General features: G+C 39.4%; 1 protein-coding gene across 1 annotated transcript; it reads right to left on the bottom strand.

Annotated features, from left to right (window-relative positions):
- Positions 1-80,474: 80,474 nt before the first annotated feature.
- Positions 80,475-194,863, bottom strand: COL5A2 (collagen type V alpha 2 chain). Its single transcript, XM_080622052.1, has 54 exons — positions 194,612-194,863; positions 135,279-135,503; positions 133,778-133,791; positions 132,369-132,401; positions 131,696-131,728; positions 131,017-131,070; positions 127,160-127,270; positions 125,396-125,473; positions 123,301-123,345; positions 122,709-122,762; positions 122,057-122,110; positions 120,576-120,629; positions 118,186-118,239; positions 117,459-117,512; positions 116,419-116,463; positions 115,572-115,625; positions 114,810-114,854; positions 111,589-111,642; positions 109,974-110,072; positions 109,443-109,487; positions 109,238-109,336; positions 108,121-108,174; positions 106,960-107,067; positions 105,868-105,921; positions 105,038-105,136; positions 104,169-104,222; positions 103,570-103,668; positions 103,407-103,460; positions 103,257-103,310; positions 102,712-102,765; positions 102,098-102,151; positions 101,718-101,762; positions 100,787-100,885; positions 99,824-99,931; positions 99,655-99,708; positions 97,905-97,958; positions 97,730-97,783; positions 96,667-96,720; positions 95,729-95,836; positions 95,566-95,619; positions 95,164-95,217; positions 93,946-94,107; positions 93,730-93,837; positions 92,323-92,430; positions 92,078-92,131; positions 91,658-91,765; positions 91,481-91,534; positions 90,036-90,143; positions 89,101-89,154; positions 88,305-88,412; positions 85,536-85,827; positions 84,775-84,962; positions 82,663-82,887; positions 80,475-81,854 (listed from the first exon to the last, which is right to left on the bottom strand). The coding sequence occupies exons 1-54, from the start codon at positions 194,712-194,714 to the stop codon at positions 81,708-81,710; spliced, it is 4,491 nt and encodes a 1,496-aa protein (XP_080478178.1). The 5' UTR covers positions 194,715-194,863; the 3' UTR covers positions 80,475-81,707.
- Between the last annotated feature and the right edge of the window lie 93,495 nt (positions 194,864-288,358).

Genomic DNA, 288,358 nt, shown 5'->3' with positions numbered 1-288,358 from the left:
ACTTCTCTTGAAAGACAGCACAGAAAAGTTTTGGATATGTTTAAGCCAGAGACATTTTTCATATTTCTCATTAACATTAAATCCCAGTAGCCCATATAGAACAGAGACTGGGTTTTTGTTTGGTTGGTGTTTTTTGAACGATTTTAGCATTACGAGCTTCAAAAATCTCCCTGCCCCTATTTAGCCACCTTTCAACTAAGGCTTAAGCCTGTAAGGTTAAACTCCTTTACAGCCACAGAGTAAGACTCTGAAAAAAAAAGGAGGAGTTAAGGCTGCCTCTGTATCCCATAGCGATGGGTTCATAATTTTCATATAATAGATTGTAGTATTGATTTTTTTATTTTTTTTTTCCTCTGCAAATAAACTCCCAGTGTTTAAGACACATGAAACTGGATGGTTGATGTTATGATGCCTTTCCTGTGTAGCACTTCTATATATTTTCTTTCCTATGCCATTTTTATAGTTTTTTAATCTTTTTTTTCCAGTTTCAGAAAGCAAGGCTTAAGTCTTCAGTAGTCTTTTAAACTCCCATAGCATCTTCTCCTAATCCCAGCCATAAATAATTTCCTATCTTTATATTTCAGCTTTGAGAACAATAAGCATAGTTTTCTGTTGTATTTAGTGTAGCAATCTCCATAAAAGATACAGGAGCACTGGTTTGCTTAAACAAATTTGAACTTTTGACAGCCTTGGAAGAACAAGCAATTCTAAAGCTACACATCTCCTAGTGTTTAAGTTATAATGAAAAAAGCCATGTATGAACAGATAATTGATCCTGATTAATCATTCAGCATTTTGAAATCCTTGTTCTTCCTTTATATTATAATTTCTAATTTGCCAAATGTAGAAAAATACAGGTCATCCAAGGTGGAGCTGACTGACTTGTTTGTGATAAGCCATGCTTTTTCAGCCTGTGGTGATGCTCTGTTTCCTTAAAACTGGCCATTTTTTTTCATTAAGTATCATATTGGTGTTTAAACCTCTCAGAAAACAGTTATCCAGGATATGCAGCAGAGCCTGAAATGGAAAACTGAGTTGAAACAGATAAGGCTTGGATCTGAAATATCCCTTTATAAGCATGGCATTTTAAAGGATGAGGCATAGCTGAGGCAGTGCATCAATGGAAGCCCTGATATGCAGTGGTTCATCATTACAAAAGCAGTGTTAAGTGAATTTAAATACGTTTCTGACCACGTAGAACATTCACTGAAGGAAGGAACATGGCATTTAGAGTAACAAACCAGCAGTCAGACTAACTCACTACTAAATTGCAACTGTTTGATAAATCTGTAGAAATGTCCGTTAACGTAACACGAGCTGGACATACCACATCACATATTTACAAAGATGTCTTGCCTTGGAGAGTGACGGTTTCCTTGTCTGTGACCTAGATTCCCAGTTATGTTTGTTTTTCATAAATAAGGCCACACTGAGAATGCTAGTCTTCGTAGTCTTAAATAGCCAGAAATATTTATGAACCAGGTGATTTGTAAATCTCCAGGTATAAGAATTATAACCTTATTGGGCAACTACAGTACTACATGAAAATATAAATAAATCATCAATAGTTATTAAACAGAAGCCATTCAGTATTTTGGATGCTTGTCTGGAGCACAGTGAAGCAGTCCCTCTCACTACTGAGCTCTTAAATTTAAAATCACGGTCTTATGACAGCAGATTATTCCAGGGAATCCTGGAAAAGAAATGAAAAGAGAATAAAGGAAAATATTTATATACTATAGAGGATATATAGGTATATAATGTAATAACCATATATATGTGATTGCAGAAATAAAGCATGCAGTATGTTCATAGGTTTTGTAGGGTTCTGTGTATATCAATGTTAATGGTGACAAGAGCAAGACCAGGACATTTAAAAGGCTGCTGTATCAGTGTGCTTATATTGGAATAACACATATTATTGCTTTTCAAAATTACCAGAATTTGCAGAAATCAAAATATTTAAAAACAAAATGAAATTGAAGCTCTTTCTCTTAAAGAGCAGACTTATTTTTAACAATGACTTTGTGCCACCAGCTTAAGACATGAAGAAGCAGTTTGCCTGCATAGAAACCAAAAGCAGAAGAAATTTGCTATCGAGACAGAGAGAGCAAGAGGCAGACCACATAAATATGCACAGTATGTTATTTTAATTCATTCCAAAGGCTGTAATTCAGAAAAGATTTTCAGCCTGTTCTTATAATTTACTGAATAGACTCATTTCATACTCTTCTTCATTCTGTACAAGGCTAAGGGGCTAATGATGATTTGCTTTGTTTTCTTTGATTCTAACAAAGTCTTTGGTTAAATGCTGTGCAGTTGAGGATATGGAAGCATAAAGCCCCTGCAACTTTCACAGTAGAGTAATCCTGGTCCAAAAAGAAGTTAATCTAATAGTCAATCACTTCCAGATCTCATACCTTTTCTAAGTTAGAGTCCTATTTTGTTTCCTTACCAATTAGCTGATGGGTACATTTTGCCTTAAAACTTTTATCTAATCTGTCTGAGGAGAAGATACTGAATTGGCTATTTTTGATGTTTATGACATGTTTATGTTTTAAAACTAGTTCAATTTCTTTAGATAGAGTGACATAAACCTTATGACTAGTTAATACTGAGTTATGACAACATCTGCTTTTTAAGGAAATAGGTTTTGCACAGTCTGGTGTTCTCTGCTGGTTACATAGTCTCTTCTCCTGTTGTCAAGTTGTTATTTCACTACCACCTCTAGCTTAGAGTTGCTTAAATCTGCTCCTAACCTAGTCACATATACTGTAATGCTGCATGGAGTCAAGCATCAGAGGAGACACAAGGTATCTCCTTTCAGTTTCTGTTATACTGATACTCAATTTAATGCTTTGTAATATCATCCACTGGATTACTTCATGTCTTTTTGTCCTATTATGGAGACTTGGATACATAATTACATGTGTAATAATGTGCAACAGTGTTTATTTACTTTAAATTCCTGATTCATGGACTGTTAAGTGTGGATATGAAGATACACAATGAATACTTGTGTGTTTTATAAACAACTCTTACATCACGAGTGATCATAGATAAATACTCAGGTGGTTTCTGGTGTAAAACGTACATTTACTAAAATCTTACTCCTTGACTGTCCTTATGGAGAATTGTTCTCTAACAAAGAAAGCAACACCAATTCAAGGAGCAGTACTACCTAACAAAGCTAAGAATTGTATGTGTTTTACTGGCTTTTAGGACAAAGCTTTACAAAAATTTCAATATAAAATATAATGCTACCCACGCCATCAGGAAATGTTTTCCCTTAGGCAGCATCTTACCCCTAAGAAAACATGTGGTCTAAGATTGACAATCCTTTAAGACCACATCATGTTGCCTTAAATTCATAAAAACCAGCCTTAATTTAACTGTTTATATGTATAGGATACATGAATGCGTAATGTAAACCTATTACTTTGAAACACTGAATCTTGAGCTCTAAATCAACACCTTTTAGAAATCTTTTAAGTTGGTAAACACGCTTCTTACCAAACCAAGCAGCAGCAGCTGCTTCCTTTGTGGTATTAAATGCTGAAAACCCACCTCTGAGTCTGTATAGGGGACACTTCCACATTCTGCATTATCATTATCTGCAGCTGCGCACAGCTGCATAATGGCCCCATCTGAGAAGTCTGGCTTTACATCTTCCAGTCCAGAATCTATTCCACAGGGCCCAATGATGTCACAAGAATCAAAACAAAACAAAAGCAAAACCAAAAAACTCCAAAAATCCCCAAACAAAAGAATAATACCCCACAACAACAACAAAAAGAAAGAAAATAGGTAGGTTTTTGTCAGGATCTGAGGTTGGGGAGGGAAGAACCCAGTCATTGTCTCTGGTGAAGATTATTGTTCTTGCAAGCATCATATGGTGTTGTAATTGAATGTCATAAAGTTTGTATGTGAAAAATGCTACCAGACTTTTGTTTACAGTATTGTGAAAAAATAGCAGCAAATAGGTACTGGAAATTGTAATGCCTAATAATTTATTCACTACTTTTGAGCCAAATTGTGTGCAGAATGAACTCTAGCATATCCTAGTATTAGTAGTTATTTTCTTGCCCAGTCTTTAAGGAAAGACTTCTGACTGTTGTACTTTGGAGTATCATTACATTCAGTTCATATTTCAAGTATTACAGAGGCAGTACGGAGGGGAAGTATTATCAGTGGAACATACTGGACACAGTATTTAAGGATCCCATTTTAGTAAAACTATGGACATTTGGAACAAACACTGTTGCAACATTTCCTCAATTACCATGTAGTCCAGGTGGGAAGCAGATAGGAAGTCTTCAGAGAAACAAAACATGCATGGCACAAAGTCTGACTGAATTAGAGAATGTTACTCAAAAAATTCTTAGTGTTCTTAGAGTATGGTAGAACTGTTCATATCTTTCTGTGGCCTGCTCATGTCCATCAAACTTTCACTCTTTTCACTCAAGTGCTCTGATTTCACTTCACATAGAGATATGTGCCAGGCAGAGCCTTCCTTAAATGTTACCTGCTCATATCAGCATATGGTAGTGTTTTGCACGTACTCAGAAATTGGGGAACACAAAGACTAAAAGAATTTTATCTTAGAAAATGTCAAAATCCCTTAAAGATTTCTATGTCACTTATTTATAATGAAAATCATCCAAACTAAACATTAGCCAATTTCCCAGGAAGGCATATTTCTTTTGAGAAGCAAATGAGAGGCCATGAGAATGCAACCCGCAGCCATCCTGAGTAGAGATGTCAGTCAGAATAGTACAGTTGCTCAAGAGCCCCAATAAAACAGTTAAGCTGAATGTAGCCAGATAGTTTAATTTGGTTTTACACTCCAAATCTAAATAGTCCACCAATCCCTGTAAGGTCCCTTTTTCATTTTCATCTTATTAGTATGCTATAAAGAAAAGGTGCAGAAAGAAACATTTTGATAGAATTTGTCAAGAAGGTAGCAAAGGATTATTTAAAATGGTCTCCACCTGAAATAGTATGCTAAAAGTCCAAATTTCTAATAAAAGTAGAAAAGTAGGGCATTGCATTTATATCAAATAGTATGTGTTACAAAATGTTACCCAGATTACTAAAACCTGAAAACGTTGATGTGTCATGCTGTTTTCCATCCCTGGCATATAGAGGGGAAATATTTATAAGGTTTGCTAAATGCTAAATGCCTGGTTTGGCCTATCTGTAGAAATTGCCTACTACTCTGGATGCCGTCAAATTCTGTTGTCAACAGCTCATAAGCCTGCATGGAGAATTATTCTTCACTTTTACAGAAACCGATAATTTTCTGTACAAGTTCATCTTCAGTTGGCATTGTGATAAAAAACTACTCTCTTGAGTACACTTACATAACCTTGTGGAATTAAGGAAGTGGAAAGAGCTTATTAGGTCATCTAGTTTACCTGTCTGCCAGTGTGTGATTGTGCACTACAGGGTAGTTTATAATTCTTTGGCTCTTGGCATTTTGTGCTATATAAAAAGTGAAGCAGGATTTACCAGTTTAGAAAAAATTCTGTGGTAAAAGGCCTTTCACTTAAAGGTTCCGCATGTCTTGTTCATCTTAGCTAATGGCAAGACTAGGAGATTTTACATGTTCTCCTTTCAGACTGACACCACAACCAATATTTTTTGTTTAAAATTACATGAAATTGATATAAAAAAAGCAAAAACCAAAAAAGCTTGTTCTGCAATTGTTCATCAAATTCATTTGCACTAGAAAGCAGGAGACTTAGTTCAAACCATGCCACTGGATCAAGGAAGTAATTTTAAACTTTGATCTTCTAATATGTTAGTTATAATAATAAAATGTCTTCTATTTGAGATAGGACATACATCTAGGACATCAAATTGCAAATTCTCGTCCATTTTTTTCAGGCTTTGGGGAAAGGGGTGGGAAATCTTAGGATATGAGTGCCTTGAAAAGAATACCATACAGATGAAAAATACCCCAAACCACAAAACCCCTGAAGTGCTTCATTCTAAACCTATTTATTTTGTTCAGCAGCTGAAACTTGTCTCACCTTATTTATAACATTACATTTGTAATGACAGTAGTCATTACAGTATCAAAAGTTACTGACAGTTTAAGTGTTTTCTAGAAAAAAGAAGTCAACTGTTCATTTTTTCCCAGGCTTTCACAGATCTTATTGCTATCTAATCTCATGTCCACAAATCCATTGTAAACACAGACTGATGTAAAGCAAACACTGAAGCCTCAGTATCAGATAAACAGAACACAAGATTCAAATTTTTTTCTACGCAAATCTTCCCAACATAATTTACAGCAAACTTTCCATATGTATCAATTTTCATGGGATTTTATGATCTTCACATTGTTTTCTTTGATGAAGTCTACAGTTTTGCTTACTATACAGGGGCTTTGATGATGCTTTTAGTAGATGTGAATTCATAAAACAAAGGGGTGCTGTGTGCAACAACAAAATGTGTATTTTTTAATACAGAGGTCATGCAGAAATGCAGAAAGTTTTGTGTCTATACAGTGCTCTTTTGCTTAATTTCACAGAAGCTGGGGGAAAAAAAAGACTGAAAAATGCTTTTACTGAACTAGGTAAGGGTACTAAAAGGGCATTTGATAATTGACACTGTAAAGGAAGACAGTGAAATGTTTTATAAGAAAAAAGACTCTTGGCCAGTTGAAGGTTATGATATCAGGGAAGACCAAAGTGACAAAATATGAAATAAAAAACCAAGGAGTTACAACTAACTTCATGTCAGGATACAGAAAGTGGGTGGTTTTAGGAAAAAAGCATAGAAAACAAAATAATAATTTTATATATACCAACTTGGGCAGAAGCTAATTTTACAGCTGCAACATAGAGATCTAGTTCCCTGGATTTTTTAACTCAGAAAACTCAGTTAGCTGTAGTCTGAAATTCTCTAATTAGAAAATACTAGAGATATTGCAGGAAATACTACTACTAAAAAATTAGTAGTATTTGCCTGAAAACTATCAGTTACGTTTATGCTTGGTTTATCTGAATGGAAAATATAAAATAGGAACACTGAAGACAGAAAGAAAACAGTGCAGGACAATGAACAGGGCAGAGGTGTAAAACTCAGTCCAGAATAGAAAAGGCAGATGTTACCAGGATAAAGGAGCTGCAATCCAGGCATTCCAGAGAAATGCACAACAGCTTTTGCAAACACTCCCCTACATGATTAGAGCTCAGTTTTGTGTCTTCCAATTATCAGAGGGATTTTGAAAGTTGAGAATTCAATGGCATTCAACCCTGATATAAATTCCTAACCTGCTTTCACCTTGATTTTAGTTAGGCACTCGATAACTGATCAGTCAATGTCTTAATTTAAGATTTTTAGATAAACTATTATCCACCCATTGCGTAACATTAAACTTTCTCCACATTACAGTGTATGCATGAGTCTGCAGTACTAAAAGTACACATTTATCAAGGTGAGTTAGAATAATCCCTGAATTTGCACGCATTATTTCTGCTTTTGCTAAATTTATGAACATTGCAAAAAATACATGCCTTGTGAAAGAAATCTCCAGGCAATTTTTCTGTCAGGACATTTGACATAAATTTTCCAAAAACATCAAATCAGCTTTCAAATAAATGTGTGTCCTTCTGGAAGATGATAGGTAGGAAAACAGATTCACTGTAAGGTCGTTTTATTCCTAAAGATGGCAGAAATTTGCTTGTATGAGTGGATTGGTGAAAGGTTAGCGGACAGATCAATACCTTTCTGCTTCTTCGGCAGCAGTGTCTGAAGTAACTGGCTGGTCATTTTGTGTGTGGTTCTTTTGCTTTTCAAAATGTCAGCCAAATAGCTACAACTCTGTTAAGGCCCTGTGCTTCCCAAAGTACACAGAGACTGGGGAGTGGATAACTATCAACTGTGAAAATAACTTGGACATCCAAATATGCTTTCTGAGGAAGTCATCTCATGAGACAGACTAAATCTTTGAAAAGCAAGGCCAGTCTATAGTAAAATATATTATGTAAAACCACACTGGTTTAAAATATATTATGTATAGACATATTTTTTAAAAGCAGGAAGGATAGGTACACCTTTGTCGTGGTTTAAGCCCCGGCTGTAAATTAGAACCACGCAGTCTACTTCCCCCATCCCCACTCCCCAGAGGGATGGGGAGGAGAATCGAAAGAATGTAACTCCCACGAGTTGAGATAAGAACAGTCCAGTAACTCAGGTATAACACAAATCACTACTGCTGCCACCAATAATAATAATGATAAGAGAAATAACAAGGGAAGAGAATATGATACCGCTCGCCGGAAAAGAGCCCGACCGAAAAGAGGACATGCCGTTCCGGGTAGCTCCCAGTTACATCCCCGGGCATGACGTGCTGTGGTATGGAATACCTCTTTGGCTAGTTTGGGTCAGGCATCCTGTCCTGCTTCCTCCCGGCCCCTCCTCCTCCCTGGCAGAGCATGAGACTCACAAAGTCCTTGGTCAGTCTAAACATCAGTGTTATCAGCTCTTCCCAGGCCAAAAGTCAAAAACACAGTGCTGCAACAGCTACTAAGAAGGAGAAAAACTGACTGCTGCTGCTGAACCCAGGACAACCTTAAAGAAGCTATGCTTTCTGAAGATGGTTTGTATCACTAAGATAAACAGAGTGGGAGAGAAAAGGCTCCTAGGGGCTGGCAGGGCTGAGGTGTCAGGCCTTCTGCATCTCTGCTCTGTCCTAGTGTGATCTCAGGTCATAGTATTCTTTGATTCGGAGACTCTGTGGCTCAAAAATCAACTTCTGCCTGTGTAACTGCCTGGTCTGGTTCTTACCAAAACCTAGCAGTCTCTTAGAGTCCGTATCCCTTTTCCTGGTTACTCCTGCAATACCCATGCCATGCACTTTCATAGGTCACTGCTTGAATTGCTGACTCTCACTGTACAGTTTTACAGTTATCTGTTTTGACAGGTAATTGTTTTGATGATTATCATTAGTCCTGTTTGAAGGGAGAACAAAAAAGCTGTTGAGTTAACCTGCCAGTTTTACCTGGCAGGTTAACTCAACAGTGGTTAGATGGTAACTCATTGCAGACAAACATGTTTTCATAGAAATAGAGCTGTTTAAAAATAAAGGTCATTCGAGAAAATACTGAAAATATTTGGATTAATTTGTGAGTATGGTGCATGCGAAAGGAGCATTTTAAAATACCCATTTTACAATACCCATTTTACAATCTCACGTATGTGAAGACTGTTTTACAGTACTTATGGCTTAAAAATTACAAGGTGTCCTTGAAACATCCTATATCTGAAATTAATGCTAAACCCATGAAATTTGTAGTTAATTTGAACTTGACCTAATAGTCAAAGCAAAAAGCAAAGAAGAAATACTCTAAGCACTTTGGGTCAAACTTTTATGTTCATGCTACAAATAGACTGAAATAGCAGCACACAAGGAAGCACCAACTTAATGTCCTTAGATTTTTGTTAAGTGGTTAAAAACAACAACAAAAAAAATCATTAGTGTGATGACTGTGAAACTGAAATGTCCAAAGAAAGAGCAGCTTCAAGCTCTTGATTCCCTGAAGATAGCTGAGAGACTTCAGGGTCAGCCAAGTAGTGACTTGTTGATTCAAAGTGTCTAGATTATGCCTTGCTGGCTGACTGTGGGGTTGCTTAATAGTGCTCTGGGGACAAGGGGTAAAGGGTTTGAAGAGCAGGCACTTCAGCTATCACAGGTCTGAATAGCTCATCTTAAACCTTATTTCCTTATTTTGTGGTTTTTTCCTTTTGTCCAACTTGATCCCAGATGTTAGTGGTGGTCTTTGCTAATCAAATGATGTGTAATTACAGTGAGAACCAGATTAGAAGCTCCAAAACAAGAAAATGCAGGACATGTAAATGGCAGGTATCTACATCATCCAGATACTGGTTTTGAGCTTTGTCTTTCAGAGGTGGCCACAGACTCCTACTGTTGGAAATCAGGCAATATGTATAGGGATCCTCGTTTACCTCCTAGTGTTCTCTTGAGAGAAATCAATAATAATTTAAAAAATATATAATTTGTGCCTGTTTGAATGGGTTTGCATCTGGATTCCCAAGGATATCAAGCCAGCCTAGATACGACAAGCGTCACTTCTGGGAAGTCAAAAGTACTTCAGTGGTAAGGATTGTAGTAAATCTCTTTGTGTTGACATGATAGGACTGTGATGTTTATACTGTTTGATGTATTCAGGGGTCTGGCTTATGTGTTATTCAGCTCATTGAAAAGAATACACTGCATTTAAAAACTGTAGAACAGAGTCTCTTCTCATTTTCTTCTACATCTGACATAATTTCCCACAGCCATTCCTGAAGGGTAGGAATAACTCTATAGTGAGAGATTATGTCTTTCATGTGTCATTTTTTGCCTGACTTTTCCACAGAAACAGAAAATACAGCAAGGTTCTTAATGCTTCCTTTCCATATTAAGTTTGTTAAAAAGACCTGGATGTGTCTATGAATGTAATTCATATCTACTTTAACACTTACATAATGAGCATCTGTGTATTTTGGACTTCTGATTTAGTCTAAAAATAATATTCAAAATTTCCTTTCAGCTTGAAATCTATCAGAATATCAGACCTCAATGTCAGTTCCAGAAAGAACCAGTTGCAGTGTTTCTGGGAAGGACTAATAGCTGTTTTTCCTTTTTGAGGTGTTATTAGCTCTGCATTATTAGATTAAAACTAGCTTCCTCATTGTATCCCAAAATAGCCAATGCACTATTCCAAAGAAAAACTAGTGCACATTGCTAGACTGATAACATTACAAGTTTTTCAAGGTCAAATTCTTTGAATTCTTATGGTTTGAGTTGCATTTTACTCTTTGCCCAGCAGAAATTGCAATCCACACTACTTATGTACTTTTACAAGTACAACATTAGAAATATCTCATGAATATTGAAGTAATTCTGCTGAGAGCTTTGCAATTTTCCAAAGATACTAATGAGGTGAATTTTACTAACTGTTGTTTATTTGAAAACAGTATTTCCATCAGTTTTGGTGTGTTTTGTTTTGGTTGTTTTTTTTTTTTAAAGCGCTCTATAAAGACACCTCATTCTAACTTTGAAAAGGTTTTAAAAAAAGTTAATAGAAAAGACTTCATTTCCCTTCTTCCCACACTTGCATATAGGAGATGTTTGATTTAAATACATGTGTTTTCCACGTTTGTGACACTTTATTTACAGGTTAACAACAACAACAACAAATTATCAAAATGCATTAACAAAATTTTTAATGCTGTCTATTCGTTAGAAAGCTCCTTTAAGCTAAAATTCAAAAATGCTCCTCTGATCACTAAAACAGTAGTGTCATAAGCTTGCACTTAACATATACACACTTTGTTAGGTCAAAGCTAAGTAAGCTTGATCATACTTTATCATTAGCCTATGGCAAGTATGTTTTTAATAAAGCCTGTATGCTTCAACTCTATTTGCAACATCATGCTCAGATTGTACATCACTTTATGTAGCTTGCCATTTTACCAGACGGCAAGTTCTCTGGGTTCTGGGTAGCTACCTGAAAACAAACAAAAATAATGCCCTAACTAGTGTTATGTGTATCACAATATCATCTGCACTGAGGGTGGGTATGCTCAGGCTTTACTATGACATAGTTTGTGAGATTTTATTTTAAATGAGAGCCACTGACATTCAAAACATTTTATGATAATATCCTCAGACTTATCATGCAACTTCCCTTTCCTTGACGTTTCTTGAGGAGGAGGTGCCTTTGCAGTTGGTTCTGTCAAAGCCATGTGGCACTTGGAGTCTGGTGTGGCGGAAGAGGATATCTGATTTGGAGGCAGCTGCTGACAACAGGAAGCAGGGGCAGCTCTAACTCTGAGGATAGTCAAGATCTATCCCAGTAGAAGTTCATAAATCTTCCAGTGAGCTTTCTTTGTCACCAAGTTTTAACAGTGACATGCACTAGTGGCATAACAAACACATACTTACCACCGTTTTACAAGAGAAGGTGGCTATAAAATAATACAAAGGTCTTGCAACAATGCTCTATCATGTGATGACCTGTTGCGACATGTGGCAGTGCTGCTGCTACTTTTTCTGCTGACATTTCGAGATGCAGTTGTGCATTCCTGCATGGGTGCAGCAGCCCTTGGTAGGTCTTTCACTTTCCAGCCCCCACGTCCCAGAGCCAGGCACCTTGCCACTTGGCTGTGCCTCTGAAGGGTGTGTAAGAGCAAGCTGCAAGGCTGTTTAAAAGGGAATGATCTTTTATACTGTTTTGCGATGTGGAACAAATAAGTATGCTTCTCAGTATTTTTTCATAATTAATAGCCTACAGGATGCTTGCTTTGTATCATACTGTTCTCCAAAGAGAGTTGCATCCACGCAAATGTGCATGCACATGCCAACAGAAGGCTACAATAAATCTTCATCTTGAGGTTGCTTCAAGCTAAAAAGCTAAAGAGATTGAAAGCACTAGGCAGGATCCTAATTTTTTTGTTGTTTCTCTAAGGCAGTGACCTTGAATCATGAAAATGGAAGGAATTCCGCTTACTGAGAACAGGCGTGGGGCAAAAAATCAGTTTCCAGTTGTACAGACACGTTTTGTATCAGCCAGTGGAATCTGTTAGTAGGTTGATAGCTTTTGCATTGCAACACCTGATTTAGCTTGGAGTGTAAACATCAACAGCAGTGGTCTGTAGATTGTGCTCATGCAGATTTGTAGAGATGTTAACCATTATAAGAATGTTAATTAAATACATCCTCAGAAATGTGTTCTACACTGTGCCTGTATTTAAGAAATGTCTTTTTTTTTTTTTTAATTTTATTTTATTTTTAGTTAAGTTCAGACAAAAATATAGAAAGTTTGCATGTGTTGATCTGCACTGTCTGGACATTGGTAGAAGACTAACAGAACAGCAGCATAAAGCTACAAAAGGATTTACTGTTTCACTTGCATTTGCACAACTCTGATTCCAAACGTACCAAGAGTTTGACAGGAATGCTAGTTACGCTTCTGAGCAATAATGGTGAGTGTCATTTGGCTAGTGAGGACCAAATTTGAGGTACATGACAACCTGCATAAACTGCAATTCATTAAATATGGTGCAGAATCATGAGCAAGGATTCTTCTCATATCTTTATTTTTTTATTCTTTATTTTTATAAAATATTCTCTTTTATGTTGTAGTTCCCTATTTGCTTAACACAAAATGACACTTGAAGTTCTCGGTGATCTAGAGATGGTATATGTAAAGCAATCAGTAATTTTGAAATTTCATTGTTCTTCCAAAGGAAAATCTTTCACTTTTTGAGAAGTTAAAATGGTCATGTGTGGTATCTTGGGAGCTGGAAAAATAACAGTATGCAGTGGTTTTGTTCACAATGGCAAAACATAAAGTAGGACAATAAGGCAGCTTATGGGAAAGACAGTAAAACAACACTGACCTCCTGACCATTATAAATTAGGAAGTGCAATTCTAAATCAAAAACAGCACCAGAAGCTCTGGGAATGGAAACAGGCTTAATGCTCTATTGTGCAGAGTACCCAAGATTTCCGTAGCAGCAGATCAGATTTTCAGCCCTGTGTACGTGTCTGCTTGTTTCATAAATTCCTGACAGTGTGTGTTCTGCAGTCCTTGGGAACAAGCAGAAGCCAGTGGGGGGAGACGCAGAGTGGGCGGCTGGAGATTGGTATTCTCTCCATGCCAATGAGATGCAGAGCTTCCCAGGAGCGGGGAGATTTGAATAGTCCTTGGTTCCCACAGGGGAATCTCTGATTTGAGAGCCTCCTTCTCTCCTATGTCTACTGGACAGGCTGAACACTGCCACTGCATTAAAAAGCATGCTGCTACCATCAGGAAAGAATGACCCAGACCAGATCTCTAATCTTAAAATAAATACTAATCAGATATAGTTGCATTCACTGAGAGATTCTTTCCACGTCTGTTTTTTTAATTTTCTGCATGCAAGGTTTCTTCGATACCATGGGTCCTGGAGCATGACTGATCTCTAGCAGGAGTATAGTAGAATATCCCTTTGAGCACTGGTAATTTAGCTGGGGCAGGGAAGGTGAGATTACATGTATTTTCATTTAAAAACACACTCTTACTTCTTTGCTCTCAAAATCAAGACTATGGCACTCCGTTTTTCAGTATATTCTTACCTGGCTATTCACTGTTCTGCTGTTTGAAAAAAGGGTTTCCAATACCTTCAAATACTGATTTAATTAATTGAAGTAGACACTTACCTAAATTTCCCATGCATGTAGAATCTGCTGAACAGGACACATTATTATATTGAGAAGTGAAACGATTTTAATCCTCAAAACTGTGTATTAAAAAACCCCATCATTGTTATATTCTTCCAATAAAATATTTTTTTTTCTATTATATTCATTTCCACTACTCCATGAGACACAGTTGTTAGGAAAGCATCTTTTGTCTTTAGGAAACAAAGAGTAAATGGATCTCTAGTGAGGCATGATATTTTGATTCATAGAATAGTTTAAATCCAATTCATTAACATAAGTGTTTCAAGTAAAAATATAGAAATAATTATATTATTGCCACTCTTCATGACATAGAGTTTTCAGGGAAGAAAAAGATAGAAAAAAGAAAAAAAAAAAAGTGTGGTATTTTCACTCTGTTTTCCAGACGATTCTTTCTAAATATTTAACTTGGTCACCAGAGACCACCACAACTTTGTTGTTATTACTTTGAAGTGGTTTTGTGGTATCTTCTTTAACTCAGAATGCCTAACAAAACTTTCCCAAAGTTGCCTGTCATAGCCCAAACAGTTCTTGCCAAGATGCAGCTGATGTTTGAACTAGGGTTTTCTGTATTGTAATATTAAAAAAAAAACCAAATTGCAAGCCCGCATAAAACTTAGCCATTAAATGAGTTCAGATCAGCAGTATAACTACATACCTATTTATGATTTTCTTTTTTAATGTCTTTGTCAGCCATTATACCTAATGTTATTAGTACAGACTTTAAAGGGCTCAAATACAGGTAGCAATTACAGGTAGCAATTTAATGTTCTTAGGACAGAAAGGAAAGGAAAGCTACCTTTGAAAAGCAGAACAGATTAATCCATGTATCTAAGCTGGGGTCCCACGTTGTTCTTCTATGCATGACACTGGACAGATTAAGTGCCACCACTTTTCAACAGCAGATGTATGATGGGCTCTGTGGCAATATACTAGAGTCAACAGCAAAGAAAAAAATGTGACAAGGGGTCATGGATCAGAAGAAATCCCATTAAATAGAGGTAGAGAGAATCCTTGCAGTCCGCCTCTCAGGCCACCCACCCACCAGCGTGAACAGCAACAGGGCTGAACCCAGTATCATACACTTCTTGCAGAAAAGCAGCTGGATGCTGTTGCTCCATTCTAGGAAAACAGTGTACTCTTTGGGACACACAGAGCCCTTACACTCCAGAAGAGAACGTCATACCTGCCTCATACTGTTGGCCAGTGCAAAAATTGTATTGCCATGTTCTTTGACCTACTTACACATCTCCAGTGCCTTCATTTAGAATTGGTTTTCCTTTGCTTCCAATCATGTTAATACTGAACAGCTCAAGAGTTAAAACATTTAATCTCTGTTCTTCTGTTTTCTGTTTTTTCTGAAGAATGAGTCATATGAGTACGGATGGCCTTTTGTTATTCTTTAGTAAATTCAAACAAGAATATTTATGCTCTCATTAGAAAAACAATAAATCAGCAAACAGAAATATGTGAAACAATAATTTTAAAAAAATCTTGGCTGCATCTTACAGTTATTGTTCCTTTTTTTTATTTTAGAAAGTCAAACAAAAAAGAGTGCTCATTAAATGTGCTGTATGGCTGGTGCTGAAGCCTAAAACCTGGAACCTTTCGATGCTGAGGACCAGTAGCTGAAGTACAGTCCACTTGAGCCCTTCTGGGAACTACATGTACTGTTTGGAGCAACAGTGATTTGAGCAGAGACAACAGAGATAGCAACTAGTCCCTGAGCAGGGCCAACAGAGTGACTGCTTGATTTGTGTGATGCACCCTCAACTTCTCCACAAACCTCACGGTATGAAGGATAACCTACTTTTTAAGATCACTCATTCTCAGATTGCTCTTCTGATGGATTCAACAGGGGTTTTGTTACGTTAAGATACACCAAAACATGATTTTCTTCTGATTGTGTAAAACTAAACATAGACCCAAATTCATGACAAAATTTGTTCGTACATTTATAAATCTTTTGTGCCATTTTATGTTATTTTGATGTCCGACAAGCAGAAGTTGTAGAGTACAAAAGCCTTTACAAGATATTCTCCTGCCACAAAATCTTGTAACTATTTCATGAAGTACTTCCTTAGGTGGATAGGACTGTATTTCTTTAAAAAAGTGAAGGTCTGAGAGTATTTCAGTTGTACAGTGGAAATAATTTTGACACCTTGCTGAAAAGGATGAGCATCTTCATAAAGGCATGGGGCCAGCGTTCCAACTTAACAGATTCCTTTGCTGGCAACAAGAGTAAGTACGTGTTCAGTGCAGAAAAACCACGCCCTGGCCATAGATTTTTAATTCCCTAGCATTCAGTACACCCAAAGGTCATTAAATTAGCTTGGCTTGTGTCCCTCCTGCTGTGAAGAAAAATTGCTTGTGGGTGCCATCTGCTCTACCCGTATGCAGTCATAATGTTGGCTCTGCCTTAAGAACCTTCACAGCTGTGCTGTAACCCAGTTAGTTCCCAGCGTGACTCAGATGAAAGATTTAATTTAATCTGCACAGGACTTTTGAAAAAGTTTTTATTTGTGAAAAAGTTTTTATTTGTGAAAACGTTGAAGCTGTGCAAAGCTGAAAACAGCACGTGTGAACAAGAGGCTGTGTCTCAAAATCTGATTTCCCATTATCTTAGGAAATAATTTCAGTGAAAATGGAAAGATGAGAAAGATGAAACAATTTCATTGACTTGGCCACCTTAATTCCTGTAGTTGTCCATCAGTCATAATTTTTATTACTTTAGCTCATAAATAGGAATCATTAAAGGAGCACATGGGTATTATTTTTATTTAGTGGCTCTAGATTCAGCTTTTGTTGTAGGTCAAATGTTTTTAAAAGGACGGCTTTGAGAGGAAAATAATGCATTTTGGCATTTGTATTGATTCACTAAGTACAATTTGAGCAAAAACAAAAGCTTTTTTACACTTACCTACTTTCTTTTTGTTCTTTTTTTTTTTCCTTTCTCACCCTCTGCTTTGGGTTGCTATTTACCATGTTTTATTTCTGTGAAACTATACAATGCTTTTTAAATTCTAATCATTAAAATCCACACGGAACAAAAAATATCTATCTTGTTCCTGACATTGGGGTAATTACAATGGCAAAAACTGAAGATTCTCAGTTCAGATTGAGCTCTTTTGGAAAAAAGGGATAGCTGCCAGCATGTTCTGCAGGTCAGAACTTCATGAACTTTCAAAGTAACACTTAGATCAGTTGCTTAAGGATGGTCTTTTGGGGAGGTGGACCTGAGGTCACCTGATAAATATGTAAAATCATGTCTCTCGTTTTTCTTTTGGAGGCAGCATGTTATTATCCACAAGACCCAAACATGCACAAGGAATCCCAAATTGCAGAAGTAGCATGAATGCTCCAGTCATCTGACGTAGAGGTTGGTCAGTAGTTTTGGTCTACACATTTTTCATGGAATCTGCAGTAGAGCACAAATAAGTTTAATAATGTAAGTATTTCAGATTCCCTCATGCAAAAATGCTCCAAGTCTGATATGAGTACCTTTTCCTGTTTAGTCCAGATGTCAAGACATTACATCCCTGGGAAGGTGAGTGTTAATAAAGGATTGCTTACTAAATATTCCAAAACTGTCTGCAGGTCTCAAGGGAAAAGGTGGGTGGATTTATAGAGGGCCTGTTTCTGTGCAGAATATGTGAAAAAGAAGCCTTTGATTATAAAATGTCCATGGTGTTCAAGGAAAGCTGCTATGCCACAATCTGTTCAGGCCAGGTAATTAAAACAAAACAAAATGGTGAATGCTCAGTTAAAAGGAATTGACTTATGACTGCAAATGGCAATTGCCTCGTGGTTTTACACTAGAATTATAAAATCAATTCTACAACCACTGTTATATAAAGGTAGCACTAGTGAGAAATTCCAGGGTAGCTGAGCATTGCCATTCATTACTTGCTGAACCACAGCAAATATACTGCAGAACCAAAGAAGATAAGGTCCTTAGATTATTTTGGGTTTTTATGGGATGTAATCATTGGGTGATATTTATTATGCTTCTATATAGAACCCTCAATATTCGTTTCTGTACCAATTCAAGCCCACAAATCGAACACCCAATGCCTATGGGAAATAGTAGGCATCATGGATAAATCTGGATTCCTAATCAAGTTAGAGAATAGTTCAACTTCCAAGGTGAACAATACAGAACTCTTCTTAGAATTTTAATGTTACTGCAACAATTAAGTGTTTTTCTGTAAAAATTGAAGCTTTGGTGAAATGGTGCAAGTAAGGGTGTCATTAAGGGTGTTCGGTTTTTTTGAAAGGACAAACTTAAGAAATGTAGAGAAATCTTTACCGTGGTCAAATACACTGAAAAAAAATGTAAAATTGAGTATGAAATTGGCTCTAAGTCAAACACTGTGATCAAATTTCTTTTTTTTTTCCCTTGGCCATTTATATATGAACACTTACAATATAACATTCATTAAGTTTCATGTAAATTAAACAATCACTGTGATGAACATGTGGCCATTAATACAGAAAACAGAATGGCAATAAACTGGTCTGCATGCAGTTTTGATAAAGAGTTTAATTCTAATTCTATATTTGAGAATGCTTTGGATCCAGTGTTTAGTCTGTACACTCATATTGAAAAGAGCTAAATGAACCAATCCAGGTATTATTAAATATTGTGGTTCTAATTTATATCCTGAGCATAACTTCAAAAGAGAAGAAAACCTTGCAGGCCTGTGCATAAAAATTTGAAGCATTTTGTCTTAAATTCCAAGATAGCTCAACAGGACATGGTTAGCTTTGTTGATTGTTATAAACCTGAAGTTTATAAACCAAATAACCCAACCTGTTAAGAATATGATACTGGATGTGAAATTGCACAAAATGATTCCACCATCCCAAAAGAGTCAGTGAGGAAAATTGGGAGGCATTTAATTCATGCCCAAAAGGTATGTTTAAAGTAGCATCAAATTGTTTAAGATCTCTTCATACTTGCTTCAACCTCTTCCACCTCAGGTGACCCCAGCAGGAAAGGATTACCCAGTTTAAGTGCAAATGTATTTCAGATAAATAGGTTTTGAAATGAGAACTAATACCTTTCAAGTTAAAAGGTAATGTTAAGCTGCTCTTGTTTTGTAGTGCATGCAGAGATATGGGTCACTTTTTTGGGGATGACAGTTCATGGCATTAATGAATTATTGATAGGGGGGATGGTTCCCTGGGTCATTGTAATCTCAACAACACTTAAGAACAAATGAATGAGCACTCAAATGAGTGAGCTGCAGTGAAAGACCTGTATCAGATTAATCCACTGAGAGTAGCAATTAGTTTGGTGATTGTTTTAGCAGAGATGCACACTGTGACAGCTTTCTGCATTCACTTTGGAGTCTCCCAAACTTCATAACAAAATTACATTCATAACAAAACCTGCTTAAGCCATTTTATTTAAAAATATAAGGTTTTGTGTTCTTATCCTATTCTTAGTAAAGTTTTGCATGGAATGAAGAAAGAACTAGGCTTAAAAGGGATTAGTAGTCATAAAATGTCTTTTTTCTTCTTTTTTTTTTGGGGGGGTCCACTGTATCTTCTTGTTTAAGGAGCAAACAGTAAAGAAAATCGTGGTACGCGTTCTACATTCCTGTCAAGTGTCGTAATGACAGAATCAAACTGAATTATTTGAAAAGTTTTAGTTCACACGATTGCTGCTTCTATTTGGGATCTTATTTTCTTCATGTTCTTTTTTTTTATGTTTGCTTTCTCCTCAGATCATCCCAAATCATGGTGTGAGGCAGAGATAGTGAAAAAAGCACTGGAACAGAAGTGTTGCCATTTTCAGGCCTCCCCTTCATTAACACTGACTGCTCATCAGCAGAAATACCCACTTCTGGGAATCTTTCAGTTTGTGCATCCACATCAGGTACTTACCTTTTATCTTTGTCAGGGAGCACTAAGAATTAAAAATCCTCTTTGGGCTGTACCCATTGACTTTAATTAACATGAGAAAATGCTTCACCACAGAGGCTTTACCACCGGACGTCTTTTTTTTCACGTGCATATATATCACATGCAGTGCACACTAACTGTTCATATACAGTCTCAGTGTGCATTCTGTACACACACAAAAGTTCCAGATGTGCTGTGTATCTTGTTAGTTGACTTTGTTCTTCTGTAAAGCCAAGGGAAATATTAATCATTCATTTACTGTTAGGGGACGGGTCTTCTTCTCATGTTTCAGTAAAGGGGGTGGAAAAGCAAAGTAAGCCAATTTTTTTCCTATTTAAGGCCAAAGCTGGGGAATGCTTGTGGCTGAGTTCTGTACATGGCCCGGTGCTGGAAGGGCAGGGAACAACCGATGTTGCTATTTTGAATAGATTTTTCTTCCCCCCCCCATTTTTATTTTTGCACAGAGAGTCTCATGTCTAATATTTAGACATGATGAGCTTTGTGCAAAAAGTAACTTTGCTCATTCTTGCCGTGTTTCAACCCTCAGTTATTTTGGCACAACAAGACGGTGAGTAATTCAAACTTCTTATGATTTAATGTTTTTATTTTATTTTTATTTTCACCAACGATTTTAATAGCTTATAAGAAATGTGTATTCACAAATCTCACCAGAACACTCTTCCTTCACTAATTCAGCAGTCAGATATTTAATGCTAAAGCTGAAAGCTGCAGGAGTTTGCATTACCATCCCCAAAGGTTTTTCTTCACTTTGTTTTCTTCTGTGATTACAAGGACTGTATAGTGCTGTCTGCCTTAGCTGCATTTGTTCGTGTTCTTACTTGTTTCCCTATTACAGACAGCAGAGAGTTTTTAAGCTATTTCTTTTAACTCTTGGAATACCATTTTAACTGTTTAACTCTGTGCTGCTGTGAAGTTATTTGTCACAAGCAAAAGTCTGTGCTTCCAGCTTTTTTATTTGAAGTTCTCCTCTGTACTTGTATGTTTTCCACTGGCAGCGTGGGGGTTTCTTTAAACAATTTGCATGCAAAAAAAAGCCTTAAAATTCTAACCAGTTTTACTGAAACAGTTTTTAAGAGAGTACACGAGAATATGTCAGCTTATGGGACTTTTACTTAGTCATAAAGCAGGAGGGTAAATTAATTCCCTCAGCTGCAATAGTTTGAATTGTGCATCTGCAAGCTGTTTCAGTCCCTCAGGAGACTGATTAGCAGCTGATCATATCTGAGAGTCCATGGGAGTATGTGTGTGCTTGTTTACAGAGAACGGGAACACCAAAACCCAAATGTACATGGAATTTAGAGGGGGAAAAAAATACTTTGTATACAGTAATTCAACTTAGAGTGAAGATAAGTTTGGTATGAGTATTTAAGTTAAACAGATGACATTCCACAAGTACAGCTGACCTTTTTTGGATGTGCTCTGTTCCTACTTGCCAGACATTGTAAACCAGAGCTTCCTTAAGATAACACATTTTCCTTTCTTGTAAATATAAAAGATCTGCAATGTATTTACTCCTGCATCGAGGCAATGAATAACTTTACAGACACCTTAGTAAGCAGCAGCCAAATAAACTGTAGTGCAGTGAAGGAAAGCCAAATGCCTTTAAAGCAGCACCCTACCCAACTCTATGATACGAATCATGAAAACGATTACTTTAGCCTTTTCTTGGCAAATCTATCTGCACAGCATACCTGGAAAGGCACCTTTGCCAAGGAGGGTGACTGTGAGTCCACCAGCAGGCTGTTAGCAGTGGAGCAGTTTGAGCTCAGGGCGCTCTGTGCATGAGCAAATGAAGTAACATCATCTGCAACAGCAGCATGCCCAAATACCAGCCTCCCTCATCAAGCAGCACAGACACAGGCTAAGCCGTGCAAGGGCTTAAAAAAAAAAAGAACATAAAGATGCTCTGTAGAAGAGAAACATAATATACTGTGAACTGATGCTTTTCTGTTTCTGCTTTCCCAGTACACAAGCTGTTCCTTCAGTAATCCTTGGTGAAGAAAATGCTATAAAATTTGAGCGAATGTATGCTAAAAGTTTTCTCTGCTTATAGCACAAATAACATAGTGCATACAATTAATATGCATTATGTATATTTTATATTTATATATAAATATATATATCTATGTTAAGAGCGACAAGGACTAAGGGACCAACCAATATAAAAAGAACACCAGTTTTATTTCTCCCAATAAACAAATCCCCTCTGAATGTCAGGTCTCTGACTCTCACTGTGGTAGTACCCTTGGACACTTCTGAGGTGCAACAGATATTTGACTCAAGGAATGGTAAATTTTGGATAGAAGAACAATATAAAAATGAAATGTGAAGGAGCATTCTCGTTTCTTTGCCACATTCCTGTTTCATGGTGTAGTAACATTTCCTTATTGGGCTAACTTCCATACTACTTACAGGGATGTGGTTTCACAGAGACACTGATAAAACACTAATTATCCCTTAAAATGTCTGACTCTGTCCTCTTTTTGGAATGTTCCTTTCCGCGTATTTGGATATGCTTTTCTCCCAGAAAATAATAATTGAAGGAATAGATTATTAGTATCACTAATTCACATGCAGGACAGCAGTGGACTGGGAAACCAAATTTTCCACAATTCATAAGAGAATTTCCAGACATGCTAAAATGCTCTCTCTTGTCAAGAAAAATGTTTATATGGTTAGTATCAAATGTAAGTCAATATAAAATTTTCCTTGGAAAAGCCTGGCAGGAGACAAGACTTGGCAAGATATTAAGGAAACTGCTCAGTATACACTAAGTTTAGGACAGTCAGATGTACCTCTGGGCTATGTGTTTCTTTGTCTTGCTGTAGTAGGTAGGAAATACTAGGATTTGAGTATGCCCTCAGGCTGAACCTGTTTGAAAACTCAGGAGGTGGATATTGTGGAACAATGAATTTTCTGTGACTTCTATCCTGGTAACCTACTAGGATGCTTTTAGCCTGCATATGAAATCACTTTGACACAATTCAGGTTTCCTGATGGTGTGTCAAATTAGCATAAGGCATTTGCAAGCCATGACTGTTCAAGATAAAATACCTCCTAGTGGCTGACGTGAAATAAAGCTGGTGCTCCAGACATGACAGATAATTCATATTCCAGCAACGTATATTCAGTTCCAGCATTTGAAGGCACTTTTACATACTGCATATTAAACCAACAAAAAGTGTAAGAATTTGGAATGGTTCTTTAGGAAAGAAATCCATCCTCTACCAGCCACCACAATTTGTGCAAGTATATGCTAACCTTACAGCCTACATTAATCCTATTTATCTTGAGTTTCTACAGTCGATTAAGACAGCTAATTCCAGAAGACAGCATAAATTTTAGCATGTTAGCTAGATTAGAGGTATTTGGCAGATTCCACCAGCTACAAAGGAAGCACGTGCACAACCCTGCGCTCATTGGTGCCAAAAGGGAGGTCAGATGGATTTGGGCCTGTCTCAGCTGCATCTAAGATGGTTAATGGACATCTCAGTCACCTGAAGTGTGACACTTCCCATACATCCTTAAGTTCTTAAGGAACTTAACTGAGGTGATCAAGAAAACTTTACTGTTCTAAAAGCAGTGTGAGAGTAGAGCCAGAAACCCTTCATTACTATTCCAAATATTGTTTTGCTCTAATGTAATTAGAGCATTTTCCTTGTAATGTAAATATTATCTTGGATGTTTGGTCAGGAAGCTGATTTCTGAGGTAATGACTGAATCCTGAAATATCTCTGAGAAGACATTGACCTTTCAAATTACTTTCAGTCACAAATTGCAGTTTTAAAATTAAATATAACCACTCCATATAGTTTTCAGGAGGCAGAGGACTTTTTATGCCAAGCACCCAGTTCTGATCCCCTAGAAAAGAAAGTTGATGTTTTAGGAAAACTTGTAAACACCTTGGTTTAGCCATTTTGCTTTCTTCTTTCATTATTTATAAAGATTTGATAGGTAATGAAGTAGACAGTTATTGCACAGACGCAGTGCATTTGTGAGACTGCCAGACTGACATTATTAACACTTACCTATATGCGACAATGCACATAGGCATTCTTTGTTGATAAATTAACTAGTTTAAGGGTAATGACAATCTTTAATTAGTGAAAACTTTTTTTCCTCAAAGATTTTGGTAATACAGAAAAATCCTCCTCCAGAGTTTGGAAGGTAAAACCAGATGAAGCATGTCTGTATGCCAACAGATAATTACACCATCATAAATAACCCAGGCTATGTGGAAGTATGAAAGATCGGGGGTTTACTGCTGTTCTTCCATTTTTCTTAACAGTTTTTTACCAAGCACATGGCAGGCAAGGTTACACTCAGGAAAACTGCAACATTCTTTTCTGGTCTGGAAAAGTCATGCTAAATGAAAGCCTGGGGAATCCACCCCCTCTAAACATTATATATATGTTCTTGGAAATATGACAAGTTTCATAAAGACATTTTGAATCACACATCCCTGGAAGACATTAGCTTTAGGAAAATGAGACCATTATATATCCTTTCCATTATTTTCCAGATTTGTTTTTTATTTGAGGCCAAATCTACGTAGATTGATTTTTTAAAAGAGGAGGTGGAGTTGGAAACATCCACTTCTTTATCACATGGGGAAGAAGGAGAGGTAGAAGGGTGTTGTCTCTGGCATGAATATTACTGTCGATGCCTCAGAGTCATTATATTTGCTCCAGTCTTAGTGCTGCAGATTACAAGCAGATCCTATTTCCTCTTCCAGCTTCTGCCAAAGTTTTGAGGTTTGAAATAGGCAGCCAGGTGTCACATGCAAAATCTTAGCTGATGCCAGCCTTATACAACAGATGTGTTCGCTGGATGCTAGGTTTAATAGATCCTATTCAAGAGAAGGAAAGGAGTGAACTACTATCACTTTTTGTTTCACAGACCAGCTGATAAACCAGACTGACATGGATTCATTAGTCATTGTTCCAGTTATGTGCCAATATTGTTCAAACCTTGTTTTAATCAGAATTGTGCAGAAAATAGGAAATACCTGACTTCATAATTAGGAAAGTATGCCGTAGGTCACTAATGGAAATGATGCAGTCTGTCATTTAGCATTTTGGATTCAAAGCAATCTCCTCAGAGTTAAAAGGTGAAGCCTAACTGTAGGGGGAAAAGAAGTGTGCTTTCCCAGGCCAGTGGGCACCGTGAAAATTATATTGCTTTTGATGTTTTTGTGGTAGATTAGTAGTCTCAAGAAGAGCACAAGCCACAGCTTCTGTAAGAATTGCAAATTTTAATTTGTTGGTTTGAAGTAATAATTCATCAAAACCCACAGAAGTGGAAATTAGTGCAATGGTCATGTCCATTAATACTTCAGATTATGCTGGCCTTTAGTCATGCTTGTTTAAGAAATTAGGCAAAGTTCTTGGCTAAGGAAACAAAACCTGTTGGCCATGGAAAAGATAAGATGTTAACAAAATGGGGGGGAGGAGTGCGTTGTGTTGAAGTAACTGGGTTAGATTCCCACATCATTGCAGAAATTCTAGGTGATGGAGCAAAATTCAATTTATTTTTGGCAACACTGTAAAAAATAAAACTCATGCTTGAAAAGTGTATACATAATCTTCCGATTCAACAGGACAACCATAAGAGTATTCTCCTTGTGGTAGGTTGGTGAACTGCACAACTTTAACATGGTTTAGGGTTCAGTACTTACCACCTGTACGTCTACAGTTTTGAAATGTTGTGATTTTGGATTGAAAAATAACTTTCAACCCCAAAAGGAACAGAAATTTTAGTGTCATCATTTTACCTGCTGCAATTCTTTACCAGCCTACCCCTCCTGTGACATATTTATGATAATGTACCTTGTGCAAAAAGAGAACTGGGCATATATGCAATTCCTTCTCCAGGAGTGGTGCAGAAAGTGGAAGTGTATTTTGCTTCTATACCTTCAGGTCATGATGTTGATAGGTGCATGGATGGATGCAGAAAAATGCTACAGCCCCTGGCCCTTGTCTCGCTGCCCATCTGCAATCTATGGGATCTAATGGATTCCTTTTGGAGAGGAGGCTGTTTGGGGCTGTGTGGCTCATGGTGATATTATTTTTGTTACAGAGATGCTGCATTTGGCTTCCCATGGCCATGCTACTACTCGATACCAGAGCCAGTACCCTGGCTTAGTTACTGCTGCAGGACAGCAACTTCTCTATAGATTTTCTTTTTTCCTTTGAGTTTTTGATTTGTACAGGTTTTGTGAAGCTTTACTGTCAGTCCTCTCTCCAGCTTCCCTGTCAAGAGGTGTTCTGTCTCTGGAAAAATCTGTCAGGAATTCCGAGAGAATTTCCTGATCTTTCTCCATTCAGCACAGTCAGGCAGTTTGAGTTTCATGGAAATTCTCGTATTTATGTATAGGGACCATGCCATTAATATTTCTCACATTGCTTTGAAACTCTATAAGAGTTTCAAAGATTAACCCTCTCCGAGTTCCTGGCTGTGTCTAATGAACTGATCTCTGAATCTTTACAGACAGTAAAAAATTACATATTACAGGAGTCAGAAAGTCTCTTCAGTAAGTATAACAGAGATAGAGATGTGTGCTTATCCTGTCTTAAATGCTGGAAATGTACAAGGAGGAATGAGTTCCAACATTGACTGTAGAGCAATTCATCTTTCATACAAAGGCACAGTAAATGATATTTTTCATTTACACTTTCAGGCAGTCTATATTTTTTCTCATCTTGTACTTTGTAAAGGAAGTTTCTCTCCATTTTGCTTTTAGAAAACCTATCCTACTTCCAACCGCTGCTTTTATTTATTTATTTTCACTTCAGAGACAATCTTCTTGTCTCTAAGTTTGTGGAAGACTCTGCCTGTTTCATGTCAAAATGACAATGGAAAACATGATATAACCCCCTCCAACAACAAGCATTTGTTGGCTTTAGTTTGGATAAACTTCATCTCTGGGACTTCTGGCTTTGTTTAGTTTAGCAGAAGAGATTCCTTTCAGATTAGCTAAGAGACTACTTGCATTTTCCCTGATTTACATCAAACCCTTCATTTAACATGAACTATCAGAATGAGAATGGAAACGGTACCTCCTATAGCAGTGTCTGCACATTTTTTCTTTGCTTGAATTCCCACAAGTACTCCATGAAGAGGTGTTTGCCAGAGATGAGAAAGCGTGCACAAAATATTAAACAGCAAGAATGTAATGATCATGATGGAAAGATATATATTTTAAAGCTGAGCATGTTTTGTTATTTTGAAAGCCTCGGCCTTCTCTTACAGCTAAAGAAGACCCCATATGACTCTCAAGAAATGGGGGATGTGACTTGTAGTTTTAAGACTCTGAGATTGTACCAGGATGGCCTTCACTACAACACAAAGCTATCCATAGCCACAGGAAACCCATCCCTTTCTGCAGCTGGTGTCTCTTCCAGTCACTGTGAATTCCATCTTGGAGGGTGGCACAGACACTTCTCCTATCCTGCCAGGCAGCAAAACATTTCCTTCCATGTGCAAAACCTCTGCGGGCTGCAATGGTGCCTTCAGGCTCTGCTTTAGCTCCAGCCCCAGCACTGTGAAGGGCAGCAGAATCACAGGAACATCCTGTGCACGTTTGCAGCAGTAGATATGAAAGGATGATCTGTCTGGAACTGACTTCCCACAGCGGTTCAACACTGCCAGTTCTTGGAAAACTTCTGGACATAATTAGTTCCCACTGCAATTCCCTGCAGTTCACGCCCATTGAGCAGTGGATGTCTGCTGCAAATATCTATTTTCCTTTATTCTTTCTGTTTGTGCCTCTTCTCTTTGCCTTCCTTCCACTTTCTTTTAGGAAAAGAGGCAAGAGCAAAATTGCAGTTCCTTTTTCAAACAGACATGAGAGAAACAGTTGCTCACTTAAACAAAGTTAATGGAAAATATGGGAAGCATCGCTCGTTGTTCCTTTGATGTTCAGTGTAATATCCACTCTGAGCATCAAAGGAGAATGAACTACATCCCCCATGCTTTCCTTCAGCTATAAGCAGTGAAAATAGAATTCATATTATCTTGAAAAACACTTCTATGTTCATGAGAGGCTGTCTTTAAAAAATTACATTTTTTCTCTCTGTTTGGCTTCAAATCTACTGTATGATGTTTGCTTGTTTTCCTACAGAGCAGTAGTCATTCTGTGCCAGCTGTTTAAGAGAAGAATGTCCTAGAGAAAACAAACAATGGGCTATGTAGTGGGAATTGCAAATCTTTGAAAAGAGCAATTGAAATCTGCTCAGACATTTCGAAGATTCTTTGCACAATATTCAGAAGCTGTTGGTGGCTTAGTCATTGGCAGGGTGGTCCTCTTTGTTGATCCCTCTTTTTCTGTATGAACAGAATAGCATAAATATGGAGGTAGGGGGAGGGAAAAAGAAAGAAGAGAGTCATTCAAGTCCAACTGATTCTTCTCCTGTCAGTGCAGCTGAAGAGATTGTAAACTTCTTTCAGTGAGGAATCAAAAAAAGTACAGAGCTTCTTCAGTTATAAGGTGTCCTGTGTCTCAGGCTCTTCCACTCATACCTTTTAAGGGGTCTGGCACATAAACTCTGGTTCTAGCCCTCTTCTGCTACACAGTGCTGTTTATTCTCACCCTGTGCCAGCAGGCATTGTTGCTGCACAGAGCAGGGAGAGCTAAATGTGTGCCAGGCTTCAGGCTGCCACTTCAGTAGCAATGACTCTGACCTCTGATATTTATAAAAAGTCAGCTCTGTGTTTGAAGGCTCTTCAGCTGACCAAAAGTGTGGATTTTCACCTGATGAGGGAATTGGTTAAGAAGATCCTTAGCTCTTCACACTTGAAAAATAGGCATAAAACTTGATGCTTAAAAGTGGCCCCAAAATTAAGAAAATTGTCATTTGTACTCTGAGAAAACCCTCACAATACTGACCTTGGTAGCCTTACGAAAGTGACAATAAGAACGTTGTATCCAGTGTACAAATAGCCATTTAATATCCTCTATGAGGCAGATAAAGAAGAATTTCAAATACTGCCATCTGTATCCAACAAACTGTCCAAAATGGATGTGGGGTGAATTAGTATAAACTGGAGTAAATAATGAATGAGTACAAACAGATACAAGCAGATGCAACTAGGTTAATGATATTTTATGCGCTCAATCTCCCCTGCCCTGAGCCTTCTGCATTACAAGTATCTTTCATTTATTGGCAGCCAAAGATGTGATTCTTTTCTTTAGACAAGACACCAGAGTTCATTCATCCATCACTGGAATATGAAATACAAGGACCAAACTCCTCATTTACTTCCAACTTCTGAAATTACACAAAAATCAATAAGATAGTGTGGGGAGTTATATTATTGTAGAATTTGAGACCCTGCTGTTGTTTTCATCTCTGATGTAAATTCACTATGGCCATGGAGATATGCTGGGGCTGACATCGTCCAATGCATCTGAAAATATAAATGATATTACCATATGTACTATACTGCATTGTTAGATTTCCCATCTGTTTCAGTCTCAGGAGAGAAGCATTGAATCAAGCTGATTTCTTCCAAGGCAAACCACACAAACAGTATTGCATAAAGTTGTTAGCCCTCTCACTGAGCAAATGGGAAAGAGAAGATCATGTGCCACTTGAAACTTTAATCACCTGATAAAAATTGGTTTAATTACAAAGTTAGGCAATGAAAAACAAATATCATACTTCCTCCCCCCAACCCACCAGAGCCTTTGGGTTTTATGTTGAGAGATGCTTAAAGTATCGTGAATGAAGTAGTTACAGTAAGTGTTTTCCAAGAGGTGCTATGTAAAGCAAGCTGTAACAGTTATCAGTTTCCAGTGGTTCCCTTTCACTTAGCAGCTCAGAAGCTGAATCTCACTTTCATGGTGTTTTTATCTGTCAGAGAGGTTGTACAGTCTGGGAAACCTGCTTGTGCACAATGACTTTTCCAGTTTTTCTTTATTCATGCCAGGACAGACCTACTGCAAGAAATGTTGCAAAGAACCCTCCAGTATTATAAACTATTCCTTGTCCTAGGGAAGATCAGAAATGCAGAAATATGTTTTTGAGATATACTGTGGGGGTGATTTTTTTTTTTTTTAAAGTTCTGGAAAAATGTTGTGCTGGATTTTGGTAATTTTTTCCACTTCATTGATACTAGTAATGTTGAGCTTGAAGCTATCACTTTTCTTTAGAAATACATTAGGCCAGCTTCTTATGGAATAAAATTAGAAGTATACATGTGTTCAAGTGTTCAAAATTAATATTACCTTGATACTTGGACTTGACTGCCCAAGGAGTGGGTGGGATGTATGTTTAAAGAAACTAATAAATCAATAAAATCATAAGTAATCACATAACACGTGGAATTTATGTCAGTTACTGCTTGGTTTAAGACACCAGTCTTGCTGACATTTGGCATCATTCACTCTAAAGACAAGAAGCACATTAAAATCAGATTACTGCAGACTAGTGAGAATTTGTGCCAGCATTACAACTAAATAGCCACAAAAAAAGGCAATTGCAGATTGCTGCTTATTTTTAGAGTGACATCAAATGGCACAAAAGTCGATGTGCCAAAAAATATTGTAATAACTGAGAGGATGGAAAAATCTCATAGGCATTTTACGAACAGTTGGAAGAGTAACTGAAAAAAATGTGCAAAGTCCAGTAAAATCAAGGGAGATTCTGATCAGGCAGTGTTCACCCTTAATCAGGAAGGAATGATGCACATTCTGCAGAGTATAGCAAAAGAGGTCCATTGCTGCTAAAAAAACAGGAGTATAAATATAACTGAGTTACAGAGTCAACTTGTTGAGAGAGAACTTCGGAGAGGAAATCCCAGAATAACATCTCAATATAGATGATCATTCAGGAATTTCTTCCTCCCTTACAAAGAAAACCCAAACAATTTAGGCCATGATGTTGTCAAGGAATAGCTAACAACAAAAGGAGTATAACTATCTCCTGCATCTATAAGATGTTTTTCTCAGTGTTTAGAAACAGGTATAACAATTTTCTGGGCAGCCCCAAAGAAAGCAGCAAGGTGATGCATATATAGCAATCTGCTCTACACTGCCCCCTGTACGACTCAGTTTGAAGTCACTGTTCTGCCAAAGACAACCCCCACCAACTAAACAAACAAAAAAACCTCCTTGCACTTTGTTTTCCTATTAGCTGTTTTGAAACAAGAAAACTTTTATTCCATTGTTTTTCATGCTCGACACCAGCTGAAGCTAGTGGGGCTGTTGTGTAACAATACTGCTGATGGGATATCACTGGTCCCCATTTCAAAGCAACGCTTATGGGGCAGGGTGACCTTTAAAAGTTGCATGAAGAACATAATTCAAGGATGTCAACATGCATGCCTGAATAGAACAATTTGTGAAACATAAATGTTGAGGCAGAACAATGTGACAGCTTCAGCCACTTTCGACCACATTACCTTTGAGAAGAGCAATAGCCCTTTGAAGATTAAAGAGAAAAATTAGAGTTCTTTCATAAGTCACTCTTTGAAAGACTAGGAAAAACCCAGTAATCTTCAAGGAAAATAGAGGCATTTTGTGTTCTACTTGGTAGCAAATATGCCATAAGTGTATTTTTATATCCTGATATTTCTAAGATTTATAAAAGCTGCAGAATGGTTGCAGCATTTGGAGCCTGTAAAGACAAATGAATGGAACAAGCAGTGACTTGTTTAAAATGCAAACACTTGTTTCTACCAGTGCAGGCCTGATTTCTTGTAATCTGAAAGACAGATTGGATAGGTTCAAGTGCAAGGACAGTTTGGCTATATGACATAATGATCATTTGCCTGAGAATCCAGCCTCTTCTATACATTGCTAGTGAAACAGTGCATGTCTCCCTTCTGCAATACCTCTGACAGACAAGTGCAGTATTATGATTAACCAGCATTCTTTTTTGCTGCTTTCTCTTTCTTGCACTGCGTTTAAATAAAGAGGAAAACATCTGGGACTGGCACAGTGGCAGAACTGTTCAAACACCAGCTTTCTTGGCAGACAAGCATCCCTAGAAGTAAGAAAGCTCTGGTTTCAGAGTGAAAGCACAGGATGCAGCCATCCTTTTTTGGTTATAAAACTCGGGAAATCTGTGAGCCTTTCATTCATACTTCTTTTCCATTCCACCTGATAGCAGTTCTTCCTCCTAAAGGACGTGGACCAGGAAAGGATTTTTAAGATGGACCTGCTCTGATTTTTCATAGCCTGAGTTTAAGTGTTTCATCAAAGTTTCATTCCTGCTACCTCCAGTCAAATGGAGGAAGAGCCTTACGAAGTGTTGCATCAGTACCATTAAATCTGCAAATATCTAACAGATAGGTACACCCTAACTGGCCCTCATGTACCATGTGAATGTATTCAATTAGTTAGCTGGTTAAGACAATCCTGGCTGAGAGAATGTCTGTAGGCCCTACAGTTGAAAAAAATATAATCTTATTAAACCATTTATTTTCTTATATTTCTGCCTCTTTTCCTGACTCCTCTCTGAAACTGCCACTCTCAGTATTCGGCACTTACCTGACAGGAGAACATACTGACAAACCAGGCCATTCTGGCTCAGCAAGCCACTTAGTTCATTATGAGTCTCTTTGTTTCCATTACTGACCACGGGATGGAACAAGTATGTTTGGCTTTCTTATAAACATCATCATAACACCAGACAGGGAGCCCAAACCCTTTGCTTTGAGGTAGACGCTGTGGCATTCTTTTCTGCTCAGTAAATGGAAAGCTGCTATGCTGCAGACGCTGAGATGGATTCCTCTCTCTACTCCAGTGTAGGAGAGGATTAGAGCATTTCCATTGAAAAAGAACAATATATCTCCTAAACAGTACTGGAATACATAATAAATGGATGTGTTTATTATAGAAGAAATTTAAAAACACATTTTGAAGTAGTCGTCCCATAAAGCAAATCACCAAAACCTGGTCAGAGTTAAGGAAGCACAGACTTTGTACAATTAAAAGTCCACAAAAAGCAACAGAAAGACCCTTCTTAGCTTCAACAGAATTTATATTTAGTCAAAGTTAGAGGAAAGGGCATCCTTCATCTCAGTGCTTTAGCCTTTGCCAGATTCACTTTAAATAACAGGAAAATCTGTTTGCTTGACTCATTGTGTTTGTGATCAGATTCTCACAGATCAAAGCTCCTCAGTTTTGTTTCCCAAGCCACCATCCAGTGGCTGCTGGAAGGTAGTGAATCACCTCATGTGGACTATTGCCCTTTCTGAGATAGAGCCAGACAAGTTCAAGATGTTCTTTAATTTTTAACCACTTAGTCATATCTCTGCAAATGGGATACATGAGTCTGCTACTAAGGCAATAGCTGGACATTTGCTTTGTCTGAAGTGGAAAAGCTGTGGTTTTTGCGGATACTATTAGGAGATTTTTCCCTTTTGCCATATAAATGTAGTTGTCATGATCATGGCACTTGCACAAATGCAAAGCCAAAAGCAACTATAAAACAGATCATCTTCTCGGGTCGTAGCACTGGAATCAGGATTATGATCCATATGACGTCTCTCACCCTTCAGGCCTACCACAATCATATTTGTTTTCCCCTGTGCACATTTGGGCTCTTTTTATGTACCATACATGTCCATTGAGACTAAATGGGGATTTTCCTGTCAGCTTTTGCTATTCGTCTGCTTACATACGGCTGCTACTTAGAAAAACATTACATTATTGGTCTTACATACAGCTACTTAGGAAATAGGAAATAATTAAAAATCAGCATATGACAAAGCTTATGTTGCTTTTTCTTCTTTTTCTCACTTTTTATGCTGGCCCAGGGAAATGCTACTCACAGCAAAATCTTTAAAAATGTGAATGCTCAGTAAACAGTATAAATGCAAAGTTAGTCAGGCTTTCAAATATTAAACTTAGTTTTATACAAAATCTCCAACAAACCTTTGCAGTAACTGCAGAGAAGTGAAGTGCTGTATAGCTAAAATATTTAGGGCTTTGGGAAGAAGAATAAGATTTTGCATTGCCATAGATGAATACTGTTGAGTTCTAATATGTTTTTAAATCTTAAGCTAATATATATGTTTAGGGAACAATAAGAAAACCTGGCAAGTATGTGACTGTTTTCCTGCAAGTCTAGAAGTAGTTAAGTCAGCTTTTTTTTAACCTTGTTATTTCTATATGTTACTTGCCAGTGCTTTAGCACAAATCAGCTTTCCTCTTCCAAAGGATTTTGGAGCTAGCAGTTAATCTTTACAAGAAATGCAAAATGCATTATGTCATAACATGCTGACACACAGATCTACATCTGAGCACAGAGGGGTGTCTTGAACAGACTAAGTCTTCCCAGATGTAAGTTTCCTTTGGAAACCTATTTAATACTTTCGTTCTGCCAAAGGCCACAGTGATTTTCATTGCAGCTCTCCTAGCTTATTTCTTAATTCATTTAACAATGTCCAGAAAGTTAGAAACAAATATAAATGTCATTATATCCATATGTCTTCAATTTTTTGTCTCTTTTCCTTCTGTTAAATAATGCCATCTACTGTAGAATAATTGAATGACAACCTTTTACAAATGCAGAGAAATCAACTTTATTTTCTTATTACTGTAAAATTATGTCAGTCACTTTGTGACACATTCCAAATTTCCATGATTTTCATCAATATTGTTGACTAAAATGTGGAAAGGTGAGTATTTCCAGTGTGAAAAACTGGTAACTGAAAAAAGCCTGTGCTTCAGAAAAGGGCAGCTGTCTTGAAAACAATCTTTTCTAACCAGCAGGTCAAAAATATGGGAAAGATGGCCCTTTTTTGCTCCCTGTTCAAGGAGCTGTCCTCTTAAGTCAGCAGGAACACATCTCTGGAAATAACAAACAAACAAACAAACCCAAAAACCCCAACAACCAAAACAAGTCAATGAAAATTAAGTAAGGATGAAGAAAAAATTGACATGAAAATGCTAATGCTTGGATATAAATTTACTAGTGAATAAGAAAATTGCTGTCTTAAACACATAGTTAAAAAAATTGTGGTTTTGAAAGCATACAAAAGTGCTGAGAGATGAAAATGTGAAATTTAAAATAATAAAACACATCTTATGGGTTCAGAAGTGTGTACACTATGCATTTTTTTATATGTATATGCAGTTCATATAACTGTACATTACATGTGCACAGAGTATATGTTCTTTTAGACCTATATCATGGTAATTTTATTTAATAATTATGTATAAACTATGTTCTGCCCTAAACTAAAGAAAAATCATCTCTTACCTTCCTCATTACATTTATAAATGAGAAGGATGCTTTAATCTGTGGAGTTGGGAGGTACTGAAGTGGAATGACAGCTGAGTACATAGCTCTTGGGTGAAGTGGATCTATGCCCACCTGTGCTCCTCAGGGTGTATCCAACCAGCTCCTTTTAAAAGGATAACAAGCTTTAACCTCCCCTGTATCTTTGCTGGTATTCTGCCTCCCACAGTATACTGCTGCTGAGGTCTTCCTCTGTACCGTGAACCACTTAAACACTGTGCTACTCAGCTTTTGATAATTCAGGTTTTTCCATGTGTCATTAGAGACATTACAAACAAGGTTTCATTTTTAATGCTGCGCTTGCATTTATTTTTGAGGCTTTTTGCATCTTGTTGTTCTAATCAAGCTGGTGGTAAAAACCAAATCTTAACCATAAGACAGTCAATGTTTTGCTGTTTGCTTCTTTTAAAACTGAAGTGCAGAAATAACCTAAGTTGGTGTATGGAGAAAGCCTGTAGTAGAGTTGATACTGGGAAAAGAAACCTCCTGTACCAGGCAGCGCTCTGCTCTAAGACTCCCACTCTGGTTCTCCGCAGAGTGAGCCAGGAGGTCTTGGCTGTATTCTCCATTGCCCTTCCAGAGCTTATAAGAGGAGGTGATGTATTTCATGGGTGACAGATGAAAAAGGTTAACATTGATGACAAAAAGCAGCTCAGTGAGACACTGGGAAGGAAGTAGTCTGAAAATCTAAGCTCAGTTTAGTACATGGCAATAAAGAAGGTGAACTGCTCAGGTACAAAAGGCAAGAGGATTAGGGAAGATGAAAAGGAAAGTTACATATTATGGGAAAGATGAAACCAAATAGAGAATAAAGGGACTGAAGCAGAAGCAGAATGAGAGGAAACACATCCAAGTGTGTACCATGCCAAATAGCATGGGTGCGGGTGTGGAAAAAGATACCCTCAGATACAGAGAGAAAGTTAAACAAAGAATGTGAAGAGAAAAAGGAGACCAATGTGCTAATGCAGTAGTGCAAAAGAGAAAAAACATGATGAAAGATGCCTCATGGGAAAAAAGAAAAAGGGACTGCATAACCCATAGGAATGGACTGCATTATAAATTTGGACTCAGCTTTGTAATACATAATTATGACCATTACAACTCTTTGATGGTATTCAGAATTTTCTGTCTGGAGCCAGTGGCAATTTTAATGTCAGGGCTTTAAATTACATTTTTTGGTATTTTTTCTCTTTTTGAAGGGTGATGTGTAGTTGGTAACTTATTTGATATTAAATTTTTAAGGACAATGTAGGTACACAGATAGCCCTTTCACCAGAATTTTTTGTTTGTAAACTTAATTATTTTGAATTATTAATACAAATAAAATCTTATTCCATTACTTAATATATTCACTAATACTTATATTTGCAATCTGAGACTTCCAATAATTTCTACAAATTTACAAGGAGGTTGTCTAAATTTGTAGTGCTATTTTCTGGATGTTGTTTTTCTGAGAAATACAAACCCACAATTTAATGCTTGAAGCTGGTTTTCACCAGTATCTTCAAATTCATTATCTACAATAAATTTGATCAGTAGAATATCTGTAGGAAGAAATTCACAAATCCATGAGTATTAGAGATAAACCATGTTTTTTCTGAATATGCAGACTGCATATTCATACATTTGGATGGGGCAGACGACACAATAATTGCAAACCATTTGGGCATTTAATGTGAACATTCTTTTACATCTATCACATAGTTGGCTTACAAAAACACTTTGAAAACACTTGGTGCTAGCTCTTGATGCAAGATGCTAGCAACAAGAGTGCATGCCGGACAGATGGCTTATTCCACATCCATGTGTAAAGTGATCATGTTGGCACATGGGGCCAATGATACACTTATTTGAGAGATCTGGCATGTTTTCATTTTAGCTGCAGCAGAGAATTCAATTGCTAATTACACAGTAATTCAGTTTGACATTAAAATTACTCAAGACAGAAAATTATCACAGATTTAATTGGGCTTTGGATCAGCTCCAGGAGGTTTCCATTGATGTCTATTTATAGACTCAGAGCAGACTGCAATTAATGTAACAGATCCTCCCAGTGCCTGAGGAGAAGCATTTTGCCTTTTACTTCACATGCGTAAACCGTATTACAGTAGAAAATAAAACAGAATATCCAATAGCTTTCATGTTATACATCTTTGATTTGGAAAACACATTTGAAACCTAATTGAAAACTATTTTGTCTGTATTTCTAGTTGCAGGATGTACCCATCTTGGGCAGGTTTATGCTGACAGGGATGTCTGGAAACCAGAGCCATGCCGAATCTGTGTATGCGACTCAGGATCTGTTCTCTGTGATGACATCATCTGTGACGATCAAGAGCTGGACTGTCCCAACCCAGAAATTCCCTTTGGAGAGTGCTGTCCAGTTTGCCCACAAACAACACCTCAACCTACAAAAGTAAGTTTGTTCTCAATGCTGTCACATTGGTTTTGCCACCTTCTTGATCCATGTCAATCTCATTTTTGTTTAGATGCTCTTAAACATTTTTAAATGTTAAGCTTGCTACTTTCTGACTGTAGGCAAATACTTAGAATGGGCAAATTTTGCCAAAACAAATCTAAAAAAGCAGCTTGAACTTTCACAGAGTTTTATCATTTTTGTTAAATTCAAGAATAATTCTGTATTCTGTCGGGTACCGGATCTGATAAAATACTTTTCAGTAATTTGGGCTATGCAGCTCTAGGCATGGAGTCCTTCAACCCAGTTTTATGGAAACAACAGGCACAGATGAATAGTAGAAAGGGATAGAGGGCATCAATTAGCCATTACATTTTTAATTTTATGGAGAAGCATAGGAATAATGCAAACAGCTTATTTGTGGACTGCACGCTCAATCTATGTCCATTAAACTAATGCCAACATAGAGTTCTATTCAGACAATTTTCACAGGATACTGCAAATCTGCGTTTCTTATCAACTCAATTCAACATTATTCGAGAATAAATTTCCTTTTGCAGAGTTATTGCTGACTTAATGCCCACTAAAGAAAAGGTGATTCAAGCTCTATATCCCTAATTTATCACGTGTTGTTTATAGACACCAACGTTATGTAACTCAGTTGCATCAACTTAAGTCCAGGAAAATCAAAAATGCTAAGCGTGTGCAAGTCCTCTGCCTTAAACCCTTTCAGTAAGTGAACCAGCTATAATGAGCTCTAAGGTTACCTGAATATTTCATCCTTGTTTAAGATCCATGAGATTCTGTTAAAGTACATAGATTTCCACAGGCAGATTGAAGATTCTTATCCAGAAGATAAAAGAGTGAGAGATGTGTGTACGGAGCAGAAAGGGAGATTTGTTTCTGAGCTCTATAGTATATCTACTTAAACATGAAGTGTCATATACGAATACATCACCTAGTGTTAGTTGCCCCATGTTAGTGCAACTGTACTGCATCCACAATTACCTGAGCTATTTCACTGAACAGTTTTAAAGGTGTAAACAAATGATACATACAAGCATGTTGGAGACATGCTCAGTGCATGAGCACAGCTCCCTCTCTTGTTGAGTCTAGAGACTTAGTTCTGTGGTTCCTGACACTAAAGGACATGTGGACTACTTCCTACAGCCTCTGTGTTTGATATGTAAGAGTTTGGTCAGCCCACTGGAAGCTGTCCTGCTGACTTTGGATGGTATATTGGGAAATGCCACCTTGAAAGCTGCTACGACTAGCAGCTGAATACATAAAAACTGTTTTGAACTATTGAGAATCCAGATAGTGATGTGTAATTGAATTATTAATTGAAAACTATTAAATTGAAGGAGTAAATCTGACAAATTAAAATTAGCTGCATTATCATGCTTTGGCATGCTGGACTGAGAAGGATACAAGAAAACTGTCACTTACAGCTTTCCGCAGTGGACTTCTGTCACCATTAGACACAATGGGAAAGCCCTACTGACTTCATAAATGCCACATTTTTGCCTAGAGGAGAAGTGTTGGGTTTAGTTTTGTTTTCTTTCTTATTTTAATTCCATTTCCTTTCTTTCCAGATTCCTGGAGTAATCAGCCGAGGCCCCAAAGGAGACCCTGTAAGTGTAGCCTTTTCTTTTCCAAGGAAATTAACAAAATCAAGAGCAAATTCCTGTAGTTCTATATATCCCATTCAAGCTGCTGAGATATCCAGCTTTCACTGATGTCTGCACTATCTGCAGGACTGTGCCATAAAGTTATTTTGAAGTAGCCCTTTAGTTCCAATAAAACTCTTAAAAAATTGAACTGTAAAAAGAGAGTTAGACCAAACTACTTTGGTCTAACTTTAGAGAGAGCTTAGTCCATACTCTATTAGATTTTTGTTGTTGTTGTTATATTTCTTCCCAGTAGGGAAAAAAATAAATTAAAGTCTATGGACTCCACTATCAGCATTGATTTTACATTTAGGAATTGATCTGTTTAATATTTCTAGTGTGTTTGATCAGCTGCAATAATGCTTCAGCAACTACAAAGTGTTTCCATGTGTGAATTTTGTCTACTGTTTGTCTTTCCTAGATGTTCAGTTGTGGCCTTAGTTATATTTAATAGAGAAAGTTTCCTACCACAATTTCACAGACTTAGTTACAAATGGAAGAATTTGTCCTGTGATACCCTTGCAGTTGGAGTCAAGTGCCAATGTTTGTACCTGCTCTGTGTCTTTGCAGGGTTCTCCTGGAGCTCCAGGCAGAAATGGTGCCCCTGGCCCACCAGGAGCACCAGGGAGTCCTGGTGCTCCTGGCCCCCCTGGGATCTGCCAGTCGTGTCCCAGTATAAGTGGAGGCGTAAGTCATTGCATTCAGCTTCTACCTTATTGCCCATAAGCTTACAAAGCAATACTGTAGGTACCTATTCCTTCCACCTTCATGCATATTTTGCTTTTGGTGGCATCTGTGTCTTATTTGTGCCTTTGAAAAACAGAGATGAGTGGTAGGTAGTGTTTTCTTGGGTTTGGGTTTTGTCCACAAAATTTGTCTTGAATGCAATTAAATCTCTGCCTTATCTTATTTTTTAAAATCTGTTGGAGCCAGATCTGAGGAAGGCCTTATCTAATTCTGAAATAACCCGACAAGAAAGAAAGTGTGTAGGAGGAAGGATGTCCCCTCAAGCTTAACAGTTAGGGAACTCTCTTGCTTTCCTATGGTTTATCCAATGCATGTTTAATAAAGAAACGTTTCTGGGAGACTAGACTGAAATGCAGGTCGTCTCCTTGCAGGGAAGTGCCTTGTAAGTGCTGCTTGTCATACTCCCTCTTTATTTCTGACCCACTTGAATTCTCTTCTGAAGAGTTTGACAGAGTAAGCAAGAGAGCTGAATTTAACTAAAAGTTCTGTACAGTTGGATTTGTAAAGGGAGCTGAATCACAACCAACACTTGTCTCCTATCCAATGGAGCAAGCCTGGCTTTACAAGATGAGATTGCTTTAGCACAAATCTGCTAAAAATCGTATGTTAAAACAACTGCTACTTTTGAATATGGGCCAATGTTTATAGCTTCCATGTATGCTTCCCACTCCCAGGCAAGCCAAAAACTGAGGAGAGATGCCTTGCTTTAATTAATTCTAAAAGGGTTTGCATCTAAAGGACTAAGCTTCTGGAAGAGGTACCCATGGAATCAGATAACCAGTTTCAATAGATGTCACAATAATATACCAAGAGAGCTACTGGTTCTGAGTTGGCAGATGCAGACAAAGGAGAGGGTGATAGGCTGAATTATTGCCCCATTCTAATGCTGCATCAAAGATGTGTGGCTGAATCCTGACGAAAGGGTGCTCCAGTAGCACAGGAGTCTTTATATATCTGGTCAGCAATGGGACTGGGGCCACAGTGGTTTGGGTTATCAGGCAGAGCACTACATGTATTCAGCTTTTCTTGCTCAACCAATTATATGCCATGAACACATAAACTGTGTTAATGCCGTATTATTCAACTGAGTTTGCTAGTATCTGCATAATAAAATCAACGTATTAGGAGGCTTACATGGGAATTCCTTGAAAAACTAACTGTAGAATTTAGAGTTTTCCTTTTCTAAGCAGTATTTTATGTAAACGGATGTGTCAAAGGTGCTATCTGCTCTCAGGCCCACAGAACACATTTTTGCTCCATGCCTTAGACTGGAGCTTCCACTTGTTTCAAGAAAACTTGTCCAAAGCATTGAGGCTTGGCTGATTAGGCTCAAAATTGATGATTGTATTTGAATTATTTGGAATGACATAGTGAAAGGGAAGAGAGAAAGGGAAAGCTGGGAAATGGCATTAGGATAAAAAGCGTAAAACTCAGTTTTCTGGGATGTGTAAGTTTCCACACATGAGGTAAGCTAAATTATTTGTAATTCAGTGAAGGACAGACTTATACATAGGTAAGAGAGTTTTTTGCTACAAATACTCTGAAATGAGACATTCATTAGTCACAAGTAAAAGAAAATAGGAAAACAATAACAAAGTGTTATAGTCTTCAGTGCAACAGAAAATACTTCTTCAGAAAAGAGACTAATAAAGAAAATGGGGGAAAAGCTTAATTAAAAGGAGTCAAACAAGAATAAGAGGAGAGGGGATGGTAATTTTTTTTTTCAGCTGAGGCCCAGCTGCCAAGATGAAAACGGAATGCATACAACATAGGGAGATAACATCACCACGACCTCAAATTGGCTGGATTTCTCTTGTGGATTATTTACATACATGGCAGCTGTATGTAAAACAAGTACTGCTCCACAGATAATTATTTCCATGTGTTTGCCATACCAGTGTAAGAAAAGACTTATTTGATTCACAGCAGTCAACTTTTTTCCCTTTTTCTTTTCTTTTTTTTTTTTTCTTTCTGTTTTTCTCTATTTCTTTTACAGAGTTTTTCTCCACAGTATGACTCCTATGATGTGAAGGCTGGTTCAGCTGGTATTGGCTACCCACAGCCCATTGTAAGATGATATAGACTTTTTTCTGTCTTTTTTTTTTTTAAAGAACAAATTTTCCGCTTGTAGATTATACCTTGGATGTATGTATCCTGTTTTTAATTTAACAAGATAAGTTTTAATATAATTGTTGCCTGCAAGTGGAATGCAATGCAAAGTAGCAGTATGCTTGACAATATCATTGTATTAAGTAACTGTAGTTCATCTGGGGTTTTTGCCTTTTCTATTTCTTTCTTCCTTTCTTTACTATCTTTTTCTTCTTCTCTGTCTCTGTTTCTCATGCTATCTAAATATTTATCCCTTTCTCCCTTGCATATACTCCTTGTTTATCTGCTTTGGTATTCTACAAATTTCTTCCCTCCCACCACTTTATAACCTCTTCCATTGTCCCCTTTACCCATTCAGCAGCATTCTGTCTTTACTCGGTATGATACTCCGTACTTGTTTACTTTCTCACAGCTGAAGTTTGCCTGATAACAAGTGAGTAAACCCCTCTTACAATCTTTTTCTTCATGCCAGAAGCAGTCAAAAGCTTTTAACTTTTTCTTTTTACAATTACCATTTTTTTTACTTACAGCTATTCAGACTGTGCACTAAGGAAGATGCATCTGCCTGCTAGGCCTAGCCCAAGTTTTTCACAGTTGTTTTTTTTTAGTGAGATAAAGCATGGATTGACTAAAAGATTTATGCATGAGCTATGCTTCCTGTATAAAATACATTTGAGTGTTGTACTGTATGATTTTCTTTTTAGGCACTGGGATTTAGAGATATTCATCACCAATTACATGAATTGTTCCTGATTTAGGTGATCTGCTATATAGAGGATGTGGTGAATTGCTACTATTTGAAATTGGCTGCTGCTTCATTAAGCATAATCATTTTCAGTCCAGTGCTGCATAACTAGGTTTGGGTATTGTGTTGTAACAGACCAAAGCAGTTCCAAGAAAAAGTGTTATTTCTCAGGGCTCCATCAGATCATCTTGTGAAATAAATTTTCCTAGTAATGACAGCTGTTTATCCTGAAATAGAGTTCTTTGTTTTCTCACCTTTATTTTAATCTCCTTATTTCTACTTTGTTCATTTGCTAGTATGATCATTCATGTGCTGGTCTTCTTCAGCCATCCATTTTTGTCTTTGTTTATTCCTTTATTAATATTCAGCTCCTCACAGTTTTTGCCCACGGCTTGTATGTCATCTACATTTTACTACTTGATGTCTTAACATGGGATGTGCTGAACCAGGCAGAAAACCAAGATACCTTTCAGTTAACAATTATGGCTACTTCTCTCCATTTTGGCATTTTTTTCCTGGAGGTTCTTAGTGATTTTTTTTTTTGTGCTCTGTCACCTGGACTTGGGTTTAATAAAGAGCCCTAGAATGCCTTCAGCCAGGATTGTCCGTATACTCTCAGCTCATACGGTCTTTCATATTGCAGCATGCAATACATGACTGCAAAGTAAGTAACAGAGCAGTTACAGGCAGATGTGACAAAATTTGCTAGAACAAAATAATGTTTGTCATTAACAGTAAATAGACTGATTTCTTTATTAATTTATAAATTTAATTTATCAATTTTCAACTTAAACAGTTTGAATAAATACCCAAACTAAAATAATTTGGAAGAGGAATAAAATAAAATAAAAAATGTCAGCTATAGCACCAACATTTCTCCATGGGTGGTTACCATGCCTGGTATTTCCTTGGTCACATATCTCTCCATTACTGTCTTCCTGGTGCCTTCCCACTGCTTATAGACTGATTTGTATTTTACATCACAGTTTCTCTTTACTTGCTTGTACAACCTCCATGTATGTCTTTCTTCTTCTACCAGTGAACATAGTCTAGCTGAAATACACACATTTGTTCACAGTCTGGAGATGCTGCAGCAAGCAAATGTCATATGTATCAGTTTATCTCCTCAGTGTGCACCCTGAAAAAAATAATGCCTTGTTTGTGTATAGCTGTATGTCTAATCAATTGATTGCAATTGGTGAGTTGATGGCTCCAATTCATGTTCAATCAAACTTTTAACAATTAACAGCAACGGACTGGTCGTTGTATTCACATATTGAACACAACCTGATTTACCCAGAAACTAACTGCTGTGCCACTTGGTGTACTTTGTGTCCTAGAAAACAGCAAACATTACAACAATTCTCTTTTTTTTAGACAAAAGACAATCTGTGAACTAGTATTAACATAATATATTTGTAGTCTAGTAGTATTCTGTACTGGGTATACCAGTATAACATAGCAATGCTATTAATCTTATATTATGAAAATTAGGTTCACATAACATATATAATACATGACCTATTCTGATAGAATCTAAAAATATCCCATGAGACACATTATGTGCAATATTAAGCTATGGAATATACTACCAGTACTGCAGCACACATTGATTCTCATGTAATTTGTATACTTCAATTGTTTTGGCTGTGTCAAATCCATGACCAGTGTAACGAAACTTTTTTTAAAGAGCCACATATACTTGCAGTAAACCACTGTGTTAATTTTCAAGTGTTTTCTGTTTTGCAGTATCAAATGCTTTAATGGTTGTTGCTACAGGAATTATAAACATTAGCACTCTTCCCAAATTGAGAATTTCCTCAATATTTTACTCCCTTTCTGCCTGTTAAAATGAGGAAAAGTATTACTTATTTGAATTAAACTATATAAATTATCGAGGTTTCATCCTCCAAGTCCTTTAGTTAGTCCAGACATCATTTCTTTCTTATAGCTTAGTACTTTTAAAGCTCAGAAGAGATTCCATTGGTGAAAATGCCTTACTGACAATAACAAACCATAATTCAATATACCTGTAAGTCCTAAGAAGTCTATGGTTGTAAACAGAGTTTATCATACAAAATTCTTCTAATGGTTTATGTATATGTAATATAGCTCCTGGATGCAGGGGAGAAATTTCAAAAATAGTTTTAGAAAGCAAAATCTGGTGTCAATAGACTTGGAAGCAAGGATATTAGTACACTTTGGCTCCACCACTAAAGATGTAAGGTTAGGCTAATAAAACTCAGTTACATGATGGAGAAGCTGAAGCTCATCTACTGTCTAACAAATTGAGAGTGCAGTTATCTGTTCTTCCACTATAGGTAGCTAAAAAGCTGAGCTGTGGGCATCCTTCTGGATGTCTAAAGAAGGGGAACAGTGACTTAAATGAAAAAAAAAACCAGCCTGGAAAATATCTTGTGGAATATGTTAGCTAGGGCTGCAAAGAGATACCCAGTGATCCCTTTTCTGAAGAGACTGTAGGTACTAGACAATGTATTTAGCAATGTGTGTATATACTGCTGCTTCTTTTTTACTACACCAACTGAATGTCACTGTGGATTTTTCTCTGTACTAATATGTAAAAATTTATTTCACAGTTATTGGCAACTATTACAACTAGATTAATCTTTATAGTTGTATTATATTAATATAATGACTATCTTTTAATCTACACTACAGAGTGGCTTTCCAGGACCCCCTGGTCCCAGTGGTCCTCCTGGCCCACCTGGTCATGCAGGTCCCCCTGTAAGTAAAATCAACCTTTCCATAATCATCTTACACTCTTTTTAATTCATCTTCTCCTTTTCTCTGTCATACATATTAGGTAATTTTCAACTGATAAATTTAGATACTACACTGAAAAATTTTTTCTGTGGGGTGTCAGCTAAGATTGTCTTAAGACATGCCACTGCCATTTGTTGGTATTCCCAAATGTTTATTTATCCAAATCTTTAATAGATAAAGGGAAGTAGGAATCCTAATATATATTCAGGGAGCACACAAAGAGTCTGTGGTTTTCAATGTACAGCTTTTTTTAGAGTTGAAGTTTTAATTCTTTTTTCATGGAAGCATATTCTGTTTGGTTCTGCTCATTTGTTCACATTTCTGGCTACTATTTTCCTTACATTTAAGAGATTATTACAAAATATAGAAGCACCATGGAATGATGCATGTAATTGTTCATATCTTAACCATTTTCTGCTGTATTAAAGGGGTCTGCTGGATACCAAGGCTCCCCTGGAGAACCAGGACAACCCGGCCCTCCTGTACGTATACATTATCTATGACTGTATATGTTAAAGGCATGATCCTACAAGGAACATCATCATTGGAGTGGGTTGAAATTTTAGAGATAATTCTGTCTGTTTAATACTATGTATGTCAAATGTACAAGTGTTCTATAACACCTAATCTTTAATTTGAAGGAGACAATGTTTTTTGTTATTATAGTTAATATTAATTATTTTTCTACAGGGACCTCCAGGCCCTGTTGGCATGATAGGCCCAGTTGGTCCACCAGGAAAAGATGTAAGTTCACAATTATTCATCCAGTGACTAATAAATGGGAAGAAAGAAAAGTCATTAAATAGTAAAACAGCATAGCGCATTGATACCATTGCATTTAAGAATTTCTATCATCTCGCTATTTCTTAATTTGACAACATGACTGTAAAAATGTAGATTTGGCTTACATTAGGTATAAATGTCCATTTCAAAAAAGTTTCAATTTCAATGGGCTACTTGATTGACACAATAAAAAAAAATAAAAGAAAAGAAAAAGAAAACTTAAGCATTAAATATGTTATTTTGATCTAGTGCAAAATAAATTAGCAGTTACAAAGATAATCAGACAGTAGTCTGATTCCTTCAAATCTTTCTTTGAGAGTTAAAGCTGTTAAAGCCATCTTTTATGCCACAGGTAGTAGTCCTGAAGGATAGGTATAGTACAAGGTGGGACAAGCAGCTGAAGTTTTTGTACATTTTGAGTGTATCAACATGAAAACGAAATTTTCTGTAAATATCTCTTCCTAAAAGTTGGCCTGAACTAAACTACATTTTAACCAAAATCTTGTTAAAAATTGAGTTTATAAATACTGGCAACTGTTTTTCAGAAGGCAGTTAATTAGTGAACCTGCTATAATTTTCCCCATTATCTTCAGTGAGAGTTTCATCTGCTTATTCCACCTCACCTTGATCTACTAGGATTAGATCTTTGCCAGTAACTGAAACAGTAGCAAAACAGCCAAAAAACCCCTAAAACTTTCTTTCAATAGGGAGAACCAGGAAGGCCAGGCAGAAATGGAGACCGTGGAATTCCTGGACTACCGGTATGGAAAAGCCCCCAGTAACAGTGGTCTTCTAATCAAGGTTTTGTTCTCCCAATTTAAGTTAGTTGTGTGAACACAACACATAATGAACATTTGCTTGTGCCCTTAATACAGTAAGTATGTGATTTATTATTCTATATTTGTGTGTTTAGGGTCACAAAGGACACCCTGGAATGCCTGGAATGCCTGGAATGAAAGGTCAACGAGTAAGTACTGAGTATATTGAGTACAGCTGAGTTTGTTACTCTACTATGGTGTTGCACTGTTGTGCTCTTTCAGTCATCAATTCCCAGCTAAAGAGACTGAATCATAGAATTAAAGGCCAATTTCTGGACAATGCAATCTGACATTCCATAACAAAGGCCTTAAATTTTATCTAGTTACCTCAGTTGTAAAGCTTCATCCCAAATGCTGGGCTGAAGCATGCTTTCCAGAAAAACATCCACTCTTAACTAATAACCATGGAGAGATGGAGGATTCAGAATTGTCTTTTCAAAAAGTGTTCCAATAGCAGGTAGCACTTACCATTAAAAATATGCCCCTTTATATGAGTTTGTCTTAAAGCTTAATATTTTGCTGAGAGGAATTAAGTTTTCCAGAACATAAGATGAATACTACTCACAGATATATATATATCACAGTTTATATATATATATATATATATATAGTCACAGTTTACCTTTCCCACAGGGTTTTGATGGAAAAGATGGTGCCAGAGGTGACAGTGGTGCTCCTGGTCCAAAGGTAAAAAACTATACTGTCATCTTTGTAATAGGTAGAGTAATACCCTCTACTGTTTGTTTTATAGATACGCTTTGCATATTACACAATTCTAAAAATCCATCAAATGTTAAAGAAACTCATATAATATCTCCATGAAAAGAACTGAGAATCATTCCAAAGAGTAAGACATTCTGAACTTCTTCATGTCCTGATTTTGTAGCTGTATTAAAGATGAGATTCCAAAATGAAAGGACATGCCTGGACCATCTGACTTTATTGCATAATATTGAAGGACCAGGACTTCCTGCCTTTATTTTTTTTTTTTCCTATTTAAATATTTTGTCCTGGCACTTGTTTAGACTTCTCAGACCTCACAGACCTCAGTTCACGCTGATGACACTCAGCATCATAAAGAGAGGAGCTGTCTCATTTTTATGTCTCTTCCCCTTGAATAAACAAAAAAATGTCCTCACCAAAGTTCAGTCTGCCATTAGTGTTTTCTTTCCCTTACAGGGTGAAACTGGTCTTCCTGGAGCAAACGGAGCGCCGGGCCAACCGGTAAATATGTGTGTCCTACAGTATTTAAATGGCAGTGCTACTGGCACTTCCTGGTTAACAGTTACTCATCTTTCTTTCAACTATAATTACACCACTGCATTCATTGAACAACACTGAGATATGCAAATAAGAGCAATGTCTCTTTGCTCCACATTATTTTGGAAGCCATCTAACTGACTCACTTTCTGTTTTCTAGGGACCAAGAGGTCCAGCTGGTGAAAGAGGAAGACCTGGGAATCCTGGTGGCCCTGTAAGTAATTGCAGCTGTTTATCTTATCCAGAAGCAGCACATATTTTGTTTCAATATGTTGAGAATTCCTGACATCATAGTTTTACTTTAAAACAGTTGTAATGCAAAGGATTAGAAAACTATATACTGTCTGTAAAATCATACATGAAAATCATACATTCTGTGTCCTGGGTAGTTCTCGGCACCCAACACCTCTCTTCTTTCTGTAGGGTGCCCATGGCAAAGACGGATCTCCAGGAGCAGCAGGCCCACCTGTAAGATGACTTGCAAATATTTGATTTTAAGTGTTTGTGTTACTCAAGTCTTGTTGGTTCTAGCTGATGTTCTGCAATGCTAGCAAACCCGAGACTGGGTTGCAGTGGTTTAAGCACGAGCACTTTAATTAATTATATTTCATAACTGTATTGAATGGGATATTTGAAACATGCAGTGCAATAGGAGAGCTTTGACACTGTAAATTAGAAAATGCATAAATCCAAAACCAGATTATTGTCAGAGAACATATAGATTAATAGAATTGCTGTTCTCTATGCTCATCAAATTGTCTTATCAAATACATTATTTAGCTGTCTAAGTTGGGCAAAAATTTTTCTTTCCCATCTGCCTAGAAACCTGATCATGTTCACTTGTGTATGTTATAGCTATATTGGCTTTTTTTCCCTCCTATACCTTTCTATAATTAGAACAAATTTTGAACATTTTTTATAACTTAATCTCTTTAATGATAGTTTTCATAGGGTTTTTTTTTAATTTGCACACAGAAATATAGCTGAACATGTAAAAGTCAGGGTAAGTAAGACATAGATGTGATATTTTAGGACTAGCCAAACTTCACCTTCTACAGCATGAATTATATTTGCTATTTTGCCAGGTGTTTCCTTACTCAGAGAAAAATCCCATAATCAGACTTTTTTTTTTTTAATTTAAGGTTAATTCCATATGGCTTTTACCTTTCACATGAATAATATTTCTTTCACTTTTAAGGGTCCCCCAGGTCCCCCTGGAACTGCAGGATTTCCAGGCTCTCCAGGTTTTAAGGTATTCCACCAGCAATGCATACCAACATAGCATTTGGTGCTTTCTGTAGTTAGCCAGCTTATGCCATTATACTACTTTATTTTCTAAGTCCTCCATTTCCTGGCTGTTATTACACTGGTTGCAAGCCTAGAATTGATGTGGTTTCATATGCATCACAGGAGACAAACCCTATCCTCATCATCTTCATTAATACCCACCCTAAAATACCGTTAGGTGGTAGGCCCAATTCTTTATGTTGCATAATGGGAGGGGCTCAATTGAACTTCCCACAACCAAAGGAGCTGTGCAATATGTGCTGGCTGGAGTGCAATGGGTACTTTGTGCCTCAGCACAGAGCTGATTTAGCTCTTGCACTGAGGTGATAATAATAATTTTTCCCAAGTTATGAAGATACCACAGTAGAGGAAGAAATCATGAAGCTGATTGCCCTGAAGACAAGGCTAAAATGCATTCATTTTCTTCTTTTACTATTTTTCCACAGGGTGAAGCTGGTCCTCCTGGTCCTGCTGGTTCTAGTGGTAGTCCTGGAGAGAGAGGAGAACCTGGTCCTCAGGGTCATGCTGGGCCACCAGGGCCTCAGGTACATGGGAACTGAGAAGTGATGGGCCAACCTGTACTTCAGAAAGACCTACATGTCCTTTGGTTTAGTTCTAGGTTACCAGCACTGGTTATTTATGCATTTGTTTTTCTCAGGGCCCTCCTGGAAGAGCTGGGAGCCCTGGCAACAAGGGTGAAATGGTGGGTACTCTTCATATCATTGCCTTTGGACTGAGCAGAGTCCAGAAATGTCATGCTCTCTTCATCCCCACCTGCTGTTCATTCTCTGCAGGGACCTTCTGGTATTCCCGGTGCTCCTGGTCTACCAGGGGGTCGTGGTCTTCCTGGTCCTCCAGGTACAAGTGGAAACCCTGGAGCAAAAGGCACTCCGGTGAGTTACTAATATTTATCACACTGGGTTTACAAACAAATATGGTGGAAATAGTTCTGATACCATTAAAAGAAAACCCAAACATTGAATTTGTCCCATTCACTTGAGATGGTCTAATAATTATTTTATAATAACAATAGGCAATTATTTTTATAAATATATAGAATATTTATCTTTCAGGCATGTGTATATTACTATATATATAAATTATACATAAATGGTAATATTTACTTGCTTTCCTAAATTATCTATCAATTCAGAAACATACAACAAAAAAAAAGCTTGTCTAAAACAGCTACATTAGGCAAAATCTGTTGTTTTAAAATCCCAGTTAAACCTGTTTAAATTTACATTGACTGAGTCCACAGTCCACTATACCTAGAAAATTGTACCTACTCTTATACTGTCACTTGCCCCAGCAGGTTCTTTTCTGATAGCCTTACAATGCATGTAGTTCATTGTCAGAGAAAATACTCAGGGACTTCAAGCATCCCATTGATATCCAAAATAGCTCAGAAACAGTCATATCGTTTTACTCAGTGGTTTTTAAGATCATATCAGTTCTTTCCTTTATTGGATTTTCAAGGAGATCTTTTCAAGGAGAGCAGAGCAGTGGATGTGGTCTACCTTGACTTCAGTAAAGAGTTTGACACAGTCTCCCACAGCATCCTCACAGCTAAACTGAGGAAGTGTGGACTGGATGGTCGGGTGGTGAGGTGGACTGCGAACTGGCTGAAGGACAGAAGCCAGAGAGTTGTGGTCAATGGGGCGGAATCTAGTTGGAGGCCGATATCTAGTGGAGTGCCTCAAGGGTCAGTGCTGCGGCCAGTATTATTCAATATCTTCATCAGTGACCTGGATGAGGGAATTGAGTGTACTATCAGCAAGTTTGCTGATGACACTAAGCTGGGAGGAGTGGCTGACACGCCAGAAGGCTGTGCTGCCACCCAGCGAGACCTGGACTGGCTGGAGAGCTGGGCTGTGAAAAATGTGATGAAATACATCAAGGGGAAGTGTAGAGTGTTACATTTGGGTAGGAACAACCCCAGGTTCCAGTACAGGGTGGGGAATAACCTATTAGAGAGCAGTGTAGGGGAGAGGGACCTGGGTGTCCTGGTGGACAGCAGGATGACCATGAGCCAGCATTGTGCCCTTGTGGCCAGGAAGGCCAATGGCATCCTGGGGTGTATTAGAAGGGGGGTGGTCAGTAGGTCAAGAGAGGTTCTCCTTCCCTTCTACTCTGCCCTGGTGAGACCACATCTGGAATATTGTGTCCAGTTCTGGGCCCCTCAGTTCAAGAAGGACAGGGAACTGCTGGAGAAAGTCCAACGCAGGACAACAAAGATGATTAAGGGAGTGGAGCATCTCCCTTATGAGGAAAGGCTGAGGGAGCTGGGTCTCTGTAGTTTGGAAAAGAGGAGACTGAGGGGTGACCTTATTAGTGTATATAAATATATAAAGGGGGAGTGTCACGAGGATGGAGCCAGGCTCTTCTCTGTGACAACCAATGGTAAGACAAGGGGTAGTGGACTCAAACTGGAACACAAGAGGTTCCACTTAAACTTGAGAAGAAACTTCTTCTCAGTGAGGGTGACGGAACACTGGAACAGGCTGCCCAGGGGGGTTGTGGAGTTTCCTTCTCTGGAGACAATCAAAACCCGCCTGGACGCCTTCCTGTGTAACCTTATCTAGGTGTTCCTGCTCTGGCAGGGGGATTGGACTAGATGATCTTTTGAGGTCCCTTCCAATTCCTGATATTCAGCGATTCTGTGATCTGTGCATCCCACAGTCAGGTTCAACCACTGCATACTAATTCCTTTGCAAAATGTGAAATAATAAAAATTAGTCTATAATTTGAAAGATACTATATCTAGTCCTTAGTATTTTACTACATCTAGTAGCTCTAGGATAATAGCCTGCTGCAACCCACAATTTGAATAGGATTTTTTCCTGTCTAGGGAGAACCTGGTAAGGATGGTGCAAAAGGAGATCCAGGCCCAAAAGGCGAGCGTGTAAGTGATATTAAAATGCATGCAGAGATTTATTCCAAGGAAGTCTGAACCCTGAATCATTCCTCATACAAAACCCAAGTGCAGGTTGTGTGTTGAGACTGCTCACTTCACTGGTAGGCTGGTTTCTTTATTGTTGCTAGGGTGAAAATGGCACCCCAGGTGCTCCTGGACCTCCTGGTGAAGAAGGCAAAAGAGGTGCAAATGGTGAACCTGGCCAGAATGGCGTGCCTGGTACACCTGGAGAAAGGGTAAGCTTCTGTGGATGGACCTGTACATTTCGAGTTCATACAGAGACATCAAACTCTGGTGTTCAAAATTGTTTGAGGAGAAATTTGGCTCCGTATCTATTCTCAGAAAAATCCAGATGTGAAACTGGGTTACAAAACTGGAAGGAATTCATATCTAGTTCTCCGTATGAATCACAACACTTGTCTATATCCCACTCTGAAATACATTAAATTATTTGGAGTTTTAATATTAAAGCAGCAGGGATCTTATGTAACTGGAAGTTGTATCGAAAGATTTGTGCTGAAAAGCAACAATAAACTGTGAGAACTACATGGGGAAAAAAATAAGTACAAATTTCAAAATTACTTCTTAGTTAACAAAAATGAACAATCACAAAATTTCAGCTCTGGAAAGTGAAATTAATGCAAATTTTTTTCTACATTCAGGATATGTCCTTATGTCAACATTGTCAATAGGTCTGAAATGTCAATAATGCCAATAACAAAGTTATTGTCAGGTTGTCTGTGTTTAAGTATCTTTACTGCCAACAGGTTTTTTTGGCTAGCAGATTCAATAACTTTCAAAAAATGCATTCTCACAAAGGAATTTGTGAATTGGTTTATTCAGCAAAATATATAGTGACATCCTTACAAATTCTAGATTTCTGTTCCTAAGGAAATTATGCTGATCTACTTATAACTCCTAATTTAATAATTGATTCTATTATTTGCTGAAGCTATGGTGAAACCAAAGATGCACAGTGAACAAATTGATCATACATTTTATCATTTTTTATAATTCACATTTCTTGTAAGCAGTAAAGATAGTAGTAAATATAAATATTAAAACAATACAATAGAGCTCTTTTCAGTATTGAAATAGAAAAAAATAACTGTTCAAGACTGGATGTGTTATTTTTGGTATGAATTTAGGTAACTCATAAAATAACTAACACAGAGCAGGCTAAAAATAATGGAGGACAGGCTATGATTTAAACACGAGGGTTATATCCAAAGAGACAATAATTTTGTAGAGTTTCTTGCTAGAGTGAAAGGTCATTTCTATCTATTTATTTAATAAATTTTTATAATAATATGTCTACTGTTAAATACTTTACAAAAAGTAACAGTTGCCATTACTAAGTCACACTGCCTATAATACATATTTTGTTCTTTTGTTCGGCAGGGCTCCCCCGGTTTCCGTGGCTTACCTGGTAGCAACGGACTTCCAGGTGAAAAGGTATAAGTCTGTCTCTAAAAAACCCCAAAACTTCTGGAAAATCCATTGAGTTTGAATAGACAATTTAATGTTCAATATGATACTGATATCCTTGCTGCAAATTTCAACATCTTTTTCAGGGGCCTGCAGGCGAACGTGGTAGCCCAGGTCCTCCTGGCCCTAGTGGACCTGCAGGAGAACGTGGACAAGATGGAGGCCCAGGTCTTCCCGGAATAAGAGTAAGACAAGACAAGATGTCTACAAGAAAATGAGATAAACTCTATTAGAGATGCCTTATCTGAGCTGATGCAATAGAGGAGGCCCATTAGAACTTTTTTTTCTGTTAATTCTTTTAGGTAGAGTACATATATTCATAGTGCAATAGATAACCATGCAGAGACATGGAGAATTCAGGTAACATCTGTCACAAGTGAGTGTGGAAGCTTAGATGAAGCTGAACATGATACCCTATTCTCAGAGTATGCACCATCATGAGATTACTTTAATGTGAATTAGCATTGGATAAGTTTCTGTATTATCTGTTTACATTTTAGCAAATTTTATCGTTTAGTATAAAATACGCTATGATTATTATATTTAATACTTATTTGTCCTATTGTGTTTATATATATATTTCTATTTAAATTATTATTTAATAGGCTTAAATTTAACATTTAAATTATACATTAATAGCTATATTTCAATGCACTGAAGTATTATATTCGTTGTTTATTTGCAATTAAAATAAATAAGCTTTTGGTCAGGTTTTCATAGTATATATCAAGATTTTCAGAGATAACGTAGCATAGTAGGTACAGGATGTAACAACATCCTATAAACTATATATATATATATATATAGATATATATATACACTATATATATATCTATATATATATATCTATATATATATATCCTATACTATAAACTAGAAACTGCTGACCATAAATTTAAATTCAAAAGTCAGCTTGACTGCAGGCTTCTGGGAGCTAACAAGATTTTATTGGAAATGTAAATTAATTGCTTAAATTATAACACAAAGAATATTTAAAAACATAAAACAAGTTAACTAAACTATGTTATAAATTATGTTGCTTTTAAGTAAAGGTACATAGTCAAAATTGTTTCATTCCTTGATTTTACCATCTGAAATTAGTTTTCTTCCCAAATAATGTAAGAACACAGTGGTTTTGTATATTGATTAATATCTGATGCTTTGATTATATACAATGATTTTCAGAGAAAGCAGTGGAATTCTAACAAAAGAATTTGTTTGTTTTCTCTCATTTTTCCCTTCAATGGGATGAGGGTAGAATGAGAAGAGTTTTAATGTTTATTAAAGAGGTTAAAATTAAGCAAGTAGTTTAAAAATGTATTTTTATATATTTATATATTGTAACCTAATAATACATTTTTTAAACTGAAGAATAACAATTTTTTTTTCAATGTAGGGTTTGCCTGGAATTCCTGGAAGCCCCGGAAGTGATGGGAAGCCTGGCCCTCCAGTATGTACATTGTACAAATATTTTGTACTAGTCCTGCTAGTGACCTTACTCACACCCAACAGTATCTACATGGCAGGTTGTTATCACAGTCAGATTAATTGTCTCCTTTTTTGTTTATTTTAATCACCAGAGCACTTTACGTGCTGTCTCATTGTAATAACCTTCTGCAAATCTTGCCATTTCATACTGTTTAAGATACAGAGTAAACAGAAGCTTAGTTGAAACACAAAACACATAAGTTTTGAATGACAATGTCTCTAGCCTGATCTCGCCCTCAGTCACTATTTAGTATCCTGGGTATTCATTTATTTCAGATTCTTTTACATCAGATGGATATTCATTTATATCAGATGTCATGTCTTAATTACTTTTTTGTTTATCCCAGGGCAGTCAGGGTGAATCTGGCCGCTCTGGTCCACCTGGCCCTCCAGGCCCACGTGGTCAACCAGGTGTAATGGGTTTCCCTGGTCCTAAGGGCAATGAGGTGAGTGGGATTTCTCTACTTCTCCTGTGCTTATGCTTGATAAGTCACACGTTAAAATAAATTGCTCCATATAGGGGCTATCTCATACTGCAGCTTTATGTTATTGTATGCAGTATTTCAAGTGTTATCTTCCTGTTTCGTAAGGGTGCACCAGGTAAGAATGGAGAAAGAGGCCCCGGTGGACCACCTGGAACACCTGTAAGTTTCATTAACATTTTGTTTAATTATATAATAATTTAATAATGACATAATAATAATTTGATGAGTCTTATAAAAATTATGTTAGCCCACAACCATAGCCTAATTCTGTCTTTGTATAGGGTCCTGCTGGGAAGAATGGTGATGTTGGCCTCCCAGGTCCTCCTGGACCTACTGTAAGTGTTGTAGTCCCATTAGAGGCAATTACCAGTTATTGTCAAGGTGATCTGGTATCTACAAATAGGGACTGTAAATTTAAGGGAAGGAAAATATTTTCAATGATATAAAAAATTTCCTTTTATGAAGACAAAAAGAAGAGCTCTTCTTTGCCTTTAATAAATTAATACTCAAAACTTATCAAGGAGAAACCTGATTCAGGCATACATGGTGTAAGCTGAAATGCAAAGTCAATTGAAGTCTTGGGAATCTACCACCTATTCAAATTGAAATGCATTATTGTTCCATTTAGCATGTACAGCATTTCAGACTAGTATCAAGTATAAATGTTTCTGCTGAATTACATCTAACAATTGGAGTGAAAAGAGCAAACACTAGAACACAAAGATATATTAGTCTTTGGGATTGTGCAATGTCATCATCAGACCACAATAAAAAGGCATAGATTAGAGGTGGCGTTAAGGTGTTTATATGTTGAAATGTTCTAATACGTTTTTGTCTTTTGTTTGATTCCAGGGTGCTTCAGGGGAGAGAGGAGAACCAGGACCATCAGGTCCACCTGGCCTCCAGGTGCTGTTTGTTTATTGTTTATTAATTTCTGATGTTAGTCTTTTTAATAGACTAAAAAAGAAAGAAGCAGAAACAAAAGAGAGAGAGAGGAATAAAGGGACAGCTAAACAATTTCATTAGGGTGCATGTCATCATATTTTGAAGTAAGACAGATCAACCAAAGTTACAGTTTAAACATTTCATAATTGCAAACCAGCTGGCTAGTTTAGTAGATTATGTCACATAGAACTTCCAGCTATCAAATCAGCACCTCCTCCTTTGTAACAGATTATAATGAGTTGGGCACACATCTTTCTGTCAAAAAAAAGTCTGCTAGACAGGGAAATTAATGATTTATCTATGTAACGTGGGTGATAATACGTTTCCTTCCAATAGGGATTGCCTGGTGGACCAGGACCAGCTGGAGAGAATGGAAAGCCTGGAGAACCAGTAAGTAGTGATTCTTTTTTTTTTTTTTTTCTCCTTTTTTTTTAATTTAAAGTAAAAAGTAATGCATGAGAAGTCTTCCTATATTATATTTCCAAATTCATACAGCTTTCAGCACTCTGCAGAACAGAGAAGTCTGATTTTAGGAATAATAGAAGAGAGAAACAGGGTGCCAACCACAATGCAGATTTATTGAATAAAGTGCACAGATAACTTGCATTTATTTTCTCATAAACAGGGGCCAAAAGGTGATATCGGAGGACCTGGATTCCCAGGCCCTAAGGTAAATCATGCACCAAAGTTTCTTTAATGACTAGAATAAGTTAACAAACTATGAACCTGGAAACAGAGAATGATGCATTTCTTTGTCACAGGGTGAAAATGGTGTCCCAGGTGAGCGTGGTGCACAGGGTCCTCCAGGACCTCCTGGAACAAGAGGTGGGCCAGGTCCTGCTGGTTCAGAAGGTGCCAAGGTACCCACAGAGTTACTTGTTTTCCTGCTGTTATGTTTAGCATTCAGGTGAATATTATTTTTTGTTTTCCTAATAATTTTTTGTTACTCTTTAGGGTCCTCCTGGACCTCCTGGTGCCCCTGGAGGCACAGGGCTGCCTGGCTTACAGGGAATGCCAGGGGAAAGAGGAGCTTCTGGAAGTCCTGGACCAAAAGGGGATAAGGTAACACACCCACCCTCTGCTAATTTTATGCTAATTTGGTGTTAGCTTCCCACATGATGCTGGGTTTGTTCACGTATTCACTTTTGTCCCTGTTTCAGAGGTGCTGACTATGTAGCAGTACTGCTGATTTAGCGGTGTGATATGGGACCTATATGTTGAAAATATGTAGGATTTTTCAACTATTTTAATATATGCTAGATATTTTGCTGTTCTAGGTCTCTTGGGGAGATGTATATCAAAACAGTTCTAATGAAGCTAATTAAGGATGAAAATAGTTCATACCGGGGTAAACAGTTTGGCATAGACTCCATTTTGAATCAATTTGGGTCTTTTTTCCATCAAATTATTCAGTATCTGATGCTGAATACTGGTCAATGTCATCCCAAATTTTAGATTTGTATGATGACAATAAGGAAATCTTGTCATTGAGATACCATCAGTATCAGATCCTCTTCTCTGTAGTGCTTTTATTCTTCTCTCCCCATCCAGTGCTTGTCTTATGTTTGCTTTCTTGCTTATGCTTTTTGTCTTATGCTTGCTAGGGAGAACCTGGTGGCAAAGGTGCTGATGGCATTCCTGGTGCAAGAGGAGAGAGGGTGAGTAGTCTTTAAACATCTAACACTTACTCTGTTAGCTTCACATAATCTATGTTTAGAAAATGATTAAATTTAACAGTGAATACTGTCTAGGAGACGTAAAGTAGTAATCCCATTGTATTTCATTCATGTGGTACAAATGTAGTTTCATAAACTAAACTTAATACTAGTATTTTGTGATTACACCTTCTTGAGTAGATAGATTTTTTTTACAACCAAAAAAATACAATTAATCGGGACAATGCTTTGGAGGGAAAGCAACAATGCAAAAGTAGAGAAAATGTTACTAGCTTCCTAAATCTGGCTGATTGATGGGGAAAATGCTGGTTATAATGAAGCACAAATGAAATTATGATAGTAAGTATTCTCATAGAGAATACTTCTACAGGTTACTATATGTGATATTTTTATACATCTATATAGCATATAAACATAAGATGGACACTTGAAACATCTACATGTATCTAATGAGTATGTGCAAGCAATATATGCGTACAAATAATGAGGGATGACAAATATAGAAATGCGCTTGCATGAGTTGGAGGAAATATAAAAAAATATTTTTGAACCATAATGTACACATTAAATTCTCAAAGAAGAAAAAAGTCAGGGAGCCTGCCAAGAGATGTTGAGCGTACACTGAAGAAATGTGGACCAATTATGTATATGAAAAGTTAGGGCAATGGATAACTTGCGTAGCATTGAAAAGACCTATTAACTTCAGGTAGGTTTGGATTAGGTTTATGCGGTGGGGGGGGGGCGGGGGAAGGAGAGAATCAATTAATTGGAGTTCTCTTGTGCTGTAAAATGGTGTGATCTTGGAGTGTCATTCCAAAATACGTGTGCAACAACACCCTGGCATTGTAGACTTACTTCCATTTAAATATTTTAAGCTGTTTTTTTAAACTGAAACATAAATGGAACAGAACAGAGGAATTAACATAGTCATATTTTGATACAAAATATATTATTTTCTAATTGTTTAGGGTAATGTAGGTCCCATTGGTCCTCCTGGTCCTGCCGGCCCACCTGGAGATAAGGTAAAGCATCTTCCATAATGGTGTTTGATACTGTAAAGAGTCACACCAGTGACTGTCTCCTGGAAAGAAGAAAAACACCTAGTAATCATTCTTGTTCCTTACAGGGAGAGACTGGTCCCGCAGGTGCCCCAGGTCCAATGGGTTCCCGTGGTGGTCCTGTAAGTGATAGTACTTTTCTCCCACTGTGACTTTATCATGGTATAGATATTGGTGTTGTACCTATCCTGTGAGGAACACATGTGGCTCAACTTCAAAATAAACTAAGAACATTTGGCTCTTGTTGACTCAGGATTTACAGGCACTAAGGATTTCAGAAAATCAGTGCTTTTAACATTGTAAAGGGGTTTGAGGGCTGCACTGATAGGTCAAGGCAAGTATACAGAAATAGTTGTTTCCATCTTGTCTTCCAGTTAAGCAAACTTTAAAAATACTTATATCTAGTTTTTAAATTGGTAAGACAGCACTTTTGGATCTCAGTTGCATCTGGGCAACACCTTGGATTGTGCTCAGGGTTTTGCAGGTGTGACTGAAATCAGTTTGTCACACTTTAGATAAATTATTGGATAAATCCTGAACAGCTCTTTTTAGAGCTCAGGAGCTCAGGTTAGGTTGTTTTTTTTTTTTTCTTCTAGAAGCTGATAAGATAAAGAAACTAAAGTGCTGTTAATGGGAGTGTTCTCTAACTTATAAACTGAAGCCTATCTTTCTAACATCTTCCATTGCTGATGTTGTTTTCTACAGGGTGAACGTGGAGAACAAGGTCTTCCTGGACCTGCTGGCTTCCCTGGAGCTCCAGTAAGTATAAATCAAAAGTAATTGAATGTGATTGTCAGTGTTTAGCTTCTCTGAGTTCATCTGCATCGCAGAAAGGCTTGCTGTAACTCCTTTAATATACATACTTGTTACACACATTTGATTCATTTGATACTCTTTCTGTACTCAGTCACACATACAGCAACATTTCTTTATGCTTCCCTTCCTGTACTAGTAGACCAATAGAATTCAACTGCATTCACATTTGATTTTATATTTAAATTCCCTTCAGAAAAGTGGGGTTTCTTATGACAATGATATCATCCTTATTTTTGAGTCGTAATGTAATGGGACAAATTTTCTACAGGGACAAAATGGGGAACCTGGTGGTAAAGGAGAAAGAGGCCCACCTGGTGCAAGAGGAGAGGCTGGACCCCCAGGAGCTGCAGGTCCACAAGGTGGTCCTGGTGCACCAGTAAGTTATTCTTGCTCCTCATTGCTAAAGGAGAGGTTTCTTCAGTTCTCCCTCAGCCTCAAGGTGGTTGGGCCCAAGTGTAAGAATTTGAACTGCCTGAAACTTAATGACACTTCCTATAATTTTAATTGACTTAACAAATCATTTGCTTTATCTGTTTTCTTCCATGTAGGGTCCACCTGGTCCCCAAGGAACAAAAGGAGAACGTGGATCTCCTGGAGGCCCTGTGAGTATCTCTTTGACTTAATCACTGATAAATGACTTTATCTATTATAAAAACCGTCAGGTCAATTAAAATTAAAACCTTCAGTTGCTTTAAAATCTGCATAAATAAAGAATAATTAAAGTGTTCCAGAAAGAGTAATTAAAGTTGAGGTGTTTAGTGATTTCAATTACATTGATTTTAATATAAGTAAGGTGCCAAAATAGCTTTTGCTCAATGACACAAATCTCTAAAATGGTTTATCTCAACTGTAATTAGATTTATATGCTGCCTTTGCCAAGTTTCTCAGAGCCCATTAGTTTACCTTTGAGGAACATATTTCCCTTGAAGGGAAAATAAAAATTAAAATATTTTTAACTTCTTTTTCAGTTCCAGGACATTTAAGTCATGTTTTAAGCAAAATATCTAAATATAATTCCAAGTCAGCTGTTATATAAAAATCAGTTTGTTCACATTTTTCCAATCTTAAGAAAAATGACAACTGAAAGTATTGCTCTCTTATAGGGTGCTGCTGGTTTCCCTGGTGCTCGTGGTCTACCTGGTCCCCCTGGTAGCAATGTAAGTTGTCTTATCACCCTTTTCTTTTATTCTTATCTTGTGGATATATTTAGACATATATTAATACATTAAACTGTATTAAGCTGTAGGTACCTTGACATGAATGTAACATAATCAAAAGCACCCTGAATATGATGTTTGGACTTGGAGGAAAAAAGTTCTGCAAAAGAGAGTTTCTCTCCTTATTTCATATGGAATAGCAGTTCATTCACTTACTGTCTTGATACTCCTCCTTCTATTATGGTTTGCTTTCCAAAGCCCATCAGAGTTAGTGGAGTCCTTCTCCTGGATTAGGTTCTTGAGTACTGCTGGTGGTGGCATATGTCTTTTGCTCTTTTATGATGCAAGAAATATTCAGTTCAGGATCTTGAATTGGTGTGCATTTTCAAAACCACATTTTGTAGATCACTGTTGAGATTTTTGTTTTATTTTTAGTTGCCTGTAGCACTGAATGGCATTAAGATTTCATTGTGCTGGGACAGAGGAGTTGAAAAGATTCTTGTAGCAAAAGTTCTTGTCTTATGATATGGCCTGCATCTGAAGTTTAATCTACCAGTGTGCAGTCCTATTATAAAAATGTATACTGATTCACCAGCTAATTCCAATATTTTGTATAATATCTTTGAAGAAAAGCTGTTTTATAATATCCTTGTTTATTCAACATGCACCTACTTTTAGATTCTGATTTTTGAGTCTTTAAAAATTAAGACAATGCAAAGAATACAGTGGATTTTACTATTTTAAAGTTAAAATTATAAGTTATCCTTTGTATGCTGAGATATAAAGTAAAAAAATCTTTTATATTTGAATAAACAGATTTTTATTTTCTATCTTTTAGTTACAGATAGATGCAAATTAGAATATTGCTGAATAAAAAGAAAAAGTAGGATCTAATTTAAGGTACATTAAAGTCATCATAATTCTTTCCATTCATTGGCTATGCTGAGTTTTAATGGAAGATACTTCACTCTGCACATGTATGAGACACCACCTTAAAGGTATCTGGCACAAGTGACTCCATAAATCAGCAAGGTCTGCTACTATTCCAAATTTCTGTGGCAGAGCCATGGGTAAGGAATGTGTATCCTGTGCTGGATGCATTACAGCCACTGGGCATCCAAAACGTGCAGGTGTTGCATTATGCAAACTGTAAATCCAGACAGCAGGGACTAAAAAATGTTTTGAAAGTGGTAGGTGGAAAGATTCTCTCTATAAAACCAGATCAGATTTGGGTGAATAGAGGTTGGGCCCTAAATCTGCCTTCAGGCAATGACTCAAGTCTGGCTGGCTTTCATAAGGAAAGACCAGTGCCAGTAAGCATGTGCTACTGGTTCAGATAACACAGCTCACTCTTTTCTTTTTAAAACTCTTTTTAGGGCAGCCCAGGTCCCCCTGGTAATGCAGGGCCTGCAGGCAAGGATGGGCCTCCTGGACCCCCTGGTAATGCTGGTTCTCCTGGCAGTCCAGGACCTGCTGGAACAAGAGGTGAGCCAGGTGCACCAGGTGAAAAAGGGCCACCAGGCGCACGAGGAGAAAGGGTAAGTACATGTCCAGCCATGGGCTGTTACACCAATAGACAAGGATTATGTCTGTCAAGAATAAGAAGCTCCCTACTGAATGTTAAAGATGCTCAGTACTGACTGCTCTGATATTTTCTTAAACAGGGGGCACCAGGTGAACCAGGTCCTCAAGGCATTGTTGGTGGCCGAGGTAACACGGGTTTGCCAGGTCTGCGTGGCCCAAGTGGTCCACCTGGGATGGCAGGTGCCAAGGTGAGAGCACATTCACTGCAGCAAAAACATCGAAGTTAACACCACAGTTGTAATTCAGCTGCTAAAAATAGCTTAGGATATAACAAGTAATGAACATGTTGGTTTGCAGTGGGGAGTTAAATGCTTTTCAGTCCAGAGACAACAGAATTTACTGTTATTTGTGTTTACATCCATAAGATCAGGCTTTAAAATGTCCAATAACCAGCAGCTGTGGGATGTGAGATTGTCTTTCATCTCTGTTACCAAAAATCTTGGATCAGATTGTCTAGAAGCAAATAACCAGCTTCACAGACTTAAGGCAGTCATGGATGAAAAACCACCTTTGAGATGAGATTTGAGTCGTAGTCTCACTTGCAAGTTATTTATCTTTGTTTGATTCTCAGTATGTTTCTTGCTTAAATATGACCCAAACAGAAAAATACTTTCAACTACCTCCAGAAAATGCTGTGTGAGGCTTGGTTTGTATTTTATCACTAATATAGTGATAGACTTGCTTTTTTTTTTTTCATCCCTTTGGCTATTGTTTTGAGGCACATAAGAAGAAACATACTCATTTATTATTTCTTATTTGACAAAACAAGGAACATTCCTTGGGTTCAATGACCTTGTGTGAATATTACAAACAATGAAAAGAAACCAGTTTGGCCAGGTTTTTATCTTTCTTACTTGAATATTCACAACTACCAGTCACATTGGCCCTTCATAATAATTTCATATTTAATTAGAGATCTATAATACAATGGTATTTCACAGGTACATTATTTTGCAATAAAATCCTTTCCTTTTTTGTTCAGGGTGAAGATGGTAGACCTGGCACCAATGGTGTCCCAGGAGAACGCGGTGCTCCTGGTCCACAAGGTCCTGTTGGACAAAGAGGGCTACCTGGAGAGCCTGGCAGAGATGTGAGCGGATGTGTTAGACCTTCGTGCTAGCTTGTGCATTACAAATGGGAAGCTCTGGGAGTAAATATGCTTAAAGGTTCCCTCAAGTGCCTGACACGCAGGGATCTGAGCAGATAGCGTTCTCATGTAACTTAGTGTAGCCTGCTGTCTCTGCTATACCTTTTACTACCTGTGGGCCACATCTAAGTCTCACTGGGATATGAACATGAGACTACACTGCTCACATGCCTACAAAATAATGCAGGTCTTACAGAACCTTTATGGGCCACTCTACCTGCAGGAATTCTTCCTTCTTGAGAAATCTTTCTTTCTTTCTTTGAGAAATATTCTTTAAGCTTACTGGAAAACAAGGTGTGTATTCATCATCTGGTTTATGAACAAACTGTACCATTCTTTTTTCCAGGGTAACCCTGGCTCAGATGGCTTACCTGGACGTGATGGATCCCCAGGAGGCAAAGTAAGGAATCACCAAAATCTTTAGATAAATGTTACGTGAAGATGACAATATAGGCATTCTGTACTATGTGAATCTCTTATGCTCCACTCAGTATAGTCTTCACACTGTAGTTCTGTAAAACATTAAATTTATTATCCTGTCAACTGTCACTATCTTCAGGGTGACCGTGGTGAAAGTGGCTCTCCTGGCCCTCCGGGACCTCCTGGTCACCCTGGACCTGCAGGTACCAGCGGTGCACCTGGGAAAGCTGGTGAAAGAGGATTTCAGGTAAGACCAATGTAAATAGCTTACTGCTTATTTACATATCTTTTCTATTCAAAGTCTATTTCATGCAGTAAAGTTTGGAAGAGTCATACCTTTGTCAGTCAGAGTTTCTTGACCTCTTTCATGAGCATATCATGGGAAAAGACATCACTTTATGTTCTTGATGACTGTATAGAAATTAAGCTCTAAATCCACATACTCCTCAGGATGCCAAAAAGCAGGGCCCACCAAGCCCTATCTTAATTTCCATCCCATCTGGTGCTCATGCAGCATGAATGATGTTATTTATTTAAAGTAAGGGAGTAACTTTGGAAATCTTCAAGTTATTTGAGAAGTGCTGACACCAGCACAGCTTAAGCACCGAGCATCTCACAAAATAAGGAAGGGGTCTAGTGCATAAGGTATGTATAAGTGCCTACAAGCAACTGAGTAAAACTAACATTGGTAGAAAAATGAACTGACCAAAATTCTTGTTGATCTCTGTGTGTGTAGCTTCCCCATGTTTCCAAACAGCTGCTAGCTTTGAACATATTGCTTATCTATAAATAAAAAGGCAGATGAGTTAACTCCAAGTGACCCATACCATCATCTCCTTATTGTGTCACAGGGTCCACCTGGTCCTCCTGGCTCTGCTGGTCCTGCTGGTGCTCGTGGTCCTGCTGTAAGTCATATTGAAAGTATTTGTGGTATCATATATTCACTATTTCCTATTATTTGAGCATTTCTGTTATTTCTTTTATGAATTCCTTTTATTGCATACCTACTCTTAAAGGGTCCTCAAGGTCCTCGTGGTGACAAAGGTGAAACTGGTGAACGAGGCAGCAATGGCATAAAGGGTCATAGAGGGTTTCCTGGTACCCCCGGTCTCCCTGGTCCTCCTGTGAGTATTTTGCATTGGATTTTGCTGTTCTTAGCTTCTGTGGCTTAGGTCCCAGGTAGTTAGTTAGATTGAATTAATTTACTGAAGTCAGACAAAATTAAAAAGAACCTGTGTAATTTGACAGTCAAATGTGTTCAAAAGTCCAGATTCCCTGAATCAACTTGAAATAAGTATCAGTAAAGCACTAGAAGAAGCTGCTAGCAGCTAAAAATGGGTTTGGTATAACCCCTTTCAGGTATGTGTCTGACTTTGTCTGGAACAAACACTTCTTGCATTCATTTCTATGGGCTATTCCTGATTAAATTATAAAAGATAAAAGCAAGGGTTTAAATTTCTATGTCTATTAGAAATATATGGTAGACAAGCAACTCAATTCATGAAAAAGCTACTTGGAGTCTGAATACCTCTCTTCTGTCATACATCTTTTGCAATAATTAATATTAGGGCAAAATAAGCATGAAATAGTAAACTTCTGAATTGCAAACATACCTTACCATGTTGAATAGTTCTTAACAGCTAAAAGAATTGAAGGGTGGTAGACAGGCATGTACTATGCAATTATGACAAGTAAAAATCTAAAAAGGTATTTATACTGAAAAGGATATTATTAATAGCATTCATGATGTGAGAATCAAGAAACCAAACCTCACTCTATTAATTTACCAATGATGGAAGTGTTAAGTGTAAATGCCACTGATGACTTGTTGTCTAACATATGAGTAAAATATCCACACACTCAATAAATTCTCATTTACACTATGACAGTGAACAATCAGTTTTAAACATGCATTTGATAACAAGTGTTTGTCAAATTATGTCAATAACTTTACTGGTAATATGATTAAAACTGCAGCATTTTGAGCCTACAGCTGTGTATTATTATGAATACAGGATTTCATCCAGAGCTCACTGATGGCTGTTGGCTTTCTTGCATTTTGGATATCACATCATTAATATTTTTCATATAGAGAATATCCAGGGTTTTTTTCTGGTTAAAGAATGACAACAATTCTCTGTCATATCTGACATAGTCTTCTTATAAGGTTGTTCCATATAACTGTAAGGATGTTTTCGATGTCTCTATATAAGGCACATCCAGCTAGTTCAAAATATTACTGAAAGGTACCTGACTTTTCTTCATAGGGTCCGCTGGGTCCACAAGGTGCAATTGGAAGTCCAGGAGCTTCAGGCGCAAGAGTAAGAAAAACTCCCTACTTAATGCAACTGGAAGGAAGATTCAGAGTTTTTGTTTTGAAACAAATAGAATTTATTTATTAAAGTTTGTCATAGTAACACACAACAGTTAAAGAAAGAGAAAATGCCTGATAAATCATGCAGAAATGTTCGAAATATCTCTCAAAGCCTTTCTGAATTTGAGATTATTTGGTAAACTGTTTTGACCATGTTATTTGTGTTCAACATTGTCCTAGGGTCCCCCAGGACCAGCTGGGCCACCTGGAAAAGATGGTACAAGTGGCTATCCAGGTCCAATTGGTCCTCCTGGCCCCCGCGGTACCAGAGGTGAAAGTGGCCCCGCAGTAAGTAAATTGTGCACACTCAAACAAACAAATCTTTAGGGATTATTCATGAAACATAAGGCTCTCCCCTATTTGATTATCTCCCTCAGAAAAATCTGTATTTCATGGACAGATTTTGTTATAGGGTGTATCTAGCTATCAAGGCTAAATCCAAAAAAACCTACAGATCATTTGTACTTGAGTGTAACTATTGATGCGCTGGGCATTATGTTAGTCTCAGATAATCACTGAATTTTCTGCGTACAAAGGGAAGACAGGATCTCCACTTCAGATCACGGACTCCCTTTGTGTCTTGGAAGCTATGAAATGAGTTTCCTAGAGTACTCCAAAGAGGTCAGTGCTGCAGTGGTCACTAGCATAGTCACTTCTCCTAAAGCCAAGAAATGGTTATTCCCTGGATTTTGGTGCAGAGGATTCCATCTCCTTCTCAAAGCCCAGACAGAAGGAGGACAGACACAGCGTGACAGACTTAGGAAAAGAAAATTCCAATTTTAAGAAAATAAAGGCCTGGAAAGTCTAACAGATGTTTATGCATAGCAACTGCCATTATTTAATGAGTAAGTAAATTGAATGTGAGAATTCTATTTTTTTTTTAAGATTGAGGCACACGCAAGCACAAGTTTTAACTTGTGATCTCTGCTGAACACTATATTCATTATTTTTTAGGGTCCACCAGGCCAGCCTGGTCTTCCTGGTCCTTCTGGTCCTCCTGGTCCATGTTGTGGTGGTGGTGTGGCTGCCCTGGGTGCTGGTGAAAAGGGCCCAGTGAGCTATGGCTATGAATATCGAGATGAGCCGAAAGAAAATGATATCAATCTGGGTGACATCATATCATCAATGAAATCAATTAACAGCCAGATTGAAAACATCATTAGTCCTGATGGGTCACGGAAGAATCCAGCTCGTAACTGCAGAGATCTGAAATTCTGCCATCCTGAGCTCAAGAGTGGTATGTTAGGTTTTAATTTCCACCAGAAATCTTGATCTAGCAAATTTAGCAGATCTTGAGGTGCTTTTTTTTTTTCTTTATGTGAATACTGTTGTCTTTGAGTATTTAAATGCAGAGATCTGCGATTAAAAATTTGTTTTTTTTTTTTAATGTCATGATAAAGATGATAAATGAAATAATAATTTCAAACTTTAATTTACTATGCATTTGCACAGTATATACACTGACTTCAACTTCATTCCTTACATGCTTGTAAGTGAACATTTATTTAAAAAATTGTATGAAAAAAACCCTTGACAAGTATAAATTGTATACATGTTTCAAATGTCAGTCATATTACAGTATGCAGATGCAGTCAGGATATTTTTGTATCATCTTATATTCTGTGGCATCTCTTCTTGTCAAAATTAATATGCTACCTAATTTGGCTCAGGAATCTGGCATAGAAATAAGCTTCACCATCATCCAGTCAGATTCTCCTCCAAATATACTAAGTCTCTTAACATTTCACTTATTTTTACCTCTAGGAGAGTATTGGATTGATCCTAACCAAGGCTGCAAGATGGATGCTATTAAAGTGTACTGTAACATGGAAACTGGTGAGACATGTGTCAGTGCTAACCCCAGCACTGTGCCAAGGAAAAACTGGTGGACCAGTGAAAGCAGTGGAAGGAAACACGTTTGGTTTGGAGAATCTATGAATGGAGGCTTCCAGGTAAGAAATTACACCAGTTATCAGCCCAAAAGGTAATGTACATATTGTACTCATGCACATCACAATGTACTAAAAATAGTACTGAAATTAAACTAAGCTAAACATTTAGTGGGTGAAATAATAGTTATAGGGACTGTCCTTAGACAAGATTAAACAAAAACTCTTGCTTATGTGTTGTACTGTGCAGTTCAGCTATGGAGATCCCGAACTTCCAGAGGATGTCTCGGAAGTCCAGCTGGCCTTCCTCCGCATCCTCTCCAGCCGTGCCTCCCAGAACATCACCTACCACTGCAAGAACAGCATTGCCTTCATGGACCAAGCCAGTGGAAATGTTAAAAAAGCTCTGAAACTGATGAGCTCTGTGGAAAGTGAGATCAAGGCTGAAGGAAACAGCAAATTCACATATGCTGTTCTGGAAGATGGTTGTACTGTAAGTAAACAAGACTTTAGTATTATATTTTAATAAATAATTCCATCTAGAAGACTAGACCCATGATCAAGGATGAGAGAGCTTTGCATGACTTGGTAAGGAAAGGACACAGCTTTACCTAATTGTGGAAATTTAGATTTTGTGCACCAGCAATGTCACTCCTGTAGCAGCTGTAGAAAGTTTAAATCTGCTTCACAGGTATCTCCTTGCTTTAGAATCAAAGTCAGTGAAGTCACAGTGACCAAGTTTTGATCCATCCCATATCAACTCTAAGAGTAGTAGGAATCAGCTTAGTCACACAAAAAAAATCAATGCTAGCTGATTCAAGCCATGAGCTATGATTATGGGAAGGCTCAAACACAGTCATCTATCTCACAGAAGCAACATTGCTGACTGTGCCTTGCTCACTGCGGCAGGAAGTACTGGAAAGCAGCAATAATTGATGAGAATGCTGCTCTAAGTGCCTTCTAAGGAACAAATACAAAACACTGTAAAACCATCCACAGTTTCTCCCTCCTGCTGTTTAAGGTCCCAGAAGCACCACAGCAAACTCAGACGTATGGCAAACCTGCTATTTAAAGATGCATGAACAGATCTACTTTGCAACATGAAGAGCAGCCTCATTTCTGCTGTCACTTTTTCCTGAACCAAAACTACTTTTCAGAGCAGCTATTTGCGCCATCTCACAGAATGCAGAGCACATTTCAGACCTAAGTCAGGACACTGGCACCACTGCAGAGTATTCTACATTCCCATAAGGGATCCTATCCCTTATGACCTGCAAGGTCTACAACCCTATAAGACCTTGCATAAAAGGTCTTGAAATGAAGAATGTCCATCTATCTACAAGTTTGCATTTCTACAGAGACTGTAACCAGTTTTCATGGTGTTGAGAGGGACACATTGATATGGAAAGTATGAGCTCCAGTAAACTGTATAATAACTTTGGCCTAGCCCAACACCAATTTCTCTAACATGTTTGGTTTTGTCTTTTTAACTTCACAGAAACACACTGGTGAATGGGGTAAAACAGTCTTTGAATACAGAACGCGCAAGACAATGAGGTTGCCCGTGGTTGATATTGCACCCATGGATATCGGTGGTCCTGATCAGGAATTTGGCGTGGACATTGGCCCAGTCTGCTTCTTATAAACCAAAAATCCTGCTCTTTCTGAAACCCCAGCAAACAGATTCACACTCCAACTGTGCTCCCTTGTTTTAGCCTTGTCAGCTAGTACAGGTGACCATCTGTATCCCAGTTATTTATTAACAAAATTTCTGGGGGAAAAATCAATTTGATATCAAGGGTTATCTTTTTTGCTATTACACAAAGTACAGTAAAAATGCTTTTTTGCTCTATTTTTTTTTACCAAATTCCATTTTCAAAACATGTCTCCGTGGTGCTATAATACAACTTCAACACTTAATAAAACAACACTGTGTTCTATTAGTTGAATGTTAGCCAATTTACAAAGCACTGATTGCTCCCAGTACCAAAGTTTACCCTTCTTTCAAAGATACAGTCCATAAAGCTAGAAAGACCTCCTTGTTTCAACTACCTCAACATGGACAGAAACTGGGATGTGTCTAATGAGTCACACCAAAAATCAATCAAACCAATCAAACCACACTGAACCCATGGTCAATTCTGTGGAATTATTAGGTACAAAATTGTCTGTTTCTGTACTGATTAGCTGTGAAGAAGTACAGTGTATTTTAAGAGTTTAATACCTTAATGTCAGTAGTCACCATAATTTTATTGTTGGATTGTATTCTGTTATCAAAGGTGCTTCTCTACTTTCCTGTCATTGCTGGTCAAGACCACTAAAATTAGGGAAGTGTAAAAAACTAATATGATGGTGCTAATGTATTTTTCACTCCTAACTCTGCAAGTCAGGGTTATTGACTTGCTTAAAAAAATAAAAAGGGATTTAAAGCAATGGTAAATGTTTCCTGTCAAAGATTGTCATTGGCATGTCATTGTTGAGAACTTTCTCCCTTCACTCTGTAAAAGTCAATAAAGATGCAAAATTGTGAACTTCTTCTGTCACATTAACACATTTATAGTGTTGAAGGTTATCCATCTTTGTAAGCTTTTATATGGTTGTTGGTCTATTCCTTACAGAGACACATAATAACATATCTTAATAAAACTCCTTGTTTCATAAAACTCACTTTTTAAAATTTATTTTACTATGTGAATCTCTTTCTTTAAACAAGTTAATAAGGCAGGCCTCAACTCTGGTACTACTTTAACTGATTTTTTCTAAGATAATTTGTTTGAAGGAAAACTCAGTAGCCCTGAGTGATGCAAGTTATAGCATCATACTACGACATTTCCTTGCTTACTTTTTTCACTCTCATCCATCCAGTGGCTCATTTTTGAAGCATGGTAAACTTCTTTGACTATCAGCATGGATTCAGCTCTGACATCAAGATCCAAAATAGGGCTCATGCACCAAGGCAGGTAAGTTTGGAGGAAATATAAGAGCTTAATCTTCCCTTCCTCTACAAAAACCTACCTAAGTCTAAATAAATAGGCAGTCATAGGCTACCGCTGTCCTTTCAGATTGCAGCTTAAATGAACTGTCTAAGGGTCTCCAGCAGTGCAGGCTGGAGGCAATGGCAGTTTGATGAAGCTGGCAATCTAAGCATCTTGGTATTTTTTATGGCCATTGGAGCTGCACAGCTGAGTCATCCCTTGATCGTAGCAAAAATTCAAGGATATGCAGTTACCACGGTAGTTGAGCCGTACCTGAGTTTCAGGCCAGAGGAAAATTTAGCTGTACACCAGTATCTGGGCCGTGAAACCACTCCTAGAGGTAGATGCTGATAGATGCTACTCAGTCTTTCCTGTGAAGAAAGATACAGAGCCTGCCCCACATCATTACTGCACTGCCACACTTTGCTCTACAGCCCAGCATCATACACAAGGTCAGACAACAAGAAGTAGGAATGAAAAATCCCCAGATTCTTAAAGGCTCTCACTGATGATTATGGGTTGTGCATCCTCTGAGAATACTTGCAGGATTGCACCAAGCAGGGAAAATGGACAGAGTGATGCTGGTTTTTAAGAAACCTCACCAAATTTGTTATTTAGCCACCATGATTCTGATACATGTGTACTTTTATAGAAAACTCTGACATAATAGACATATGAAACAGATCAGCTTCATAAATAAAAATTAGATTAGAAAATAACGAAGATTTAGATTCTAATCCTTTGGAATTCTGTAGATTCTAATATTATGGGGTTTTTTTACTCCGGTTTACTGTGTCAGCCTGCAAAAGGCTTTTATTTTACATGGGAATATGATTAAAACGAAATAAATCTCAGTGGACACTTTCAGGTTAGCAACAGTCACTGTTGCTAACAATAACTCACAGAGTTACAACAGTAACACACTGTTACAGAGCAGCACATCAAGTTCATAGACTACAGAACTACTAACTCATTTTCATGCAGGTAACTAATAGAGGTCTTTCAAAGTTGTCTGGAACCACCTGCTTTCAAGCTATAAGTTAAGTTGGGTTTTAGGCATACATTTAAGTAAGTGCACCTTTCTTTGGCATGTAAATTTAAAGTTGTATTGAATAAATTAAAAACCAAATAACACCATAGGAAAATACCACTTGAAAAACAGAGGCATGAAGGTGAGAGGCTTGAAATAATAAGGAAAGAAGCTGCTCACACAGTAGTAAGACTGATATAAGAACTTTTTCATTCTGATCCACAGTTTCTTATTCAGTCGTATGATGTTACGCCAGCTAATATGCAAACACATCGTAACACCATTTACTATTGTTCTTTGGAGAAAACAAGATAAAAAAAGAAACAAAAAAAAAAAAAAAAAAAGGCAAACATGCACACAAAATAAAAATAAAACAACAACAAAACCATCACCAAAACCAAACCAAACCTGCCCCAGTTTCCCAGACGATACCAACAGTTTTAACATACCACTAATTTAGGTTTTAATATTTGGTTCAAATGTCACCTTTCCAGCTAATTGCATGTTATCACCTAAAAGGGTAACTCTTTTGTAGGACACCAGAGTTTTTCTTCTGGTGAAACTGGACTCCCTGACTATTGTCTGTGGCAGTGGTCTACTGCAATGCCTTTCTACATTCTTTATGGAAAACATGTTTGAGAAAAAACCCAAAACAACCCAAAAACATGACAAGAAGCCAGCAACCCCTTCTCTAACCAGAAAACTTGACTAGGCTGTAATTTGAAACAATTTAGAAACACCTGTGAATCTCCTGCAGAAGCTTACCTCTCTTTGGGTGATAGGGGCCTCCTACCTAGCAGCTGTGCGGCTTGAGGCACTGCTTTAAAAACCCTACAAGCGCCTTTTACAACCCTTGCTGGGTAGAGCATGAGAGATCACTGCAGAGGCAGCTTGGCTTTAATGCTCCTCCCTGGTGGAGGTAACCACCTAGGGACTGCTACTGGCAAGAGAGGAGCCCGTCAGTAAGCTTGCGTCTGCAGCTCTTCACCTCAGCGGTAAGTTTACAGTTAGAACCAGGCGAAGGCAAATAGTCACTTATAATGGGGTTGTGATGGTTTCTGAATTTGAGCTACTAATTTTTTTTGGAAGCTAATTACCAACAACTTTCCTTGTTAAAAAAAGGAAGTCAGACACTTAAATGAGCAGCAATGTAATTTGTAATCTGTGTTGTGACACTAGTTAAGAGTCTAAAGCCTCTGTTTGCAGGCAGTAACTTGGAAGAAAAACTGTCTATAAGAATTTTGAATTTGGAAGGGGAAAGATCTTCCCAACACATATCTTGCCATTCTATGACTGTCTTGATAGCATTAGCAGAGAAATCTCATTTCTAGTGTTCCTTGTCAGCTGCATGTTGATTATATAAGCTAGAAAATGAGCTCTGCTGGAGGACTGGTTATTATTTATGACTAACACATCTTCATTGTAGCCACCAAATTAGAATATATTTATCACAGATAACATACTAATTTCAACCAAGACTGAAACTCTAATGGTTCTTTGAAAAAAACATACCAATTTCTTATCACCAGGATGAAAGTCAGGTCTGGCAAGCTCTTATCTTTAAACCAAGTGCCTCTCTCCTGGACATGTGAGTAATGAGGCACTAGTTGCAGAGATCTTAACCTATAGTAATATATGAAACATAATCATAATCAGAAGTCCTTGATTATATCTTTTCATGTTTTAAAAGAAAATGTGTAGAAATCTGAAGTAATAGAACAGAAAGGTGTTTGGGAGATGAAGAGATGCTTTCTGTGTTTCTGCTTACCTGCTTCCTGAGAGAAGGTGAGATGTAGTTCACCCTACGTGGAGGGATTGCTGTTCAGGATGAATTAACTTTACCAAGGCCATTGGTCATCATATCCTCTTTTTTATTTTTGCCATAAGTTATACCTGGCAAACCTATGCTTATCCAGAAATTTTCTCTCCCAGAGGAGGTTCATGAGATAGATACATTACTCCCTTTCAGTACACCTTTAGTCATGGACATCTCTGGATTGAAAGTCAAAACTTCAGTTTTGTTGCTGAATCCATATTCTCTGAGAGCACACAAAAAATGTGCCAGCAATTAATCTGGCGGATGGAAAAAAAATTGACTCTATTAGCATCCTGCTCAAACTACTGCTGCCTGCTACCTTAGTACTTTTCCAGATCTCCCAGCAGATTATAAAACTTACAATGCTGATAGCACATTAGACACATTAGCAGTCAAGCTCCCTGAGTTTTCTCCTATGTTCTGTAAATCTCTAAAGCATTCCAGTCTAAATTTTTGCATCACTCTGCTCGGGTCCTTCTGAACACTGTCCAGTCTATTGACTCTACTACAGTGTGTCGTGTTTCTCATCTCTGACATTATGTCCTTTCTTCTTTGACTTGCGGAAAAAGAGGATTTCTTTTACCATTCTTGTAGAGATACTGTTCAATAATCACCTCACAGGGATGAGCAGCAGCTTCACAAGAAAGCTGGTCTTTTGTACCTAGTTTTCCCTTTGTGACTGAACATATGGTCTCTTGGAGTGGACAGGGTTTAATGCAGGTGGTTTGCAATTGTAGTTCATCGTATTCTTCACAATGGTTGCCACAATCTCTGATACATTAATAAGCATTACCTCTGATCTTAACATGAGCTAAATTGCTGAATAGCATCACAGCAGGTAAAATAGGCTGGCTAAAAACACTCTACCACTGAACAAATTGAATTTAACTCTCTGGTACCCATCTAGCAACTTCGCTCAGGAAGGCTCCTTTATGGATATTTGAACTCCGCAGAATATGCTTGAAATTGCACACTTCTACAAAATCTTTAAACTTCAAGCAAACTGCAATGCACTGGACACAAATAATCCAAAATCAAAACTTTTTCCAGCATTAACACCATTTGGCCAACTGGGTTTATAGCTCCACAGTTTCTTTGGCATTTCTACTTCAGTTGTTGAACTGATGACTTTGATTTACATTTTGTCTTTTTTTTTTCTTTTTATGTTAATACCATCATTGCCTAATACTGTAAGTTTTACCTTGGTTTCTCTATGGTATTTGACTGCTTGAGGGAAATGTTTTTTCTTCCATTGCATTTCTACATTTCCATTTAGCTACACTTTTCCTTTGCTAATTGTTTTACACTGTTACTTCCTGGTATCCTGTTATTTTTATAAATAGCCTCTCAGCGAGACCAACTACCTAGCAAGTATTACATCTTCAGGACAGCCTTTATTTCCTGAAAATAGATTGTAATAGTGTTTCGCAGCCCAATAACTACACTGCTCAATCTCAAGCAGCTACATGAGCTAAAAGAAACCTAGGGGCTCTTACCCGACAGTAAAAAGAAAAATAATGCTTTTTGCTCTTAACCCATCTTTGGACTTTTTCCTTGACTTGAGGAAAAGAAATCTCCCTCATTCTCCTGTATTTGCTTGCTATGTTTTGTAGACGTTGATTGTGCTGGTTTTATTTATATATTGTGCCATCTTCTTTCCTATATTTGTGTTGCTTGATGCATTCTTCTACTGCACGTAGTACTCTACAGAATCTTCTCAGTTTAAAAAAACTTAGAGCTAAGTATTTATAATAGATACAAGGAAGTTATAACAGGCAAGGAATAAATTTGGGAGGGAGAGGCTACAACATTTGAACTTATGCTCTCATGCACCCAGAAACAACAGAATAATCACTGAGCTAGAGGGGAGCACCAAAATAGAAGAGAAAGGAAGGTGTCTGGATGGAAGGAGAGTGGAGATGAGATGCATCTTCAGCTGCTCCACCAGCCTAAAAGAGCAAACATTCAGATAAAATACAAATTCTTCTTCACAGTTACTCTAAAACAGGTTCAAAAATCCAAAGCTGTGATTTGAAGAAAAAAACCAACAAACCCAGTTGTTCAGGGAGGACTTAAACTATCAGTTCCTTGTTGGTCTTTCATTTTAAGCATCCAGAACTACTAAAGAGCTCTCTGCAAGAAGGCCCTGATGCAGTAGGGAGGAAATGATATTTGATGTACACAGTCAGAGCTAGGTTCCTCTAGGAAATACAAAAGGAGCAAAAATTTTACACATTTTATTACTTTTATAACATCAATATCACTTAAATTATACAGTATATAAATCAATATTAATACTTCTCGTTTAAGCCACTGGACATGTCAGCTGAGGTATCCAATAAACTGTATCACTGTGATCGGTTCTGTTCTCTGTATCTATTTCTGCTCAAAATAAATCAAGGAAATGTTGAGCAAGAGTAAGAAAAAAAGCTTCGGAGACTGCATTATTGAACTCCTTTCAAAATATATATTTAAACATTAAAGATCCCTAAAACTAGTCAACAGCAAAAGAAGAGTATGCTCACTAACACCTGAATCTAAATTCTTTGTTCATTGTGCTTGCAGATAAACTTTGTCTGGAAACATTTATCATAACCTCTAAGGTCCACTGAGCATATCTGAAAGATTTTTTTTTTTTTTACATTTTTTCCCCCTCTCTAATCAAGAATTTATTCTCTCAAAGTTTTCACTTGAAATAAATCCAGAAGTAAATTACACTGTAAAAAGTGGTCAGTGTTAGGAAACACTGCTTGCAAAAAGAAATCCAACATGGATTCTGCTGTGTAGCTGCATAAAATTAAGCTGCGAAGGTGAAAAAATTGTGTTAAAAAACCTCAATAGCCCTATAGACCAAACCTGTTGGTTTTCATCCTTGACTGCTTTGTTCTCTGTGAAATATTAGAAAGGATAGGCTTCCATTACACTGACAGGGCCCCTCGCACCAAGTAAGCTCTGCTTAATCTCAAGTCTGTAATTGGCTGTGTGATTACATACAAAGTCTGGTATTTTATATCTAGAGTTCAGTGGCACAGGGATAAAAACATGACAGTGATACTACAAACACCTTCGGAACAAACAACTCCAAATTCAGATGATTTGGTTAAATCAAATTATAAAAGAACCCATAAGTTTTTCTTGAAATGTTGATGATAAACTGCCACACTGACTCCACCACTGATGTAAACATAGAGTAAGTGCCAAATTATGAGCAGCAAACAACAGGATTTTACCTTCTAGATGAGATTTTAGTGAATTGTTGCCACACAACTATTGCACTGCTGGTTTTGAGAAACCAAGAGAGACCATGTAAGGTATTAGAAGTCTTGGGGCTCACTGCTCACTGAGGACACGTCAGTTATGGAAAACAACAGCAATGACCATATAATATATGATAATTTAATTTAAAGGTAGGCTCTAAAATTATATTATCATAACCATTCTAAACTACCTTTTCTACCCTTTCTGAGGCCATCTGCAACAAAGAACTGCACTATATGTTATAGCTGATATTTATTTAATGCTACTTTATAAATTAATCAACTTTTTGCAAATTGTCAGCTCACTCATTCTAGGTTCATGAAATTAAAGCTGTATTTACAAGCAGCTGTGCCACACTGCCTGCATAACAGATAAAAGAGTTTAGAGCAGTGAAATTTCCCCCACCATGCTTTTTAATTTTTTTGTCTGCTTCAAAGGATTCTGCAATACTTGAAAGAATGCTGAAACAGGAAAAGAGATGTAATATGCATGTATGCTATAAACATAGTCAAGAGAAGAAAAAAAAAAAGGCATGTCCAACAACTTGCCTTGCAAAAGTTCCTTAGTCAACTACTTGGATTTCCCAAGAGCTCACACTTCAAGTGAGACTTTGGCCCTCTGATTCTCCAATGGTGGTTTTACAGAATATTATCTTAAGACTGCTTTCTAGTTAAAGCTCTTTTTCAGTGCCCAACTCACCTGGCTTAGGAAATACTGCATGCATCATATGGAGAGATGCAAAGAGAGACTTGAAAAGAAAATAAAATGTCCCTCAAAATTAAATACTCTTTGCCTTCAACAGCCTCACAAAACATTTATAATTACTCATGGATTATATTAGTCTGCTGATGAAAATCAGAGATTAAAAACAACTTTCAAACTAGCACCTATACTCTGAATGTTATTTATTTTGTGCATCTGGATAAACATCCTGTAGAGGCATGATCACAGCCACTGGATACCTACCTTTGCATCAACATGTTGAAGCAAGCCATTATACCTCAGATTATCCAGTGAAATTAATGTTATCTAAAACTTCTCAAGGATCCAGTATCATAAACTCACACCTGAGTCACATTTAGAGAAATTATTTCATGCCAATAAAAAGAAATTACTGAGTTTCAGCTTGGGTAATAAAACCAAACAGATAATATCAGTGTGAACTTGTCAACTTCCCTGTTCCCAGTCCCTACTTATGTGTATGGATAACCTTGAAAATTTCAAAGCTCCTACTCTTTCAGAAGGAAAGGAATATAAATTTTTGCCTACAATGCAAATTTATGGCTTGTTCAGAACCTTTTCTATCAGCGATAACTTACATTGACAATGGAAATTGGCTAAGTCACGTTGTATTCACTCTTGAATAAAAATTCTTTTTCTCTGGAGTCTCAAACAATACTAGTTAGAGGCAGCTTTAACAGGACTGCTGGTGATTACTTCATACAAACTGATGTCCATCTTTTAAGAACTAGCCCAGACGGCATTATTTAAAATGCCCTCTTATTCCTATGTGTAAATTACTTCAGAAGAATGTATTGCAAATCAGTCATTCAAACAGCAACAAAAGTTAAATACTTCTATCTTTAATTTCCTGGAAATAATCTCATATGAGATACACTGGAAGGAATTCTACAAAAGGAAACCACTTGCATAACGAGAAGCATGCATTTAATTAGATGTTTGCAAAGATACATGAATAAAGCTATGTGCATGACTTTCTTTAGGGATGGCCTGTTTATTTATTTTTTTTTTTTAAGGAACAAAAAAAAAGTGGAGAGCACAGATGCAATAAAGAAACAAAAAACCTAAATAAGTTTGTACCCACATACTTTATAAAATAAAGCATGCTAGTGGTACAAAACATTCTATATACTGTATGACCAACAAATAAATGCACTGTAACATTGTTCTCTCAAACACCATAAGCCTAAGAGCTAAGCTCTGAAAATGACATTGACAGTAGGCATCTTTCATTTAATCAGCCTTCTAGAGAGTCATTTAGCACCATCACTTTTTTGTTGATTTTGCCCTGCTCCTTTCTTGAAACAACAACAGAAGCGTAGCACCTTTTAATATCTAAAATAGAAACAGGAATATTAAATGCATCCCAACTTCCAGAGATGAGGTAGCTCATGCTAAGAAATGATGGAACTTTCTTGCCTTGACAACTCAAGGACAGTAAGTCAAATTACTGGGGATGCGTGTTTGGATGCCAGCTAAAACCAATGAATTTCTGAACTTACTTTCTTTTTATTAGCAATTGGACTTGTACACATGTGAATGACTTGCAACATACATAAATTGGCACCGTATGTAAGATATCTGTATCATTTGATATGTAATGGCTTCTTAGATGGGCAAGTATTGGAAAATCAACAAGTACTGGGTTTAAGAAGTGTTTTGAAGATTAAGGGTACTTTAATGGAATTACACAGATACACTGTGAGGAGTGAAGTCTGGCCTTAAAATTTCAGGTATGGGACACCCCTACTGAAAACTCATATTTACCCCAGTAGTGTTTTTATTTCATAAATTAATCATGGCTATGGAATACTCTTCTGAGCAGACTATTACATAGAAAGTGCAGGAAAGACAATGCCAAATTAAGATGATCTTGTATGAAGACTTTTTTCTACAAAAGTCAGATTTCTGTGAATGGCTATTATACTGGCAACCACAGGAAGACAAACTGGGGTAGAAGGAGTAGGTATGATTGAAATGTAGCCAACAGGTCACAAAAGTGCTCTACTTTTCTGTTATTCAGAATGCATCCTAGCAAAAGAAATAATCCTTAGAGCTTTACATAGTCCCACATTAGAACTATCTATTTGGAATACCTGTAAATTTCAAAATAATTTGAAAAAAAGTGAGGAAAAAGATTCATATTACTTTTAAAACATGGTCATCAATCCTCTTAAAATTGTACTGCTGTACTAAACAGTTTCAATTCTTTAAAACAGAAGGTTTGAAAGTAAAATAAATATCCAAAAGGAGGCTGGGCATTTAAAAAGAACCGTATATACAATGCTGATCCAATATCAGCCATTACTTCAAGAGTCTCAGGATTAACTTCAATCAGTCTAAGTTCATGTGTTTAATTGCTGCTGTTGCTGGATAGTGTGTTAATTTCCCCCCTTCCTCCTACACAAAGCAAACTGGCCCAATTTCAATTCCAAATTCCTGGTCAGTACTGCCAATGTCCACCGGTGCCAAATCTATGATAGGTAAGCGTGCCACGTTCTGCGTTCTGTACTCAAAAACAGTCTTGCCCACGTTCCCATTACGTTTCTGGAGGAGAAAAAAAAGAAAAACATAGCCAGAGCTCACGTCAGAAACAGCCCAAATTCCAGCTGGTGAGTCAGTTGTCTGATAGGTCAGAAGAAACAACAACAAAGGTTGTTTCTTTCGCGAAGCAACAACCCCTGCCCTGTACTGCACCTTGGTTATTTTAAAATGATGTATCTTGCTCTTACAGCAATGAACAGACAAGTCATATTGACACACCAGGATTTCTCCCTCAAGCTGGACTGATTTTTCTCTATGTTATGAAATTCTTCTCTATGTTTTAATACACACCTGCCCACACAACCTTGGGCCATATTACTTTAAAGCACAGAGAGTACTCTAATTTTTCAAGTGCCAAACTAATTTTAGGAATATTTTGCCAGTATCTTGGACTTGGCTGGCAGTGCTACTGTACATGAAAAAAAATTACTACTTGATGGTTTTTATGTCCACTTAAGTATATGGGGGACATTTTCCTTTCCAACTCAGTCACTCACAGTACCAGCGAGTTTCCTCCAGTGTATTGCTGTAATAATCTTACCCATCTGGCAGACAAATGCTTGTGGTTATCTGACCAATTTGTGTGATTACACACAATTAAACAAATACTAGGAAATGCAAAATGCTCATTGACAAGTAGTAATTTGTAAAAATCCTCTAAATACTGCAGACTTCTATTATGTGAAGAATTCTAGTAAAATACTGATTTGATCAGTTACTTCTACAATTCATAACAAAATTCTGCAGCATTTTAATTACTTCATTCTATGGATATTTTTCTAAATACAAATAACAAAAAGGCCAAACTTACAGAACAGCTGTCATGAAGAACAGTGTATCTGAATCGGCTGTTGCCCTCTGCCTTTATCTCCAGGTCATTGGCCCCTTTCAGAATCACAGCTTTTTTAAGGTTCTTTGTCTGGTCATCCATGTACCCAACACTGTTCTGACAGATGTAAGTGATATTCTGGGAAGCTTCCTTTGATAGGAGGCGCAGGAATGTCATCTGAGTAACAGCTGTATCCCCATACACGAACTGTGAAGATAAATAAATAGATCAACATGTATTTCATAAAAATGAATTAAGAGTTCATGAATTTTAGAAACATCTATCATTACCATAACCCTTTCCAGACATGACTAGCAGAAGTCCCATTACATGGTTTCTTTTGTAATATGCTACCAGTTAAGGACAAAGAAACATAGACATCCTGTAACAGGGGTCATTTTGGAGAATTTCGACCATAAAACTGTGCTGCTGAACAACTCAAAGGCAGCTCGGCCCCCACAAACACACCAAGTTTTGGAATGAATTCTGCCTTGTTTCAAAAAGGAATTCAGTAGAAGTTAAACCTTACATATGAAATAGTGCATGAGAGCAACCTCAAAGTAGGTAAGAAACATAAAGCGCAGAAAACCCTTTTATAGTCTATCTGCTATATTGCAACTTCAGCAACTTATTTTCTATAGGCTTTGTAATGTATTTAGAAGCATCACAAACAGCCAAAGTTTAACAATATAAAAAATAACTATACATTTGCATATGGGCTTTATTAACTTAATTGACTTGCGCAGAAGTTTCACAAATGCTTTACAAAGAGCCAATGTTTCTGTAAAAGAACAGAAGCTATTTTTCTACTAATAATAAAAATTCTGAAATTCATGAGGGTCTTTTTTTTTCCCTGTGCTGGTTTTATTTTATTTATGCTTTATGAATCATTGCAACATAAAAATCAATAGTCAAGACTTACTAAAAATGTATACGTTTCACTGAAACTGGCGAAGAAAAGAGAAAACCTCATATATTGACACTGCCGTTTTTATACAAGATGTTTATCCTGCTTAAAAGTCTCAGACATACTTACTATTTAGAATCCATAAGGAGAGCATCTGAATATTACACAAATACTACTATTAGTTATAAAGCCTGACAGCATTTTCAAAACTGAAATACTCCTTTTTAGTATTCCTGAAGATATTTTCTTCCTCCAAACAGCATCTGAATTACAAAACCCCTAAGGTAGCTCTGCAGGCAGCTGAACATCAGCTCTGACATCTTCAGTCATGGTAAGTTCTGCTGAATTTAGTAATCTCAAGAAAGCAATCCATACCAGATCTGTTCTCAATATCACATGTTCTCATTTGCTCAAGTTCTGAACTGTTTTCAGGAATTCAGCTGATGGCAAGATTGTTTTTTACTCTCCAAATACTAATTTTAAAGATATTTAATTACTCCCGAATGAAATAACAACTGAAAATATTTTCTGTGGTTTTGATTGGATAAACTAGGAATAAAAATAGCAAAAGCTAGTTATTTAATTATGTATTTTGCATATCATAAACTTCTGTTATTTGTCAGGATCATAAAGGTGCCTTTGGGAAGTTAACACAGCGGGAAAAAGCAACAGAAAACTGAGTGAAATTTTTGTCTGCCTGGAGACTGATGCGTTCACCATGGAGTATCCTGACACATGTGGTAATACTCACGCTTTCTTTAAAAATTGATTTCTAAAGTTAAGTTTTGTATTTTTTCAGGAGTAAAGAATTTTCCAAAAGAAAGAGTAGAATTCAACTAAAATGGCAGTGGCTTAAATCTTGTATTAAGGTAAAAGTACTTTTTTTTTAAGGACAAGGATAGCCAGTTACTACAATAGATTGCTAGAAATGCTGATATTTTTTGGATCAAGAGAAATAAATCTCTTCCAGCAGTGGTCTACTTGTAGCCAACCCTGCCTTAGATGCACTTGCATTGTTTTTCCAAGCTCTTCCTCTACTTACTGTATCATAATAATAACCAATTGACTATAAGCCGGTAAATCAATAGTTATAACATTCTGACGGTAGTAGAATCTGCTCAGAATAGTAGATGAAGCTCAAAACCAGAAAGAAACAAGTTTCATAGAAATTTTATATATTTAATTACCTGTGATCCTCTGTTCATATCAAGGCCATACCAAATGGGCTTTAAGTCAGATGACCTGCTGGCCCACCATGTTTTACGTGGTATAGTAGACGGGCTTGCAGAAATACAGGTTTCTCCAGTTTCCATGTTGCAGTATACTTTTATTGCATCTTCAACACATCCTTGGTTAGGATCAATCCAATATTCACCTACAAAGAACATAAAAAGTTTCAGAAAATGGGGCAAAAAAGCTGGTAAGGCCTGCCACAAATTATCTCTAACTTTGTTCTGATTTATCTGCATATAATCCATATAAATTAGGAAAGCTCCTAAATGGCATGTTAGCGCATTAGCACCTATAAACTGCTAGTATGGAGCAGAAGCAGCAGAAGAGAATTCTGAACAGAAAGCATTCACAGGTTGTCAGCCCACAGGTAACATTTTGAGCTAATAGCAATTAAGCAAATATTCACAACTGGTGTACCAATCTATCTCTGTCACAATATAAGTAGCATTCCACGGTGATAACCCTTTCCGTAGTAATATTTCATGGAAGTCTAAAATATTTCAGATTTTAAAATGCATCTCAATAAAAAAACTGAATAAATAAATATGGGATACATCAGCATATATAATTTATTGGCAAGAAGGAATACATTTTTGTGAGACATTTTCAAGCTCCTAGTGTGAATGTCAATTTAGAACATCAAAAAGCTGTATTATATATTCTTTTCCAATGTACGAGTATATACTGCAAACAAGACAGCATTATTTATACACACCGCTCTTCTTGGATGGGTGGCACAGTTTCAGGTCATCACAAGTCCGTGCTGGGTGTTTCTTTGAACCATCTGGGCTGCGCATAGTCTCAATCTGGCTGCTCAGTGACTTCAGTGTGGCATGGACTCCTGGGTCTGTTTTGTTATGGTCATCTGGGGCTGCTTCATCTTCAGTAAACTCTGGTAGTGGATCTGCCATAGCATCATCATAGTGTCCCATAATGTCACCAATGGCAGCAGTGAGGTGGCCTGGAGGTCCTGGAGGACCAGGGGGGCCAGGATCACCTGGAGGACCCTAAGGTAAAAAAAAAGGGAGCAATAGAGGCAACAGCAGAATAAATACTACACAAAATGATAGTCACTAAAAAAGCAAAACTTCAGGACCAGTCACCCTAATATTCACAGGAATATTCAGATACAGATAAACAATTCCCATTTCCAGGAACAGAGTTAAGAGATTAGAACCGCATGTGAGGCACTTTCTCTGCTTCATGTCTTTTCTGCCTTTCTTAATACCTTGCTCAACTTCATATCACTCATCATTTCAGACTTAACAGCTAGAAGAGGTCACCAAGGAATGGCCTCATTCCATTTTTTGTTACACCATCTGTCCCTCCTTGTTCAAATCCCTACCCAATAACTTTACTTCTTAAAGCAGAAGTGATTTTTAGAGCAACTGAAAATTCTTGCTTCCCCTGAGTCACCTCAGGCACATTTTCAATTAGTAAAGCTTGGATAGAAAATTTGGCACTAGAAACATCTTTACATTCATCCTGCACAGTGCTGAGATTTCTGGCCACAGATGTGTGAGATAGAATCTACATCATCCTAACTTTGCAGTGCAGGTGTTTTCCTGACTTAGTAGATTTTCCCAAATGATGGGTTGTGAGGTACTTCTGTCAACCTGATTGTGACACCTGGGGAGCTAATTGAGTCTTGACCTGAAAGATATCTGTTAATAAAGCATTATCTCCACCTGCAGATTCTGCCAGCTCTTCCAGCTCTTTGGCAGCAGAAAGACTGTAACATACCTCCATTTGAAACTTAATGCTCTGGTGCATCAGACAATGTATCAGAATGTGGCATTTCCTTTGAGAGTAATTAATTCACAACTAGTGGTCCAAATGCTTACCACAGAGCACACACCCAAGCTTACATACTCTGTGTGTGACAAATTGTCCTGGTTTAGCAGTAGCAGTCATTTTTTCTCCTTAGTAGCTGGTGCAGCGCTGTGTTTTTGACTTTTGGCCTGTGAACAGAGCTGATAACACTGATGTTTAGCCTGACCAAGGACTTTGTGAGTCTCATGCTCTGCCAGGGAAGAGGGGAAGCCGGGAGGAAGCAGGGACAGGACACCTCACCCAAACTAGCCAAAGAGGTATTCCATACCACAGCACGTCATGCCCAGGATGTAACTGAGAGTTACCTGGAAGGGCTAGTTCGCTGCTGGGTGGGGGGCGAGGTATCAGTCGGTGAGGTGTTGTATTCTCTTCCCTTGTTATTTCCTTTATCATTATTATTGGTGGTAACAGTAGTGTTATACCTTAGTTATTAAACTGTTCTTATCTCAACCGGTGGGAGTTGTATTCTTTCGATTCTTCCCCATCCCTCCAGGAGCAGGGGGGAAGAAAGGGTTGGGGGGGAAGTAGACTGCGTGGTTCTGATTTATGGCCTGGGCTTAAACCATGACACAAATGAAATCTCAAACTTTTATTTCTTGCTTTTTGGTTCCAATTTATAGTTGCACACAATCTACCATGGAAAGCAAAACTAAAAATACTGGTACGTGCTATTTCTTGTCCTGTCTCATTATGCAGATGAAGTAACTGGACACACATAATCTTGTGCTCTACCACAGACTTTTCATTCAAGTCTTGGTGCCTTGGCAAAAGTAGAGATACTGATAATTGGCAGAAACTGAAATGAAAAAGGGTGACTATAAGCACATGATAAACACAGGAAACCTTATGTCTTATGAGACAGAATAGCAGCAGAAACTGTCTTCTCTTTCTCACTATTTTATTCTACCTTTTCCACCTTTTCCCCAAGAGAATCATTCATGTGATCATCCTGATCACACTTTTCTCAAATCCCTCTAATTTTCTAATTTATCTTCTTTGGTATAGCCTACCTTATGTTTTATGGCTTAGGGTTTTGTAAACTGGTAAATGTGGAATATGGTTGGGGTATTTAGCAAAGGTTTAGGACTTTTTCCAAAACAGCCAATATATTTTTAACTGTCACGGTTGGTATCTGTAAACCCCAGATGAGCCTGAGTGTTAAGAGTTCAGGCTGCTTGTTTGGACTGAAGGATTTCTTTAATGCATGAGAAGTATGCTGCTGGCAACCAGTCACATGGCTGTTCTAATTCAGTGCCACCTTTGTGGGACTACTGGCTTTGAACTACTCCACATTCCAGATACACCAAATGACCTATGCTTAGGCCTGAGGTTTTAGAACCCAACCTGCCAAACAGCCATGCTGAACTGCAGATCCGTCAGGATTCAGTGAGCTAACTGCAGTAGTAGCCCCAGTCTTGCCTAAGGAAAGCATAAGTAGATCAGACTGGGACTGTCACAGATCTGGAAGATGAAAATGAGTAAGAAACAAGCCCTTGCAATACACAGTTACTCTGGCTATTTCTTGGAGAAATTGTATCAAATCTTACCATTTGTCTTGAGCTCATGGATGTTTAAGAAAGTGATGCAATGGACTGTAAAAAAATCTCATTATTTAAAGGTAACCTTTTCCCTCATATTCCCATCAGCTTACCTCAGGTCCGGCTTCTCCTACACTCCCTCTAACACCAGGAGGCCCAATTGGTCCAAGTGGACCAGGACTTCCATCTTTGCCAGAAGGACCAACTGGACCTGGAGGACCCTAGGAAGTATAAGAGAAAGAAGGAATGTATTTTAGCATTTAATAACAAAAAAGCAGTTTACAAGCAATATCTTTTCAGGAAGCAATACAATTATTTGTGTCTATTACAAAACTTTTAAAAATCACCCTTTTACTTCTTCTCTAAAAGTAAGAAGGCAGTTTCAATGCTGGTGTTCTGAAGTGAATCACCTCCGTGAACAGACCTTGGATCAAACGTATACTTTTTTCCTGTAACAGTTATGTGGGTTCAATTCCAGGTGCTACATATACTAGAGTAGCTGCTGTACACCCATATATATATGGACTAGGAGACAGACTGTCACTTGGGAAAACCAAGGGAAGTCATAGTTCTCCTTTAATTTTGGGTGAATGACATACATGGGGGTATGACAGGCAAGAGTAGCAATTAGCAGAGCTGCCACATATATGGCTTTGCATTTGCTACAGCAAAATTGTCTGTAAAAAGAGACTGTAGCCCTGTAGTTATTCTGAAATAACTTTTTTCTAGCTATAAACTACACCAATGTCAAAACTTTACTACATTAAACAAAGTAATGACTCTCAGCAAAAGAGAGTAATCACTACATGATACTGAAGTCAATAAAGGTCAGTGAAATAAAAGTGAAGCAGAAATAGAAATCTGACTTGGACAAAAACAAGCAAGAAAAACCTTAAACATAATACTCACCCGAGGGCCAAATGGGCCTGGAATGCCAGGACTGCCCTGTTCACCAATAGGACCCTAAAAAGAAAAAATTATCATATCATTGTAACATTTAATGCATATTCCTTTAGTTTTAAAGAATTAGTGTGTGATGTATACAATTCTGTAGGATTAGGATTATAATATACATAAGCTATCAGTAGCATCTTTCCCTCTTACAATTAATTTTCATTCTACTGTTCTCTCTTGTCACAAAGTAGCAACTAATCACAATTTAGATTAATAGAATTTACTGGTGCTTGGCTAAATCTGAAGTTGTTTCTGCAGAAAGGCCTTGCTTTCATAACATTTAGAATCAGACTGGCTTACAAAAGAGTAGCTGACAGCACTACTATGAAGTGGAAAGATGCTGTGGATGTGGGGTTTTCTTGCTGACTCTTTTATTGCATGTTTAAACTTCCAGCTCTTGCACAGAATCAGTGAACAAATGTAAAAAAAATAAAGTTTTCCACAGCATTTCCATTCAATTGCCACGGAAATCATGAAGTTTTTGAAAATACTAGCGAGATACTGTCACAGTACTCCCAGGATTTTGCATTTGATTCCTTGACTGTAGAGTTCAAACACTGGCAAAAAGCATTTCACACTCTAATGTACTTATCTGAAACTATCAACTTCTGTTATTAGCTTGTGCTGACAGGTTATAGTCTCAGTGACTGGCATAAATGGAACAAGAGCAGGAGAACACATATCTTGCAAAGCACAGGTTTACTTCATCATGCAACAGTATTGCAAAATTACATTAAAAATATTAACAAGTACAGACAGGCCACTCACAAACACCTTGTGGGGGGAAAAATAACTCATGTTTGCCTTTTTTTCATTTTAAATAACTATGTTCCTGATACATTATTTAACTATCAAGGAAATAAAATTATAGTGAAAGTAGAACAACTTACAGGAGGACCTGGAAGACCTTGAAGCCCAGTGAAACCCCTGTGTCCTTTCTGGCCCCTGTCACCTCGATCTCCATTGTCACCTTTGTCACCACGAGGTCCTTGAGGACCCTGTAAAGATCAGTGTTGAAATGTAAAATTCTGAACTGAAAAAAATCCTCAGCCTAAAAAACCTCTCACTCGCTTTTAGACACCGCATTCAGACCCCCTTTATTTCTAAAGCTAGAAAGAAGGTCATGCTGGGGCAGCTCCAAGAACTAATTTTTTTACCAAAAAATAAGTAAATAATCACAGAAAACGGTTCTGTACTTAATTATAGTTTAGCTGTGGTAAATTTAGTCTATTTAGCTTCATAATACAGTCACAAAAAACTCGCAGTAAAGATACTAAATCATTTACCTAAAATTTGTAAGATTGAGAATTTTTTTGTCTTCCTGGATATGGCAAATGATTTTTGCTGATGAGATTGAAATATTGTGGATCTCTCACTAACTCATAATAATAAAACATACTTTCAGTATGAAATCCTCCACCTTGCATCTTCACCTCTGACAGCTCCTTTCACCTTCACTATGATTAAAATACAGCTGAAGTTACATTTCCTAACTACAGACAACAATGTTCAGGCTCCCCCGTACAAACAGCTTGGTTCTATTACCATCATAATTTCACTCTATTTTTGATAGTTTTATACTTTTTATACTAATTCAAGAATCACTGGAAAACACGGCTTCTGCTTTCAATTCTGTATTTCTCAGCCCAAACTGCAAGCTAAATTTCTCAATGCCAGATTCCAAATAGCATATCAATGGCATCATTATTACTAACTACTCAATAAACCTTTCCTGTATCTCATATGACATCTGCTTAGGGACAGGACAAAATTCTTTTGAATTTCTCAAGATTCCAGTTAATTTTTTGTTCCAAGCTTGGATTGTAAAAGAGTTATGTAATGCAAAAAGATGGGGTTTGTTTGTTTTTCCATTTGGACTGAAGTCAATCTCTTGAGTTTCATTAAGGCAGTTTCATGGGAACAGGTGATTTTGTTATATTTTTGCCATTTTTGTCAAAAAACGTGCCTTTTTCTTCAGCATTCATTTCCTTACCCCTTATTTGAATTGTCAAACACAGACTCCAGCAATTCGCTAACTGAATTCCTACCATCATCTGGACAGCAACAAACTCCAAATAAATAGGCTTCCAAAGCATTCATTGTATCTTTGCAGTGTTGCTAAAGATAGTCTAGAAATACTAGTGTATCCAAATAGATTTGTACAGCTTTGCAGCTCATAAAACTACCTGTATCCACTTGCAATCCGAACACTAGAAGTTGAAGCCCTCACTAAAAATTGAAGCCTTGTTTAGCATTCTCATTTAGGTTAAACTTCTCATGCACTTTCCTTTAAAAAGTAACTCAGATCAAACCACAGTGACCATGGAGTACTTACAGGCAAACCTCTTTTTCCTGCACGACCTGGGGGACCCATCGGACCTCGAGAACCCTACCAAGATTGCACACAGAAGATACGTGAAGCAATGCACAGAAGCAAACACAAGTTTGTTGTTCTGTTGTTTGGGGTTTTTTTTTAATTTAAAAAGTATTTAAAAAAAAAGATTTCACTTACAGTTTCGCCTCTTTGACCCGCATCTCCTGGAGGGCCAACAGGACCTGGAGTTCCTGGGCCCCCTGGGGAACCTGGTAAGCCTGCAGGGCCAGGCTCACCACGATCACCCTGCAAAATATAATTTCAACATTATTGATCTAAAGAAGACTAGACTAGACCAACGCAAAAGGACTCTAGCATTGCTAATCTATTTTGTATCAATTAGAATCCACAAAGATATTAATTCTGTAAGAACTCAAGTCTGAGTTTGGGGAGACGGGTGTTCTTAGCCAGGTTTCCTCAACTTTGAAAGGCACTACTTATTCAAAGCTGTGATACAATTTCAGAACAAGTTCTCCTGAATGGAGAAAAAAATCTACAGTAAGTCAATAATGAAATGGAGATTTCCAGAAGTGATTTAAGAAAACAATATATTCTTACACGTTCTCCAACTGCTCCATCTCGTCCAGGAGTACCGTCATTGCCAGCAGGTCCCTAGAGTTACGGAATAAAAATAGAGAGTATTGATCAACTCTGTAATCTTGAATTGCCATAAGAACTAGAAAGTTCTCCACCTCTAACTTCAAGTCAAGGAGAATAACCACTGGGCTGTTTTTCTTTGTTTGTTTGGGGTTTGTTTGTTGTGTTTGGGGTTTTTTTTCATATTATGAGGTTCTAATACTTACCTCTGGACCAGCTTCACCTACAGGCCCAGTGGCACCTGACTGGCCAATAGGTCCTGGGGGACCTTTGTCACCAGGTGGCCCTGTGGGACCTTGTTTTCCTGGTGTCCCCTGGAAAAGGTGAGAAATATATCAAAATTCTAATCACAAAACAAAGAAAGCACAAAAAAAACCCTTGCTGCCTCCAAAACTCTACTCATTAATCCAGTCTGAAGTACCATTTGTAACTTCAAACCTGACAATTAAGGAAAATGTTCTTCTAGATTTTGAACATATATTTAATTCACTGTGTATTTTTAAGCAGTTTAATTGTGTTATCTCCTTTTGAATAGGCTTTTATTGACTAGGCACTGCACTTGAAATTGGTTTATCCAGCAGCAACTCTCTTACACACAAACTCTCCTGATATATCAATATGACTGATGGCATTACCTGCAATAGGTAATGTCTTTCATCCGGAATAATATAATGTAGTTTGAAATAAGTAACATGACTTTTTTGTTGCTGTTATTGGAGGTTTTTGGGTTTTGGTTTGGTTTTTTTTTTCGCCTCCATCTCAACACCAGCAAACCTTGTTAACCTGAAATAATTTCTGGCCAACTTTATCTATGAATTGATTTTATTGATTCAGTGGTAATGGCAGATCCTCCATACCATTCCTTTTAATAATAGTCCATTTAATGATTTGATCTCATGGATCATAAGACTATCCAATAAATATCTATAAATCCTACCTTAAAGCAAAGAAAGCACAAATGGCAATTTTGAAGACCATAATTCACAATTTATGAAATAGCAGTTACAGAGTATGTAATTATATCCAGTGACCTTTGGGAACCTAAATGAAAAGTCTGGGATTATTTTATTTTTTTTTTTCAAGTTTTTAGTTTTAGTCATAGAATCATAGAATCATAGAATAGTTAGGGTTGGAAAGGACCTTAAGATCATCTAGTTCCAACCCCCCTGCCATGGGCAGGGACACCCCACGCTAAACCATGCCACCCAAGGCCTCATCCAACCTGGCCTTGAACACCGCCAAGGATGGAGCATTCACAACCTCCCTGGGCAACCCATTCCAGTGCCTCACCACCCTCTCAGTAAAGAATTTCTTCCTTAGATCCAATTCTAAACTTCCCCTGGTTAAGTCAAATAGGAACATTCTGGCTAGAAGTCTTAATGCCATTAACCACTTACTCTTGATCCAAACTGAGACCTTCCCTTATGGCAGAAACAAAATCTTCCACCTCATGCACCTGCCTGGGATTTAACTATTTACTATTCTGTCTATGTTCTCTCCTACAATTGGATTTTTCCAACTTTCTCCTCATGCTATGGGGCACTATGTTCTGAATCCCACAAAGATTATGAGAATGCCCCAGCTGGTGGCATATTGACTTCATTGTTACTTACTGCAGGACCCGGCAGCCCTGGCATGCCTCTTTCCCCTCGTTGTCCTGGCATACCAACAATACCTCTTTGACCAGTAGTTCCTGCTGGACCAGGGGGTCCATCCGGGCCCTGAAATCCACAAAGGATAAAACATTACAGTAGCAATAAGGGTAAGTATCAATGAGACCAAGCCTAGAGCTGGCCGAGGAAGAGTTAGTAACATCAACCAGGACTTACCGGCTGCCCATCTTCCCCTGCATCACCCTTGTCCCCAGGACCACCAGGAGGCCCAGCTGGCCCTCGATCTCCCACACGGCCATGAGAACCGGGATCACCACGAAGACCTGGGGGACCTTCTTTTCCTGGTTCACCGATAGGCCCAGCAGGCCCTGGAGCTCCCTAGGAAAATTAAAACACCTCAATACATTGGACCTTTTTCTGATCAGGACAACCAAATTCTAAGGATTGTGTTTTGATTAACTAGAAATGTGCATATGCTAAAGGAAGGCCCAAAGTGTGACTGAGTTAAAAGCTTATTAAAAGCTTATTAGTTCATAAACAAGATGAAACAAACATCAAATTATGTCCAAGATCCCCTCCAATTTGCAATTCCAAGCTCCTTTCTTACATTTTCTTTTTTAACTTGGGGTGTACAACTACTGCTAAAAAACTCGCCTTTGCCCGTTCTTCCCAATATCATCAAGCTAAAGTCTACATTCAAACTTTTAGTTTATATGGCACAAATTAGCATTTTAAATGGACCTTTGTTAACTTTTCAAATACCTTTAAAAGACTTCACATGTATATTATGCTTTCCATAAATGTCACATTTTGATAAACTCACAGTGAATGCAATCAAAACATTAAAAGGCATAGTAAGAGAGTGACAGTTTTCTGTGTGGAGTTGGATCCTCACTTGTTGACTGACAAATAACTTTTTCGTGTGTGTGTTTCTGAAAATGTTTAGATATAAGGAATTCTGTGGGGTTTTTTTGTTTGTTTTTATTATTATTATTATTATTATTTATTTTAATGGATTTTACGATCCACCAATGAAATAGCCTGGTAGGGGGCCCTTCTTTTCCCAAAAACTCTCCTAACTTCAGTCACCACTGAAGGGACCAGAAAGTATAAAGTGCAAGACAATATAGGTTCTTGTTTTGTTCCTGTAAGCAATTAAGTCATTAGAGCAGCTCAAACAACTCGAAGCCTACTTACAGTGTAAAATCTTGCACTAATTTGGACACACTGACACCAGATCAAGCCCAAGACTGATGAGTTTTATTTAATACAGTCGGATGTAAGCATGCAGTCACAGAAGTCAGTGCTGACAAGTTTCTATCTATAGCATTAGGCCATAAAACACTTCTTCACCTTTCCTGCTTTATTCAGTCTTAAAGTTTTTAACAAGGAATTTATAAAACACACCTATCAGGAATATGAAACTTGACTTACAGTAGGTCCTGGAGGCCCAACTCTTCCAGCAGATCCTGGGAATCCAGTAGCACCCTAAGAAAAAGAATACATCTTAATGCCAACTTTGTTGCAAGAAATATAGCACTGGGTACCTCAAATGTTCTCAGTTGAATTAGTAAGCAAATAATAATTATATATTATAATTAACTAAGTTAATATGTAATATAGAATATGGTATACGTTATTATATCTAATGTTATTAAATATATTAAATACTGTCTAATATATCATACATAATAAATATATAATATTGCATATTGCATGTTATGTAAGTAATTGCAGACTGAAAACCAAGCTGAGATGAGGAATGATACACACATTACATAAAATTTCAGGATTAGATTATCTGCAGCCAGGTCACAAAAAGTAAAATTTACTTACAGGTGGACCCTGAGTTCCTCTACCACCTTTCAGACCAGGAACACCTGGAGGACCCTAAGAAGAAAGGAGAATGAGAGGGGTGATAGTGAACACCTGGAACATTTTTTAAATAAGCAAGATCAGCCTATGCCACTGGTTCTCCGATTACGTTACTTATACTTACTGGTGGACCAGGAGACCCAGCAAGACCCTGTGGTCCTGGAGATCCAGCATCTCCTTTCTGTCCAGGTTCTCCAGGTTCGCCTTTCACACCTGGCTGACCATCAGGGCCCTATAAGAATATTTAGGAGAGACATAATATATAGGAGAGACATCAGGTCAGAGAACAGCAAATATTTCCAGCCTAAAAAAGTAATTTTGTAGGGAATTTCTAGAAGGCAAAAGATAATAGGAGAATAAGTCAGCCCACAAAACACATTAAGCATTTGCTTAACAGTTCGGTTGAAGAGAATTGTAACAGTTCACAACAGTCTTTAGAAGATCACAGATGAGATTTTCTGAACAGTCTGTGAAGTCATCATTTCCATTTAAAATGTTCTTTTATCTAGCTCACGTTTTTCTTTTCTTTAGATTTTCTATTTTCCACAGCAGCTATTACATACTTAAAAGTAAAAGGGACTAAAAAGGCATTGTCTTTTCTAGTCTTGTTTTTTCCCTCCAAAGGAAGCAGGTGCCTGACTTTTTTTGAAAGGTCTGAAACAGAGTATTTAGGCTGTGGGAATGTTTAGGGTATTCAGTGGAAAACTCATAAACCTTCCATTTGGTCCATCAACTCATTCCAGCCTTCACTACTCATGGCACAAATCTTTGCTGCCTTCAGTAGATGACACTTCATAACTTGCCTCATTCTAATCTCAAAGGAGCAACATAGCATATTCATGAAAATATGAAATCTGGTGAGCAATTATATAATTTCATCAACAAAATCACTTTTCAACTGTCTAGGGTATATATTGGCCCTTTACCTGAAAAAGAAACAGCTCTTTCTGCAACAAAAATGTTACTCACTTTCCAGAACACTGCAGTATTACTCATAATGAAGGAAACTAAGCATGTCAAAGCATGACTAAAGGAAACTCATTAGTGTCACAAAACACATACCGGGGGACCAGCAAAACCAACAGCGCCAGTTGGGCCATTTTCTCCTCGGGAACCCTGGCCAAAAAAATTAGAGTAGTTGTATTTAACAATTGTCTTTTTATATACAGAATAATTCATAGAAGGATGTTAACTATTTACTATCATAAACGTGCTTACACTTTTGTTCTATTAACCAGAATTGATGAACTTTTAATCATGAAATAAACAATGCTAGCTGTGATGTTAACATCTGCCTTGTGTTCAAGACTATATTTAAACTTTCAGAATTTAGAGATGGAAGGCATAAGCAAGCACTAAAAGCACAGTAGGTGAAATTCTGCTCACAGCTACTTCCAGAGATGGCACAGTTAGCTGAAGAGCATGTATTTTATCCATATCCCAATGAGATAGACTGGGAAAAAAACCACAGTAGTTCACAGATGTATCCTTCTACAAGATCAGAATAGCTATGAGCTGCTTCAACTGAGCTTTCCACACAGCATTTGTTTGGAAAAGGAGGAGCTGAAGGCTGCCAAGATCCAGCACTCCCTAGAGGGGTGGAAGCTGTTTCAGTTTATACTGGAAATAGGATTGCTCTGATTTATGACAGAGACATAATCAATTCCAAGCAGTATGAAGGATCTAGAAGGGCTGAGCCTCTAATTCCCTAATCAAAGTCAACCCTTAAAATCACAAATTAACAGAATATGACTAGAGTTAACACAACTAGAGGAACTCAGGTATACCTCTGCTCTTTGTCCATCTAGACAGCTGTATGTTTACAGTAGTATCTGGTATAGGCATGCTTTGAACAATTAAAAGTGGTGGTGCACTTTCAGGAGTGAGTTAAATGAGGGTAAGTCTCTGTAAATTTTGCCCTAACGCAAGTATAGGGCCAAGGGAAAAAATCTGCTAATTGTTTTTGCAAGTGCACAGCATCAAGAAAGAACTACAGATTTTATCTACAAAGGAAGGAGAGGAAAAAGAGGAAAATATATCAGCAAATGAGACAAATGGCTGGAGTCTGGATAAGCGTTATATATTGTCAACTTATGTCAGTCAAAAACCGAACATGTTTACTCACAGGGTTTCCACGGGAGCCAGGAGGACCAACTAGACCTCTAGGACCAGGTTCACCCTTAAAATTAAATTAAAGGTTATTATTTCCCAAGTAACTTATTTGACAAGTAGCAAAAGTGCCAGTAAAGTGTGATAATATCGAGAAACTTCAGTAGAAAATTGAGTAAAAATCTGTTTACCTTTTCACCAGTGGGACCTGCTGGACCCATTGGGCCTATTGGACCAGGAAGACCCTTTTGAAAAATTAAGATGAAAAGAAGTTAGAGAAGTTGTGCTTCAAAACAGTTAGTTTAAATCTTTTCATATGTTAGTATTTCCATATGCTTTTTCATTCCTTTAAAGTCTTCTCCTTTATCTCAGAAAACTTCTTGGGCCTTCTTTATCTAAAACTGACTTGAATTTCCTCTCCCAGTGACCAAAATCCCACATCTCAAAGGACCTGCTTTCCTTCATTCTCTTTTTTCACTTACTTCATCTTCTTTATGTAGTGTTTGTGCATAAGGCCAGTGATAAAAAAAAAAACCACACCGGCATTATTTTGCTGTCTCAGGAGAAAATTCAGTCCTTCTTTCCCACTTGCACTGAAGCTCCTTTTGTTATGCTAGTATTTAACTGTTTCAATTATCTTTAAAGATCCATCACTACTTCCGAAGATTCATTGATATCTTAAAACTCCTCAAGTGTCCTTTGTCCCTTCGGGGGCAGTTAAGGTGCAAATTTTCCATTCAGACCCATCAACTCCACATAATGATCCCACAACATTAACTATATTACCTTCCTGAATATTTAGATATCCCAATTACAGTTCTCTTTAATTAGAAGCAAAATACCAAAACTTGCACCAAGTTTGTCTTGAACAAAATTCCCCCTCCCACCAAAGAACTGCTCTGGAACTTAGTTTAACTGTAGAGAAATATAGAAAAAGAAGGCATTAACAAGGGATACCGTAATGCCATTAATGCTTTAGTGGTCATTAGCAGAAATATCTGCAGATACCCGACTATAGAACAGGGATGTACATTTAGCTCACCATTGCTTTATCTGCTCACCAGTTACTGTAAACTAAGAAAACACCTTACAATGACTAAGAACTGTTTTGTATCTTTGGATAATATCTGACTTGTATAACTCATTCCAGCTCAGAGCTAATGTTTTTAAGTTAGTGCTTCTGTATACTAAGGTTTCACCAAAGACCTTTTGCTCTTTTAACAATAAATTTAGGCCAGGCAGAATCATTATCTTTTGAATGTACCTCGCTTTGCAAACACCTAGCAGTTAGTACTCCAACTGGTTTGCAAAACCCAAGATCCTCAGATACATGAGATTCATGTAAAAAGTAACTCAACTTCAGGGAAGAAAATATGGTCAGTGTATACACAGCAAACCCAGTGCTTTTGGGGTTATTTCACAGCTGGTCTATGCAGAAGAGCATATGTAACATGACTTGAAGAGATTCACCATGTTATTTATGCATAGGAGATTGTTTTTTTTACAGTAGAGTCAGTGACTTACTGCCCGTATGGGGCTTAGTACATTTACTGGAATTTTCACCTGTGAAACTCAGGACAGATCACAGGGAACTCAGTCCAAACAAGAAGGTGGCATCTGCCTTAGTACAAGAGTAAGAGGTGGAAGGGCTGCTTTTTTGTTATATATATATTCTGCCTGTCCCTTTTTCAATATTTTTACTATAGTCAGCCTAGCTGAATCCCAAATCAACACACTACTTCTGGGAATCCTTTCCTTTGATATCTTAACTCCCACTATTGATGATACCAAATAGGGGTTTGGGACACAGATATCTCAAACCACTCTGCACATAGTATCACCAGGCTGAGTAGCATTTAACTTCATGAGTTGAGCACCCTAGCAGAATAAACAATATGGTGAGTGAAGAACAGGTCTAAACAGGGTGATGGATTTACTTACTCTTGCCCCGTCGTTGCCAGCTGTACCTTCAGCACCCTTCTCACCTACACCACCCTATGGAAAATACCCAGAAAGTCTCAGTTATGACACTAGATGCTGAATACCCTGGAATAATTGCAGTATTAAGAGACTGGTGACTTGCCTCAAGACAACAGAAATAAACACTTACTCTATCACCCTTGGGGCCAGGTGTTCCAGCGATCCCTCTTTCTCCAGGCATACCTTGAAGTCCTGGTGGGCCTGCATCACCAGGTGTCCCACTAGGGCCTGGACTTCCCTGAAGCAAATAAAGAACAAGTTGCTGTCTATTCATCTGTGAAGTATCTTTGTCTCCAGGCTACAGAACACACTGTGCCTGTGTTAAAGTCTCTAGGGCACTGTTTTAAGTAATAATTTTCTCTTAACTTTGGACTTTATTCATGTCCAAATACTTTTCCCATTGTGTTACTCAGGAAGTTCAGTTGTAATACCGAACTGTAATACTGTAGTCTTTCCAAAAACATTAGTATTTACTTAGTGCATGAGAACAGGCAAAAAAAGAAACTCAAGCATCTCTCTACCTTGATGCCACATGGTTCTATTACACTAAGTAGCTACAGGTAGAAGTTGCCAGGGGCAGAGTTGCTGTTTTTATGCTTTGCTTCTCACAGCTTATGTCTCACATTACTAGAGACAATCCCTACTTGGGGTGACCTTCCTAAGCCTAAGTAAAAAGATTGCAGGTGAAAGAAATGCATGGTGTTTTCAGCATTTCCTTTTAAACATTCATCCCTGCCAAATGTCTTTGTGTAAACTAAAATGGCTTTTAAAACCTTGCTAGAAGGTTTTCTGCAGTTCAGAAATGGATTTGCCCAATTTTACTGAGGAGCACAAAAGCCATTTTAAACTTCAGACCTATATAAATTAATACAAAATGTGATTTCTCGACATTTTAGTATCTTGCAATTTATTAATATTTTTATACTGGTATAAAAATGGTTTTTATGTCCCCCTAAAGCCCTTTTCATGAAAGAGATCTTGTTTATATGAGCTATCCCTTTTATAATTAAAAAAAAACCTCCTCTATGTTTGCATGCATGAGCAGTATCATACATTACATCACTGCAGCAACACAAATCTCCATTCAGCTTACCTTTGGACCATCAGGACCATGGCCTCCAGCCATACCCTTTTCACCCTGGAGTCCTGATGCACCTGGTTCTCCCCTCTCTCCTGGATTGCCACGTTCTCCCTACCAAATTGAAAATTATTACTTATTTGGAAATCATGGTACAGTTCTGGTAGACAAAATCCTAAATACACTGTAAGTACAGCACTGCTATTTGAACAAAGAGCCTGTGAACAAATTCTAGGAGAACTGATCAAATACAAAAACAGCTTTAGGCTTTTATTGTTAAAGGTAGGGGAAGTAGCATGTTCAGTCTGGAGAAGAGAAGGCTGCATGGAGACCTCATAGCAGCCTTCCAGTATCTGAAGGGGGCCTATAAGGATGCTGGGGAGGGACTCTTCATTAGGGACTGTAGTGATAAGACAAGGGATAACAGGTTAAAACTTAAACAGGTGAAGTTTAGATTAGATATAAGGAAGAACTTTACTGTGAGGGTGGTGAGGCACTGGAAGGGGTTGGCCAAGGAACCTGTGCTGTCCCTGGTGGTGTTCAAGGCCTGGCTGGACAGAGCCTTGGGTGGTATTAATTAAAAACATGGTTTATTGCAAGGTGTGCCTGACCATGGCAGGGGGGTTGGAACTAGATGATCTTAAGGTCCTTTCCAACCTTACCTAGTCTATGATTCTATGTTGCTTAGCAAACTAAAAACTGTCATTTCATAGGTGTAAATCAAATCGTTTAGCAGCTAGTACTCAACACCACTTCATGAGCTACAAAACCATTAAAGGTTGTAGGTTTTACAGAAGCCATCTTAAAATGTATCCATGTTTACAACCATTTTGTTGGTGGGGAAAGAGTAAAATACTCACTTTAGCTGTTCAAGTCCACATTCCATATCAACTGGCAACATCAGCGAACTGTTACAAATGTTTAAACACTGATAGAAAACACTTACCCTAGGGCCCAATGGACCAACTGCTCCAGGATCTCCAGGCACACCCTAAGCAGAACAGAACTCACCATTAGAACGAGAGCATTATTTATGAATAATGCCTTACAGTTATGCAAGTTAGAGATAAAAAATTAATTTCCAAAATACTATGAATGTAGACGGCTAGTTCTGACTATTATTTGCCCGAGACAAGAGCAGAGTCTAAATCAGTCCAAGATATTGGTCAGATTCTAGAAATTATTTTATCCAAAAAGCAGTCCTCAGACAGCTTTCAGACTACATCAGTACATATTTTGAAATAGAGTGGGAAATTAAATTACAAAGAGAAAAAATGGTAAAAGTACTTCATGAAATGAATTCTTGTAACATTACACAGAAATTACCTGATCACCCGGCTTTCCTCCCTCACCTGGAGGACCTGGTGGACCAGGCAAACCCTGTAAAAAAAGTTAAAAAAATGGTGACTAAGATGGTAGAAAATTATGTAAATTCAGGTTTAAGTAAGACACCAAGAATATCAATGTAGTATTATACCCCATACTAGAGTATGCCATCAGAGACCCCTAAGAAAAAGTTACATGAATACTGCACCAAAGTGTTTTCCCTGTTCTAAATGGCAGCCTTTCTTTAATGTTAATTTGTAGGACAAAGGCATATCAGCCCTAAAAATAAAGTTCTCTATTAATAGAGGTTGACTTAATTAATATTTTATTATCAAAACAATTCTTTGGCTCTGTATTTGACACATCTTTGGAAAATCTTCAAATTAAAACTGAAAAACAACAAAGGTTCTCTCGGGATACAGAGCTGGTATTTAAGCCTTTGCCAGTTCAGTTTAGCGCACAGCTGATGTGAAAGCTAAGTATCACTCATTATTCTTAACATCGCTGCCTTAGTTCTGAAATTGCATTTTGTTATACATCACTTGTTCGAACTTCTCCAATTTAAGTTGACATCATTTTTTAATCTTTCTTTAAAAAAACATGAATGCACGTACCTGAAACCCTGTAGGACCTGGAGGGCCTTGTTCTCCTCTTTCTCCTGCTAGACCCTACACGAAAGAAAGTAGTAAGTATACAGCAGAGGAATATAGGCAGGCCTCACAATTTTTCTTCTCTCTGAATATGTATATTTTCAATTATGGGTTTGTTTATTATACATTTTTTACTTAACCCTAGGACAAGGCATACCCTATCTAAAAAATGTAATAAAATGTATATAATTTCTCTAAGATCCTCCCCCAGAAGTTCTGTGCTGGCAGGGAAACAGTTCTATTGAAACTAAGGAAGCTAGGAGTATGAACTATGAGAAAATTTTGCTCCTTGCTCTATTTTTGTAACGGTCAGTAAAAGGAATTAAACTACTAATATATTATTCAATACAAAGCTTCCCATTTTCTAGGAAAAAAATTTCTTTAAATGTTCTTGTGATTTTTTTGTTTGGAATCAACAACTGGCATGAAGATAGATAAAAAGAGAAGCAGAAGAGCAATGAATGGATGGAGTGACTGGCAGGTAGGTAGAGTGGTAAAAGCTGACTTACGGGAGGGCCAACAGGACCAGAAGGACCAACTTCGCCATCTTTACCAGGGGCTCCCTGAATTAAAAATGGCATAGGAAGTATTGTATAGTGAACATATATAACAGAAAAGCATCATATTTTGTTATCATTGCAAACAGCAGTCGCACTCACTCTCTGTCCTGGGACACCTGCATTGCCTGCTTCTCCGGGTTTTCCAGGATCACCCTGATATGCAGAGTTAAAAATTACTGGGTTTAGATACTGTTTTCATCTATTAAGATATATGCAAATGTTTAAAGTTAAACAGATCTTGGGTACCAGGTGCCATACTCACACTACTACCCTTTGGGCCAGGAAGGCCCATGCTGCCTGGCTGACCTCTGATTCCAATTGAACCTGCCGGACCTGGACGTCCATCTTCTCCAGGAGCACCCTGCAGAGATAAAGCATTTTCTACATTCAATTATAAATGTATTTATTCTTATGAACTTATTTACCCCTGTAAAATGTTTGTGTATATATATATATAAAAAAATATCAATCTAGTTTGGCACTATAGTTATCAATCAACGTGTTTTTAAGGCAGACACAGCTGTAGCCATACTGCTGAATTTGACTAAATATTATGCAATTTTTATAATAGAGCCACTATGTACAGATACTTTAGTGTTTTCTTGAAGAGACAGAAAAGATACTGAGTTCAAGATGGCTTAAAAATATTGCAGCAGCTGCTAAACAACAGATACTGCTACAGAGGCAAAACTAAACGTACAGTATCTGTACTAATTTTGGAGCCAGGAATCTGAGGTGAACAGTTAGAAGATGAACCTTCAGAAATCAAGAAAACTGAAATTAATAAAGTAATTTCAGTGAGTTGGGACCCTTGAATTAATCTGGCATTAATTGAAAGTACTAAGTTTTTGTGTCACTTACCAGTGGGCCAAGTTTTCCTTCAGGGCCTTGAACACCTGGATTTCCTGTCAAACCCTGAAAGTGGGAGTAACATTGGTGTTAAGGTTCTGCATATAATTCTAGAACAATAGAGAAATGCAAATAAATGCAAAAGACATGCTCAGTTACTACCATAGTACAAACTTTTCTGTATCAAAGGTGGTCATCTTTGTCTTCACTTTACAGCTTCATCCCCCACTGTCTTTGATCTTCCTTTTTCCTATTCTTTTTTTCCCTATTCTTGCTTTTACACCTCTCAAGCTTCTCACAGGCTCATCTTTATTTCTGCCAACATTATTTTGGATGAGGCCTTGGGTGGCATGGTTTAGTGTGAGGTGTCCCTGCCCATGGCAGGGGGGTTGGAACTAGATGATCTTAAGGTCCTTTCCAACCCTAACTATTCTATGATTATCTGAACTGTAACATCCCTTTCTCTCCTTTTGTGATATTCCAAATTCTCCTCAAATACTTTTCCTGAAAAATTCTCCAGATGACATGCACCACTCAACTATGTAAGATATCAATCACCAGCTTAATGAAGGTTGGACTTCAATTAACTTGGCCCTTAGTTCATGTTATCTGTGGCAACTATGTGCTTTACAAGCACACCCCCTTCAGTTCCACTGGCTGGTCCCAATCAAGGTTATTTCTCCTTCTTCAGAGGCAAGTGGAACGTGTGCTTACCAACATCAGCAGGAAGACAGACAGATGTTTTGGCCTTTACCCTTTAAATAGCTCCACTGAAACAAGTCTGTCCTTCTATAATAGCTTCTTAATTCTGCAAAGTTCATTGTTGCTTTCTGAAAATGAAAAATGCCGTGGTTTATAGTGTACTGCTATTAGTTCCTTACCCTTGCACCCGGGAGGCCAGGTTCACCAGGACGCCCAGGATCTCCCTGACCTCCTTTAGGACCAGAAGAACCTGCAGGACCACGCTCTCCTTGGGCACCCTAGAAAGATACCATTAGGCTACAAGTTAAGAGGTGGAACAGCAACAGTAAGGGAAGGTTAAATAAGACAGGTATCTTCTATTAAGGATCTATTTTTTTGCAAACAGAGTTCCAAATAATTAAGGCTTATTATTATTATTATTACTACTGCTACTATTTTCCTAAATTATTATTTAAAAGTTGTCTCTTCAATAAAAAAAATAATTTCAGAATTTTAGAATCCCTGTATTTTTACCAAGTCAGGAATTTACAGAAACACTAGACCAATAAATATGTGAGTCAGTTTCCTGGAAGTGTTAAAGCAGTTAGGAAAGCCAACGACAGATGAGCACGTCTGTTCAACGGACAAGTCTATAAAAACAGTCCACACACAAAGAAAAGGCTTTCATATAGTTACCTACTACAGAGCAATACACAAAGAAAAAAATAGTAGAACAGGTCAAATCTATCCATATTTAAGCATGAGGGAGCATTAAGTCAGGGACAAGCAAGCAAAGCTGAACATCACAGGAACTGAAAGTGATTTTTCCCAAAAAACTTTTAGCCTCAAAACATTCAAATCCCTTTTCGGCACCTGTCAACTCCTTTTGATCCTGCTTCCAGTGATTTTGAGGATCTGCCTATATGCCTAGAAGCAGGCATTTTTAATGGAACTCTTTCTTTCTATATATCTCCATGTATGAAAATGTAACAAATGATCTAATAAAAGATGGACACTTTCATTTCATTACCTTTGGTCCAGGCAAGCCATCAGAACCTGGAAAACCACGGTTACCAGGAGCACCCTAAAAAAAGCCACAGATATGGGATGATTATCTTATTTTTTACACACCTTATTGAAAATAAAGTACTAGATTTAGGGCTTGGGGTTTCAGTTTATTTCCTTACAAATTCCTTACTTCAATACTTTAAACTTGCCTTTTTTACCACCTGGAGTGATAAAAATGTCAGTGCTTCATTTTTGCATGCTGAACAGCTTCTTCTATGTGAACAGCCTCATTGAAAGCAAGGTGACAATTTGTACAGGGTTAAGAAGAAATCTGAGATTTGCCTGTCATATCTCCATCATTTCTCCTACCATACTATCTGGGGCACTGAATCCAGAAATGAAAGTATTCAGTATTAAGAAGAAAAAAAAAGATAACGGTGTCCTGGGTTCAGCAGTAGCAGTCATTTTTCTCCTGTAGCTGGTGCAATGCTGTGGTTTTGACTTTGAGCCTGAGAACAACACTGATAACACTTAGTTGTTGCTAAGTGATGTTTACTCTGACCAAGGACTTTCTGAGTCTCGTGTTCTGCCAGGGAGGAAGCAGAGACAGGACACCTGACTCAAACTAACCAAAGGGGTATTCCATATCACAGCATGTCATGCCCAGTATATAAACTGGGGGCAGTTACCCGGAAGGGCTAGATCGCTGCTCGGGTCAGGCTGGGTATTGGTTGGCGGATGGTGAGCAGTTATATTCTCTTCCTTTGTTATTTCCCTTATCATTATCATCGTTGGTGGTAGCAGTAGTGGTTTTGTGTTATATCTTAGTTACTGGACTGTTCTTATTTCAACGCATGGGAGTTACATTCTTCCGATTCTCCTCCCCATCCCTCCAGGAGTGGGAGGAGGAAGAAGGTGGGGAGTGAGCAAGCGGCTGCGTGGTTCTCAGTTGCTGGCTGGGCTTAAACCACAACAAACGGTATGAAACTACTGTTAGGAAAATAGTTTGACTACACCCAGAACTAACCTGTGAGAAAACTCGTGGTTAGCTCAACAGGTTTTTTTGGCTTAGCATTGCATTTCTCAAGACATATTATTCCTTTGGATTGCTTACCCTCTCTCCAACAGGACCCGGTGGACCTACTGACCCTGGATCACCTCGAGGACCTCTTTTCCCTTCTTCACCTATAGGGCCAATGGGGCCCTGAGGACCTTGTGGGCCCTAGTGAAAGTAAAATATTTAAAAAAGACAAAATTACTGTTAGCTTACAGCTTCTCAGGTACATTGGAAAGGACTGTCTTCTAAACATGATTAACATTTTTCCAAATAAAAGAGGAAAAAAATTAGGGTTTGAATTACTTTAAAAGTGCAGCTTTTCAGCATTAGTTTTTCTCTGTTACAATGTTTATAATTTTTCAGTAAGTGTACTTCGAATAAACTAAATCTGCAGTTCAGCTGTATAGCACTTCTAATAGTCACCTATTTGGTCAGACACAACAATTTATATTTACTATTCTCAACTGGGCAAGCTGCAAAGGATCCAAAATTCAGTGAGACTCTAGTAGAAATCCTGACAGTCAGTGGAAAGGAAATCATTACTTTGTCTGTATGTTTCTGTCAGTTATTACATGGTCATTCAACTAGTGAGAGAAAAACTAAAGATTGATTAACAAGTCAAACTGATTCTAACTCTGCAGAATCACTTTTCTTCCAAAATTCACATGATTACAGCATAGAATTAGCCATGTTCTCAAATAATCTTTCACAAATATTAGCTATGTGCTACACAGCTCTTCATACCATAAATATATAAATATTTGTATTATTTTAATGTATGAAGAAAATATAATTAACATATACGTAACTGCATAAGTATAAATGTATTAAATACCAGTGTAAAATAAAAAGGACACTTTTATTATGATTAGCTTGCAGACCTGTGCTCTTAAATGTCCAAGATCACATGAATCCATTTCATAGGAGATTGGGAAATTGGAATACAGTCATTCTGAGTGCCACAGAAACCTCAGCAGATGCACTAATAGTTTTTTCCATCCTCGAGTATTGTAAGGCCTATATTGAGTAGGCGACTAACCAAAGGACCTGCTTCGCCAGTCATTGTTAGTACAGTCTAGTCAGGTTCATTTTGGTTTGTTCCACTATAATTACTCTCATGATTATGAGCATCAGAAGTGTCTTGAAAAATTTAAGAATCTATAAAATATTCATACAAGCCTTTGTGATTTCTTTTCATCTTACACAATGCAGACTTACAGGTTCACCTTTGGGTCCTGCTTCTCCCTTGAAACCTGGGACACCTGGGTCTCCCTGAAAATACACGAATAACATCCATAAGGTTAAAACTCTGCATAAATTTTTTGACCATTTTGTATTATGCTATGAAACAGAAAAACAGTTTCTAGTTTAGTGACTAGCTGTAGGCAATATAATAGATGCTTATAATGTTTTGTCTTTCCCCTTAGTGTGCTTGTTTATTTATATATTATATGTATATATTTGTTATAAAACAAACTTAAATTTGACAATTCCAGGAAATAACAGTTACTGCTTGTCCAAGGTTATACAGACAGTCTTTTTTTCTTAGACCTTTAAGAAAACAATCCCAGTATTTTGGACAGACAGCAGATTCACAAGACCCAAGTTTTGGCATACTCACTAACATGCTCTTAACTTATTTAAAGCAACCCCACTGTTAATCATAGAATCACAGTATGGTTTGGGATTGGGTTGGAATGGAAGTTAAAGATCACCTAGTTCCAACCCACTGTCATGGGCAGGGACACCTTCCACTAGACCAGATTGCTCAAAGCCCTGTCCATCCTGGCCTTGAATGCTTCCAGGGATGGTGCAGCCACAGCTTCTCTGGGCAACCTGTTCTAGTGTCTCACCACCCTCACAGTAAAGAATCTCTTCCTTATATCTAATCCAAATCTATCCTCTCTTTCAGTTTAAAGCCATCCCCCCTTGTCTTATCCCTACACACCCTTGTAAAAAGTCCCTCTCCGGATTTCTTGTTGGTCCCTTTAAGGTCTGCTATAGGTCTCCCCAAAGCCTTCTCTTCTCCAGGCTGAACAAGCCCAACTCAGTCTGTCTTCATAGGAGAGGTGCTCCAGCCCTCTGATCATCTTCGTGGCCCTCCTCTGGACTCACTCCAACAGGTCCATGTCCCTCTTGTGCTGGGAACCCCAGAGCTGGACACAGTACTCAGGGTTGTGTCTCATGAGAGCCAAGCAGACAGGGAGAATCACCTCCTTCCACCTGCTGGCCACTCTGCTCCTATGCAGCTCAGGATACGGGTCACTGTCTTAGTTTCATAGACTGACACATTTGCAAGACATGACAATTTCGACAGAGCCAAAGACATCATTACCGGCTGGCCTCGAATACCCGGCGGGCCAGTACTGCCTTGTGGTCCTGGGGAACCAGGTGGACCTGATAAACCAAGGGGGCCTCCAGTCCCTGGAGATCCCTACAGATAGAAAGAAAAGCAAGTACAGTAAGGAAACATAATAAAAATAAGAAAATAAAGTGAATTCACTTACATGATTTCTTCAACAGGTGATAGGATTACTTACAGTAGGGCCCTTAGCACCTGGGGAACCATCCGTCCCTTCAGTACCCTACAGATAACATACCAATCATTAAAATTAATTCTAATGAAAAGGATATTGATAACAAAAGCAGATGATGATAATTATTTTATCCACTTTAGAAGACCAATAAAGTCTGGTCTTATAAGACAATAAATTAAATAAATACAGTAACACGTATGATCTACTTGTGTAAATGCCAATTGGAGTAACAACGCAAGCAAGCTAATGTGATTCTTAATCTTTAAGATCTTAAGTTTAAGCTTTAAAGTACTTCTAGGATTGAGACTATATAAAGCTGTGTACCTTTCAGTTTTCCAAGTTGTTTTAATTAATTAATGAAAAGTTATTTTCAACAAAATAAGCACAAAACAAAAGAATGAGACCTTTCCGTTCCTGAGAAAAAAGTAATTTGAGTACAAATCAATGTCTATCAAGTTGGGTTGGGTATTAGAACTCCCTACAGACAAGCAACACACAAACTAAGCACTGAGGAACTCAATTTAATATACTTACAGGAAGACCTTGCGATCCAGCTGGGCCCTGTGGACCTGTTTCACCTCTTTGTCCTTGAGGACCTTCAGGACCTCGAGGTCCTGTTGGACCTGCTTCACCCTAAGATTTCACATGAGAAAACAACTGGAGATTATTTTGCTCTAAAAAGTAGTGCTATGAAGTAACTAAGGAGGAATACTGATTTTATAAAAAAAAAAATTCAGAATTTTCAATAGTTCGTTATCCTTAAAATACATTTTTGCTTACCTAGTTCTGCTTCTACTAATTTACTCTTATGTGAATGTAAACTTTAAAAGGACAAACAGAATTTTTCCTCAATGTATACAAGGACAAGGAATCTTTCTACAGAGAAGTAGCACTATAACACCCGTGACCCAGATCAGATAAAATAGTTTAGATAGACATCGCTCTCTAAAATCTCAGTATGTATCCATAACTCGGCAACTTTTTTTTAGCTTCAGTAACAACTAAAGCTTAAGATTTGGAAATCATAACACATCTGGGGGTTTTTTGCACAGTACAGATTAACTGACTGTTGCAGCACTGTATTAAATCCAAAATCCTTGTGAGATTGGACCAGATGCTCATATAAAAAAATTCTTCCTTTGAAACCTCTTTATATAGCAAATTTGCCTTTTGGAACTGGTGGCTGTTAGTATCACGTCTTCATAGCTGAAATACACACATTCATTGTATAGTCTGCTTAGCTTTTTCGAGTTCAACACAGCTCTTCCAATTTTATATCATCTGATGATCAAACTTGAAGACAGCTCCTGCTTTCCAAAGTTTCCATTGATTCATCATATGACAGCTTCTCCAAACATTTATTTAGGTATTAACTAGTGCTTAGCCATACTAAAACATTGATGACATGCACTAAAAGGCCTATCATTTAATTGCATACATTATGTTAATTCTCTTATTAAGACTTGTTCCCAAAACACCCTTTTGTGAATGCATCTAGCTTCAGAACACAAAACATCTGCTGAACTTGGCTACCTGACTGATTGGGAGTTTCTTCTTACATAATTTTTTCCTATCATGTTTCAGGATTGTAAAGGAACAAAGAGGAGCAACTGAGTGGAGGACAAGTACAAAAAGTGTAAGGAAGTTGTATGAACCATAAAAAGGTGGTAATTGTCATGTGCTCTATGATTATGAACTGCAGTACATCTCTGATAGGGTTCAGGCATTTGTCTTACCAGTCCAGGTCATCTCAAAAAGTGTCCTCAGCTGAAACTAGAAGTTTCAGCACTATAAGGTACTGCTTAAACACTGTCTTAGACTAGTTCCTACAACTTAACTTGTAATAATGCATCTTGTTATTCTTTGAATGCACTGGACAAGATTCCTGAGGCACTGCATGACAACCATCTTATAATCACCCCTTAGCTCAAGCAAAAATGAAAGCAATGACAGCATCCTAACTGTGGTAAATAGCAACTGCTTCATTTGGCCTCTGATTTCTATCTTCTGTCTCAAGGTCTTGACTAAGATTGATTTCACAGCAACTCTTAATGATCTGTATACATGTCAGTCTCAACCCTGTGTAGCCTAGCACACATTTTTTATTCTATGGACTAAAGACATATTAACAAGGTATTTTTTTTTTTACCTTTACACCTGGAGCACCTGGAAAACCTGGAGAACCAGTTATGCCAAGTGGGCCCTATAAAAGACAGACACAAAGCTGTAATTCTACAGTTTAGATTACAGATTAGTATCTAATCGCTGGGCAAACATGGTTCTGGGATTAAGTGTATTTTTTAGTTATAAAACATTTGTTTATAACAAAACAAAAATAACAATCATTTTTCTAAGTGATACAGATCCATTTTATAGAATTGTGGTGCAGTATTTTAATGATGTACTTACTGACTTCAGCAAAGTTACAGCTCTTGATTCAGTTATTAATGCACAAATTGCAATGTGTACAGTTGACAATTACAGCAATTGTTTTTCAATTTTAGTTTTTAACAAACTATTAATATCCTCTTTTTAGATCTATGGTTTTGTGGTATGGAAATAAAAAGATCAGATATTTGTTAAAGGATCACAATTCGTCCTACAGAATGTAGCAGAGTTTCAATTCTTTCAGACTTAAAACGGTAATCTAGAAAAAAAGAGAAATACAAGCCACATCTACTCTAAAATAATTGGATTGCTAGACAAGATTTTTGTAGTAAGCAACAAGTGAAAATGACAAGTGGAAATATAATTAGAGGCTATGCAACTTTATGCCCTGCTTCCTACTCTTCTGCCCCACTGAGTTTCCAAAATTCACAGCAAAATTCATTCACAAGCTTTAAAACACAGATTTTGTATCAAATTTTCAAGGCTGTATAGACACATACTGCAGAGACTTTACTGCTTGGATCTTTGTTCAGAGATAGGCAGGTATTTCTGGAAAAGGAAATGGAGGAGAGGACGCCACACCATGAAACACAGTGCTGTGCAGAGGTACACCTTCAGCTCCTGGAGGCAGTGTAGCTCTTCCCAAATAGCATTATATCTTGAGACAGTCGATGCTGTGTCTAAGAAGGGAGAGGCTGAGCAGAGCATAGTATTGAAGTGACTACACAATTGCTGTATCTAGAGCAGAATTCTTGGGGGTGCTGCAGAGTGTAGGTGTACCTCATGTGGCTGCAAGGACATGAAGTATGGGGCTGGGATGAAAACAGCTGGGGCTGCATTATATGGCAGACTGTCCAAACTCACTAGAAAGCAAACTTTAAGTGTATACACTTGAATATACCTGTACGCTATGATACAAACCTTGTTCTGCTAAACAGAAAACTTCCAAATAAGGGCTTTTCACTAAATCTGTAAATTAAATTTCATAATGCTTTTTGTGCTGAACAAGGCATTCAACAGATTTTTCTACTGTATTATAAACTCTCTGGATGGCGGCACACAGTGGTTATTAATATTCACTACAATACTGCTCCCAGATGGTTCTTCTTTATCTTTTCCTAACTTTCTTTTTTGTGCAATATGATGCATACTGTAAAAAAAATGTTCTATGTAATAAAGCTCCACTGACAAGCTTAATAAGAACAATCTGTCCCCCAGAGCACTCATTACAGACAACATTTCTGCCACGACCTTGCATGGATTTCTACAAAACTGATGTAAGAGCTCACTAAGGATATTTTTGAAAACTTATGTCTCAGTTTATTGGATCACAAATGTATGTCTGCCAAATCTCTCTCTCATTGCAGGAAGAATTCCAGAATTATGCTGTACTACCTCACTGACCCAAATAACAATGCATTTCATTAACACTTCCTCCAATGAGAAACATATGCATTAAGTACCACTGTCTTCCTTATGACACTACATGGAATTTTACCAAAAATGTTAGCCAACAAGATAACAAGTCCAGCGAAGCTGAGCTCATATATTATGCCAAAGAAAAAAATTCAAGTTTCAGGTAGAATTTCATAGCTCAGGACCCAGGTTGTTTTGTTGTGTTTAAAAAAAAAACAAACCCAAACAAATAAAAAACTAAACAGTTTCAGATACTGAAAAATCTTTTAATTGAAAGTTTCTTCTAATGAATTACCCTTCACTCATGATACACTAAATAAAGTAGTTTTGCAGCTTCTAGACATTTATATTTTTTGTTTCCATTACAGTTAATTATTTCGCAATGAGGATTTTAATAAAAGACTCTTTTGATTAAGATGACACAGGGAAATGAATTTTTCTCAGGACTTATATCACTTCTAAATAAAGAGTATGCAGGGAATGAAATCTTAATTGCAGACAGTATGCAGGGGTTTGAGGGTTTAGGGGTGGCGTGGTGGTTTTGGGAGGGGGGGGTTGTTCTTTTTTTTGTTCTGGTTTGTTTTCTGGGGTGGGATGTTTTGAGGGTTTTGGTTGGTTTGTTTATACACAGAGTGCGAAAGGTTCAGGCTGTCTGCATAAACGGACAGAGACTGTCAACCACATCCCAAAAGTAATGCTTTGAAAAAAAAGGAAATAAAAAAGAATGCCACATTTTTTAAAGTGGAAGCGGACTTTGCACAAATAGTACAAAATCATCATAAGCCTTCATTTGCAAAAGCAACACATAATTAACTGTTTGTATGTGAACAACCACACTGGCTTCCTAATACTCATGTGAACTCACTCAAACACATTTTGCAAATGTGCTGTGAGACCCAATTGTAGGATTGAAACCACCACCCTTTGATACACTGACATCCACAGCTTAAACAGCTCTGTTGCAGTTGTGTCAGATATTCTGCAGTCATGCAAGCTTTCTCAGTTTGGCAGATATTCAGACATAGGCTTCTGTTTCTTCAGTTCAGTGTGTGTCTCTCCATATTTAAAAGGCTATGGTTTACACATTTCTTACAATCAATTGCAGGAAATGCAGTGAAATGCATTTTTTCTTGCTGAGAATGGGTACAATCTCATTTGCCAACTTTGTATGTGAAGGAAGATAATATGTAATTATAAACTGTTTTATATTGCAGTGTGTATCTTTAACACACTTTTCTCCCTACAGTATGGGCCTCACTTCATGAAAGCAGCAAAGCATCACCTCTCCAATGAAGATGCTAAAGCCTACTCCTCTGCAAATTAAAACCTTCAGATGAAGCAAACTACAGAGTATTATTTCTCAGAGGATATCACTAGAGCTAAAATAAGTAGAACTAGGAACCATTCACAGATAATTCCAGGTGCCCTTGACTGTTACCAGAAACTGCCAACAATTTTCTCATGCTTCTTCAGGTAGTATGAGAAGGAAAGTGATTATAATATAAGGTAACCACCATTATAAGGTGGGGAAAAAAAAAAGAAAAAACTATTAAGAAAGAAACTTACCATTGGCCCTGGCTTCCCAGGCATACCATGCTGGCCACGTCCACCCTAGATATGAAAATAGACAAGATTTAATATACATGCTCCCCTTCAAGTTAATAGATTTCTCTTTTCAGACAGGCCAGTAGTTAGACAGTCTCATTGTATGAGCACATAACGTAAGTGAAGCACATAAGTGTCACAGGGAGAAATTCCATAAAAAACAATACCTGACACTGGATGTAAAGCAACTGAAAGAAATTTCTGCTCAATTATGATGTCATGTCAAAGCTAATCCCACTTTTTGTTGAAAATCAAAATATTTTTAAGACGGTTTTATTACCAGCAATTAAGTTATAAGACTTAATTTAAATTGAAAGTCTAAACTTTCATTTTAAACTTTCTCCAGAAAAATTAATATGTATTATTTCTATTTCAGTAATTTTTGGTGAAAATAGCCTTTCACAAGAAAGTTCATAGAAATGACAATTTTGTGTCACAAAAATATCAAGTGTGGTGAGCTACTTGGCCCTGTGAGCAGCTCTGGTATAAGAAAGCACCATATAGCATTCTTCGTTCAAAACTGTCAGCTTTTAAAATTCAGAGTAAAAGCCTCACCCCACAAAACTCTGTTCAGCCCTAACTTGCTTAAGCTAGAGCAGAACTTCCCATGGAATTGACTAGCAGTTACAGGAATAAACACTTCCTTGTTTTACTTAAATTGAAATCCCTGAGCCTGGGAGCAATTTAAGTAAAACAAGGAAAGAGAAGGAAGATCTTACTTACAGGGGCACCCTGTGGTCCAATTCGACCTCTTTCTCCTGGCATTCCTCTAGGTCCCTTGAAGAGAAAACAAAAAGCACATTATTTAGGAACTTATCATGGCAGAACATAAAATAGGGAAAACAGTTCAGTTGATTTCCCCCTGCCACACACCCCCACCCCCATAGTGGAGAGAACACATGCCACCCTCTCTTGTTTTTCTCTTCTTTGCTTTTTTAACATACTTCCTTTTCCTTTGCATCGTTTTACACTGCATCACTCTCCAGTGATTTTCTGCTCAATCTTCTTCATTTGCTTTTATCAACATGAATAGTTTTACTGAGACTACAAGCACATCACAGATGATGTGAACAACAGTTACAGAATCAAGCTGTATTTTTTCTCTCCGGCAAGTAGCTTATCTTGTCCTACAGCAGGAAATAAGTAGCAGCTTACATAAACCATTGCAGCCTCACAGGCTTGCCCAGTGGAAATATAATAGTCAGTGATTTCTCTTTTCCTATTTCAACAGTATGTCTAATTTTAAACACATTAGAATTCTGTACATACTCACCAAGGACACTAATGCAATCTCATTATTTACTACGTCTCATTCATAAAGTACGTTCCACTTCAGGGATATTACATTCTGCATGACACCAGATAGTGCTTCACAGAGAGATGTCATCATCAGAAATGTGCTTTACTTCCAGAAGCACCAAGAGTCTATTTTTGCCATGTTATGCTGCTTACAAGTATTAAGTTGTCCAAAACAACATCTGAATGAAAACTACTCATTAAAATTCATATTGGCAATAGCATTTACAATCCTAAAGCCATTTATGTAATATCCAGTGCATATGCCACTCACTAGGGGACCTGTTGCACCCATGGCACCTGTTGGTCCAGATTCTCCCTAGAAATGGAGATGAAATTACACAATTAGAGGAAACAAGTTAGAGGAAAATGGAGTTACATGTTTCATCCCTGTGCTCCATGTTTATGTTAGACCTAAGAGGCAGATTTGCATGTCTTTAATCTTAAGGAATAGTTCTGTCCCACCCGTAATTGTCATCTAAGGTTTCAGCTTTGAGCCTATCTTGAAAGGATTGACTCCAGCTGGCTATCCTGTGTTACCAGTGCTTTGAGCTGATGCTGTAAAGGTGCTGCAGTACCAGTGAGAGTCAAAAATTCTAAGAGAACAAAATTGCTAGGTGAAAAATAGTCAGTTGGAGAAAATATATTCTCTCATTTCCCCAGTGCCTTTTAAGACATAGTTTCTTTTAAGCCAATCTCTAGTATTACAGTCTGAAAGAGGGGAGTCAGGTTTTAGTTATGCCTCGCGATATGATAGGATTTGATGTGATGTTATGTTTTGCATATTATATTGTCATATTATATTGTCATATTATATTATATTGTCATATTATATTACATTACATTATATTAAAAAAATGTTTAAAAACTGTTTTATTATCTCGCAACTTGGTCACATAAAGACAACAAGAACCACAAACTGGTCAAGTTTGTACAAAATCACAAGATTTGCATGTGCTCTTAGCTAACAGGCTTTGTTGTCCGTAGTATTACGTATGTGCCACCGATGACAACTGTCATTTGTGTATCAATTCTCCCAGTGATATTTTACAGGCCTAAAACTGAGCTCCAGCTGAAACTGACTGGCACTGTTGAACAATCTTCTTTATAAAGCCCAGATATGTCATTGTATAGCATTTTATATGAATCAAATGCACAGTAGGAATGGGCAATTCCACTTAGCCTCTCCACTTCATATAAGTAGCACTGACAGGAAAGGCTTCAAAGCCTTGTCCAAATCATCTACTATCTTTCATTATTTTGGCATTACAGAAAACATGCTTAAGCATCTAGTTCTTTGGGCCATGAAAATACCTTCGCTCCAGCTGCTCCAATTTCACCTTTTGGACCGTCAAGTCCTTTCAATCCCTGTAAGTTATAAAAATATAGGAAAATTACATTTACATATGTACAGATTGAGAGCATTCCTACTATTGTTGTTAAAATAACTCAATATTGGTGTCAAGAATGGATCTGAGGTGGCAAGAATAAGAAAGGAAAAAAATAAAGGAGAAAAAAAAAGATGGAATAAAGCTTTTAAACATTTCCTAAATGCAAACCATTTGTACAAGGTACATTTCCTTGGATTTGGTTTCCTTTCTAAAACAAGAACATTAAAAAGAAATATCCTAAAACAACAAGGAGGTGGCTCTGAGCCATAGGAAACCTATTTATTCCTCTCCAAAGTAAAATTCTGGCCAGAAAACTTGGTAATTTGTAATCACTCCATGTTGCAAACATATCCACCCCTCAAGTTCCCCACCCTAATGCAAGACTTGCTGGCAAAGCGAGAGAACTGTCAGGTTTGTGCCTTCTGAAGCTTGGCAAGTCTCAAGCAAGCTCCTTCCAGATTCCCAGAACATTTGAAAACAGAGTGAAGAAAGGGATGGAGGATATAATACAGAGGTCAGCTTAAAGGGGAATAGCATGGCTTTTCTGCAAGGCCCTCTCTTAACTGCCAGGAATTCAGCTACAACTGGCAAGTCTAGTATCTTTATACCAAAACATCATTTATAAGGAGAGGGAAAACCTTGTCTCTTACCCTGTGTCCCTTGAGACCTGGGAGACCAGGAGCACCAGGAAAGCCTCGAGGCCCCTAAGTAGATAAAAGGAAAAACAAATAAAATCCTGATTTCTGCAGACAAACCTAACAATAATGTTGCTAACAGGAAAGAGGATAGCAGCATTAATACTCATACTCCCAACATTCCTTCACCTTGGTGACATTACATAGCAAGGCATAGCATTTGGGCGGTTCACAGACGATGCAGCCTAACATACTATGAAGGTAGACAGTCTCAGCATTATGCACATTCTCACTGATATTAAAAGCTTTATCACTTACATCAGTGTATGACCCAACCTCAAATTTCAATAGAAGTAATGAAATAAAACCAGTGGTAGATCAAGTTTTGAGGCCCAATATGGAGAAACCCTAATTAAACAGGGACCAAAACTATCATTCGAAATAATTAGAAACTGAGACCAAACTGCAAACTGTACATATTCTTTCAGAATATGTCAGTCGAGTAGCATGATAAACAACTGCTATTTAAACACATTTAATAATAAAACCAAAGTTGCCTTACACTTAGTTTTCTATCAAGTTTTCAGATCTCACAGGAATGACTAAGTAACAAAGGGGAGCTAGGTGCCTCATGTTCGACTATTGGTCACATGAATTTATAATAGAAATCCCATTAACATCTTCATACTCTCAGATAACAAGTCAATGAACTGTTTAAACACATAATTTCTCCTTTTGTGGTGCCTCTGAAGCAAAGGGTATAGTTTGTACCTTTCGGCTTAGCAAAAAAATCACAAAGCTATACTACAGAAAAGGAAGACCCATGAACCAACACTGAAATTCAGAGAAGCAAAAAATAACATCTGACATCTCAGCATTAGACAACTTCACATACAGACAAGCTGTTTCCTTATTAGCATATATGTAAGAAAGGTCTTTGCCTTCCCACAGTCAATTATATGGACAATGTTTGATCATAAAATTCAGTGAGAAATTACTTCAGATTCCTAAAGAAAAAAATAACTCATGAGGGTATGAAATTTCTGAAATTAATAGATGAGATTGTTTGAAATTGTGCCTAATGAGTTTCTCAGTGAAGAATGATCTCTTTTGTCATACAAGACCTTGCATGTAAATTTGAAATTGTACTACTTACGCTTGTTTAGACTGAATGTAGCCCACAAAAAGGATTTATTTGGCTTGTGCTCAGTGGTATATGTGTATCAGTTTATAAAACCAGGGCAATTAATGATGAAGCACACACATGGGATGAGTCACACAGCAAGAAGGCAAATTATGTACGAGGGGAACCAGCCATCGGGTGTCTCTGTAACAGTCTATGAGCTTGTCCTTGATCAAGACACGGCAGTACTCTGATAAAACATCAGGGTACCCAGTGGTATTCTCTATAGTGCTATACAACTGCAGCAAATCTTAATGCCATTTTGTGCGTCTGGGTGCAGTTGTAGTACTTCTTTCCTTCATTAAAAAGTCTTCTAAAAGATGATTTTATCGAGCAAAACAGCTTGATCAGAACAGATTACTACTCCACAGACTACATTTGCCTCATGCAGTTTAAAAAACATTGTCTTTGACCCATAAAACTTAGGAGGAAAGTTTAGGAAGCAGCATTGCCTTGTTAAAAAAAAAGGTTTCTCTCTCCAAGAGATCGTATCTCCAGCTGCTAAACAAAAACCAAAAAGTGCCATGCAATCACTGGATGCTTACAAAGAAAACGAGGCAGCTTACGAGATGATACACATCAGATGGCCTCAGCTCTGGAATTTCTCCATTCCCTTTCCAGCCACACTACAGCTCCCTTCCAGGTACAGAAACTTGACTGATGAGGGCAGAACACTCAATACGAGTCAAAATTATATATCTGTTTTATTTCTAGACTGAACCATGACAAGTACCCTCTGCAGCACGAGCACATATTATTTGGAAATCCTTTATTCATATTTGCGTACTGAAAATAGATATAAAAATAAAATATATATAGCTATGATATAATCCTCTCTTCCCCTGCCCTCAAAGTGACCCTTATGAAGTGCCACCCCAGCCTGACATCATTCTAGAGTCTCTGAGCACTTCCTGCATATGATTGTGAATGACCATGCAAAACACTGGGAAATGGGAGTGCAGCTTGTATGTACTATCATCTGTTCTATGCATATTTTATCAATGAAGCAGTTGAAATGTGCACCTGTGAAAGGACTCTCAGGATTAACTCAAGGATCTCTGCATGACCTGTTTGGTTCCAAGCTATCATTCTGATCTGGATTATTAGAGTAAGCTAACACAAGTATTTCAGAAATTGAATGGCAGAGCTTTGTAATTGTTATTAAGAGAGATAGTGATGATGTAAGTATGATCATTTTGCTAAAATGTAAATAAGCTCTTACTGGAGATCCTGGAAATCCAGGCTCACCGGACTGTCCTGGTCTGCCAGGTTCACCCTAAGGAAAGTAAAAAAAGGAACATATGAAAATAGCAAATGTGAAATTATCTTATCATTCTTCCATTCAAACAAATGAGGACATTCACATCAGTATTATATATCTCCTCTTTACTGTAACAATTTCAATGATAAAAATCAACTACACACATCACTAACAATGTGCATTGGACACAGCTTTTAATGGTTTTTAACAAAGAATTGCAGGAACTGAAGACTGGGTCCAAAATGCATCTCAGCATCACAAGATGGTGCTGCAAGGTAGTTTTCCTGTGAATTAGTGAAGCAACCTTTTGTCATCCTTACACAGAGTCAAATTACTTTAATTTTTCATAGAAACAGCAATCTAAAACTGCCTGCATTGCAGCATGTTACTTCTTCTGTTCAAATGTTTTAAAATGTGTATAATTTCATTCCAGACAGGTGACTATTTTCTCTGTGATGTAATAGAAAACAAAATATGGTAGAACCAAATGAGAATATTTTGAAGATTATTTAAAGTCCTCCAGAGTCAAAACCAACCATTCCTTTGCTTGCATCAACCAGCACTCTGGGCTGCAGGAATATGTAAGGCTTCAGAAAAATAGTTTCTGGACAGAAGGAAGGCAAAGTGCTTCACAAATGCAATTAAAGAAACCCATACATACACTGGAAATGGAGAATGTACTTAGAGAAGTATCAAGAATTGGCTTCACTCTTCCCAAAGTTCCCATTAAACTTCTTAAACACTTTAATGGGAAAGTAGCTGTTACACAAGCAATGGTAACTTTTATACTAAAATATCTGCAGTTTTCAACTGATTTCTAAGTTATAAATTACAATTCAAATGGATTTATTGTACTTCGCAAACAAATAATATACATCCACCAGTAAATTCTTAAACAATTGTTGTGCAGTACATACATACTTACATAACATGTATATTACATATATTTTACATATATGTGTACAATCATGGATAGAGTAATAAAATCAGTAATGACTGTAATAAATTATTAAGAAGTTTTAAGAATTTAAATACTAAAATTTTATTTTCCAGTTGCAGGTGTGTGTTATCATTACAGTTCTTCTAACTCATCATGCAGTTCCAAAGAGACACCTCCAATTGCCCCATTGTATCCCTGGTATATTATTATGCCTGATTTTAAGAAAGACATCTCAGTTGAAGAACTGACTGAGGCAAGAAATAATAGAGACAGTGCTTAAGCCTTAGGTATGATGGTGACATGTAAGGAAAACAAAGGACTGTTTTGAAAAGGGGTGCTAAGATTTATAAATAGGACACTGTACTTAATGAGTACGATTACAAAGAAAAGTAAATGGTAAAAGTAGTTACAACAGGCATATTTGCAGGTTAGACATGGTCTCAGAGATGCCAATATTCATTTTATTAAAAATAAAACAAGATCCAAAGAATAACAAACTTACATCTTCACCAGGTTTGCCTGGAGGTCCCTCTGGTCCACGAGAACCAACTGGACCCTAAGAAATAAATAAATTTGTTGACAAGTCAATTTAGCCATCACTAAAATATTTACTTCCTCCATTTCAAAGTCTGGTTTTATAAAAACAGATGTAGAAAAAGGATGATTTCATGCTTAATCACATTTGCTTAATTTTGTGGTGCTCTTTCTAATCACCCTTCCCCTAAGAAACCTGCATTACATTATATAAAAATATAGGATGGATTCTTTAGGAGAAAAACAATATATTAAAAAAATCACAGTTACTGTTATTTTAAAGCCCTGGCTCTTGATTTTGCTTTTGCTTTTGAATAATTTTGTTGCCTCCAAAACATAAATATTTTCAACATCTGTGTGCGTTACATTACCAAGTATAATTTTACCAGTGCTTAACCATCCTCAGGTCTGTGCTGGGAAAGTAACAGTGTTTATAATCATTATTATGCACATTCAAAACAATTCAAATTCATTGATTGAAGACAACATGCTTCAAACACCACAGCTCTTGACTGAAGTTACTTAATGGCTTCAGTTGCGACAACACAGAAAAAAAAACCCTGTTCTGAAGTAAGGATATATAATATATTGTTTGCAATTCTATTGTAGAAGTGTCTTACCATAGGTCCTGGATCCCCAGGTTCACCAGGTGGGCCTGTGGGGCCAGCACCACCCTAAAATTAAGCAAAGATGAATACAATTACAAATTCTAAAAGGTAAAAATATAAGGACACAAATTAAAATCCATGATCAGGCCAATCACAGCCCATGGGACAATCTGGATTCTAATTCAGAACCAGCTCACATTTCCAAATGAGTGGAAGTTGGATACTAAAATCCCTCAGGCTTTAGATAAATCCTGTGCCATATACAAATCCAAGTGGTAACTTAACACCATGCTAATACTGAAAGCAGAACAGTCACCATTTTGATTGCTGTTCCTTCATTAAAAACTGTGTGCTGGGTTAAAACCTTGTTACAGGTCTAACACATTTTTCTTTTTGCATTCATTTTTGTACATCCAGAGCAGAGCTCTTGCGAGTAGCATGTTTAAATTCACTTCTAAATAAAGATGCTTTCATCCATCTGTCACTGAAGATGGACGTTGCCTCAGAGATGAACACTGAACACTGAACATACGCACACACACGCACACACACATCAATTCCTGTGTGCTTTGCCTTCATCTCTAGCCTGAGGTGAAGTACTTACTTGTTTTCCTTGGAGACCCTGAGGACCTCTTGGACCCACGGGACCCTAACGAAAACAAAACCTGTTACACACTAGAAAACTACTTACTTCCCCAAGTAACATTCATCCTAAAAAGACAGCAAAATTGTCTGCAAGTGGCCTCCAAGATAACATTTCTGTGATCAAATCCTCAGAAAGGCTTTTACTTGGGAGACTGATGCTATGAAATACAAAATGATATAGAATGGAAATCTTCAAACTCAAAAAGCCACAGGACTGTAAATTAATTAGCATCTGAAAATATGGGCTTGCTTGCTTTCTGGAACCTCAGAGTCTCTGGAATCATAGATCCTAGAATCAATCAGAATAACCAGGTTGCCTGTATAGCTCCACTTAAAAAACTTGTAATAACAGGACAGAGTTGGTTAGGGGGAACTGCCTATCCTTGAAGGGAATTCCCATTACTCAGATTAACCTCATAATGGAATCAATGACAAATGAATGCTGCTGGTGTTCTCAGCCATTGAGCTGATAAGCAGCAATAGAGGGATGTATTTTCATGAAGCATACAAACCACCAAAACAGCTTCCAAATGGTTGTGGGTTGTTACAGAAAATCCAGATTTCCCTGTAAAAAATTTCTTGCTTAATTGTGACTTGTAACGCGAGATAAACATAATCTTGTCCAAATGTAATCTTCTTTTTTCTAGCAATACAAAATCATCTATAGAAGACAATAACTTGCATCCTGACAGGGGCTCAAGATTTATTTTTTCCACACACAATTCATTAATTTTCAATGACTTTTACAAAGCAAATGTAGAAGAGTTAGGAATAGGCCTTTTAAAAATTCTAATTAACATTAAAACCAAAACAAAATACAACAGTTCCACTGTCAGTTACTCAGTTTACAAGGAAAGGAAAACAGGATATCAAAGAACATGATGAATCAATATGAAGATAGTAAGTGAGTGCCATCTGACTAAGTAGACTTTGTGTAAGGCCTCAGAGAGTCCTAGATAGGTTAATATTGAAATGAGTCACATTTAAGAATTACAAAAGAAGAAGCCATACCAGAAACACAATGTCTTGAGACAGATTGAGTGAAAGGATTAAGCAAAACAGTGGAGGGCAGCAAAGTAAGTAGGACAGCCTTGTGGAAAAAACCATCGTATGTGCACACAGCCAATCCACTGAAGAGATACATTCATAAAAAAGGAGAGTTACTTGAAGAAATCACCACAAAAGTTAAGCAAAACATCAGATTACCTTTAGAACCTTTCAAATTGTATTGAAAGTGAGTTTGAAGGCTACTAATAGGGACTTGGAGGAATAAGATCCAGGTACACAAACTCCTGGACAGTGCAATCACCAAAGGATGGTTTCATTATGAATGAATGTCAAAACTAACAGTAAAAAGTGAAACAGTGCTTTCAAGATATCACAAAGTGACAGATACACGTAGGGAAAAGAGATAATGTTCAAAAACAACACAGAGTTCTAGCAGAGACAGCTTATGGTGGTTAAACAGCTTTCACAGATGGTAAAAAAAATTCAGTGTTAACCATTAAATCCCCAGTCTACTAAAAGTGAAGAGGATATCTGAGTAGTGAGAGATGCTAATTGTAAAACTGGACCCAGTAGAGAAATAGAATGTCTGTCTTAAAATAATACAGCAAACTTTCAGTTAAGCACTGTTTTCAGAAATATTTTTTTAAATTACTATCAAAAATCTTTATGTCACTATGTGGAAAGAAGCCTTCCCAGTCACATTGTTTATTCTGCTTTGTGTTGTAGATGACACTTTTTAGTTACTCTGCAATTAATCAAGACATGAGAAAATCAGGAGCTGTTTCTTTTTCCTGTACCTTAATGTTAGTCGCTGCTATACTGCAGAAAGAAGGAAGGAAGACAACAAGTAGGCTAGAGGTGGAAAAACAAGTGCTTTCATTTAACAGAATATGTTTTTCACTTTAGTCCAGGTACTGTGCAAAGCTGCACTACAATATACTGTTCTAGAGGCATAGGAAGTTGAAGAGGATTGATTCCTCTTTGGGTTTTTGCATATGCACTCCACTTGTACCCTGTCCTACGGTACAGGGCTAATCTGGTCTTACCACTGCACCAGGCATCAGTCCCATCTGACTGCCAAATCCAGATTTCTCATCCAGTCCTGCCATCTGAGCTGAAAATGGCTGGGGAGATAAAAAAAAAGAATGATTTTAGCTGTCAATCATTGTGATGGTTCATAAGGCAAAAATCTGTGTAACCATATCTTCATTATTTACACTGGTTTGCAGTGTTACCAACTTAATTCTGGTTTTAATCACTAAAAGTTGTATTTCCTATAAATCTGAGGTGGTTTAAGGCTTCAAAGACCCGTTGAATGCCTGCTTACTATTCTGACTCTATCTCCACTTTAATATTAAACAAATGGGACAATTGCCTAAAAAGAGAAAAGCGTCCCATGTAATCAATTAGCTTTCTTTCACCATCTTAAATTTAAATTACATCTTAATTTTACCTGCAATATTCATTCATGCCTTCTAAGTCTTTCTTTTGTTTTCAATTGCCGTGTTTCAAGTTCAGAAATACTTTAAGGTAAACTGAAATGTAGCCGATTTTATGATTGCAGATCGTAATTTTTAAGCATGCTGCCCTTATCCAGCAAACTGAAGACACTGCTGTTCACGCCAATTCACAGAGCCAAATGTGCTAAAGCAGAGAGAACCTCCAGTGTCCTCCTCCTTCTGTAAGCACGTAGTTGAAATCAATTTCATTTTGCTTCGTTCAGAGCCAGATCCTCGCTCATGGCAGGCTGAGAAGGAGGAACAGCAAATGTGCATTCAAGCCTTTTATGAGTCAAGGTTTGTTTCACATCAGATTGGTCCCCAAACACATTTTCTGCAAGGCCGCCTAACTTCAGAGACTGCAATACAAACCAAAAATATCTTAGATCTCTGGCCACACCTATTCTTCCATATTTTCTGTGGAAATCTATAATGGATGGTGATCTAACACCCATTCCTGGTGCTTCTGTGATTCTAAGGGATTCCTCTGTGCTGAAGGTATTCACTTGGGCTGAACCTGATGGATTCATTTTGGAAATGTGGTTCAGTCATGAAATGCTGCCTAAATTTGCAAGCCATTGGACTAACATGAATATTTCAGGTGGTTGCCAATAAAACTCTACTGTTTCCAGTAACAGTGTAGGAACAATGGAGTGGTAAATCATAACAGCTATATTCCAAACAACAATAAACATGTAAAAGAATATATACTTGATGAATTCAAACATGTACTTCATTATCAATCATGATTAGTGTTCCATAGTATTGAGGAAGTGGGGGAAAGGAGTCCTGCAGAGCACTGTGTCTGTATCTAGAGCTGGTTAACCCTTCTTTTCACAATTACTTACCTTACTTAATCTTCTCAGTGTTGGTCCGAACAATTCCAGCAAGAAATATACTTAGCCACATTTTAATTTCTCTCATTAATTATTCTGTCATTTATATTAATCTTTTTTTTTCTTTTCTGTATTCCTAATTTGGTACACCAGTTTCCGTGTGCTATTGTCCACAACCATTGGGTTTAAGTCAGGTAGAACTAACAGAACCCTACTAAGGATTTTACATTTGGGCACATTTGGCTTTTGTAGATGCTAAAACACACTGCAAAAGGTGTAACCCTTCCAAGACTTCCCACATTCACTTGTCCCAGTTTTTGGCAGAACTTGCACTGTCGCTAGATGCTGTCCCTCTTGACCGGGAGACAGGAACTGTGTTCCACGTTCACTGAAGCAAAGAGAAGTTACTTTTTCTACCATGTGGGTCTGGCCTAACACTCACTTCACTTTCTGCTATAGCAAGTGCAACACTTACCCTGCTTATTCCATCTGGTCCTGCGTGGGTAGGGTGCCCTGGAGGGCCAGGGTCACCAGGCTGGCCAGGGATACCAGGTTCACCATCAATCCCTTGAGGACCCCGAGGACCCTAGAATAAAATAATCAGAAATCACAACAGTGTGCAAGGGTGTTCATTAAAATCATTGTAACTGGCAAATCACTGCCATGTTTGTGATAAATCTGCGTTTCTACAGAAAGATCTTCAAAAAACCAACATCCCTCAAGACCTGCTCCACCTTCAGATCAGAAGCATTGGCTAAAATTAGTTGCAAATCACACAAACACAAGTCAACTGCAGTAATTTCTATCACAGGCTCTTTAGGCATCTCAAGTTTCCTACCATTCCATACTAGAGTATATATTATTGCTGAAAAACTATTTTGCTTTGCACACAGAATAGAGTGTCATGAATTTACTTCCAAAAGACATATAGCTCAGATCAGTGTACATACATACACATGTTAAGGCAACTCCAGTGTAAGGCTGGATCTTTAAAACCTCCTGACATCTTTAAAACCTCCTGACATCATGAGTGGTTTAGACAGCTCATACTTTTGCTGAGTCTCAACACAGTTACACTGCCAAAAATGAAGAGTTAAGTCCCTCAGTGTTGATGTTATCTCTGGCTAGTATTTGCAGAATGGGCTAGGAAGCCATGCAATTGCTCTCCACTTTTGATCCCTAATCTTGTATCAAAGCTAAGATTAAATATGGAAGCAGCTAATAAACAATAGCAACAGGGCCAATAAAGATATTCTTCAATCATAAATACAGAGTTTAAACTGCTTGTCACTACTGCTTTCTTCATTAGAATAAAATACTTGACTACAGCAAGGAAAATTTTATACTGTAGAACAAGCTCTTCTATTTTAAGGATCCTTAAAGGATCCTTAAACATAAAACTTTGAAAGCCTGTTTCAGTGAGTCATCTTTACAAACACAGAATCAGACAAATTGCTCATATTTCCATGTGATGAGACTTGTGTTTCCTTGCAGTCTGTGGCACATTTCATGGAATTTATGTCTGAACTAATACTGTTTGAATTAGTATGGTTCACATGTTAAAGAAAAAGCTTTCTCTTGGGAAAGGAGTACACTGAGATAGCAGTGGCAATATGAGTCCTGAAAACTCCCAGCAAATCAGCTAATTCTCTTAATTATCTGTCTTGATGATCTGGAATTCCTGTAAGCCTAGCAATGAGGGAAAAAATCTGTTTCTTATCAGACATACATGTACACACACACCCCTTTACTCGCAGAACGAGTTGCAAATAGATGGTATTCTGAAACAAGTTAGAAGATTCATGCATGTTGGATGGAAAAAGAAGGTTCTAGCAGAAAACTTTATTATTTAATATTTCTATTATAAACAGAAGTACACACTGCCAAACCTAAAAGTGCACACTGTCCAAAGGAGGAAAAGAATGAGCCACCTTCCTTTGTTAGCTGTCAAAATAAAACAAAATGAAACGTTACAGAAAAACACAATTGCCTAAAAAGAATTAAGCAAGCTCCCATACTGTTTTTCAATATCCGTACCAAGGCACCTTAACAAAATCTGATCTAGAAAAAGATCTTTCTTTTGTTTCTTTTTAGAAAAGGACCTTCTTTTTAGTCAGGAAAATCAGCTGCTTCAAGAGCAACACTGCAATCCCCCCACATCAGAAACCAAAAATTCACCAAAAAGCATGTTTATATTTGTAGGTGGCAACTAAGCAGTGGTATAAAACCAACGTTTTTTACCAAAATCATGATTATACGTTTATTTATTTTACATTATTTATCTATGTGTATGTATATTAATAAAGCTCTTCCATGTTCTTTCACCAGCTCAAAGTCAGTGAGCTAAAAAAAAACCAATAAAAAAATGCTCGCAACGGGCCACGAGGTGGCAGGGTTTAGACACGCAATTGACTCATTCTGGCCCATTGCTGCTGCTGTTCAGGAAACTATTACAGGTTTTGCCTGTAACGAAATAAAAGGAAATGCAGATCATGGTAGAATACTCTCAAGCTACTGTCTATTTTAACCGCTACACCAATTACAACCGACTGTAAACCCATATTGAAACAGAATATATCAATGGTTCTGAGGATGCTCAAGCTTATTTTCTGTCTTCAAAAGATCATTTGTAAACACCTAAAATACTATCATGCTCCAAATGCATTTTGCAAATGCCAACTTGCAATTCTCTAGCTATTTCTCTCTCATTGTTACACTAGAAAAGAATTTGAAGTAAAAAACATGCTAACACTCCTGATTTCATTTTACATCCACGGGTCCTGATATTGTAAAAGGTAGAGACCCATAGCAAAGTAGAGTTCCTGCTCACTCGTCAGTAGAAGCTCATTTAAGGAACAAACAAAAATATCCAAAGAAACAAACAGCTTGGAAATGTACTTAGTGGTTTTGTAATAGCACCTGCCAGTAATGAATTTAGCCAGATTAATTTTATAAAGGGTGTCTGCACAAGGTTACCTGCTCCATGAGGTATTTTAAACAAGTTTCAAACAATATGCAGAGAGGTTTTATATAACATAACTGCAGGTGTGAGATAACATTTTTTTCCCACCAAAATACAAAATCCTGCACTAACAGTCACTCCGTATCCAAAAGCAGTGTTCTCTGGTCTCAGACTTACACTCTGACATACGTACAGCTCACCAGAACCTTTGACATAACATTTTTAGAGGAGCCGATGGGTTCCTAAACCCTTTCTATTCCTTGAAAACAGCATAATAACCTATGTCAAAGGAACTCAAAAGTGTTTGCAGACTTTTGATATTTTAGGTGCTTCTAGTCACCACTCTGTAGAGACATACAAGGGATGTGTGGCATAGAATCAGAAATTACTTAGCATCTCATTGATAATACTGCACATTATGAGAGCACTTCAGACGTCTGTACAAACACAGTCAAGATTCCTCTGCATTCTTTTAAGATCTTGATGGTTATTCATCAGAGAAACGTCTAATGGTGATCTAGAGAGCTGCAGCTTGGCATCCATCTCGAAAAGGCTACTCGCTTACTCCACTGCTTTAGAACTGTCATTACCATCTATGGACAACAGACACACACTGGAGAACAGCACAAAGGGGTCACTTTTAGGCCTATGCCTAAACTCAGTATTGTCTTGTTCTCTTCTGAGGGATAGAAAAATATCCACACAGAAATTACAATTATACAGCTCTTTAAAAACTGCTTTTTGCATTACTGAAGCTCTTTGACCTAGCTTTTTCAACAGGACTGTGTCATCTTTGGTATTTTCAGCACTCCCTTTTGGCTTTTCTGTGGTTCTCCACATGCAGACAGTGAAGTTCTCTTCTGAAGTCTTTATTTCCGCCAAGCAATCTTGATCATGTTATTCACCAGCATACCAACATACATAGTCACAGATTAACTCCTGCTAATTTCCTGAGCTTTGCCTTTACTCTGAGCCACACAGCTCACTCTGCTTCTGATGCACAGTAGTAACCAGCAAAAAGTCAGCAAGTTCTTAAAAAGGAGAACGTGATGTTCCAGTTTGTTCTTTAATTTCCTTTTTTTTTAAATCCTGAAGAAAGCCATACTCTCAGACACTACTTTGGGAAAGTTTGTTGAAAAAGTATGGCTTTTAGTGGAAATACTGCTAAAACTCTGTCAATTGTCTTAGAGCAGTCAGGTTTCAATCCACTCAAGGAATGGGGAAATATGAACGTCTTTCTGTTTGTTACCTAACTCTTGGAAAATACGAGGAAAGTTCTGGTAACTCTGGAAGACATGGAGACTGTTTAAGGCCATCTAACCTTTAGAGGTTAGTCCAGTATTTGATTTCTGAGACACTTAATAACTTACAGGTCTTCCCTTTGGTCCTCGTTCTCCTCGTGGTCCTTGTGAGCCTGGAGGTCCCTAAAAGAAAGATTAGAAATAGTAAGTACCATTTAAACTAGCTAACGATTAATAAAGCTCTGAAAACACGAAATGCAATGCTTATTTGAAAATTAATTTGTGGGTTTGGGCTTTTTCACATCATCATGAAGAAAACAGCTGCAATCACCAAATATTCAATATTTATTCTTAATTGTACATTGCCTGAAAGGAGTAGAACCAGGATGCAGAGATTTACAAAATACTTTCATCTCTCATATGCTCTGCGGGTTAATTTATCAAAAGTTTTCTGCATGCTGGAGGCTTTTAACATGGAGATGTACAAGTCTAAGACACCTCTCCTGCTAGTCCAAAACTGCTTTCTGAGAATGCTTCATCTCCTATTCCTGCTAGATCCCTGCCAGAGAAGCGTTCCCCAGCATCAACTTCACACAAAGGTCCTCAGACATGCATGTATGACAAGTACATATTCTTTCACTTAAGGCATGGGCTGACCTGAGACTAGTAAAACATCTCACAATCTTCTTGCCTCCTCAAATCCAGCATGGAGAAGTCCTCCTCCACATCATCCCCACAATACAAAACAGAAATGGCAGAAAGTGAAAAACGTCATCATCGGAGAAACAGAAGATCGGAAAATACTCACGGCTGGTCCTGGACGGCCTCGTATTCCTGAAACCTAAAGAAGGCCATATAAATATATTTGTCATGACTACCCTACAGACAATTAATTATTGAAAAGTAAATACCGAGACAGAAAATTAAAGAACCACTGAAGTTGTAAGGCTTTTTTGGGGGGACAAAATAAATAAAGTTCCACTGGTTATCTTTTTCCATCATTTATTTTTATCGTATTTCCATCATATCCACGATAAGCAATATAAGCAAAATCTTGGAAGTATCATTGTTATTCTAAAAAAGATTGAATAAATGTGTATTACAATTATTTAGTCTCAAATTATTGATTCTTTTGTCTGTCTTCTGCTAGAAAGGTATAATAAAGATAGAAAGTGATAATTTATTTCACCATCTTCCTCAAGTGTCTCTACACTTCCAAAGTACTAATTTACCATTATACCTCCACAAAATTCTAACTATATACGTAAAGATTATGACAGATTTAACTAATAAATTTTTTTCCCCACAATGCAATTGACAGGGATTGCTAATGTTCCATATGTGAAACAGCAAAAATAATTTCTTTCATTTCTAGGCTGTAAATTTTTGTTGTATTTCCTTAATTACTGCAATTCCACTTTAAAGCAGTAAAATACACTCTTCTAGGTTGTGCTGACACATGAAGAAAAAAGTGGACTTACAGGTGGCACTATTCCAGGTTCCCCTTTTTGCCCCTGTCAGAAAGAGATGCAAAAATGTCAGATGGCAGAAAACAAGTACAATTAACACTACCAGTTTCACCAATACCATCCCTGTGACTGTGACAAATGCTAAGAATTCTCTAAGGAGACTCAATTAAAGTACCTGCGATAGCTAATCCACATGATTTTTTAATGACTACGGACATTGATTAAATGAAAGCTATAAATTAACAGTCTTTTTCTAATTGTGTAACATACTGGACGAACGAAGAGTCAAAGTAAAGGAAAATACCATGATATGCAAGTACTGAAAACATGGTGTAGTTCTGGTTATTGGATGATTTGATTTATATGAAATGCAGAGCCCAGAGGAGCATTCAAATTCCATTTCTTCAAGATATTCAGCTAAAATTCATATCACTAAATCTATGGACAGAAAAAACCTGTATATCCATCTATAGCATAGAGACAGAATACAAAATGATAGCATATAGCTTTGGAGTGAAGGACATGGCATTTGCCAACTGACTTTTCTTTGAGCTGATTACATGTTACCTAAAATAACTAGGTTTATACTTATTGATGGTAACTGTTTTATTAAGGGGAAAAAGAGGACTTTGTAACAATAAAAAATTTCCTACCTTGTTTATCAATTAATAATAAGCTGGTTACAGTCCATTTATTTCCATTACCTACCTCTGCATAGACAGCTACTCAGTTTTAGTGAGTGTATATACTTGATCACCTAAAACTTATTTAAATTATTTTTTTGTAGCTGCTTACTCTCTTAGAATCTCATTTATCAGAAAGTATCTTAATTTCTTGTGTAGGAATAGATCTGCTCTTTAATTGCATGCTATGAGAAATGCTGCCCACAGAACCATGGCTTTGTGCAAGAACGCATTGCCCCAGTGCTACCTACTCCACACTGGGAAGCCAAGTCTCAGCAAAATAACCCAGTTTGGCTTCTAACAACCTACTTCTAATGACGTACTGCTAGAGATGAAACAACCAAACTACCCAAACTGGAATTCCTTTGATGCAAACAGCAGGGATTTTCAGCCAGAGGATTCTCTATATTTAGACCAAGATTTTTGCCTGCATCCCAGTATTTTTTCCATGTTGACTGCAATCACAGAATCACAGAATACCAGGTTGGAAGTGACCTCAAGGGTCATCTGGTCAGCCATTCTTTGAAAAAACACAGTCTAGACAAGATGGCCCAGCACCCTGCCCAGCTGAATCCTAAAAGTATCCAATGCTGGGGAATCCAATCTCCTTAGTCATCAAAGATGATCGAGAGGAAAGAATTAGGTGTTTTTAGCAGAGCCTGTATTTAAATTATGTGCTCCAAGGACATTCTTTTAACAGCTGTAATACAGTTAAAAAAACAAAAAAGGAAATCTTACCTTTCTTCCTCTACCTATTAAAAAGGACAAGAAAAGAAAAGAGAAGGAGATTAACGTTTTTACTCTGACAGAACATGTGAAGAGTCGAGTGAAGGTGTTGCAGCTAGGGCCATCCCTGATCTTTGATGCACAGAACATGGTGAATTGCCTGGAGGGAGCTGGGGAAGTTCCCAGAGACATGCGTACTCCCTTGGTCAGCTGTGAGGAATCAGAACAGTTTGCAGTGGTGTCTCAGTCTTTTTCATGATTGTACAGAAAAAGCACTTTAGGAAAGCAGAATATCTTACAGGGAACTGTCAGAAGCTGACCTAATGATTGACTGTGAAGTCAAAGGAAGCTTGATTACTGACTTCAGTACAAGTGATGTTGATGGACCCACAACATGTTACATGCTATTTTTCAAAAGAGAGAGCTAACTGAGGGACTTCTGACTCTTTTTGTTTGAAAAGCATTTGCAATATCATGTGCCTGCAGTCAGACCCATATATCCACACTTATATCCACAAAAATCCTTCATGGGAATATTTTAATAGTACCTTGAATGACAATAAGGAATTCTGGAATTTATTCATTCTGCTTTTATATTTTCTGCGTGCACCTTGTTGGCATTGGCCTAATGCCTCCCAAAACACAGAAGGATGCACCATCTATTTATTGCTTGCCACATCTTGCTCCATTGCTCAATTACATAGGTCCCTGATATGTGCTTTTTATCACTACTTCGTTCTATATTAAGTTTATAATAGCAATTATATCTCCTGAAGAAACTGATTTAATTATTACATATAGAATGTGGTTCAATACACAATATTAATGAGCATTAATTGCAAGTTGAGAGACTTTCTTTTAGGAAAATTGAGGGGAGATTGCTTTAGCCAGGTCTCTCCAGGAAGAAGAAAGGGACTGGAAAAGACATATCTTTATGCAAAACCCGGGATTTATCAATACTTCATGCTAATTTTGATTCACATATCTTACGAAAGGATCACGTGTCCACATTTCCATTTTGAGGAAACACTTTATACTGTTTACATGTTACTGTTTACATATAATGTAGACATTTATACATCAACTGGAGGGGCCTCGAGTTGAGCATTCTAGTAAAGCATACACTTATTTTACCATGTATATTTATATAATAAATGTATCTTTATCTTAATATGTTTATTATACATGTTTCTCTTAATATATTTACCTTTCAGTTCGAGATGAACCACAAGAAGAAGATAGAATTGAACCTGCTTCAAATATCAAGATGGAATTCGGATCAACCTTTTAGTCATAAAGGCATTTGGGCTTACATCAGATTCATAGTCCGAAGAAAACTGTTTCCAGAGCCAGCTCAAGTGCAACCCAAAATGGAAGATAACTGCCAAGTATCTACTATTTTCAGATTCAAACTTCCACCATGGAAATACTATTAGAAATTTCAGTATCACGAGGTTCCTACTTCTTTGGACTGTCTCTCCTTTCAAAAAAGCAAACTGGAAAACAAACTTACCAATGGTCGTGTCAAAATCACGTGTTGTATGGGGACACACAGGACAGCACTCTCCTGGCGGCACCTGCGGGTTCTCACACTCCAGCACATCTTGACACTGGATTTCATCGCAAAGAATAGCTCCGTTGTCACAGACGCAAATCTGGCACGGTGAGGGCTTCCAAATATCCCTGTTCAGGTACATCTGGCCATTCTGAGTGCAAGCTATTTCTTCAACATCTTCTCCTGGGATAGGAGAGAGAGAATATACAATACATTTTCCAAATGTGAAATCAAAGGAGTTCTGGACTAGTAAAGAGCACATCTGAACATAAGAAGCAGCATCACATACATGAACAAAACCGTCCACCAGCACGGATGAAGTTGATACTGAGAAATTTTAAGTATCAGTCATCTTAAATGCCTTTCTTATTTTACCACCTTATTTCTTGATCAGAAAGCAGTAAAATAGCATCATCATGGAATGCACAAACCCACCACAGTGTCAGATGAACACTGCCTCACAAGTCATTCTGGTACGGATGTCATTCTAGAACTAACTCTGCATTGAGGAACTCCTGCCATTTTCCTGCTCTTTGTAACTGCTGTGCACAGGGCATTGGAGACATCCGACTGGGGAGACTTGTACGGCATACACTACCTGCTCCCTGCTGCATGCAGCTTACACCGCCAGATTTACAACCTCATTGAACAGACATGGCAGAGTTTGTTGAAGAGAAAAAAACTCATTTATTAGGGTCTTGCTGTAAGGTAATACCAACACAGAGAATCAAACAGGACAGTCACTGTCCATTGGCAACAGCAGTCTCCATTGCAAGGGTACTTGCAGCAGCATGTCCAATTGAATGAAGAGAGGCTCAAATCACTTATTTTGTTTAGGTTTTTATAATCCAGTTGGGCATGGTCCTACATGATTACTCCAGCAGACACATAAATTATTGCTATGAATATATACGAATCACATACAAAATACTACTTAAATATTTTAATTATACATGAAAGACTATCCTGTGTGGCCACTGCATTGACTGACTACATGCATATGTCCTATGTACATATCCACACATTTGTATGAAGGTCATTCTATTTTACTGACCTTGCACATATCATTTTTAACCTAATCCACTTCATTTAAAAAAAATTATTTCCTTTCTTAACACTATTTCTTTTCTTTGAATTCCAATTAAGAATTAATTTCTTACTAATTTTCAGAAATCCATTCAACATAGCTTTTGCTCTCTCCTCTCCAACCAATTTGCTGTCACCAAGGCAGAACAACTTCTCTGGATTGAATTAATAACTTAGAAATCTTGACAATTTCCCCATTTGACTGACAGCAGCATTTAAGGGGACATAAGCATCTGTTTCAGTACTGTTCTATCCATCTCAAATCACACACCTGCAAACCAAGAACCCCAGGGCCAAGACACAAGTCACACAGAGCAAACCTGTTATGCACTGTCCAAAATTATTCTCCTGTCCCCTGGGATGCTGCAGAGAAGATTAATCTTACCCATCTGGGAGCTCCATCTGACCACAGAAACATTCCTATCAGAAATGTCTTTGAAACCAGACAATCCGGTTAAAGACATTATCTGAACATTCCCAAACAACCCTAATTTCTGATACAAGAATATGAACAGAGACAATTATATTTATCATATGTGATACATTCCGCTAGTCAAAAATCACAACCATTATTTTCTAGGAAAACTTGTTATTAGTGTAAAAATTAACAGCTCTAAGTACATAGACAGTTACACTGTTCTATGCATTTCTGTCCTAATTTAAACCAGATGTAATCAGAAAATCACAAAGTAAAAAATACGAACAGATTTGGAATTTCAGCTTCATCCCTCAACTCAAGTCTAGTTACTCCATCAATGTCGGAGCTCGGAGAAATGGAGCAGATGTCTCATTAACTGTTGCCTGCCATAACTTCTGAAGCTTTCTGAACCAAAATCTAAGTTTATACCAGGGCAGCTCCTCTCTTCAATTAGTTCAACCAACTGACAAAATGACTCGAAAGGGTGCTGCAGAAGCTCAGGAGGAAATGTTTTCAGTGTGAAGTAAAGACATCAACTAAGTGTGCTCTACAGGCCATTTATGACACTGTGAGAATCATTTTCCAAACTGCAGATCGCATTTTGGAAAGCACTCTTCTTGCCTCTCCCTTGTGTGTATGACATAACACACTGTCTGACATATCTAGCCTTTTCCCCCCAGATGTCTGGCATATGGTCTATGTCTTCCTTAATGTATTATCCACAGAACTCGTTGGGCTGTTCAGAAGAGCAGCAGTTTGCATAAATGAAATTTCTAAGTTACCGAGCCCAAAGTCAGCGTTCTGTCATAACTTCAAATAAACCACATAGCAACTGCTTTGGCAAATCAGAGCTGAGCCAGACGGTGACTAGCTTCTGCCTGGGTCACCCGCTCAGCAGCTGAGAAAGAGGCAGACAAAGGCAGGAGGAAAAAAGCACATACCAACTTCTGGAAGTGCCCTAAAAGTCTGTTTTACTCTCAGATTGCAGAGATGTTGATAATAAGGGAAAATAAAAACACCACCACCACCAAAAAAAAAAAAACAAATAAAACCCGAAAAGCAAAACCACCAAAAAAAACCCCTAACCCCAGAATACTGCCAGAAAACATGTTTTTTATATCTTTTAATTATGGTTGGTGCTTTTAGTTTTCCTTTCTGCTGTAACTGCATGACATAGAGAGCAATCTGAAAAGTGCAGCTATTTCAAAGCCAACTCATCGCACAAGCACAGTTTGATATTTTACTCTCAGGCCTGAATTACAGGCATGTTCTCCATCACACCCAGGCCAGGAGAGGCAGCAAATTGTTCTACTACTTCCACCCTGGTTCGGAAATCTGAGGTTGTTTTTTTTATTAGAGAGACAAATTCACAAACTCTTTATGTTACATGTTCTATCTGCTTCTGCAGTTGTGACACAAGGCACTGAATGGCTTGAGAAACAGCTTTGGAAATTCTTAATGTGGCAAAAGGATCTGCTAACCCATTAAAAAGTACAACTCTAATTGGTATTGGGCCTGACTAGACAATCTACAGGGCTGCAAATCCATTGAAGTCAGTGAAAATAAGTTTCAAAGTAGTCTGCAAATATAAAAGGCAAGGTAGAAGAAAAACGCTATGATATATTTCAGGACTCATTCACTCATGAGCTCAGACCTTTGTGAAAGAGGATTTCAATGAAAAGCATAGTAAGTATAATGCAAATATTTTTCTGCTAAATATTGATCTGTTGGAGTATCAGTTTTGCGTTAAAGAAGTATTTGATCAGAAGACAAACAGTCGGTTACAGCTAATACACTAAATCGTCATACTTGAGACTACGCACATCAACAGTTTGAAAGTAAAGATCACATCATGCACTGACATACCCAGGCCCAGCCTGGTGACACCGCTGAACTTGTACTAATTACTGGGGGAGAAACTCCGTACAAGCCACTAGATGGCCGTCAAAGCCCATCACTCATCACAAGCAAGTATCAAAGAAGTTTATCCACAGTCAAGGCATGCAAGGAACACCCTGCTTGGGCAAGTTATATACTGAGCTTGGTTTTCTTTCAGGTAGATTTCTCTCAAGGTTATTTCCACTGCTTAATAAGCCAACAATAGGACAAGTGCTTTAAATGACAGCGTAGGAAACAATTCCAATCTCACACCACCAGATATACATAATTTTCAAAGCAACACCTGTAAATTCTCTGCTGCTCAGTTTGCTGTTGAAAGTCACCCCACATTATTGTACCCTAATTGTTTTCATTACCACCTGGTTCACAGCAGGAATGTGCAAAAGACAAGTAAAGTCTGGACATGGAACCAGACAGAAAAAAAAAAAAAAGACAGAAAACACCACCAGAAAAAGAGAAAATTAACAGGGGGACACATGGCATGACAACATGACACAGTGTCTTGAGCAAAAACACTTTAAGAGAACAGGCTAAGAAGAAGAAAAGAAAGACCACTCCACACATACAAACAGGGAGCCTTGCAGAAGGTGTCCTTCTAAGGTCTTACTTTTTCTTGCAGAAAAATCCCCAAAGCTGCAAACTATACTGTCCTGTTACCCATCTCTGCTTATAGACAATCTAATGCAGGAGGACTCAACCGCCATGACCTCAGCTGAGGAGATGGCAGGTGTATGATGGAAGGGAATACAGCTCTCAATGCTCTACTTGGGGGGGGGGGGGGGGGAATGGCCCAAGCAAAACTTGCAGATACATAGGTTTTCTGCAGATATTAACAACCGTGGTTCACAGATGAAATGGTAAGGGACAGAAAAGGATCTCACGAGAAAACAGCTCCATTACATTGCATTTTTACTAGTCCTACCAATGCAATAACTAAAGAAGCCTAAGGGCTGATAGACCTACAACAGTAGAAAACATAGTTTGACAAAGGCAGGAAAGATGATGATTGGTATTGAACACACAGTCTGCCAGTTTTACGCTTGCTTTTGCCAAGAGGGACTTCTTGACACATCCTGTAACCAAACCTCAATGCTTTCATGCTTCTGAACATAAAAAGACTGGAACAGAGGAGCTATGGTTATTTAATGAAAAAAATGATAGAAACAAAATGGCTTTAAGCTAAAAACCGGTAGATTTAGATTAGACATAAGGAAGAAATTCTTCCCCAGGCATGCGGTGAGGCACTGGCACATGTTGCCCAGAGAAGCTGTGGCTGCCTCATCCCTGGCAGTGCTCAAGGCCAGGCTGGATGGGGCTTGGAGTAACCTCTTCTAGTGGAAGGTGGCAAAGGGGGTGGAACTGGATGAGCTTTAAGGTCCTTTCCAACCCAAACCATTCTATGATAATACTATGACGATGAAAATGCTTGTGCATTTAGCTTTTCAACCTCTATTTGACATCCTGATGCTAGTTTGTGAAAAGTGTAAGGAAATAAAAGATTACATAGATACGGTAATTTTTAAGTTTTAAAAATTTTTTAGAATATGAAAAGCCAAGTTATGAATTCAAGTTATGAATTACGAAGCTTAATCCTGCTGACTCACAAAGCAGAGGTGCAGAAGTAAATCAAAGTGAAAGATGATACGTGCTAACAACCATTTTGCAGATGTACTGTTGTGTGTGTGTGTGCAGACTGCCAAGAGAGGGACAAGAGGAGTTTGGTGTTAATAATTTTTGACTGTCAGCCTGTTGCAACAATAATGTAGGCCTTGATCCAGTTCTCATTAAATCAGTGGGAAAAAACCTCTCATTTACTCCAGTAAGAATCAGCCTGGTTTTGTTTATCTTTTGATAACATTTTTTTGAGCAGTAATAAATTAAGCATTATCCAAATTACCATGCCATGCAAATTATAATGTAAACACCAATTATTCTGAAAATCAGATACTTTTCAAGAGCACTGATAAATACAAAACCTATTTTGCATTTCCTGTGCAGATATAATTTAGGTTAATAATGATTACTACAACACGGTTTACCTATGTATTTTATAGTTACATATACAAGGATGGACCTGGAATCCCTTACTAATAAAAGGCTAAACCAATCCACAGTTCACTTAATATGAAATATTTAATTCTCAAGATGAAGTCAAATTTGCATTCAGACATTTAAATTCCGGATACAGCGTGTATCTCAGTAAGCTTAACAGCTACTGTACAGCAATGCACTTAAATCTAAATAACTCAGCATTCTCTTGGAAACACTGACCACTAACAAAGTCTGTAGCACATTGCTAGTACTAAGAGATACAGAAGATGTATATTCTCTCAGTGGCTTCAAATTCAGTTTAAGTCTCCCTGCATACCCAAGAGAATAAGCAACGAATGACACACACAGATTCAAGAGTATCATGCAGAGGGTTTATTCATTACAGGACTGTCTAAAAGAATAACTAGCACAGATGTTCATTGAAAACTGACTTTCTCAAAGTCTGTGGCTCTGTGTTGGTTTATGCCAGCTGAAGGTCTGGTTGAATGTTTCATTTTGAAATTCTCCTGTGGCTTCCTAAGGAAATTAGGCTTATGGGAGATCCTACTGGCTGTACTGCGACATCTGTGTCTCCAGGCCCATTTGATTCCAGTGGCTTTCAGCGAAGATTGACAGAGACCTTGTGAAAGAACAGGTCACTAAGACAACTGTGCTCCTGCAAATTTTGTGAGCATACGCAGTTAGGAAGAAAAGGGAGTTCCAAGTTAGCGTCCCACGAAGGCTCCCTTGCAAAACAAGTGGATATTAACAAATCCCTTTCATTACACTTTTGGGAATGCATGCGCACAGGCACACAGTTTAAAACCAACCCTGAGTAGGAAACCAAGTTTCATCAGAACTGTCTCTTAGAAAAAGAGGTGAGCTTTTTCATCCATTCTGTTCAGTTCTTAAAAGAAATCCTAGAGGATAATTTTCAAAGCTGGCAATAAATGTTTTTAAAAGCATTCCACATATTGAAAGTTGCTGAATGGTTTTAATTCCAAATGAGTTTTCAATGTGATTGAGGAGGTCACCCCTCTAGACAAGGAGCTGCAACCCTCTGTGCCTTGTTTTAGAAGCGTGACAGCCCCAGGGTGTTCTCCTAAATGATGTAGGTAATTTTGAAACATGTATTTTGGGACTGGAAAGTTACAGATTCAACTGTTTTTCCTGCAGAGTCCACAAATAATTAAGTTAAGTATGAATAAATATTGCTAAGCACCAAGATGCAAGTCAGCTCCCAAGAAGAGACTTAATGAATTGTTAAAATTGCTATAGCAGTTAACCAAAGCCTTACTAAAGGACACACCCTTTGTGGCTGGCAAGTCACTTGCAGCTGGCACTAAAAGGAGGGAGATCACCCTCTGACACTTATCAAGCAACCCCCAAGCTCTAAACAGCAGTCCAGAGGCAGAAAGCAAGAGCAAAGCAATATACTCTGACTCCACAGAAGAAGTAATCTCCCAGGTGAAGAGCTCTGAGTGGGATCTGGCAACTGGGTTTTATCTCTTCCAGAAAATCGAGTCAAAATAAGTAATTCTGTTTTCCACTCAGCGTTATGACTCCAGATCTGGCTGGACAGGGAAAACTGAAAAGGAAAAACCATCACGAGACACCTCTGAGTGAATTCTAAATTAACAGTTTATTAGCAGTTTACTACTGCTGCTCCACTATTTCCTTAACCGGGTGGAAACAATACTATCCTATATTTGGTTTGCTAGTCTGTATTTTCCCAACTCATAGGTTCATGTATTTATATTTCCATCAGCGCAAACAGGAGTTTTGCTTGCCTTTTTAGGGATAATTGCCAATACAGAATAATCAAGAACAATGCTTTTATTACAAGACTCGACACATGCTGGATATTGCCACAAAGGCAGAATATTGTGGGATCCCTTCCAGTAAAAAGGATTTCTCTTGCTGGTCCCACAGTGCTATCCAATATTTATCACTGTACTACTCAATTCCATAAAAGCATCTGATGATGTTGCATCTGCATATGAACCACACTGGTCCTGAGCTACTGAGCAAGACTCAACCCTTCTAAGCATCCTGTTTTATGCTACAGACAGGACAGGGAACTACGCAGCAGCAACAGTTTGCTGAGAGATGGGTCAGGCAGGTCCTTTTCTGTTGGTTACTCCACAGTCTTACATCTGAATACTCCAAAAGCAGTTAATCAAACTCACTAGAGTTATCCCACGAATAAGGTTAGATGTAGACATGTAGACTTTGTTTTTCTCTCCACTCTGGTTCACAGGTAGGATGGCAGGACACATCGCTCGGTGCTTGTAGGAGGATAGGGTGAAGGAGGGAGTTTTAAGAGCCTGATCTGCCAGCAGTGCTTATATAAATGCTCTCAGATGACAGCAATTAAATCTCAAGCATACAGCAGGAAACAGAATTACTTCCAAATGTCTGCTGCACATAGATTGTTATGGTGAGGCATTCAGGGCATGCCTGAGAAAACACTGCTGCAAATCTCAGCAGTTGGAGCAAATCAGTCAAAAGCTGAAGGCAGTAGTGGGGTGCCTGGTCTCTGCTGGAGCCCACATGGCCACAGACACACTGCTTGGACTTTGTCATACAAGGGAGTTACAGTGAAATCAGTTCAGCTACAGCTGCCTTTACCACAGTCTTCATCCTGACTGCAGAAAAAGCCTAAAAAGAGCGCTTATCATAGCCAATCATTACATTTCATTATTTCAAAAGAGGCTTGAGGCAACAGAGATCATTTGTTTTTCTAAGCAAACTGTTGAAGCACATTCTTGACTTCGGGATGACATTTTTAAGCTGAATCACTTTCATTTGCATGAGGAAAGGCTGGTCCCACAGAAACAGCAGGTTCTTTTGGCGAGAAGCTTACAAAAAGAAGCAAGAGACTTTGTCAGTGGAGGCAGAACAAGGCCAGGGCTCAGCACTGCTGAACGCTCACAAGTCTGGCAACACAGGCACGGTCTATACAATTAAAACAGAATTAAAACTGCAATTAGCACATTTCCTAAAATGTAACAGGCTTCACTCTGGAAGCAAACATGCCCCAGCGGTGGGAATTCTGCCCAACTTGATGCTACTGCTAATTAAAGCAAATCTCATCAGGACACAAGGAACTGTGCCTGAGTATTTAAACCTAAGTCTAAACCAGCAAGATTACACTGAAAATGTAGTATTCTTCTACTGCCTACTTTGGCTCACTCTTCTGGAATCTATGAATGTTTGGCTTCTGGTCTTTCAAAATCCAGCCTTGGACTGCTGTGCATCAGTAAAAAACAATGCATTTTGGCTGTGAAGAACATTCTTTCAGCTGCCTCCTGTGCCAGTATCAGCGAGACACGGTTTCCACTCACAGTACGTTTGGATTCCTGTAGTAAATCCATCAGCAATTCACAAGAAGATATCTTGGCTGTCCAGCCAGAAACTTACTGCCCAAGCAACTAGCTATGCAGGGTAAGACTACAACATGTCAGCTAGGTTCTGAAATTACCGTTTCTTGATGGTCCCAAAACCGATCCTTGAGTGGTTTAGAGGTGGACTTTGCAGTACTATGTTAACAGTTGGACTTGATCTTAAAGGTCTGGTCCAACCTAAATGATTCTATGATTCTATGATTATCTAAACCCAGCTGGACTTTGAACTCCCAATGATTACTCTTTGAACTCAATAGCCCCACCAGGTTTTCATTCACTATGCTGTACAAGCAGTCCCATGCTGAATATTGGACTGAATACTTCCGCAATTTGCATATGGATGCTATAGGAGACGGCATCAAAAGCCTTTCTAAACTAAACAGTAACCACTGCTCTTTCTTTGTGCACCAAACCAATTGCCTCATTGTAGAAGGCAATCAGATTTAACTAGTTCAATGGCAAAGAGGAAAATCCATTAAATAGACAGCCCTAACTGCAGTCTGATTTTCTCTGCACCCATCTATACAAACTCGTAACAAGTACCACTGTTTCAGTTTCACCTATGCTGTAATACTCTAACTGACAAAATAACCATGCAAAAGAACTGGTTTGCCTTCCTTGTTTTGTAGCATTTAGCACCTTTGAAGTTACACAAATGCATATGGATGTCTTGCCTTACTTCATCTAAAAGAAACACACTTGCTGCTGCCCAAACATCCTCATTCTTTGAAAGTATACACATCAAAGTTCAATAGAAACATATCATTACACATTGCCTTTTCCACAAAGCTTTTCTACATTGTGATTTGTCAAGTGGACTCGTAATCCCCTAAATGAATCCTTGCTGCTAATATCACCCTCTTTTTCACCTAAAAATAAAGATTTGTAATTAGTAAGAAAATTCAGTTCCAGAATTAAAAATCCTTGCATTCCAACAGGCTCAGCATTTCAAGCTGAAGTGAAAACTACCCCATGTTTGGGTGGAGTAGGAAGGTATTGCTGGAAAGCTATACTCATAATATGCTCTTTGTACAGCAAAGCTATTAATTTGCTGAAACTCTGGGCTTCTGAGAAATCAAAGAATAGCAAGCAAGAAAGTCTGCAAAAATTCAGGAACAAACCCTCTCTTTGCTGCTACCATTACCTTTACCACACTTCAGACAGCTTGGTCAGCAAGTTCTGGTTTCAAGATGACATGGAACAAACTTTGGCAGCCCTGAGGGCTGCATTCTACACAGCATGAAGGGATGAAGGTTATAAATAAGCAGCCTAGTTTTAAGTGCAATCTAAAGTCAATCACACACATGTGCATGAGGAAGAGACAGTGATTTAGACGGGTCTCATGCCCAAGAGAGAATTTAACTTCTACGCAAGTTAAAATTATGTATTTTTTACAGACACAGGAGCAGTTTCCTTCTTTCAGTGCATAAAAGTAACAATGTCAGTAAATAACTGAATTGAGCTCAGTTCATTTAAATGAACAGGTTAGGGATAAGAAAATCTTTGAGGCTGAATATGAAAGTAAGGCACTGGTTGGGAATTTTTCTACTTTTTTTTTTTTTAATATTGTTGGAAAGCACTGAATTACTGAAATACCAAGGAAGGCACCTTTATTAGATACATCCACTTGAAAACCTTTCATTTCATTTTAAGGAAATTTGGAATGACTTATTTCAGTCAAGAAAACATCAGGGTTTGTTAAAGAGAACTTTATACCAAAAAAAAAGCCTTGTAAAAAACATCCCAGTCAAGCCGAGGAAAAATGTTTTCATTGACCTGACCTGATTTTATCTTTTTCATCATTGCTGAGTCATGAGACATCTTCCAGGTTGCCTCAATTCATCTGATATTTATAAGCAGCACCCCCTCCTACCAGAAGATGGTGGTTGTATATTGCATGTCTTAAAGTAGACTCACATTTTCATGCTGACGTACTTTAATGCCTACTAGGAGAAGAATAGAGCTAGGGCAGAGGAAGAATATCCTTACTCCATTTTGAGAGTATTACATAACTTCATTAAATTTAAGAAGGAAGTTTAAACAAAACCCCATTTACTTGTTTTGCCTTTATGCAATGGTAGAAAATAGTAGCATTAACCTTGTGTCGTGGTTTAAGCCCAGGCCGTAAATCAGAACCATGCAGTCCACTTCCCCCCCCACCTTTCTTCCCTCTGCTTCTGGAGGGACGGGGAGGAGAATCGAAAGAATGCAGCTCCCACTGGTTGAGATAAGAACAGTTTAATAACTAAGGTATAACACAAATCACTACTGCTACCACTAATAGTAATAATGATAAAGGAAATAACAAGGAAGAGAATACAACCGCTCACCAACCGGTACCTCACCCCCACCCTGCCATGATCCAGCCCTTCCGGGGACTCTCCGTTCTACATCCTGGGCATGACGTGCTGTGGTATGGAATACCTCTTTGGCTAGTTTGGGTCAGGTGTCCTGTCCCTGCTTCCTCCCGGCTTCCTCCTCCTCCCTGGCAGAGCACGAGACTCACAAAGTCCTTGGTCAGGGTAAACATTCTGACCAGCAACTGAGAACATCGGCTTTATCAGTATTTTTCCCAGGCCAAAAGTCAAAACCACAGCACTGCACCAGCAGAAAAAAAAAATGACTGCTACTGCTAAACCAGGACAGTATCCACCCCTTATTCCATACCATTCACGTCATGCTCAGATCCCACATTTTCAATATACCATCTCTTGTAACAGTCTTTCAGAGCAGGAGAGGCCCATTGCAAAGTCCACCCCTCGATCATGAGTCCATCTCTATGTTGCATCTCTGCCTTGATGGCCTGAAGTGTCATGGGCCCATCAGGCTCAAAATAATTCACCCTCCCCTGCAGCAGTCTCTGCAACTTGTCATTGGGGACTCCACACAGCTGCCTTCCATCTCCGACGCTTCCAAAGCACTGGAGGAGCCCAGTGGATTAGATACTCGCCCATACTGTCCCACACACCGTGACACTCATGACTGTCCAGCCCTGGGGAAAACCTCTCTGTCCCCCTGTATTGTCTAAACCCAGACAAGACCCAAACCTGACTCTGCTTAACTCTCGGGATCAGACAAAATGGTCGTGGGTAGAACACACTCTGTGTGTGTGCCAACATGGTGATCCCCATCACAATCAGCAGGCAGGTCCCAAGGGTACCCAAAGGCCATTCAAAACCTTCAGAACTCTCAAATGGTGCTGCTGTGCTTGTCACTGGGGCTGTAGCTCCTGTGCTTGAAGGCTTTCTCACCACCAGCTTCTCTTCTTCTGAGTCCCGATCTTCCTCCTCTGCCTTGCTGGGAAATGCTGCGAGGTCTCCTGCATCCTCCTGGGGCTCGGGCTCGCAGGGCTCGGCGGGCGGCTGCTGGGGGATGCTCTCGGCCGCCGCGGGGCTGGGCTCGGCTGTGGGGCTCGGCTCCTCCGCCGCCTCCTCCCGCTGCTCGGCAGCTGCCTCCTTCCCTTCCTCGGCAGCCGCCTCCTCCCCGGCCTCCGGCCCCGCTCCCGCCGCCGCTTGGTCCCCGGGGACGCTCTCCCGGGCCGCTTCGGCTGCCACCGGCTCCCGGGGCCGCTCCCCCTCGGCTCCCCGCAGCCTCACAAAGACGGAGGCGAGGACGAGGGCCAGGACAGTGAAGAGCAGCGGGACGGCCAGGTACAAGTCCACGGCCACGTCCATCCCGCCCTGCTGCCGGAGCCCCCCCCTATCGCAAGCCATTACCATAAAGTACAATGAAACAAGAACCTTAGCCCAAGGCCCACACTTGATAAACACTAACACAGCAAATACTGGCTCCAAGCAAGCTACAACATACAGAAACAGTGGTATCAAAAAGAACAACTTTGAGAGCCCGTAAATCAGCATTGTGCCTTGGTCAGATCTGTTGTTATCTCAACCCTTCCTGCCCCACGTTGGGCGCCAAAAAGAACTGTCGTGGTTTAAGCCCAGGCCGTAAATCAGAACCATGCAGTCCACTTCCCCCCCCACCTTTCTTCCCTCTGCTTCTGGAGGGACGGGGAGGAGAATCGAAAGAATGCAGCTCCCACTGGTTGAGATAAGAACAGTTTAATAACTAAGGTATAACACAAATCACTACTGCTACCACTAATAGTAATAATGATAAAGGAAATAACAAGGAAGAGAATACAACCGCTCACCAACCGGTACCTCACCCCCACCCTGCCATGATCCAGCCCTTCCGGGGACTCTCCGTTCTACATCCTGGGCATGACGTGCTGTGGTATGGAATACCTCTTTGGCTAGTTTGGGTCAGGTGTCCTGTCCCTGCTTCCTCCCGGCTTCCTCCTCCTCCCTGGCAGAGCACGAGACTCACAAAGTCCTTGGTCAGGGTAAACATTCTGACCAGCAACTGAGAACATCGGCTTTATCAGTATTTTTCCCAGGCCAAAAGTCAAAACCACAGCACTGCACCAGCAGAAAAAAAAAATGACTGCTACTGCTAAACCAGGACACCTTGTTAATGTTAGTAAGGCATCATAAGAAAAAAACAGTGTGAAAGAAGAATTAGAGGCATCTTTGCCTATAGGGAGACTCTCTGTTACTCCATTATGCATTTGAATACAGTTACATATTTCTATTTCAATTTAATTTTTAACTGTGCTTTGGTACTGTCCCAATTCTTGGTCCATATATATGAAAAATCAGCATAAAAATCCCTCATACTGAATGTTAAAAAAAACCCAGAAAGGTCAGCAAAGGAAAAATCCTACCCACCCTGTCATTTAGATGAGTAATGTTGATAGAGGTTTTTTAAAAAGATACATACCAGCCATTACTTTGTTCTCCTGCAGGATTATGGTTTCTGGGATAGAGGAAATTAAAGGCTTTCCTGCAGGTTCTCTTGCTCTTATTCATTGGTTATCATTCCAGACTTCAGGGATAAAGCATTATGAACTTCTGTCAGGCAAATAGACCGTACTGAAAAGTTTTTGAATGAATTAAAATTCAAGTAGGGATGCATAGTTTAAAACAATCCAGCTGTCATCACCTGCAGCTACTGCTTGCTTTGAACTTTTTATTTCCCTTAGTTCCTCCTTTCAAAACTACTTTATCATTTTCCAGATCTTTTTAATTTTATCCTACTATTGTTTCTTTGATGAGCCTTTAAAAGCTCAAGAAGGCAGCATCCAAGTTACAAGAACTTGGATGTTCCAAAGCAAAGTTCTACAAATATTGACCTCTTTTTGCACCAGTTCACTCTCACAGCAGAGTTAGGAGCTCCAATGAGATGCACATAAATGCATAAAATACATTTTTTATTTTGGCTGTTTATTTTCCCTTTTGTAAAAGAATGAAAGTCTGTGAGGGGTTGAGAGAAGCATCCATGTTTAAGGGATGCAGCGTAGATATTAGATTCTAGATAACTTTTCAGGAACAACTCAGAGTATGTGGGCACTCTAGTATGTGACTATACAACATTGCTAGTATAAACAGTCTTTTCATTGCACTCAGAAATCTCTGTAAAAAACACAGAGAATCCTGACTTACAACTGGGCTTATATGTGACCAAACTCCATTTGGTCTTTGAAGTAGAAGTTATCAGCTGGAAGCTGGAATCCTGGACATCATCTTCAACTCAGTTTAACAATGAAAATATATCTTAGTCTACTTATCTCCAAAATTACATTATAGTAGTACATATCCAGCTGAAAACAAAGCAAAAAAAGGACTGCCCTTTTTTTTTACAATACTTAGTCTTCTGTGCTATTAAATGATAAGCTTTTGGGGACAGTCATCAATCAATCAAAAGACACCCACTAATGTCAATGGGCTTTAATCTCATGCAAAGCATTACTGTGTTACATTTGGAGGCACTGAAATTTCATGATGCATAGCATCACTTCAGCTCCTTATAAACACCTTTCAGTGTAGCTTTTTTCTCTCTAATGCAGTAGATCAGTATTACGTGACTATCTGTGGTACAGGAAATCTATCACCAATCACATCTTTCACACAGTATTTTAGAGTGCAATGCAAGCAACAAATAAGAACAGTCAAATTACTTCATTCAACCTTACAGTTTAGGACTTTCCTAAAGGACCTAAAGATCCTCTTCAGGGCCCTGTGGGTAGAGAATTATTACAGGGTTTGCATTTAAACAATATTCTGTGATTGAAGAAGCTTGACATATAAATATGACACAAGTCCATTCAGCAGAGCTCTCTGATATTCTTTAAGTGACTCCCTGGAGAAGCTCAGATAACGTTTTGCTTGCTTCAGATAAAATCCAACTTACCACAAGCTCACCTGAGCCTTTCAAGGTCTTACTATTTTTTCCTCAAAGAGCACCTTAATTTCCTATATTTTTATGTTCCTAATTGCATTTTCTGAACCTCAATACCCTTCTACTTTGTGTTCTTCCTCCAACCCCCAAAAGCCCCCTCTGTTTCTTTCCCTAAGAGAACAAACCATACTTTTAACTTTACTTCACTGCCTTACGTATCTTTCAGTGTCACGTCAAGAAGATACCTTAACATTACAATTTTCTATTCAAGAACTGCTCAATAAAATTTTGTAAGTATAAATATAAGAATATTATAATCTCCAGTAGCACTGACAAAGGTACTCACATTTCTTACACTTGAAGAAAAAGGATGAAAATATGGTGTTGCATCCTCAGCTGATTCAGAGAGCCACAGCTTTGAAAAATCAGTAACCATCAGTCAACTGGATCTTCTCCACTTTGCATCAGCTAAAGATTTTGACTTTCAATCCATCAATTAGCAACTGGGTTTTTTTTATATAAGAATCTATCACTCTGTTCCAAGAAAGTTCCCAGAGGATTAGAAATAGCTGTCATCTATCCACAAAGTGCTCTAGAGGTCTGTGATAATTTCCAGAGCAGTGTCCTATTTTATTCATGCTAGTGAAGAAACGTAATATTGCCTGTGTCCTTTCTCACTAACTCCTTCTCCACCAATGGCCTGTGATAATGTAGCCTCCTGCAGCTACTCCCAACAACCTTTTGTGCAAATAAGGCCAAATATGTCAAATCATTAATCAAATTCATTAAAAAGTTGTTAAATATATTTTCTAAAACAAAATGCACTACAAGAAATGAGGAGGGACTATTTCAGTCATTAAAGATGCACACCAATGGTTATTTAAGACTGACAGGGCATCCTCAGGGTTGAGTGTCCAACATTGGGTGTACAAAGTATGGGACACACGACTGATCTGCATATACAAAGGGGCAAGATATGAACAAGCAAGGCTGTATCATATATGCAGCAAGACCGAGCTCTTTATGTCATGCCAGGCAGGATTGTCATGCATGTGTGCTGTGCCCAGGCCTTCCAACACTTAGTGAATAACTAGTACTCAAAAGCAGCTTCCTAACCGTCTTCAAGCATAACATGAACTGCTAACACACCAATGCATATCTCCTTGGTAGAGTGCTTTGCTGCCTAGCTCTTTTCAAAACTTCATGTGAGAGTTCAGACTTTTTAATGGTGCAACATATACTAGATGCATGTAATAATAATAAGAAGAATATTTTCTACTCCTAGACCACCCACTAGACTTTTTGCATACCTGCAGCAGGCCTTTATCCCTGAATTGGCAACAGCATGTGAATGAATTCTTCTCTACTTTTATTCACCAGGGCCTTATTCAGAGTTTAAAGCAAAATCCTTCAAGGCTTACGGTCTCCTAAGACCTACCTGTTGTCATGAATCTGACTATTATACGTGGCAAAGACAACAGACAACTGCATTAAATGAGCGAAAGAGGAAAGCAGAGAGATTTTCACAGATTAAACACACAGAAACTCACCTTGTTTGTTCAAACTTTGTGTGAACAGGTACTGTTGCACTTAATCTAACAGATCAATATCGCCACTGACAGACTCCCACTGTTTATAATCACTCTTCAGCACAGTCATCTGCAGCACCATTTTTTAAACAAGAGCTGCAGAATGATGCATGTCTGACTGTGATCCTCTGTGTTGTAACCCTGCGGAACTACCAAAATTGATGAACCAGGAGGAATATAAAAAGGAATACAGCTTTTTGCCTCTGGCAACAAGATAAGCATGAATTGATGTATTAATGGCGTGGTATTGAAGGGAAAACTATGCTACATAAGCCATTCTTACCATGCCCATAACTGCAGTGTTGTATGTTACAGGCATTGAAGAGAGAAGACTATTTTTGTAGTGATAAGTTTGACAAGCAAAGATAAAACCCACTTTACTGGAAACAGATGGTTTACACTGCTATGCTATAGATAAAGTTGCATCAGCATTTCCATAAAAGGCCTCCTTGTTTATAGCAGTTTTCAAACTGGCAGGCACCATTTCTACTTCAACTAACAAAATACAATCCCAGGAATAACCTGAAAAACTGGAGAAAAAGTCATTCTTGAGCCAGCACTGGAAAAGTGAGTAGGGACGTGTTTGTGGGGGCAGACTGACAGCAAAAGTGACAGTATCACAGCAGTTCACCGATTCCTGTCAGAAAGCAGTCACTATGCAAGGCCATATCTTAGGCTGCTTCTGTGGATGTTCATGGCACAACTGCAGTGATTTCACTGACGCAGAATCATAACACACATCATCTCTATAATACATGTACAAATAGGCATATATAATACATGTATTTTATGAATAGCTGTAAACCAAGGATAACATCTGTTAGAAACTGAAAATAACGCAGACAAAATAGCTATCTGTGACAGATGGAAAAGGTTATGTCCTATAGATTTTAGAATCTTTGTCTATTGGATGATCTGACACAGATTTCATTACTGCTGAAACAAACCCCAAATTAAAAACCAACATTCAGATACATTTCAGAAAACATTAGTTCAGCTTTGTCCTTCCTAAGGCATATAACTGCTTTGATCTAGAACTGATGATTATCTAGGATAATGTAGCGCATGTATGCTAACTGTATCTATTGAAAATGAATGATTTTTTTTTTTTAAGACCTACGTAAAAAGTAAATGTAATAATGCTTCTCTTGCTACTCAGTTCTGGATCCAACACAGAATTTAACACTATAGTTTAGACTCCGCCAATCTAACAATCACACAAACATTTTTTTAACTTCATTAAATTTGGGTCAGGTTCTCCTTTGTACACTTACACAATTCACTTTACATTGACTATTACTCTGTTCTTGTGCTAGAAACTTTGGGGTATTTGAATTTCTTCCTATATATGGACCACAAATCCTTTCTTCACAAGGAATTTGCTCGCTGTTTGACAGGGGATTTTCTGACAGGATTTATTTTTGGTTGATAGGGTGTTTGGAGTTTTTTACTGTTGTGGAAGGCACTGAAAATGAATTAAACACTGTCAATGTGACAGATTAAATTTGTATCAGATGCTGTGAGCTACTGTAGTTACTCATATATAAAACAAAGTGCAACAAAGGTTACACTGACCTAAAGCTTGGTAATAGCAATTTTATACCTATAAAAACATGAATATAAAAATATTTAATTAGATAAGATGTAAATTATATAGATATACACACACATATATATAATCATAGAAAACCCATATCAATTAGGTGATTGGAAATCCCCTAAAAAGACTGTTGCTTTGGTTTTGAGTGAATGAGTATTCAAACTGAGCATTGAGCTCTATAGCATTTTGGCACAGGCTTGGCATTCTGTAGAGTTCTGTAAGTATGAACACAATAAATTTATATAAATTGATATAAATTTGTGCTCACTTTGGGGCACAGGGTGACTCTTCCCTGTTGACTCACTGCAGGACAAAGGTGGAGAAGTTTATGCCCAAGATCTGACGCACCCCACTGAGCACAGCTGATAAACTGCTAAATTACATTAAAAAACATGCTTATTTGATTTTAATACAACACTCATCAATTTAGATATCCAGTAATTTGAAACTACTATGGAGTATGTTTTGCAGGTTTTCTCATTTAAATTTCTTCTGCCAGGGGCAAATACATGAGGTGAAAATGTGTCTTTCTTCAACATCATGAGTAAGTCTGACTTAGTGCTAAAAACACATTATGCCAAAATAGAGACTAATCCTTGGGCACTACAACTACCTTTTTTTAAAAAAAAATAAATATTTAGTCATACATCATAAGTTATTCGATAGATCTGTATCAACAAGGTTTGGAGATGCAAAATATCTTTTCAACATATTAGAAGAACAATGTAAGTTACATGGTTTCAAGGCTGATTCACATAGCACAGTTCCATGTGTTTGACTACACCATTTCAACAAACAGTTATAAATAGTGTTCAGAAGCAAACCTCACTTTGAAGCATCCCTTAGATATAAACAGCCTTGTTGTTTCAGAGCTCCTTACGCTTTTGATATTAAGCAGGGCAACATAGTTACACACAATGCAGGTTATAATTCAAATAGAACAACTTAAAAAGCACATAGTTCAGAGATTGCTTGTTGTACGCTTTATAGAATCTTTCCAATAAGTCAGAAACATGACTGTCAAGTGAGATGCAGTTACGGCATTAATAAAGGAGTAATGACAAATAAGTCAATTCTGAGAAATTATTTTGCCAACCTGCTGAGTATCTGGCCATTGAAATTAGTTAAAAATCTTAATATTCTTCAATTTCAAATAAAAACTCCCAAAATACCTCTACATTAGTTTCTGTTTGTTCACCAGGAAAATACACTATCTCTGAATATTTAAAAAAAAAAAAAAATAATAATAATAAATTAGTTCATGGTTGCTAAAGATCAAACTGAAATTATATCACTGTTAAAACCATTCTTTGATGCTGGCATTCACTGATTCTACTCTACAACCTGCCACATGGATTAAAAGCTTTGGTTTGGTATATATCAGCTCTGCACACCATTAGAAATATCCATAGAAATCATGTTCTCCATAACGACTATGACTACTCAGCATTTAGTAATTACATTTCAAGATCTGATTCAAACAATATCTCAGTGAATGGTGTTAGCCTAATCTTTTCCTAGCTATTATGTTTGTGGGCCATGCACTGCTCAGTTTTTAAAGAAATAATATTAAATCTGTAATTAAAACTAAGCACACTGATTAGATTCCGAACATAGTGAATTATTTGCCTCAAAAATAATTTCAATTCTCTATAATTTCTTAGTTGTTTTGTTTATTAAACTTAAGTACTTTTATGTCTCACATCTACAATTTAATGTCATTCACTTGAGATACAAAGCTCTTCTACAAATCTTGCCTGAAGACGTGTTTGCCCCACTGGAAGTTATCTTCCATGCAATTAGAACTTGAAGAAACAAGTTACAAAAATGACAGAAGGCAGGAGCAGTGGAAGATCACGGGAGATAGATCTCTTGTGTGAGACTTGCATGTTCATGCCTCATCACACTTGGCTTAGCAGCAGTTCCAAGACACTTACACAGGCAAAGAAAGTTATTTGTAATAGGACTGATCTGTGTACAAGAAAGGAAAAGAGAAACCAAAGCACCAACACCCACTAAAAAAATCACCAGCAATCTGCAATGGGGTCAATGGGGTCAGCACCACATTTTAGTCAGCCTTCAAAAGTAAACACCAAACCACCCTAGGGCAAGATTTTTAGTACATATGAATATTGATAAAATGTAACAATTTTCAAACTCTAAGTAACTCTAAGAAATCACTGTTGACCTTTAAGGCTTTTATTGAGGCACAAAAGAGTAATAAAGATTATGTCATGTTAGGAATGGAACCGTGGATAACAGAGATGATAGTTTCACTATACATCTCTCTAAATGCTAAGCAAATATGAGGTTCCAAGACTTCCAACAGCACACAAATAGACAAGACATTAGATCCCACTGACATTATTAAGAAGTACAGGTGAAAACCAAATGTCCACAAGAACCTCACCTGTGTCTGAGAGACTCCATTTTCCAATTAGATAGAAGGGGAAACCATCAAGAAAACTAAAAGGTACCTTAACAAGTCTTGAGAAACTAGAAGAATGAAGCACACTAAGTTTTTTATTAATGATGTAATCAATAAAAACATAGTTTGGTCAAACACAGAATACGGGGCTCAAGGGAAAACTGTTTAGAATGAATGAAGTGTGATATACAAAGAGCCAGAGATGGTCTAACAGTCACTTCCACCTTCAAATACAAGAATCCAGTGAATAATCTTTCACAAACTTTAAAAGGTGCTAAAAAAATTATTATTATATATATCTCCTTATTTACATCTGGACAATGTGACTTATTTCTTTTTATTCCAAACTAGATAATTTTATAGGGACCTATACTGGTGCTAGGAACAAAGAGTTCACTTGAATACTTTGGAAGAATTATTCTTTAAATATTGGAGAAAAGTTCTCGGGTGAAATATGTGGCTCACAGATGAATATCATACAGCCTTCTTCATAGTGGTGGAATTCCCTCTTCAAGACAGACCAACCACTTAGGCTTAGAAGTTGCAAATCATAGAATCATAGAACAGTTAGGGTTGGAAAGGACCTTAAGATCATCTAGTTCCAATCCCCCTGCCATGAGCAGGGACACCTCACATTAGACCATGTCACCCAAGGCTCTGTTCAACTTGGACTTGAACACCGCCAGGGATGGAGCATTCACAACTTCCCTGGGCAACCCATTCCAGTGCCTCACCACCCTCACAGTAAAGAATTTCTTCCTTAGATCCAATCTAAACTTCCCATTTAAGTTTTAACCCATTACCCCGTGTCCTATCACTACAGTCCCTAATGAAGAGTCTCTCCCTAGCATCCTTATAGGCCCCAATAAAAATACCCAAGGACTTCCAATTGTTTGTATTCAGTGTGCATGTTTATTACAGTACATAAAAAAAAAAAGAAGGGTTTATTCTGTGTTTGCCTTCTGAAATCCCTGCTTCACCCTGAACTCTTTGATACTAACCAATATACAGCACAGTCTTTGATATTAAACCATCATTCGAATAGCGTGACACTCAGCCTTGAAACATCTATGTTATAATGCTGCTTTCAACATGCGGGAACTTTCCAGTCTCCACAAAGGGGGAAATTATTTTAACTCAGCACCAGAGATTCCACCTCAGATAACAACAAAGGGAAGCAAAACTTCACTAAATCACAATAAACTGCGAGAACACATCCTCCAAGATTTGAAATCGAGGAAAGGTTTGGAGACCTTACAGGATGTTGAAAAGGCCACCAATGATACTCCTCCACTCTTTCATAACTTGTGATTTCTATGAATTTCTTCACATGCAGGATGCCACAAGATACTTAACCAGAACCTAACTCACAGTGCCTAGCAAACCAGTCCTAAAGAATATAATTCTCATCTCCTGGTGAGTCAACAGAGAACAGCAGAGAAAGGTATTTCAAGGACTGTAAAGGTCCTTCCTGCTCAGGGTTTCTCCACAGACATCTTCAGACAGACCTGCACTATGCTCGCAGGGTGAGTTCTTGAGCCTGGGGGCAGTTTGAGCATGGATCTTACCATAATGCCAGAATGGGGCAAAGCCAGCAGGATGCTGAGCCCTGCACTAGCACAAGCCACTAGGAGCTGCTGAGGCCAGCAGTCACTCTGGGAACTGCCTGGATGCCTGTACCAACAGAGCAGTTTGAAAAGTCAGCTCACTAAGCTTTAGTCTTTTTTTAAGTCTTTAATGACTGAACTAAACTGATTACATTTTCCCTCCCCCTGCACGCACGCACACACACACACACCCCTGACGCTTATTGCCACTTTGGTATGTAAAAGCTTTCTTGTATGCGAACTGGTTAGCTTCAAGAATAGTTACCTTTACCAGACTATCTGTCACCATATGCTTTGCAGGGTGCTTTCATCTCAAAAGTGTGAGTTAATGAAACTCTGAAACATAGAAGTACACAGAAATCTATTTTAATCTATATGCAGAAACCAAAACATTGTCCTGTGGTTACTAACACCCATCAGGAATTTCAGTTCTTACAAAGCAGTCCCAAAGAAACTTGACAACAATGTGAGACATAACTAATGACTTTTCCAATACAAAACAAAGCCATGTATTTTCCTCTAAATTGCTCTATTGTTGCCACTGCTGAAATAACAAATAAGTCCATTTCCAACTCAAACCCTAACATTTGGCTTAATTATCCTTCAATGATTCTCTCCTCCTTCATGAAGATATGTTCTAAAAGCTTTAAAACTAAAACCGAATCCTCTTAGCAAAGAATTTCTGAGAAGTAAATAAGTTTTAAAATATCATAATTGTGTTTGTTTAAGGTAAGATTAACTCAATTCACAGCATGATTGGTCTTCTCTTCAATTATTGCAAATAGAAGTTTTGACTTCCAAATCCCCCTTGTTCAAAAGTCACCATAGAGCTAATGCTATGTTTTCCTTCAGTGAATGACTAGTCAACCTCTGATCAATACCTCCAATAAGCACTTTCACATGAATTTCCATCCTCACAGAAAGCTTGCCAATCTCAAGAGACAAAAGAACTTCTGTGCCACGTTGTATATCTATTTTTATATCATAGCAGCTCCCTTTTTTCTAGGCTGCAAATGGTAGTTTCCTGCCAGATCCACCCACTCACACTGCAGCTTCTCATGGTGAACACTTCAAAACACCCAGAGGAGGAATTATGATTTAACAAAGATCAAAGCTCTCTACCTAGAAAAAACACTGATCTAAGTTTTGCAACCCAAGTTGTAGCTTGTGATCCATTTTCTGCTTCTACATCAGCTGTTCATATCAGCATACATGAAAGTACACCTGATATTCAGTTTTGGATTTTCTTTTTTTAACAGAAAATGAGAATTCCTCCTAAGGGCATATAGCCAGAAGCTGATATTAAGAAACCAAACTATTGACACCATTTTTAGTTACCATTTCCCTTGCTCTGCCTATAGGTTTAGATTGTGTCGGGTACCTCATCACTAAGTGTAACAAATACATCCAGCAAAACCCTCACACTGTTACGACAATATTTAGAGTAAAATTTAAGACGTTGACTGTAGCAAGCGACACTTCTTCCCCCCTCCCCCTGCATGAAGGAGCTTGAAATACCACTTTGAAAAAGACTTACCCTGAGACATAAATGATTTTTACATTAATCCTTCCTCAGAAGTAGCCGGTAGCTTAGGGTTAAGAAAGAAGCAGCATTTCTCAGCTTTTTTGTGCAGCAAACAGATGGTGAATGATTAAAATTTACGCACATTCCTCAAGTTTCCTGTCTACAGCACATAGCACATTTTTTAATGGATTATTTAAGTTTATTTACAATCTTTATGTTTGTGGAAAGCATAATGACTGCATACTGAGGTATCTAACAACCAAACTGTTGCTTGCCAGAACAACTTCAAAGCTCTCAGATGCATAGCAAAAATCAAAATGATGCTGCAGAAATTTATCTTCCAGCATCTTCTATTTACCGTTTACTAGCAGCACTGCCTTTAAAGTGTTATCTCGCATATGGTGAGGAGAAATGCATCCTGCTGCTATTTACTATCTTCTGGCACTAGACGTTAATCACAACCAGGCTACAGTTCTGTCATTACATCCCAAGGGCTTCAGTCAACCCCCAGAGAATGGTGAAAATCCTACTTCAGGGAACTGGACACTTGACCCTATAGCACTCCTTTCCATTGCTGAATGGTTTTGAAACCTGAAGCAGCTGAATGAGACACACACGGGCTTAGTCAGCCCATTGCTCAAGATCTGTTCTCTGTTTGGAATTTTTCTCTCAACTGCTTTTTAAAAGTCATTTTAGTACTTTGGGCATTTGTCTTTAATGGCAAACAGCATAAAGTAACAGGAGATTTCTTCTTCCTATTTTAAACTAAAATAACTATCACCTCACATTTACAAAGATTTTGGAAACAGGGACCTGAGCCTAAACCAGAATTTTTTAACAAATCAAAATAACTTCTGTTGGCAAGACAACACCACTGATAAATTACTGATATAGTACATTATTTAACTGTTTACCCAAAGATGTAGACATGGACAGATATACAAAGCTGCAAAGTCTTTTCTAGGAACTTACTCATTTGGAGTAGCCCTTTACCACCAAATTACAACAAATGTTGGTGTTCCGGTTGTCCTCAGGTAAGGATTCAGTTTCTTTGCATGTTCAGGAGGCAAGGAATGTGAGCCACAGTCTGAAATATCTGCTTCCCTTTTTCTTTCCACTAGTTAAAATCCCCCACAACATTTTAGCTTATGGCTTATGCATTACATTATAATATCTTGCTCTGTGCTGGACAGCATATATAATAAATGGAAAACAGACACAATCATTCTGGGATTTCACTCCTTCTGAATTTTGGATGGATTTATATGCATGGAATTTTTTCCTGTCTTTCAAATAGTCCAGTCTGGAAATGTACCAGGCTCAACATACATTTAGTATATGGGTAATAGACATTTAGTGTATGTTCTTGCCATTAAAAAGAAAAAAAAAAAAAAGGACATTGTAACAAAATTGCAGCTTGGGATGGTAGGTTTACATTTAAAAAATTGAAACTCATTTGAGGCTAGGCATCAAAATGTTTGTATTGGAAGCATACAATATTATAGTTCATTGTCCTACTGTCCTATCTACTTTTTATTTATGAAAGTGTAGCAATACAAAGAGGCATGAAAGACAGAAGCAATTCATTTAGCTGTGTGAAACCAGCTGTTTGTATGTCACAAAGATAAAACATATCTGAGACTGCTGTACAAAGAAAAATATCTGGGACACATTGTGATCAAAGTACTGTAGACTGGGAGCTTCCCTCCCAGAAAGAACAAAATAAGCAGGTTATGGGCATTCTTGCAAGAAGTATTTTCCTGTATGTGGATGGTGTTGCTATCATGGCCACCAAGTTCTAGAAAAATTCAATTCAAACGCACTTCTTTAAATTAATCATGCAAATAGCTTTACAATCAGATTTCCATTGAAATCTTTACAGCCATTATAAATGTGTCTACCAAACTTCAATTCATAAAATCATCCATATAGCACTGCAAGCTATAAACAAATGAACTGCATATCACAGTACACATTAAATAGATATACTAAATTACATATAAGTATTGATATATTTAAACCCAAATTACTTGCATCATTCCTTAAATATATTTCCAGATGTTTCGTGTAATCACTGTTAATGTGTAGAGCACAGAAATTATACACAGCCACTCATTGTAACATCACTACATTGCATAGTAATCACAGACCACTTCTATATGAGTAGTAATGGTAAATATTATCTTATAAAGGTCTCCATTTCTACTGTGTCTCAGTATCAATTTTCTCAGCCAGGTAGCTGCAGCTTACTTATAAGAACAGATATACTTTGAATTATTACCTTCATGCCAGGAGGTATCCACCCATTCATCTGAAACACAGGCAAATATTTGGCCCTACTTTCTCAATGAGACAAGAGGTGTAAGGGTCTAATGCTCAAAATACTGTGCTCCCTTGAGTTATCTGCAGTTAACCAGGCACCTATATAGAATTAAGCAATGAAAACAGCTTGTGAGGATGCAAGAGGTTCTAGAAATACGTATGTAGTGACAGGACAAGGGCTAATGGGTTCAAACTTAAACAGGGGAAGTTTAGATTGGATCTAAGGAAGAAATTCTTTACTGTGAGGGTGGTGAGGCACTGGAATGGGTTGCCCAGGGAAGTTGTGAATGCTCCATCCTTGGCGGTGTTCAAGGCCAGGTTGGATGAGGCCTTGGGTGGCATGGTTTAGTGTGGGGTGTCCCTGCCCATGGCAGGGGGGTTGGAACTGGATGATCTTAAGGTCCTTTCCAACCCTAACTATTCTATGATTCTATTATTCTATGATTCCGCACAGAAGACTGAGTATGATGTCCCAACTTAGATTTTAATACTTCAGGATGGCTTTAGCCAACCTCCTCCATTATTTGTCTTTCTCTGCATATTAACCTCTTTTAATGAGAGTTACAGACTTTCTCCCAGTTTACTTGGTAGAGATGTTGGCAATACTCTCAAAGCAGCCGTGAACATAACTACAGCTACATATGGAATGCATAAACAGCAGATGCAGTAGTGTGCCCCAGCTGCCCTAGATGTCCTGATATTCCAAACCTGAGCCCTGACCATGGGATATCAAAGTCTGCTTCTAGGCATCCCCTAATGTTTCTTCCTGAATAAAAACCAGACACAAAGGGAAACAACCAAGCCAGAATTGCGGAAATTGGTGGTTTGCTCCCAACACAGAACTGGGATGTAGTTAGGACATGGACCTCAGCCCCTCAGTTTAAAGGAAGCTGGAGGAAAAGCAAGTATGTTGTTAGTAGTGTTAGACTGCTCTACAGTCCTCTACACCCCAACATTTTTAAGGGCCCACATATTAAAAAATGCTGAAAAGCCATTATCCCAGGGATCGGCCGCTTTTACCAAATCTCTGGTTTCTTCTCCTGCTACCCTGCAGTTCCCATATATTTTGTACCCTAGAAAAATTTCATACTCAGAGAACTAGATAAATGAGAGATTGGTAAGGCAATATTCCTGTTAGTAATAGCTACTAACCCGAACATGGAGGTGTATGTTTCTGTGTATGTGTGTGAAATAAAAATCTACATTTCATGTGTCTCTAAAACTGACTATATCCCACCATAGTACAGAAGAACAAAAGCACATTTTCCAGTATTTTAATACACATGGGAAACTGAGATGTAGCCAGAAAGCCTATTTCATTCAGAAATAGCTTCAGTCTTCCAGAGTTCAGACAACTATTCCATTTCTTTAAAAATATCTCTCAAATCCCAAGGCAGATTAAATCCAAAAAATGTGGAATAAAAATCAGTCTGAAAGCCCAAGTTTGCACAAAGCTCTATGAGATTCATTTTCAGTCCTTGGCTAGAGTTTATTTTCCTTCCCATTTACACTCAACGAATCATTGCTTGTGCATTTTCTTTCATTCTATTTCATGTTATTGCCCTGACTTACTCAAAGTCCTGATCAGGTTATGGCATCTGAAATGGTGTCATTCATCACAAGAGAAAAGCATAATCCAGCAGAGATGCATCATTCAGCTCAGCAATACTTCACTGCTTGCTTGGCACCATCCTTTTTTAATCTGAAATGCATCACCAAAGTGGAGTTTATGAGGAGCAGAGTTTATGGCTAGCAAGCGCTACCAAGCAGATAGTGAGAGGACACCGCTTTCATAGGCACATAGAGCATCAACTGACACCTAATTTATAAAGCAAATCAAATGTGCATCACAGAAAAATGCACAGAAGTGCCAAATATCTGTAGAAATACATGCTGAAGTATAAGAAGGCCACCACCTGGTTCTGTGGGTGGGAGCTCCAAACATCATTTAACCAAGTACACTCCAGTGTTCCCTAACAGGATGTCTGCATGCTCACCACACAGCGTGTTTGGAATATGAGAAGCAGGCATATGCGGATCAATTTCTTTTCAGTAAAGCAATGCCCTCTAAAGCAAAGCTGACTTAAATTTCAGCTATTTCACGTTTTCAATCATTAAAAATGTTTGAGACTTGATCTTCACACATATAGAGCCTTCCAGTCACTAATCACTATACACCACACAAATAAAATGCTCACAGGTTCATTGATGTGTGGCACTTATTGATACAGAATTGTACACGTTACTGCTCACACAGCTTTATTTAAGCAGTGGGTCATGGGTGGCAAAATTCCCCAGAAAGGTCCCTTGCTAATTTTCTAGGTCTTTCTGAAGAGCATTTTTATATATAAGTAATTCTTTCCACTGGAGATGAAACAGCACAACTACAGATCACATCAGTTCCCACCCCTTCTTTCAGCTTATGAGAGTTAAGTGTATTATATTTGGAGCTACGAACAACGAATTCACATTTTGCACCCAGCTTGCATTAAAGCACAAATCAATGTATCAGTAGCAATGATAATAAAAAGAGATGGATTCACACAGTTGAAATAGCTGGGTGTCTGTATGCTGTTTTAGAGACCACCACAAAGTTTCACGTTAGTGGATCAGAACAGTGTCCAAGAATCCCAACATCATCAGACGCAGTATTTCACCCATGAGCTGAAAAATTCTAAGCCCATTGGGGCAAATCAGAATTAATCACCTATGGACTTAGCTCATATATAAAGGATGTCATAGTTTATAAAATACTATAAGAAATCATAGTTCCAATGTTTATTGTTCTATGCCTTCCTATCTGCATTAACTTTACACAGAATCATCTCTATACCACTAACTGAAGTTTCAAGCCCTGAAAGCAGTTTTCAGAAATCAGCATGTTACCAAAAACTAAAAGGCAGCTAAATTGTTTTAGCTAATGTGATCAGAGCATATGAGCAATAAACAGCTTGCAGAAAAAGCTCTTTCATCTGATCTATGACAGGAGTGAGAAACCTCAGACAAGCTTACTTCTGAAACAGAAGCCACACATTTGAGAACAGTTTCCTGCAATTTATTTATACAAATATTTGTTAGATTGTCCCACTCTCACACACACAAAATAAAATTAAGGTATAGTGCAGCACCAAATACCTTTTTCAGGCAATGTTTCAGACCAGTTATTTTAAAACTCTTGAACCTTATTTCTTAGCTGCCATTTACCTCTGAATTCAGGTCAATATAATCCTTTCTTACAGAAACAGCATAACTGATCAGATTTGGAAATTTTGAAGAGCAATGGTACAAAAAGGCATTTAGAAAATATATTATACCATGTTCTATTTAGTTTTAGTCTGGTTGGACCTTTCCAGGTATTTCAAATCCTTCCTATTTAAATACACATCTAGTCTAATTCAAAAAAAACACATAAAGTGTGTACATTACAAATAAAATGCAAAAGTTAAATCTTACTTTGAATTAAAGCTTAATTTACATAGAATAAATAAATTACTATAAATTGACTAGTCGAACATTCATGGCTTTCACCAAGATTCAGGAAATCATCTTTATCTCCTGCTATTCATGAGTAGAACACATTATCATAACTGTAACAATAAAACTCCTTCCAAATATTATCAAGCATAATTATTATTCCATTATTGAATGGAATATTAATATGAAGTACAATTCTACCTATTTCTGCCTTACATATGATTCAAATATAATCACATCTGTCAGTAACAAGGAGTAACAGGATATGTTACCCTATCTATTCCCATGATTTCATGATGGGTCTGAAGACGTATGGTATTCTTCTTTAAACTACAGATTGTGGTTCCTACAATTCTGAGGGTATAAGCTGTCATGCAAAGAAAAAGTTAATTCTAGCCCCAAGCTTGTGGAAGACAGCTTTAAAATTGAAACTAACTTTAAAAAAATAAGGGGGGAAAGAGGAGCAGAACACTACAAACCTAAACTGACACAGAAGGCAACTGAAAAGCTAAACTGGTTTTTTTGGTTTTAACATGACTCATTATTTTATCAGCTGTTGGATTGGAAATTCTGATACATTTCTTTTCCAGTAATTCCTTTAGAAGCATGTATTCAGTACTGCATATTCTTTCTTACTAAACCTCAGCATATTCTTCTGTCTCTTTAATTTCAGTTCCATTCATTCCCTAAAATACTCCCTCACCATTCCCTAAAATTCTCTATTGTCCTTTCAGAAAGGAAGGAATCACTGTGAACACTGCCATTCTCTCCCTCTCTGTCTGGGCTACCAGGTTTCAAATTAGGCCCACCCTATTCATGTTCCATATCTGATATAACTGTGGTTGGTTGGAAAGGAATAAATATAGGTTAAGAGATGATCTTACAAAAAGAAAATACATCTGTATAGATACAAATTTGGTTTCTTTGACAGGCAGCAGGACAGGTTTTGGTTTTGTGGGGTTTTTGGTTTGTTTTTCACAGTGGGAAAACTAGTATTAGAAAATGCACCGTAAAATCCCAAGGGAGACAAGATCAGCCATCACTGTAGTAACACTATCTCACACAGTTACTTTACAATAAAATCCAGGCTGTTTCTCTACAATGGCACGAGTAAATGCATGTTAATTATCTAGTGGTGAAAATACATCTTCTTGGCACCGAGGACAAAGCTACCTTTTTGTTCACTTTGGCACAAAATCAAGTTTCCAGATTTATTTCATCTCCTATTATTGAAACAATTCATAGATTCACTTAGAATATGCAAACTCTCATTTTGGTGGGTGGTGATACTCCAAAAGCACTTTTGGTGCTTAGTACTTAATTGGTGCTTAGTTATTTAATTATCAATACACCTGCTAACCATTAAAGCACCACAGTTTTAAGTAGGTGGAAGTAAATAGGCAAAGGATATCTATAGAAATAGCCTCACTACCATTATATACAGGTTTATTCATAAATTTCCTGTTGTAGAACTTCATTTTATGGCAAAGACTGAATCAGAGAAGAATATCAAGCTAAACATCTATAAATTAAGGAAACATAAGAGTGCAATTGTTCATAGGCAAGCACAGATTTGCCTTTTTCCCTAAACCAAACAGGGTTCCACCCAAATTTGAAGTCTAGAAAAAGGTCATCTCAATTTTAAAACTTTCAGGTGGATTTGTAGAAAAGGTCTGCTAAAGTTGAAATACTTCAGGAACGCCTTGATAGATTATGTTATCGCTTACTAGAAGTGTGTCCTTAACTCTGTATTTCTTGATTTCGTAACATTCAGGAAGACATGCTTTGGTTTATTATCTTGATGTTCTGAAAGAGACCTTTCTTATGTTCTCATCACTGCAACCCCACTCATTGACCATTTCTGTGCAAGGAAAAAGATTAATGCATGAGGCAGATTGTAACCAACATATTCTATATCTTATTACTGCAGTAAAACAGTAGTCTATGCAGACACTAACACTGCAGTTAGCTGATTGCATGTGCTAACAACCTGTAAGGAGGACCAAATCCACTGGCCTACTGCCATCACAGTGGCAGCCACGTTGAGCAGAAGAATGAAGCATGGGGTAAAAGTTTTACAATTCAAATTCCTCCTCCTTATCTTCATATAAGACTTCCCTTTTTAAGGCTGTGGTGGTTGGATCACACCTCCCAGCCAGGTCTGAGCCACATAAAGGATGAGACTTGCATCTGAAAAAGGCATGACGTGGTTGGATACCCGGTCTTAGTGGATCCAGGCCCACTCCATAGCTCACAGGAGAGGAAGTCAGATCACCAAGACTCAAGCGAGATCCCACCAAGTTTCACTTGCTAAAAGGTATGACACAGTGCCACTTCAACTGTGAATCTAGTGAGTACAGGATGACTCTATTTCAGTGACAGGGTTTCACTATGTCACTGAATGACAGCCATGGCCTTGCTGCAATCATTTCAGAGTACAAGTAAATCTACAAGCTATGGAGTAGCAAGTCCCTCTGAATCTTCAAAACAAAAACAATAAAAAGCAAGTGGAGGCATCACAAGATATTATTATATATAATATTATATATAATAAAATAATATTATTATATTCTACTTCAAACATAACTGGCACAGGAAAGTCCTCACAGATTTCAGTACTATACCATTTTCAGCATACTGGGAAAACCCAGCTAATCAACTCTGCACATGTAAACAAGGCCTTGCAGAACAGTTTTTCATATGGGCTTGTATATTTTTTTCCTCTGTAAAGCACACACATCCCCTTGCGACATGCAGCCTCAGTGGTTTATACGTATTTGGTCTTGTTTGAGCAACGTGGCTGAGGGAAGGTCTCAGCTGTATGCTCAAACACTGCTTTTGCACAGAGAAGAAAGCAATCAACACAGTAACTGCAAATCTGTGTTTATAAACCAGTCTGCTTATCTCCCCTGCACATAAGCAGAAAACATCCTCCCACATTTTGGCTGCATTTCACCTATTATCTCTGAGAGGCTATGGTCTTCTACCTATAAAATATGGGCTTAACAGCAGTCACCTTTGGCAAAAAGTGTCCTACTCAGTAATGTTTTAGATCTGTAACAGCTAACTTTTCATCAAATTAAATGAGATCTTCATGAGCCACACAGCATTAACTGTATTTTGGCTCCATGACATTAACCTCATCTACTACTATCAGCATCAGATTGTTCTTTCTTTTTGTTTAGTTCCAATGTTGTATTTCAAAGTGGTTTACTAGTATCCAAGCTTTAATTAACTATGTGTTTCCCCAGTTTCCAAGAAAAGCCTATCATCAGCATTGTATGTATCAGAAGCAAGCAAACATTTTCTAAATCTTATCTTTGCTCCTACAACCTCCTCCTACAAAACATCAACATACACAAAACAACATAAAGGTATCCCATAGCTAATAAATTCACATTTAGTCAACTTCAGGAGTACCAAGCATTCATCATATTCACTGATGTGAAAAACATCAAAGGGGACACTCCTTTTTTGCATTATCAAGCAGTTTGAACTTGGTTTACCTTCCCACCTTGTAGAAAACAAAGTCAATTAAAAATAAAAGGCAGCACAGCTATTTTGCTTTAAAATCCTTTGCAGGTCAGGAGAACAGGAAAAGCACAATGATGAGTCCTGGCCTGCCGCTGGTTGCATGTTTACTGGCAGGTTCTGGCAGGTCTGCACTATTCACAGTCAATTTTCCTCAAAATGAAATCCTGACATGTGAGATACGCTATTTATATAAGGGAAGGATATTAGGTTGATATGCATCCTGCTGCAGCTGAACTCTGGATTCCTGAGCCTTCATTCCTGCTCCTGCTCTGGCTTCTTACTCTCTGGCTCTAGATATTTACTTCGTAACCTGGATTCCTTGACTTCCTTGAATGACTGACCTTCACTCTTAGAAACCATGGTGCCTTGCTCTGGGCTGCACTTCTCGTGACACACTATACAACACTCTATTTGTTCACAGTAATCCTCTCAGTATAGATTTAGCATATGCAAGCATTAATGTGCTGCTTGTTTTTATCCTGTAACTGCACCAGTGATTAGTTGTCTAATTTTCTAGTTAACTCCTTACACTCACACTAAAATTTCAGGTAAAACACATGCTTCAGTCAAGGATTTTTTTTTTGACATTTTATAAAGTTCAAAATATTGCACTAAATGCATTAATAAGTTCAATAAGCCTGTAAATTACCCATGGAAAAAACACAATTGCAGGTTTGCACATGACAAAAATAAGGTCTTCAAGTACAAGGCAGCCAGAAAAAAAATACACAGACAGTGCAGAAGAAAAACTGAGCACAGGCACACACATTCATCAATACATTGGGCTTGATTCAGTTGCTTTAATATAGGTCATCTAGTGATATTTTAGATGCCAAAGTGTGCAAGACCTCTAAGGCTAGCAGATGCAACACAGGATGTACAGGAAGACCCATGCTCTTCTGGTCTAGCAGCTGAAGGCAAAGCAGGACATATTATAGCTTCTCAAATGGCGTGAGATGCCTACATTTAGACAATTGTTATGTCCCAGATCCAGCACAGCATGTCAGTATGACCCTGAAGTAAAGCATATACTTGAATATTTTCCCAGATGGAATAAAAGTAAGTAGGTTGCACTGACTGGGAAAACCAATTTAGGGCTTTCTGTGACGAAGTCCTTACAGCAATTTACCTCAGTGTCCATGGTCCCAGCATATCTGAAGTGGATAATGTCCCCATTTAATTTTACATACTAATGTTAACTAATCGTCCTAGCTTGCAGCTCGTATTTGTTTTCTGCATCCACAAAATAATAAGCTAATGAGAATTAAACTTGCCGTTTATTATAAATCTACTGAACAGTCATAAAAGTCAAAATAATTAAAGTGAAATAAACCCATCATAAACAGACAAATATATACTGTTTGCATAACCACTTTGACTAAGGTCAGGGTAGCAGCAATTCACCAGTGGCTGTATTTACTGACCCTCAATTTACTTATAATATTTAGGGTTCTGTCTCGACTTACAGAAAATGTCTTTTATAAAAGGAGTGCAAATGCCTGTCTGCATCCAACGGGCCATTACATGGTTTCACTAGCAGGTTTGGTCATGCTGTTGTGTTCAGGGTAACAGTTGGCACCCCTTTGCAAGCTTCATACTACTTTGGAATAACCTATGCATAGGGCTGGAGGTTTTTATACATCTATAGAATAGCTTGTGCTTTTCTTTGACTCAACTCCAGTTTCAGCTTACACATGTCTGGCTTTGCAAAACCCCGATGTCTGAATTCAAATGGAATTATTAGGTAATCTTCTAGCTGTAATATTATTTACAGCCTTAAGCCATGCTTTGTATTTTGCTGTATTAGGAACATGAAAATCATTTACTTAGTATTTAGTTTGCATAATTAACATAAACCATTCGCTGCAAATTTTAACTATGTGGGAAATATTTTGCTGTTATGTAGTGCCTTCAGGAGAAAGGGCAGAGTTTATCAGCTACTCCTGAAGTATTTAATACCTCTGATGGATATAGCATCACAAATAATTTAACTGGGGACACATTTTTGCTGATGCCATGCCTAAAAATTACTAACACCACTCAGATACCTCTTTCGAAACTTACTTTTTCCTGCTGATTTCTTTTTCTGTCATTGAATGAAGTCAGAGAAGACAGATCCTGCTAAGTTTCCTGAACAACCACTTCCTAAGGAGATCAGGATGCTTACTTTTGTATTACATAAAGTCTATACTATACATATTATGTATATATTGTAAAGTATTTCAAATGTGTAAATACAATTTGATCATGCTACTTTTTTAGATATGATTAATATTCTGTGAGAAAATTATTTGTGAAATTTATAACTTAAGCAGATCTTTTTCCACTGTACCATGAAACAGCAATATTTTAAGATGTCATCCATTTACATAAAAGAATTAAAAGATGTAATTAATTCCATCAAAGGATATTAAGTACTTGGAAGTTAAAAAAAAAAAAAAAAAAAAAAAAATAGATTAAAAAAAAAAAAACCCCACACAAAAAAACCCCAGGTTATATAATATTACTTTGTTCCTGTTTTCAGTTGAGGAATGTGTAATATTTGAAAGTCGTCCTTTGTTTCTGGCTGTTCAGCTGGAAAGATTGCTTTTATTGTTGTTTTCTAATGACATGATGTAGAACTACCACTCAACCTGAAGTAAAAAGGGCAAATAAATTGTTTCTTTCAAATTTAAGCCCAAAAGCCTCCCAATTTAGAACACTGAAATCTTTACCTCTCTGAAACAGTAAAATAGTAGGCCTATGCACCTTGAGAACTTTGAGGACAGCTACTCACCAAGTACGTTTCTTCCTTTTTAGCTGGCCGAATAAAGGTCACTTTTCAGAAATTTGACCTTAGTCTGCAATAAGTTGGAAAGATAAAAATCACCTTTTCTTTTCTTTTCTTTTCTTTTTTTTTCTTAGATCTAGGTTCTCTTTAACACCTGCTTTGTGTAAAAAAAACAGCTTTTCTAAAATTGGGAGGCATTTTCATTATCAAAATGAAATCTATCGCTTTGCTCAGTTTACTCACTTCTCGATAGCATTACTAATTTTAGTGTTAACATGTTAATATGAGAGTTGGACTCAGCAATGCTTATGGGTCCCTGCCAACTCAAGATATTCTATGATTATTTCACCATTGCTTGGCTAATCATATATTGTGAAAAGTTATGCAGTTCTGTTCCGTGAAAAGAAATTTGTTCCCAAAATTGGTCAAGGGTGATACTGTACTTCATCTGCTTCTCTGGCCATGTCTTAAAAACATCTCCAGGAACTCAGCCTACTTTCCTTACTTTGAAGTAAGGCAAATCCATCTGAGGTAGCAAGCTGAATAGAGCCCACCCTGATATCCCTCAGAACAGTCTCCCCTACTCCACTGAAGATGCAGAAAACAAAGCAAAGGCACAGCAAAGAGTATTACCAGAAGACCAAATTTACTTTTCAGGTTTATATCATCTCTCCATTTTATATTCACACTCTTTAGTTTCAGGTTGTATCTTACACAAATTAAACTTTATGTCACTTTTACTTAAAAAAATTAAAAAAAAAATTAAAGGAAATGGAATATAAAAAGATTAATTGTATTGCAAGAATGAATGACAGCAAGTTATATTTTCTGACTTATTAGCATTTTGCTAATAATTTTTAGAAGCATTTTAGAGATTGAGATATCTGTTACTTACAAATAGCCACACACATGCAACATTAACAACACCAGTACTGAAAGTCCAAATACCTACCTTTTATTCACTGAAAAGAAATCCATCAGTTCTTTTCTGAGACACTCCACAAGTATGTGAGATGTTTCTTTTTCAGTTTCTAGGAAGTACCCAGTCCATGCTCTTCACAGCCAAAAGTCTCAGTAATACACTGCAGGTCATACTTTGGCACATTCAGTGAACTAAAGCTGAGACTGACGGAAGACAACAGCTAAGCAAATAATACTGCTTCAGTCTGATTTCTTCTCATGAGTTGGCGATGCCATTATCAGCTCCATATAAAGATATCTAGTCCCCATGTTTTCAGCACCTTGTCTTTTCTTTAAAGCAGTTCTTCTACAAGGGTATTTCATCCTTTGGTGTGTTTCACTTGAAAAAAAGGGCTTCTTGATGCCTTAAAGTGGCTTAGCTTTAGTCTAGGTGTAAATCACCATATTCATACTTGCACACCTGCTCCAGTGGTTTTTAAAACACACTTTTGGAACAGACTTTACTTTTAAACACTGCATCATAAGTTTTACTTATTTCTTCTATCTACAGACTTTTCTCTGATTATAATTAGTGTCCTTCATAGCTCTTAAGAGAAACGTGTTTTCTCCACATTAAAGCTTTGTCAACATAATCATGAAAATGGAACAGCTGCTCCACAGTTGCTTACACTGCCTTGATCACAACCAAAGATTGCTTATAATGGGAAAGCACAACTTCTTTTAAGCATTTGTCTTGACTTTCTAGCAATACAAGCCAGACCTACAGCCTTTTCCTTATACCACAGTGACAAACATCTAAATTCAGAGATGTTACGCTCCTTGCATTCAGACTTAGAATTCTAAGTTCTCATGCTTCTAGGACTGGAGTCAAAGAATTTCCTAATTAGCTATAACAATAAATAAGCAAACAAATGTAACTTTTTACTTTGAGTTTATTTATAAAGACACAGAAAGTGAAATACAAGTCGGGTGGTTGGTTGACTGCGGGTTTTTTGGAAATGACTTGCCACCATTACAGCCACAGTAGAGATATTTAACACACTGCAACAGTCCCGTCTCCTCAGGTAACAGAGTGCAATGTCTGCTTCACTGGAAAAGAAAAAGCAGCAGCATAATAGATGAAAAGGTAATTATGGAAACTGATGTGATGTCAAGCTATTAAGTATTATCAAATAGATGTCTTCTCAGCTTCAACACACTAACTATACGAGACTGCTTTAATCCATAGCTATAAAAACAAAACCGCAGACCACAAAGCTTAACAGCCTTTCCTGCCTCTCCATACAGCCTACGAAATATTTCCATTGCGCTTGCATCCAGATAAACGCAACTAAAGGAACTGCTTGTTGGAATGGAATTCTTAAAGCTGATGTCAGTATCATACTTCATATTTCCGTTTTCCCAAACTACTACAGCCTTTTTCAGTTATGCTTATCAACTGGGGAAAAATACCCAAACAAACCAAGGCAAAACGACAACAAAACCCTAAAAAGAATTATTTAAAGGGAAAAAAAAAATATCATATCTCATCTCATTATGATAATGCATTAAATGTAAAAGTAGGTCATTCGCTTTCTTTATGCACATTTCCTCGGTTATTCTTGTTCTGAACATAATGTGTTTTACTAATATTTAATACTAAACAATAACTTACATTCAAACACGTTACTTAGTGTCGAGCCAATTCTAGAGAACACTAAATAGCACAGAAATTGAAGATCTTAAGCCAACAACCCCCTAAGCTTTAAGGGAAATAGGTGTTGATTTACAGCAAGGATGAAAGAAAGGTGTAATTTCTCTTCTCCCTTCACACCCCATTTCAGTGCTGGCCCATGATCCTGCAAAGCAAGAAACCAGTGAAACAACAAATGCCTCTTCCCAACATGGACTTGACTCTTGCCCCACTCCAGTTTTACGGTTTGTGGATTCTTTGACCCTGTGTCAGTCAGCAATACTGGAAACATCCATGGCAGTGCTGTAGCAAGGACAGTGCTCTTCCTGGATATGGGGACAGCAGTTACAGACTTTGTGGAAGAGATAGGGATTGTTTACCTCATTGCTTTGAGGAATATTTAGACATGGATATCAGTCAAGAAACTTCCCAATAGTAAAGCACCTGATGTCCAAGTGTATTTTTTTTCTAGTACTTAAAAGTTTGCTGAAATGAAAAGCTTAATTTTTCAAAACAAGATAAATCCATTTTTATGCAATTTTCTGCCTCTTGTTTGGAAATACAGCAATTCTGCCATAGGAAAAAGAAATTTTAAACTTTGAGTTTTCCAAAATATTCCCATAAAAGTTGGGAAAGAAAAAAACAATACCTCACTACGCAAACATTCACAATGTCATTTTTCTTTTTGAGACACACCCTAATATTTATTCATCAACATAATAAACATTTTTTACTTTTTTCCCCACATACGCATCCACAGATTCCTTTATATGTGCTTTATAGCTTACCCCACTCTATTAGGAACTGACAGAAAATATGGGAAAGAACAATATGCTTATTTGTGGACATAAGTAATTTGCTTAATTTTATTCATTTACTGAACCATAAGCTTGATGGTATCCCAATGCTTTATTTAAACAAGAAGACAGTCAGGAGGAGACAAACCAGCCTCCTATGGCTACTTGTAAGTAACATTATTACTAGTTTTGTTACCGTCATTAGAATCTATTTCAAGGCAACACTTGGAGCTCCAGCAAGGACTTAGCTAGCTCCTGAGGGATCAGGCAAAAAGGTCTGCTCCTCTCTCAGAAAGTTTACAGTGGTATCAGTGAAAATACTAAGTAATCTGCTACAGATTGGGAATTAATACACTGAAACCTGCCCTTTTCATTGCCCATAATCTTCAACTCTGATGCACATTTCCCAGGGCTCCAAATGCAGTCATCTTCCTGCATAACATTAAACAATATCTGAAACAACACTGACTGACCACTCATACGAGGTCAAAACTGGGTCCAGCTTCTCACCCAGAAGGAAAGAAAAGGTCTCTTTCACATTCTCCAATTAGGACTTAAAGGACTGTGAAACTGCTCAGTAACAACATCCCAACAACTGAATGAGGCCCTAATCCAAGCCTTAATTCAGGCATTTCAGGGCTGTGTTGGATGATGGCCCAAAAAGCAGCAAACAACGAATTGTTAATTTTTATTTGTTGTTTCTCCAGCTTAAAAGCGTGTGCATTATGGGAGTTTCGCCTACCCCCAAATTACAGCCTGGCAGTTAGGGAATATTTCCAGAGTTATGGATGTACTTTATATGCAAGGTAAGCATTAGTAAGGATAACATTTTAATTACACCACTGCTAACTGTGGTTAGCATTAGCTACACACGCCACAACAAACAGATCAGCACCACACTGGAAACCCTCCAATCATTATACATACATTATGATTTTACAGACAATAGGGGAAAAAAAGAAACTAAAACATGTGGCACACCTGGTCTCTGGATAATGTTGCAGACCTTTGGCTTGTGTAAGTTATTCCACTGAAGTAATGGAAGCACTGTAATCTACACCAGATGAAGATCCATTCCAAGGTCTGCCTCTTCCAAATAGAAATATCATGGCAGTATGTCAAACGATCTGACTTGACAGTGCATTTTTTCATGCATTAGTTACCAGAGCATGACACTGCAAAGGAAAAATATACTGCAAATATTCTATGTTGAAAAATAGCCCCAAAGAATCCTCTACAGACGTAACCAGTTTCACTACTGCTCAACTAAGCCTTTCAGAAAAGTTCTGGTTGGGAGTTGGCTTCAAACACAGAATCTAGAAAATCAGAAAACCCAGACTGGTGTTGGCTTTTCTGGGGGGTGGAGGGCTGGGTGTGTTAGCTTATAGTGTGGGTTTTGCAAGGGGTGGTTCTTTAAGGCAATAAGGTAAACTCCTCTCCACTAGAAGCATCATGTTCCAATCTCCCCAGTTAATGTGTACTGGGAGTCCCATTTTTACAACTCCATCTACCCTGTCAATAGCCAACAATCCTTGGGTTAATCTAGTGCCAAAAACAATGTTACTGTATTTTCTCTTAGCCAGAAGATAGTAGTCTAGAAAGAACCAAGGACACAGAAGCAGAACTGAAATTAGATATCACACCATCCTGTCCCCCAAATTAATAATCATACCAAAAACATTATAACTTTATATTATCACAATTCAAATACAGCTTTTGACAGATGTTTAATTACTGAAAAATTCTACCAAGGGACAGTATCTGAGAATGTAAGCTTTAAATAATTTTTTCCAAATAAACCAAGATGATCCTAAACTGCCAGTTTTATTCTGATCTCAGAAAGTTCAATGTAGCCTATTACATAGATGGATGAAAGCAGACCCCCCCATAGGTTTTTAATCCTAGCTATGCTGGGATAAGGTTTTGCACTCGGAGCACACAGGGAATTGTTTGCAACATATATCGATGACCTTCTCCAACTGAGTTCTGATTTAGAAAAGGGACTTTTCAACTGTCTCCGCATGTCCAACTGTGGGGCTTTGGTCAAGATCCAAAACTCCAGGCTTGTTTAATAAGAAGATTCCAGGCAGTCCAGAGCTGACCCTGGCCAGTCGCACTGGAGCTCCAGCTTGCTGACGTGGAGGAGGAATACTGTGCAGGGGACTGAGTAGGTCCAGATGCTTCTTCTCTCTTCAGAAAGAAAATTACAATCCAAAGAAGAGGAGCGTGGCACAGCCAGCTTCATAAGCTAGGAACTTTCATGATCTGTTTGAATATATTCACATGTACATTTTTAACTCTAACAGAGACGTAGCTTGTTTCTGGAACATACACTTGATAACGGCTGAGTTGCAGGGCCTAAGGGAATACGAGGGGCTGAATGATTTCATTTCCCCTAAGCTAAGGCAGCTGGCAAACATAGGTATGGCTTGCTGCTTTTTTTGCTTTTATTGTTATGAATTGTGTGGCTAATTGATGACAGGTTGCCTAGAGCCTGGGACAGACCTCCTGCATGAAAGATGGAGTAAACAAATGGTGGCTCGCCTTTATTTCACTGGTTCTGTGCTGATTCCTGGAATAGTAGATTGGCTTAGCATTTAAAGGTACCAGGCTAAAAGAAGAGAGCAGGCTCATTACATAGAGGCAGCTCGGATGCCACTCTTGAATCAGTAACAGCGCCTGGTTCCCAGCACTGGCTCCAGGCACAATCTCTTCAGGTGAAAGGGGTTTTGGCTTCCAATACATTTTCCTAAGACCATTTCCAAGGTCTGAATTTACATTATATACTGCAGACCAGAGGAAAAATAAATAAAAACATGTGAGCCTCCTGAATTAAAAAATTCAGTCCTCATTTTCTCAGCCAAATTTTTTCTTGTGCAAATAAACCTGTTAGTACCTTGTTCAAATACAGTGTTTATTACCCCAGTTATACACAAAACCTGCACAGGTGTCTCTCCCTCAAGATATTTCAACGCCTACTATATGAAAAGTATTTCCACTACATGTAGAATATCTAAGGTTGTTAGTTCAGTGCTAAGTTGTACAAGAATAAAATGGAATTAAGTCTCCATTTCACAATCAGCTTGGTTGTGAGAGTAAGATTCCATGGTTCTAAGCAGTAATTTTAAATTAATCACATAGTTTACTTTCATGCTAATCTAGCAAGGATAACAAGAAAACTGGTCATGTTTATTCAGTATGGAAATCTACTCAATCTTAATTAAGGACCATTAATCAATCGTGCACCTCCTAATTGTTTGTTCCACAAATGGGAATCAGTACATATTAAATAAACCAATTCTCCCTTTTTACCACTGAAGCCATACACCTACAATGAAAAGAACTGTGGAGCAAATGAGAAATTAAGAATTTGGGAATTCCCAGTTTGAATCAATGCTGGAAGGTGACCACCAGGGACGGAGCTGAGGCACAGAGGGGTGAGTGCAAGGAAGGAGCAAGAACACAACAATTCCTGTTGATCTTGCTCGCAGCAAGGAAAGCTGGCATGAGAAATGAAGAAATAAATGTCTTAAGTCAAATAAAAGTGAATTCCCTGCCCAAAATGTGTTTCTCACCCTCAGACGGGTGCAGCTCAGCAGTAGGCCTGTCCATTGAATGCAAGTCCAAATGCTGCTCCACTGCCCTACCATACCCAGGAAAGAAACTGCACCTTCTGAAGTCTCCTATTGCCCTGCCCTTAACCAAGGGATGAGCAGCAGGCTCACAATCGAGCCTGGAGCAGGCAGGAGATGTTTACAGATATACAGAGCAATGAATTCCTTGATTGACAGAACTAAAAATATTGAAGAATAAATTCATTTTGTGCTAATATTCCTATAATTGGAAAATGAACATTACTGTAAAGGTATTAAAGAGCTCCATAAGGTCATTCCTATTGTTAAGATTATTTCTAACCAAAATATAGAAACAGTCAACCTCACAGCAGATACAGATTAGATGTTTCTTCCATGACACAGAATTGAGGGAAGGCACAGCAGAGGGTATAACTAACCATACATTTCCCATAAACAGCTATGTAATTTCAACATAACTGCACTGTAAGCACTATAAAATCCTTCCATGAAGTATATTTTCTATGCACACCTCCTTGTTATGGTTGGCTAAATTTATGTAATTATGTACAGTTTGAGGTCAATATGGAAAACAGGCCTCATTCATTACTGGCAAAATCTTTCCAAAAAAGAATACACCCTGAGGAGTTCAGTGATCAGGCACAAAGGCAGAAAAGCCAACAGTAAGGTACAAAGCTTGTGATTACTTCATTAAAAACATAATTACTCTTCAGAATATCTCAAAGGCAGTAAGTTAAATCCCACATGCGGATCTGGTAATAAACAATGAAAATGCAGAATAGCATCCATGTAAACCTGGTAACAGAAGGATCTTCTTCCAAAGAGCACTGCATATGAAAAGGTGTTGCAGTCTTTTGTAAGACATCCTCCTGCTATACAATTAAACATTCCTGTTGTAAGGCAGGTGTCTACAGCTCACTGTGAAACATCCTTATCCAGGATAAGGTGGTCACTGTGAATATATCAGTAGGCTGATTACTGCCTACTGTGCAAATAAATCACTAGGCTGATTACTGAGTGCTCTTCATCAGTATCCAAAGGGAATATTCAGAATCAGCAGACAACTGGATATAGATGCTTCACCACTCTATGCTTCCATTACCCTACCTATGAGCAGTGCAACATCCTTAACACATGAAGAACTTAGGCATAATGCATTGGTATGTAGACTCTTTCGGAAGCTGATGCCTTTTTACTATGGTGTAACAATATTATCTTTTCAAAATAATATAGAAATAACATCCATTTCAAAGACCAACTAATACAGCAATATTAAAATATAATTAAGGAGGCATTTTAATAGACCTCGAGAAAAATTTCTCTACAACTTTGTTTCCTGTTTTAAAGCTCTGTTAGTGCTTGAAGAACAAAAAGGTTATTGCTGCCTTGAAATTGAGAATCTCACAGATCAGAAGAGCTTGTAATACTGATCCACTCTATAGGAGCTAAGACTATGCTTTACATAGGCTCCAAAACTTGGACCACAAACACCTGGAAGTCCTGATATTTTCTTCTTTAATTTCTAATGAACATAGGCAACACACTACACTGAGTGGAAAACTTTCCTACACAACCAAGAACTAATTAATTTCAGGAAATTTATGGACTATTCACAGGTTATAGAAGTAGAGAATTCAAACGGATGGTAAATCAGAGGAATACTCCTTAATCAAAAATTAAAGTCAGTTTGGATAAAAGGCAGTTGTAATATATTAAGTGTTTTCTACTCTCTGTTCTGTTGTTCTTATACAATATTCTTATACAGCCTAACATACGTAACGGCCTATTCAAAGCTTCACCAAATCTTTCCATTTTACTAGATAAGGGATGTCCATGCTCAGACCAAACAGTACATGTTAGTGTCTCTTAACACGTTAGCATACTGTTAACTGTTAACAGTACATGTTAGACTAGTCATGTTTCTTTCTGCAGAAAGTTTCTCTTAGTAACAACCATCTGTAGCACTGGTGCAACATATGACTTGAGCTTCAATTCATATATGACACACCAGAAACATCACAGGCTACAAAACCCTGAATTTTCTAAGTCTGTCAGACTATTCATAATACAGCAGTGCATGTATTAACACAAGTGCTGGAAAACTCAGTATGCATTTAGTTAGACTGAAAGCAAAAACACTGCCCTTCGGGCATTTTACATGAAGACAATTCCATTTCCAAGACTGGAGCTGCCTGGTAGCAGGCTACTACATGTTTCCCACAGGATGGGAAGAGAAAGGTGAAAATAAAAGAAAAAACAAAAAAGTAGCATAAGCTAGAACAGATTAAAAAAAAGCATTTTGAGGTACACTCTGTGTTCTTCAGTAGTACATCTATCGACAGGGATAATGGTTAGATCTGCAGTGTCTCCAAGCCTCAAATCTACTACTGGTCCATGAAAATGTATAGCAGAACTCTACACAAAGAATGGCACATGCCTACATCACCCTTAGGAACAAGGGCTATGTTTAGTTCATTAAGACTTGAAAGAAACATTTAAGATGCTAGACTGTGCTGCATGGCACAAAAATATTAATATAGTTGCTGTAATTGTATAGCATCTGTAATGACCTAAAAGTTATAGAGCAGTCGCTTTTTCTTTTTAGTATCTATATTCCTGAACTTTGCTATTCCTAATTAAACAGAACATATTAGCTATGTTTTATCAGTGTGACAGAGGCTATTGTCTGCCGCACCATATGCAATTTCTGTTATTAAACTTGCCTTAACCAGAGCTCTGTGACACCATTTGTTGTTGCCTTCTCAGAGCAAGGTTAGCAGTACTAGAAGCACTGGTTTTATTGAACACATGAAGGGACAAGAGAAGCTTCTCCTCCATCAGCTCTGAAATCATTTGCCAAATCCCCATCTTGCTTATATTAGATAACTCCTGGGGAAAGAAACAAAACAAAACCCACAAATCCCAACAAAACCTGTCAAAATGTACACACACACAAAAAACCCCCTCACCTTTTACCTACTGAGACAAGCACTAAGAAAACCAGGCCTAGGCAAGACCTAGCCTCAAATTTCAGGTTTTTAGATGCCAAAAGGGCTCACATTGATTAGCCATTTGTCCTGCCTGTGACAAAATGTCCTAAAGCTCACTCTGCTACTTTAATAAAGTTATAAATCAATGCTGTCTGCAAAAGCAGGAACAGCAGAGTCCTCGTATTTCCATTTCATTGTGAACTGCAATACATTGTATAAATGGAAATTCTAATTCTTGCAAACTTCAAGGAGGAATTTCAGTCTTTCAGTCTCCATAAGGCAGGAGATAAAAAAAAGAGAAAAGACTGCATGCACAGGTACATACACATGAACAAGATGGGGAGTTAATTTAGCCATCTTATAAAGAAATAAAATCCAGTTCAGTGGGTTGGGGGTGAGGGATAATTCTGATTTCTATTTTCTTGTGACCAAATGTATACAGTGGTAGTTATAATAAACAAACTCGTTTTTTTAAAAGTATACCCTTTTGTTAAACCAGCCCCAAATCTGTGGTTTTAAAGGAAACAACTGAAAGTCAGAAGATGATTCATTCCATTAATCCTAACCAGATTCAATTTTATATGATTATACTGGGAGATAACAGGGATCCACTAAAGCCATACCTTTTTTCTTGTGTGAGGGAAGAAATGAGAGAACAAACTAGAGAATGGCTTTTACACATGCACTTAAGACAGCTTATACTTACACTGTAATTCATTATAACTGCTGCACAGTGTCTCACAGCTCTGTCCAAGAAAAATGCCCTTCAGTAACTATTTGATGAAGCTATACTCTCCTGATCCTAAAAGTGTCCCAGGTAATCTGAGTATCAGTGGCTAGTAAGTCCAGATAAAAATACCATCCAACACCACATACTTTCACTTCAATTTGTCATCTTTCAGCCTATAGACCACTTTTATCTCAAAAGCAATGATGTATTTTAGCTTTTTCAGAAGTTGTACCATTTAACCCATGGGTTAAGTAGACTTCAAAGTAAACTGCAAACAACAAAACAAGCAAAATGTGTTACTCCTCTTCACAAGAGAACTCTACTTGCCGAGCAGTACCAATGAAGAAATTGGGGCTTTGAAAACAGGGAATTTGGATGCCGACATGAAAAGCAGCAGGATCTTGCTCTCTCGCATGGTATTTTGAAATGTATACATGTCATCAATTGCTCAGTTGTGATTTCTGTCCCAGTAAGAGAAAGGCAGCGAACTGTCATGCCAGAAAGTTTCTTCTCATGGCATTGAGTCAACACTCACTGACATTTATAGGACTTAGACTAAGCCACAGCTGTGTCCTGTTACAAAACAGGACCTTAGGAGCCTTCCAGGCACAGTCACATTCTCTCCTACTACTATTGCTTCAGCACAAGGCTCCTGAAGCCTTACTCTGGGCAGAGCTAGAGGTTAGGATGTCACACACACCAAACCTCAAGTCACTATCCAGATTAGGCATGCTTAATTTGGTCCCAAACTTAAATGTTTACTGAATATTTTGTAGCTTTCACCCAAGGTTTACCAGGAATTCGTCTATCACCCTAAGCTCACTGATTGCCTTTAGAACCTGGAAAGCCTTATGTTGCTGCTTCTTCTGTACTGGCACACAAGGACCTTTTCTACATCAGTTTTGAGCTCAGAGCAAGCTCAAACCAAAGCCACTGAGATTCCCCTGACCTGCCCTGAAACCAGAAATTGGGCTGTGTTTGTGTACTGATGTGTACTCACGACTGGAAGCAACCTTCAGTCAAAACCAAATGAATTTGTGCAAAATGACAGCACAACTCAGCATAGCTTCATCTGGGGGATGATTACAAGAAGTCTGCATAGCTCCAATACTCCAGTGATGATAGATTTTAAAAACACTGCTTATATGAAAATAATCTCTATCTGCACTTAGCGTTTTTCAGTATAACTGAGAAATGATTTCTAAGGTAACTTTTATTATTACATGTAACTCACTGCTACATCATTTTTCTTCATTCTTCAGATTAATAGACCCTGGTGTTTATTGCCTTTTTAAAAATGAAAAACTGAAATAATTACAGTTTTCTTTCATGAAGGGACAAACAAACTAGGTATAAGTCATCTCATTACAAGAAATAAGGCTATTCATGTGCTTAAAGTAAGGTTCTAAAGTACTGTCTTGAATGGAAGACTTAAATCACCAAATATTTACTTTCTGTGTTCATTACTTTCAAACACAAAATAAACTGCCCATCTTGCCCAGTGCCTGTAAAACAGACAAATTCCATCCTGCAGAAGTTTCCTAGGAAACCAGAGAAGGCTCAAAGAAACACAGAACAGCTGGAAAAAGAAAAAAAATACTGACGTGCTCCATAACCCTCAATTTTAAAACCATGAGAAAGATACTACTAACAAAAATTAGAGCAGCACAATCCACACTGGTTGGCCCTTACACTCTTCGTAAAGGCAAACGTGCAGCCTGAAGGGATCAAGATTTAACTCTTCTCTCCCCATCATCCCACCCTGCCCCAAAAAATACAACTGAAAAAGGCAAGAAATGTGAACATTTTGATAGAATGTGGTAAAGCTGTGGAGTTTTGGTCTGTACACTTAGAGGATGGCCAACCCCTCAGAGAGGTGGGCTTACTGAAACCTAAGAGCAAGCAACATTTACTGCCTGCAGATTTCTTTGCAGAGGAGCTAGATTCCACTTCTGAAACTTCTGAAGCTATTCAACATGAAAATCCATGCAACTCAAGAAATGTATTATTAGCACGATGACTCAATATGTATATTACAGTAGTACCCTAAGGCTCCATTTGAGACCAAGGATGCTTTGTGTTCAGCACTGCACAAATTCATAGGAAGGCCCTGTGCTTTACAGTAACAACATAAAATCAAAGCATGCCCAAGCCACTCAATCTCAGTGTCCAGATAAACTTTTCTAACACCACAGTAAACATTTCAACAAAATAAAAAAAGGGAAAAAAAAAAAAAAAAAGAGAAAAAAGGAAAAACAGGTAAAGAACAATTTACCTAACTTCAGTCTTAATTTCTGAAGTAGGCTTCAGTCATCAGTATAATTCTAAGATTCAGTGCTGTCACAGCAGCCATAATGTTGTGTTGGCTCTTCCTTTCCCACATGGCTCCATTTTCCATGTTATGCTTTGCTTGCTGCCAGGCTTGATGCTTTTTACATCAGGTTCTTCCCTTCCTTTGTTACCAACACATGTTCCAGTATTTTCTGACTCTTGCCAAAGCAAGCATTGAAACATCTGGAAGTCATCCTCCATTACTTTCACCAGTGAGATGCATCTGCCTTGCAATGTATTTCCCATACAGTGGGAATGTCTGACATATATAAAATGTCAAGTTTTAAGACGTGTGTGTATATACCTTTAGAATGCACTACATATATCTAACACTTTATATATTACACTACTCTAAAATTTAACATGCAGTAAGTTAACACACATGAATTTCTTTCAGAAATTTAAGTATGCATACTTTACAGCCCAAAACATTCCTGATTTGGGAGAGCTCTAAATTACAGATATTTAAAATCAATATGGTGCAATATGTTACATTCAGCATTTATTATTTTTCTAGTGCATGGAATTTGAAATGAAATATATTACTTTTTCCCCCTAAGTTTCCTCGGCTAGGGGAACAAAAAAAAACCACATTTAATGAACAAGATGACATTTCAGATGTGAAACTGGGAGTCTTTTGTATGATCTGCCTGTAATGATGACATCAAAGTGCTAGGATTTGAATACTAGGTCTATGAGACTCTTAGCTGTGTCTTCAGAAGCTGTTGCCATATGCATTCCCCTTCACTACTCAGAACAACTCAAGTGTTTTTTAAAGGTTCTCTTTTATATAATGTAGGATGGGTAACAAATTAGATGCTGTGTGTTGGAAGATACAAAGTATGCATAATGCAACAACTCTGTCTTGTAAGCCCTTTGACAAAACTTTTGCTTTAATGCCTCACAAGCCTAAGGAAACCCCGTCAAGGCTGATAATGTGAAAATCTCTTGCATGTTGCACAGAGCCAAGGGCTCCTCAAAAGGTACAAGCTCCCCCTCACACCCAATGCCGCTCTGGAAGTTCCTGCCCCTCTTTCCTGTATATTTCTTTACAAAGTCCTACTACATGACGAAGAATAGCATCCTTAGTTTTAGCTCCCTCTCTGTTGTTACCACCACTTTAGCCTACAGTTTTTAAACATAATTCTCTTCCTGGTATTTCTTACCCGTATTTTTACACAGATGGCAAGTACTTAATTCCTCATTCTCATCTGCAAATTTCATTAAAAACTTGTTTCTTTCCTGAACTAGATTACAGAAGACTGATTGTGAAACCATGAGATTTCATCCCCAATAAGGATTCATTACTCCTAATCATGTTCCTGTATTTATTTTTCCCACCTCTCATAACAGCAACATTCAAGCCAATACTAACTTTAAGATTTCAGGAAAGAGTGAACCAAATGCTTTACTAGCAGTCAAATGTTTTTACATCAACATAGCATTAAGCCATCAAACAACAGCTTTTCAAAATTATTGGTGGGGGAACTCTGTAATGTTTTTCCTCTGTAACAACTGCTATGTAATTTATAATTCAACAATACACGCAAAGAATGATGCTAAAATTCTCCCTTAAATGACAGAGATGCTACCATCTGCAAGTCTGATCCTGAAAATATTTCCGAAAGATCTGTTCATATCTCCAAAGACCTAAAGTTTAATAGATTTTCAAACTTCTTGATGAATAAATCATGAATAATTTATTATAATAAATTACCTTTCCTTGTAGAAATAATACCTGACAGCTAAAGACACCTTCAGGCAGATCAGTATCAGCAGCCATGCTGTTAGGCAATTTTAAGCCAGGACAACCCCAGAACCATACCATCTTTTGCAAGCTAGAGCCCTCAATGGTTAATCTCAGCTTTGCTTGGATTTAGTTGGCAGGCTTCTACATGCCTGATCACAGCCACACAGCGAATGCTCTCCTTTCTTGACATTCATTTCTTGTGCAAAGCATCACCACCACTGGGACAGAGACACATGTGAACATAAGTGATGTTTTGTGATGTGAAGAGAAATTTAATTTAGGGTAGCTAGATACCACTACAGTAGCACTGATGGCTTAAACATAATCATATATTCTATCCATATATCCATATTCCAAGAGATTTCAGCTACTTATCTCAACAATGTGCCATGGGATGCTGTTGTCCAATCAATGAACCTGTGAGGCTCAGTATTTGGAAAACTTAAGACACTGCAGCTGAGGGGAAAAAACACAACACTTTAAGATAGGCAGAAAATAAGACAAAAGTAATTATCATAGGATAGCAATCATTACATATTACATCACATTTTCATCGGATCAAAAGATTTGGTAGAACCCTGTAAAGAAAATATTTAGTGAACAGCTGAGTGGAAAACAAGCCATCGAGAACACACAGCTTCTGTTAACTGCTTCTGCTTTAATTTTTTCCTTAAACATTTTTTCTTGACCTACTGGGACATTTAACAAGACAGAAAACGGAACAGAAAATTATTAAATACCAATCAAGGTCTTCCATGATTTCTTGGAAGAGAAAGGACTGTTTTAAACAAAACCCTCAGCGCAACCTCTGAGGTTTATTCTTGTAATACAGCTAACCAAGAAGAGGTAACAGTTTTCAAATGAGGAACAATTTATTCCTGGCTTTTAGCTTGTATTTCATTAACACGTTAACATGCTGTATTAATCTTGGAACAATTGGGCCAGGACAGACTCATGATGATACCTTTTATCTCCCCCCTTAATCTTTTCCTGCACTACAACATCATTGTGTCTTTAATCCTTCACTTCAGATGGTCAGCATGCGGGAGGACGCTGGCAAGCATTTCATGACCGAAGAGTATTTGGAGAAGATACTGTACAGACCTTCTCAGCCAGACATCTACTGCACAGCAGGGAACAGGCCTCAGTGAGACAGTTTACTCTTCTGTTCCTACTCTAAATGAGTTCATGTCCAAAACTCTGAATTCCTGCCAGCAGTATCAGAGTCGCTGCTTGTGTTTCTGTCCAGCCACATTATCCAAAGAACAGGGGCACAGAGATTCAAATTAATTCTTTAGTCCTCCCATGCTACCATTACATAGTCCAAAGGCTATAAATGAAAACAAGCAAAGACACAAAACACTGTGGAATTTTTCCAGAATAAACCCAACTCCATTATATCATTCTCCCAACTGCACAATTTACACAAAGCTGCAGAAAAATACAAATTCTCCAAAACTCCAATCGACTTTCAGCTGGCAGCAGCATGGCCAAGGAACAACCTTAGACCAGCTCTCCAAAGACAAGACCTGTCTTCAGCAGCTTATAAAACCAGAATCCCAAGGATCTGCATTGAATAGAGATTCCCTGTACAGAGAGCATCCCACCGCTGGCCCTCTGACAATCGTTCTTAGTCTTCGTGCTTATATAACACATGACCTTCCCGCAGCAAAAGCGGGTGAGATAGTGGGATAATGGAATTGGTTCTCACTACAAGAATAAAGGCCAGCACAGCAGGCTATGAAAAATGTATGTTGCTTACTAAGAAGATAATTGTAAGCTACGGTTTGGATATTTTAATTGCCACAGCACCAAGGGCTTATCAGCATCCAGAGCTTCCTACATGCTATTCTTTTCATAACCATAAATCAACCTAGAAAATATGAATTTATAGACCAAATTGGTATGACACTTCCTTTGGACAGTAGCACTCTTTTATTCTTTCTGGTAGTTCAGCAACACCCCTAACTCTTCAAATTTCTCAGAATTTAAGTCAGGAAAAGCACAAATTGCAGAACATAATCTGTGATAAAAACTGTAGAGAAAAGGTATAAATTGTGCACAAATACATTGATTAAAGATGTAAACAGTACACAATGTTACCTGATGTACCTCTCAAAGTGTTGTGTGACTTATAAGCCATTTTTCTCCAGCTTTAAAGTACCTGCTTTCTTAAGTAACTGAAGAAGACTTACTTTATACTACTAGAAGAAACACATTTTCTTCATTCCCTTCTCATTATGCTTTCAATTAATGCATCAGACATTCCAGTTCAAATTACACCCAACCTTCCTCATGTGATGGACTCAGCAAAGCTTTCGAAGGGCAGTTTAACAAGGTAGGTCTGTCGCAGCCTGAGATTTGAGACAGCGAGCGCAACAATCTTTCCTTGCGCTCTGAAAGTTCAAACTCCAAGAAGTCTTGGTCAAAAAAATTGAATTCCAAGTTAATCTGATTAATATATTCATTTTACTCTAAAAGTTACTTGGTTTTGCCCTGTGCATTAGATTAATAATAGGTTCTATTGTCTATAAAATAAGCTGAAGTGCAAACGCAGTCTCTCATCTCCAGCCCAAGTGAGAATCCATTGGACTGGCACTTTGATTTACTCTAAGAATAATTTTCAAGGAAAAAAACCCAACTATATCACCAGGACTGTACACAAAAATGTGCAGGGTCACAAAGACAAACATGGGTGAAACAATCAGTGTACATATAAGGACAGACCACATGTCTCCAGCTGGAATTTCCACTATTTTTTCATTCTTACTTTATTGGGTTTTGGCATTGAGTTCATTGCCTTTCTCTCTATATGGAAAAATACTTGCACACAGGCCATGAACATCTGCGCAGTTTTTCTAAAGGATCATAGCGTTACATGAAGGTCTGCCTTTGGAATTTCTGCCTCCCCACACGTACACACAAGAATCCCTGTGTTTCTTTTCTCACAAAACACCAAAAACCGAATAATGTGGCAAGATGAACAGTTCTAATTCTAACCACAGAAATATCATATAAATTCCTTTTAACCCAGATAGAAATAGTAAATACCACTTAAACAGCAGGAGCTGTTCCTAAGCAGGGTTTTGGTGGACAGTTGTTTTTAATGAAAATGTCTAAAGAGTTAAACAAATTAAAAAGGCCTATTTTTATGTCAATATACACTACTGTTAAACGGGACCAATCCTGCAATGTTTTACATGAACATATGAACCCAATAGAACGTTATCATACTGAAAAAAGCTGCAAAGATGAAAGGACTTTACCGAGAAATGAAGTGTGAGCATGCCAAAACATGAATGAGAGCATGAAATGACCATTTGGTTTCTATGGGAATAATCTATATTTGTAAACATTGTGGGGAAAAAAATGCCTGCACTAACAACCACAGCATGCAATTATTCTTCAACCACAAAGTATGTTCTAAAAAAACCCAAGCTAACGTGGACAGTTTAACATGACCCTCAGTTCTATGCATTCCATGATTTTGAGCAGAAGTTTGCTCAATCTGAGCAGGAGGATTCTTCTTGAGAGCTGTTCTTGTGGAAATTTCTGTATAGAGTCTCTTTCCCACACTTTTACAGGCAGGGAAAGCAACCACAAATATTCTAAAGTCATGAGTCAGTCCCCAAAGAACTGTGACATTTTTTTCTAATACATAATTGATTCTCATTTTCTGCTTCTTTAGAGCTATAATCATTTATACTTTCAAGTTATTTGCTATGAATAGACACACAAACTGATACCTATGTGCATGCACACACACATTCATGTTTTCTCACTAAGAAAACAGAGGTACACATGCAAGTGAATGATCTTGAGATCTAGAACTTTGTGGGGAATAATTAAGTACAGGAGAACCAGTTGCTCAGGCCCAGTCAGCATCAGTTTATGAAGGGCAGGTTACTGCCCGACTTAACCCAATCTTCTCTAGCAAGGTGATCCACTTAGTGGATGAAAGGAAGGCTACATATTTTGTCTACCTAGACTTTAGTAAAGACTTATATATATAAAGACCATTTCCCACAGCAATATCCTGGAGAAAACAGCTGCTCATGGCTTGGATGGGAACACTCTTCACTGGGCAAAAAACTGGCTGAATGGCCAGGCCTAAAGAGTGGTGGTGAGTGGAGTTAGATCCAGCTGGTAGCCAGTCACAAGTAATATTCCCCAGGGCTCAGTACTGGGACCAGTTTTATTTAATACCTTTATCAATGATCTGGAGAGGGGACCGAGTGCACCCTTAGTAAGTTTGCAGATGACACCAAGGTGGCTGGGAGTTTTGGTCTGCCAAAGGACAGAAAGGCTCTGTAGAGGGATCTGAATGGGCTGGATCAATGGGCTGAGGCCAGTTGTAGGAGTTTCAACAAGGATAAGGGCCAGGTCCTTCACTTGGACCACAACAACCCCATGCAACCCTTCAGGCTCGGGAAGAGTGGCTGGAAAGCTGCCCAGTGGAAAAGGACCTAGGAGTGTTGGTCAACAGCCTGCAGAACATGAGCCATCATGTTTAGCTGACACATGAGTTTGCCCACAGGTGGGAAAGAAGGCCAACAGCACCCAGGCTTATATGAGACATAGTGTGGCCGGCAGGACTAGTGAAGTGATCGTCCCCCTATATTCAGCACCAGTGAGCCTGCAGCTTGAATACTGTGTTAAGTTCTGGGTCCCTCACTACAAAAGAGAAATTGAGATGCTGGAGAGTGTCCAGAGAAGAAACAGGAAGCTAGTGAAGGGTCTAGAGAACAAGTCTTGTGAGGAGCAGCTGAAGGAACTGAGGTTGTTTGACTGGAAAAAAGGAGGCTCAGGGGAGACCTTATCACTCTGTAAAACCATCTGAAAGGAGGTTGTAGTGAGGTGGGTGTCAGTCTCTTCTTCCAAGAAATGAGCAATGGGACAAGAGCAAACAGTCTCAAGTTGCTCAAGGGAGGTTTACATTGGGTATTAAGAAAAACTTCTTCATTGAGAGGGTTGTCAAGCACAGGAACAGGCTGCCCAGAGAGGTGGCTGAATTACCATCCCTGGAGGTACTTAAAAGAGGTGTAGATGTGGTGCTTAGGGACATGGTTTAGTGGTGGATTTGGCAATGCTAGGTTAATGGTTAAACTCAATTTTAAAAGGTGTTTTCCAACTTAAACTTCCCTCAATAATTCCCTTACCTCCTCATAGCTACAGAGGACTTTCCCGTGACATCATATTCCCCACAGTGACAAAACTGCAATGTAGTAACCTCTCTTCTCCCTAAAGATAATGTCTCTAATATTAGTGAGGGATAATGGATATATTTAATAGCCTCCATGTAATCATGTGAGCTGTTTCTGTCTCCTTTAAGGCCAATTAATTCTCTTCCCTTTGCATGGTCTCCAGACAAAGTGAAAGACCTCAAGAAATCAAAGGTGGCAAAGAGGATCATTAATTCAAATTGAATGACTATTGTTTGGTTTTGTTTGCCCACACTGTCAAACAAGACAGAATTAGATACTTTTAAATCAATACCAGAGCTCACACAGATCTGAGCTAAAGTATGACTAACACCACAGGAGTGGAACAGGGAAGGATAAATCACCACAAAATTCAGAGACAAGGATGTGTTGCAGAAACTGAGGAGAACCTAAAGGTAAGTATAGGATTGCAGCGAGAAATGCAGGAGATGGTGGCAATGGACCATCACTGCCATGCTCATGTGGAATTTGCACAGACAAATCCTCTCAAATGAAGCAACTCCTACAATTTCAGCTTTGAGTCAAGTTTTCCATTGAAGGTATGTGTCTAAGTTTTCTTTAACTTTTTGAAGAATCACATTTACACTCACAAGTGGATGGTAAAGTGGATCCAGAAGCATGCACTGCTTCTGTAAGTACTTTCCTCTACCCTGAATCCTAAGGAAAGAAGAAAGATTATACACTGTGTGGAAATCCTTACACCAAAGGTTCAGGGCTTCCAAGCATTCCATGCTTATACAGCACAATCTCAGCCATCTCCTGGGCACTTTTTGGCCCCACTGCATTTCTAAACTAGTCTGGGCCCCTACACAGAAATTAAAACCAGGATCTTTTACTCTTTCTAGGATTTTGCAGTGCTGACTTTATTCCTAAATAGCTTTTAAATAGGCACATTTTAAACAGCTAGTCTCAAAATTACCAATTTTGTTGTGCTAGGTTTGAAAGTGTCTGGTTTTTCCACAGTTTTATGTGCGTTTTAAGTGTGAATACTACATAGCACAACCAGCCAAGTGCTCTTGAGCAAAACAGATCAATGTGCAAAGGTTCCAAGAGAGGAAAAAAAAAATGAATACAGAAACTGGCATTTCTTAAAAGCACAGCAATGGTAAGTGCCAAAAAAAAAAAAAAACAAAAAAAAAAACCAAAAAAAAAAAACAAAAAAAAAAAAAAAAAAACAAAAAAAAAACCAAAAAAAAAAAAAAAAACCAAAAAAACCACAAAACAAAACAGTTGAAGTATTGCAATTCTTTCTCTTTTTTTTTTTTTTTTTTTTTTTAACCATTTTGGCTGATTATATTCAACTTATCAATATCACTCATCCTTAATGTGATAAACTCTGTAACATACTTCTGCAAACACTATTTATTCCACTGGGGCTGAGGTTAGCAACAAGTATTTAACCTTTCTGCTTTTTACCAGCCATGAGAAATGGCTGGTAAAGCATTGTAGCATTGTTTCCGCAGAGACCTCCAATATTTGTTTATCACAGCACCTATATTCAAGTGACAAATTTAACCAACTGAATGGACCATGGGAAGCAGCCGTACAGGCAGAATCACCTGCACAGTGATACAGTGTACAATGATGTTAAACCTGTGCATAAGTACTAAACCCAAGACAAACTAATGGTAAAAACCTGCCGATGCTGCAGCACTTGTGGGCTTTATTCAGGAACTAAAAAACCAGAAACCCCTTTTTGAGGCAATTAAACCAGACCAATGTGCAGGATGTACCCTCTCCTCCTACCTCACTGTGCACCATCCCTCACAACTCACTCAAGTAGCTTTGGGATTTGGTGGGGGTTTTTAACACAATGAACACTGGAGAAATGAGCCTCATCATATGTATGGTAGACAAAAGCTATTACACTCTGAAACAGCAACATCAGTAAGTGAAGTAAGTGCAAACAGATGTTACTAATTTATTACTAATGTATTTTGCTCTTTGCCTTACCATGTACCTCTCAGTTTCCTCAGCCAGAAGCATATGGGGAGTACATCCCAGAAGGTGTTGCTACATTATTGGCTCATCCCATAATGTCCATAATAGCACAAACTGGTAAATGACACTTAATAACCTCACTGAAATATCACTTGTTTTTCTAACAGAAGAAAAGTGATCATTTTTGCTAAATGGATAACAAAAAACAAAGTCAATGTTTCCATAACTGTTGTCTTTGGTAGTACACGTAACTGAAAAATGCATAATATATGCTTCCCTTTATGGCAAGTGTATGAATTACACTCCCAAGGTTACACGAAGTGCCTCCTCTGTGGGACTCCTTACACAGCTGTGCATAGTCAGGACACAAGTAGAACACGAGTTTCAGAGTTACTGCATTGGTTTATTCATCAGGCTTTGACTCCTCCTCACTTGCTGCTTACGGCCAGAGAAGTTCAGTTACAAAAAAAGAAAAAAAAAAAAAACCAAAAAAACCCACACAACCATCCAAACTCTTGAAAATACGCAATAATTGCAAACTGTATTGCAGGGTAAAGCACTAGTGTCTATTGGGCATTATTTGCAAAAGAAGGCAGCGTTACACAGGAGAAGCCTAGGAAGTACGTTGGGAGCACAACAGCCACCGCCCAATCCCGTAGCCAGGCTGCTCGCACTGCAAGAAGGCGACAGTCCCAGCGCATTCTCCTCACCATCACTCTCAACCCACTAAATGATGTTAAATCAAAGCGGCTCTCAAGCAGCCACAGAGAGCTCAGGCTGCGGCGACAGGTACGCCGCTCGCCAGCCCTCCTGCGCTCCCTGAGCTCGCCGCGGACCGCCGCGGCCCCAGGGAGCCCTCCCGGCACCCCCGCCAACACGGGGCGGGGAGGGAGACAGAGAGGGAACGGGACGAGAAGGGAAAGGGGAGAATAACACAAGAAAAGTTAGAAAAGAAGCAGAAAGGAGAAAGGGAAATGCACGTTTCCGTACTTCTCTAAAACAAAGAATGGGATAAAGCCGATGTAGTTTAGCGCAAACGGCTCCGCCCTGCGAGGCTTCTGCGTTCAGTCCTCCCCGGCTCTCCCAACGGCCCCGCAGCCCGCCCTCAGCCCCATCCCGAGCGCCTTCTTTTGTTGCGAACGTCCCGGTCGCCACGGCCGCCATCCGCGCCCCAAACCCGGCTCCCAAAGCCTGCCTCGCACAGCCCCGGCTCCCAAAGCCTCCCTCTGCCTCCGATCAGAAGCACAACGCACAAACCTCTCTGCCCCCTGCTCAGTATATAAAAGTCTTGTTCCTCCTGTACCGCATAGGTTTTCCATTTCACCTACTATCCAGATCGCACATGAAGCACATTGAGCGCTACGAGTGGGAATTATTGCCGGGATTTTTTTTCAGAAGGGGGAGTGAAACTCACCACCGTCGTATTCTTCCTCTTCTTGTGCTTTTATGGTTACAAATCGGCCTAATAAAGCAGCCAGGATGAAAAAAGTTCTCGTTTGTACCCAGACTGCCATCATGCCTTGGTATCAGGCATGTATCCTTCTGGGCAGCAAAAAGTGGAGAAACGTGAGATTATTTTAGCACCATGAAGCCAGCCGGGGAGTGTTTCTGCCGTTCAGCATCAGTTCCAGGACAAAGTCTGCCAGCACTCTTTTTCAGCACCAGCTCCAGCGCAGTCTGCAAACACTCCTTTCAGGGAATGCAGCTTTAAATAGGAAGAATGCTGCCTCCACTCCTCTTCCTGCCCCTTTTCAGCTCGTTCAGGCTCCTAATCATCCACTCTCTGACAAGCAGCAGCCTGATTGATGGTAAAGAACTGAATCAGAGCTGACTTCGCTCTTCCTTGAACTTTTCTCTTTACAAGTACACTTGCAGGGTACTTTCCTGCTGCTGTGTAGTGCATGTGCTGTGTCAGGACCACTTAGTAAGAAAGCAAAAGCATAGTTCCTTAAGAAGCTGTCAGGAAGAGAAAGCCTGGCTTTCAACAGACCCAGTCCACACCTCCTGGGAAGGGAGGGTATCACCCCGTTTAGAGCCGGCTGCCTTATTAGGAACGTGATCCCTTCCAGCTTGCCGAGCGAGGATTTCCTCTTCTGTTTTGATAACTGCCCCCTGCCTCGCTGTAACTGTATTATCAAACGGGACTCCAGTCCCTTGAGAGGGGCCGCAGAGCTACGCAGGCAGTTTGTTTCAGGAACCTGTGGATAACCTCCTCTACCTTCCAAAGGGAAGGTACGCTTTCCTTAAATGCTGAGTGTGCTCAGTGCTCACTGTCCTGCCTGTTGGGAAGACTACTGCAAAGCTGTGGAAGATGCTCTACACTTCTAACACCAGAATGACAATCTAAACTATCCAATTACCTGCTTTTCTCCGAGGCTCTCCGCCCTTGTTCCCTGAAAACTGGAAAGCTACCTAGGGCCCAGCCTAGCATTTAGCCCTTAACAGTGTTGCTTAATTAACATTCTAGTGTTGGCACTAAGTTGATCTCTCTTTTGTGGATCATTTGCAACTGGGAGCAGGATGCTAGCCTTTTTTTCTTTCCATGGTGTTTATGGTCTGCAGAAAGGAAGCTCAATCACTAATCTCCGTATTTGCTAAGAATGGGATTGCATATACCTGCTGCAGGGAAATACAGATTCATCTGCTGGAAGGTTTTCTAACATTCAGCTGTTTCAGCTTGAGAACAGTCCCATTCGAAGTGGATATGGTGAGAAGTAAACCTCTTTGCCTGGATTTAGGCACATTGGAAACAGCACAATTTAGCACTTCTCAGTGATGCAAAATGCTAAAGCCTGTGAAGTTTTTTTCTGTCTCTTCAAAAGACTAGCATATGCAGAAGAAAGGTAACCCAGAAAATGCACTGCAATGCTAAACCAAGATTACCTGAATAGCAAAACCAAAGATTAATGTAAAACTATGCTGAAAAAATTAAAAAACCAAAATTCCCTGCTGTCTTGCACCATGCAGTCTTCACTCAGCAATCTTAAACTCATACAGGGTTTCATTGCAGGAGTGTAGTATTCAACAGTCCCTGTTGCTTGAGAGTGGTAACACTCTAAAAGAGAGTTTTTGAAGCACTGCAAGCCACTACAAATAAGAAGTAATCATAATCATTGGTAAGTATCACTTGAGAAACTCAGAACTGGAAATCAAAAGTTAATATTTGTTAACCTGCCCAGTCATAGCTGAAGTTCTGTTTTGACAGATTCATGAGTACTTGCACTGGTTTGCTAGTCTCCAAAGTCTTATGTTTCAGATGTCATACTTCAGCAGAACCCCAGGAAATTTCCCTTGGACAGGTGATGTTATGCGATGCTGGCTAGAAACACCAGGTGCTTTAGATGATACATCTAGTTTACAACCAGATCTGACCTTTGCACTGTTCCATGTGCTCATTAGTTATGAGAGAGCAGCAAACATGAAAGCTTACAGCCATAACCCATCGCGCTGCCATTGCTAAATCATCATATGGAACTATACTATGGAAAATCACTGCATACATTAGAAAAGGCAAATGACACATTTTTAAAAACCACACTAATCAAGGTTTCTCACTGTGGGAGGTAACCTGTCACAGTAATATGTACAGAAATCAGTTATTTAAGAGGAGAGTTCACGCAGGCAGGCGAGCGGGATGGTGAGTACTTGCCGTATGACCAGGGCCCGGTCTGGGAGCTCTGCTCTGGCTGCCCCGGCGGTGGCCAGCGTAGGCACCCAGCCAGAGCCGATGAGAGGGGAGGCTGCAGTGCAATGCTCAGAGTGTAGAGAGTGCCTGCACTGGTCTCCTGAGGGAACGGTGCCCAATGGGCAGGGCCGCACTCGGTGCTCCCTGGTGCAGGTCCTCCTGCAGCAGGGGCTGAGCTGCGGGATGCTGTGAATAGGCTGCAAGATGTCAGGGAAGCTGAGAGGAAGCAGGACTGCCTCCTCCAGGCCCAAACTGTGCAGGGGCCTCAAGCATCCCCTGAAGCTCATGGAGGAGTGGAGGAGGCTGTCAACCCAGGAAGCTGGGAAATAGTAACAACAAAAAACAACAAAAAAAGAGGAAGAGGACAATTGAAAACAAGGGGCTTCCTCCTAAAGCTGTTGTCCCCACCCAGAACCACTTTGCTGTCCTGCAGGGTGCTAAGAAGGAAGGTCACTTGCACCAGAAACAACCGGCTGGTGCACCAGTAAAGAAGATCACTACTGGTGCTGCCAGGAAAAAGAGACGGGTCATAGTGGTAGGGGACTCTACTTTGAAAGGGACAGAAGCACTCATCTGTCGGCCTGACCCGGTCTCGAGGGAGGTGTGTTGCCTACCTGGGGCACTGATCAGGGATGTTGCAGAGAGGCTGCCTGCTCTAGTGAGTCCCATGGACTATTACCCACTTCTGGTGATCCATGTGGGTGCTAGTGATGTTGATAGAAGTAGCCTGGAGAATATAAAGAGGGACTACGGAGCCCTGGGAGAGGTGGTTAGGGGCTATGGAGCTCAGATTGTCTTTTCGTCAATTCTCCAGGATACAGGGGAGGACCTTAAAAAAGCTAGGAGGATTGGCCAGGTTAATAAATGGTTAAAAGGGTAGTGTCATAGTCAGGGGTTTGGGTGTCTTGAATACAGGACCCAAGTTAGTAGGCCAGGTCTACTGGGGGCTGGTGGAGCTGATCTGGCAAAGAAGAGGAAGAGAGGTTTTGGTAGGAAGCTTGCCAGGCTGGTCAAGGTTTCTTTAAACTAGATGTGTTGGGAGAGGGGGGCACTGTTTCATCCCATCACACCCAGTCAGTTGCCAGCACCTACAATAAATGCTCGGAGCGATGCAGAGAAATTCCAGCCGCCCCAGCCAATGAGCCGGCTTCATTTGGAGCTCGGCTCAGATGCCTCTATACAAACGACCATAGCATGGGGAACAAACAAGAGGAATTAGAGATGTGTGCACGACTGCGGGAGTATGATATAGTAGGCATCACAGAAACATGGTGGGATGGCTCCTACGACTGGAGTGTTGGAATGGAAGGTTACAGAATCTTTAGAAAAGGCAGGCCTGGCAGGCAGGGAGCGGGAGTTGCTATTTATGTTAGGGATAGGCTGGAGAGTATGGAACTCTGTCTGGGGACGGGTGAGCAGTCGACAGAGAGTTTGTGGGTCAGGGTTAAAGGGAGAACACCTGTGGGGGACATTACTGTGGGGATCTGTTACAGACCGCCTGATCAAGAGGACTCTGTGGATGAAGTGCTCTATAGACAGATAGGAACAGCCTCAAGCTTACAGGCCCTTGTTCTCATGGGAGACTTCAACCACCCTGACATCTGTTGGAGTGAAGGTACAGCCCAGCACAAGCAATCCAGGAGGTTCCTCGATTGTGTGGAAGACAACTTCCTTCTGCAAGTAATAGAGGAGCCGACAAGGAGAGGTGCCATGCTTGACCTCGTGCTCACCAACAGGGAAGGGCTGGTTGGAAATGTGACGCTCCAGGGCAGCCTTGGTTGCAGCGACCACGAGATGGTCGAATTCAAGATCCTCAGGACAGTGAGAAGAGCGTGCAGCAAGCTCACTGCCCTGGACTTCAAGAGAGCAGACTTTGGCCTCTTCAGGAACCTGCTTAGTAAGGTTCCATGGGATACAGATCCAGAGGGCAGGGGGGGCCAAGACTGTTGGCTGTTATTCAAGGATCACCTGCTACAGGCTCAGGAGTGTTGCATCCCAACTAGAAGGAAGTGCAGCAGGAGGGCCAGGAGACCTCCATGGATGGATAAGGAGCTGCTCAGGAAAATTCAAAGGAAAAAGAGGCTTATAGAAGGTGGAAGCAGGGACAGGCGGCCTGGGAAGAATACAGGGATGTTGTCTGGAAAGCTAGGGACCAGGTGAGGAACGCTAAGGCCCAGTTAGAATTGACCTTGGCTAGGGATGTTAAGGATAACAGGAAAGGATTCCATAGGTACGTAGTGAATAAAAGACAGACTAGGGACAACATAGGCCCCCTCCGGAAGATATCGGGAGAACTGGCTACCAGGGATTTGGAGAAGGCTGAGGTTCTGAATGACTTCTTTGCCTCGGTCTTCACTGGCAAAAGCTCTGACTGCACCACCCAAGTCTTGGAAGGCGGACACAGGGACTGTAAGAATGAACACTCGAGGCCCACTGTAGGAGAGGATCTGGTTCGAGACCATCTTAAGAACCTGAACATACGCAAGTCCATGGGACCTGATGAAATCCACCCGTGGGTCCTGAAGGAGCTGGCGAATGAAGTTGCTGAGCCACTGGCCATCATATTTGAAAAATCATGGCAGTCAGGTGATGTTCCCGATGACTGGAAGAAGGGCAATACAACCCCCATTTTCAAGAAGGGGAAAATGGATGACCCAGGGAATTACAGACCAGTCAGTCTCACCTCTGTGCCTGGCAAACTCTTGGAGCAGATTCTCCTGGGAGGCATGCTAAGGCACATGAAAAACAAGGAGGTGGTTGGTGACAGCCAGCATGGCTTCACTAAGGGGAAATCCTGCCTGACCAATTTGGTGGCCTTCTATGATGGGGCTATGGAACTGATGGACAGGGGCAGAGCAGTTGACGTCATCTACTTGCACTTGTGCAAAGCGTTCGACACTGTCCCATGCGACATCCTTGTCTCTAAATTGGAGAGACATCAATTTGATGGGTGGACCACTCGGTGGATAAAGAACTGGCTGGATGGCCACACGCAAAGAGTTGTGGTCAATGGCTCAATGTTCAGCTGGAGACCGGTAACGAGTGGTGTCCCTCAGGGATCAGTGTTGGGACCGGTCTTGTTCAACATCTTTGTCGGTGACATGGACAGTGGGATTGAGTGCACCCTCAGCAAGTTTGCTGATGACACCAAGCTGTGTGGTTCTGTTGATACGCCAGAGGAAAGGGATGCCATCCAGAGGGACCTTGACACGCTTGTGAGGTGGGCTGATGCCAACCTTATGAAGTTTACCCATGCCAAGTGCAAGGTCCTACACCTGGGTCGGAGCAATCCCAGGCACAGCTACAGGTTGGGCAGAGAAGAGATTCAGAGCAGCCCTGCAGAGAAGGACTTGGGGATGTTGGTCCATGACAAAATGAACGTGAGCCGGCTTCAGTGTGCTCGCAGACCGGAAAGCCAACCGTATCCTAGGCTGCATCAAGAGGAGCGTGACCAGCAGGTCGAAGGAGGTGATCCTGCCCCTCTGCTCTGCTCTCGTGAGACCTCACTTGGAGTATTGTGTACAGTTCTGGTGTCCTCAACATAAAAAGGACATGGAACTGTTGGAACAAGTCCAGAGGAGGGCCACGAGGATGATCACGGGACTGGAGCACCTCCCGTATGAATTGGGGCTGTTCAGCCTGGAGAAGAGAAGGTTTCATGGAGACCTCATAGCAGCCTTCCAGTATCTAAAGGGGGCCTACAAGGATGCTGGGGAGGGACTATTCATCAGGGACTGTAGTGACAGGACAAGGGGTAACGGGTTCAAACTTAAACAGGGGAAGTTTAGATTGGATACAAGGAAGAAATTCTTTACTGAGAGGGTGGTGAGGCATTGGAATGGGTTGCCCGGGGAGGCTGTGAATGCTCCATCCTTGGCGGTGTTCAAGGCCAGGATGAGGCCTTGGGTGGCATGGTTTAGTGTGGGGTGTCCCTGCCCATGGCAGGGGGGTTGGAACTAGATGATCTTAAGGTCCTTTCCAACCCTAACTATTCTATGATTCTATTCTATGATCATGGATCTATATTTAAAGGGACAACCTGAATGCTTCTTCAATCTAAACATTGGCACTTTATTCATTATGTCTTAGTGCACCAGAGAAATATTCACGATGTCTGTCACACCTGAGCGATGCCTAGTGCAGGATGTCAAACAGAACACCACCTTGTGCGTTGCAAACTTAACCTTAAGCCCAAACCTAAGAGGGGCAGCATTCCAAGGAGGAGGCTCAATGTTAATAGTCTTCAAATAGCAGCAGTGAGGGACAGCTTTCAGACTAACCTTCAAACTAGGCTTGAAGACCATCTTACAGATTCTTCTCCTGAAGCACTTTGGCAACATATTAAAAATAGCATCCTGCAGTCCTCTGTAGAATCCTTTGGGTTTTCCTTAAAGAAAAACAAAGACTGGTTTGACGATAACAATGAGGAGGTCCAGGAATTGCTGACAAAGAAGAGATCTGCCCATCAAGCACACCTCGCTCAGCCATTTTGCCATTAAGAAAAACAGCCTTTCGTCTTGCATGTAGTAAACTCCAACAGAAACTTCGAGACATCCAGAACAAGTGGTGGCTCAACCTAGCAGAAAAGATTCAATTATGTGCAGATTTGGGTGACCACAGAGGATTCTATGAGGCCCTGAAAGCAGTGTATGGACCCACATTTCATGTTCAAAGCCCCTTACTTAGTGCAGATGGCCAAACACTTCTTACAGATAAAATCTCCATCCTGAATCGTTGGTCTGAACATTTTCAAACACGCTTTAGTGCTAACCGTGTAGTCCAAGGCAAAGGAATCCAACACATTCTACAACATCCGGTGAAAAACTAATTGGATATAGCCTCTACCATGGGAGAGACTCTTAAGGCTATACAGCAGGTGAAAACTGGCAAGGCAGCTGGGGTTGACGGAATCCCACCCGAAGTCTGGAGGCCAAGCACTTCATGCTAAATTTCACGAGCTAGTTGTGCGCTGTTGGGAACAAGGTAAACTACCCTCAGATTTTCATGATGCAATCTTCATCACTCTGTGTAAGAAAAAAGGTGTAAAGTCAGACTGCTCAAGCTACCGAGGTGTAACTCTGCTCTCCATTGCTGGAAAAATTCTTGCAAGAATACTTTTGAACAGATTAGTACCCGCTATCGCAGAAGAACTTCCACCTGAAAGTCAGTGTGGTTTTAGAGCTAATAGAAGTACCACAGACATGGTATTTGTTCTCAGACAACTGCAAGAAAATTGTAGAGAACAGAATAAGGGGCTCTATGCAACTTTCGTTGACCTCACCAAAGCTTTTGACACTGTGAGCAGAAAAGGCCTGTGGCTGATCTTGGAACAATTAGGTTGTCCCCCCAAGTTCCTCAAAATGATTATTCTGTTACATGAGGATCAGCAAGGCCAAGTCAGATATGGCGATGCACCCTCTGAGCCCTTCCCAATAACCAATGGTGTGAAACAAGGTTGTGTTCTCACACCAACTTCATTCACAATCTTCTTCGGCATGATGCTCTAAAGGGCTACGGTAGATCTCAACTAACAAAATGACATTTATATTCGATATCATACCAATGGGAGCCTATTCAATCTAAGGCGACTGAAGGCCCACACTAAGACCCTAAATCATCTTGTCCATGAACTGCTTTTTGCTGACGATGCCGCCCTTGTTGCCCACACAGAAGCAGCTCTGCAGTGCTTACCATCTTGCTTTGCGGAGGTGGCTGAGCTTTTTGGGCTGGAAATCAGCTTGAAGAAGACAGAAGTTCTCTACCAACCTGCACCACAAGAAGATTATCATCATCCCCACATTACCATTGGCGAGTCAGAGCTTAAGTCAGTTCAGCAGTTCAGCTATCTGGGAAGCATTATTTCCTCGGATGCCACGATCGACAAAGAGATAGACAACAGAATAGCAAAGGCGCATAGAGCCTTCAGAAAACTCCATAAAAGAGTCTGGTGCAATAAACACCGAAGAAAAGTACAAAGATTAGTGTCTATAGAGCCATTGTACTGTCTGCTTTTTTATATGGGTCTGAATCATGGGTTATCTACCGCCATCACCTGCGACTCCTCGAACGCTTCCATCAGCGCTGCCTCCGTACAAGTCTAAACATCCATTGGACTGACTACGCGTCAAATGTTACTGTCCTTGAACAGGCAAGGGTCACCAGTATTGAGGCCATATTGCTGAAATCACATCTGCGCTGGGCAGGGCACATCTCTAGGATGAAGGATCACTGCTTTCCTAAGATTGTGTTTTATGGTCAACTCGCCAATGGTTACCGCAAGAGAAGTGCCCCAAAGAAGAGATATAAGGACTCCCTGAAACAATACCTCAGCCTTGGCCATATTGACTACCACCAGTGGTCCACCTTGGCTTCCAATCGGGAGACTTGGAGACATACCGTACATAATGCCGTTGTCTCCTTTGAGAACACAAGCAGAATTAGTCTCAAGGAGAAAAGACAACATAGAAAGAATTGCCCCCCGCCTATACCACCCAAGGAGACTTTTCACTGTGCTTCTTTGCAACCAGATTTGCCTATCCCACATTGGCCTTTTTAGCCATCAGCACGCTTGTAGTAAGTGTGGGTAAAGCCCTTCCCAAATCTTCGTTCGTGAAGTCAAGCCATGATGTTGACATTTAAAGAGATTTTCAATTTTATTGCAAGCATCATAAGAAGTCATTGAGTCCATCATTTTTCAGTTAAACAAATTTACTTCTAGGCCTAAGCTATTTGATAGCATCACATTGGATACGAGTAATAAAAATTCTTTAGTTAGCACCACTGTAAACAGAATCAGGCTAAACAATTAAGAGTGGGCAGATAAATAATTCCAAGTATGCTCAGTATCACGTCCCCCCTCCTCCTCTCAACAGGAGAGAAACCAACATTGCATAGAATACTACTATATATTTATGCAGCAAATTTTCTCCACTTTTGCCATAGATTTTAGGATTCCGTAAGAATAGAGGAATGTGGAATATAGCAAACTAGCCTAAGGTCATACATTCAGTAGAAGTAAAGCCAGATAAAGACTTTTTGGAGCTCATTTCTCTTCTGTGCCAAGGAAAACTTATACAAGCTAAAAATCCCTTAGGAGGAGAATCCAGGGCTGTGGCTTCTGGAGTCAATGCACCTTCAATCTACAATGGTTATACATTTTGCTTAGATTATGTAACAAACCCAAATTTAGTAGGAGTGGTAGGACCAACTACTGTCCTCTTTGTCTAGTACATCTCAGTAGAGCAATAGATCTGGAAATGCAGAACACAAAACCAGTCTCTTTCTACCAGAAGGAGATAGTTTGAAACTGGTACAGTCCCAGCTACCAGTTTGTGACTGATTTCTGACTCCCAGGAGATGAAGAAGTGATATGACAAAAAGAACACTTTCTAATAGAATCATAGAATAGTTTGGGTTGGAAGTGACCTTTAAAAGTCATCTCCTCTCATTTCATCCAACCCAAGCCCCTGCCTTCAATAAAACACGGCCATCTTCAACTAGATCGGGTTGCTCACAGCCCTATCCAACCTGACCTTGAGTATTTCCAGGGATGGGGCATCTACCAAGTGTTTCACCACCCTCACTGTAAAACATTTCTTCCTTCTACCTAGTCTGGATCTTCCCTCTTTCAGTTTAAAACCATTACCACTTGTCCTATCACAACAGGCCCTGCTAAAAAGTCTTTTTTACAAGCCCCCTTTAAGTACTGAAAGGCCACAAAAAGGTCTCCCTGGAGCCTTCTCTTCTCCAGGCTGAACAACCCCAACTCTCTCAGCCTTTTCTCATAGGATAAGTGTTTCATGCTTCACACTAAATCAATCAGATGCTTTCAAGTTTGAAAGGTCTTTTTATCAAATGAAGGGAAAGAACAAAACAAAAGCAAAATCTTTTTTTATCATAAAGCATGTGCTCCTTTATGATATTCTCTAAAAGCTCTTCATGAAACGACAGCTGTTTCCAAAGCTAGGACACTCCAAGAAATGTGAAGCTACAGTACTTTGAAAACAATTAATATCCAGCCTGTTGATATCAATTCCTATATTTTAGCCAATAAGTAGGAACTGTATGTTACCTGACCTTAAAATCACATGTGAAATTCGAAGTTATTCAAAAGTCGAGGAGTAATAGATAAAGCTAGGGAATGCTATTGGGTAATTGTGGGGACTCAGAAATATATTTAAATATAACTCACAGGCTTATACCTTTCAAAATCTTTAAGACAGGCCAGAAAACCCAAAGAATTACTAGACAAGGATACTTCAGAGCATGCATACATATGAGTAATTAAAATTCCTATATCCGTGAGGGTCTCTCTTCAATGGAGTTTAGTGACCTTTCACACTGTTACATACAGTGTGACAGTGCTCCTGTTTTGAATTAGCATGCACCAAGCTGACACAAAAATACATTCGTATACATGACCATGCTATCTGCTACAAATAAGATCCTGGACTGGTCTTTCAGCAGCAATAGGAAGTCAGTGGGATCACAGAAACTGAGAAGAAGCTGTACTTGAATTCAAAAAGCATCTGTTCAAAAACAAGCAAGATTTTTAAAAGCAATTCTGTTTCACCAGAATGAGCTTAAGTCATTCTGGGAGTTGCTATCAAATTTTATATAGGCAGTTCAATCCATGGTAAGTGCTGTTTGAAATTTCCACCTTGTATAAGTTCTTCAATCACACAGTTTTAAAAAATAATAATAAAAAGCAGCAAATTGACATATCAGTTTTTTAGTCACAAGAATATAGTCCACATAGAATATTTTACTCTTATTTCTTAGAATTAAACACCAAAATGAACACAATTGAAATCATATATGAGAGAAAAATATTTTCCTTTGAAGTGTGTTCACTTTGCACTTTTAAGACCCTTTACTGCATAAGATATCAGTTTTCTTGTTTTATACAGGTCTTTCATGTAGTAAAAGGACAGAAAATTTGTTATGTAAAAACAAAATTTAATAGGAAACTCAGAAATTGACAAGAATATAAACAGAAGACTGTGATACTACTTTTAAATCAGGTCTTTACATTGACCAGATTCCAAACCATATCACTTCAAAATCCTAATCTGCTGAGAAATCCACCAAAAATCTAGTGTCAGCTAGAAAAATTAACTATGATACATTTATATTATAGTATTATATATTATAAATATAATATATTTATATGGTATTTATATATATAGTATTATATATTATAGTAACAATGCAAACGTTACTGCCCTTTTGCAGGAGAATTTTCCCATCAGCTTTTGCGTAGGAATGTTGAATATATGAATTTAAATCAAGCCCTCAACACGAAGAGGGAGGAACTGTATTCTTCTTGTTTACATTCAAACTTTGTAATGTTGTTTCAGTCAGTTTTAATTTGGGGAAGCAGGATGATACTTTGCTTTTAAATTGTTAGTGTGGGGTCTTAGATTATGTCAGTCACCATAAGTCTGCTTTTGCTATGAACAATTCCAAACCCAATAAGCTCAGTAAAGTTATTGAGCACTGGCAGCCTTCCCTCCAGAATGCCCCAATTAAATTAAGCTCAGCATTAGTCTAAGCAAAAAATCAAGAATAATTAGGGAAGTCTTGCATGACTTCTGTAAGTCGTAATTATTCTTTACGTAGATCAGGAAAAACAGCATCTTTATTTCAGTGTTTATTACAAATTCATTGCCAAGATAGTTTTTGTCTGTCTAAGAACTTACTGATTAAGTGAAAACATAAAAGGGCCACAGCAAGCTACCCACTTAAATGGCAAGGGCAAACGCTAACCTGTAATTCAAGTAGACCTCAACAGATGATAGGACTCCACTATCATTTTTTTATATATTATATTCGTTTCATATTACATTCATTTACCTCAGGACCCTAAGATAGTTTGTACTTTTTTCATTAACTGAAGGTCCATGCAAAACTAAAGTCCTATCCAACAAGCAGATTCACATCTCCAGTCATTTTTCTAAGCCAGGGAAGCAGTGAAATCAAGGGACTGTAAACAAGGAATTTGGCTGAAAGTTCATTTCCAGCCCTCTTCAGGAAAGATCTGTTAGAAGCTCTGTTGAGGCTCAGGGTTACTTAATCACCACCTCAATGCTTTATCCACAGTTTTACAAGAATACTGCAGTGATTGTTTTATACTCATTTCACTGGTACTCCTTTATTTAAACATCTCTGTCTAAGACTATATAGAACTATTTTGTCTTATTGTCACAAATATCAGAGCACTGAATGGTGCTTTAATATGCTCAGTGCAGCCCTAGGCATAAAATCAGCCCTTCGGTAACTTGTCATCTTGTCCTAGTATAACAGATCATGTCATTAAGAAACAAAATCACGTATTATCTGTCATTTAGAGTTTAAACTATGTTCAAGTAATGGCATGATTAAAATCTTGCATGCTTATTCATCGTTGTTGAAGGTTTTTGTCTGTTGCTGTTACTTAAGTGGATGCAATTACTGCAGGTTTCACACATTCAAAAATACTACAGTATTTATTCTCACAAAGCGTAAGGATTATTAATGGCCCCACTGAGAGGACAGTAAGATAATGTGGAGATCGATTAAACTTTACTGCCCATTTCCTTAATACAAGCCACATGCAGATGAAACTCTAGTATTTATTTGCAAGCTAAGGACCCAAGAGTATGGGTCCTAAACTATCAGAAGCAAAATAGCTGTATTATCACAATCTGCTGCTTGGATCTATGTTCAGCTCTCCTGGCTGTATAATCATTTCAGTTTGGGTAAGAAAAGAGCACATGGTTTCTATTTTTGGTCTCATGGACTAACGTCAGCTGCAAATAAGACTACATAATATTTGACCAAAGCATTGTAAATACACTGGAAAATTTGTTGTCTTTTCCTATCATCACACTTTAAAACAAACAAACAAACAAACAAACAACATAACTGTAAGGGTGCTGAGGCACTGGAATGTGTTGTCCAGGGAAGTTGTGAATGCTCCATCCCTGGTGGTGTTCAAGGCCAGGTTGGACGAGGCCTTGAGTGGCATGGTTTAGTGTGAGGTGTCCCTGCCCATGGCAGGGGGATTGGAACTAGATGATCTTAAGATCCTTTCCAACCCTAACTATTCTATGGTTTTATGATAAACAAAATTAACCAAACACCATTGATCTGCAGCCTTACAGTTAATTCTGTAGAATATTCAAAGCTTCCAGATCATTTACATAAGACAGGCCTGGGGAATAGAATTTAAGTCTCTAGCAAAATTCCTACCAACCATAACAAAAGAAGTTCAGGATACAGTCTTACATAGCACATTGCTCCTAAGTTACACCTTTTTTCCTAGCAAAATAAAAATGCTGGAAAAAAAACCTGTCCACACTGTATGCCAATTAACAGAGTTGGCCTACAGATTTGAATTGAGAATGGCTAAAGCAGCAGCAGCACTCTGGGAGGGCCTTCAGAGGTTACTCAGAGAAAAAATGCAATAAACAAACAAAGGAAAGGAAGGGAAGGGAAGGGAAAAAGGAAGGGGAGGAGAGGGGAGTGGAGGAGGAAGAAAAGCTCTACCTGGAGTTAGGTCGAACATGAGGCTTTTTCAGTGGTTGCTCTCAGCCTCAGCATGCTGACTGCCAGGGAGCTATGGGGGAACCACCCTGGGTGGTCTGCAGAAGGGAGTATCTTGAGCAGATGAGGCACTGTGCAAGCCAAAACTAGAGATGGGTCCAAGAATTCCCCCCTTTAGGAGGGAAACACTGAAAGGGCCACTGAACTTCCCCCCCCGCAGCCCATATTCCTTACTACAACCATGTGAAACAAAGTACCTGTGACTTTACACACACTATAAAGTAGGACTGAAGGGATCCATTTACACAGGATATTGCTTCCCATGTAAAAAAACTTCAGCAGATGTTTAGTGAATGTTTGATATAATGTCACACATTAAACTTATGTTCGTCAGAAAATCTCCATTTCTAATCATACTAATTGTGTCCTGGAAAGTCAAAAAGCATTTGATTTTACTCACCGTCTAAAATTGGGAAAGGCCTCAGCTCCATCAACAAAAGGAATTTAACTTGTTCAGAGCATCTTCACTGGAATTTCTCAGCTTTTTGTAAGGTAATCTTCTTAAAATACAACCTTATGAAGTTTACCCAAGCCAAGTGCAAGGTCCTATACATGGGTCGGAGCAATCCCAGGCATGACTACAGGTTGGGCAGAGAAGAGATTCAGAGCAGCCCTGCAGAGAAGGACTTGGGGGTGTTGGTCCATGACAAAATGAACATGAGCCGGCTGCAGTGTGCACTCGCAGCCCAGAAAGCAACCGTATCCTGGGCTGCATCAAGAGGAGCGTGACCAGCAGGTTGAAGGAGGTGATCCTGCCCCTCTGCTCTGCTCTCGTGAGACCTCACTTGGAGCATTGTGTGCAGTTCTGGTGTCCTCAACATAAAAAGGACATGGAACTGTTGGAACAAGTCCAGAGGAGGCCACGAGGATGATCAGGGGACTGGAGCACCTCCCGTATGGAGACAGGCTGAGAAAGTTGGGGCTGTTCAGCCTGGAGAAGAGAAGGCTGCGTGGAGACCTCATAGCAGCCTTCCAGTATCTGAAGGGGACCTATAAAGATGCTGGGGAGATACTCTTCATTAGCGACTGTAGTGACAGGACAAGGGGTAACGGGTTGAAACTTAAACAGAGGAAGTTTAGATTGGATATAAGGAAGAAGTTCTTTACTGTAAGGGTGGTGAGGCACTGGAATGGGTTGTCCAAGGAAGCTGTAAATGCTCCATCCTGACTCTATGTTTTAATCTTTAATATTTTATAAGAACAGAGAGAAGAAACAGATTTAATAACTTTTAAACACCTGCCCAAAATAATGGGGTTAGTGTTTATCATGCTTTAAAGGATGAGGATAGTCTAGATGATCTTTTTCATAGAATCATAGAATAGTTAGGGTTGGAAAGGACCTTAAGATCATCCAGTTCCAACCCCCCTGCCATGGACAGGGACACCCCACACTAAACCATGACACCCAAGGCCTCATCCTGGCCTTGAACACCGCCAAGGATGGAGAACTCACAACCTCCCTGGGAAACCCATTCCAGTGCCTCACCACCCTCTCAGTAAAGAATTTCTTCCTTAGATCGAATCTAAACTTCCCCTGTTTAAGTTTGAACCCGTTACCCCTTGTCCTGTCAGTACAGGCCCTGATGAATAGTCCATCCCCAGAATCCTTGGATACTGGAAGGCTGCTATGAGGTCTCCACGCAGCCTTCTCTTCTCCAGGCTGAACAGCCCCAACTTTCTCAGCCTGTCTCCATACGGGAGGTGCTCCAATCCCCTGATCACCCTCGAGGCCTCCTCTGGACTTTTTCCAACAGTTCCATGTCCTTTTTATGTTGAGGACACCAGAACTGCACACAATGCTCCAAGTGAGGTCTCTCTTTACAGCATTATTTTCTTTCAGCAGGGAAATGTTATTCATATACCAATATTTTCTCTCAAAAGTGAGTCCCCTCATGAAACCAGAAAACTTGACATGTTTTTAATATTTTCCATGTTGACACAAATGTTTCATTTCTCTTTGAAGCAGTGTCCTGGGTTCAGCAGCAGCAGTCAGTTTTTCTCCTTCTTAGTAGCTGGTGCAGCGCTGTGTTTTTGACTTTCGGTCTGGGGTCAGTACTGATAAAACCGATGTTTTCAGTTGCTGGTCAGAATGTTTAGTCTGACCAAGGACTTTGTGAGTCTCATGCTCTGCCACGGAGGAGGGGAAGCGGGGAGGAAGCAGGCACAGAACACCTGACCCAAACTAGCCAAAGAGGTATTCCATACCACAGCACATCATGCCCGGGATGTAACTGGGAGTTACCCGGAAGGGCACTCTCTGCTCGGTTAGGCTCATTTTTCGGCGGGTGGTATCGTATTCTCTTCCCTTGTTATTTCCCTTATCATTATTATTATTGGTGACAGCAGCAGTGATTTGTGTTATACCTTAGTTACTGGGCTGTTCTGATCTCAACCCATGGGAGTTACATTCTTTCGATTCTCCTCCCCATCCCTCCAGTGGGGGCGGGGGGGGGGGGAGTAGAAACTGCGTGGCTGACTTGCCGACTGGCTTAAACCACGGCAAGCAGCAAGGAAAAAAAACTGTGTCAACATTTACCAATCAGGGATGATGAATAGAAGAAAGGGGAAGAGCACAAGCAGCAGAAGGAAGTAATAGAGAAGAAGGAGCAACAAAGGAAACAGCATTTGTGTAATTCAAGGCTATATGACTGGAAATTATGCATCATACTCACACAAAGCTAAAACAAGAAAAAATTTCTCTAAGAGAGCTATAACTCTAGCACTGTGAGTGGTGGTGTCACTATTAGAACTATAAGCCCAGGACAACATTAGATAAATGTCAGTACAGCTGCCTGATTATTTATGCTGGATTCAAATACAGAATGCAAAACAGATTCATTAAGGAGAAAGGTTGATTCTGACCCCCTTATTTTTCCATTTCCTTTCCATGCTGCCTTCTTTCCAGTATTTTATAGCTTTTATGAGCTTTATTGCACTATGATTTGAATACATGTGTGGAGCACATTTCCCACTGCCTCTAAAGACGAAGTGCTAATTAAAAACATAGCGTGCTCCAAAACAATCCATCAAGTTCACATTTAATTTTTGCTGAGAAAAAAACTTGTTAACTGAGCCTTTTGAAAAATTCTGTTTCAGACCTCGTTATGAGGTAGGTTTATTTTCAAAGCTATGGCCCATCAGCAAGTGGATTTTCTTCTGGTTAAAGGGCTGAAATATGTTGTTCAGGGGAATACCTATCCTCCATATTCACCAACATTTTGGTTTTGCCTCAACTGATTGCTTTCATGATATATTTCAGGAAATCAGCCTTTCTTTTTTAATTCTTTTTAAAGAATGATAGTTTAAATGATCCTCAGATATTCTATAAAATAGTTATTAATGCTTAAAGGATTGCTTTACATTTTCTTGGTAGCATAACTTCTTTGTTTCTCAAAGATCCCTATGCCTTAAAATTCCCATGGTAGCTGAAAACCTATAAACAGTCTCCTACGTCCTGTTAGTTATGTCATTTCTGACAGCAACTGAAAAACTTGGTGTCACTGCAGCACATGAACACTACCTCACCTTGTAATTCTTGATTCAGTAATGGGTTGGTTTAAAACATAGTCGGAGGTAAGCAATAGCCACAGTGGGTGACTGGACTTCTCTTTTTCACTCAGCTAATGACTGTTTCATACCTGGGAAAGCTTTAGAGTTCTTGTTAGAAAGCAAGGGTTTGTATAAAGGGTATATAGTTAAGTACTTTAAAAGTACCATACCGTGTCACATATAATCTCCTTCAAATCTCCAAGGACATTCATTTACATCTGTGTTAGTTCAGCATGTAAATCAAGTCTAAACACCGCTACATAGCAAAGACCACACAGACTTAGCTACATATAAAAAAGACCCAGAGTAAATGTGGGTAAAACACTCAGATCTCTTTCACTGTGCCTATTTCCATCACCTAGTATGTTCTCCATATGGACCCCCTGACCAAACCTCCAGCACTGTATCCCACAGCAAACTGGTGAGCAGACTCTATGCACTGAGCCTCCCACAGCTCAGCAAGTGATGCAGCTGTGGCACTGCAGGCTGCACTGCAAGTGTGTGATAGAAAGTTGTATTTTAACACTTTTCTGTGCTCACTTTATTCCATGACTGCCACTAAGTAGTTCTTACTGTCACATATATTTAAACTTTATTAGGCTAAGCTTTATTCACTTAATCCAAGCAAAAACACATCCACAAAAAGTATAGATAAGAGTTCATTGCAACTTGCATTTCTTCTAATCATGATTGTTGGTTAGAGACATCTCATATTGTGCTATCACTTTGATTATGGTATTCCCAACAATCTTTTAGGTTATTTTCAAAAGGATTATTTGGCTTGCTTTATTTAATGTGACCTCACATAATATTGTCTCTTAGATACATTCCCAACAACATGTTTTTTAAAGAAGAGGCCTAATAAAAGGTACTTGATGTTCCACAAATTTTAGAATACCAGGAGTTAAATATAGGCATAAAAATAGTCAATTACAACTAATATTTAAACATCTCATATACTGGGTAGAAAACACAAATGAAAATGCTGTTTCAACTTCCACATATTTCCAGCATTCAACACTGCAGTAATTCTCCTATGAAGAGCAAGGTTTAAATTGCATGAACGATACTTTCAAGCAGGATGAAACAGATGCTTTTGCTTAGTGTTAATAAAAACTTATCTTTTACAACTGGAATACTATCTTTTAAATATCTGTTAATATTATGATTTCATATACGCTTATGAAACTTGCAATAGAAAATATGGCAATTTGTATACAATTTTAGTGAAGGTGGAAGAATTTTTCATGGTTTTTATCTGCTTTTTGCAACTCCTTTTAGGATTATACCTAAGATGGAAGACTGGCATGAAATCCCAGCCCTATTCTACTGAGGATAAAGGAAAAAAATTAATGTAAAATCTTGACCTCATTTATTTGCATTCAAAAAGCCTGTGACAATGTCCGACTGAAGAGAAAGCAAACACTTACATGTTGGAGGTAAAGTCTTGTCATGAACATTAATCCCAGCCTTATCTTGCAGCAATCCCTTAGGAATAGTTGTCAAAACTGTCACAAGCCCCACTGAAGTCAGTAGGGCTCCATGCAGATGTTGACTCAAGGATGTGGCAAAGTCTTTAAAAGTCACCAGCACTTAGTAAAATATTCCTAGGGCTTGGATGTTCTCCAGGCCTTCCTTAATTTACTTAGTATATCTTCTATTTTTCTTTCTTTAGCCTTTTTAAATCTTAGGCTTGTACACAAGCTCTTCTAAATAATCTGATAAGAGTAATGTATAGAAAATACATAGAAGAAGGGTGGGGAAAAAGGTTTGGAGTAACTCTCAATGCCACAGACTTTTAAGAACACTATTTATACCTTTGTAAGGGAATTTTTAGGCCCCTGAAAAAAAACCTCTTGTACTGTGTAATAAAGGAGTTTCCAGTGAGTGTAGGACCTACGAATCACAGAGGGCTTGTTGTACTACAGCTTCAGTATCAATACCAGAAGAAACTCAGCCCACTGACCTGCTAAACCATGTCCTTGAAAGGGACTTCCACCATGGTTGAAGGCAAACAACCTGTGTGTCAACAGTGAAATAAAAAATACAGATTTTGTGGACAAAAAAATAAGGCAGATGGAAGCTTCTACATTCTCCATAACCACTTACTGAGGTTATGAGACCACAACGCGCTGAGTCTTGTAACAGCCATTTGAATCTTCGCTGCTAAACTTAAACCAAAGAATTTTAAAAGCCCACCATCTTACACACTGTCCTGGGTTCAGCAGTGGCAGTCAGTTTTTTGTTTTTTTTTTCCTTCTTAGTAGCTGTTGCAGTACTGTGTTTTTGACTTTTGGCTTGGGAACAAAAAAAAACTGATAAAAGCGATGTTTAGACTGACCAAGGATTTTGTGAGTCTCATGACACACACAGGCTACAACAGACCATCAGAACACCAGCCGGAACTTAAAACACACTTAGACTAGAGGAAGTACTTAGGGTGGCAGAGAGATGAACTTTTTTTTTGGCATAGAACAAGTCTCCACAAACAGGAACGCAGACAGGAACACAAAACAGGAACCCGGCACTTTTTACAGGATCTAAAGTAGCTGAACTGAAAAAAATCAAAACAAACCCAAAACTACCCAAAGTTATACTACATAGGAAAGAAAAGAAGAAATACATAATTTAGAATGATTCTTCTGTTTTCATAAAGCTGGATCATTTTCAACAGCATACTCCTTCAGTGTTTATTGGAATGTTTTTGAAACTCTGAATATCATGTGTTGTACCCAAAGGGCCATTAGTTTCTACAAGAGTGGGTGTTTCAGTAAAATCCCTCAATACATCTAACGACTGGTTGTAGTTACAGTATCACAGTATCACAGTATGTTAGAGATTGGAAGGGACCTCAAAAGATCATCTAGTCCAATCCCCCCTGCCGGAGCAGGAACACCTAGATAAGGTTACACAGGAATGTGTCCAGGCGGGTTTTGAATGTCTCCAGAGAAGGAGACTCCACAGCCCCCCTGGGCAGCCTGTTCCAGTGTTCTGTCACCCTCACTGAGAAGAAGTTTCTTCTCAAGTTTAAGTGGAACCTCTTGTGTTCCAGTTTGTACCCATTACCCCTTGTCCTATCATTGTTTGCCACTGAGAAGAGCCTGGCTCCAAGCTTTATTTAGTGCCACATTGTCACAGTCAAATTCAAACCAGTACTAAATGCCCTTTCTGAACACAGAGGTCAGCAAAAGCCGAAAAGGCCAAAGACAAATGCTGCTTTTCTACTGATGGTGGGACATGATGAAAATAAACTGCAAAAACAGTTACTTTAATTGAAATACTGGAACTCACATCTCTGATACTTATCAGCTTTCATGGAAACCATTCTTCACTGTCTATGCTGATATTCCAAAAATAGTTATGTCTTGTTCGTTCACATTCATACAAGGGCTACTGAAAGGCTTTAATCCCATAGCTTGGTTTATCTACATTATTACTGCCTAAGGGTACGTGTGCCCAGTATTCACCCTGACAAGGGAGCTCTCAATTTCTGGTCCTGTTTTTCCTTGAGAGTATCTCTATTATTGAGGACAGACATAACTAAAGTTTAATCTTCCACTACTTCTTTAGCAAGCATTCATGACCTACACCAGGCCTATGAAACTTAGTCTTTCTGCCGGTTACCTCTGTTGGTCCTGGAATTCTCATAATCAATCTATTTCTTCTATCTCTGAAAACAAAATTTATGCCTAAAACACTTCTGTAATCTCAAGACAACAAGGTTCTCAGGCTGGCAGTTTAAGGGAAAGTGCATCTGAGTGGCTCAGCCTCTTGCCCTTTGAGCTTTCCCCCTTGCTCAGAAAGAGATCTGGGCATGAGCATAGCTGCTCCCCTGTCTGAAACAAAAGCCAGGAAGGCTCATGCAGCAGCATAAGGGGTTGGACACAACTGATCCCTTGTTTGGCAGATGTTCCTTCAGACTCATTTTTACCTCTTGCTAAGGTTTCGAATGAATCATTTAAAATCACTGTGAAAGCTGCTAGGGCTTTCATAGCAGGTCAGGGCTAGGACAGAGCCAAGCAGAGGATGAGGGTTGCCATGACTTCTGCACAGCCCTGGGAATCAGTCACAGGCCGATCTCAGACACAAAATACATCACTGTCATGAGGCTGAGGAGTGAACTACTAAGGAATCAGTAATCCCTCTCCTGATGGTCCACAGTGCTGTACTGTCCTGCCCGACTGCATATCATGCATTACATATTCAGCCATAATATTTCTGTTCACATTCGTTTACCACCTTCCCCATCTCACAGTATTTGAACATTTGCCAAAAGTGAGCTGTATCATTATTTTGTAAAGGAAACAGGTGTTGAATGTGTCATATTGTTTTCTTTATACCATTTATTAACAATACAGTAGTTAGAATAATTTCAAGTCATATTAAGTCATGCCTAAATTTTCTGTTACAGTGAAACCTGAATGAGAAATGTGTTCCATTTTATGAATTGGGTAGCTGAGAGGATCTTTGGAGTTATGAGTGTATGGACAGCTTAGCAACTTTGATGAATAGCAATTAACATCTGTCTTTTCTCTAGTAAGCAGTGTTGTATCATGCAGTATTTTGGAAGTCATCACTTGAACAGAAAATTTAATTTCAGAAATTTGTGCTAGTTTATTAGCAATTTATTTACCTTTGTGCTAAGGTAAAAATTGAATCCCAAGACATTTTGTTTTAACAACATATGAGATGCAAGCAGGGAGATGATGTGTACCTACCAAGTACCTGCAGTCCATTTTTGCCATACACATACCTTATTTTCCACTGTTGACCTCCCTTTCACTCTCCACTCTCCAGTCACTCCTTTCTGGCTTACAGCAATGGTCGCAGCTAGAAAGAGAGAGAGAAATGTGCCCCGGTTTGTGGCTAGTCAGGCACTGAAGAGTACTGCAGTTGCTAAAGGAGGCAGTGGCACAGAAATACAACTTTCTGGCTTTGCCAGGGGGAATTCCTAAACCATGGGGGTTTTATTTCTATAACTAATGCTATACAAAAGACTCCGACTTGTATTCTGTGCCAGATGCGGATGCATGGTTAAAGACCTGGGATATAGCAGGACATGGGTTAATGTCCTGGCTAAGAAGGCTGCTCCCCTGTGCAAGTATCTAAGTGCAAGTACCCAGTTTAAGACATTCAAAGGTCTGCAAATTCCAAGGAAGACAGTTGTGGCCATGTTAGGGCAGGTGAGAAACATGAAATAAAGCATCCCACTTTAGCATCCTATCTTTTTCAAGCAACAGACATGCCTGAGTTTTCCCCTTTTCATCAGACAGCCAAGCATTCTTCCTCTTCCTTTTCCCTTCAGGCTATCCCTCAGCAGCCTGCCACCTACTTTACATAGTCCAGCTTCCATGAATCCCTAACCAAATGCATGATTCACGTCACAGTGATCTCCCAAAAGCTGGTTTTATTTCACAGCTTCGTAATTCTCTCTCAGCTGTTAATCTATTTGCTCCTTCCTCCTTCTCCCTTTTTCCCATTAGAATGTAAAAGTTGGTTTTCCCAGCAAGGCTAATAAGACAATAAGGCAAGCAAAGAGATTGGGAGCTTTATTTTGGAACCAAAGAAGTAATAACTTCTAAAAAATTAACTTCCTTTGTATTTCTTAAACAATGCAACATTCAAAATACTTTTTTTTTATATTCCTTAACCAAGCTCCCCAGAAAATACAGAGGGAGGTTGGAAATCCAGCATTATGCTAAGCAGAATCTTCCTTTGCCCTGAACAACGAGGTTACTACAGCTGCACAGTCATCTGCTAGGAATCCCTCTTGATGAAGCATAGAAGCTACTGTTTCACTCGAAAATTCCCCACTGGATTTGGAAGTTCTAATAAGAGGTTCATGTGACATGCAGGACTGAAGGACTGATTTGGGAAGTGCTCAGAATTTACTTAATAATAGGAGGACAGAAACAGCAATAAGTAACTCCTATGAAAACCTTTTTGCTTTTAAGAGAATTGAGATTTGATTTAGTTGAAGAGAAACATAATATCAACTTAGACTAGCTATAACTATTCCCAGGGTCTGGCTATAGAAAGCGATATTACATCAGCAAACCTACTGAAAGTAGGATGAGTCACATTTCAGTCTGTTTTCACTTAAATAGATTTTTGACATTTGTGGGGTAAAACATTCCAGTTGTAACCATTGCAACTGGAAAATGATGAAAAGGTGAAATGTGAAGAGGTTCTGACTCACTGGCTAGGTTTTCCTGACTTCAACAAAGCTCTGAAAAAGTAATGTTACCTTCTGTGATTTGTAGAAATAATGACACAAGCCTTGTGAAAGGATGCCCAATACATTTCTCAAATTTAATGCGCAGCCTATTACTTTCCCAGTGATAGGACAAGGGGTAATGGGTGTAAACTGGAGCATAGGAGGTTCCATGTGAACATCAGGAAAAACTTCTTTACTGTGAGAGTGACAGAGCACCGGAACAGGCTGCCCAGGGGGGTTGTGGAGTCTCCTATGTTGGAGATATTCAAGGACCAGCTGGACAGGTTCCTGTGTGATGTACTCTAGGTTACCCTGCTCTTGCAGGGGGGTTGGACTAGATGATCTTTTGAGGTCCCTTCCGACCCTTGGGATTCTGTGATTCTGTGAAAAGGAATCCTTATTTTTAATTAACCTGGTAGATGTATGTTATGTGAAAAGAAAAAGTGACAAACAGAATGAAAATCGGGGACAAACAAGTGACACCGAGAACCTTGCAGCCTGCTCTCCGGTTTTGCAATTGGCACATTTTCATCTACCTAAAATTACTTCCGAAAATATTTGCATACCTGGGCCAATCCTATAACTTGCTTTACAATACTGTGCAATGGTATTTATTCCATGCAATGGTATTTATTCCCTAATTACCTTATTTCTCAGTTGCAATGCTGTGGTACCTGTGGGTTAAGTCTAGGATAAAAGTATTCCAGCTTCTCCCACCACACATACACAAATCGGTAGAACAGCCTGGGAAATGGGCAGAGACTTCTTGTTTTCTGCCCACAGCTGATAAACTGATGCACACTAAAAGCTCCAGCTTTCCAAGCCCAACACTTTTTCCTTGGTTATTTTATCCTTCCTAAAAGAGTCAACCCCATGCAGTGAACTGCTATTCATATACCAGTTTACCACATAGCCATGCACCAAAGTGCTACAGTTAAAGATCACTAGGACACAAGGACAGGGGAAAGAGACCAAAAGTTAGCATAATCTCACCTTGGCTTAGACAAGAAAAGAAGATACTGAAGAGAGAAAATCCTGACCAAAACTGAGATCAATAATAATGGCTTTGTTATGCCAGTATTTTCACCTGATGTTACAGAATAGAGCATACTTGAATGTCACAAAAAAACTATACAAACATCTACCCTCCTAACTAGGATTTCCAAGCAATGCTTTTTATTTCTACACTGTACAGTTTTAATCTACTTTTACTTCCTCTTCCTCCTTTTATATTCCTACTGAATTGTGTCTTGCCAAAGAGATGTTAGTCATAATTTCCAGAAAAAAGTGAGGAGAAAGGGCCACACTTCACTGAAGATGGTATGGTGAATGCACGGCAAGCTTCAAACTTTGCTACATCTTTTTCTTCTCTTTTTTTAATTTCAAAAATGGAAGGGAGGAAGAGGAAGGAAAAAGGAGACAACTCAGAAATGCCTGTCTTGCATCCCCATTCTCATTACTGCTCCCCTGGAAGTATTGCATCGGTAGAGAAAACCACTTACCAAATGTACCGATTGAAATACTACTTTGTTACATTTCTACAGCGCCCAGAACTAGTCACTTTGCTCATTTATGGGCCAATTTCCACAGAAGCTTTTTCCCAGCAATTCTGTAACCTTGAATCCATCTGTGACTGAAAATCCCAGGAACAGTACCATACTATTACTAATCCGTGTGGACTAGTCAGCCACCTACTGTAAAGAACTCGGACACACATTAGCAAAGATACGCTTCTCTCTCCCTTTGACCCCAATTCAGTTTTGTTAATTGAGCCCATAATCTATAGTTGATGCTCAGTAACAGCTTCATTTCAGTCTCCTCTTTGCATCTTAGTTCTTAATTATCGCCCCACTGCCACACAGATCAAGCAAGCTATTACTATAACCTCAATTAATTCTAGTAAAACTGGGTCACAAAACATGTAAAAATAAAACTTCCTTTTCAAAAGCCAAAGTTTCTTTGGATAGAAAAGCTTTTTGAGAAATAAACAGGTTTACAACAATCCACTTATTGATATCCACAATAAAATGCGCCTTAGAGTCAAAAGATTCCCAGGTCATTGCCAGTGATATCCATAACTATCCTCAACCTTTTAGAATTATTTTAGTTACAATGTGAAGATGGCTTCTAGCATAATATAACATCCAAAAATCTGAAGTGAACTGACTAGCAATTACTTGAAAGGAAAGCAAGTAATAACTGCATATAAAAAGTCACAGATGATTATGCTGAAAACCAGGGGGAAAATGCTCATTATGGGATGTCAGGACAGATCACAACAATCCAGGTGGAATATCAGCAATACCTTAACTGAAATTTGCCAGTGGCCACAGATGATATAAGAGTTTAATCAGTTTGCCTGTGTAGAAAACTTCAAATACTTAATTTGCATGATAAATGCAGTTGATAGTCCAGAAGTGAAGTCAAACCATTATACTAAAAAAAGAAAAAGCCCACATGCCATCCTCTAGACATGAGTATTCCTGCCCTCAATACTGCTTAGGGCTTTATTTCAATTACTTTTATAATGTAGAAGTAATTTACTTTTATTTGACCCAGTGACGGAAGAAGAGGATTTGGAGTAAAAAAGCTCAGCATCCAACACCATTCCTCAGTAATCAGATGAGGCCATAGGCACTAAGGAAGACATCCCAAGTTAGATGTAAGTAGAAGAATAAGCAGGAAGGTGCAAAAGAAGAACAAGAAGGAAAGAAGAGACAAGGAAAAAGTATTTAATTGTGTGCCTAAAAATCTCCATGTGACCATACTCCCAGAGTAGGAAGGAATGACCAGACTGTTGATGTCTTAGAGTGCATCAAGTCCATAGGGAAAGATGCTATGATTTGCTAGTGTGCAGGACAGCCACAAATTACAGAAGGCAGCTGAAGATGGAAACAAACTAGTTAGTTTCTTCTATGACCCAGTTTTAGCTATGGAGTGGTAAAGCTATCACTCAAGACTGTGTCCAAATCCTGCCAGCTCTGTAGTACAAAAATGAAGTAAGCTTGACATAACAATATGAGCAGGCATCTGAGAACTAATAAGGGCACTTATCACAGGTCTTTAACGAAATGCGACTCCTTGGGCGTCACGCACTTCATCAAACCATCTGGGAACACCTGATGGTGAAATACCTATCCAGCCTGACACGAACATGCTGCATCCCTGCTTGCAGCTAACACAAGTGGGTAAGTACAGTTGCCATAGAGGGATGGATGTAAGCAGATGACACACAGAGTGAGAGCTCCCCAGTGCTATTGCTCCTCTCCTGCTCTGAAAGCCCATGTGCCAGATCCATGAGGTTAAGAATCAGAGAACATGCCAGGAGCATGTAGGCTGCTGACAGAAAAGCAGGAAGAGAGCAGTCAAGTTTCATAGATGAAATTTCATAGGTTTACCTGAAGTATTCAATACTGAGTGTAGAAGCTTCCAATTAAAAAAGAATTAGTTCCTACATTAATGGTGATACTTCTCATTTCGAGAAAAGACCAAAGAGATAAACATAAAATTAGCCTTTATTAATGCAAAGTAGAAACACAAAAATCATGTGAGAAAGTCTGTCTGCTTGTTCAACTTTTATTTGAATTCCACAGCCTGTATTTGATAGCTTCTCTCTGATCACACATAACTTTTAACTTACAGTAGTGAAATCAGTGACCTTGCAGCAATGATTTATGTATTACTTTCTGCATTGCCACACTTCTGTGAATGCTCTCTGGTGAGCAGGGAACCCACATGGGTTGAGAAACTGTATAAACCAAGTAAGTTACTTTTTTACTTTGGAAGTCCTTCCACATTCTGTGCCCTGCTATTTTAATGGGTTTCAGTCACTGCAAGTCTAATAAACCAGATCTTTTTCAGGCAGCTCTCAGTTTTACCTCATTATACTTGGTATCCTAATGTGGAAGGAGAAATGCAATTTAGTCATATCCTTGCTCTTTAAAAGCGGCGATGAACGATTCTGTCCTGCCACCATGATATAAGAGGATGTAATGTGGGCTGCTCTTCCATCAGCATGCCCAGATTTGCCTGTGGACACTTTCCTTTTATGTCTATTTGCTAGACGTGTCACCTGAATGGCACATACAGAGGAAGCAGTAATATTAAACACATTTCCAGGCAGAGAAATCAGTCCATCATGTAAATACGAAAGGCAGCAGTTGTGCAATGCTGTTTTCTACACTGTCATTTCACTGAATTTGTGTCCTGCGGTATGGCTGTGTCACATGAAATCATTCTGCAAAAGCAGATGACAAATATGTAATGGATTTTTAATATATTACTCATATTTACTTTTATATTATTTGTATCATTATACAAACATTTTTTAATAGATCATCATCTTGTTCCCCAATACTACTATAAATTGCTCTTAAATTGACTGTCACTTCAATCTGGTTTCTTTTTTTTTTTAATTTGGAAAGCTAATGTGGCTTTTCTACAGCTCCGAGTATTCTGATCTTAACAAGAATACGATTTATACTCATCACTGAGTGATTATGTCACAAAACTATACTTCCAAGATTTTGTCTAGGATACACAGGTTGGAAAAAGTTCATCGCCTGATGGAATTTCTTTCCACCTAGGCTTGTAGAAGAAAGGCCTTTTCACATTTGCAGCCATGCATAATAAAAGCAAAGAGCTGTATGCCACCTAACAGGAGACTCCAAATGATCTAATATTTTGCTTCCACAGCAGACAGCAGGTTGATGCTCTGACTGTAGTGGCACAGTTGACAAGCATTTGTGGGACTTAAACCATGTCATTTAAGACACGGCCTGGGGCCAATGCAAACCTGCCTGCTTTCATCCTCAGGAGTGACAGCTGGATTTTCACTTCAGGGAAAGAAGAAACTGCCCATTACACCTACTGGTAAATGGGTTGCCAGAAATTTGACCATACAGCTAGCCAGATGTGGAACACCGCAAGACTAAGGAGAACCAGATAATTAAACGAATCAGGTATGATTCATCTTTCTTGCTCCTTGTGAAGTATTTTAGAATTCTTACTAATGTCTGCATAGTCAGCATTTTATTGCAGCAAAGTTCAGGGAGGGAGAGGGATCACGGTACACTTTTTGTGGCTGTTCTCACAGATTTAGGAATGGCCATACTAGTTTAATTAAAAATCTCAAATCTCAGAGATCACATCGGGACACCAAGGATGGAGTTCGAAAGGTAAAAGCTATTATTTGTAGTTCCTGCAACTTTTCCCCAGGAACTAGCTATGACCATTTGATCCAAGTCATTAAGTGGCAACTAAAGAAACTAAGATAAAAATCCAAACTTTTTCTTGTTGTTATTGGTACAACTATAATGTAGGCATCTCTATGTAATCACAGTACAGGGAACAGAACACTATTCACAATCAGAACAGAAGCATTTATCTTGGGTTGTTCTGTGGGTTCACTACACTTTGGCAAGTCACTAACTTTATGTCTTAGTTTGCACAGGCTGGAACAATAAAATCAAAGAGAAAATATCCTTCACTGCTGTGAATTTCTAGTCAGGCAGAAAGTTGAATTCCTTCTACTCAAGCAAAGTAAAATAAGAACTTCCAAATGTTCTACCAAAAAATACCCCAAACTTCTGAACTTTCATTTTGCAAAAAAGCAGAAGACACTTTATTTAGATCTTTGTATGTGTTTCTGGAGTTCATGAAGCTACCTTAATCACTGATAGCCCACCTCTCAGGCTGTCATGAAATCCAGAGCCCTTAGACAGCAGCATAAATTGTTGCTAGTAATATGCTGTAGTAGTTTGAAGACATCCTCATCTTTATAGACAAAATAAGGAAGTTGGGCACACTTAACCCTTACTAATGATTTTAGCAAACATTTATAATCCAGCTGCAAGGGAAACTAACAGTAGAAATGCAGGGCTGCCACCAAACAGCAATTAAGCAAATGAAAACAGAGTGCAAAGGAGCTGGGAGGGTCTGAGGATGAAAAACTCCTGGAGTTGGCTGCAGAGCATCTTATGATGTTTCCCAAAGTTATTAGTTGTGTTTAAAGACATAGAAAAAGTTTTCAAGAAAAACAGAAGAATGATTTCTGCTTGAAACAGGCTATTTGGAAGGGTAGCTTTTTAGTGGGTTTTTGTTGTTGTTTTTAACTAATCTAATGCCAGCATAAACTCTGTTTCTCTCTTACTGCTAAGGTTTTTTCCAATATCCAAGGGACCATTGACACATGTCTGCTTTGGAAAAGGAAGAAAAGGAAGGTTATATACTCAGACACTGGTAAGGCAGTAAAAAGAAAATAGCCTGAAAGCTTGAATACCATCCACACTGATCTCCCCTCATTGACCGATCTTGCCATGTCATCATAGAAGGCTAACAGATTGGTCAAGCAAGATTTACTCTTAGTGAATCCATGCTGACTTCTCCTGATGACCACCTTCTCTTCTACATGCTTGGTGATGACCTCCAGAATGACCTGGCCACTCTTAGCGATAAAGACTGATGCAAAGAAGGCATTCAGTAATTCCACCTTCTCTGTGCCTTCTGTTATCAGGACACCCATCTGATTCAGCAGCGGCCCCACATTTTCCCTTATCTTCCTTTTGCTGCTGATATACTAGTAGAAGCCCCTCTTGTTGTCCTTGATGTCCTTTGCCAGACTCAATTCTAAGTGGGCCTTAGCCTTCCTTGTCACATCCCTGCATACCCTGATGGTGCGCCTATAATACTCTCTCTTGGCCTGTTCCTTTTTCCACATCCCATAACTTTCTTTCTTAAGATTTACCGGGAGCCCCCCACTCATCCATGAAGGTCTCCTGCCCCCTTTGCCTGATTTCAGAAGTAAAGCCTTGAAGCAATATCAAATGAAGGTTTGAAGCTGAGAGAAAAAAAAAAAAAAAAAACAAAACAATCAAAAGCTAGAAAATACCTTGTGCCAAGTGCAGAATCTGAGGCAAGTTATATGGAAACTCACAGTAATTTACCAACATCTCAATACTCCTTTTTTAGCAAACCAGTAGTTCTACATAGCAACTGAGGAATGGTAACCAGAACAGCCACTTTATATGTCCAAGTTTCCCATTCAGTCAAGATACTTTCTCTGGTGCAGAATCAAAACTTGTCAAATAGCTATAAATCATGTAATGATGCTTCTTTGCTAGACCAAACTAGTTCATCTGGGTCATACAGGTTTTCTTTCCACCTCAGGAAAGATTTTTTCTATTTGCAACCCTTAAGAAAGGTGTGACAAAATGGACTTCCCAGTTCAGATTTAAGTGCTCTGTTTTGGGGGTACCATGCTTTCCTCAGAGATCTAGATGCCCTGAGTTCTTAAGATTAAGCTCAAAGACAATCACAAGTGAACAATTACACATATTCATTTCAGTGTACAAAAACGCCATTATTGAGTTTCATATGTTTTTACAGTGACATGGATTAGCAGTTCTCATTCCCCAAAATAGTTGCATCTGTCATCATTTATGTTCCTACCAAAGTAGTCTGGTATTTCAGAACGGTTATGCCTCTCCACAACTATGTGGAAGCGAGGAACTTAAGAAGAAACAGATGAGGGAAGAACAACTCTATTTTGACTATTTGAAAGTGGCCCCAATTAAAAAGGCACAAAGCTTTCTAAAAAATAGCCTTTTCCCCAGTTTCCTGGGGAAGCAAAGCTCATTCACTTTGTGTTCTCTTTTTAATATGTTTTCAAGAATGTTTTTTAATATGTTTTCAGTGCAACTACTGCCTTTTGAAATCTGATTTCCACCTCAAAAATGTCAATTTTCAATATTTCTAAATTTGTTTTACAAATTCAAATAATAATAATAATAATAAAGAACTGGAATAGGTACTTTTGCATGCTACTTAAGGAGTACATACAAAATGGGGCAGTCGTATTTCATAGCCTAATTAATAAAATATCGTTGCTAAGCAAACAAGAGCAAAAGGCAAATCTCACACGTCTTTGAAAAGCAGATTAAGTGGACCTTCAAAGCTATCTCTGGCAACTATGTGTCCAAAGGCTCAACACTATTGAAAAAAATGATTATAGAAGTAGATATAAAACTCATTCAAGTGGCAAAAACTTGAACCCCAAAGGAAATATTGCACTATGACTACAAGAAAAGATTTGGAACCAACATCTGGGCACAGATCCTTTCTCTGGAGAAGCTAGAGAGCATTTTCCTGCAGCAAGAAGGGAAGAAAAGCAGTGTCACCTCCTGCCTTGTCAGCTGCCATACGCTGGGCACTCCTGCTGGATGTTTCTCCTGCACTTCTGGAGCAGACTTTTCCAAGTGATTAACAGTTTAGCTAAAACAAGGAAGCATCCCTCCACCTTCCAGTCATCTCTCATCAAATTTCCTAAAACCACACTTCTCTCCCATTTTTTTTCTTTTTTCATTCGAGGTCTCCTTTTATCAGCATAAACCTATCATAAAGAACTTGCTTCACAGACTCCTTCAACATTAACATTTCTCATTTTTAATGCTCTGTTTGAGGCAGACATTTGTGCTACAATGTTATCTCATTCTTTCCTTGGCTATTAGTAATATTCTACCCCACGTAATAAAAAGTGAACTGAAATATCAAGGCAGTCATGAAACCATTCATGAGTTTAAGCAGAAGTCATCTTACAAAGCACCATTTTTGCCGGTCAATGACAAAAATTGTTAGCTCTGTCTCAAAAAAAAAAAGAAAGGTATTTGCAGAATAATACGCACAAAGATTATATGTATATTAATTTCCTGTCTCATATTCCTACAGAACCTCACCACAACTGTTCTAATTACCAATGCCAATAAAATAAAATGACACTACAATTATTTGTTTTGAGCTCTCTTTTAGTAATAATCTCCTATGTTCAGGCATTAATGAATTCATACTATCTTGTCTAGCTACCATAAACAGCTAAGGGCAGAAATTATGGATATCTTCATCTAGAGTAGACAATTAAAAACTATTGTGTTTCCTAAACACATTGCTACTACATTAGGAAGATTATATTTTACCCTTTATGAACACAGTTTTGCTCTCCAAGATGAAATACCACTAGTGCCACTGAAATCAGTGCAAAATCAGCATAAGCAAGAAAATAAGGTCTATTAAGGCCAAGTGTTTCACGTTAAACATACAATTGCTGGCATAAAAACTAATTTATCTCATATTCATTTCCCTTAAGAAAGAACAGGATGTGACTCAGCAGAATGCATAAGTCATTTAGCAGTGCTCTGAAGCACTGTGTTGCTAGTTTGATTCTAAAAGGCATCTGAGGGACAAACTAAGACTTGATCTTAATTAATGTATTAATAGTAAAAATGTTTAATTTTGGTCCAGTACAAATGCTCTACACTGTTTGAAACACATATGCTATGCCCCTTTAGTACTCACAGACCTGTTGCTATTTTATGGTGCTAAGAACAAAACTTCCATTCAGTAAGCCTTGAATTCTGTACAAAACTGTTTCAAAGCCCAAACCTGCTGCAAGCCCTGCCTTTCAACAGAGAGAAATATGCCAAAAAAGTTTAAGCAATGCTGCTCTCAAAACCACTGCATGGCCTAAATGTAGATAATTCAAAACTTGGCACATCATGGACCTGTCCAAAACTGAAATGCAAAGTTAATTATGCGATAATATAGCACATGGTAGTAAAACTGTATGGCAAATATAGAATCATAGAATAGTTAGGGTTGGAAAGGACCTTAAGATCATCTAGTTCCAACCCCCTGCCATGGGCAGGGACACCTCACATTAACCATGCCACTCAAGTCTCTGTCCAACCTGGCCTTGAACACTGCCAGAATGGAGCATTCACAACTTCCCTGGACAATCCATTCCAGTGCCTCACCACCCTCTCAGTAAAGAATTTCTTCCTTATATCTAATCTAAACTTCCCCCATTTAAGTTTGAACCCATTACTGGACCTTGCACTTGGCATGGTTAAACTTCATCAGGTTGGCATTAGCCCACCTCACAAGCGTGTCGAGGTCCCTCTGGATGGCATCCCTTCCCTCCAGCGTATCAACTGAACCACACAGCTTGGTGTCATCGGCAAACTTGCTGAGGGCGCACTCAATCCCACTGTCCATGTCACCAACAAAGATGTTGGACAAGACCGGTCCCAACACCGATTCCTGAGGGACACCACTCGTTACCGGTCTCCAGCCGGACATCGAGCCATTGACCACAACTCTTTGCGTGCGGCCATCCAGCCAGTTCTTTATCCACCGAGTGGTCCACCCGTCAAATTGATGTCTCTCCAATTTAGAGACAAGGATGTCGTGTGGGACAGTGTTGAACGCTTTGCACAAGTCCAGGTAGATGACGTCAACTGCTCTGCCCCTGTCCATCAGTTCTGTAGCCCCATCACAGAAGGCCACCAAATTGGTCAGGCAGGATTTCCCCTTAGTGAAGCCATGCTGGCTGTCACCAACCACCTCCTTGTTTTTCATGTGCCTTAGCATGCCTTCCAGGAGAATCTGCTCCAAGAGTTTGCCAGGCACAGAGGTGAGACTGACTGGTCTGTAATTCCCTGGGTCATCCATTTTCCCCTTCTTGAAAATGGGGGTTGTATTTCCCTTTTTCCAGTCATCGGGAACTTCACCTGACTGCCATGATTTTTCAAATATGATGGCCAGTGGCTCAGCAACTTCATTCGCCAGCTCCTTCAGGACCCGCGGGTGGATTTCACCAGGTCCCACGGACTTGCGTATGTTCAGGTTCTTAAGATGGACTCGAACCAGATCCTCTCCTACAGTGGGCCTCGAGTGTTCATTCTCACATTCCCTGTGTTCGCCTTCCAAGACTTGGGTGGTGTGATCAGAGCATTTGCCAGTGAAGACCAAGGCAAAGAAGTCATTAAGAACCAGGTCATTATGACTCAACATGTCTAAATTTCCCCAGAATAAAGAACTTACATATGAGGGATCAACCCTATCTGCTTCAAATAGCAAGGGACTCATCACTCTGTGATAATTTTCAGAGAACTAAAGAACCTTATGCGTGGAGACCACCACGCTTTCTTTTGATGCGGTTCTGCTAAGAGTGACTCATCAACGGTGGCACAGAAAGATGCATTTGGGGAGTCTAGGACGACAGACTGCGTTTTCTGTCCCAGAAGCAGGATTAGGTGCAAATGCAGGAAAGGATGCCAAGAAATACCAGACTGGACACAGAACAATTTTAGGAATCCACAAAGGCTTTCCCTGCTACCATCTCATTTGCCCCAGATCTAAGCAAAGGAAGTGCTTAATCAACAGAACACTACACATCAGACATCTTCTCACAAATATTAATTATTCTCAGGATTCCCAGTATTAAAAGAAGTACAAAGATTGCTTTCTGGCAATCCACAGATTTTGAATTTCGCATCATGCACTGCTCACTATGAGAAAAATAGGACAATCCTGCAGTTTGCAGAGCATCTATCTAGTACACTCAGGTGCATAGTGAGTAGCTGCAGTGTAATTACACAGATGTAGAACAGTTACTAGCACCATCTAAATTAAATTAGGGGATACTGAAAAAACCTGAGCATCCTTTTCACTATGCATCCCTTTTATTGTGACATTTGAAGTTTCTGATTTAGAAATGTTGCAATCTTGGCATCACTTCACCTAATGACTGCCTTTCACGTGCATCCAACTGCCAGTTATATCATTCCAGACAAGGCTAGTTGTTGCTGGCCAGATGACTCATCATCAGCTGTCAGGTTTTCCTCTGTAAAAAATAAATACTGTAACCATTAAAAAGGGTGAGAAGATGGACAAATTATAACGTTAAGAGTAGTAGAAGTGACTTAGAATTGAAAATTTTATTAAATCTTTTTACAGCAAACATGAGGCCTATATGCCACCATGGTGTCTGTGTAATTCAGCTGAAAATGCCAGCAATCAAAATCAGCTTATTTACTTGCACTGCAGAAGACACACCTGCAGCCTGACTGAATTTTTAAGGTCTCATGAATTTTTCATGGTATGCTATTAAATGCATTTACAGTATTTTATAAAAGCCACCCACCTGGTGCCCACCAGCTTGACTCTCCAGTTCTCAATCCTGCACAAGATTATTTATATTTTCTAAGTTACTAAAATAAAAAGTCATCTCTACTTACTTACTTAAAGCAGCTCTGGGGAAACAAGGAGATTCCGAGGTTCGATAATGAAATGTTTACATTTTGACTGGCAGGCTTCTAATTCAAATGCAATCCACTCCAACAATAACTGAGAGTTAAACTACAGGATAACTACACAGGTGATCTCTGGTTTCAAAATTATTTTCTAGTGAACAAGTGTTGTTAGTACATAAACTGTCATAACCATCCATCAAGAGATGCCCTGGAGGCTGAAACGTGCTTTAAAGTTGTCTCTCTGAATTAGGACAAGTACATTAGCAGCTTGGCCTACACCTGTCCATACCAAGTCTGTTCTAAGATGAATTCTATTTTTTAGCATTATCTACATGATATACCTCACAAGTATTACATCTGATTAAAAAAAAAATAAAATCTGAGGCCTAACAGTTTTGACAGAATCCCTTTAATCTTCAATCATTTTGCTAATATACCGCCAAATGAGAATTCTCCATTCTCAAAACTCATTTACTTTACACTATCATATACACTGTAAACATACTTCATTCAGTATATATATATTTATGTATGTTTATATAAACATGTATCAGGGCAGTATACCCCAACAAGGAAACAGTTACAGCCTCCTGATCCCCTAAATGTGTCTATGGCCACAAGAATTTCACAGGCACAAAATTCCTGTGACCCCTGTACCAAAGACCATTGCTGTGCTACTGATCTTTTACAGCACTGCAAACTGCTCATGCTGTGATCTCCATAACAAGAATAATTGTTCAAACAAAGGTCTTGGTCATATGAGGAATCAAACAATCACCCAACTGAAAGAAGATGACCCATCAAGCCACTTAGTGCCATCATCTGCCAAAATACCATACTATACAGCTCCCTAGACATGTATGGCATGTTCCCCCACCCCATATTTTAACATCAAGTTTTAATTGCTTTCTTTTCTGCTAAAACTCTCATCCACAGCCTGCTATATCTACAGGCTTGCAGAAGAGTGTCTGAAAAGCTGCTTGGTGGAAAAGGACCTGGGAGTCCTGAGTGACAGAGCTGAATATGAGCCAGCTCGTGCCCAGGCAGCCAAGAAGGCCAACAGCATCCTGGCCTGTATCAGCAATAGGGTGGTCAGCAGGACCAGGGCAGTGATCGTTCCCTTGTACTGGGCACTGATGAGGCTACACCTCGAATCCTGTGTTCAGTTCTGGGCCCCTCACTACCAAGAGAAACATTGAGGTGCTGGAGTGGGTCCAGAGAAGGGCAACAGAGCTGGTGCAGGGCCTGGAGCACAGTGTGATGAAGAACAGCTGAGGGACCTGGGAGGGTTTAGTCTGGAGAAGAGACGACTGGGAGGAGACCTTATCGCTCTCTACAACTACTGAAAGGAGGATGGAGCCAGGAGGTAGCTGGTCTCTTCTCCCAAGTAACAAGAGCTAGGACAAGAGGAAATGGCCTCAAGCTGCATCAGGGGATGTTTTGATTGGATTTTAGGAAAAATTTCTTCACAAAGAGAGTGGTGTTAGAACAGGCTGCCCAGGGAAAGTGGTGGAATCACCATCCCTGGAAATGTTCAATAATCATATAGACGAGGCCCTTAGTGACATGGTTTAGTGGTGGACTTGGCAGTGCTGGGGTAAAGGTTGGACTTGATGATCTTAAAGGTCTTTTGCAAACAAGCTGATTCTATGATTCTATCTCAAAAAGCCTGAAGATTAAACTGATACAATTTAGAACAAGCTTTTTCTTCATACTTTGAACTTGCAACTGTTGCTTAGGAGACACCCCTTGTATGTCCTTTCCCTCTCTCCATCACAAAATCAAATTTCAGAATGTAAACTCAACCTGTGTGTTCTTCCCGTTTATTTTACTGAGCATTCAAAATATAAACCATTCATCTAATCAGTTGATATCTACTGCATCACAAGACTGACCATTTCTCCAGATTTTCTGATGAAACGCCACAATATTTTATCAGCAATATGATAAAATACAGAAAAAGGCATAGATTATATTTTTCATTTTCCAAATAAATGAAGAGCTATTGATTCTTGCAAAAAAAGCTTGAAAATACAGATGTCAGGAAAACTGCTTTCACTCACTTTCCTCCAGAAGTATCTAAAGGTGTACAAATATAGGAGTGGCAAATTCCAGAGGAACTTCAAATAGATTATTCTATTTAATCTTATTCATCATAAAATGGTACTAATCCTTCCTTCCGGCCATGTATATTAAAGCTATATTTAGATACTGAGAAGTGCAGGCAGCTTGCAGGGAACAAAAACTGTCATCGGCCTCATTTTTGATTTTCAGTGATTTTGGAACTTGCCTGCTTCCATAGCCACTCAGATGGATTCTGACATAAGTCTGAAATGACTTCTTATTTCCCAAGAGAAAAGTAATAAATTGCTGAAGCTTCCAGGCATCTCTTGAGTGGGAACTCTCAGCATAATCCTATCACTGTGAAAGTCAAAAGTCCTACTTGCATCTGAGATGCCTAGATTTCAAGCCAGTCTCCATTTCCCTTACAACTAGCAAGAGCTTATAAATCACTGCATTCTGCAACACTTTCAAACACAAATCTGGGGTTAGGGTACAAAAATAGATCCTGAATAACTATTATAATTATCAAGGACATATTAAATCCCTATCAGCTATTTCTTAATCAATTTCACAACAGGATGAGAATATGAACGTACAGCTGCACCAAAAGGATATTTGCCAAAGAAATCTGTTTGCAAACATGACTTCTAAAGAGCAAGTGCTTTTTTAAACCTTAGGAAAACAAAATCTATTAGAAATTAGAGATTAAGAACTTTATTTTCCCTCACATCCAACTGAAAAAAGACTGTAGGAAGCAGCAGCATGGTGATGATGGTTCTAGAATTGTCAGATTCCTGTTATGGTAGAAACATGTATTTAAACAGTAAGCTTAAATGTACTTCTAGTTTCAAGTACAGATGTTTGTTACTTATTTAGGTATAAGAAAATGCTTGTATGTACCCTATATGTAACATTAAGATAAATTGGGTTTTATTCTATGGTTTATGTAACTGACAGCAAAAATTAAAAGATAATACAACTGTTGGTCCAGGATATTCACCATGTCAGATTAACCCGGCCTCACACAACCCTCTGCAAGCATCTTTCAAATGAGAAGTATGGAAGTACATCCCTTTTTATCTTTTCACTGAGAAAAACGTTTTCTTTGGGGTTCTTTCTGAAAATAATACACATTTCCCAGGAGGCTGTCGTATAGCTTCTTTCTTATTTTCTTTTGTTCAAAGGAGCTGGTATATAAGAAGCAAAGACAAGATCCTGGTCTGGAAATAATGCTCAGACACATCCTGCTGAAGGCACACATCTTGGTTTCTGCATGAGAAGCAATATAAAGATTTCCTGTAGGCAAAATTACAAAGAATGCTTCCTTAAAGCATGTCTTCAAAAGTCAGTCTGCTGCAAAACCTAAATCCTACTCTTGGATGGAGAGGGAAGTTTCCCTCCTTCCAGTATCCTCAAGCTTAGAGATACGAGGCCTTCTCCTCTCCGTTTCCTCTCACAGAGATTGCCAGCTCACACATTGCAATACTTCATATTGCAGGGCTAGACATTATTACAAAAGAAATTTCTGGCAATTTCATCCTCAGTGTTTGACTTGGCAGAGAGGAAGAGTTTTCTTCACAGCCAAATACCTGTTGACCCATTATCCCTCAGGTACGTATCTGATCAATTCCCCCGCAAGTGCTAAAACAAAAAGTAAACCTGATAAAAGACAAGGAGGAGGGGGAGGGGAAAAAAAGAAAAAGAAAAATAATTCATCATTTCAGAAAATTTGGTGGGGTCAACACAACAATGAGAAGCTGCTGTGTTATCACAATAGATTTCTTAGACATGAAGCTACTCACCCTGTGCATCCTGCATGTACTTATATATACGAGAGAATCTGTAGTGGGTGGATGCTTTATTTAGGCAAGTGTTACCCGTCTGTAACCAAGGGAGGGAGTTTGGCAGGGAGTTCTGGAGTCCCCTGCTGGAATCTAGCCAGAGCACTGCAATTACCAACTCTTTTCTGAAAATCAGTCAGAGAACTCCGGTATCATATGCTAAAGGACATTAAAGGACATTAAACAACTAGAAACTCATTTTCCTCTGCTTTGTTCTTTGCAGGCTTATTTGTGTCTGAAGGAGGTATGTGTAAAACTCCTACCTTTCTAAGATGACGGATTTGTATACCAATTTTGTACAAGTATTAAGAACTATAAAGCCATAATGCAACTGCAATTCCAGTCCTTAGATTGGAATAACCTACAACTCTTTTCACAACTATATGGCAAGTCTCATTACTACCTTCAAATAAAGAACATCCCACAGAATTAATATTTCTTTAAAATTTTAAAGAACTGTAACTCTAAAACCTCTAAACATCTAAAACTAGAAACTAAAGTAAATCAATATCAGAAAGATCAAAAAGTGGCAGTCCGATACTGACAAAATTTATGTTTCTAATTAAATATTATCCACGAAGGTGTTTTAGTGGTATATAAATAGGCAACAGGAAACATTTCACAGAAGGAATGCATTTTGAAGTTCACTCCTTAGACTTTGCTCCTGCCAGGTTACATGCATGTCTCTAAGTACAGAACACAGACACAGAGTACACGGATTCCCTGCCTTTTCGTGGTCATGTTACTCAAGTGAAGGGATGTTCAGCCTGATTTCTGTGCATACAGCACTTCTCCGCAAATACCAAAGAACACCATACACTGCTGCCACCTCTGCTGCTCAGGCACATCTTTTGTTTCACACAGAAACTGTTTGGAAAAGATAGGAGTTTGCAGTAAGAGTACTGAGTTTATTTCTCATTCATTGGAGACTAAAAGCAGACTGTTTTGCAACCCAGCTTTGAAACTGCATGAAAGTAATAGCTGTAAAGCTGACTTACTCTTTTAATTTCACATGGAAAACTTCTACAGAGTAAATGGTTATTTCATGAGCTCCCCAGATTGCAACAGAAGACATGTCATGAGTGGGAGTTAGCTTGTAGAAAAAGACTACTTTCTCCCTTGGCTGCTGAGCAAAGGTTATGAAGTAAGTTGATACGTTCCTTCAGAAATACATGCTTTCCTGCTCATATAACCTGAACCCCCCTGGCTTGCTCTGTTAAGATGTACAGTATTTCTGCCTTCTGCTTTTCAGTTGGAGAAGGAAATCTACCTGATTGCATAGGATACCAACGTCATAGAACAGTTTGGGTTGGAAAGGACCTTAAGACCGTCAAGTTCCAACCCCCCTGCCACAGGCAGGGACGCTTCACACTAGATCATGTCACCCAAGGCTCTGTCCAGCCTGGCCTTGAACACTGCCAGGGATGGAACATTTACCACTTCTTCGGGCAATCTGTTCCAATGCCTCACCATCCTCACAGTAAAGAACTTCTTCCTTGTATGTAACCTGAACTTCCTCTGTTTAAGTTTAAACCCATTACTCCTTGTCCTATTGCTACAGTCCCTGATGAAGAGTCACTCTCCAGCATCCTTGTAGCACCCTTCAGATACTGGAAGCTGCTCTGAGGTCTCCACGCAGCCTTCTCTTCTCCAGGCTGAACAGCCCCAACTTTCTCAGCCTGTCTTCATACAGGAGATACTCGAGCCTCCTGATCATCCTCATGGCCTCCTCCAGACTTGCTCCAACAGCTCCACATCCTTCTTGTTAGGGACACCAAAACTGCACACAATGCTCCAAGTGAGATCTCACGAGAGCAGAGTAGAGGGGCAGGATCACCTCCTTCGACCTGCTGGTCACGCTCCTCTTGATGCAGCCCAGGATACAGTTGCTTTCTGGGCTGCAAGCGCACACTGCAGCCGGCTCATGTTAAATTTCTCACCAACCAATACCAGCAAGTCCTTCTCCGCAGGGCTGCTCTGAATCATTTCTCCACCCAATCTGTAGCTGCACCTGGGATTGCCCTAACCCAGGTGCAGGATCTTGCACTTGGCTTTCTCAATGGAGAAAGACTTCCACCTGAAAGCAGTTTATTCAGAGGTGCAATAAACCTCTCTGCAGCCATCCCCACTCCACATTGTGCCCGGAGCACTTGCATTGCCTACAGATCCCTTTCCCCACAGCAGCCCCAGACAAGCACCCTGCCTGCCCCAGCCACCTGAGGCTTGGCTGTCCCCACTGCAGGGCCAACTGCAGTGCCAATCATCTCCTCAATTGGTACAATTCACATAACAGTATTTTTAGGCAATGCAAACACTCCACTTCCCCTTAAAAACTGCAAGGGAAATTGCAGTGGATTTAAATTCCGTTCAGGAGTCGGTCAGACAATGCCTAGCTAAGAACCTTATCAGCTACTCCAAGCAAGACACATCTTTTCCTTATATTACAAATGTAATGTAGAAACCAAAGCTTTAAAGAAAGCATCTACTCTTTTCAGGCTGGTTACAAAAGATGACATCATTGGGCGTGGATGGAAGCTTGTAGCTGGATTTGCACAAACTGCTCGCAAATGCTGTTTTACCCACAAAGTGTTAAGCCTCATGGAGTGGAAAGTATTTTCCAAATCAGAAAGCCTTTATAGTGTACTGTATATGTTGCAGGGGCTCTTAAAATTGCTTCCAGACAGCACTATTTTTATAATTCCATCACAAAAGCAAAGCCTGTCCTACAGATCTATTACCTTAGTACAGCTTTAGATGAGAAATGCATGTCTTGTAAGTCAACTGATGGCCAAACTGCTGAAGGAAACTTTGGATGCAAGTTCAGATGAAACATTAAGGAGGTTAGGACAGGAATTCTGAAAGTCCTCTCAGATACTCACATTTACTGTCTGTGGGAACTGTGCATCTTGACTTCTGGCAGTTATTTGTTGATTCTTTTTCTCAGCAAGCTGATCAAAAGTGACTCTCAGCGCAGCAGTTGCACAAATGAAACAAAACCAAAAAGCACTGACTTCTACTTGCGTGCATAGAAGGGCAAGTGAAGTGTATCAAGAGAGGGCCAGGCAGGCAGACACTGCACGTGGTTTTGTTGTTCTTTGAATCATAGCATAATAGAATGCCAGGACGGAAGGGACTTCAAGGATCATCTGGTCCAACCTTTCTAGGCAAGCATGACCTAGACTACATGTCCCAGCATCCTGTCCAGTCAAATCTTAAAATGTCCGGTGTTGGGGAGCCCAAAACTTCCCTGGGGAGATTATTCCATGGCTCATTGTCCTCATGGTGAGAAATTTTCCTCTTGATTAGCCGGAGGCAGAATGAAAGCCTATGGCACCCACATGAATGACCCATACAGCCTGTAAGTCCTTACAGTATGTTTTTTGCATAGTTAAACTCTCTCAAGCTGTTCCATGTGTTTGAGAAAAGAATGACCAGAAAAATTTCTTTTAGTGAGGCTGGGACGTCCTGCATTCTTTGAAGGGAGGGAAAGAGTTCCCAACCTTGTTACGGTCCCTTCATTACTGTTTAACTTGGTCTGAGGTTACTGAATTTTCCTACTGTTTTTTATAAAGCAATACTCCAGATCTGCATGGGAGCCTTGAAGTTCCCCTTCCACCAGCCTCTCAGAACTCCACCTGGTGTTACCACTAAGCAGTAACATACGGCATTTCTGCATAGCAATAACCTGGAACTACTGCTGAGACCTGGCCGAAGGAGAGTCGTAGTCACAATATTAATTTCCTTCCATATAGTTTCCACTACATAATACATAGATAGGCCTTTGTCTAGCATACCAAAGCGATGCTCCATGCAGCTTTTCATAGACCAAGCAAAAGGAGACCTTTTACTCATCTCTAGAGTACATATGGAAACACAAGCTAGGGCAAAATGCCAGGCATCACAAAAAATCAAGACCACTACTCATATGGGTTTTCAATGTGTTACATCAAAGGCACATAATTTACAGTTTAACTTTGAGAGGTAGATTGCTAATACCTAGTATATAAGCAGGGAACTAAAGTAATTTGCAAGTGCCTTTTTAAACTTTCTTCTGGCGGCTGTAAAGTTAGCTGTCAGCAAATTTCATACAGTAAGTGAATAAGCATTACAAGGCTACAACAGTTCCCATACCCCTGTCAAGAAGAGTGGGGGAAGCACTGCTTCAGTGGGATTTGACACTGCATTCACCACTGCATTCCCCTCTGTGGTCTCCACATTTCTAACTTTGCAGTATGAACGCTTCTCATCCTACAAGCGTGGAGTATTTATTAAATGTTTCCAGGCTGAAAAATATATCTAAAAATATCTACTAAATTTCACTTTACAAGGGATGTTCCAAGAAATATATTGTTTATAGTTCAACCCACTCTGAAACTGGAACTTTAAATGCAGGCAAAATTGTTGATTTCTTACTTTAAAAAGAGCAATTGCACCTCAGACTCTTAAGAAGTGTATTTTTTTATAAGTATATTGAAGGTCTGGCATGGGGAAAGACAAGATTTGGCCACCATAAACTTTCAGATTCTTATTCAAAACAGCATAACATGGGTTTAAAACACTATAAAACTTCAGGTTTTGGTTTGTGGTTCTTTGGGGGGGTTTGTTTGGTTGAAGGTTTTTGGGGGTGTTTGTATTCATTTATTTATTAAAACTATAGAACAATCATGTCAACATTTCACGTGATTTGGAGGGTTTTTGTTATTGGGGGTGGGATTTTACCTACACCTCTCGTACAAATTCTTCCATACTTTTTCATCAGTGTAATTCTCTAAATAGTTTTAGATCCCTCACCACATTTTATTACACATTTTCATGCCTAATGCTTTAAGAATCCACAAACAAAGCTGCATTCCTAACGCAGCAGTCATTGCACAAGCATGCAGGGAGCCATGCAGCCCTTTCCCAATACTCGGAAGTACTCCAGGAAGTTTTCAAAGAACGTGTTCAACTACAGTTGAGTATGAATGGGAATACCTCACTATACAGCTGTGAAAAATCTTCCTCATAAAACACAGCAGAATTCGGAAGCACTGTAGGAATAATAGTCATCTATTTCCGAAGAACACCAATAAAATTCAGAATAGAATAAAATTTCCTAAAACCAAACTTGATTTCCATCATATTTTATAGGACTTTTCCATAAAACATTAGAGAATGCAAAAATCACTCTTCTAGCCTAACAAGTAAGAGGGAAATGGTTAAGTGAAAAAAAAACACTTTTCTCCTCTGCTACATAACTTAGTAAAGAGTCCAAACTACTTGATGAGAATCACAGCTAAATAAAAACCCACACATCTGTACGGCATGGAAAAACATTAATCCCACAGTGACATACTGCAATGCTTTAAGTGCCTGTTAGGCAGAATTCCAAAGGGAGGAAAGAGGGAATAAAAGAACATGAATTCAAAATTCATAAGCATAACATTTGAAATTTTCTGTTTCATATAGAAGAAATACAGAACTAATTCATACAAGTCCAACCCTACAAACTTTCTAGCAGGCAGACATTGCAAGCACCAAAAAAACATTGTTACTAGTCACTGATTATATACAGTTTTTACCACTGATTCCTCCGTGTTCTTTCAAAATACTGAATACTTTCAAAATAATTACTTTTACAAAAAAGTAATACCAAATAATTATTTTACAAAAAACAATGCTTTCAAAATAATTCAAAATACTTTCAAAATAATTTCAAAATACAAAATACTGTTCTTTAAAAAAAGCAGCCCCAGAGGCATGGTGAATTCACCTATGGGGTTTTTGTTTGTCATGCTCCTGATTCACAAGCTTCAGATGTTGCCCTGCAAAAGCTTCTATTTCCAAAACACAACAAAGATTTATCAAGCCCTTAGAGGATTATGTGCAACGAAAAAGCCCATCAAATCAAGTCCTTGCTGGATGTCTGAATGCTGTAAAACCACTACATTAACGGGTGGTAACTGACACCTCCAATGAGTTTCAGTGTATAGCAGGGAAGCAAGCTCACATTTTATCCCTTTGGCTTGTAATTGTTGCACTGTGTAATCCTATAGTACCATAGCAGCTGGATTAGTATCTCTGGGTCAGAGCTGATTACTATGAGAGTGATGGAGAGGAAACATTTTGAGATATCTTTGAGATTTAAAAAAATTGCAATGGCATTTTGTCCACAAGAAGAAAGCTCATTCTTTCATGACTCCAGTAGAACAAAATCTTAAAACTTAAAGGCTCATTGCTATTTATGATCAGTACATTTCCACAAATAGCCCTATACATTCCCTAAAACAGAGAAGGACGAAAGATTCTTGGCTACTGTATAAATAATAGCAGAAATGTCATTAGCTGCATATATAAAGCCACTTTTCTCTTGAAGTTGTGCTATAATGGGTTGTTGTATCTTTTTAAAGTTTTCTGTTCTTACCATTGTCAGTTATTCTTAAGACACACCATTCAGGCAGAGGCGTGATAAGAAACTGGCCTATTTAAAAAAAAACAATCTCTCAAGTAACTGCAGTTCCTCCAGTGTTTGAAAGACAGCAAATTTTAACAGGGTGGGATTTTGTATAATAAGGCTTATTTAACAGTGGAATAATGAAACTCAGTGCTGGCTGTGATAATGAAATGCATGTTTTTAATTTTAAGATAAGATACAGATATTTATTTTAAACCAACTTTGAGAGTTGGTTTTGTTCAGCAGTGCTGCAGATCAGTGACTCTTCTTTCACCCACCCCATGGAAGCAACAGCTAGAAGAATGTTGTAGGTACTGTATATACAGAAAGGCATCAGTGCCCTTGGATCTACTCAATGAAGTATTCGTTAAATGTGTTAAAATACTCAATTTTAACTGGAAAAGGTTAAAAAAATAAAAAAGCCAAATTAATTTTAGCAATGTAAGGCAGGTAACCCTTTACAGAAATTGAGTTCTAGACATTCCAGAAGCTGGCAGTACTAAGCATCAGTAACTCGGCCTCTATAACAGCATTTCTATTGCACACACTGATGGAGTCTTCAATATTCTGGCCAACCTGATCTAGATGAAGATGTCCCTGCTCATTGCAGGAGGGTTGGACTAGATGATCTTTGGGGGTCTCTTCCAACCCAAAATATTCTATGATTCTATGGTTTTAAGAATAAAATAAGAATCACAAAGTATTTCTGCTAGTTACTGCATGTAATCCCTTCTTCAGAATACTCTATCTAAAGACTCTCAAATCGAGCCTTTTTCACTAAAAAAAGTTATTTCTTGCCAAGACGATCAAATCTATTGATAAAAAGAAAATTTCCAGTTACAACACTGTTTCTAAAAAATCATATATTTTGTCTCCAAACTGTCGTGGTTTAAGCCAGTCGGCAAGTCAGCCACGCAGTTTCTACCCCCGCCTCCCCGCCCCCACTGGAGGGATGGGGAGGAGAATGGAAAGAATGTAACTCCCATGGGTTGAGATAAGAACAGCCCAGTAACTAAGGTATAACACAAACCACTACTACTACCACCAATAACAATAATGATAAGAGAAATAACAAGCGAAGAGACTACAATACCACCCGCCGAAACCCAGCCCGACCGAGCAGTGAGCCAGCCCTTCCGGGTAACTCCCAGTTACATCCCGGGCATGACGTGCTGTGGTATGGAATACCTCTTTGGCTAGTTTGGGTCAGGTGTCCTGTCCCTGCTTCCTCCCGGCTTCCCCTCCTCCCCGGCAGAGCATGAGACTCACAAAGTCCTTGGTCAGGGTAAACATTCTGACCAGCAACTGAAAACATCGGCTTTATCAGTATTACCCCCAGGCTGAAAGTCAAAAACACAGCGCTGCACCAGCTACTAAGAAAGAGAAAAAGTGACTGCTGCTGCTGAACCCAGGACAGTGAGGCTTTCCTTCTGTAATGACTGTTGCATAGACGTGTATGCACAGAGGACAGCTTCCAGAACTTGGATCTAGAGACCTGCACCACACAATGTAACCATCATTGCAATTGTTAAACCTTTATCATAGCAGATGGGAATTCTGTTTTACATGAAATGTGGTTTTATTTCACTGGATTTTGGATGTGGGAAGGACAGTGCAGCAACCAGGGCTCAGCTATGGCCAGAAATAGTGAAAGGACTAGAACACAAACCGACTGGGCTACAGCCTGACTGCCCACACAGACCCAGGCAGGTTTTACAACAGACTGGGTGACTGGTCCAGCCTGAACAACTACACACAGTGCAGTGGCACTCTGATGTTCAAAACCAGAACAAAGCTAAAATCAACAATTCTCATGCTATAACTCTTTCAGAAGGGGGAAAAAAAACCCAAACCAACATTCAACAAATAGGTTTTTGTTGTCTAAATGTCTTTAAGGTCTGCCTTAGGCATCTTATGTGAATATTAAGATGGATATATAATAACCTGTATTTAACCATCCTATGATTCTAAATCTCACGTAATGACTTTGCTTATTTGTCTGTAAAGGTATGAAAATTATGAAAAATACAAAAATTATCAAATTCAAAAAAAACCCCAAAATCTCATAAATTATCAAACAACGCAAGATTCAGATTTACTTTTGCAAGAAATCATGTTCTTTCTTAGAGTAACTTGAAAGGTATTTTAAGCTGAGATACAGTTTATGGAAGCTCTGAACAGGAACATGATACCGGATGAACTGGACAAAGCTGTCTTACAGAAGTCTATTACTGAAACTCATTAGCTTCCCAAAAATATGGGAAGCTAATGCTGATGCTATGGCTTCCTAGCTACACCTAGTTACAAGAGGTCTGGTAGGGATGGACCCACAGCCCATAGAGTTGATGTTCTTGTGTGGACAAATCTACTTGTTCCAGTTCTCAGCACTACAGCTTTGGCTAGTCGTGTTATCTGCACTGAGGTAGTAAACATAACAAAACATTATTTTCTGTAACTGGTTTTCAACTAAGAGTTATTGTCAGAAATGCTGTATGAGAATTAACTCTCCACCTAATGTCTACTATATTCCTGGTGGTTTTCTGGACCTGTAAAAACCTCATGTACTGGCTATATACTTTACTCAGACTTCTTTTTTGCAAACAGATCACTATCTTCCCACTGTGTAACACAGAGGTTTTGTGATCAAACAGTTCCACATATCAGCGTGGCCAAATTTCTTTTCCAAAACACAATCTGTGCAAACTGATAAATTAAATTGGGCTGAACATGGGAGCAATCTATGGATTGCCAGACAAATGTCACACTGTGTGTGACACAGAGACAAGTGTGTACGCAGAGACAAGTGTGTACACAGAGACAAGTGATAGCCAGGAGGTACCTTGCTCTGTTTGCTAGCTGCTCCGAACGCCGATTTGTCAAACAGAATTTCCTAACAGGGAAAAGGAAATTAACTGCCACATGAAGAACCCAATAAGAAGCACAGATTTAGTCAACTAACTTAATTTATGTTAAACAGAATTCTCTCATGTTCTTGAAGCTGAACTGCAAAAAATTCACTGTTCTGTAACTGAAGGAATGGAAAAATGTTGAGAAAGACAGGATTGGACAAGACTTGTGAGTCATGACAGAGCTATCCAAAGGGATACAGAGGTCATCCACTCACTAGAACGTGGGCTGAAACAGTCACTGATTTATTTTCCAAGAATCCAAATAAGAGGCACTCTCATGGGAGCACAAGACAAGAGACTTTGCCACGACTGCAGCTACAAAGAGATGACTACAGTTAAGAAATTCTGGCAAATGTTCGTGGTTACAGTAGTAAGAGCGTGCTGTACTCAGAAACCTTTGAGAATGTAAGCACTGATAGGGAAGCAAGACATTACAATAGCATAACTGGTTTGTGTTACTAGATTTATTAATTGATTTATTCATATACATTCTAATAAAAAATCCAGACTTAGTGCCTTGAGCTCATTTTATGACTGAGTGTTAGAAAGTAGCTTTGAACATCCACCTCAATTACAGAGTTAGTGGATATTCCTTGCTAGGAAGAAATATAGGTCATGTTACATTTACTGCTGTTTACCCCCTCTCATTCCATGGAATTGGTGAACTCCAATCACTGTTTTCAGACTAGTGGAAAAGACAAACATGTAGGACTACTTGATCAAATGAAAAATTAAGAATACAAAATTTGATGATATTATAAACCAACCTTTCTGGTTTAGGTTATGGATCAGCCTGAACAAGGTTAAATGCAAGAAGTTACAATTTTATTAAATATATTATTAATCTAAAATTAAACCAATAAAATCCCCAATTCTAGGGGTCCGGATTATTTAACTTAATTGTAGAATATACTAAAATACAGATAAGTTAAACCACAAAACTTTGGCTAGTTACTACTTTCTTCCTCCTTGATTTAAAATGGAAGCATTTAATCTGCCTGACAGAGGCACGTTTTCTTTACCAGTGTCCCTAGCAGTCACAAATTCAGACTGTTTCTGTGTAAGTCATGCAGAACTCCTGGCCTTTGAGCCTTTGTAAGATGACTTTGTGTGCAGCTCAACCACTTTAATAATAGGAAGACACAGCTCTGGCAGCTGTGCTAATTATCTCTGTAGCACATGGAACTGCACATTAAAGAAACTCAGATATCAACAGCTTAGAAGTAGCAGAAATTACCTGACATGACCTCAGAAAGCACTGGTCCCGTGTAAAATTAAGAAATACAGTTTTAAATGAGGAATTGATAAAGGCAACAGAAATGCATGACCTCAATATTATAGAATCATAGAATCATAGAATAGTTAGGGTTGGAAAGGACCTTAAGATCATCCAGTTCCAACCCCCCTGCCATGGGCAGGGACACCTCACACTAAACCATGGCACCCAAGGCTCTGTCCAACCTGGCCTTGAACACTGCCAGAGATGGAGCATTCACAGCATCCCCGGGCAACCCATTCCAGTGCTTCATCACCCTCTCAGTAAAGAATTTCTTCTTTATATCCAATCTAAACTTCCCCTGTTTGTTTTAACCCATTGCCCCTTGTCCTATCACTACAGTCCCTAATGAAGAGTCCATCCCCAGCATCCTTATAGGCAACCTTCAGATACTGGAAGGCTGCTATGAGGTCTCCACGCAGCTTCTCTTCTCCAGGCTGAACAGCCCCAACTTTCTCAGCCTCTCTTCATACGGGAGGTGCTCCAGTCCCCTGATCATCCTCGTGGCCTCCTCTGGACTTGTTCCAACAGTTCCATGTCCTTTTTATGTTGAGGACACCAGAACTGCACACAATGCTCCAAGTGAGGTCTCACGAGAGCAGAGTAGAGGGGCAGGATCACCTCCTTCGACCTGCTGGTCACGCTCCTTTTGATGCAGCCCAGGATACGGTTGCTTTCTGGGCTGCAAGTGCACACTGAAGCCGGCTCACGTTCATTTTGTCATGGACCAACACCCCCAAGTCCTTCTCTGCAGGGCTGCTCTGAATCTCTTCTCTGCCCAACCTGTAGCTGTGCCTGGGATTGCTCTGACCCAGGTGTAGGACCTTGCACTTGGCATGGTTAAACTTCATCAGGTTGGCATCAGCCCACCTCACAAGCATGTCGAGGTCCCTCTGGATGGCATCCCTTCCCTCCAGCGTATCAACCGAACCACACAGCTTGGTGTCATCGGCAAACTTGCTGAGGGCGCACTCAATCCCACTGTCCATGTCACCGACAAAGATGTTGAACAAGACCGGTCCCAACACCGATCCCTGAGGGACACCACTCGTTACCGGTCTCCAGCCGGACATCGAGCCATTGACCACAACTCTTTGCGTGCGGCCATCCAGCCAGTTCTTTATCCACCGAGTGGTCCAACCAAATTGGTCAGGCAGGATTTCCCCTTAGTGAAGCCATGCTGGCTGTCACCAACCACCTCCTTGTTTTTCATGTGCCTTAGCATGCCTTCCAGGAGAATCTGCTCCAAGAGTTTGCCAGGCACAGAGGTGAGACTGACTGGTCTGTAATTCCCTGGGTCATCCATTTTCCCCTTCTTGAAAATGGGGATTATATTTCCCTTTTTCCAGCCACTGGGAACATTTTCCCTAGTCTGTCTTTTATTCACTACGTACCTATAGAATCCCTTCCTGTTATCCTTCACATCCCTAGCCAAGTTTAATTCTAACTGGGCCTTAGCTTTCCTCACCTGGTCCCTAGCTTTCCAGACAACATCCCTGTATTCTTCCCAGGCTGCCTGTCCCTGCTTCCACCTTCTATAAGCCTCTTTTTCCTTTGAATTTTCCTGAGCAGCTCCTTATCCATCCAAGGAGGTCTCCTGGCCCTCCTGCTGCGCTTCCTTCTAGTTGGGATGCAACACTCCTGAGCCTGTAGCAGGTGATCCTTGAATAACAGCCAACAGTCTTGGGCCCCCCTGCCCTCTAGGGCTGTATTCCATGGAACCTTACCAAGCAGGTTCCTGAAGAGGCCAAAGTCTGCTCTCTTGAAGTCCAGGGCAGTGAGCTTGCTGCGTGCTTTTCTCACTGTCCTGAGGATCTTGAATTCGACCATCTCGTGGTCGCTGCAACCAAGGCTGCCCTGGAGCATCACATTTCCAACCATAAATCTATTTTGATTCATGTGTGATATAATGCTGAAAAAAAAAACCAAAGCCCCAAACATGCAGTTTGGGTGGTACAAGCTGATGACATACAAAAGTACAGTTAAAAAATGATTAAGTCTATAATTCCATGAAGTCACCTTCTGTCAGCTGATTTTGTCACAATCTTGTCTGCCCCAAACTCATCACGGACATTATTTTCATGCTCAAAACTCAGTTTTGTGCAACATATGGGTTATTTACCTGTTTTATCATCCGTAATTAGAAAGAACAAGCACCATGTTTTGCTTTTGCTTACTGCTCTGAAACCCTTCTGATCTCAGTAGCATTTTCCAGGTGTTGCTAAAGGAAGGGCTGGGCCACAGTAGCCATGCTAAATGTGACCATGCTTTGAGAGGTTTCTTGGTGCTTCCATTGCTTCATAGACTGCTCCCTCTCTACTTGCTTCAGATGCATGTCTTACCACTGATTATTGTTTGATGCAGGCTTTGACTCAAAAGTAAGGAAAAAAAAATAAAATCAAAGTTATGACTAGGCTCTCTAACCGCCCATGATTAAAACTTCATGTTGAACCATTAAAGCAGAGGTAGCATTTTGCAGCCGCAACCATTTTTCCTTTGGAAGATAACATATGTCACTACCTTTTAACATTTTTAATGGAGTATGTATTTTAAATAGGGAAACTAATCACAAAACCATGTAAAATCACTATGCCAGATGTCAATATAGTAGAAGAGGAATCCCAGAGATATAACAGACTGGAAGCCACAGTTCATCTAGGAAGCCAACCTGGAAAACATGACTAGTGCTGTGGGTAATGCTGGAGTTCAAGCATCTGTCTTTTCTCCCAGAAAAGAAAAAACCCACACTCTGGAATTTTTTAGAGCTACATATATCAATCCATGCTCTGAAGATGCTGAGAACTTTTATGTGCCATTTTCTGTCTGCATTTTAAGTAACCTCACTCTGAGTGTAGACATGGCCCTTCATTTTCTGTCTAGAAAAGATGACTAATATGATTTTAGATAGAAATGTGCAGTTTTGAAAATATTATCCTGTGTTTTGCCGTCAACTGTCCACACCAAGATGGGAAATATTAATATTTGCAGCAGTCTGCTGCACACAAATAGATTCATTAAACAGATGTGAGATTTAAGTATAACTCCACGCTCACGATGAATAATTTGGAGCAAATCTAGTACAAGGAAAATAAAGCACAAAATTTATTAAAGGAGGAAATGTGAGAAAGAGCAGCCTTCTCATTCTTGCCTTCTTAGAAGGACACCATGCTGGGCAACTTTGAGGAAGGACTCTGCACCCTGAGCCACAGATGGGCAAGAAGAGAGTCATCAGCCCTCACATTCGGAAAGCTGAGTCCTGCTCAGTCATTACTTGCAACACAAGAAAGTGTGTGTGTGAAAATCCTAGAAAACAGCACAATGCTTATAAAGGGACATTCTTCTGTCTGACTTACACCGGTGATTAGATTTATGATCTGAGAGACAAGTTGTTCACTTGCATGAAAGTCAAAAGGATATAGAAATAGCTAGAAATTTCTTAAGCTGCAATAGGATTTGGATTGGTGTCACTGAATTAGAGGATGACAAAATAAATTGTGCACTGCACTTTTTTCTCTGGACAAAGTGCACAAAAAAACCCTATGCAAATGAGAGGTCTTCGGGTTTTTTTATTAAAGCAAGACAATCCTTACTGAAAGACAATTCCTTTCAGTGATCAAAGTATAACCTCATCTCTGAAAGCATTATTAAAATACCATTCCCATAACATCAGTTGGTCTTACTGCCATCAACCAGGAAAATTTGAGTAAAGAGAGTATTTAATTTGCAGGCTTACTACACAGCTAGAAATACACTATCAGGTTGTAATTCTTCAAGGATAATAAGCTATAATGTGTGTTGTGGCTACTTCTTGGCTTCTACATATTTCTAAAATAGACCAGTATTTCCATTTTCTAACCAAGTTATTACTGCTTTAACATATGTTATGTTACTGCTGTAAGAATATACTTAAACAACTGATAACTTACTTTGTGGAAGGACTTGGAAGTACCAGTCAAAGATTTTGCCATAACAGCATTATGGTCAGAATAGGAAATAGTAATAGAGAGTGCGTGCAGCACGTGAGACAGCAAATCAGAGACAGGACTACAAGGTAATAAGCAGATAGGGTAAAAAGCAACGTAAAATCAGAGTTAATCCCCTGTCCAAATACTGCTGGGTATTTGGAGGTATCTCTGGGTTGACAAGAGCTACAAAATGGCCAGCAGGTGGGGCTTGGGGCTCAGGGTGCAGGTTTTTGTGTGTGTTTTTCTGTAGGTTGGGTTTAGGTATTTTAAACAGAAAACTTCCCTGACTGCCAGGCTTCAGGAAAAGCAGAGAGCTTGCTGCAAACGAAGATGTGATCAAGTTGTACATAACTGGTAGCAAAAAGATGTGGGTGAGCTAGAAATACATTAGTTAACAAATAAGTAAGGGATTGGCTCATCAGAAACATTTAAGATGTTATTAATAATCCTAAATGTAAAATTTAGAGCTTATTTTTTCTTTCATTAATAAAATTTAGTTGAGATAAAAATTCTGTTCAGGAGAAGCATCTGAACTACAAGTAAAATAGTGTCTGCTGGAAGCTAATCTACTGAAACCACAAGCCCTATATTGAATAATATTGAACAGGTTTGTAACTGTACTGGGGGCAAGAAGTATATAATGGTAAGAGTAGTTGGAGTGCTCTGAGTATTTAAAAAGAGCATTGACATTAAAGATGATTACAGGTAGAAACACATGAAAAGTCTTCTCTGTTAAACATATTTACTTTACATAATTGTATATAGTAGAATAAAAATCACAGAAAGGTTTGTGGTTGGAAGAGACCTTAAAGATCATCTAGTTCCAACCCAATAAACAATATCAACTTATTAATATGGCTTTTTCAAACAGCTGATCTAAATAAAACTACAGCTTCGTAGAACACGCCTTTAAATTTAATTACTAGAATCAAAAGAGTGAATAACTAAGGGGAAACCTGTAAGAAATTGAGGATAATCACGTTCAGAAGAGCATAAAAACCATCCCAGCTTCTCTTTGTGCTGTCAGTATTCTATACGGCCAGATATCACTTTCTAGTCCAAGTTTGGTTCATAAATTTATTGTAATGATTGCATTTCGATAGTGCTTCTTATCAATAGTTCACTAGCAGGTGATGTCAAGTCACAGGTAGGTTATCAGCATGTTGAGCTCCTCAGGCACTTGCTCAGCCTCTGGTGCAGAGGGGGACACACAGATGTGCCCTTCTAAGCTTGCTAGCAAAGGCCAACACTGACATCTGGTGCCAGCAGAGCCATTTTACACTGGGGCAAAGACAACTTTACATACACTGAAGAGTTGCTGGTTTGACACGAAGATAAATCAGCACCACCTACTCAGCACCAAACCACATCAAAGTTTGACTATAGGGTAAAGAAAGAAATGAGTGAAAATACAAAGGATATACTGAAAGCCAGGAGAAGAACGCAACAGTACATTCACAGTATTGTTTCTGCAATGCACTTTCCCAAAATGGTGGCATTGGTTGTCAGAGCCCAAAATAAGTTCAACTGCTGCTAAAATAGGGAGTTCACTATTTCTGTGAGAACAGCATTAGGATTATCTTTGCCAGGATGTGCAGAGCTTGCACACTAGAAAAGCACAGGAGTTGTTTGAATACAAGTGCTCAAATGGTGGCTGGCATGAGCTTACCTAGCTTGAACTGCTACAACCACTACCTGCTGCATTGTGTGGGGTGGGGAATCACCTTCTGCCAGGACTTTTGGCTACTTGCCCACAACAATCTGCCCCTAGGCAATGGGGCATTTAGCCCAATCCCTATCAATAGTTGAGCACAGGTTGGGTTTGGGATACTAGCTTTGTATAGTGACTATCTGAACTAATAAGGAACTAAACTTTTACACTGCACTTGGTTCTGCTAACAGCTGCGAGCTCATGTCTGTAAAAGATGCACAAACCTGCCACAACTACAAGCCAAACTCACTATTCTCTCATGCAACTAGCCAACAGAGAACTATATCCAACAGAGAACTATTTCCAAAGTATAGCTGTTCTGTGCATCGAAACACTTTGCAACATGTTCTCATTCCCATCAGGCACTCAGCAGCCAGCAGACTGTTGTAATAATATTATTTGCAAGAACAGACTTGGAAAAAAATGTCTTTTTATTATTCATCTTTGTGCCAGTGCAGACAGGATCCTAACGTACCAGATGTTTCTTATTTTTTTTTTTCTAAACTGCACTTGGGGTTTTGGTATTTCTAGAATATGAGGGTTTCAAACAAAGAGGTTTCTGTTACCTTAAGAAATCCAATTTAACACTGCCTCAACAAATCTGAGATTATACGAGTAAAGCTTGCTTGCAAGAAACACACCAAGCCTCCATCCAAAGTGAACACTTTGGGGAACTCTTGGAACCCCACCTTCCTAAAAACCATGAAAACAGTAATAAGCTCTGCAAGTTCCATGAATGGAAAAGCATTCATTACGTGAAGTTTTGTGGGTTTGGGAGGGAGAGTTGTGCTTGTGGGTTTTCTTGCCTTTTTTGTTTGGTTTTGTTTTGTTTAAACGGAGATGGTGAAAAATACTGAAATACCAGAACTATGTACAGCCCTGTATTTTGCAGGGAAAATATAGGAAAGTATTGAGGATTTTGAATGCATGCGCAGGGAAGGGGGTGAAATAGCATGTCGACTAATACAACGACGTATGGTTTGTGCAGTTAGGGCAAAGTGCGATAGATCAGTTTTCAGTTCTTCTTAACTAAGAACACAAGATCTTTTTTAAGTACCACAGCTACTCCAGCAGATGTGTGACTGAAGTTTTAGGTCTTCCTGCTTGAAAGAGATGCCAGTACATTTCAGTTCTCTAATCCCTAACAAGAAGTGGCTTCTGCTGTAACAAAATATGAGCGAGTATAGAAGGAATACAGTTTACAGCACCTTATTTTACTGACTGCGTTTGGAATTCAGCGTTTGGCCACTACCAGAATCACACTTGAATTATGAACGGTCTCTAAGCCCTACATTAGGAGGCTGTATTACTTTTGAAAAATAACTAACTCAAAGAATGTGGAAAACAAAATGTTACTGTCATTCTCTGGATAATAGATAAGACAGAAGGAATTCACTGGGGAGGGGAATTAAAGCAATTCAAGCACAGTAGCGGACAGTTGGGCTAGAAGCAACGGCAAAGTAAATCCCCACAGCTACTGCAAAAGATCACCATGCAGTTTACAATGTCAATTAACATTACACTGCAGTGAAGACTCAATCTGTCCTCTGATTTATTTTCTGTCTCACATCCTGATTTTCATCATCAGACCAACAGCTTATTGAACTAGGATGGGTCATTTTTCTCTCCTAATGACCTGCACTGAAATCAGGCAGACTCAGCTGGCTGCTTTACCACTAGTTTAACTACAGTGGTAGACTACAATGTTGCAGTTGCATGCTCAGTGCCAAAAAAAATCCCCTTTTTGAATTATGCCTTTACTAACAGCTTATTGACTTTTATATCTTTAAATCTACTACTAAGTATAAACAATGAGAAATCAACATGGGTAGCCAGGTTCCCTGTGATACGATCTGCCGGCATAGTGAAACAAAGCCTCCCTATGCTTTCAGAGCATTGCATGACAATGAGTAATGAAACACTGAACTACAAAATTACTTTTCTTTTAATATTCTTGCAATCTAACACATTTTTTTTTTCTCCTGCCAGTATGTGTGGAAATTCAGGCCCCATCATTACACAATTTTAGGTTTGGACACAGTCTCTCTGAACCAAATAGTATCATGTATGACTGTTAAGACTTCCATGTCTTATTTAAGGTCTCAGCTGTGTTGCCTTCTCTTTCTCCTTTTTCCCACCCTTCCCACACTTAGGACAAAGAGGATTCCTGGTAGGTCCTTATAAACCCAGGTCTGTGGAAAAAAACTGTAAGAAGTACGCAGGGGCTTGCATTTCCAAAACATGCTCAAGTTTTGGGGCCTGTCAGGGCCTAATACACAAATGTCTTCAGATTTCAAACAAACCAACTAGAAAAAAAGTACAGTCTCAACTACAAGAGCTAAAAACGTAATGAATACTAAGTTGATCCTCTGTGCAGGGTTAGCAAACATCAGTGTCTTTGAAGATTTTCCATTCACAGAAGCTGTCCAAGCTTGCTTCTACTCCAAGCCATTCCCACCTCGGTAACCGTCACACATGCTGAATTACCATCATAAACATTTGTTCAGTCATCTTCCCTCTTAAATCTGCTACAATACAAAATGCTTATTTCTTACCAACGGTTTTTGCACAAAACCTTCACTTCTGTGCAACCTTTCCTATTCAGCACAGCTTGGAACCACCAAGCATCCTTCGCAGGCTGTGCTGGCACTCTCTGATGCCCACCATAGGGCCACTCTCCCAGCCGGCACCCTCATCAACAGCTACAGCAAAGGCAGCAGGCATGGGGATAGCCCCAGGAAACCCCATGTTCACCAACATGGCTTTGTTCCCTGGGCAAAGGCAACAGGACAGAGTGAAACTTTCGCCCTTCCTATCAGTCAATGGCATGAAGGTCTCGCTAAGGCGAGGTTCAAGTTTCCACTAACATCAAACAGAACTCTTCACAGGCACTACGGAAGTGAGAAAGGCATTGCTGACCACTGCAGTCCCTGCAGAGGAATGGCTCACTTCTGAATAAGAAGTTATTAAACAAGATACTCAAGTAGTGTCTAAAAAAGTTTATAGGAACCATAATAATAATTATTAATAATTACCATAATTGGACTCTTCATTAGGGACTGTAGTGATAGTACAAGGGGTAATGGGTTCAAACTTAAACAGGGGAAGTTTAGGTTAGATATAAGCAAGAAGTTCTTTAGTGTGAGCATGGTGAGGCACTGGAATGCATTGCCCAAGGAAGCTGTGAATGCTCCATCCCTGGCAGTGTTCAAAGCCAGGCTGGATGGAGTCTTTGGTGACATGGTTTAGTGCAAAGCGCCCCTGCCCATGGCAGGGGGGCTGGAACTCAAGGATCTTAAGGTCTTTTCCAACCTTTACTGTTCTATGATGCTATGATTCTATGAATAAGCATCCTGAGACCAACTTTAGTATACTGTGCTTATTTTTAAAGCACAGTTTAACCAATTTCAGTTAAATCTCAATATAAACAATAAAATTGCTGGGTTTCATATAGATTTCACTGGGATATGATTTTAGCCTGAGATGTAACACTTCAGTATCAACTGTTCCACGCTTTGCAATATGTGAGAAACTGTTCCACACATAAACGTGTGAAAAGCCACAAATAGATTTCTCTGCATTGTAGATTAGTTTTAGAAGAACTGCTCCATTTCACTATAGAGGAGCTTTGCCACCTCTCAGCTTGCAAGAAGTGCTTGGAGTGCTTTTAAACCAACATTGTATGCATTTGTAGAAGCCTCAAGCTGGCTTATGACCCTGCCTGAAGTTTTTGCTCCGGGCACCTCAGAATCTGGGACCAGGCCTCCAAGTGTAACCATGGGGAACATAAACAATCCAACTCAAACCCAATTACAGTTACATTGCCTTCAGAAGTTGACTGTATGCAGAGAAATTGTTCCCTTACCTATACAATCTATATCACCTACCTTGCTCAGTCTTATTTAATAGCTAGGTTCTTAAAATTCATTTCTAGAGCTCTGCTGATGCCCTACTCAGCAGCCACATATCAACAGCTGTTTTCACTTTGGCTACTTACTCAGAACAGATCTTAAAAATGCAGAGATATACACCTCCAGAACCTTCTCTCAACAGACTTATGTGTTCCCTGATGCACGCTAGTTTGAGGGCAGTTTCTCGCAAGTGCATGTAAAATCTACAAGAGATTACCAGGGGAAGCCAAGAGTCTGCAGACCTTGCAGGCTTTGCACCCACGTCAGAAGCAAAGCATGCTCACTAATGTACACTTTATTTTCTTTTTTAGAAAAGCACCTTTATACTTGCAACAAAAAATGGGAGAAACAGATTTTGCTGTGAGACAGATATGTTGATTAGTAAGCTGCAGAGTGGGGCTGAAAATCTGGAGTGTACCCATGCCTGGAAAGCTTTATTACATCCATGTGACCATAGTGACATGCAGAGAATAGGTGGGACTGTCCTAGGTTTGACTTCCTAGATGGTCAGAGAAAGTATTACTTTCCTTGCCTCTTTAGAGCTGCCCTTTCTGAAAACAAACAGATTTCCAGCATACTTCAACAAATAAGCCATACAACACTGGATTTTCTGCCACTGCCATGCATGCATTCCTCTGGCTTTACTCCCTGACATTTGACGCAGAAGCCTGAAGAAAAGGACCGAGTTTCATGTGGTATCTGATGCACAATATAAAACTATAGTAAACAATGGATTTTTTTCCCTTTATTTGAACCATGTGTCTTCTGCTCCGTAATCTAACACAGATGGTACTTTTCTTGTTACATACATGTAGCATACACTACATTTAAGGAGTTATATGTGTGTGTTTTATGATGGAATGATATAATACCATGAATTCAAGCAAACATCTTTAAAATCAATTTGAAATGTAGTTTATACATTCTAGGGGAGCACAAAGCTACCCAGCACTGATGTACACGTAGAACAGCTGGTACGGCCAACAGAGTAACTATTTGAATACAGCAAGACAAAGACACATGAGTTCAGTTGCGGATTCTTTTTAAGCATGCTCAACAGCTGTCAGTGTTCAGAGGGACCGTTTCGCTTCTGGTTTCCACATTAGTTACCAGACTGTTGATTATTTCTTCAGTTTCAATTTAGAGCTTGAAAAAAAAAAAAAACAAAAGGAGGCAAAATAAAAGTCAAGCATACCATTTAACACCTGTACAAATACTGCTATTAATGGATACCTAGGAGGGGTCAGGAGAGAAAATCTGAACACAGACAAAAGACATTTCCTTTGGCCATAACAGACTTCTTTTTATCAGATACATATATGAGGTCCTTTATACAAATCCTGAAAAGAGTTTGAAAGAGGCTTTAGACTAAAAGCTGCTCAGCCAGTTGTTAGGAGATCTATGTGGTTCCTCTGATGTAGGATTAAATGAATTAAGGGTGTATAAATATTTCAGAGAGGTACTATTTAGAAGTGTGTTGTTGTTCAAAAATTGGTTTGATTATTAAATAGAAAAGAATTTTGAGAACTGGATTAAATTTATGTGGCCATCAGATAATAGAAAGCAACAAGAACCATAGACAACCCTGCCTATTACAACAGCAGTCACCAGTAACATGCGTTCTGAGGGAATTTTCTATGAGGAATTTGACATGGTGTCCTGGGTTCAGCAGTAGCAGTCATTTTTTCTCCTTCTTAGTAGCTGGTACAGCACTGTGTTTTTAAACTTTCAGCTTGGGAACAGAGCTGATAACACCAATGCTTTTAGTTACTGCTCAAATGTTTAGTCTCACCAAGGACTTTGTGAGTCTCATGCTCTGCCAGGGAGGAGGAGGGGCCGGGAGGAAGCAGGGACAGGACTCCTGACCCGAACTAGCCAAAGAGGTATTCCATACCACAGCACGTCATGCCCGGGATGTAACTGGGAGTTACCCAGAAGGGCTGGCTCACTGCTCGGTCGTGCTGGGTTTCAACGGGTGGTATTGTACTCTCTTCCCTTGTTATTTCCCTTATTGTTATTATTATTGGTGGTAGCAGTAGTGGTTTCTGCTATACCTTAGTTACTGGACTGTTCTTATCTCAACCCGTGGGAGTTACATTCTTTCCATTCTCCTCCCCGTTCCTCTGGGAGCAGGGAAGGGGGGTAAGAAAGGGCAGGGGGCGGGGAGTGGACTGCATGGTCGACTTGACAACAGGGTTTAAACCACGACAGTTTTTTCTGGCGCCCAATGTGGGGCACAAAGGGTTGAGATAACAACAGATATGACTGGAGTGTGTCTAATCATATTTGTGATAAGCATTCATTGTTTTGGATTAATAGTCACTCATCACAGTGCTGACTTATTGGCTTTCAAGGTTGTTTCTCTTGATCTCACAGTTTCAGCATATCGTACCTTACTTACAGCAGGTATTTGCTGTGTTAGTGTTTATCAAGTGGGGGACTTGGGTTAAGGTTCTTGTCTTGTTGTACTTTATGGTAATGACTTGTAATACAATCTGGCTTATGTTCCCAGTGTGGTCACCACCTATATACTTTGGGAGGTATATAATAGAAGTGCTTAGCAATTACACATCTTTTTTCTCCTTCTCGGGTGGTCAACCTGTGAAAGAGACATTCTCTTCCCCTCCCAGGCCCCCCGCAGACCATTTACAGCATCGCTTGGGAGTTTTGAAGTTTTTGAATGGCCTTTAAATACCCTTGAGACCCGTTCACTGATTGTGATGGGGATCACCATGTTGGCACGCATACAGAGTGTGTTTTGCCCACAACCATTTTGTCTGATTTCAAGAGTAAAGCAGAGTGCAGGCCACAGTTCGCTTTTACTTGGAGGGGCTTCTCATACACTTGGAACCAACTACCCCAGGGGTGGAAACACAGCCCTACCATCTGCCATGGACTGATCCAGAATGCACTGGAACAGGGGCAAGCTCCAGAACACATGCAAAACATTGGTAACATTATCGTGTGGGGCAATACAGAGGAAGAAGTCTTTGAGGAAGGGAGGAAAATAATCCAAATCCTGCTGAAAGCTGGTTTTGCCATAAAACACAGTAAGGTCAAGGGACCTGCACAGGAGATTCTATTTTTTGGGAATAAAATGGCAAGATGGACATTGCCAGATCCCCACAGATGTGATCAACAAAATAACAGCAATGTCTCCACCAACTAATAAGAAAGAAACACAAGCTTTCTTGGGTGCTGTGGGATTCTGGAGAATGCACATCCCAAATTACAGTTCGATTGTAAGCCCTCTCTATCATGTGACCCGGAAGAAGAATGATTTTAAATGGGGCCCTGAGCAACAACAAGCCTTTGAGCAAATTAAACGTGAGATAGTTCATGCAGTAGCCCTTGGACCAGTCCGGACTGGGCCAGATGTAAAAAATGCACTGTACACCGCAGCTGGGGAGAATGGTCCTACCTGGAGCCTCTGGCAGAAAGCTCCAGGGGAGACTTGAGGTCGACCCCTCAGCTTTTGGAGTGGGGGATACAGAGGATCTGAGGCCAGCTATACCCCAACTGAGAAAGACATACTGGCAGCCTATGAAGGGGCTCGAGCTGCTTCGGAAGTGATTGGCACTGAAGCACAGCTCCTCCTGGCACCCTGGTTGCCCGTGCTGGGCTGGATGTTCAAAGGAAGGATCTCCTCTACACATCATGCAACTGATGCTGCATGGAGTAAGTGGGCTGCATTAATTACACGAAGAGCTCAAATAGGAAATCTCAGTCGTCCAGGCATTCTAGAAGTCATCATGGACTGGCCAGAGGGCAAAGATTTTAGAATGTCACCAGAGGAGGAGGTGATGCGTGCTGAAGAGGCCCCACCATATAATAAACTGTCAGAAAGTGAAAAACAGTATGTCTTGTTTACTGATGGGTCCTGCCGTATCGTGGGAAAGCATCAGCTGTACGGAGTCCTCAATGACAAGTTGCAGAAACTGCTGAAGGAGAGGGTGAATCGAGTCAGTTTGCCGAGGTGAAAGCCATCCAGCTGGCCCTGGACATTGCTGAACGAGAAAAGTGGCCAGTACTTTCTCTCTATACTGACTCATGGATGGTGGCAAATGCCCTATGGGGGTGGTTGCAGCAATGGAAGCAGAGCAACTGGCAACGCAGAGGTAAACCTATCTGGGCTGCTGCACTGTGGCAAGATATCACTGCCTGCATGCAGAACCTGGTGGTGAAGGTACGCCATGTAAATGCACATGTACCAAAGAGTCAGGCCACTGAGGAACACCAGAACAACCAACAAGTGGATAAAGCTGCTAAGATTGAAGTGGCTCAGATGGACTTAGATTGGCAACATAAGGGTGAATTATTTTTGGCCCGATGGGCCCATGACACTTCAGGTCATCAGGGCAGAGATGCAACATACAGATGGGCCCGTGATCGAGGGGTGGACTTAACAATGGACACTATTGCCCAGGTTATTCATGAGTGTGAAACATGTGCTGCAATTAAACAAGCCAAACAGTTAAAGCCTCTTTGGTATGGAGGACGATGGCTGAAGTACAAATATGGGGAGGCCTGGCAGATTGATTATATCACACTCCCACCAACCCGCCACGGCAAGCACCATGTGCTTACCATGGTGGAAGCAACCACCGGATGGCTGGAAACATACGCTGTGCCCCACGCCACTGCCCGGAACACTATCCTGGGCCTTGAGAACCAGATTTTGTGGTGACACAGCCCCCCAGAGAGAATTGAGTCAGACAGTGGGACTCATTTCCGGAATAACCTTATAGACACTTGGGCCAAAGCGCATGGCATTGAGTGGGTATATCACATCCCCTACCATGCCCCAGCCTCTGGGAAAATCGAACGGTACAATGGGCTGTTAAAAACTACACTGAGAGCAATGGGTGGGGGAACTTTCAAGCATTGGGATACACACTTAGCAAAGGCCACCTGGTTGGTCAACACCAGAGGATCTGCCAACAGGGCTCGCCCAGCCCAGTTGGAACCTTTACATATTGTACAGGGGGACAAAGTTCTTGTGGTGCACATGAAGAATTTGCTGGGGAAGACAGTCTGGGTTATTCCTGCTTCAGGTAAAGGCAAACCCACTCGTGGGATTGCTTTTGCTCAGGGACCCAGATATACTTGGTGGGTAATGTGGGAAGATGGGGAAGTCCGATGTATACCTCAAGGGGATTTGATTTTAGGGGAAAACAGCCAATGAACTCAATTGTATGCTGTTGCCTGCTATGTAATACTTTTATAGCCCATCAACTAGATGTCTTCAGGTCACCAGCAACTGGCCCTGACCTCCCTCCAACCATCATCCCAACAGAGAATGAACTCTGATAGAACCAGGTGAGTTCTGCGGCAAAGGAACGATCAGCATCAGCAGGCAACAATCCAACACTGTACACAGCCTCTCCTGCCCCAAAAGACTGTTGCAAGAGATGGAACCTGACATCATGGACCAAATGGACTCAGCAGCTTTACAGGGATTGGTCCACGCACTAACGAATGATCTCTTTCTCTCTGTGTGTGTATGTGGATGTATATGTATAAGAGTGATGGTATATTGAAAATGTGGTATCTGCACATGACGTGAATGGTATGGAATAAGGGGTGGATAATGTCCTGGGTTCAGCAGTAGCAGTCATTTTTTCTCCTTCTTAGTAGCTGGTACAGCACTGTGTTTTTAAACTTTCGGCTTGGGAACAGAGCTGATAACACCAATGCTTTTAGTTACTGCTCAAATGTTTAGTCTCACCAAGGACTTTGTGAGTCTCATGCTCTGCCAGGGAGGAGGAGGGGCCGGAAGGAAGCAGGGACAGGACTCCTGACCCGAACTAGCCAAAGAGGTATTCCATACCACAGCACGTCATGCCCAGGATGTAACTGGGAGTTACCCGGAAGGGCTGGCTCACTGCTCAGTCGGGCTGGGTTTCGACGGGTGGTATTGTACTCTATTCCCTTGTTATTTCCTTTATCATTATTATTAGTGGTGGTAGCAGCAGTGATTTGTGTTATACCTTAGTTACTGGGCTGTTCTTATCTCAACCCGTGGGAGTTACATTCTTTCCATTCTCCTCCCCGTGCCTCCAGGAGCGAGGGAAGAAAGGGCGGGGGCGGGGAGTGGACTGCATGGTTGACTTGATGACAGGGTTTAAGCCACGACACACGGTTTAAGCTCAGCCAGTAACTCAGAACCATGCAGCCACTCACTCACTCCCCATCTTCTTCCTCCCCCAGCTCCTGGAGGGATGGAGAGAAGAATCGAAAGAATGTAACTCCCCACAGGTTGAGATAAGAGCAGTCCAGTAACTAAAGGTATAACACAAACCACTACTGCTACCACCAATAATAATAATGATAAGGGGAATAACAAGGGAAGAGAATACAATTGCTCACCATCCACCAACCGATACCCAGCCCGACCCCAGCAGTGATCTGGGCCTTCCGGGTAACTGACCCCGATTTATATACTGGGCATGATGTGCTGCGGTATGGAATACCCCTTTGGTTAGTTTGGGTCAGGTGTCCTGTCTCTGCTTCCTCCCAGGTTTCCCCTCCTCCTTGGCAGAGCATAAGACTCAGAAAGTCCATGGTCAGAGTAAACATCACATAGCAACAACTAAAAACATCGGTGTTATCAGCGTTGTACCCAGGCTGAAAGTCAAAAATACAACACTGCACCAGCTACTAAGAAGAAAAATGATTGCTATAGCTGAACCCAGGACAGTATCCACCCCTTATTCCATACCATTCACGTCATGCTCAGATCCCACATTTTTCAATATACTTCATCCAATCCATTGATGTCAGGCTCCATCTCCTGCAACAGTTTTTCAGAGCAGGACAGACGGTGTATAGTGCTGGACTGTTGCCTCCTGATGATACTGCCAAACTTGTCTGGTCACTGCTGAGCTCGTCTGGTTTCGTCGATGCTCATTCTTTGTTGGGGTGATGATCGCAGAGGAGTCAGGGTCAGTCGCTGGTGACCTGAAACATCTAGCTGAATTGAAAATCTAACATGCAACACAAGCACATATACATTTTGATAGTTTAAAAGAGAAAATATAATTAACAGTACATTTTCATGCACGCAAGTGACAATCTTATTTACTTAATTTTTAAAAATCTAAACATATCTCTGCATGTTTAACATTTTTACTTGCCAGTTCTCAGAGAAAGAATATTTTAGTTTTGGTGCTTGCAGACAGGTGAGAATTTTGAGACTTCTCTTGATGCTCCTCAATCTGTGTAGTTGGGTAAATGGTGATCAAAGTCCAATTAATGAACTACATCAGTCATTCTTTTCTCTGAATATAAAATTACTTCACTGGTCTCCTACAAACAATGGAGAGTTTCAAACATGTGGATGAACTCTGCCACCACAGGAAGTTAAAGAGTTAAGTTTGCTTTGACATTGCAGTCCAGGCTGTGAAAAATAGGCAAGTTCTACTACCTTACATTACAAATAGGGAAAACTACCTCTGTTTCCCATATCTTACATACACATGCGCTTTCCCAAATGCATATCAGAAGACTGTCACTTCGGAAGTGAACAATGAAGATTAGAACAAAATTTCACCACCACATCATTTTACGCTGCCTTGAAAAGCACCTGCAGAACAAGCTGAAATATATAAATGCCTTTTAACCAAAACAACAGAAGTGATTTGTCAGTCAGGTAAACAGATCCAGCATAAAGCTCTGATATAAGCAAAATACGTCTATAAAAATTCTCTCATTTTTTTCTCTCAATTTTCTCTCATTTTTCTCTCATATTGAGCTGCTTGTCAGATCAAAACTTACAAGAGACTCAGCATATGGTTTGCAGATCAGATAGTTTTCACAACTTCATAGTTAGGTTTTCTGGTTTGGTTTTAAGAAACAACTTGTACTTCATGTACCACATTTATTAATGAGTATACCATTTTCCTGTTGACAGTTTCTGCAGCTTTCATTAAAATGTCAATCCTTCACATAACTAACAAAGCCTGAGGCAGGAGGGGAATTCTACGAACTGAGGTCTTGAAAAAATCTGTAGTTATTGTAGTCATGGTAGTGACTGCTCTGGAACAAGTTAATCTTACTAAAAGATATTTCTTATTAAAATAAATTACAGAAGAAAGTCAAGTCCACAAAAGCCAATCAGTTATTTCCACTCTTTTCACACACGTGCAAATCCTGAGTTACAACTGAGAGGGAATGCTCTAGTGCTTGAAAACTCTGGGGTCTCACAAGAGTGGAGTAGAGGGGAAGAATCCACTCCCTCGACCTGCTGGTCATGCTGCTGGGGATGCAGTCCAGGACACGGTTGGTTTCTGGGCTGCAAGTGCTCACTGAAGCCGGCTCATGTTGAGCTTCTTGTCAACCAGCACCTCCAAGTCCTTCTCCTCATTGTCCAGTGCTGTCCAGCCTGTAGTTGTGCTTGGGATTGCCCCAACCCAGGCGCGGGACCTTGCACTTGGCCTTGTTGAACTTCATGGGGTTTGCACTGGTCCATCTCTCAAGAGTGTCCAGGTTCCTCTGAATAGCATCCCTTACCTCCAGGATGTCAAATGCACCACACAGCTTAATGTCATCAGCAAACTTGCTGAGGGTGCACTTAATCCCATAATAATATGATGCATACTTCTTCATATTTCTTCTTGGCTAAGACAAGAGCTAAGTGCTATTAACTACTGACTTTCTTGGACTACCTGTGGCAAGACTTCTCAAAACCAAACTCCTACTACATTTCAAAGCTCCGTACCTTCTCCAGAGGTGGCTTCTTAGTGCAATTCATATTTCAAAAATACATTTTCTCTGTCTGAAATTCCCCACTTAGTACCAGAAACACAGGCTTTGCCAGAAGGTTTTGTCATGGAAAATCCTATTATGAGAGTGCTATGTGTGGTTTCATTGTCCAAAAGGGCTGTAAGCATAACCAGATGGAAAGATCTACTAAAACCCCTTTATTTTTCTTTCTCAAAAAAGCATTTATTGCTGTGGTAGTTTAGCATTTAGTTAGCCAGTGATTCTGGTAATCAATGTATTTTTGTGGGGAAATGATCCTGCAATACACTTTTGTAAAGTGCCAGCACCAGCCATCACTGTAACTCCGAGCTCAGCTGCAGATCCACCATAAGCAAGTGTAAAATGTGTTAACACCAAGCACGCAATAAAACTACTTACTGAAGTCCTCAAACTCAGAATTACAGTCATAACATGGCAAAGAGAGAGAGTGCAGAAGGTGATATGTGAAGAAATATACGCACTTCTGTGAGCACAGCTTAGTGTTGGCATACCAGAGAAAGATTTAGAGGAGGACAAACATAAGCCCATCAAAATGGTTTCCCCATTGATTCGGATATGAACTTTAATAAATGCTTGAAATCAAGCAGGAAATAAAGTTCTTACTGATTTACAAAGCAGTGGCAGCTGCTATGCTACATACCTAGCCAATGCAACTCCAAGGATCATCAATTAAGTTCAATTTCAGGGTATTTTTGTTTTACAAGAGCTTTAGATGGTTCCTGAATTACTTTTTATGGCATCAAAACCAGTTTGACATAATCTCTGGAATATGTGATACTTTTTAACCAGTTTTATTCTCCTCCTGTAGTTTTATAGCCGCCATTAAGAGGAAAAAACAAAATCTCAACTTCCCATTCCTTCACAAAGCTATTCCAAATTTTGTCTTGCTCTGCTTCAAATCTATCTGAATGATTTGTGAAGCAACAGGGAGAAATTGTGCCTCACCACTAAGTCATTGCTACTTGCAGTAAGGTAAATGAACCCCAGCTCGAAGACAAACTCTCAGCAGAGCCAAGAGGCTGGGCCAAAGAACAGAAAGGAAAAACACTTTGTAGCACCCATTAAAGAGTTTCAAAAGCTTGTTTCAGTTTAATATCTGCTGGTATGTCTCCAACACAGCCACAGTCCAGGAGGTTCCTCCAGTGTATGGATGATAACTTCCTCATCCAAATGGTGGATCAGCCAACCAGGAGAGGAGCATTGCTGGATCTCATCCTCACTAACAAGGAGGGTCTGGTCGAAGCAGTAAAGGTTGAGGGCTGCCTTGGTTGCAGTGACCACGAGATGGTGGAATTCAGGATCTTGTGTGGTAGGACCAGTACAATAGCAAGTAGAATTGCAACCCTGGACTTTAGCAGGGCAAACTTTGGCCTTTTCAAGCAATTGCTAGGGGAAATCCCATGGGCAAGGCTGCTTGAAGGTAAAGGGGCCCAAGATAGTTGGTTGGCATTCAAGGATTGCTTATTCCAAGCTCAAGAGCTGAGCATCCCGACACGTAGGAAGTCAAGGAAGAGGGCCAGGAGACCTGCGTGGCTGAATAAGGAACTGCTGGGTATGCTCAAGTGGAAGAGCAGAGTTTATAGGTCATGGAAGGACGGGCTGGCCACTCGGGAGGAATATAAGGCTGCTGCTAGAGGATGTAGGAAGGCAGCTAGGATGGCTAAGGCCTCCTTAGAATTAAATCTGGCCAGAGGGGTCAAGGACAACAGAAAGAGCTTTTTCAAATACATAGCTGATAAAACTAACACCAGAGGCAAGGTTGGCCCACTGGTGAATGGGATGGGTGCCCTGGTGACAGAAGATACTGAGATGGCAGAGTTATTGAATGCCTTCTTTGTCTCAGTCTACTCTGCCGGAGGCAGTCCTGAAGAGCACTGTACTCCTGAGACCTCAGATGAAGTCAGGTCACTGGAGCAGTTTGCCTTAGTCCATGAGGAATGGGTTAGGGACCAGTTGAGCAATCTGGACATCCATAAATCCATGGGTCCAGATGGGATGCACCCGCGGGTGCTGAGGGAACTGTCGGAAGTCATTGCTAGACCACTCTCCATCATCTTTACCAAGTCTTGGGAAACGGGAGAGGTGCCTGAGGACTGGAGGAAAGCAAATGTCATTCCAGTCTTCAAAAAGGGCAAGAAGGAGGACCCGGGTAACTATAGACCGGTCAGCCTCACCTCCATCCCTGGAAAAGTGATGGAACACCTTATCCTTGATGCCATCTTAAGGCATGTCAAGGATAAGAGGGTTATGAGAGGCAGTCAACATGGCTTTACCAAGGGGAAGTCATGCTTGACCAACCTCCTAGCCTTTTATGAGGAAATAACATTGTGGATGGATGATGGCAGAGCGGTGGATGTGGTCTACCTTGACTTCAGCAAAGCATTTGACACAGTCTCCCACAGCATCCTCATAGCTAAATTGAGGAAGTGTGGCCTGGATGATCAGGTAGTGAGGTGGACTGCAAACTGGCTGAAGGACAGAAGCCAGAGAGTTGTAGTCTATGGGGCGGAGTCCAGTTGGAGGCCTGTATCTAGTGGAGTGCCTCAAGGGTCAGTATTGGGACCAGTATTATTTAATATATTCATCAATGATTTAGATGAGGGAATTGAGTGTACTGTCAGCAAGTTTGCTGATGACACTAAGCTGGGAGGAGTGGCTGACACGCCAGAAGGGTGTGCTGCCATCCAGCGGGACCTGGACAGGCTGGAGAGTTGGGCAGGGAGAAACTTGATGAAATATAACAAGGGAAAGTGTAGAGTCCTGCATCTGGGCAGGAACAACCCCAGGTTCCAGTATAGGTTGGGGAACGACCTGTTAGAGAGTAGTGTAGGGGAGAGGGACCTGGGGGTCCTAGTGGATGGCAGGATGACCATGAGCCAACACTGTGCCCTTGTGGCCAAGAAGGCCAATGGCATCCTGGGGTGTATTAGAAGGGGGGTGGTCAGTAGGTCGAGAGAGGTCCTCCTTCCCCTCTACTCTGCCCTGGTGAGACCGCATCTGGAATATTGTGTCCAGTTCTGGGCCCCTCCGTTCAAGAAGGACAGGGAACTGCTGGAGAGAGTCCAGCGCAGGGCGACAAAGATGATTAAGGGAGTGGAGCATCTCCCTTATGAGGAAAGGCTGAGGGAGCTGGGTCTCTATAGTTTGGAGAAGAGGAGACTGCGGGGGGACCTTATTAGTGTATATAAATATATAAAGGGGGAGTGTCATGAGGATGGAGCCAGGCTCTTCTCAATGGCTAACAATGATAAGACAAGGGGTAATGGGTATAAACTGGAACACAAGAGGTTCCACTTAAACTTGAGAAGAAACTTCTTCTCAGTGAGGGTGACGGAACACTGGAACAGGCTGCCCAGGGAGGTTGTGGAGTCTCCTTCTCTGGAGACATTCAAAACCCGCCTGGACACATTCCTGTGTAACCTTATCTAGGTGTTCCTGCTCTGGCAGGGGGATTGGACTAGATGATCTTTTGAGGTCCCTTCCAATCTCTAACATACTGTGATACTGTGATACCAAGCTTCTATGTATATGAAGCTGATGAAAGTTAAATCTACAGTCAATGAACACTTAAAACTGGTTCATTGTTTGGAAACAGGCTCTAAAAAACTGTATAATATGAGCAGACTTAACTAATTGTATTTCTGAATTAAAAAAAAAAAAACAAATCAACTGAATAATAAGAAAAGAAAGCCTGAAACTATGGTACATAGTTGAAACACAAATTTAACATGTTTGCTCAAAAAGGTATCACTAGTTCTATCATAAAACACATTTAAAGAAAAGCTAAGGATCAAAGGCTTCTATTAGTGACGTACAGGATGATCTGCAATTTCTCCTGCAAGATTGCTCCTGCAATTTTGCAACAAATGAATGTACTGATATTTAAGGGGCAGGGAGATTTCATAACATGCCCTAAGGGTCCCACCAGCCAGGGTCGCAAACATCAGTCAGTGACAAGAGCCAGCAAAGATGCCATCCAGGGAGGGTCAGTCTCCTCCAGTGATGAGATTTGCTGCTGCAAGTCAGAAACCCTTCCACAGCACTCGGGGCACTGCAGCATCCCTGCCAGAGCTGTTCCACAGCTTTTCATGGCCCTGCTCCCTGCAGTGCTTTGCTCTGCTCACTGCAAGTGCCTAGGAAGGGGCACACGAATCTCACAGCTTTGCTTCCCCGACAGCGAGATAGAGACCGAGCTCTGGCTCACACCAGAGGGGGGAGGACAAGAACAACCCAAAAGTGCCACAAGACCCCTTCCCATCACCACCACTGCAAAACAAGTGCACCCATCAGCATCGCTTGGACACAAAATTCACCACCCCAAGAAACACCATCGGGATGGGAAACCATCATGGGCATGAGAAACCATGATTCAGGACAGGGAATTGTCAGCAGGGGAGGAAATCATTGCAATGGGAAGCTGCTGGTGTCCAATGGCCGCCAGGCTGCTGGAGCAGTCAAGACTGGTGGAATGTTGGGTGGAACCTGTTGAAGAGAGGCAACTGGCCCAAGCCCAACCGACACCAACCAACGGTCACGGCAGGTACAGCAGCAGCTCCCGTTCCTCCCAATGCTCCTGCCCTCCAGGTAAGCCCCCAGCTGCCTCTGCCTGACAGTTTCTCACCCCATCACCTCTTTTTGCCTCTCCCAAAAGAGAGGTTTCCCCTCCACCTGTCAGCGCCACTGGAAGTGTCTGGTCTGAGCTCTGGCTACGCAGCCTCCCATGATGTCCTGTGTGTTACCCTCTGCCCCGGGGCTGCCGGTGTCCTTGGGGCCTGCCCAGGACCAGCCTTTCCCCTACCAATTGGCGCAGGGGGTGTCAGGGCTCCTCGGGACCCTGCGGTAGCTGCTGCAGCTCCCCTCTGTGGTGTCACTCCCACCCATGGCACAGCTCCCCTGCACCCATGGACAGGACGTGGCCTCCAGCAAACACAGGGCAGCTTTGGAGCACACCATCCCCACCGCCAGTCCCCACCAGCATGCCTTGACCCCCAGAACCACCGTGAAGCCCAGAGGTGAGGCTTGGCGGGTGGAGGAGCCTGAGAGCGGGCAGCCACGCTGAGCAAAGCTTGCATCGTCCCGTGCTTGGCTTGCCTTTGGTTGTTTTCTCAGCTGTGGTGACCACCCCAGCTGAGGTGTTGGAGCAGGGACGAGCCGCATTCGTTGAGGCCTTTCCTGAGCAGCCAGCGGACACCATCTTCAGCCATTGGCTTGCCTGGTTTGACACCGCAGAGATGACACCATCCCTCATGTCCCTGACTGGGCTGCCCTCCTCCAAGAGTTCCCTGAACTCTTCAAGTATGTTGTGCAGGGTGGCAGTGTGGTGATGCTGTGGCTAAGGGACACTGAGGACACTTGCATTGATGTCTTCCATTTCCCAACTTCCTCACCATCACCACTTTCTTCACCAAGTTCATCAGTTTCTTAGAGCACGTAGTGAGTGACGACTGCTCACCGGACCAGGCAGTGCTGGCACAGCCTCCCGACATTGATCACACCACAGTGACTGCCGATGTTCCCAACTGTTCTGACGAGGTCCTCCACGAGCTCCCCGAACTCTCCAAGTACACGACAGAGGGTGGCTACCCCAAAGAGCTGTTGCTGGTGGCTGGGTTGGGGGTTATCGAGGACACAGTCCCCGATGTCCCCAAAGTAACCATCCTAACCAGCACCCTCAAAAACTTCCACCTCCTCTTGGTGTACAGGGCAGAGTACAGCTGCACTATGGAGCTGCAGGAAGGCAATGACACCTTCTGGGATGGCCTCAACAGCCTTGCCAGCACCACCTCCTACAGCCAAGTCCCTGCTGCAGCACTGGGTGGAGCGCAGGAGAAGCAAGAGCTGCTTGGTGACACCAAGGGATGTCAACCCCTTCTGGGTCCCCACAGGGGAAGCAGGTCAGGGGGTCAGCAGACCTCCCACCCTGGCCAACACTGAACAACTCTGAGACTTCTTCTGAGGAGAGCTCTCTGGAGACCTCCGTGCAGAGCTACAAGAAGGCTTCAGAGGCTCCAAGGGATGGTGCTGGGGAGAGTCCCCGGAAGGATCCCGACAGCTCCTGAGGAGAATCTGCTGCTGAGGCGCCGGTGGCAGCCAAGGGTGGTTCTGACCCACTTGCCACTGGGGAGTCCCCCAGGCCAGCCCCCCGGCTGCCCTCCAGCACCATCTACCCTGCAGAACCACACTTGTGCAGAAGGCACTGCACAGGCAGCACAGGGTGGTTTTGAGCCACTTGCCACTGCCCCTGGGCCTTGTCTCCTGCCAGGGGGTGCCCAGATTGGCAGAGGTGGGCTGCAAGCAAGCCAAGTGCCCGGTGCCAGGTAGCATCAACAAGGAGCAAGAGTCCTCCCAGCAAGACTACATCCCACGAAAGAAAAGGAAGAAAACAGAGCCTGACCAAGCACTAGGCAAAGCTGTGTGAGGAGCAAATTGATGGGGACAGCATGACGATGGGCAGCAGAGGGCAGCGGGCAGGAAGCAGCAAGGGGAGAGCTGAGTTTGCCCTGCATGGACCGGCCCGCCAGAGCGGGTGGCACGGCCCGGCCACCATCTCACCATCCCCTGTGCTCCCAAGCAAAGATGATTCCATCCCCCTAACTGAGCACTCAAAATCGCAAGCCCGAAAACAAGGAACTGAAACCATTCCAATGGTGACTGCAAAGTCCCCTTGCCACCCAGGACTGGGACTGCTCAGCTCCTGCAGCACAGACTCTTGGAAAGCACCCTGTTGATGTGAGTCTGGGCAAAACTGGACTTGTGGCACCCACACCACCAGAATTTATGCTTCTATAAGCAACAGTGCAATTACAGCTGTAGCACTCTTCCCCCTTCCACACTGCAGCAAGCAACATCATTCACTTCTCTGCCCCACTGCACCCATGTGCATTAGTACCCTTATTTCAGAGTCACCTCTGCAGCTGAAATAATGCTCCACATTGTTCATCACTGTCCTGAAGAAGTGCAGAGCTGTGTCTGCTGTCATAAATAAAACCCTGCTCCACCACTGACCTGGTGGATAGGACCTCTGCACAGCCAAAGCTATTCCCACATTTAGGCACCTTCAGGACTCTCTTTGAGGAGTAGGCTGAACTCAAGCACGTGCTGTTCCACACATAGACGTCTTCAGCAGCTGAGCATCAATCTACACCAGCTTGAAACCCAGCTGGTGGCTATTCATGGAAGCGTCTGAGAATTTCAAAGAATTTAATATCCTTTGAACACCCCTGAAGCCAACCTGGTCCTTTTGCTGGGAACCAGCACTTTGCTGCATATGGTGCAGGCCTTGCTTCAGGTTAAACAGCTATCTAAGAATGCCACCAAGAGACACTCCTCGAGGCTGGACCGTCATGAGTGGCAGGGTGTAGGGGACAGCGTGGACAAGCACTGAGGCCACTGACACCTTCAGTGCTTTGGAACTTCACCCCTGAACAAGTGTAGAATCCAAACAAACTAGTAAAACACTTATAGACAAGGTGTGCTGTGGTCCTGGCACCATCAGAGAGGGACGTTTGTCCCTTCCACCGCAACGTGCTGGGGTCTGGCCCATGCCTACTGAGCCCTGCTCAACACCACCCCATACCCTCAAGGGGAAGATGTCTCTGGATCTGATGGCAAAGAAACAGACACAACAGCAACTCCAACCCCAACAATAGACACTGCAGCTTCTGATGGCAAAGAAAGGGACACAGCATCAGCTCCAACCCCAGCAACAGACACTGCAGCTTCTGATGGCAATGAAACAGACACAGCAGCAACTCCAACCCCAGTAACAGGCACTGCAGCTATTCAACCCCAGCGAGAGACACTGCACCTACTCCAATCGCAGCAACAGACACTGCAGTTACTCCAATCCTAGCGACAAACACTGCAGCAACACCAATGCCAGCAACAGATACTGCAGCAAATCCAACCCTGACAACAGGGGTTGGACTACTACTCCAACCCTGGTAGCAGGCACTGCAGCTGAAGCAAAGAACCGGTCCGTGTCGCTGTCAGTCACCCCTGTACAGAAGAAGAAATAGACACTGAAGTCACCTCATGTAGTGAAAGAGAATGAGGCAGGGCCAGCACAGCAGAGGAAGAGGCAGAACCAGAAGTAACCTCTCAATGATTGTCCCTGAGTGAGCTGAAGGACAGATGAAAGGATTTCACCTGCCATCCAGGCAAGCACATGATCACCTGGCTGCTCCAATGCTGGGACAATGGAGCTGGTGGCATAGACACATTGTCTACTGCATGATTCATGTGGCAGAAACTGGTATGAAGTACGCCATCGTCACATGTCAGCTCACTGGCAGTAATGAACTACATATACATAGAGGGACCAGTGGTCAATGAATTCACTTGCCAACTCCAGCAATATCAAGAAAAACTCTCTTCCTTCCAACGATCTTACAGCTTGGCAGTGGGAAAGCAGTTTGAATGACGGGAGAAACGGTTCCAGGAATTCCAGCAGCAAATAGAGAAGAGATTCCACTCCCCACCTGTACACACCAACATCTCAGGTACTGACAGTAAGAGGCCTTCGTCTCAAGAGGGACATAGAAGGTACACTCCACAGGCTTCCCTGTGGTTTAACCTGCGAGACCATGGAGAGGACATGAGGAAGTGTGATGAAAAACCTACCTCAGTCCTGCTTTTCCTAGATGGAAAATCTACCTACATGAACAACCTACCTACATGAACAACCATATATGGGGGTTCTTCCAGAAGAGACATTGCTCCAGTCTCTAGGGGACAGCTTCCCAGACAGAGTGGGATGGTTGACCTTACACCTCATCCTAAAGTCATGAATTCTAATCCATTTTTACAAGAAGTGGAGCATCCTAGGACCAGGCATAGAGGGGCCCTACCTCTAGCCAGGTGCAGGAGAGGGAAAACCACATTAATGTGGTATGTAGGATTAGATGGCCTGGCACGTCTGAGTCACAGAAGTATAAGGCCCTCGTAGACCCCTGTGCAGAATGTACCCTGATACCACTGAGGGTTAGACACATTTGTATTTCTGGAGTGATAGGGGCATCCCAGTAGCTGATTGTACTGAAGACTGAAATCAGCCTCAATGGGAAGGAGTAGGAAAAGCACCCACCCCAGTGTGACTGGCCCAGAGGTTCCATGCATCCATAGCATAGACTATCTCAGAAGAAAGTATTTCAAGGACCCAATAGTGTACCCATGGGCTGGTACTACCTTGCCTGGTCTCTCTGTTGTGGGGTTGCTGATGGTCAAACAACCACAAGTGCCAGTTGTAACCACAACAGTGCACTGGCGGCAATATCGCACCAACTGAGACTCTCTGATTCCCACCCATGAGCTGATCTACAGACTGGAGAGCAAAGGAGTGATCAGCAGAACCTGCTCACCCTTTAATAGCCCCATGAGGCCGGTGTGAAAGTCTAATGGAGACTAACAGTAGACTATTGTGGCCTGAATAGAATAATAGAATGGTTGGGGTTGGAAAAGACCTTAAGATCATCTAGTTCCAACCTCCCTGTCATGGGCAGGGACGCCTCACACTAGACCATGTTGCCCAAGGCTCTGTCCAACCTCGTCTTGAACAATGCCAGGGATGGAGCATTTACCACTTCTTTAGGCGACCTGTTCAGTGCCTCACCACTCTCACAGTAAAGAACTTCTTCCTTATTTCTAATCTGAACTTCCCATGTTTCATCTGAACCCATTACCCCTTGTCCTATTGCTACAGTCCCTGATCAAGATCTCCAGCATCCTTGTAGGCCCACTTCACATAGGCTCCTATGGGGTCTCCACACAGCTTCTCTTCTTCAGGCTGAACAGCCCCAACTTTCTCAGCCTGTCTTCATAAAGGAGGTGCTCCAGCCCCTTATCATCCGCGTGGGCCTCCCTTGATCCTCTTGGCTCTCCTCTGAAGTCACACCACCGAGTGCCGCCATACCAGACATGCTGAACTTCAATATGAACTGCAGTCAAAGGCAGCCAAGTGGCATGCCACAATTGGTATTGCCAATGCCTTTATCTCAATCCCTTTGGCAGCAGAGTGCAGGCCACAGTTCATTTTTACTTGGAGGGGCTTCTCATACACTTGGAATTGACTGTGCCAGGGGTGGAAACACAGCCCCACCATTTCCCATGGACTGATCCAGACTGCACTGGAACAGGGGCAAGCTCCAGAACACCTGCAATACATTGATGGTATTATCATGTGAGGAGATACAGTGGAAGAAGTCTTTGAAAAAGGGAAGAAAATAATTCAAATCGTGCTGAAAGCCGGTTTTGCCATTAAACAAAGCCCAAGGGACCTGCATAGGAAAAGCATTATAAAACGGCAAGGTGAACATCATCAGATCCCCACAGATGTGATCAACAACATAACAGCAATGTCCCCCAACTAATAAAAAAGAAGCACAAGCTTTCTTAAGTGTTGCGGGTTCTGGAGAATGCACATGCCAAATTACAGTCTGATTGTAAGCCCTCTCTATCACATGACCTGGAAGAAGAAAGATTTCAAATGGGGCCCTGAGCAACAACGAGCCTTTGAACAAATTAAATGAGAGATAGTTCATGCAGTAGCTCTTGGATCAGATCAGGGCAGATATGAAAAATGTGCTCTACACTGCAGCTGGGGAGAATGGTCCTGCCTGAAGCTCTGGCAGAAAGCTCCAGGGGAGACTCGAGGTCAACCCCTCGGCTTTTGGAGTCAGGGATACAGAGGATCTGAGGCCAGCTATACACCAACTGAAAAAGAGATACTGGCAGGCTATGAAGGGCTTCTAGCTACTTCAGAAGGGACAGGCATGAAGCACAGCTCCTCCTGCCACTCCGGTTGCCCATGCCGGGGTGGATGTTCAAAGGAAGGGTCTCCTCTATACATCATGCAACCGACGTGATGTGAATTAGCACACAACGAGCTCGAACAGGAAACCCAGTCGTCCAGGCATCCTAGAAGTCATCATGGACTGGCCAGAGGGCAAAGAGTTTGGAATGTCACCAGAGGAGGAGGTGACACGTGCTGAGGAGGCCCCACTGTACAACAAACTACCAAAGAATCTATCTGCTGGAGAAAACAGCCTGGGTTATTCCTGCCTTGGGCAAAGGCAAAGCCATTCATGGGACTGCTTTTGCTCAAAGACCTGGGTGCACTTGGTGGGTAATGTGGGAGGATGGGGAAGTCCGGTGTGTACCTCAGGGGGATTTAATCTTGGGTGAGAACAGCCACTGAACTGAACTGTATGATACTGTATACATGGGATATTATCGCTTCCATGGTGGACATACACCCATCAGCATGCAATAATCCAACACCACACACCATCCATCTTTCCTGCCTGGAGAGACTCACGACAGATGAAGCCCGAGTCATGGACTGAATGAACTCAATGAACATTTGCAGGGATGGTCCACAGACTAAGGGAATGATATCTCTGTGTGTGCATATATATAAATATATATATATACACATATATAAATACATATCTCTGAAAGGACAGGAAAGGTGATGGTGGAAAGTGTGCACTCAGTTCCCAAACACCACCATGGGGAGAAACAGAAAAGTATCCACCTGCCTTACACGTGATGATATCCAGCACGAGCAGCCTCTGAAACGACCCCAAAGCTGGGACCCAGAACATCAGAGTCGCACTTAAAAGACAAGGCCCCAGACAAGCCCCCACCTCCAGCCAGTAACTCCAACCCTTCTCCAATTCTAGTGTCTGGCAGCCTGGCCTTATTCTCCGTCATGAGCTGGCACCGTTGCTCACCTTTGCTGGCAGTAGCTAGTTCCCTCAATGAGATATACAGGCCATTCTGAAAACAGGCTGTGTCAGATCTCCAGCATGTGGCCCCAGATGGGATTCTGGGACAAGGGCATCAACCATAGGGCTGCCTGGACTCTTCTCATCTTTTAGACACAGAAGACCGAAGCAACTCCCAGACTGCTGCAGAGCCCCTTCGGAGCTGCCTATTGATGCAAACGCCGGGACTCCGGCAGCTGTTTGTGTTATATTGAGAATGGATGCGTTCAACAGCATTGTCAACACGCTGGGAGAGCTGGAACATGCCACATCTGGCAATGTATTTGTACTCCCTTGCTCCACAAACAAGAGGCCCAGAAGCAGCTTTGCCATTTAAGCTTCTTTTTCCTCTTGTGCTCATCCTCATTCCAGTGAGCTCACTGACAGCAGTGCCTTTGCTCAAGCATAGCCCACAACAGCCAGCATGGTGAGCCAGGGAGGAGGCAGGATGGCACTGACACCCAAAAAGCTCTCAGCAGTCAGAAGTTGGCAAATCAGAAGCCAGGTCTGCCCAGAAACAAGACACTGAAGGAAATGGGCAAGCTGAAAGCAGGCAAGGAACAGCAGAAGGTATTCAAACCAGTATTTGATCCGGTACCGTACAAATACATAGCTCTCAAAGGTCACATCTCACTGAAAACTGCTCAGAGGGTCAAAAACCCCATGAAGTGACATCTCAGAAGGATACACACACAGAGTTTAGTCCCCAACCTCACAAACTGCTTGAAAATGTCACTAGAAATCCTGCACCAAGACAAGAAGAACACTGTTTAAGGGACTATCTATCACAAGCATCTGGTGGCAAACACAGGACTGCTGCCAAGCTTACCGGATACTCTTTGCATTTCAGTTGCTTTAGAAAGCTAAAATCTACTAGGAAAGGAACCAGGGATGTGGCTCTAACTAAAATCTGCGTTCAGCCTTACTGAGGAAAGTTTACTCTTCTCTTTGTTTTTAAATACTGTACCAAGCAAATCAAGTCATTGACTGAAAAATAAACCACTACGGAACAGCTCATTTGCATCTAGGAAGGAGCAGACCAAATGATACAAGCGGAGTCTCCGCAAAGAAGAGGCTTCTGCAAGCAGAAGAGGTGAAGCAGGCCAGCAGAACACTTCAGAAACCATCTCCATTCCTCTACTTGCTACAGAGCCACGGCCACAAAAAGTAGAGGAGAGTAGGGCAGGAAGAGGCAGAACATGCCGTTAGCTCATCACTCTGTTCACAGTGTGTCAGCTCTGTCAGAAGCAGAGATTCCCATACAGGCACAGGAGGTGGTCAGACCTGCATCGGACTTCTCCATTTCCTTCTTCACCCTCATACTGGGGAATTGTCTCAGCTGGTGGGAGAAACAAAGCAGAAGTGCAGAATCACTCGTGGCCTACATGCTATCCCAAAAGTCACAGCAGGCATCCTGCCTGCACTCCTGATGCTGGTTATCCCAGACACCCAGCACTGGAGCAAGAGACACTCTGTGCTGGCAGCTCAAGGCTCCTCAGCCTGGCCACTGCCTGCACCAAACAGGAGTTAGTAAGGACATTCCTGAAGTTGAAAGTCAGAAAGGATACAAATTCAGTTCCTTTGGAAACCTCCAAATCCTGATCAAATCCAAACAGTTATGTCATGCTGCCAGGTTTTGATTCATGCTCAGGTAAGACTGCCCACAAAATGGAGACAAGGAGAGCATAGAGAGGGAGCACTGCAGCCCAGACCCAAGCAGCAAAGCTAGAGGGTCCTATGAACCTCAGCAGCCTTTCCCCAGGAGCAGCTACATGCAACAGGCACATGGCTCTACAGGCTGGATTCTCTCCATAGCAAAGAGTTAGAGGAAGGTCTGCCCCTGTGTGTGACAGGGACCACCATTTCCCTGGCTGTCTGCCAGCCGAAAACACAGGCAGGAAAAAACAACCCACCAATCTTGCTTTATCTGCCATGATGCTGCTCCAAAGTCTGTGGGAGCAAGCAAGGAGAAAGGGTTAAAGACAAGTCAGTGACAAAAAAGGCTTCAGACAGAAGAGGAGAAGGGGAATAAAGAAACAAGAGTCCCACATGAGACTTGGAAGTAACACAGAAAAGTGAAGATATAAGAGCTATCTTAAGGTTACATGATCCACAGAAGAGAGTCCTAAATCCTCTAATGCTGTAGTCCACATTTTTATGTTGAGGCTCTCAAATATTCCCAAATCCTATAATTAGAGAATTCTCTTTCTATGGATCAAAGACAGTGCAGAACTGCAGTTCTCATTTTACTGAAGTAACCTTCCTCCACGCTGCAAGAGGGCAGGCAAGAGGAGCAGAGTCCAGATGCATGGACTGCATATGTTTGCTCTTGACCCAGGCATGCTCATAGCAGTGCAGCCACCAAGCCATTAAAACGGAGCTGCTGAAACCTTCTGCATGTCACATCACAGCCAAAGCAAGGACAGAAAGCCTGCAAGCCCCTGCCCAGACACCCCAGATGTGGACTGAGGCCACATCTGTCAGAGGCACCAACCCTGCCATCAGCTTAGGAAAAACACCCCAGATCAGCCGTTGTCCTGCATTTGCAATTCCAGACACATGCAGGAAGCCGAGTCTTCAATACTTGGAAGTTTTATCTGCAACGTTAGGACTCTGTCACTCCCATTTTCATTACCTGATAGCATTGTCTGAGATGACACAGATTTTCCAACTCTCTTCAAGGAGGCTTAAAAAATAACTTCCCCAGCACCTGTCTCAAGGGCAGACTGACAATAAAGTGTGCCTCATGCTGCAGTTATAGCGATTCTAAAAACAATTACATATACATAAATTATAAATATATGAATAAAAACTCCATTAATGAGATAAAACTTGGATTGTGTATTGCTGTCTCTGCAGCAGTGCCTCTAAAGCAGACACTGTAACTAGAAGATTAGAGGAGTTATGGAAAACCTGACCTTTCAGCTGAAAAAAGTTCACAGTCTTATTTTAGGAATCATTTAAATGGCAGTTGCTGCACTTGGTCTTCCATCTTTTCCACAGCATAAAACTCTGACAGTCTAACATACTCTTTCTTTCCCTCACTGCTGGCCAGTTCAAAGTGTGCATTTTCCAGTGACTATGTAATTCGGGTTTGGGCTGATGTCATAGCTGCCACTCCAGCAGACTCACTGAAAACATAAAACAAACACATCCACAACTTCAGCTGCTCTCCAAACCAAAAATATGTCATTGCAGAAGGAAGCTACGACACCTTATAAATGGGGTTTGCCGTACAGCATCTGTTTTACTCAGAAATGCTGGAGATTCTTAACAACTAAAACTACACACAGTTTAAAACATTAAAACTCCAGAGCAACAACACTGTGCAGCATTACAAGAATACCAGATTCTCCCCCACAGACTTTCTCCAGTTGAAACTGGAGCCATAAAAACTAAATGGTGCAACTGTAGCACTCAGCAAAAGCACGATTCAACCGACATTCTCTCATGCAGCTCTGTTTCAATTCACTGTAACACAAGATTAAAGAGTGATGAGACTGCTGCTTGAAAAAAGGCTTATTTAAGGTATCAAACTAAGCCTAAAATACAGAAGAAAATTCAGTGTCCCTTCAAAATGAAATCTCTTACCAGAATGCTGAACAAACGGGGAAGGAAGATTAAAAACTTTTAAAACATGTAGTTGATGATGCTGGTCAGAAGACAAGCTGCCAAAGGTCCATTTTCATGCACAAACCACTCATTTCCCAGCACATACATATTTGAGAAGAGATGGACAGAAATAACTCAAAGGCATGCTTTGGCAAGTGCTTAATGAATGAGCTTACTTTCCTCTTAACTTAAAAAAAAATGCTATAGACACGAGGTTCTGCACTTTGTCATAGCCAGGCCAGGTAACAGATGCAGTAAAGTTTTAGTTTAGATTTATGAATCAGAAGATCAGTGGACTTTCTGGAAAAAAGGATTGCATAAGTGATACTAAAACTGTCAGCAAGAAGCAATTGATAAGGATTCTAGAAAAACCACTTATGAAGGCTATTTCTGCCAGTGGTCTTGCCCAAATATACACAGGTTGGAACTATTGCCATCAAGAGCATTAAACATTCCAACACCATAATGCAAACTACATAACGTGTTACTTCGTTTTCCTTCAGCCTCCCATCTCCTTTTCCTCCATCCTCTTCCTTCATAAAGGAAAGAGATGATCATCAAAGTGTGCTCTGAGTTACTTAGGGTTGAAGTATTTCATTTCCTCTGCTTTGGTCGCTTCCTGGAGAAAAAAACCACACCAATGTACAAAGCCTCTGGCCTGACAAAGGCAAAACACACAGATCGAAAAGTGATCTAATAATACTTTTAAAGCTACACATTTTCAGAGCAAGCAAATTCCTTGAACTGTGATGACTCCATTTATGCTGCTGTTGATTTCTTCATCCTAAAACTGGAATGATATCTTTCTTAGAAAAAGAAACCTTCACACAGCAATTCTTAATAAATGTTAAAATATCATTGTTGATTTTTCTTCTGCTTTTGCGGGTGGGGTTTTGTGTTTTGGCATGAATAATTTAACCATGCCATAGTATCTTGGAGTTAAAAAAGTTTACTGATTAGCCTTTAATAATAATCTTATTTCTGCATATCCTGAAAGAAAGTATCTGTAAAGAATCAATAAACCAGAGGAAGCTTCAGTTTCCTGGTTTACTACCTGGCTGCCAAATGCCAGTGACTAGCAGAGCATGACATTGACTTTTCCAGCTGTCTCTGCACAGATGCTGCTGGAAGACTTTCTTATTCATCAGCGATTTTCATAAATTAGCTGAAAGAACACCTCTGAAACAGAAATTCTGAGTAACTCAAAGCATAGTTTAAGCTGAAAACATCATGTGCGTCACATGACAAATTCCATCATTAATGCTATTAACCAGGGAATATCCAATATTTTGTGCAGTAGAAAGGAAAGTGACACACTTTTAGAAGAGTGCCAAATAAAAATGAAGGAAGATTTGGCCATCAGTTATGCCTATGTTGTCTTTCTGCTCCTGAAAAATGCTGTTGCTTCTTCTTCTCCAGAGCAGTAGATGACCTTCCAGCAGTTCCCATCAGCAAAGAATAAAGTGAAGTTACTGCTGGGCTGTTTTTTCTACTCAGGGGGTACGTGCTGACCAGGTACACTGGAGTTACAGTACGATAAATAAACACTTTACTGATTGCAAAGTTGCCCATTAAATGTCAGATGGGTAGAAACTGAGGAGAAACCAGGCTCTAACTGGATAATGCATCACAAAGATCTTAGTTGTCTCTGTTAACCTACCAGCTATTTATTAAATAAATATTAATATTTATTTAAATGTTATTTAATAATTATAAATAATTATTTAAGTATTATTAGATAATGGGCCTTAAAACACAAAGGTAGACCCTGCTGGTCCCATTAGGCAAAGGCACAGAGAAAAGCCAAGATAGCATAGATATTTTTAGATAGTAAGCTCAAATGATCACATAGATGTCTGGTTTTCAGTTTTGGTTTGGTTTGGTTGGTTTTTTTTTAGTAGTACTAGCTAAGTTTGCATGAAATGACAACAAAATAAATCAGAAAACTAAAAAGAATGTACTCTGAAGTCAAGGATGTGAATTCCATCAGCACATTCAGCATCTCCTGACTCCTTAGCTTGTAGTTAGAAGGAAGGCTTTCAATATAAAAATATTACTACCCATCTGAACACTGAAAATGTTAAAAAAAAAGTAAGAAAATGTGTTTAGTTTACTAAACCCAGACAAGAATGAAGAAACAAAAATTATTTTTAATCTCACATTTAAAAACCCAACCTGAAAATAGTGACATGCACATTCATATTTTGTACTGTGTTTGGAGAGCTTTAAAGCAAGAAGAATTTCTGTATTATTCTGTACAGGTCTAATGACCTGTAATGATCATTCTTAAATGCCAAATAAGACTGATGTATATTAATTCATGTTGAATGTCTCAAGAATACAAAACAAAGCCATTCTTTAAGTTAGCTACTACTTCAGCATCTTTTTTTAAAATGCCACATTTTCAGAAAGCAGCATAGGGGATTGAGAGAAAATAATCTCACTACTGAACAAAACCACATGGAAGCAAGAATGCAAAATATCTGTGTTAAGAGCATTTTGCTGGAAAATCCCAAACTTCTCTACAAAAAGTAAGACTTTTGGTGCTCACACATGGAGCCTGTGAACTGCAAAGTGAAGAGCAATAGTGAAGTAAATAGTGAAGAGAGAAGTACAGCATGAAAAACATCAAGGATGGCTGTGCAGTGTACTGCCTTGCTCCTCCTAAAATGTCTATACTTTTTCTGTGTGTTTGCTTGCAAGCATATCCCATAAAACTGCCTTACAACCATTTGTACGCTTGCAATGTACAAATTACTTTTATTTTCAGTTTGTCTCCTAAATCCATGTATTCCTGCATTGCTGCTGTTATTCTGCAGGTGTAAATCCAGATTAGAGAATTCCTGTTTCTCCCATCTCCACCTTTTATGGCATCATCTCTAGTATCAATGCCAGGCATAGATCACAATTTACATTGCTAACTGCTATATAGTGCAGTAAAGTCAAAAGAGCTATGTGGGGGATCAACAATACATATGAGTACTAAGCTCTCATACCAAAGTTGAACACAAAAGAACCAAAATGATCACCATTTAGATCATCAATTTTAATCTTAAATTTTAAAGCCTGGTTCTCAAAAGAGGTGGATCATGTGTATTTCTCAGTGAAGACAGGTAGTTGTGAACAAACTCAGAATGGGAAGAAAGGCGTCACTTGATATGGCATTACATTAAGTGTTTGGAAGATGCTGGCTTTGCCCTGGTCAATACAGGAAGGTATTCTATAGATGTCTGGATTATGCAAAATAAGCAGAAATCCTTTTTTTCTAAAAATATTCTAGTATTTGCACTGATTTTCAAATAAGACCTCAGGTAAAAAGAAAAAAAAGAAGAAAGCAACAATCAAATTCCCCCCCTACTGTTACAGTCACTAATACAAATGCCTATTTTGCAATATAGCCACAATACCAGGACCGCTCCTGCAGTAGGAATATGTCTTCTCTTTTCCTACTAAAAGCCATATATTATTTTGATGAATAACACATAAGAAGTTTGTTTGGCTGGTCTAACAACATGATGAAATACTTTTTCCGCTCTAACTAGAAAAGTTATTCCCATTCGGCAGATGAATTATGACTTTGCTTTCCTTTAAAGAACTGGCTTTGAAACAGGTTTAGGCAACACCTTAAAAATAACAAGACCTGGATTCTTCTACTCTCTGGGAGGGTCAATCCTACTGAACTTCAATCTGAGTAAATCCTGGAAACAGAACCAGGCTTTAAGATGCTGAAAATAACTAGAGCTGAAATATTAAAAAATAGTTTATATATCTGAGTAATCTATATGTAGAATATTGGTAAAACACTACTTCCACCACTCAGAGAAGGTGGGATATGTCATGACTGATGTAGGTAAAAAATGCCTTAGCAGAATACAGTTGTTAATTATCTACATTAGCCAGCGTAACTCTAGGCTCCTAACGTATTCTCACATCAAAAGTTTACCTGCAAGTTGAACAGAGCAGTCTCATGTTTCTTTTCTTTAATCCGCAAACAGTTCATTATCATTTGCAAAATAACAAAAGGAACAGAAGAGATTCACTCCTACCGAACTACCAACTACTGAATGCCATTCATGTTAACAACTGTATTTCTTTCACCTCAGAAGGACTTAATCTTTTTCCTACACAGAGTAATGCCCACCTAAAAGGAGCTAGTTTATTTAGGATGAGATACAAGCTTTGCTGTTCTCCCACCTAAGCACCATACACTTTAAAGTTCAAATATTTTGGCACTTATGTCTCGGTAGGGAACAAGAAGTTATATACTTCAAGCAAAATGTTTGGTCTGGGAGAAGTAACTTTTCCGAGTCTCGGCTGTACTCCTAAAGGCTGAATGGAAACATGCACAATTCAGGCTTCTTCACAGATTTTGGCCAGTGCTTCAGGTTTTAGGGTACTTTTTACTTTCTCAAAATTAAATTCATAGTCTCATGACTCTTAACTACACAATGTCTGTAGACTCCCCTCAAATTTGCTGGAGAGGACTAAAAGGAATTTATTCAGGAAGACTGTCTTGAAGACCTCTTGCTTGAGCATTAGTAATTATTACTTTATTTCTTCTAAAAAATATGAGGTCACATTCTGGAAAGCAAATCCCATGTTTGCCAGGGTACAGGCTTAAAGGAAAAGTTAAGCCTTTAGGCAAAGGGCAAGTTATTCACAACATTCTCCTTATTTATGGTAAGGTCTCCTGGAACTAAAGAACACAGCTGAAATGAGCTGAAGGACACTTATTTTCATGAAAGTGAAGTAGAAGCCTCTAGTTCATTCAAAACAAAAATGTCACTATTTTGTTTTCAGTTAACTGATCAACAAAAAACTTGCTTACCAGCTGGGTAATGACTCATTAGGCTACAGCCACTACTCTATGCCAAAGCATCTTCCAAGGTGTGGGGAGAATGACTTAAAGGCTGACTTCAGGTAAACTAATTCAATCAGGGCTGTCCTTTGAATCAAAAAAATAGGAATTTTGGCACAAAGAAAGTACAGCAACAGATTTTGAAATGGTGTAAATAGATAAAGGTGAACTAACAAACAAGAGGGAACATTATGACCTGATGCAGGTTCTCTAATATGTATCACAGGTGTACTCTTCCTAAAGCTCATGCAAAGGGGGATATCATTTAGTACTTGCTATGATGACTGTTTATTAAGCAGCTACCAGTATCTACCCAGTGTATATTTAAATATATACCCTATTGCTGTATATGAATTACGACTTGCTCACACTCATGCTCCGAGACCTAATTTATTAAACACCAGTGTGTAACATAAGGTGCTTAATAGTTAGCTCAGTGGAAAACATGACCAAACTGTTCCTCTGCCTGCTTCTCACTCAGCCCGCTGCCAGAACACTGTGCAGCTGCCAAGAGGAAAGATACAGCAGTCATATAAGTTGATCATATACTACAGTTCCTTCAGGGATCACAGGAGACTGTTTCAAAGAAAGCCATAAATAAGCAAAAACAAAGCTGCATGCTCTTGACATTGCAGAGGGGTTAAATTATCATCTAGCCCATCAAGGTTCCCTGTTTTAGCAACTCCGTATCTTCAACAGTTTAAACAGGAACTAGGATTTCTAAGGCTAAACAAGACAAAAATAACCCCCAAAACTGTGTAGAAGTTATTCTTATACACCCTTTCTGTCATGACAGTCACCTGGTGATCCATCACTTTCAGCTCCTACAGACAATCACCACTTCCCCAGACTATTCTCATATGCCTCTGCTAACAATAATTTTCTGTCTGTGACAGAAATATGCATTATTTGACTTTACCCTTTTGACGCAGAGAGCCAGAGTTGCACATGAAATAATTTAAACTGAGTAAGAAAAATGCTCATGACATGATATTTTTACATCATAATTGAAGATGCAACTATCAAGTTCACTTATAGCTTGATCTTCATACTTTAAAACTTGTTTCACATACTTAGTAGCCCACATTTTATGTAAATTTCTCTGTTTGAATTACAAGGACCTATTACAGATAAAATACAACTGCATTCTTTTTTCAGTGCATAATTCCCAGTCAAAACATCCAGCGCTTCCGTTTCTAATGGAATGATCTAATGAAAGTGTCTGAAAACAGATGCTTTCCGTATTATCCTCAGATAAAAGCGGCTGGTATCCTCCCAGACTGCATGACACTGCCAGTGGCAAGGTCTTTTCCTTCAAAGGATTATCACCAAGCTCTCCCTCAGGTACTTTCACTATACATAAATTGCATCATCCACAGGCAATACAGAAATAAATCTCTATAAACCTCCTTCTATTCTCCTATTGAGGGTAAACAGTGCCCACATTATAAGTGATTTTTCCATTGTGGTGGAATTGCAGCATGGCTGCAAACTGAAAAGCTGGATGCTCACACTTCATGCTGTAGTAGGCTTGCTAGTGAAAAACCTTTGGGAGGGATACAAAAAGCATGATAAAAGAAGCCTGTCTTTGTTGCCAGAAACACGTTCATTTTATCATCTGTGAAAGATTAGGCTGCAGTTTCCACTGTTTAATTTAGAAGTTCTCTTTTTTTTCCACCTATATGTAACTTAATGGTTAATGAAGTGAGAGACAATGGTGAAAACCAGAAACTCTGATTTCACCTGCACAGCACAGACAGCTGGCAGTACAGTATCTCTTTACCTTCCTCAACAGACTCTCAAAACTCTAGATTAGTTACCATACCTAGAAAAAAGCCAAATGAAAGTAATTCAACTTCATGCCCTTCTAGTCCTTTCTACTTCTGCTGATCCTCTGCTCCAAGTATAAACTGGTTCTTGGTGTGCTGATCACATTCCATAAACACCATCTCTGATCTTAACCTTCTCAGATCCTTTCACAAGTAACACAAAGGGAAAGCCATTCCTCACTGTTAAGTTTCAAAAGTTTCAGCCTAGGGCCTGCCTTTTTAGACTATAATAACAGTTTACAACATTCAGCTCTGAATATTGCCTCTCCCACTTTTCCAAAAGCCTCACCTTTTCCCCCCCAAATGTGCTGTTCTGTTCAGCATCTTTTAAGAATTCCTGGTGTGCTTAATGAGTCAGAAAGCTAGACGACCACATTGAGTCTTGTTCCCTCATTTATTATATGTTCTGTTCAATACTGTCAAAAGAAAAGACTGTTCATATTTCTATCTTCAACACTGTCTTGCTTTGCTGTCTTGACTCCTCTCTCCTTTTTCATACACTTCCTCTTTCACTGCTGGAAAACTCAGCTGTCCTCTAGCTTTCAAAGTCACAATGAGAAAAAAAACCTACTCTATTCACACAAAAGATTTTCCTCTTGTCCTTGAAGGAAGGGAATTTTCATCCCTCTGTAGCTAACATTAACATGCATCTTTGGAATCTAGCATAGAATATGAAACATATTTGAAAGAAATGCCTGACAGATACCAAAAGCTATTTTTCAGCTTGAAGTTTTGAAGCAAAATTATTATAACAAATGCATCCACAAATAGGAAATTGAAGCTTTAGGTTTGGTTTTGTTTGTTTTATTTTGTGTTTTGATTTGGTTGTTTGGCATTTTTTTCCAAGATTATTTCATTTTAGTTTCAGGTGACTGTGTTTTTGACATCTGGACATTGTGGGTCACAGCAGGCTCTGTACTGGAAACCTGTGTAATCCAAAGCATGGCAAGTATAGGACTTTTTCCTTTTGGGCTTACAAGGCAGCAAACAGACTGGTTTGCAACTGAAGTATAGGTAGTATGTTTCAAAAAAAGAAAACATTTGTATTTATTTCAGTCCATATCAGAGGGGCTTGTTACAGAACTTTCATATTTATTCCATTTTACTTCGGCTTATGTTTTAGTTTCTTCCACACACCTATAAATCAAACACTCCTCCTGCACACACCCAGAACAGACTTACCACCACGATTCTTCTTATGACATGGAGACACATAGCCAAAACAGAGAAAAACAAGGAGAGTTACCCAACTAACCAGTTTGTGCCAGATACCTGCCTACCAGACACAAATAGCAAGGTCTGCTAGTGTGATGGAAACAAAAATGCTTCTATGACCACAGTATACAAGAGTGACACTGAGAAACAACCTTTCATCAGTTAATGCTCAGGTTCAAGTAGCGAAGAATTGGGAAAACCTGCAGCACTGCCCATGGAAATAGTTTAGAATACAAAAGTGTTACAGTTCTTTTGCTTGTAGGCTCTTAGTAATGAAGACCAGCATCCAAGTAAAAGTGCATGAAATTCCACTCAAATCATTTAACATGGCACTCTCATATACCAGTCATCTTTCTTTTTTACCTCTACTGAAAACTTGTAATCCACAAAGTCAGCAGGTGGTCACTTCCACGGGTAAAGCAGGGGTGCAACATACCCATTGAAACAAAGTGCAGATGCAAGCACACGTCGGCATTTGCCATGTGGCTGAGGTCTGGCTCTCCAGCTTTGCACAGGAAAGCTTTGCTGTATTTGGCAGTCGCTCTCTTGCGGAGCTCTCGGGATCTTTCTTTCGTCTACAGACATAATTGCTCAATAGAGGAAGAAAATGTAGCCAAAAAAGTCAGTTGCAGATACCTTTGCTATTTTACTTTGACAACCTAGATTATTTTGGATATTTAACAAGCTACACATCCCCTAGGACAAGATTATTTAACCTTTGTCCTGCTCCTCAGACCTGACAGTTACTTAAGAGCACAGATTCCACAACAGTCATCATGTGGCTAACAAACAATATATTTTATACAGAAACTGAGCACTTATCAAACTCTCTCCCTTGCCAGCCAGGTACTTCAGTTCTTCTTATACTGTCACGGGAGAGACTAAACATTGCTGATTCCTTTTCCTGGTCCACACAGAAGTGTCTGGAAGCACTGCAGTGACAATATACTTAAGTCTCTGGAGTAAGGGAGGGCCTCACATTGCTCAACAGCTCGTCTGCTGGCTGACCAAATTGGAGATTTTGATGGCTCTGGCAGGGGCTATGTCTGGCCTTTCACAGCCAGTAACCATGAGTTCTCCTAAAGGATGACAGCTGCAAGTTTTGGGGAAGAGTGGAGGCAAAAATATTTATCCACAAATGTCACATATAATCTTATTTAATCATCTTTAGAAATAGGAAATACCTGCATGCTATGTCAATATAACTGATAGAAGTAGGCACATGGCAGATTCTTACTGTAGTTAAAGGACATTAGCTACCTAGACACCTATTGAGGCAGCAAAACAGCAGGATACACCACCCACTAGTCTATGGAATATGTTGGGGACATTTTTCCTCAGAAACAGAGGAAGTTGATGGGGAGTGTCAGGTTCTTTACCACTGATATTCTCCAAAAAGCTATTCAAAATTTTCTTGCATTACTTCAATGGTGTGTGAGGAAAAAACCAGGTAAACGCTACCAGTTGTCATATGCAGTGGGTCACAACCTTACCCATTACATTACCTGTGACACGATACCCATGAGTTCTGAAGTGTCACTCCCATTGATCAGACCTATGAACATTTGAGGCCCCTCTGAGACTTCTCTCCCATTAAAGATAACCACCTCCCTTCAGGAATATTTATAAAGTAGTTAATGAAAATAATGAAAAAATAAGAGTCTGTGCTTGCTTTCCAAACTGCTTCTCGAAATGTTGTGCAGACAGTTAATCATAATGAAGTCATGCGAGAGAAGTGCCATTTTGTCTCCATGAATTTCTAGTTTTACAATGAGGCTTTTCCCAAGGACACTAAAAGCTGCACCAAGAGCCCAGTCTCTTTGGCCTGCTTCCTCCCAGCCCCTACGTACACCATCCACTGCTAGGCCCTATTCTTGCTGGTTTCA

Source organism: Psittacula echo, assembly GCF_963264785.1.
Source record: "Psittacula echo genome assembly, chromosome: 6".
Lineage (NCBI taxonomy): Eukaryota > Metazoa > Chordata > Aves > Psittaciformes > Psittacidae > Psittacula > Psittacula echo.
The sequence above is the reverse complement of the archived record's forward strand: the minus strand, read 5'-3'. Positions and strand labels throughout refer to the sequence as shown.

Excerpts from the sequence above, each read along its gene's own strand:
- COL5A2 (XM_080622052.1), bottom strand. The coding sequence starts at position 194,714 with ATGATGGCAGTCTGGGTACAAACGAGAACTTTTTTCATCCTGGCTGCT. Across the intron at positions 120,630-122,056 it reads CAGGCAAACCTGGTGAAGAT|GGTGAACCTGGCAGACCAGG; the intron begins GTAAGTTTGTTA and ends TACTTTCCTTAG. Across the intron at positions 110,073-111,588 it reads CAGGTGCTCCAGGTGTAAAG|GGTGAAGCAGGTCCAACAGG; the intron begins GTAAAAAAAAAA and ends GTGAAATCTTAG.